Source organism: Ammospiza caudacuta, chromosome 3 (genome assembly GCF_027887145.1).
Source record: "Ammospiza caudacuta isolate bAmmCau1 chromosome 3, bAmmCau1.pri, whole genome shotgun sequence".
NCBI classification, from domain to species: Eukaryota; Metazoa; Chordata; class Aves; order Passeriformes; family Passerellidae; genus Ammospiza; species Ammospiza caudacuta.
In genome coordinates, this window is record NC_080595.1 from 39,450,579 (window position 1) to 39,681,396 (window position 230,818).

Here is a 230,818-nt window from a genome sequence, read left to right on the forward strand (position 1 = left end):
CTTGCTGATTCAACAATATTCCCCACAGACCTTTTCAAAACAGGGAGCACTTCAATATAATTCTGAAACAGCTTGGTGCAAACCAACATAATCTGAGAACCTCTGCATGCATGCTCTTGGTGGTGATCTTAGCACTAAGGACTGCAGCATTAAAGTCATAATATCTGTCTGGTACCATAATTCAAAATGGTTACACAAAAAAAAAGAAAAAGCATTACTTTATGAAATAAAGGATCTGGAGGTAAATCAATGCATATGGTCTGTGTCACATGGTAAAGAGTTGCAGTGGTGGGATAGAAGAGAAACACAGCTGACAAAAGCATCTGTAATGTGGCAAACCAAATAAGACCTCAGAGGTAAACGCGCACAATTGAATTCTAAATATTTCAAGAGAGAAGCTTCTGCTGAAGATCCCTCTTAGCTCTGTTGCAAGTGTCTCTAACTACGGGGTATTTGAGCATATGTCAGGTTAATCACAGCATGTGAGTTAAATGTCAGCAAATTCCCATTAGGTCTGTCATTTCCTACCTTACAGCCCCTATTTGCCTTCAACCAAGAGATATGCATCCACAGAAGTTGCTTGTATATTTGCAGAATGGAGGAAGGCAGTGTGTAAACAATTTCTTATTGTTTGGCTTAAAGTAGTCACTTTAACCATCCTTTCCAAAAATGTCATCAACACTTGGAGTTGTTTGCATTTGAATGGATGATCTCATTACAAGCATATGCCTTTGGTGTTCCTCTTTCTCAGCATCCTGTGATTTTCCCTTCAAGAAAAGGAAATTTTAAATGCAAACTGCACTTTAAAGAAGTGGTGAGACCCTTCATAAAGTAGAACCTCACAGCTGGAGAAAGGAACTTCGACAAAACCAGGGTTTCTGTCCAGCATGACTGGATGATGATCTCATTGCTGTCAATGAACCAGAACAAAGACCTGACTGGAGCTGTTCAGGAATTTGAGAAGAAAATGTAATGACAGTGGAAAATCCTGACCTGTCAAAACCAACATGTTCTTTGGAAATAGTTTGGTTTCAAAAAACTCCTTCCAAATCACTGTTGTATTTCTTTTCATAACTTGCCTAGTTTTCTGAAAATTCATGGAGACAGGGCGGTTTAGGAGTTTGTATTTCAAAGGTCTAGAACTCTTGCCAGCTTTAGCAAAGCTTAAAATAAGTTCAGTTGGAAGGAGTTGAAGACACAAAGTTTACAGTTTGTGAACAGAAGGGTGGTTTGCAGGAGAGAGCACTTGACAATATTCTGAAGAAATGCTTCTAATCGATGGCTGTCTTCAGAGCCCTGCATCTGGGCTACAGCAGCTGATGGCAGCTTCTGCAGAGAGCAGGGTCCATTGCTCAGCCCTCCTGACAGAAGATGACCAGGCAGACATGGTCCAGTGTCACAGGCTCCATCCTGGTAGCGAAAGGACTGCTCCTATCATTTTCACTTCTGCAAAACCCATATGGGAAAAGGGAAAGACCAAACAGCACCTGGCTCTGCCTGGTGTCAGGAAAGAAGATACCATTGCCATTACAAACTTGGGCGGGACTGCCTCAGAGAGCGGTTCTTCATAAGTCTTGATCCACAGTTACAACCTGATTTGGGATTTGAGAGATCAAATTAAATTTTTGACAGGACTTGGGCTAATCTCAGGCTGGTGGTGCCCCCCACATAGATTTACTCTGTGCTTATAGAACATGCAAGGCACAGGTGTGTCTGCTTTTCAGCCTAGCTGATGGTTAGATGTCCCCAAATTTCAAGTTCCCTGCCCATAGAGCTGGCAGATTCCCTTCTTGCTGACCTCCCAGGCTGTAACACAGAGCCCAGGAGCTCTGGGAGCCTCAACCCCCATGAGGTGTCACAACTCCCACTGGGTGTCGCAAGACCTCTCCCCTCCTCAGCAGAGGACTGGGTGCTACACTGGACACTGGAGTTTTTTGGCTCCCTGAGCTGGGTCTGGGAGCTGGGAAGCCTGGATACAGAGGGGGCTCTTGAGTGTCCTGGGATCTCTGGCACACAGTAGAGAGCTGTGCCAGGCTGCAGGGCAACAGCAGCAAACCTGCTGGAGAGCTCCTAGGAGATAAGTCAGCTCTGTTGCTTTTTAAAAGCAAAAGACAAAAACAAAAGCAAAACAAGAAAACAGAAAAGATCTGGTGATGGAGTGACAGTGCCTGTAGTTTCCATTCCAGATCTGAGGGGAAATAGTCCACATTCAGGAGTACAAAAGCCTAAGTTTTAGACAATTCTAGCTGCAACCACAAGGCCCCAGTCCTTGCAACTGCTTAGGCATCAGCAGACTCACAGAGGCAGAGGTAACTACATAGCTGCTTCAGCTCCTCACCAGAGAATGTTTCGAATGCATGTTCAGAATTTAGAAGATAATACACGTATGACTTACTCTAAGTCAGAAATTCTCTCTCCTATTTTCATCAGAACACTGACCTTTCTGCCTCTTTTGCTGAGACTGATCAATCAGAATAGTGTCATTGATACCTACAGCTGCCTGTCTATTGCATGAATACTTCAGATAGCTAAATATATATCACATGAATGCTTCTTATAGCTAAATATATACCACATTAATTTTACCCTAAAGAAAAAAAGAAAACATTTCACCAGCACTTTCTGCCCTTGCTCTGTGATAACCATAGCTGCAAGACCAAAGAAATGTTGAATCTTAGATGCATTTATCTGCCAATCTCAATACTTTCTACTTATACTGGTATTAAGTCCAGAGATGCCAAGAGAGTATCACCATGTATTTCTTCTGAGCTTTGCATATGTGCCAGTCATGACAATTACTTGTGGCAGAATCTTATGGAAAAAGACTTTGAGAGGCCACTTATATACCTGGACTTGAAAGTGAGGGCTTTAAAATATCCTGACGAGTTGGATCCAGGTTCCTTCCTTTGACAGCAGCACCTCTTTCTGCCTCTGCTCTTCCCACTGGAAGTCCTGCAATGACCTGCCAGGCCTTGCTGGCAGGAGCTCAGCACAGCTCAGCTCCAGGCTGGGATGCTGCTGCAGGTGAGGTTCTCTTTGCTGTCCCTGCGAGCAGTGCATGGTAACCCTCACTGACAATGACACTCTCTCTGGGGAAACATAAATAGCTGGAGAAGCATTCAGGGGAGTAATGTGTACAATGAACTGTCCAAAGCCTGGAAGTCATCCTGGGCTTTGCTTTTTCTGTCAGACTGAAAGCTGTTGGTGAAACAGAGGGCTGGAAAACCAGAGTTTTGAGCTGTTGTGTGCCATAATCAATCTTTTTTAGAAAAATATTCACTGAAGAAAGAACTTCCTTCTGGAGAACAAGTTGTTTACAGGATGAATTCCATGCTGAGGTTAATATTTATAGCCACTATGAATCTTTTAAAGGAGAACAGCTTCTAAATGCAGTAAGGTATGAGGCTTTAATAACACAATAGATGCAGAGCTTAGTTAAAAGATATGGTAGCCTTTTTTGTAGCCAATATGTTGCAGAGAATGAAATATAAAATGAGCTCTGCCCATGCTGATGCCAGTAGTCACAGCTGCAGATTGTAAAAAGAGCAGAAAAAGCAGAAAGCGAGTATCTTTTTCCTACAGCAGTCTCCTAGCTGATTTCTAGTTTTCTTATCACTACCTGTTCATTACTTTGGGGTAAAGAGTTTCATGTATTCAGGAGAATAAGCAATTTGACATAAAAAGCCACAATAATGGTAGGCATTATATGCAACTGATCTATTGTCTTAATATAGTATCAGCCCATTTTAGCTGTATTTGTAGAGACACAGCGACACCCAGTGGTTGCTAATAAATATAATGGACTGATCTATAATTTATTTGGGGCACTGGATCTGATCATTATCTAAACTAGCTCAAATACATTCAGAAAAGTTCCAGTGTATGCTGTTATTGAAAAAAAAAAAAGGTGATTCATTACCTGGTTTTGTTTTGTGTATTATATTGAATCTCCAAAAAGAAAACAGAAGAGATACATACAAGTAGTGTTTTCTGATAAATACAAGTAGTGTTTCTGATCATACAAGTAGTGTTTTCTGATAAAATGTAATTGTGTTGGCTCAAGCACAGTTCAAAGAATTAGATATTTTCATTTGTCACAAAACTTTTGCTAATCAAGTCTGTAGAGGAAATACTGTGTTGTCTTTAAGGCAGGAGACAGGATGGTTTACATTCAATTTATCCTTCCATCTTTATTTTAGCATTTTGGGTAGCAAATGCGCTCTTACCATGGACAATATGTGAAGACCACTTTATATTTTAAAGAAAAAAATTTGGTTTTCCTCTGTGTCCAAAATGCAGATTACAATTTTATTGTGATTTTCTTTTTTTTTTTTTTTTTTTTTTTTTTTTCAGGAGCCAAAGGAGACTTAAAAATGGAAACAGTACAAGGTTTAATGAAAAAACAAATTGCTCTTGCATTGACTTGACATAAAGAAGAAGCTTCCTGCTTGAAATTAAGCTAATAGTGAGGAGTGATTGCTGATTTCTAATCTAGCAGCAATAGTCATTTATTTTTCACATTATGTAGAGCAGATGCTCAGTAATATAATTCCCTTCACTTGAAATATTTATTGAATCTTTGCTGACCATTCACAGAGGTTATTCTGATGTTCTTGTGGTCAGCAGAAGGAGTTTAACAGTTTAAGGGTGGTTCTGTGCCAGGCACAGATGAGCATTAGTACACTGTGAAAGATGAGGCTGTGCATGTTTGAGGGGCAGGGGAGGCAAAGGAGCAGCAAAGCCCAGGCTCCACAGAGGATCCCAGAGAAACTCCCACTGACATCAGTGGAGCAGAACTGGCCATGAGTGCTGGCCCAGGGGATTCCTGCTGTTGACAATGTGCCTCAGGTCTGGGGCAGATATCTACTCCTGAATTGGCTATTGCCACTCTGACTGTTGGGAGATATTGCTATACTCACTCCTCTTCCAGGCTGTGGCTTTCATGAAATACTGGTTTTGTCCTACAGCCTGAGGAAGAAATCTCCTAGTCACTCTTACTTCTTTTCATGTTGTACTGGAAAAGTTTTGCTTCCACCAGGCACCTGATCTCACTCTCATCTTACAATATATAATTCAGAATAGGAGTTGTTTAGGCCTTTTTTAGGATTAAGTGTGAGCTGACATACCCTCTTACCTTCAGTGCATGAGCTTCTAGAATTTCCCAGCTAGGCAGTATTGCTACTGGCTGCAGGGAGCCAGGTGTGCTCCCATTCCTACCTTCAAACTGTCAGCTGGGAGTGGTCTGGGGCAATTTTGAATAGAGAACCTAAGGGAATGTGAGTAAAGCTCCTGAGACCTCTGTGTGACAGGAGTAGCTATGTAGCTAAGTTTCTGTGTCTCCAGATCACTGCAATTTCTCTCTGGATACTGGGATCTTCACAGGTTTGAAGAGGAGCAACACTTTGCTGTTTTTCCTATTATATTCTTATAATTTGGAGGAAAAAAAAGAGGTTTAATACTAACAAACCTATTACTGCTATTATGTTTTTGCATTGAGGCAGGTGGTACCAGTTGACACAGATCTCAAGCTAATTTTTGAGGTCCCAGTCTTGAAAGAATTTGAGGGTTGCAACTCCCACAAAAGTAATCTGACCATTCCAATATCACCATAAAAATCTAGTTAAATACATTTTGTTAAAAATCTCTTTGTTTCAAAGAGAAGGATGTCAGGGAAGATTCACAGGAAAAAAGGAGAGGGAGAAGAAAGGAGTAAAGTCAAAGAAGAAAAGAAAAACAAGTGCAGAGGAATAAATTTCAATGCCAAATGTGAAGGTTAGAAATAGCCCCCACCTTATTTCCTTCTTATTGAATCCCAACATGTTTTCACACAGGAGAACTAACACAGTAAGGACTCTAATACACTTCTTGCGTGCTAGCTGGTTATTAGAGCCTCACAACAAGGAAGGTGATCAGAGAATACTTGTCACATGCCCAAACTACCCTAATTCAAGGAACCTGCCACCTCAGTGCATCATATGAGGCAGGTCAAGCCTAGGGTGAAGCAAGCTTTCCGTGTAAGAATTTTAATTAGCAATGAGCACAATAAAATACATAAGCTGCTGAAAGTTAACAAGTGCTACTGTTTGAGATTTTTGTTCAAATCCATGCTGTGCACTTCCCTTTCCTCACTGCTAATGGATTAGCAGTATACTGGATAGTAATCAACAAATATTACAGTCATCCTTCTAATCTCATTAACAAACTTGTAAGAAGCATTAAGGACACATTTATACCACTTGTGGGAAACAGTCCAAATACAACGAACCAAAAGCTGCTTACCTACAAGCAAAACCAGCATTATATGACTGAAGGGGCCAAGTTAATCAGAGCTATCAAGAGGCTAATTCAGGTCCAGAGGGCTGAGAAGGCAAGTGAAATGCTCGTTCATAAATCATTGAAAGCACACTCTATTGTACCACACTATATTGCATTGTAGCAACAAACTACGTTCTTCTGTAGGGTGCAGTCTCCTGCTTTCTATATGTCTGTGTTTTGACATTTTAAGTATCTCATCAGCATCTTTTTATCTTTAAGTTGTGAATATGTTATAACTCAGCTTGTTAATCATCAGACCTTTAGGAAGGAAGGGGATAGGCTGTAAAAACAAACCTAAAATTGTTCGTGTTTGCAGGGAGCATTACTCTGCTCACTACAAGCATATACAAAATAGAAAAGAATGTAGTTCTAAGATACTGTGGAATAAAACTGGGGAAAGCAACTGAGAAAATCTGAAAAATCAGCTGTATATGTTCCCAGCTCCTCTGCTTTATAGGATGGAGGAGGGAACACTGATGGTTAATTTTTCACTTCAAAATACTTTAGAAAAGTATTGAAATGTGCTGGTTTATATAATATAAGCTTATTCACTGATTCCACCATGGAAAAACTGGGATCTGGTCTTATTATGCCTTTCCTCTGATGGAATTGAGACTATCCACAGGCTACCATTCACTACCCTTTAGAACTGTCTTCCAAAGGCTCACCAATTTTTTAAAATGTTTAAAACACTGTTCCTCAGCTTGCATTTCCCCCCTCCCCCATGCCCCCCAGCAGTCCTAAGGAAGACTTTCCTACTACTTACTGTAAGTAAAGGATTCCCTCCAAAGACTAGAGTTAATGGCACTCACTTCTGATCTCACATGACATGGAACATACTCCAGTTCTCCACACAGCACAATATTCCACATTTCCAGTGCCTGATATTCTACTGCTATGCACTATAGTATTTGTGTGCATCAGCACAAAGCAAGGGCAAAAGGCTCCATTCCAATGTGATCCCTCTAGAAAAATTACACTCTGGGATAAAAGACAACAAAACATGTCAGGAAGAAGAGAATAGTCCTTTAATTACAATCATTAAGTCATGCGTGTCAATTTTTCCATAGAACACAGAAAGTCTTCAGACTGGGACAATATGGCTGAATAGCACAAGAAGCTAAAAACAAGCGAAGCCAACAGTTCTATTTGATAACACTGCCAAATCAAAATTGTATAAATTTGTCTTCAGCTACCTGAACAGCATAATTTGTTCAGTTTTGCAACCTCATGGGCATGTTTTTCACTTCTCTTCTTTCCTTTTCTCTACCAAAAAACTTTACATACCCATTTTTAGCTCTAGGAAGGAGATTGCCTCAGGGCTTGCACAGTCCTTTCACTTTCGGCATAGCATGAAACATAAGCCCTCATCTGGCTCTTATTTTCTTTCTCAGCCTCACCAAAATTGGACTGCTCCATAGCTCACATTTCCAGCTTGGTCCTATTATCTCTGAAATGCCAACTGGCAGCAAAACTGCACAGGCACCTGGAGCAAAAAGTAAATATTTCTTGCTCATTCTAATTTCTCATCATCATGTCAGAGCTCCTGGTTTGCTCCCTAAGATTCTCCCTAGGGTCTCAGAAAAAAAAAAAAAAAAGGATCATCCATCTCCCTTCAAGCTCCAGGACTGAATTTTCACCATCTGTTCAGGATTTTGCTCTTACAAGGCTCCCTGCCTGGATTGCACACTTTCTTCTTCTGGTTCACCAACAGCCATTAACACTATTCTGTCAGCAGCTTTCTAGAGATGAGTTTTTGCAACTGCCTTTAAGTGGAAAATGAAGCCCTCTCATTTGATTGATTCAAACATCTGTCCACATCCTTGTACATTAATTATGAGGCCTAATAGAGCTTTTTGGGTTTGTATCACTTGTCCTAGCTGTCATACATCTCAAGACTAAAACACTCAGTATGCTGCAACTCAATATCCACCAGAAAACAGAGTGTGGGCTTTTCTACTTGTATTTTCTTACAGAATAAAGCTGTGGAGCACAAGGGATTTGACTCAACCTGCAGTTATAAAGAGTAAACAAAAGAAGACACATAATAAAAGTAATCTTTCTAACTTTTGGTTGCTTCTGCTGTAAACAACATTAACTGCAGTCTTTGATGAGAAGTACACTCTCCTGGGGAAGTAGGAGGGAATGAAACTAAATTTAGCTGTGAGAAGAGAGATGAAGGGGCAACCAAGAGCTTGGTTACTCTTCATATTTTGACCAATCTGAAAGAGAGCTTTGAAGCACAAAGTTGCTCTGCTAAGTAACTAAGAATTTGAAAAGATTGGAATTTTTAAATGTTGATGAGAATATCTTCTTTATCATACTATGCTGAGATCTCTGTTCTATGTCAAAATTAAAAAAACGTATTTACTTCAAAAATCCATGTGTCTGTTTTCACAGATGTACCCTAGCAATTTTAAATCAATTTTTCTACTTTATTCAGCTTTATTCCATTTTTGGTCATGTATCTGATACAGGATTTTTCTGCTTGGGGAAAAAAAAATATACTATGTCAGATTTCCTCAATACAGATAACTTACACATTCTTACTGAATTCAGCTCTTTGCTGAATTGGAATTGTGCCTTTGAAGGAACTGAACTACAGGAAAGTTGCTCCATTTCTTTTCATTGGCAGGGCAAAAGTAGCTGAATGAAACAGCTCTGAAGCACTGCCCAGCACAAAACAGAGCCCACAGGCACAAGTGCATATAAAGAGATAACAGAGAGTTAATGGGTTCATGATGTAGCAGCACCCATGGTTCAACAGTGCCTGGGGAAGTGAAACAGCAGCTCTCACAGGGGCTCCTGCCCCTTCATTCCTGCCACACTGGAAGCAAAGACCGCTGTCCTTGGTCGGCCACCACTTTTTACAGAGGTGGCCAAGTGACTCATCTGTTTTCTTCCTCTGTGTTTGGAGCTGCCTTGCATGCATGGCGCTCTCCTGGGACATTTGTGGGCTCTGGGGGCCTGGAGACTTCATTCTGACTTGTCTACACCAGGACCTAAAATGTTTGCAGTCTCCCTGTAAAGTCAAAGTGCAACGTGAACTTGAGAGCACACCTGCAACTTTGTTATTATATCCAGATGTCAACTCTTATCACATGTTAAATGTGATATGGCTTACTGTGAAAGAAAGCAATGCATGGTGACTTCTTTCTGCAAACCCAAATGGTGGTATATTAAAGATGATAAAGTCACTTAAAATCTGCTATCTGCTGGTTTGCTGTAGAGTAAGAATTCATTTGTGGCAAAAAACTACAGAATAGCTTCTGTTTATGTCTACTCTACTACTTCTTTTGTAGAACTAATGTCCTCTAATCACTCTGTTGTTATTTTGGAGGTCTAAGTTTTTGCAACAAATTTTCACGTAGTGAATTACAGAGATGTAACTATACTAGAATTGTCCTGCTGGTAGAAAAAATTTCCTTTTTCTAGGTTAGGCAACTATACTGTCCCACTGGAAAAAATCCACTAGTAAAGCACCTACCTATTATCCAGCAGGTAGAAGATTTCATTATCTTTTTCTTAAGAGCTTTCCCTAATCTGGATAGTTAATGTCAGAGCTAACAAAAATGAGCTCATAAAAAACCACACAGATAAAGTGAACACTCCTTGAAATCAATTAAAGACTGAGGGGTGTTACAGGCTGCTGGATCTGAGGGTAATGCAAGGTCAGCTCTCCCTTAATTTCTTTTGACTTGTTTCTTCCAGAAGAGGATATGATACTATTCTCACTCCAGTCTCACTTGCCAACAAGGAGATCCAGATAATCCTCAAGCTGCTGAGTCAATATGTGGTTATAGAGAAAAGTATTTCTCAAATATGAGAGATTGTATGTCCACTGGGAAAGCTCTTTTTCAGGTTTCTCTCTCAAGCAAAACAAAACTAAACTATTTCTCATAAGTCACATTTTATTAACCTCTAACTGTTCTTGGTGCTCTCTCTCAACTTCTCTGTACCTTTCTTAATAATCCTACTGAGGCTGAATACAGACTTGTTTTTCAGAACTCACCAGCACATGTTTTCTGCAGTAGCGCAGTTTTTCTAGTGTTTCACAGAATAGCCTCAATTTTTATCTGTTACACAGGTAAACCTCCATTTATATTAATGAAAATGATGACTCATTCCCAGCTACAGCTTTTTATATCTGTCTGTAATGAATTCCCTATTGCTGTTTTTGAATCACTTCTTGAGTGTACTTCTTAAGTACATCCAATTTGATTTGTGGTTTTGTATTCTAACAGGGTTTGTAAGCCTTTGAAACTCAGTATAATCAGAAATTTTCTAAGTGTATTCTCCATTCTGTTGTTTAAGCCATCTGTTAACATATTGGTTAGAACAACAAAGGACTTAGAACCACAGAATTATGTTTTTTCCTTCTGTTACAAAATTATGTATTGATTGTCAAAACACACATATTCCATTTGTAAACTTACTATTATTATTTTTACCTAGAATTTCCACAGCATCTCTGGAGTTACAGCAGTTGCCTAGTGGGATTTCTTCAAGGTTCATCAGGGATTTATCTCACAATGTAGGTAATGGTACCCTCAGTAGCTACAATAAGCACAGCCTTCTCTTATTTCTGATGCCTTCAACCATTAAGGAGATGGGGAAAAAAGAACAGGTCTTGTTATTAGCTGAAGTGTTTTGTATGTTTGTAATGTCTTGGTCACAGCAAACTGCTAGACAGAATTAGCTGTTTACTCTCTTAGACACTACAGCTGTCTGTATTTTGATGCCATCAATTACATGGCAAGTTTTGTTTTGCATAAAAAGAAAAACACAGCCTACTGATCAGGTACTTTATCATGTAATCAATATAAAAGTAACTCATAGAAGATCAAATGGGATCTTCCTGTGGAACAAATCCAGGAGAAGCATTTTTTTACCAAGTCATCAAAGGCAGACATATGAATTACCATATCCATTTCAGTTACTAGATTGTGTGGCCCTAGCAAACACTCAAACTTTTCAACCTTGGTATCCAGTGACTGACCTCACAGAGAGGCAGCAGGAGGTCAGAGAGGAGAACTGTGTCACATTTACAACCTGAATGGCACTTCATGCAGATTAGGCAGGTCTGGGGTCAGTCTGTCAGATCAGCTTGACTGTGGTATGCATCGCTAACTTGAAAGGAGCTCCCTGATACTTTGTGGCATTTACGATACAGAACATATCACAACTTCAGTGCAAATGTAAAAGAAATCACTTTTCCAAATAAGTTGTAGGATTTTCAAGTTGTATTAGCATACAAACTTCAGAGGTTATTAAAACATTCACATTCGCAGCACAATATACTTTATTGTGGTGTAAAATAAGAGTAAGCAGCAAAGTGTTGTAGTGCTTGTCAAAAACTGTCTCCACATTATCTGAGTGCACTTTCTCTGCAAATTTCCTCCTTGTACAATTACTTAATATCTTGTTTGCTTACAGAGTAAGTTGTGCAATGCCATTCTGCTGTCAGAAAAACTAGAGAATGGTTACTTGATGTAAAGCAAATTTCAGTTCATAAGTACTTGAAATTTTATGATGCAGCTATCAAAAACTTGTTTTTCTGTCCAGAATTAACGGTCCAGTTAACAAATATTTCTGCTACCAGCAGAAATTAGTGTATCTATGATGCATTTAATTAATTCATTTTTAATGGTTTCATCAAAAGATGGTAACTTTAATTCATAAATGAGATGGGTTTTTTTGGGGACTTTGATATCAAGACTAAACCCAACAGTCATATTGTTCCAAGATGCCAGGCCTCACTAATTTGAGCAGCCCTGACTCAAACAACTGGATACAGTGAGGCAGGTCCAAAGAGAAGCTCTAACAACCCTAGACGCAAATTCAAAAGCCATTTCAAAGTGGATGATTTATATTATAACAATTAACCTAATCTGATATTACTCCGAGACATCAGGAATAAAACTCCACAGTAGTCTGCCTACTTGCCCCATCATGGCAGTTGGCTCCAAATTTCCCCAAGAAATCAGAAGATGACTCTTAACATCAGTGGTTCTGACTTCCTTTTCACACAGTAATTATTACAATATGTTTTGGAATTCACATAATGCATGATTCTTGAATGTCGAAAATTTAAATCAAACAGGAGCCTTTCCTAATGGCAGACGGGTTGTATTTGTGATGATGCAAAAAGGCATTTTTATGCAGCACAGCTTATTACAATCTGTTGAAATGCTTCCTTTCCCTTTCCCCTTTCCCTTTCTACCATACAGTAAGCCAGAGGGAAAGCAAAGCCCCACTGGTGGTAGGAACGAAGCCAGGATTTGGCAATAGTTAAAATACATGGAAGGATGGCTGTTTGCAGAGAGCTGTAAGACGCCCTGAACTTCAACAGACCCAACAGAACACTTTATGATTGCTCACATATTTATATGTGGTGTGAGCTTTAATAACTAAAGGCAGTTTATTCAGCTGGTTTCAAGCACTTCTCTCTCTCACACACACCCCCAGGAAAAAATCCCAGAATGGAACTCCGGACAAGGGCTGATCTGGAAAAAGCGATGCTGGAGTGCCCTCCGCTGGCACAGCTCAGGCTGGGGATAGAGGGTTACTCCTCTGTAGTCTGAAGGGAGGGAGGCTTAAAGGAGGAGAGCAAAAGCTGAATATTTGAGCAAACGCTGAGAAAAATCCAGAGGGTTTGGATCAGGTCGATTTCTTGATCCTCCACTACTCATGTATGACAGAGCATCTGGAAGAGCAACTCTTAAAAACCTACTCACTTTATTTTACATAGGCATAGGCAGAACATCTATCCTTTGTGTCCTTCAGTCTCTTTGATGTGAAATTCCATCTGGATCTCAGCTGGTCAGAAGATCCCTAGAAAAGGAAATAATTAAAGCAAGTTTTCTTGTCCTATCAAAATTATTTTTAAAAGTAGATAATGAATGATAATTAATGTCTTTATACATAGTCTATTGAAAGCAGAGAAATCAAATTACTTAAGTGCTTGCGCTCATACAAAGATCACAGTCAGAATCAGAGAATGAGAAAACACAGAAAATATTTCCAAATAGTGAACAATATCTTGTCTTTTCTAGGTACCAGCAGTGTCACAAAATTGTCTCCTGCTTCACATCAACCTACGTGTATTTCACTTATACTTAGAAAATGATACAGCACCTGCATAGCACAGGGTCCAGTGCATGAAACCATGAAACAAAGAGAGACAGAACTAGTCACCCAGCCTGTCATGCAGCCTCATTTGTCACTGCTCCTTTTCAGCACACTAATAAAACATGCATTTGTGACTCATCTTATTGCATAATATTCTGTCATTAACTACCATTGTCCAAGTTTCCTCCTCAAAGCTGATTCACAGTGATATTTCATCTCTTTCTCTTTTGTGTCCTCCGACCCTCTTACAGTGCCCTGAGGAATACTCCTTTTGTTTATCAAGAGGTACACTACTTTTGAGTCCCTAATCACTAAGTTTTGTTCTAGCTTTGTATACTGTTGGTCTTGTTAGGAGGCAAGTACTAAACAGCTTAAAATTCTATTTCAATAAATAAGAATTGCAATGAGCCAAGTGAAAGGTTTGCTTTAAGTGCAAGCAATTCCTTGACATGGTATTCTTTGTTGCCATCCCTATATGTAGTTGAATAAAAAGAAAAAATAAAACCCATCAAACAAAAAATAAAAACCACAAACTAAGAAAGGAGTTTAAGCTCCAGAGAGGGATCTGGACAGGCTGGATCAGTGGGCCAAGGCCAATGGGTTCTGCACTTGGGTCCCAACAATTCCTTGCAGTATTGTATGCTTGGGGAAGAATGTTTGGAAAGATACCTGGGGGAAAAGGACCTGGGGGTGCAGCTTGACAGTGATGTGCCTAGAGAGGCAAGAAGGCCAAGGGCATGCTGGCCTGTGTCAGTGTGGCCAGCAGGAGTGGGGATTGTTCCACTCTGCTGGGCACTGGTGAGGGCACACCTCAAGTGCTGTGTCCAGCTCTGTGTCCCTCACTACAAGAAGGACATTGAGGTGCTGGAGCGTGTCCAGAGAAGGGCAACAGAGCAGGTGAAGGGTTTGGAGCACAAGTCCTGTGAGGAGAGGCTGAGGGAGCTGGGGGTGTTTAGCCTGGATTAGAGCAGGCTCAGGAGTGACCTTATCACTCCTACAGCTCCTGAAAGGAGGGTGCAGCCAGGTGGGGCAGCCTCTTCTACCAGGCTACCAGGGACAGGATGAGAGCAAATGGCCTCAAGCACCAGAGAAGGTTTAGATTGGCTAAAGGAAGAATTTCCTCCCTGAAAGAGTGGTCAGGCATTGGGACAGACTGTCCAGGGAAGCAGTGGAGTCACCATTCCTGGAAGCATTCAAAAAAGAGTAGTTGTGGCACGTGGGGACATGGTTGAGTGGTGGACTTAGTGGTGTTAAGGTAATGGTTAGACTTGATCTGATGTGTCTTTTCCAGCTTAAATGGTTCCATAATTCTATGATTTCATTATTTGAAATTTGTCCAATAATAAACCTGTCTGGCATCCTCTGGAGGGCAGATTCCAGAAGCATCCAAGACATCCCAACAACAACAGAAAACAGCACACTCATAGCACTTTAGTTAAATACAATAATAGACTCATGGAATGTCTCAAATTGAAGGGATCCATAAGGATGAACAGGTCCAATTCCACCTCCTTGCAGAAAACTATATGACTAAAAGTATTATCCAAAAGCTCCTTGAATTCTGACAGGCTGGCTGTAACTGAAAAAAGAGAAAGAAGCCTATTGCAAAAATCTTGTACCACATAAGAAAAAGCTAAGAAAATGAGGTGTTCTTAACAGATGTGTTGACTGCTCACCTTTTAAAAGGGAAAATCTGACAATACAAGTATCTGTAGGGGCATTTTGTACTCTTAAGACAATTTTTGATTTAAAAATAGGTTATGTGCAAATATAGGTGATTTTTCCTCTGCTGCAAGGAAACTGATAATTGTTGTAAAATGTCTACAGAGAACCTGAACCCAAATTGTATTTGATATACATACAAATTTGAGTGATCCTTGGATATGGCAAAGTAGGAACTTCGAGTCATGATCTTTCTGTAAAAAAGAAAAGATTGGGTTTTACTTGTTAAAAATTTTTTGAGATAGACCTTGCAGATATCCTTTAATGGGGTATATATGAAAAAGAAAGTTCCTTCTACAAATCAAACTACTGTTCTAATGCTATTTCTGGACCTGCAACTTTTCAAATTGATAATACATTTATATTTATATCTCATAGCACTTAATGAGATCTATGTATGAAATGAAATCAAATGTATGTAGCACGAATGCCACATTTAAGCCTGTTTCCTCAAGATGTCAGGCAAAAAGTGTGTCCACTCAGAATAAATGTTGGTATTTAGTAGGGAACAAAGGGATGGATTTACCCTGTCTGGGAGCTTTTCTGCTAAGTCATTGAACACAGGAAAAGTGAGATCCCACTTTCTGATTCTTCGAAGCAGAGACCACAAACAGAGCCAGTGTTTGTCTTTTTATTATAACAGGGATTTGGAACAGGAAGGAAGTGTCAGAAGGAAGGAAATGTCGGAAGGAAGGAAGGAAGTGTCGGAAGGAAGGAAATGTCGGAAGGAAGGAAGGAAGTGTCGGAAGGAAGTGTCAGAAGGAAGTGTTGGAAGGAATGAAGGAAGTGGCGGAAGGAAGGAAGTGTTGGAAGGAAGGAAGGAAGTGGCGGAAGGAAGTGGCGGAAGGAAGTGGCGGAAGGAAGGAAGTGGCGGAAGTGGCGGAAGTGGCAGAAGTGGCGGAAGTGGCGGAAGGAAGGAAGGAAGGAAGGAAGGAAGGAAGGAAGGAAGGAAGGAAGGAAGTGGCGGAAGGAAGTGTCGGAAGGAAGGAAGTGTCGGAAGGAAGGAAGGAAGTGTCGGAAGGAAGTGTCGGAAGGAAGGAAGGAAGTGTCGGAAGGAAGTGTCGGAAGGAAGTGTCGGAAGGAAGGAAGGAAGGAAGGAAGTGTCGGAAGGAAGGAAGGAAGTGTCGGAAGGAAGGAAGGAAGGAAGTGTCGGAAGGAAGGAAGGAAGTGTCGGAAGGAAGTGTCGGAAGGAAGTGTCGGAAGGAAGTAAGGAAGTGTCGGAAGGAAGGAAGTGTCGGAAGGAAGGAAGTGTCGGAAGGAAGGAAGGAAGGAAGGAAGGAAGGAAGGAAGGAAGGAAGGAAGGAAGGAAGGAAGGAAGGAAGGAAGGAAGGAAGGAAGGAAGGAAGGAAGGAAGGAAGGAAGGAAGGAAGGAAGGAAGGAAGTGTCGGAAGGAAGGAAGTGTCGGAAGGAAGGAAGGAAGTGTCGGAAGGAAGGAAGGAAGGAAGGAAGTGTCGGAAGGAAGGAAGGAAGTGTCGGAAGGAAGTGTCGGAAGGAAGTGTCGGAAGGAAGGAAGTGTCGGAAGGAAGGGAGGGAGGGAGGTTGGTTCAGCCCCCGGGAGGAGCTTGGCGGCGGAGTGGAAGTGACCTCACTCCCGGGAAGCGCCGGGATCCACTCAGCGCTGGGGCACCGGCGGCCAGTGCGGCCACGCCTTGCGAGCAGCCAATGGCAGCGGCGGCGCCGTTTGTTGTCGCCCCGTGAGGCGGCTGCGCTCTGGGCTCGGTGCCGCCGCCGCCGCCGCAGGAGGGACGCGGGAGGCCCCAGGCCCCGGTAGCCGCTCGCCTCTCGCCGGCCCCGCAGCCCCCGCGGAGGGCGGGGAGATGCAGCCCCCGGGCGCTCAGCAGCCGCCGCTGTACGCGCCCAGCAGCGGGGACTTTACCTTCGTCTCCTCGGCGGACGCCGAAGGTGAGCGCGGGGCCGCGGGCAGGGCCGCGCTCGCTGTCCCGAGGCAGGGGCTGGGCTGGGCCGGGCCCCAGGGGAACGGGCCGTTCCGGGGCCGCGGAGACAGCAGGGCCCTTCGCTGCCCTCCGTGCCGCCGGCCCCGCGGTTGGTGTCGTGGCTGGGGGCGGAGCGGGGTGGCCGAGCTGGCCGCTGCCCTGGGGCCGCTGCCGCCCGCGTCACGGGAGCAGCAGCAGCAGCAGCAGCGTGGCAAATGCGGCCGTGCCCTCCGCTTGCAGCTGCTCTGGGAGCCGGGGCCGAGAGTGTCCCGGCTGGGTGACATAGCCGTGAGCACTGTCACTGCCCACTCCTCTGGCTCCCGAGCCGCTGGAGGCCCGCTCTGTTGTCCTACCGAAGCTTGTGTCGTATGCTCACGTTGCTGTAATGTGCCAAAGTGTCTGCGCCGTGTCTCGCTGCGGCACAGCCATGGAGCAGAAAAGGAGGCCGTGTGTGTCATTTAGGGAGTGAAGCATGGCCTGTGCCAGACTGCTGCACAAACAGCAGTGCTGTGCCAGCGTGCCGTGAGGATGTGCCGTCAGACTTCAAAACGGAACATACAGGAGTCAACATTGTGCAAACTTACTTTGTTGGAGAATTGTTTTTTTGGTCTCTACCCATTTAAATAACAAGGATTCTATTTCCATGTGTGTATTTAGTTACTCTTAAAAGTGTGGCTAAGGAATCATATAAATCCTCACTCATGTGTCCCACCCTGGAAAGGAATTGCTGAAATGGAGAAATTACTGTAGAATACCTGTTCTTTAGTGAACTTCACAGTCCTTCTGAAAAGAAACACAAGCCAACAGTACTGTTGTAGCTGTGGGTTTTTTTGTTGCTGAGGTTGTTTTTTTTTTGCTGGTTAGTTTTCCTTTGTTTTGGTTTTTTCTTCTTCACCTTGGCCTGAAAAGGAATCCATGTACCTCTGAGCAGAAGCTCTCTGCTTCTTCTCTGGGGGTATTTGTTGGGCAATGCTGAACCCAATCCAGTAAAACCACCTTTCTGGTAGGTTGTGTTGAATCACACTTGGCTCTGTGTTTTTTATGAACACAAGCAAGATGTGATCTCCTGTGTGTTCAAGTGTGGTTGTGTCCTCAAAGTGCTGGATAGGCCTACCCTAGCAAAGAAAAAATAAGCAAAATTCAGCATCTAGATATTTTAAAATTAAAATACTACGCATTTTTACATGTTTCCCGAATCTCAGTCTATATAAAAAAAAAAAATTAGCTGTTTCCTCTTCTTATTTCTGTGGGAACTGTATGGAAGAAAGCTGGGGAGATGTTCACAATTAGGTCACCAGACAGAGTAGAAAGAGCCCTCTTGTTTTGGGTTTTGCCTCTTGTACTGCTTTTTCAAAATTAAGTGTCAAGACTGTTTTGAAAGCTGGTTTTCTACAATGCTTTGTTGAAATGAGGCATCTGAGAGACTTTGGGTTTGCTTCTGTTGTGTTCAGCCTGAGACAATAGCAATGAAGACACCCAGACTGTCACTAGGAATCATCAGTGTCATCAGTTCTTGGCGGATTTTCCAATTGCCCCGCAATTAAACATCTCACTCAAAGCAGCCTGCAGAAGAGGAGGTGACCAATCCCTTTTCCCCTAGGTTTCTGCAGCTTTTGTCTTGCAAAACAGACTTAAGGTCATGTTATTAGATTTTATAATTCAAAAATGTGGTTGCAGGTATCCATGGACTGCTTAAAGAAGTCTTGGTAAATACAACTTGTGTAGAAGTTTCCATGCCTCAGGATGGATTGTCAGTGGTCCCTGAGAAAGGAGAAATACATGGCTGGTGGGACTGCTGTGTTTGCTTCTTTTGACTCCTGCATTTATGCACAGAGTAGCACTCCTTGCAAAAAAGTGTTATCTTGTAGCAGAAAGAAATAATAACATCTATATATATATAATGTTATTAAGACAATATATATTATATATTGTCTTAATAACATTAGGGTTCCCCAATCAAGAGAAAACTTCTGAGGCTTCAGCTTGATTAAGGCATTAAGATTTTTCTTTTTTTCCCCCCTCTGTAAACAGCAGAGGAAGGCTTTGCTTGAGTCTGGTGAGAATGGTGTGTGCGAGGTGGGACTGGGAAGAGCAAAGAGAAATTCCTGCTTTAAGTTACAGGGATCTTTACCAGGGTTCTGTGCAGATGGTGTTCCAAGAATCAAAGGAGTGGATCAGTAACTCTCATGGTTATGAAATAGTTGAAAAGCCTTTGTGGAGAAGCTGGAATCTGAGTGGCCCAGCAGGCTGGTCTGGGAAGGAAAATTCTGTTGAGTTAACTGCGATACTGAATGATCAATGTTGGCTGAAGACATTGAGATTCTGTTGCTGTACAAGTTGTTTCTATGACACTGTAATATTTCCAAAGTGGATGTTGCAAATGTAATCTACAAACGTGGCCAGACGTGCCTCTGTGAGTGTTTCAGAAGTACTTGCTGTAGTTAGGTGTTCTGGGAAATTTGTGCTGAGGACCTTTAATGTGTGAAAAGCACACAATGATGATAAGACAAAAGGTATTTTCTTTACCTCTCAATATATTTATAGTAAGCTTGTGCAAAATATTTACACATTTCTGTTTGGATTTTTCTTTCTTAGCAGATAATGGAAATCCATTATTTCCTAAAGAAATAATTACTCCCTTCTTGTGTATCTTTTTCTTTCATCAAGTTGCTTAATTTATTTTCCTATACTATTTTTTATTTTCTGTCCATATATAACTGAATGAAATGAGCAAAAAAATTAATATTTATTGGCAATTTTGCCAAAACCAACCAGAACATAGATAAATTGCTCTTTGTTTTGCTTAGTATTGTGGTAGAGAAAGATCATAGTATATCAAAGAGAAGTTGTATAACTGTTTAACTTCTAATTGTCTAGAGCCTAAGGATCCATGATAGCATTCCTTCTCTAACATTTTCAGCTGCCTTGAAGGCAGATTACAAATTAAAACATTTTCAAATGTTTTCCTTTTATGAAAAATTTAACATAAAAGCAGAGAGTGGTTTTGGCTGAAACAATGCCACTATTAAAAAATGGGTGCCAAAAGAGGTAGAGTATGATCAGAAAAAAATTATAAATAATCCACAATTTATAGCATGGTGAGACTCTCATTAGTGTCCTCCTTTTGTGCATTTAAACACTTAATGATGTTTAAGTGTTTAAATGCACAAAATGGAAGCCTTTTTGTTGTACCACAACACTGTGTCATGAAACAAGAGTCCCATCTAAAAGCTAAAACCTGGTATTTGAGGCCTAACCCAACATTGTTACTATTGCAATAAAACCATCAATACACTTTCAAATTATGTATCTGTGAAAGTATAACTTTATTTTGTAACTTTGACTGTTTTATGGTCATGACCAACACAAGTAGCTTCCTATGTTTGTTGTGTATCTTCCAGTACTTTTAAAATCAAATGGCTTTTGGCAAGACATAAAAAGGTCTATGTTTTTCTCCCTTTTTCTTTAGATCTTAGTGGTTCCATAACAACTCCAGATGTTAAGCTGAATCTTGGAGGAGAATTCATCAAAGAATCTACTGCAACTACATTCCTAAGACAGAGAGGATATGGCTGGCTTCTGGAAGTGGAAGATGATGACCCAGAAGATAACAAGCCACTCTTGTATGTTGTAATTATTTCTGGCTATCTATCTTTATTAGCAGCCTTGTCACAGCCTTGTGCTGTGACTAGAATTCTGTTTGACAAATTACTTGACCAATGAGTGTTTTCTGGTGCAAGAATGAAAACATTGTTTCTGTTATTCATTTTAATCTCCATAAGTATATGGCTTTTCTGCTTTTAACTGTTGATCTTGTAATGATTTTTAAAAAGAGACTGTATTCTTTGTATCTTTTGCATTCATGTTTCTGGATATTGTGAAAGAATCAAAGACTAAGAGAACCCCGTGGGAAGACTCCTGCTAAGTAGATCTCAGTGCTGTCAGTTATTCTGAAGCAAAAGCATCGTGCATCATGGTTGTTACAGTAGGGGTGTTAGAAGCAAGGTAGCACAAACTTTATAATCTTTATGCTGCCTTTTACTATAAAGCTAGATTAAAAGGGTGCTAGTGCTGAAGGACAATAATGTCCTTAGAACTGGAAGTCTCTCATCCATTGTTCTGTTCCTAGAAACCTGGCTGGCTGAAGAAAGTTTGTATCTTAAGGTTATTGCATTGAGAGTCAGGCAGCCTGGTCCTTTTTCTGCACCCAAGCAACTTCATTCTCATTGTCTCAGTGTTTTCCTGTGAATTAAACATAATTATGCTTTAAAAAATTGGAGTGAGACAGAGAGTACTCTGTAGAGCTCAAATGAGAGTGTTGGGAGACAACAGATATCTGGAGAGCTTAATAATGACAGTGCTACTTGAGAACTGGCTTAAATTAAAGTGTGCAGAAGTAGGTCCTTGTGTGAATGTCTGTTTTGTGAACCTCTAACTTTTCATTAAGAAGCAAACTTGTGTAGTGAGGTTACAACATAGGAATTCTGACTTTAGTGTAATTTTTTTGTTTTGATTATTCCCAGAAATGTGTCATAATGAATTCTTACAATCTGAATCCTGTTAAAGATTGAAACAACAGCAGGCTGCTAAGGGAAGTTCACCAACACAGGGCTACACTGCAAATGTTTTGTTAAATAAAGTGAAATTATTTTTTTCTACTTTCTCATTGGGCAGCCTTACTCCAGACACTTATTTCCTGATACAGTTACCATCACTTTCTGGTGAGGTAGCTGTCAGCTTCATGCAAAAGACAATTTATTCACATGAGAAGCTGTCAGAAGACGCAGACAATGAGAAATAATTATTTCCATGTAGCAAATATTTGTATTACAGTCTACAGAGTAAAGTATAAGTCTGCTACATCCTTTTTAGATAAATGGTAGCAAATAGATGCTTCTAGTCTGTTCTTTAATTCAGGGATGGTTAAAGAGCAATTTTTGTTACTTAGTCACCAGTTAGTAATACCACTTATAAAGTAGCTTTAGTAATAATAATCCAAAAATTGCCTTGAGGGATTGAATTAGCACTATTTATTTTTTTTAAACAGAATTTGTGATGAATCACATCTTTGCATTTTTTTCTCACATCAGCTTTTCTGAAGAAAAAGCCAAAAAAAACAAAGCCTTGGACAAAACCTTCATAAATGGACTTAGGATATAATTCTGCCTTTTTCTTCACTATGTTCTTAAATGTAGAGCAGTTTATCTGTTGGAAGTGTCCTGCAACTCTTCAGAGTTCCTCAGTCATGATGAGGTTCTGCACCTAAAGAAGTGGAATTGCCCATTACGTGGGAAGTGTGATTCCTTCCCCGTGAGGCTAGAACAGTCAGGGCAGCATGTCCCAGCTGAGAGTCCTGGGCCGAGGAGTCTTCTGGCCAATTTGTATCTACTTGCAGAGAGTTTGTAACAGGAAGCACAGAAGGCAATGAGAGAAGGGCAAGATCTGTTGATACATGTTGCAGCTAGTTCAAGTGACTTTATTTTACCCATAGTGGGCCCGAGCCAGAAATTGAACAATAGGCATAAACTGGTCTGTTCAAAACTACTGTTCCTGAAGGAAGCTAGTTTTACATGATGTATTTGGAATGATTTAAGATTAGTGAATCTAATGGTGTTCTTTCTTGCAGAATTTGAAATAAAATATTTTCATAGTAAGTGTGCTCATGGCAAACTGCTTGGCATAGGAACACACAGACATTCTCTATGTGTGCATGTCTTTGACTTGTAGTTCCAATGACACAAATGTGTCACATGTCCTAGTGTGTCCAAAAAACCCCTCCTATCTTAATGCAGACTCTCAGGGTATCACAGAATCAGAATGGTTTGGGTTGGAAGCGACCTTAAAGATCATCCAGTTCCACCCCCCTGTCTTGGGCAGGGACACCTTTCACCAGTTCCAGTAACTCAGAGCCCCATCCAGCCTGGTTGGGGTATGCTATGTATGTTTGCTGTTGTTAGTCATGTAATTTGTTTTTGAGTAATTAAATAAATCTTTGTCCCACCAGTTACTGAATGCAGCATGATGTTATGGTGTTGCTTGACTGTGGATAAACTGTTCCTTTGCTAGTCGTGGCTTCAGAAAGCCTTGTGGCTGACAGGAGACTTGCTCTATGAATCTACTGTTTGCCCCTGTACTTATTTTTTTAGTTTTATTTCATTACTGTGCTGTAATGAATAGTAATGCTCACTTGCTTTACAATTTCAGGGAAGAACTTGACATTGATCTGAAGGATATTTACTACAAAATTCGATGTGTGTTGATGCCTATGCCATCTCTTGGGTTCAATAGGCAGGTAGTGAGAGACAATCCAGACTTTTGGGGTCCTCTGGCAGTTGTCCTCTTCTTCTCAATGATTTCATTATATGGACAATTTAAGGTAGGTATAAATCTTCTGCCTAAAAAAAATCTGAACTAAATTTGGGGATTGCTAAGCAATTTGCATTCTTACGTAGGTAGAAAGTCTTTTTTTCACGTACTAATGTGGGGCATTTCAAGTGCTGTTTCTCAAGTTAATGTGTAGAAAGACAGCAGTTAGGAATGTATTAAATAGCCCACGGGTAAGTTAATCATGATGAAATGTCAGGTTTGTTTTTATACAGTAAAACAAAGGAACAATGTGGTTTCTAGAGGAACCAGATTGATACTAATGGGTTTATAGTCATATTAGTGAATCTTTCCATTTTAATTGTGACCTTCTGTTAACTTGCATTTTATTACTAAAAAATGTTAGCAAAAAGCACTTCTTTGGATGGCATGAATTCTAATTTCCTGACAAATAAAGCTGCTTATTTAATTGATGCTATATGGCTGCTGTTATCTGGTGTATTTAATCTTCATTAGTGATGTTTGCTATTTTGCCCTCCCTGCTCAGTTACAATCAAATAACTTTCCTCTGGTCAATAGACTTTTCCATAATTCCTTTTGAACTCCAGCGTGATAGCTACTCAGAGGCATTGTGCCTATGTAATTGTCATAAACACTGTTAGCTTTTTTATTTATGTTCTGGTTAAAATAAAGAAGTGTTATCATTTATAGTAACAATTTGTATATAAGCCTAGGTGCTCCTGCATTGGAAATCTTTATGACTAAATGTGTGGTTACAGTTGTTATAAATGTGACCAAGTATGGCAATAAGCTGTATGTAAACCAGCAGGATGTGCTTATGCAAGGATTCTTGTGAATGGTGGGGTAAAATCATTCCCTATGGGACCTCTGGCTTCCATATGGCATACCAAATGCTGACTAAGAATTCACTCTCAGTATCTTGTCTCTATGAGGCTTGAAGTGAGTAGACTGAACCACTTTATCGTTCATGACTTCTGAGTGGACCACTCACCTGTCTCCTTGGCAAAGCAAGGACCATTCCTTGACCCTGGGACAGATGAACCACCTCCTGTACAGGAGCACTGGGTCTCATGTTTCTTAGGAGCAGAGGGTGTACCATATGGATGCAGGAGTGCTGAATATGTAAAAGGAGGGCAAGCTAGCAGCCAGCAACAGGATGACTGACAGCAGCTGGACCAGATGAACCCAAAGGTGGGCTCCACACTGGAGAGAGATGAGCACTTCTGCTCTAAGACTTTAAACTGGTCCTCTTCTTAGTCAGTGGAGGAAAATAGGAAGTAAAAAAAGGCTATGTGCTATTTTCACAAATAGAATAAAGCCACTTATATTGTTTTTAGTGCTGCTGTGATTTTTATCTGGTTTTTCCTATTTCATTCTTCTGGAAATATGGAACTTCCAATTAAGCAAAGTATTGAACTGAGTACTGACTTAATTCTTTAAGTTCAGTCATTGTATGTTTGGAAATACATAGACTGGATTTAGACGGTTGTTTCCTTCTAAAAAGTTGTTTCAGAAAGGAGAGCTTTCCTTCTGGTCCTCCCAGTGGCTCAACACCAAAACCAGCTAAGTTAATTTGAAGGATTTTTTTTAAGCCAGAGAATGATTCTAGGATTTCTTCTGTAGTTTAAGAGCAGTACTATGAAAGAAGCAAGAAAAAATAATGACAGACTTGGTCTCGGGAATCTGAGGCTCTTTATTAAGTTCTCATCATCATCAAGTTCCACTGAGAAGTAAAGTCCTATGTCTTCTGAGCATTCTCAGTTTGAGTAAAGGATAAAGTGGCATCTTTATAAGAGAAGGGAGAATTCCAACTGCTTGTATTGGTTGGGCTGACTTTCAAAAACTGTCTGAGCCCATATTTTGTAATAGGTGGGTTATGAAGACATTTAGGGTACTTTAAACTCAACTTCCTACTCCTGTTACAATACTTACAGACCACATTGCACATGCATTCTGTATACCAAATTTACCATTAATGTGATTCTATAAATGTAACTTCTGAACTTCATTTGTTAATTACACTGTGATACTAAACACTGTTCTTGCCACAATTCAGAATTCAGTTTTGCATAATAAAATCCTTGATTGCAGTGAAAGCAATTATGGAAATGCATTTTCCTTTTTCACAATGACAATTACTCATATAAATGAATTGTTCTTTATCTCTCAAGGTTGTTTCTTGGATCATAACTATTTGGATATTTGGATCCTTGACAATTTTTTTACTGGCCAGAGTTCTTGGAGGAGAAGTAAGTACCTGTATGTGAAAAGGATGTAGAGGGAGGTAATGTAAAGTCTCTTGACAGTGTTTTTCAGCAGTAGATGGCTTTTCATAGTGCTTGGGTTTGGATCTTGTAGCCAGCTAAGAATGGATGCAGTTGTTAAGTGTAAATTCAACATTTCAGGTTTTCAGTCTTCAAAATGAAGTCTAAAATACAGACATCACCAACTCATCTCTTGGTGCAATGGATGGTGTGCTTGCTTCCAGATTAACAGTCTAGAAATTTGTGCTGTGAACCCAGGAATTCTAGCAGCTTCCTGTGATCCAGAACTGAAGTCCATTCTTGAGGGAGAAATGCTTTCAAGTTTTTGGTCACTGGACTAAATGGAAACTTTTTTTTTAATGGGGTGCTAGCAGCAGTCAGATGTCATTGTGTGTAAAGCACCTGCCAGTGTTTGTTTTCATCCCTGGCCTGATGCAGTTCAAAGCCATCAAAGTGTGAAAGCCAGGGCATGTTTCTCAACTGCAAAGCCAACTGGAGTTGTGGCCTACATCCCTTCCTCCAGCTGCTTGCACCAGCAGGGTTGGAATAGCTGCTTGAACTGTTTACAGATTGACTTATTAAGCAATTCAGGTGTAAACAACAAAAAATGACTTAGAGCAAGGTCCACAGACAGCTGCAGTGGAACGAACAGTCAGGAGACCAAAACTTCTTAAAATGGATCTGCAGCATAAAATGCATTGAACTGTGTAGTTGGGAAGAACTAAATATTCAGTGATGCTTTATTTTTATACTTTTATTATGGATATTGCATTAATGATGCACCAGTATTGCAGAGGTCCTATGTTGTTTACTTTAATTTTTTAAAATTTTTCTTTAAATCGTAATTGTTAGAGTCTTCTTCTGTGAATGCTGTTGTGAAGTAAAAAGTTTTTTATAAATGTGATTGCATGGTATTTTTCTGCATTTTAAAACAATCCAGAGGCCCTTAAATCAATCTGGTTTGTGGCTCAAAATGGGAAATTATCAGATGTATAAACTGGAGAAAACATACAGGTTTGCAGATCTTATCATAAAGGATCATCATCCACAAGAAAATGCTTGCAAGATGCCACCACTTTTCCTGTTAAATCCAAGGAGCCTAGCTGGGCAGGATCATTTCAGACCATAGTAGGGGAAAATCAGACATTTCCTTCTGAAGCTAAAAGTAGTTATGGAAGTACTTGGAACAACTCTGTTCTAGATAGTCACAGTAAATTGAAGCTGGAAATCAGAATTCTGTGCCTTACAGGGATCAAGTTTTAACTCTTCCGCTGACACTAAAAACATTCATGTACTTTATGTATTTATTTATGTATAATGGATATGAGTATGTTAATGCAGAAAATTATGTATTTGCTGCTTTTGACAACCAGGAGTACAGCTGGTCCTTGAGAGATCTGTTGCAGTTCTATGCTCCTGGGTATCATATGTAAATGCTTCCTTTGAAAGTGATAGTTTAAAGGTTTTTGGGGAAAAAAAAAGATAACATATTTCTAATTTTAGAGTTTAGCATACAAAACCAATTTTTATACTAGCAAGCCTCCTTTAGCTGAAATTTCATGAGTATAACACATTATAATCATTATTCATAGTGTTATAACAAGAACAAATTTTATTTGGTGACAGAGATTGAGTACTGCAAAGCTTATTTTTATGTGCTTGAAAATTTCAGGTTGCTTATGGCCAAGTGTTGGGTGTAATAGGATATTCCCTGCTTCCCCTCATTGTCATAGCACCTGTACTTTTGGTGGTTGGATCATTTGAAGTTGTTTCTACGCTAATAAAAGTAAGTTCTTATAATCTATTGAGAATTTAGTTATTTTTAAGTCACTTTCTTAACACTTCAAGTACTCTACTCAGGAAAGCATAATGATGTGTCAAAATTTTCAGAACTACAAAGTGAGCTCTGTGATCCTTTTGGTTAGCATGGTGGAAAGTGAATGGGGTTTTAAATGTTCCATTTGAGTGCTTGGGAATATACAGTGCTGTTGCTATAACAACACCTGTTGTTACTAGAGTAGCTTGTATTTAAGTATTTTGCTGTGCTCTAATAGTTGCATTACAAAAAAGATGGGATTCTCATGTTGACAAGAGAATGCATAATTAAACCTCAGAATGAAGAATGTGAAAATAAGCTCTCCCTTCCCCCATGATCCAGATTATTTTTAGTCACTGCAGCATGAATATGATGTTAGTCATTGTTCTGAGACCTCCCCATAGTGGTAGCAGTACAAAGCTCTCCATACCCTTTGCAGAAAAGGTAAGGATTGTTCTGATTTGGAGAGGGGGAATGTAAGGCACAAAGAGTAGCCTGCCTGATACCACCTGCTGCTGCACACCTTTTATGGAACCAGAAACATTCCCTAAAAGATCCCAGAACAACATAACACTCTTGAACACTTTCAGTACCTCTTGAAACCCTTTAAGGTAGCCTGTGATGTTACTGCTGAGCCTGGGAAGGTTAACTGATAAAATTCTGTTAGGAGCTAAGCTCTACACTTTCTGGAGGTTTGTTTTGTTGATTTCATTGTTTCTGTCCCTATAGCTTGCTGGCAGACAGTATAATTGAAGCGCAACTAGAGTTATGATAAGTAACAAAATTGCTGTATTTGAGATTTGATAATCTGAGATAATTGATAAGTGATAGAATATAAATCATTAACTTGCCAGTTAACTAATAAATAACTTCAAAATAAATATACCTTCATGAAACTTCTGTTACTTGATTACTACTAACAGCCTCATGTTAGCTTCAGGGTGAATCTCTGCAAGGTTCTTATCTTTGCACCACTAGTATGAAAATGCATTACAAGCCCCATGGCCAAAATTTCTTGGCTGTGACAAGCACTACTTCTATAGTTGGCTCTTTGCTGTACTGAGGGAAGTGATTTTTACTGTGGTATTTGGAGAGACTTTCTTGTGGTGTCAGCTAAGACTGTTCATCTTCTTTTTCAGTTGTTTGGAGTCTTCTGGGCTGCCTACAGTGCTGCATCATTACTAGTTGGAGAAGAATTCAAGACTAAGAAACCCCTTCTAATTTATCCAATTTTTTTATTATACATTTATTTTCTGTCCTTGTATACTGGGGTGTGATCTAGTGTAAGATGTGGCCAGAAACCATATTTCAGTCACTTGCAGACTGATAACGTGTGGGATTAAGAAGGCTGGAGATAATACAAGTGACTGTTTTGTATGCAGTTGTCGAGATGTTTTAAGATGGAAGAGCATATTTGTGTATATTATTTAATGAAGCAATTGTAGCTATATAGATTTGTATCAAAGTTCTAGGTTTGTTTAAGACTCTTCAGATTTTAATGAACAAAATAAAAGAACCTTGTGTTTTATAACAAAGCGTAGCAAAACTGCAACTCAATACCTGTGCCAAAAGCACTGGGACCAGATTACTATATTCAAGAATTAAAAATGAGAAGTTAACTGTTAACAATCTCAAAGTGCAATTTTTCCTTTAAGCTTAAACACAGCTGGCTTTTTTTGGCACAGCAAATTCTGTAGATAATATATATTTATGAAACAGTCCTGATTGTTCACAGAATAGTCTGTATAATCAAGACAAAAAGATACTACTTTTAATTTAGTGCCTCAATTACTGTGATTTGGCTGTTGAGTTTTTATAAATTCCAATTTGTTTTCAAAACGTGTATATACTGTGTATTTTGTATCTATGGCTTGTGTGTACCGTAAATACTCCTTGGTTAAGGATGTATATTGGGTTTTTAAAAATTGAAGATACAAGTATTTGAAGTTTTCATTTACTATCTCTGACCAAAGGAGCAAGATACTTACCGTGTGACATAATTAATTAAAGTGCATATTTAGAGAATCAAATTATTTTACTTAAAAGTATAAATTTACAGAGAAATGGGTGACCACCTTTCTCAACTCTAGTGCTGGCCTAATGTTGGAGAGAAAAAAGATGATCTATCAAATTTGTGTGATCTTTAAACAATGTTATTTTATGATGACAAAATAAAAATATTGCTTCCCTAACTATGTTTTACAACATCTTGCTCTGTTTTGCTTTTAATAGCATGGTATTTAACATGCATCTTTTTTTTTTTTTTGCCAATACTGTTAATCCCCTGTAAGGAGAAATAAGAAAGATTTGTAAGGCCAGATTCTCCCTCCACTAAACAAGGCAGAGTTACAGCCTTAGTAACAGTTAGAGTCTTGCTAATTTTGACTCTCCAAGGATTATGTAATAATGTGATGACATGTTAAATATTTCCTGTGTACTGTGTTGATTGCTTATGTAATGGTCCTTATGGTAATATTTCTTCACAAGGGAAATCCACTGAAGTTCACTTTGTATGGTACTAACATAGGCATTTGCAATCTTCAGGATTTAGAATCAACAAATAGCTCTGAAGGTTTGGGGTTTTTTTCTGGCAACAGAAAAAAAGCATTTCCCATTTTCCCCCCTCCATCCTTTTTTTTAATGCTGCAAATAAAAATCAGCCATGACAAGGTCATAGCAAGGGCTGTCTTGGATCCCTGATGGACATATTTCCATATCAGAACTGTAATATTTAAGCTTTTTAGACTGTGTAACTAGCCAGGTTGGTAATTTATTTTTACCAGTCATTACTGATGCAAAATACGTAATTAAATTCCAGCTCTCCCACAAACCTTTAGCTTACTCAGTCTGCTTTCCTGGCTGATTCTTGTGTTGGTTTCAAACAAAACCACTTGAAGTTACTGCTGGACATAAATTGTATGTGTAATACTTGGGCTTGTAATATATAAAAAGAGAAAAATTGGTAGAGTGATGGACTTTTCACCTGATTTTTTATTTCTAAATAAGTTGTGGTTGAATTAATGCAACCTTGTACTAAATCAATTTATACCAGCAGCAGCTAAATTCTTACCTACAAGTGTTTTGAGACATTCTTAAAGAGACATACCACAATCTTAAAAAAAAAAAAAGGAAGTTCCAGTGTATTTTAAAAAAAAGCTTTGGAATCTTGCATGATAATCTGGTTTTACCTCCTTTTTCATGACTTACATTTCTTTTTTTAACAGGAATATCCAACTGTTATTGTAAGAGTGCACCCAGCCCCTGTGAATGCATTTATCTTCTGTCCCCACAAAGGTGAAGGGCAAGAACACATTTAGGTTTCTAGGCTGTCAGACAGCTTTAAGCTTAGTTCCTCTTTGCATAGTGGTTCATGAGGTGTGCTGTGCAGCTGAACTGACTATGAATATTGAAAGGATGCAAGAATGTTCTATTGAATCTCCAAATATCTCCCTTTCCAGTAATGCTCTGTGAAATTTATGGTTGGAATTTTAACTGTTCCCTTCCACAGACTTGGCACATGTGTAATATGCAATGTAGATAATGCACTTAAACATAGTACATAGTTTGTACCCAATTGCAGATTTGCACCTTTTAACTTAGTATTTTTAGGGTCACTTTTTGCATATATTGTGCAAGAAACATACAAACAGCTCTCAAATTATTCTGATAGTTTGTAATAACTTTGCATTCAACAAACTCATATTTTTAGATGAGGTATGTGTGTAAATACAAGATGTATTTTATAAAAATTTTGAATTAAACTTGTTTACAGAATCTATGAAGCTCATTTATATTTACTGACTTAGTACTGAATAATTCATATTGATGAATTAGGACACATTCATGTTCCTGTGCATGCCACCAATATATTGATGCTATATACCAATAGCTTTGAGACTATAAATAAGTTTTTGTGATAATCAACATACTACTTTGATCTGTCAAAACTGGAAATTTAGAGTACATCCATCTAGCAAAAAATTGCCTTTCTAAGATGCAGCACTTCATTTTGTGGTGGTGGCATGGATATCACACCTTGGTGAGACACGCATTTTGAATGATCTCTGGAGAGCAGCTAGACATGTACATCTTGTTTCCTCTTCTACCCATCAGACATACTCTGCTGTTTATCAGAAAAATTATACTTACTTTGAAACGTTGATGGAATCAACGTTTTCGAGACAACATACAGATTGAGATCAGCTGTAATTTTATCATTACCCTTATTGGTGTTTAATGTTTTGCTCTCATACAGCTGCTCATTTTGTTCTCAGGACAATTTTGATTAGCCTCGATGGCACACATACCCATGTGCGATTGGTTTGGTTTCCTTTTTTTTTCTTCACACTGTATTTCTTTAAAAAAATCCCTGCTAGAGCAGCCTGTGCTAATGGGTGTGCTTTTAATAAAAATATTCTGTAGAAAACTTTGTATTTGAAAATTAGCTTTAAGACCATCAGTAGCTTAAAAGCTTTGTGTAACATGTCACTTAGATCAGATAAAGCCTGTGGCAGATAAAGTAACGTTGTACAGGTAGGCTGAGCTCTACAAACGGAATTGGTGTTTAGTGGGTGAAAAGGGAAAACCACCACAAAATACAAAATACTTTATTAAATTCAAGTCATTTTTGAAGAACTGCTCCAGAGCAGAATGCTCTCGTGGGTGCAATGGCTCCTGCTCCGGGCCCGGGGCCAGGGCCAGCCTTTCCAAGGGCAGCGTGCCTTCCGGCGGGCAGGGGTATTGAGGCATTGTGCCTTTGTCCCTCCGTACCGGCGCTGAGGGCACTGACACCGGGGCTCTCTGGCACGCTCGGGATCAAGAACACAACCGGTGTGGGAGCCGGGCTATGAAACACAAACCCCGCTCCGCTTTCCCTGAGGCGGGGGCGGCGAACGCGCTCGCCCATATACAACCCAAGTTTTGTCCGAAGTAGTAATGACACGGCAGCGGCGAGGGCGGGGATGGCCGCCTCGGGGCGGAATGGCCGCCGCGGGCCGGAATCACCGCCCCGGGTCGAGATGGCCGGCGAGGGCCGGGACGGCCAGCGAGGGTGGGGATGGCCGGCGAGAGCCGGGATGGCCGGCGAGGGTGGGGATGGCCGGCGAGGGTGGGGACGGCCGCCTCAGGCCGGGATCGCCCCGGGCCGGGATTGCCTCGGGGCGGGAGCACCGCTGGAGCGGAGCCAGCGCGGGGTGGGCGGAGGTGACGCGCATGCGCAGCCCCGCCCCTGCCCCGCCCCTCGCGGAGCGGCCCCTCGCCCCCGCCCCCCGGCGGGCCGCGGCCGCTCGGTTCCGCATCCGGCGCGGCTGTGTCACTTCCCGCTCACGCGGGCGCTCTCCCTTTCCCCCTCTCCCCGGACCCGGATGGTGACTGGCGGCGGCGGCTCCAGGGACTGTCAGTGAGCGGCTCTCCGCGGGCCTCTTGTCCTGAGGGCGGCGGCGGCGGCGGCCGCGAAGATGGCTGCGGCGGCCTCCTGCTCCTCGGCGGCGGCGGCGGCGGGGCCCGGTCCCGGTCCGGGCTCCTGCGAGTGGCTGCTGCTGCGGGACGGCTGCCTGCGCTGCGACGCCGACGGGCTCTGCAGCCTGTGCTACCACCCGGCGCTCAACGCCATCCTGGCCGTGACCGCGCGCGGCGCCATCAAAGTCATCGACGGCACCTCGGGGGCCACGCTGCAGGCGTCGGCGCTCGGCGGTGAGCGGGGAGCGGGAGCGGGGCCGCACGGCCGCCGAACAGGTGTCGGGGCAGCCTCGGGAGCGAGCGGCGGGGCTCGGCTCGGGCCCTGCTTGCCGGAGGATCCCCCCGGCCTATTGTCACCCCTTCTTTTTTTTGTGGCCTCAAGGGCCTCCGTGCCCAGGGAGGTGGTGGAGCCGCCGTCCCTGGAGATGTTTAAGGAGAGCCTGGACGCGGCACTCAGTGCCTTGGGCTCGTTGATGTGATGGTGTCAGCTCACAGGCTGGACCCGGTGAATCTCAGATGTCTTTTCCAACCAGAGCCTTTGGTTCTGTGTTCCTGCTCTTTGGGGCAGAGATCTCATGTAAACAGTGCCGAGGCCTTTTATTTCTGTAAGACATATTGGCATGGTTACTGAAAGATTAAGTAGGGATGGAAGGCTGCGATGTATAGGGTTGTATTTTTTAATTTTGCTTTTGCAGGTGTTGTTGTGGATCATTGTAACTTTGAACCTTCCAAAGATTAGAAGCAGCATGTTAGGCAGGACAGGCATAGTTCTAATTCTTATTGATACGTGGTACTGAAATAATTTATTTATTGAACCTTATTCTGCTTTTTAAAGAAGGCTTACTGCTTAAAAGTGCCATTTGTCCTATTTAAGCTCAGAATCCTTCTTGAAGTTGTTTGGTGATACGTTTTTGTATGTGTTTGAATAGTTCTTCAGGCTGTTGACTCTCTTGACTGTCTCTGGTGGTAGTAACCATATCCCTGCTATTATGTTCCGGAGGCATGACTGTGTACTGGCTTTGTAGAGGCTTAGCATCTCCATAACTATGAAGCAACTTTATTTGTTGACCATTAGTGTTTCTGCACTGTTAATAAACTAGCTCTGTAGAAAAAGAGCTTAAATGCCATTACCAGCTTTTGTTCCTTGTTCATTAATGGCTTTTAAACTGTGGCACTTGTCAGAATATTGGCGTTGGGTGGTGGGTAGGGCTGTTTGTCTCCTTGTGAGTGCAGCCCTTGGAATAGAAAGATAGGCTTCTTACCAGTTGTGTGCCTCCATGTTCAGGGTGCTGGATTGTAAGGTGCCTCCTTACAGCTGTGTGCTGCTAATAAGATGTTGCTTTGCTGCGTGGTGGTGGTGAAGGGTTGTTTGCTGCCAGAACGTGGTACAGTAATGCCAAGAACCGCATGGGAATGCCATAGCCTAGGCAATATGTATACTTTTACCTTGAAAACCAGTAACTGTATTGCAAATGTCAAACTGAAGAGAACAGGACAAAAATTGCTGATTTCCTTTTGTAGCTCAAAGTTGGTACATTGTATGTAAAGGTTAAGCATTTGGGGCACTTGAAAAAAAAAAGTTTTGTGGAATTATTAAGAAGGTGCCAGCTGCTTTTGTTGTCAGTTGCTTGCATGGAGAATGAGGCTCTTGTGTGGTGTTTCCTGCATTGTTCAGATTCAGATCACTCTGCTTCTATAATTCCCTTCTACCATGCTGTCTCCTAAACTGCTTTTTTTATTAATAACTTTGCTTCTTTTCTTCAAGCTATTGCAGGAATTTTAAAGTTGCTTTTAAGTTGTGGATGAAGAGGGCATAAATAGAGGACTTAATTTGTAATTGGCTGTCTGTGTAGGAGATGTTTAATTCTCAGATACAGAAAAGGAAGTGATCTGTAAATCAAAGTGATTCTACAATTTGCTATGATAGAATCCTTGCAAAGGATTTGACTCAGTATTCAAAATGCTAATGGAAATTCTCCCCAAAATAGTAACTATTTGAAAATAACATATTGCTTTGCTTCTGTTACGTACGTTCAATCATGTATACTTCCTTTAGTGTCAGTCTTCTCTGTGACAGCATGGCTGTAAAAGATGGGTTCTACTCCTCCTCACATCAAACAACAGAATTGCTTGCAATCTACCCAAATTTTATCTATGCAGTAGAGCTGATGATTTTATTACTGGGAAAAAAAATGATAACCTTTAGTTTGAAGAACTTTTAGATGAATTTTCTTATGGATTCAGACCGGCATGCTGGTCAGAAATCTGGTGCATCTCAGCAGTTGGTGTCTGTGGCGGCTATTAGCAATCCTGTTCACTCTTTTTCTCTCTCTCCTGCATCTTTGAGAAGAGGAGGAGAAGAGAATTTAGCTGCTCTCTGATGTCTGCCTGCACTGTACAGTGTGAGCTCTTTTAATGTAGGATAGTAGTAGCCGGGCACTCAGACCTGTAGACCAACTCTGTCCATGCTCCCTCCCCTGCCATAAATGACCGGTCAGAGGATATTGTTGCTTCAGGGACTTCTGGTACTATAACTAAAAATAGAGTCTCTAGGAATTAAAACTGCTTCTCCTGGGAGACTGCTTGTCCTCCTTGGTAATTGAGGCTGCAGGTCTTCTGCCTTGCCAAAAGATTTATGTTGGACAGAAATGCTGTTGCTTGTTACTCAAAGAAGAACAAAATGTAGCAGGCCTCTTTCTAGAAAGCAGAGCAAGGAAAAGATTCTCCTGTCAAGGCAGGATAGGGGAGGAAAGGAAACACCACCAAGCCTCAGTGTGTTTTGTATTTGCAGTCACAGTTCACTGCGGAAATATATATTAAGCTTTGAGCTCATTCTCTGTGAAAATATTGAACCTGTGGAATGCTGAATGTGGTAGAGCAGTGGAAGCTGCCTTGGAACAGAAATGCAGATTGCTCTTTGGTGTGGAAAAGAGCAAGGCAAAAGATTCACAGCCAGAAAACAGTCCAGTTCTAGATGGAGTCCAGACATTAGGATGTGGTCTGTGTGCTTTGGTTGCTCATGTGAACTTCATTGATCTAATGTATGTGGTGATCCAGGGACTGTTCTTCTGAGCCCAGTCTGTAGGAATTCAGTTTGGATTGTTAGACCATGCTGAATCTTCAGCAGCTCTGTCTCTTGAAAGTGAGTTATCATCTTTAATCTGTTTCCAGCATGAGCCCTGTAGGCCTGTTCAAAGGACCAGGTGATCATTTGCAACAGCCCAGAGCGTGGCAGTGCATAAAAGTAGGGGGAAAATCAGGCACCACTAACGTTAAGCTCTGTCTTACCTGGTCATAAGGTTGTCTTTTTTTTTCTGTCAAGAGTGTTGCATGCACACTGCATTTCAGAGAACCAGACTGGAAGTGCAAGGACAATTCTTGTGATTTTTGATGTTCTGCGTTTCTGTTTATTTGCTTGTAGTGGTTAGTCAGGACTGGTTTTGAATTTGTCACGCAGGTCTATCAAGTGCTTTATTTTCCCTCTTAGACATTTAAATATTTCTGTGGTTTCAGTTTCAAGTTGAACACTGGTAGCCAAAAAAGCATAAATGAAGAAACTTCAAATACAGCGCTAGAGATGAGCTTTTTCCTTGGCCTCAGAAGAAGCAAACCAAAACAGCGAGACAAAAACCCCTGAAGAATCTAAACAAACTTCCAGATTAGTCTTGAGTGACTCTCTTAGTGTTCATAGAGGTGTTCAATTTATCAGTCCCTTCTATTTACAAATAAACAAAGAAAACTGCCTGAACTGGAAGAGTGCTATAACTCCCAGAGAAGCTTTAGTTTCTTATTCTTTAAAATAAGAAACTAAAAGTACCATCAGATGGACAGTGACCATCTTGAATGTTCCAGTAGGTATTTCTAGATTAATTTGATGTAGCAGTACCTTGTTTGCTAAAATGCACAGTGTTTTGTAGCTAAGGCCTTCTAAGTTACTCTAGAGACCCTAACAGGAATCAAAACGTAAACGTAGACTTCTGAACCTGTACAGGAAAGGATCTGTTCATGGTACACATACACCAGGTTCTGTAGGGGAAACAGAACTTCTGCCTTATTATCAGAGGCCCTCAAGGGCTGTTCCTCCATCAGAATTTAGAAGTAAATAGATCTCAGCCCAGGAGGCTTACCTGTGCCAGCAAGTTCAACTCCATTGCCTGTCAGCGTTCCCTTTTGGGAAGTCTTGTTTTCTTCAGCTGTCTAAATTGTGGTGCCTTGGAAATCTCTTAAGGGGTATCCAGATCTGTTTCTTTCTTTTCCATGTGATGCAGAAGGCAAAACAATTGGAAAATATTCTCTTTTGCTACTTGGAAGTCATAGAGGGAATTTACACTTAAAATAATATTAAGGGAGAAACTACTGGGATACTCTGTCATCCGATTCTACACTTGATCTATTTGAAGACACCATCAACAGTTTCAGCTGTTTGAAGCTCACTGGTAGTACTGCTCAAGTTCTCCTTCATTCCTCAAAATTTGGGCTAGTTTCTTTCATCTTTTTGTTTCTTGTATTCTTTTGTTCCATTATGAAACAAAGGTAATGATAATAATAATAATGAAGCCCCTTGGTCTTAACAGAGAATTTCTCATCATGTAGGGAATGTTGTCAAATCTAGTGATGTGCTACAGCCCACCTTGCATTTGAACATACTTGAGTGACTGCTAATCTGGGTGAAATGCTTTTTAAAGAGGTAATTTCATTTATGTATGTGATCTTAAGATCATTCATGAGGTGCCTTAAGCATTTGAGAAAACAGGATAGGAGAACTGTTAGATTTGAGTTCAGTGTTTTATACTGACAGAGGCTCTAGACTACTGTGAGTTTCATTTGTCTGCAAGCTTAATCAGTGTGTCAGATATCCCTTACCTAGATATTCTTACTTACCTAGCATCTTGCCAAATTGTCAAAATGCTGTTAACTGGTATTTCCAGGCTCTGTTGAAACACATCTGGATTATCTTTTGCAGAAGCCAGAAGAGAGTAAGATTAGAGATCTTTTCTTTTCACATAGCTTTAAAGGGATGCTTGCATGTCCATGTTTCATGCAGGGATTCAGAAGTTCTAAGAGGCAGCAATGCAGGCATATGTTATGTTGCCAGGCATGATCACACAACATTTTTTCATTTTATTGACAGATCATTCATATCTGGACTGATGGATTCATGGCTGTCACTGCAACAGCAATGCAGTATTATTAAAGGTTGCAAAATGCTTTCATGTCAGATAATCAGAAAATTCCTAAATCTCTGCATATGGACTCTGAAAAAGGTTTTCTGCAGGAAGACAAATCCTGAAATGCTTCTTAGTGACTTGAGGAGGAAACACTGTGCTGAGATTTGTGTCAGGGATTTGAACTTTGACTGCCTGCCCTAATTGTCACACAGGTAGTTAAGGCATTTCTTGTTGATATGAAGGTTTCTCAGGGAAAAAACTGACTTTCACTTCAGTGCTGATTATTGTCCAACTTTGGTCAAGACAGCTTTTAATACGCCCATATGATATGCTTCAGGTCAGCTCCCAGTGATGTTGTGTACTGTGTTGTGTAAGATGTAGAAGAAACTTGGCAAAAATATATCCTGACAGATAACTGATAGTTCAAATCCAGAGCATTATGGAAAAAAGCAGGTGTATCTCTGTTGGACTTTAGTAATGAAAACATGGGGAAGGCTTTTACTCATTGCCCAGCCTAGTCATCTTTCAAGGCCTGATCTTTCACTATTCTGAACATGCTGCTGATCAGTGGTTTGGATCTAACACACTCTCTTGTCCTGTAGTTGGTCCTTCCTGGCAGCCCACCACAGTGTTAGCTGGCCCAGTAGAATCACTTTCTGAGGCTTTAGTTACATTGTTTATAACTATGTTTTTATGGTTGCTGTTGCACTGATATCTATAACTTAAGTGAAATAGAACATCTTAAATTTTATAAGATAGAGTGTAAGAAAAATCTGTCCTAGATGAAGATTCACCTTAATTATTTTTTAATAATGATTAGGTCTGATTCTTTGGTTTCAGGTTTTCTTTCCCAGTTACTTTCAAATCCCAAAACAAAGTTGTCCATCCTTGCTTTTACAAGCATTCTTTAATTTTCCCTGAACACTATGATGTATTTCAGAAATGCTTCTTGGGCTGCCTTGAAGATGGAGATGGGGCTTGCAATCATGTGGAGTCATGAGCAAATTTGAGTGTATCAGACTGTCCCAGGTCATGTTGTGAGATAGCTGTTTGCATGTTGTCTGTTCCAGTGGGATCGGTAGCTTTTCACAATTTTTAAAAAATTTGTAAATGAAAGATTTACACATGGGTTAGTTCATTTTCCTGATGGTTCTTAATTGATGCCACAGTATTGCTTTCTGCTGTTAGAAAGCTGTCCTTTAAATAGTTAATGCTTTCTTAATTACACTGACTGCTTGCAGTCACCAGATGAGTGCCTCTCACTGAGTAGAAGTTTCAAGAAAGAACAGCTATTGGCCTGAGTTTTTTACTTGTGAAATACAGATGAATACTAACACTTGCAAGTGCTTTGCTGCCTTGTCTTTGGGACGAGCATCAGGATTTGTTAAGGACCCAGTGTACGCTGCTAGTGAAAAGATAGACAGGAGCACTGCAGAACATTTATTTTGTAGCTTCCTGTGCCTGTTGGGGAAAGAGCACTCCACAGATAAGGATGATAGTCAATAAACATTGTGCATAACAACAGTTTAGAAGTGTTAAGTTATGAAAATAATCTTGTCATAGCAGTATAAACACTATTATGTTTAAAATTTTCTTGAGCTATTTGCTAGGGCCATTCAGGGAGTATTGATAACTTTTTAATATGTAGCTTAAGAGGGAATTTGCTTAAGTTGTCTTGAAAATTGGTAGTGTTAATGAAAACATATCCAATGACAAGTGCTGGTTAATGAAGGCTCGCATAGCACACAGTCTGTCAGCAGTTCTTCAGTCCCCTGTACAGTCTGGGAAGGCAAAGCTGTTTGATCCACTGCACTTCCCTTCATTTGGCTGAGCATGAAGCACTCAGGATCTCATTGTTGCATTTGACAACTGTAGGAGAACAGTTTGGCAAACTTGTTTGCTGGGCAGTGGGATACAAAGATTCATGAATAACTCCGTCTTGAAAGGAAGAGCTGGGAGGGTGAAAGGTGGCACTGAGAACTATGATGGAGTGCCTGAATGACAGTGAGGAAAGGGTTAGGGAAGTAGGAAGCTGTGAAGCTGGCACTGAAGACTGGAAATAGTGTTTAATTGGAGGATAAGTAGGCAGTGTGGTTAATGTGGAGAAGTAGTGGGGTAGATTTAGCTGACCTGTCTTCTGCAGGATCCTAGATTTAAGTTGTCATGTAAATGATGATGTGTAACACTGCTTGTTAAACTTTTTTTGGTAGTGGATTTTTCCTGATCAGTTTTCTATAGCTTTTGTGAGTCAGAAGTCACAAGACCAGCATTTTTCAACAAATAATCTCAGGTTCACTCCCCATAATGGGAAAGGAAAAGTCCTTATTCTGAACCTGTGGAGGACCTGGCTTGCCAATGCCTACAGAAGGCACCTGGCAAGGCCAGACTCAGGGACTTTCCTGAATGTCCCTCTTCAGTGACAGAACTCAGGTTTAATTTATGTGATCACCATGTTCAAATATTATGTTGCAAATAAGTGTTTTAAATGTACAAGGCCTTTTAATTTTGCAGACTTCTCTGAAGAGCTTGAAAAAGCATCGTAAGGGATAGTTTCACTTTTAAATATGAATTATATGTGTATGAATCTAGTCTGTTCTACTTCAGCTTCCCTGTGTAGAAGTAGTTACTAGGAGAATATGAGAATGCATTTAATAAACTTGAAATACTCATAAGAATTTAGTGGCATTGTAGCCTGGTGTACTGGGGTCTGAACTAATTCATAATGCCAGAAGGAGATCTTGTGCTAGGAGTATGAAATGCCAGCTAAATGCTCAGTTGTTACTGTATAAGCAAATGCTAGAGAAGTTGTCAAGAACTCTTCTGACTGTATATACATATACAGCCTTTATCAATGGCTGTATGTGTGCTGTATTTCCATCTCAAAAAGAGTGTGACAGAACTAGAAAATTAAGGTGTGGAATGGTTTATATATGTGAAACAAATGGTTTATGTATGTGAAACAGTATTCAGTCTGAAAAAGATGATGGGGATGATTTGGAATGGGGAGTTGAGAGAGTGAAAGCATGAAAAATGAAAATTGGGAGTTGATTATTCAAGTACAGGAGATGAGGGCATCAAAAGAAATAACTATGAGAAATAGTAAAATATGGAGCTCCTGGCTACAGGGCATTGTGGATGCTGATTGTTTGTGGAATTACAACAGTGTTGGACAAAGTGGTAGAGGAAAAGCCTGTGTAAGGTCATTGTAATAATCAAAATCCCTTTTGGGTCAGAAGGTCCCTAAGCACAAGCAGGCTCAGGCTGAGAGTGTTGCAGGAAAGAACCATTGTGTAGATTACCTTCTTAAATTTGTCACTAACCGCTTGGTTTAGACTGCTGTCTTGGGCAAAATATGGGGTTATGAGCATTTCCTCTGATCCACTATGCCTGCTTCTCTGGTCAGTACAGTTTTTTGAAAGTAATGTCCAAACGAGAAAGGTAGTAACTCAGCAGTCTTAAATAGCTTTTGAGCTACTGCTTCAGTAATGGAAGACTGCTGTTAAATTTTCTGCTAAACCTCTTTTTCTGCAGATTAAAAAAGCCCAGTTATCTTAGTCTTTCCCCACATGTTGTATTCTCCAGCCCTCTAACTTCTTAGTACCCCCTGCATGGGACTGTCACATGTGTGCTGATACCTCAGATGGAGGAGCAAAGATGGAACTGATATTCTGGATGTGGGCTTATTGCTGCTTAGAGGAGAGTGATCTTTTCCTGTGCTTCTCTCTATGGTAACAGTTTGTTGCTGAGAGGATGCACTGCTGCCTCTTATTCAGCCTGTCCATCAGGATCCCCAAGTTCTTTCTGTTGGGTTGCCATTCAGACAATTAGTCCCCAGCTTCTCTTGATGTATGGGGTTATATCCCATTCTGGGTGTAAGACCTTGCATTTGTCTTCACTCAACATCAGGAGATGTGTGTCAAACTTTTCCTCTGTCTGGCATCCTCATAAAAGGCAGCCCTGCCATTTAATGCATCAGTTGCCCTCAGTCATCTCCCACTGGTGTCATCCCCAGTCTAAATAAAGGTGCAGCATGTCCCACCATCCAAGCCATTGGTGAAGGCAGTGAACCATATATCAGGCTTTGTTGAGTGCCACTCATAACTGGGTAGGTGTTGTATCCTTAACTACTGACTTTGCACATGACAGTGTAGCCAGGTTTTCACTTGCCTTATAACCCACCCATCTGCTTTTGAGAACTTGCTGCTTCTCCCAGCGTGATGTCTTGGAATCTTCTTACAGTATTGGAGCTTGGAAGGGTGAGAAGCTAAATCATTTCCTGCCAAACAATCTTGGGAGTTCAAAAAGTGCCGTATGTGGAGATGTTTTCTCCTGTCACAGAGGCTGCAGGATACATAATGGGTGAACTCAGATGCCACTTTAGGGACCAAAAGAGGAATTGGTAGTAAAATTTCATCTGGCAAAGTTTCTTTGTTGTGAAATGCTGCGATGGGCCTAGCGCTTGAAGAACGGGAACTTCCTGTTACTGAGCTGTGAAGTGTTCCTTGCCCATGTCTGGTTGTGGGTGGAAGCTGTGTAATCTGTCTGCACCCTTTGAAAGAAAACTTGCCGGAAATTTTTTCATCGTTTTTGACTTCAAGAAAAATTTTGAAGAAGAATGTGCCCTCAGTGAGGTGCTTGCAGAAGAACTGCAGAGGATTACTTTCTTACAGTTTACTGGGGCTTACAGGAAGGATTCTAGAATACCTTGTGAAATCATTCCTCATTTTTTCTTGGGATAATGGTGTAAGGCTGTGAGAGTAGTTTTGTTCTGTACCTGCAAGTGATGCCAGTGGTATCAGATACATGGAGATGTGAAACCACACGAAGAGCATGGGCACAAGGAGCTCAGGAACATCCTCCTGCTGATTCACTCTCATTTTGAGTCTGTACAGTGGGAGAGGACTCTATGCCTGCAAAGCGAGTGAGATATGAGCTGTCTTGATCTCAGTGGGGTTTTGTTTATGTTCTGAAACCTTTTAAGTGTTAGTGTTAGCTTCTCTTAGTAATTGCTTGAGCAGACACATCTAGTTAATATTCATGTGGCAGTCTCCAGTGCTTTGGCCCAGATAACACATCTTCCTGTTAATAAGGATTATTAAAACCAGCTATCATATAATGAAACTGAGACTGAAGCAACTCTGTTGTGCTTGTTGCTGAAGGAAAAGATAAACTTTAGATCACGTCTTGTTTTTTATTAATTAAATCCAGTTTTGCAAATAAGTGAGTTTGAAGGCACTTTGTGATGTGAATCTGGGTATTCATCTCCTTCAGCATTCTTGCTGTTTAGAGAACATTTTAAATTTTCTTTCCTGCTTCAGCTCTAGTGTGTTTTTTCTTTATTAAATAATTTTGGACAGCTCTTCCAGCTGATGTGGCAGATGAAGGTATGTGCATATAGTGAAATCTAAAAGAAAATGTTGTTTGTATATACCTAGAACCTGAACTTGTGTTCCTCTAATAGCTTCCTTTCTGTCCTTTCCTAAAGTTTGAGAATGTTTCTGTTTTGGGGAAAGGAGAGGTTCATGGAGTGCCTTTGTGATGACAGCAGACTGCTTTGCTGAGGTGATGTTCAGTGCAAACAAGGGGTTGGGCCTGGACCTGGCAGAGAAAACTACAGTGCCAAATATCCACAGGGGATGTACATGAGGAAGAGAAGAGGAGGAATGAGGGAGGATCTATAACTGATAAATTCAGTAATTATGAGCAGTCATGGCCTGATTTGGCCAGCCATTAGACATCTTCTCATTATGGTGTTCCCAGCTGTTCATAACCACCATGTCTTTGTTTCATTTGGGAGCCACTGATGTGAAATAATTTGGAGGCAACTTTTATTTTTAGACGCGACTTAGAGGTTTGCTCTTTATGCTCTTTTGTTTGAACCCTTTGCAGCTCATCCAAAGTTGTGATTTTCTGTAGTATTAGTTCCAAATAGATTCCTGCAAATATGGCAAGTTAAGACAGCAAGTTGAACTTTAGGACAGGATTTTCCTTTTTTTTAAATTTTATTTCTATTGTCCTCAAATTGCAAATGTTCTGGTATGCTTGCCTTGGCAGATGTGTTGCTTAGCTAGTATGTAATTGGGTGTTATACTTGCTGACTTTTGTCGATTTTATGATTACATGAAGTGGTAGCAGTAAGAAAGGCACTTGCTTTGTAACAAATGAGGGCAAGTGATACTTAAGGTTTTCTTAATCCCAGGTACATGAAAAATGTGTGAGAAGTAGCTGAGTGAGGTTCTAGCAGGAAGTGTTTTTGTCTCAGATGGAAAGAATAGTTTTGCTGTTCGCTAACCTGGCCTTTTCTTGAGTTTTGGATTCATTTTAAGTAGCTTGATGCTTGAATCTTATGGTACAAGATCAATGGAATAGGTAGGGCTTTTGATCTCCTGAAACTTCATTTATTATTTTTTCCATGCTTGCAAGTATTTTGAAATGGGTACTGAGATATTGTTTGGATATTTTAACTTAAATGGCAGATGCCATTAGTGACCAGATTGGCAATTATTAATGGCAGATGCAATTAAATGCCAGAAACTGGTATTGCTGCACATAATGTATCTCTTCTACTGGGCTGATGGGATTTCTGTTTCTCCAAAAATGTTACTTCTTTATTTAAAGACCTGATGACATTCATAGATCAAAGCTATGAACTCTGAACATTTAGATACTTGATTGGATACTTGATTCCATAAGGGTCTTAGCCTTATGGAATCAGTGCTATGATGCATGTGTTTACCACTCTCACTTTATAGCTGCAGGTAAGTGTTAGTTTCCTTCAATTTAGAAATTATTTTTAAGCTTTTTTTGCTCTGTATTGGGATCTTCTTGTCAAGAGAATTACTCACTTTGATATGTTTTAATACTATTCCTGGCTAGCAGTTTTCTAGGTGAATTAACTTTTTCCAATATCACAGAAGATAAAGGTGTTACTGCCAGCATTAATCTCTATCTCTTCATGATGGTGGCCAAGCATATGCGTGTGACAGCCACTTCTCTTAAGCTCTGTAGCTTTGAGGCTGAATCTGTCTTTAGCAGAGAGATGGAGACAAACTTTTTCATTGTTCTATTTCTTGAAAGGCAAGGCTAATTCTCTAATTGGTTTGGTTCATCTTAATGCCCCTAGGCAAGGGGGCATGCCAGATGCTGCTTAGACTGTTATGAGTTCTCCAGACCAGTTTGTTTTCTGTAATACTCCCATGGGTCAGATTGCGATCACAGGAAATTGCTGGTCTCTGTTCTCTGTTGTTTGAAACAAAGAGGGTGAAGGTGAAATGTTCCTGTTCTCAGGTTCTTAATTTCTGCAATCTGATGTTTGTTTGGTTTTATTTTAAGTTTTTAGGTTGCTAGTTCTAATGTTGTGATAGATGTCATATCACAGTAATATGCTATTGGATTTGCACTTCTGGCATGCTAGCAGCCTGCCAGGTTTCCTTGTAGGAACTGACAAAAGGTTTAATGACTTTGTGAGTTGTTTTGTTTTTAATCTTAGGCAGATAGGCTGGAGATATTGGGAGAAGCTATGATTCACTTGTGCCAAGACTGAAAAGCAAAATCATTAGAAACTTAGAATGACTGCTTTTCTCCTACCACACAAAATAAATTACAGCTAAAGCAATGGGGGCTAAAATGAGAGTAACAGTTGGGTTTTGATGATCTAGCTTAAATAATCTAGTGATTTTACATGAAACTTTTTAGCTGTGGTTTGTGAAGGTGCAGATCACTATTGCCAGTAAACTGAGACTGGACAGGCTGGACATAATGTTAGAGGGGCACCAGTATGTTTTTCAATGGGTATCGGCAGAGTCCTTTAGCACATTGTAAAATATTGATCCTGAGTTAAAAAGAACACTTCTGACAACGCTTTAGGATGATTTAACTTTTCTAGGCATAACTTGTAGGTTACTACTTCTGTAGCAGTGACTTCTACATTTGTTGGTTTCCTGGTTCTTAATCTGTTATTACAATAGTATGGTCAGCCATATGTGGACTATGTTACACTATGTGACTAGTTTTAGAATTATCTGGAAATGTGTTTTGTGAACTTTTAAATTTAAGCTCCTATTTGCAAAAAAGCTTCTCAGCAACTCAGAGGCTATTTAGTGTAAGTTACAGAATGTGTTTCTCTGAGTTTTGGAAAAATATTAAATATTGATTGAACAATTTCCTTGAAGTTCCATCGACTTAGGCTAAGGGAGCCTGTTTTGGTTTATGTACTTCAATAAAATAAATACAATAAAATAAATAAAATAAAAACAGCAACTGTAAATAACTTTCTAGAGATAATTTGGCCAATCTTTCTGTCAATACAACAAACCAGAATATTAGCCAGCACACAACAAAAAATCACAGCTGGAAGACAATATATTTTTTTGTTCTGTAGTTATAACTTATTTTGTTTTGCAGTGGAGCAGAAATACTATGTTATCTGCCTCATTAGTTATCTTCATTGGCTTCTAAAGATTTGGACCATTTACTCAGAGGGTATTAGCTGTTTGCTGCTTTCGACATGAGATTTCATTAACACTACAGAATTGATAAAGTAAGAATGGTCTAGCCTGGAAAGCCTCAATGTCTGGGGCTCCTACAGACTGCAGAACTGCTAGGCACAGGGCATGAGCACACTCCTGTGCTTGACAGGAAATAAGGAAAGTGCAAAAGAAAGTGTTCATGGTGTTGGCATGGCTCATCCAGAAAGGATGAGCTGCTTTTCCCATTTTCTCTGGGAGGGGGAAGGAGGAGAGAAGTGATGTGTTAAAGAAAGTGTCCTGTAGTGATCCATCCCTTGGATCACTCTGGATAGTCTGCAAACATCATCAGAATCCACTGAGGTTTCTAGTTTAGTGCATCAGATACTGTTCAGTTTATTTGCATAATGGTTTCCAGTACATTGTTGAAACTTTTAAAAATATTAAAACTTGTATTTGAATTTTTGACAAAGCTTATTTTCCTGTAGAACGTTTTACTTCCTTGCCTGCAGCTGTGTTGGTTGTAGAAAGTTTTGTGTGAGGAACTCCAGTGTATTGGCAAAAACACAGTGTGAAATTAGTTGATTTACCATTCAGAGAACTCTGTTTTGCTGAGCAAGGACCAAAGACTTCACAGCTATCAAGTGATTCCGAACTCTTCAGGTGTTTCTGACTGCTGTATCAATGATTACAATTGCAGTATACTTACTGCAGGCAAAGGCCTATCTCCTTTGTTTTGTGAGTGTGAGTCATTGTTTCCGAAATCTTGGTGAGAAGGGCAGCTGACAACTGTTCTTTACCTGCATTTTCAAAGAGAGGATACCACAAATGTCATGTGGTCAGATTCATGTGCCCTGGATTTCCAGAAGTTTTAATTTCCATTTAACTCTTATCAAAGTGTGAAGATGACAGAGTCATGTAGCTGTCCTTATCTGGATGTTTTACTGTATGCTAGTAACCAAAATGGTGATTTTTTAATTATTTATAATAAAAACAGTATCCAGCGTCTGAGGAAAGAGGAGAACATGGACAGGACTTGATTAATGCAAAATTTGATGAAACTCCTATTTCTGTGTGACAGGAAGACATCTCTGTTGACGATGCAGCATTTTCAGCTGCCATTGGAGCATGTGTCCATGTATTTATAACGTACACACAATCTGCTTCTGGAGTGGCAGCTTACTCTGTCTGTGATAGAAAGCAGTTTGCCTTCTATGCAGGTAGCATTTCACATGGATTGCATTCAGTTCTGCAGTCTATCCAGCTTTAGGCACGTAATAGTGTGAGTAACATTAAACATTTTAGGGGTTAATATCCATTGCCACAGCCTTTCCTTATTTATCTGGTGGCAGTCTTCCTCTGCCTTCACCAAACTTCTCAGACCTGTTACTAACATCACGTGTGCAGCACTGAGCACAAATGAGCTGTTGTAGTGTTTCAAGGAACACACACCACGTTGGTACGTGTTACATGCTGTACTTAGTTTTGAGAAGTGTTGTTTTGCTTGATGAAGTGTTGTTAGTAAGCCTTAATGGTAATTTAACAATTTTGTCTCAGTGTTCATTCTGGTTTGTGCATTTTTGTTCTTATTATTGATTGTCAGCTAGTATCAAGTTTAAACACTAGGCATTAAGATTGAAAACTCTAGCTGAGGCCTCCTGGTAGGAGGAGGATTTAAATTAATTGCTTCCACTGTAGGAATAAAATGGTTATTGATGGGATGTATAGATTTTGGTAGTTTGTTTTTTAATGTAGGAAATATAAAAGCTTGGTGAAAATTGTGGTTGCTAAAATGTTTTGATCATCTCAAGAAGTAAAGATTTTGCCAAAGTTTTACATTTCTTTCCTAAACAGAAATTAGAGGTCTTTTCTATCAAAGCATTTTTCTAATTAGATCTTGCATTTTATCTTTCCTTTCTAGCTAAACCAGGTGGACGGGTGAAATGTCAGTATATTTCTGCTGTGGATAAAGTGATCTTTGTGGACGATTATGCAGTAGGATGTAGGAAAGATCTCAATGGCATCTTGCTGTTAGACACAGCTCTGCAAACGCCTGTTTCAAAACAAGATGACGTGGTTCAGCTTGAATTGCCGGTTACAGAGGTAAGATGGGGGGGGGGAATGAAAAGAGGTATGTAAATAACTCTGTCAGAAATACTGAAACCAGACATTTGACTCTGAGTTTCTCGGGTGATATTTACACCATGTAATGGAAAAGTTTCTTAGTTATTAGCTGTCATAGGGCCACAGCCTTTCACAGTTTCCTGTATCTCAAACAAATAAGAGCATGCCCCAAGACCACATTATTTCAGAAGAAAGAACTTTTTAGTGACCAGAGATAAGGACTCATTTCCCCACCTTTGTTGTTGCTTGTGTATGGAGTCTATCTGCACTTCTGGGAGTCATTCTGGCCTGTTAGGTATCCCTGATTGGTTATAGTCTTTCAGAAAAAGAAAGATGAAATCAGGTAACACAGTGTTCTGTCATGTGAAGAATTAGAGCTGGAATCTTAAGTTTTCTAGCAAGGTCAGCTGGCCTAACAAAAGATTTTTTCTGTGCAAACCTGGCTTCCCTTTTATGTTTGGATCAGGTGTAGCACAGTACTTTGTGGTTTGGGCATTTAGTGAAACTAATGTAGACATTTCTGCTTAGAGTATAGTACTTAGGATTTTGTTGCATTTGTTTATCCTCAGCATTGATGTACATTATTTGTGTTATGAATCAAGAATGTATGTTATATCTGAGGTTTTTAACTATGTGACTTGAGTAGGAGTACAGCAATAAAATGTTTCATAGAGGTCTCTGCAGAGAGCTTTCCAGGTTCCTGATGCCTGCTGCCCACTGGCATCGCTTTTGTACCCTTTGTGGGTTACTAAAGAATCTTGGTATGTGTGGCTGAGTGTGAAGAAAGTGTCAGAGGTCAGGATTTCCTTTCATAAGATCTGCTGTGACAGTTTTGCAGTCTCACATGGTTCAATACAATCTATAAGTTTGTGTTAGTTTTTGGCACAGAGATTCTTTGGTTCTAAAGAGTTTATAGACCCTTTTTTACAGCACTTCTCTGTTAAGATCCTTCCTGTAGAAAAAGAAATGTGGAGTTCAGTAGGAGGAGTAGCTTTGGGAGTTTGATCACTAGATCAGTGAGGAAGGAGGCAAAACAGTATCAGTCTCAAGTTCTTTCAATTTTAAAGAGGTGGTAACCCAGACCTTGGAAAAACTTAGTAAATACTAAGCAAATATCATACAAACACATCTGTCCACCTCTTTCATCATAGAAAGGTCAAGAACTTTCATCCAAGGAGGGGTATTTAGTGGGGTTTTTTTTTGTCTCTAGAACTTTTCTGCAAATTTTTGCACTTAAGTAGTTTGATCTGCTGGTAGTGCAGTGCACCTTTATGCATTTCTAATTGTCAGCATTAACAAGTTATGAAGCCATCTCTGTGCTGTTTTGAATTGGCCGTAGAACACTGAAATTGAGGAACTTCCACAGTCTATCTGTTATTCTTCTGATACAACCTTGGCTCAGGGGCTGGTTTGCCTTATTTCAGTCTTTCTTCCCCTGAACTTCCCAAGGACATAACTAAGGGCCTTTTGGTTCGTGCTGTTTCAAGCAGTTCGTGGTTGTTTAAAGGACTGGCTGACCATTGTCCTTGGGAAATATTTCCCTGTATTTTTAACTTGAAAGAATTCCTGTAATGTTTTTCAGATGTTAACTCACCTAACAGCAGATTTAGAATACTCTGTGCCTTGCACAACAAGCATTCCTTTAAACCTTACCTGTCAACATGAAGTTAGCAGACAGAGGGATAAGCTGGAAACAGATGAGACTTGGAAGAAAATGTCTGTAAATGGACGATTATAGCATTCTTTTCTAGCTGCATTATTTCTGAGTTTCAAGAACTAACTTCTAAACTGGCCTGGGTTTTTCTTTGCTTCATTTTTCAGCTTTGCTGTATTAGCATTGTAAGTAACTTAGCTCCAATTGTATTGCAGTGTGGTTGTTCTCATTATTATCTACCTTTTTGAAGGTACAAAGCTACTCAGAAAATGGCAAGACTTTTGTTCTTGCTGTCACTATTTGTCATTAAAGCTAAATGAATCCTTTTGAAGAGAAAGCATTGGGCAATAGATGTTTCTTTAATAGATCTTGTTTTAACTTTTATGACTGACTTTTTTTAACATTTGGTAATATTGCCCTTGAGAGAATTTGTAGTAATTACTGTTACCATTGCTGAAGTTTATCTGTGGGTTGGCCTGTGATGTAAAATTTGGAACATCATACTCAGGTCTGGAATGGCAATTATGCTGATATAATATATGATAAAGTAGGATCTGGCAAAAGACATTTCCGAGAGCAATGAAACAGGCATAATTCCTGTTGTAGTTACTCAGTGTGGATGCTAACTTTGCTTGCACATCTGCATTTTAGGCTCAGCAGCTGTTATCTGCTTGCATAGAAAAAGTAGATGTTTCTAGCACAGAGGGATATGATTTGTTCATCACACAACTGAAGGATGGCTTAAAAAATACCTCACATGAAACAGCAGCAAATCATAAAGTTGCAAAGGTAAGAATTTGTACTGTCTAACATGGATTCCCAAGTCTAGTTTGTGTGTCTACCATTGAAACATGCAAAATCCGTGACTCAGTGTGGTGGATTTTGTTTGAAGACAATGGAATATATTATCTGTTCCTTAGTTTTATGTGTGAAGCTTCACTTGGTAAGAGAAGAAACAAGATTAGTTTCTTGCTGATAAACTCAAGTAATAAACCCAACTGAGCTTAAAATTTGAGGTTACTTTCCTTGTGTTATGTTCGTGTTGCTTTTGTGTGTCTGTTGTTGTATTTCTTGATACCACATGTGTTGGGTTTTGGTTTTGACACTCTTCTGATCTGTTTGTTGTTAAGATTTTCAAATTCTAAAACATAGACACTTTTTTCCTTATTTAGTGGGCAACGGTTACGTTCCACCTTCCTCATCATGTTTTGAAGTCTGTCGCCAGTGCCATTGTAAATGAACTCAAGAAGATAAATCAAAATATTGCTGCCTTACCTGTAGCATCCTCTGTGATGGATAGGTTATCTTACCTCTTACCCAGCGCACGACCAGAGCTCGGTGTGGGACCTGGCCGATCTGTGGACAGGTATATTAATGCAAAATAAGTGATGAATTTGACCCCTTAGTTGTATCAGGATAAGCTCCTAGATGACTTTAACTTAGTTAAAGAGTTAGTCCTATGCTGTACTTCGTTGCTCTTACACATACAGCTAATAAACTGTTTAATGTGTGCTGTGCCATACATATTACTGAATTTAGGAAAGCCTTAATGGACACCACAAGACTGTCTGGGTTTCAGCTTTAATGCAAATCAAATTTACTTTGCTCTTAATCCCAACATACACTTTTAGAAAGGTAAGAATTGAAGCCTTAAATACATACTTCATTGTATCCTGAAGTCAACTGCTTTTCCTTCATACAAGAAAGAGTCATTATTATGTTTTATGGTTTAGAAGTTTAGGAAGTTACCTTTGCAGACCATATATATGCTACTTCTGAACTCTCTAGTCAACTGCAACATGTGTAGGATAAGAGAACATTTTATCTCAGATTGCTGCTTCATCTATTTCTATCAAATTGGTAATGTATACACGAGCATTATTTTAACCTTCATAAGCTGAGACTAGTTAGAATAGTGGTAAATCTTCTAAGTTTATAAATTTTTCTTTCTTGAAAGTGTCTGTACAAATACTCTTTTGCATTTGTATTATCATTTCTTACATCTCAAATAATTTAATGGATTTGATTTCATCTCTTAGCTTTCCTTTCCCAAGCCTTCAGGTCTACCTATACCTCACCACATTGTATTTTGATTAGAGCTGTCCCAAGATCTGTCTCTTGAGCTGGTAAAATGTCAAGTTAAGATAGCTCTTATGTGAGTGTTGCTAGAATAGATTACTTCCTTGGCAGGAAATGTTTAATATTTCCATTCTCTTACAAGACAGCAAAAATCTCCTGAAACTGAGAAGCAGAAACAGAAATAAGGCACATTTCCCTCTAACAGCCCTAGTTCTTGGGAGAACAAAACTCTGTAAAGGGAAAAGGAAAACTGATACTCATTTCTCATGTGCTGTTGCAAATGGGAGACATGCATTGAGTGAAGGTGGAAAAGAGAGGAACTTCTTCGCTGTCTTACCTAAGTTGCAGAGGGGTTCATATTTTGGGACTTAGTAGTTTAAAATTTGTGAGTATTACAGTATGTAGTGAGTGGTGACTGGGAAGGAGGGTTGTGTCATCTATTTAGTTAAGCCTAAAATATCACTTTAGAGAATTTTTAAATATGTAAATTTATAAGTGTTTAACTAAGAACCCCAAATTTTTACAGTAGTTGTCATGTTTAAGAAAATCCAGCTCTCTTGCACTCTGTTGGGCTAGCTTCTCCACCTGCCTTCGATGCAGAATAGCTTTGGGTATCTGATGCTTTTCTCTGCAGGTAGATCAAATGGGCTACCTGGAAGCTTATTTTCTTAATCCTGCTCCTAAGGTCCAGAGGTTGTTGTGTGGCTTTTAGTTTTTTGCTGGGGTTGTACTTTAAGCACCCAGGTGAGGGAGGTTTGTAATTTTCCTGTAATAGTTAATTATAATTTTATGTGTAAGTTATAGGTAACTATTTATGCTATTTTTAATGGTTACTAAAGGACTGAAAGTCTTATAAATACTTTGGGTTTTTAATTTTAAGTGGCAATTTTGGGTCATGTAGGGTTTTTCACCTTTCTAGGTCTTTGATGTATAGTGAAGCTAACAGACGGGAGACATTCACTTCATGGCCTCATGTGGGTTATCGGTGGGCACAGCCAGATCCTATGGCTCAAGCTGGGTTCTATCACCAGGTAAGAGATTTAGTTGTTCTTAGTATTTTTTCCCCAGGTGGGAGGTCAGGGGAAAAAAAGTGGTGATGTTTTCTAGTAGGGCTTTTTTTCTTATTTTATATAACAAGTAAAGCAAAAAAGCAATAAGCTTGGCACTGGAGTTCTCTAAACATACTTTCCTGGTAGGACTTTGTTGTATCAAACAGAGGTCCTAGATCACATTAAATTGTTAGGCTCAGTGAATAAATACAACCTCAATGTTTTATTCCACTACTTTTGCTTATTTCCATTTTTCATTCCTTGAAATTATTCCTGATTTTAAAAAATATTTATAATATGGATTTAGGTAATGATTGCTGGGCAGTGCCTAGCCTTTGACAGCAATATTGTCTGTTTCATTCTGTCAGCTGTAAAGGGTGATAGGTGGATGAAGTTTTTGGATGATTTCTTAAACTTGCACAGAAGGAAAAATGCAGGGAATTCATATGTTGGAATTGCATCTGCATATTCCCAAGCATATCTTGAAATGAGATCATGAAAATGCTAAATTTTAAGAGAATGGAAATTTTGATTGCTTTTCCTCAGTTACTTCAGCTAGTAACAACTGTTCTTTGCAGAGGAGTGGTAGAGAATACTTTATGTCCTAAGAGATTGGTAGGAATATCTTTTAACCCATGTTTATCCAAGCATGTTTTCTGCTGCAGTTCTAAATTTTTTGAACCTTGTGAACTTTTGCCAAAGAAAAAAATGTAATTTCTGTTCTTTGTCTGTGGTTTGCATCCAATTACTTGCATGAATGTTAGTTCTTGATCTCTTCTACAGTAATGTGTATTCTTTTTTTAATGTGAAATGCTGCCACTTTGTAGTATATAATTTGTGGCCTTTTATATGTTCGGTGTGATGCTTTAGTATGTCACTAGAGGGAAAGAAGTTGATCACCTAGTTAAAAGTGTTTTGTAGTACATAGCTATATAAATTTCAAGTGCTTCTTCCTATTTTCATAGCCTGCTTCATCAGGAGATGACAGAGCCATGTGCTTTACCTGTAGTGTGTGCTTGGTGTGCTGGGAGCCTACAGATGAACCTTGGTAAGGTTAATGATGTGTGAAGTACACCTAATTTTGTGCTGAAGAGGTTAGAAATCTTCAAAGGACAAAAATCAGCATTTCTCAAAATGATTCCATGGAACAAGTCACAAAAAGATTTGATGTACAATGTCAAATTTCTGTGTAATACTAAAAGAAAAAAATATAGTTGGTTTTATATCTTAATTCTGATTTGCTGTTTCATTTCAAATTGCTCCTGGAGAGTTGTCAGCCAGTACTTGTTTCTGGGGATCTAGACTGAGTCTTCTATTTGATTGAGACTAGAATACATCTCTTTTCAGGTTCAAAAACTGCTCTGACTGTTTAGTGCATATTTGCCTTTTATGTGAAATAGCAGTATCCATTACTAGTTTCCTGAATCATCTGAAATTGTGGATGGTGACTGAAAGGGGGGGGACCTTACACTAATTAAAGAGTTGTTAATGTAATTTTATTCTTGATTAGTTGGTAGTTTGTAATCTTTCCTTGAACACATCATATTCGTGCCTTGGTGGAAACTTTTCCTTGTAATATTATCTTCATCATTTTTGTCTACTCCTTTCACTTACAATTTTCAAGACATTTTGTAGCCGTGTAATTGCTCTTGTCATGTCTCTGCCTTAGTTGTATATCAAGATTCATTTTTTTCCATGCTTCTTGGTTAATGTGACATTCAGGACTGTTTCCAGTTTTGATTTTTTTAATTGTGGATATAGAACTAAAAACAGGACATTGCTTCTAAAGTTACTCATAACATTAGAGTTTTAATGTACGGTAATTTAATCTGGGTTTTTCTTTGTGGGGACATGATTGGCCACTGCCTATAGAACAATTTTTTTTAATGGACTAATTATATTAAGAGCATTGTGTAGATTGATCCATTTGACTATGAATGCATATTGAGTGATCAAAGTCTTTAATACAGTCTGCTATTGAGAATCAGCAGGGAAAGCTGTGTTAGTAACTTCAGAACTCTCTTGTATGGTTGACTGCAGAGTTCAAACAGTTCAGTTTCAGCTTCACTTCTAGGGCTTAACTTGCGTATACTGTGTGTAGTTTTCACAGTAAAAACTGGTTGTTTTCTGTGTTTGTTTTTAATTTGGAAAGGTCTGAACATGAGAGACATTCCCCAAACTGCCCATTTGTCAAGGGTGAGCACACTCAGAATGTACCTCTTTCAGTCACACTGGCAACAAGTCCAGCGCAATTTCCCTGCACAGATGGCACTGACAGAATAACCTGCTTTGGATCTGGAAGTTGCCCTCATTTTCTAGCTGCTGCAACAAAACGAGGAAAGATCTGCATATGGGATGTTTCCAAACTTATGAAGGTATGCAATATAAATAATTATTTTTTATCAGCTATTTACTGATCAGGCATATCCTGATTCAAAATCAAATACCTCTTCTGTTTTTTCTTGTTATTTCTCAGGTCCACTTAAAATTTGAAATCAATGCATATGATCCCGCTATTGTGCAGCAACTTATGTTATCAGGAGAACAGAGCTCAGGGGTTGACTCAAGGAGACCAACACTAGCATGGTTAGAAGATTCCTCTAGCTGCTCAGACATACCAAAATTAGAAGGAGACAGGTATGCCAATCTACCAAATGAGAAATATTAAATGCTTCTGTGTGAGTGGTAAATGTCATTTAGCAAAGTCATGCTTTGTGAAACATAAGATTGGTAATTTTGTTTTCATGGAAATAATATTTTTAGTCACTCTGTATTTTTGTACATAATTCAACACTTGAAACAGACTAATCTAAATTTCTATTTTCTAAGCCAGTTTCCTGCTGTTCCAGTTTTATACTCCACTAGCAAAGAGATTTCAGATCTCATTGCTGCTCTATGCTCATGTTTCAGAGGCAGTGTAAAAAGAGAAAGGAATATAAGATTTGCATCAGCCTTTCATTTTAGTTATGGATTATACATTTCAGATCTTGAAAGTAAAGGCTCCTCTTGGACTTCTGGAACATGCTTTTTTTCTGATTGCTTCTCCACAATTTGTGGTTATGTCATTCTGAAAATAAACTGTTTAGCTGTGCTAGGAATTTGTGCTTCCTTGCATCGCTTTAGTACACATATACAGACTCTAAAGAATTAGATAGTCCTGTTGTGAAGGTTTGGATAAGCTACAGGGTATGTCACTGCTTAGAAAGTGTGATGTGAGAAAAAAGTAGTATTTCACTTGTGCTTCATGCAGCCTAATCCAGTTACTGGGTACTCTTGTCTGGTGTTGCCAAAGCTCAATAGAGTGAATAACTGTTGGAAAATGTAGAACAAAAGTTGACTGGGAAGTGTTGCTAGTTTTCTGAAGGTTGCTTCTTAAACTTCAGCATTAAGAAGAAGGTAACAATACTGTTATATGCGCAGGGATGTAAATCTTGGTTTTAAGCTTAGTGTGATGTCTACAGTAGTGCAGAGCAAATAGAAAGGTTGCTCTTCTGCTGACATGAGCAGCATCAGCAGCTGCCTGGACTCTTACTGTAGCTTTAGGGCTGGGAACTCCTTAATAGTTACAGAATTAAACCAATTTTAAGAGCTGGATAAAGGACAGTGCAATTATATGGCCTAGAACTAAGCATCTTCCATTTCATTTAACCTACGTGGAATTTATTCTCACTTCTCTGCTTAAGGGGAAGCTGGATCAGAATTAAAGTATTGAATTGTGTCTGCCATGTTGTGAAGTGAATGTTGATCAGGTTTGACCCCACAAAGATGTATTTCTTTGATATGAGGAATAAGCATCTGGTTTGCTGAAGTTTGAGGATTTGACTTGGTACTGTGAGTAGTTTTACCTGAAGCTGCAAAGGGATTACTGTCCTTCCTGTGTGTAATGAGCCTGTAATAGGAAATAATTTCTTTTATTGGAAAAGTCAGGTGCGTTAATTATTTATGTATTCTTAGAACTACTCAGGGTCCTATTTCTCTTGAAAAGGTGTCTTGAACAGAGTCTGGTTTTATGACAAAAAGATTTCTCTGGCAGTATTTATAAAACCAACAACACTGTTCATCCCTTGTTTCAGTACTAGCTACAAAATCGCTTGTAGAACTGAAGACCAATCTGTCAGCTCTACTTTCCAGAGATGATTTTGAGGAATTTGAAGATGTTGATATTCATTTTCAGATGTCCTGATTGTATGGTTTTATTTTTCTTGGAAAGATTCCTGAGAACTGGTTTTCATTTTAATTCAATTTAGACCTGAATTGTAGGAAATACAATAGTAGAATCAGGCAAAAAGAAATCTGGTCTACTGATTCAGTAATGGAGGATAAAGTCTTTGTTGTTGGTGTCTGTGATGAACTCATCAATGGATGAACAATGCTGGCTGAAAAGAATGGCCAGCTATAGTACACATTGTGGTTTTTATGAATTTTTACTAATTTAATTAAAAATAAGCCTGCAGTTAGCATGTACATGGTGTCATTAGTGCATTATTTTTTTTCCAGTGATGATCTACTGGAGGATTCAGACAGTGAAGAGCATTCCAGATCAGAATCTGTTACAGGTAGGTTATATCTGACCTGTTATATATGTAATAGTTTAGAGGTGAAAGGGGAAATTCTTCTTCCAGACTTTAAAAAAACCCTGTCAAAACTGATATCATATTCACTGGATTAGAAAAAAGGAAAAGAATTTACCTTGGAAAAGAATTTTTCAATGGATTTACCATTGAAAGGAATGCCAGTATTTAAGTTTGTGTGATGGAGAGATGGCATGCAGGAGAAAAAAAACCCTGCACTTTGTTAGTTAATAAATGTCTTACTTGACAACAAGCATTGCTTGTCTTGCTGTCAATAAAGCACACAAACCAAGATAAAAGAACTTTCTTAGAACAGGAACAAATTACAGCTGTATGACACGCTTTAAATTCAGGGGATTGCCAAAAGAGTTCCTGTGTCTTGATTATTTCCCTAAGGGTTTGCACTTTGATAAGTATTTCTTCCTGAGTAAAGATTTTTTATGGAAGCAGAACAGTGCTATGCATGGTATTCTTGTGTTGTTTTCTTAGAGGTTCAGTCAGAAATTTTGAGGGAGGGAGGACTACATGTTTATTTTCTATAATGTGGTTTACATCTTTGAGTAAGGATCACCAAGTGGGGAAAAAAAGAGCATGAAATGTAGAAAAAGATGCTTTTTTTCCAACAAACTGTAATATATGCAGTATGATTCCTGTTGTGTTTTTTGAGCATGTGTATTATGTTAAACGTTTTTGTTTTAAAGGGCATACATCACAAAAAGAAACGATGGAAGTCAGCCTTGATATAACAGCTCTCAGTGTTCTTCAACAACCTGAAAAACTTCAGTGGGAAATTGTTGCAAATGTTCTGGAGGACACAGTTAAAGATCTGGAAGAACTTGGGGCAAATCCCTGTTTGGCCAACTGTAAGAGTGAAAAGATGAAGGAAAAACATCTAGAACAACACAACATTCCTTTTCCTTGTTTATTAGCTGGAGGTCTATTAACATACAAATCACCTGCTACCTCTCCCGTTAGCAGTAACTCTCAGAGATCACTGGATGGCTTAAGCAGGACTCGAGGTGAGAGTGTCTCTGAACAGGGATCAACTGACAATGAATCCTGCACTAATTCAGAACTGAATTCCCCTCTGGTAAGGAGGACTTTGCCTGTGTTGCTGCTGTACAGCATCAAGGAGTCTGATGAAAAAGCAGGAAAACTCTTTTCCCAGATGAACAATATTATGAGTAAAAGTATCCACGATGATGGTTTCACAGTTCCACAGATCATTGAAATGGAGCTGGACAGTCAGGAACAGTTGCTGTTACAGGACCCCCCTGTGACTTACATTCAGCAGTTTGCAGATGCTGCAGCCAACCTGACATCTCCGGACTCGGACAAGTGGAGCTCTATGGTTCCCAAGCCTGGGACTTTGGTTCAGTGCCTGCGTCTGCCCAAGTTTGCAGAGGAGGAGAACCTGTGTGTGGATTCAATCACACCTTGTGCAGATGGAGTTCATCTGTTAGTAGGACTGCGGACTTGTCCCGTTGAGTCTCTGAGTGCAATAAATCAAGTAGAGGCCTTGAATAATTTAAATAAATTAAACTCGGCACTATGTAATAGAAGGAAGGGGGAACTAGAATCAAGTCTTGCCGTAGTGAATGGCACGAGTATTGATGTAATCCAGCAGGAGACACCAGCAGATGTACCAACTCCTTTAATAATTCAGCCTGAACAGAGAAGTGTTAGTGGTGGATACCTAGTGCTTTATAAAATGAATTATGCCACTAGAATAGTTACTCTAGAGGAGGAACCAGTAAAAATCCAGCATATCAAAGACCCCCAAGACACAATTACCTCAATGATTTTACTCCCACCAGATATATTGGATAATCGAGAAGACGACTGTGAGGAGCCTGTAGAGGAAATACAATTATCTTCTAAAAATGGCAGTGGGAGAGAGAGAAGATCTGAGATCTCTACTCTTGGGCACCTGGTAATAACTACTCAGGGAGGATATGTAAAAATACTAGATCTTTCAAACTTTGAAATTCTGGCCAAAGTGGAGCCACCTAAAAAAGAGGGCACCGAAGAACCAGATATGTTTGTCTCTGTGATATACTGTTCGGGCACAGACAGATTATGTGCATGCACCAAAGGTAAAATTTTTCTTCAAATTTAAAAAAAAATGTTTATTTTACTGTATTTGGATTATGTTATATGAAATGTAAATTTCAAATTTCACTGAATGTACATAGTTTAATGGTCTAGGAAGCATGGACTCTAGTTAATTCCTCACCTTAAATGTCAGTTTTAATCTCTAGAATGGCAGTAGTTCTTGCATGTGTCTTAATTCTTGAAGATGCACAGGTTTTCTTAAGTCCAAAACAAATAAAAGTCATTCTTGTATGTACTTACTTCTATGATAGAGAAATCCTACTTTGGAAAATTTTTTTTGCCTGTAATTGATGATATTCAAGAGAGCAGAGAAGATAATGCTTTTATACCTTATCCCAGTGTATTTTCATTCAGGTACTTTGGTTCTCCTTCAGCTTTTTGCAGTTTGGATTGTACTTTCTTGAGTGTTAGAGCCAGACTATCCATGCAGGATTCTTTTTTTCCAAATGAACACAAGGCATTTTGGGGAAGTGGGCAGGTAGGAGGGGAGTGTAACTCAAGTCCAGGTAACGGCTATTTTGTAAAAGTCCCTAAGCCACCACACAGCTCCCTGTTTCTGTGTGCCACATTGGAGCACTGGAAACAGCTCTGGGTGTTATCCAGCTGAGTTCCTCCATGTCCCAGTGTTCTGGTTAGTTCATCCCCAGTTGATTGCAGCTGTGGAGGAAATGCTTAGGCTCTCAGAGGGGTTAAGCTGATAGGATGGTTCATAGATTTCAAATAAATTCCCACCAATATCACGTTGAGCTTCCTCTTTACTAGAAGAATTGAAATTGATACCTTTTTTCCTTTCATGACAGTGTTACACTAATTATAGAGTCCTCCTATGAGCAGTTGTTAATTCAGATTTACTTGTTATTTCCAACAGATAAAGTCAAGTGTATTGTAAACATCTCAGTTTTCTTAAAGGCTCCTTCAGTCACCTACAAAGATTTCTAGAAGTGGGCATTTCAGATTTGCTTTTTAAATACCAATGAAAAAACGTTGCAAGTTAGTAACTAGTATTTATGTTTGCAGATTCCCAAGGGTAACATACATATTTACTAAATTGTGTCTGCTTTTGAAGAAATAGCTATTAAACTGGTTCAGCTGTATTTAATAATGCACGCTTTTTCCTAATTAAAATGGAGCTCTAAATGAAAGGTTAATTGCCTTTGAAAACTGTTCTGTCATATCCATGTGTCCTGGTTTAAGGCAAATTTGGGAGAAAACCTCCAAAGGGGTTCTTCTAGAAAGCAAATTCAAGTGGTCCCTCCCCCAACTGGCTTGGGAAAATATTTCCTTGGAGAAAAGGGGAAAAAACTGTTTGTTTAACAGGTAAAGCATTCACCAGCACAAAAAATGAACAATATTAAACAAGAAAACTTCTTGCCAGTCTGAAGAGATGACCAACTCAGAAAATCCCCTTGGTGGGCTGTAGCTCAGCTCACTCAGTCTCTGATCAGTCCCTCCAGTGCTGGAAATGCTGTGGCCCAGGCTCAGGCTGGTGGGCCACAAGTGTGAGTTCCAGGTGCTCTCCTGGGTTTTCAGTCCAGAGCAGGTTTGAACAGTTCTAAGAAAAAGAAAAATCACAGTCCAGGGAACTTCTCTGGCCTCAGCTGGCTAAAAACTAACTAAAGACAAAGGAGAGCTCTCTCTTGCTGTCCATGCTGCAGACCACACAGCCAGGAGCAGGAATGTGGAGGAGAAAGTGCAGTTTCTGATAACAAACTCTGTGCTTCTTCTCTCCCCCCGTGTGCTCTCAGAACCAGTCTTAAAGGAGCAGAACTTATTTTTGGGCTAAACAGACAGAGATACAAGTATCATAAAGTCATTCCAGGACACCATGTCATAATGTTTTCACTTTATACTTAGCTGATCAAACTGCAATCTCATTGAAAAGACCTCCAAGCAGAATATTTTTTTCTACAGAATTTTATTACTATCATTTTCTTTCCTTTCATCAAAGGTATTTAGCCTTTCTTGTGTTTTAAGAGTCATGATAAAAGTTAAAGAGCTTATTGTGCGTGGTACTTTTCCATCCAATTCTTGTGTGTATGGAAATCATACTCTAGTAGCTTTTGCTATTACCTAAACCTCTTTGGGGCATGGAGTATTAAGATATACAGGTCTCTTGAGCTGGAACTCCTACTGCGATAGGAGTATTTTGTCTCTGTCTAGACAACTACCGTCTCTGTTACTGACTGGAGAATACTTCCACCTTCCTTGTAATGGACAAGCACATCATTCTGCTTTTGCAGTAAATCCCTCTCAGTATTATAATACCCATCTAGTAATTCAACAATAGCTTTTTTGGATTTCTTCTGTTTGTGCTGCCCTTAAGACGACTGAGATTTTGGGGTACTTTGTCTTATGTAGCCCAGTATGCTATAGGCATCAAGTCAGCCTGCAAGGGTCCTCTTTTTGAATATAGTACTTTGTTTACTTTAAAAAAAAATCCACTGATTATTCTTATCTTTCATTTACATCCACTGTATCTTGTAGAGGGATAGAATATAAGAAAATAAAGATAGTGTAGAGAGTAATCTTACCCCTCAGGAGTTACAAGTGGGCCAGTTAGCAAAGATTAGGAACAAGCCTTACTTTAACAGGCCACAACTGTAACCAATGAGAAGAAGAGTGCTCTTCTTCTCTTATGAAAGAGTGGGTTGGCTATAGAGCAGGGAATTGGAGTCAGTTGGCTCCTTTGTGAAGGAGAAAGAGTCAGTGCTCTGAGAGCTGCCCACAAGAAACACCAAGAAGGTATGGAACCCCTGTGATAAGATGACAACAATACCTCTATTTGGAACTTCCATTTTCTGCTCAACCATGGACTTCAGCGTTCATTATTTTCATGGCTTAAAGGTCTTAAGAGGCTTTCAATTTCTGTTCCTTTTTTAGCGAATCAGTCATTGTTATGTTTTTCTCACTTTGGAGAAATTAAGTCCAGAGCCATCATAAATACTTAGGGGTCAATGTCCTTAAGAGGTCTAAATTTCAGGATATGATGCTAGGTATGTCTGAAGCCTCAGAGTCAAAGCATTTATGCCAAAATACGTTGCTTAATAAAGAATGACTGAACTGAAAGGTTTAAATATAAGGCATAAAAGGTATAAAATTCAGGAGCACTAGAAGAAAAAGCAAATCAAAAACCTAAACTATTAATCTAACTTTTTAAATCCTCTATCTTACTGTATGTTTGAATAGCTTAGTATATAAAATAAGCTTTGCATAATTTTCCTTGTCTTGAATAATAATTGTCCTTTAAACTTTTGCTTTAAATGGGTGGAATTTCCTGCTTAGCTAGGTGGCTGAAGATGGAGGATTTTGCTGTTAGTTTTTTTTTTTCTTGAGTGCTCTTTTCTTAGGCTTCTTTGCAAACCACTTAGAGGTGTTTGCTCCTCTAGGTTTACTGCCACAAGTGGGATGATGCCTGCAGTCTGATGGCATTAGAGAGATACCCTGAAAGTAGAATAACTGTATTCACTGATGTGTGCAACATTATTCTACAGAGGAGCTTGTAGTGCAAAGACATAAATGAAAATTTTAAGTGAAAGTTTTGGAGCATACATGCATTGGAAGTGCTTGGATGATGTTGCAAAATACTCAGGCATGAGCAGTGTGTTCTTTCCTGTTTACTTGTTTGGGACGTCAGAGTAGGCAAAGAGGTACTTTAATGTCAGAAAGTTCTGAGTGCAGAATAGCATTTTCTTCTGTTTCTCCTGCTTGTGGATGTATTATTTTCATTAGTAGATTATAAAAATTTTTTTCATAGCTGCCTCTAAGATATGACTGACAAAGGACCCACTGTGTGAATGGGTGCTTCAGATCTGGAGTGGTTTTATGGAAAGACGTTTTAGACCTGCATTTGACGTCATCCATCTTTGTGAGTCACACTTGAGGATGTTACCTCTTGGTCTCAGCTTCAGGTACTTACCTGTCTCTGCAAGGATTACCTGAGCTTGACCTCTGGGGGAAAGTGTGCAAGTATACTCTTGGTTCCAGTTCCATTAAGCAAACATAGTGAACTTTAATCTCTTTGAATTTTGCTTTCTTCTCTTCCCCTTGGCCAAGGTAGACTATATTTAATATCAGACTGTATTTAATATCCCTCTTAACAGTGTTTTGTCTGCTCTCATATGAGGATTCAGATGTTTTCGCTTGTGTCATTAATAAGAGGCTAAACTCTGCTTTTATGACGTTCAAAATACTAAGTAAGAAAATAAGTAATTTCTTTATTCTAAAACAAGGCAGCAGGTACTGGTTTTAAATAGAGATACTGCTGTAGGGTAGTATTTTGATATTCAAAGTTTATTATCTAATGTTTAAGAGGTCTAGATATAGTTTCTTACTGCTGGATGGTGCTCAGGTGAAATTTTGCATCTGTTACATTATAACATTTTAAAGGTGCTACAATATAACAAGAGTTTTTAGTCCCTCCCTTTCATTGGAAAAAGTATTTTTGGGGCTGGATTTTGGTATGTCCAGAGTTGCCGATGCTGATATTTCTTACCAGCAGAAAGAGATAAGCCTGGCAGAACTGGATGGCACATTTGGATACATTTGAGAATTGATTCCCCCAAGTCTCATGCCTTTCATTTATAGCGGCTTTCTTGCTCTTGAGTTGTAAATATGTAGTAATTGCACTTTGTAGTTTTTTCTAATTTAGTTTGGATATCTTGTGTCTCCCTTTGCCTGCCCTGTGTACTGTGTATTTGAAGTTCAGGGATCAATTCAGTATTTTCAGTTTTTTACCTTTCTTGGTAATGGAGTCTAATAAGATTTGAGAGAGGCCAAGTTTTTTCCACTTCAGAGTTAGTATTGGAAGTGATGCTGAGAGCTCATCTTCAAGTCAAGGTCAATTATACTTACCCATTCAGAAAGACAGTATTGATCACAATTCTCAAACATCTTCAAGACAGAGGTTTAACAGTCTGCTCATGAAATTTCTCCTGCTCATGCTGTCCTTGATGATGATTTTTTTCACTAGTATTTAGCCTCTATCATCTTTGTCACTGGAGTCGTATCTGTTGTACCATTCATTATGAATATGGCAGAGAGATTTCTTAAAAAAAGGAGGGAAAGACAGAGTTTATTTAGGTGCCGTCCTTCTCCAACCATTTTTTTCTCAAGCTGGCTATCTCCAATCCTTTCAAACTTACAGAAGAAGAAAAAAACAAAGCAGCCTTTACTTTCACCTCTCTAAAGATCTGATCAAGTCAGTCCACAAGTTTCTTGATGAGATATGCAAAAAAAACCAGACCAGTAATCCTACAGGTGAATTCCTCAAGCAGCTCTGGAGTTTGTACGCACCATATGTATGTATACATAGTGGAATGTTTGCACTTTTGAGCAGGAAATTGAATGAGGATTATTATCTGATTCACAAGAACCTCTCTTACAGAACTCTTTTTCATCCTGTAAGAGGGCTTTTAATTATTTCTTTCTAGGCATGGTGACTTTTGCTTATCCCTATTCAAATGCATTTTATCTTTTCAAAGTCAAGGCAGAATTTTATAGCTAAGCTCTCCTAGACTAGTTTAAAATGAAGTGTCTCCAAGTGAGGTTTTGGCATAGCTTTCTTGATGATATTTTTCAGGTGTTCTGAACTTGCACATTTAAAGCTAACCAATGACAGGAGAAGAGGTGGAGTATAAATTGATTAGTGCATAGTTGCCTGTGCTATGGCTTTGTTTTCTAATTCCTTTTAATCAATTGTATATTGTTCAGCTCTGTCATCGTGTTGTGATTTGCTGATAACAATGGTGTCACTCTTCCCAAACTGCTTCTAGAGTGCAGGAACATCTCACCAAATTGGCTTTGACTGCAGTGGCCTTAGTCTCTGACATGCTCTCTAGCTTGTTCCAGTGCTGCTTTCCTGGAGCCAGGAACTGTTTTGCCTGAAGGAAGCCTGTGATTTATTTGAATAAATCCATGATTTTTGTGTTCTGTTTGTATTGCTACCAGGTTCTTGAATCCATGCAAATTGCAGGTTTTAAATACAGTTCAGAATTAAATTAGCAATGTTTTGATTGTGTTACCTAGATTTTGAAGGAAGTATAATGATGCTAGTTTCCAGTTTGTCTCTTTTGTGATAACTGAGTAAGTCAGTGTCAGCTTTCATTTCTTCTTGGTAGTACAACAGAAATATTTATTGCTTCTGTCAAAGTGATGCAAGCAGGGGAACCTTCAGATAAACTGCTACTTAAGATGTTTGCTCCCTGGCTAGAATTAGAAAGCACTGGACAAGTCACTCTTTGAGCCTAGTGCTGCAAGCAATAGTAGTAACACAAAAAAAAAAAAAGGAAAAAAAGAAAAAGGCATTGACTTCTGTGCAGATTTTTTCACTGGCACTTGACTATTGGAACTACAGTATCATTGAAACAAATAATGAAGCATGCATCATCAGAAAGTCATTTTTGGATGTTCTGTGAGAGGAAATGCCTCCTTTGTGATACAGAGGCACAGCCAGCTACAGCATTTTGGAAGAGTGTGCATAAGCAGAGGCTAATACTGTACAGCTTAAGTTCATGGTAGACTTCTTTACAGAAGCTTTTAAAAATGAATAAGAGGAAGTGAGGTATCTCAAGTTTAGCACAGACTTTTTCTTGGAAAAGTGTTGGAATCTTTCAGGAATGCAGGGATTATGACTATTTTCTTGTATGGAAAAAATGATAAGGACTTTTTGCTGCTGAGCAGTAAACAGTGATATACAAACTAAGGTTTGACCTACTACCAAATGAAGCTGTCAATGTCTGTGTTTTCTAATGTGTCTCAAATTCTCTTTGAAGTTTGAGGAAAATTGCTTATTTATGATCTGTTTAATTTCAAGGAAACTCACAAGTGTTACTTGCTAGAACTATTTTTCCCCCCTCCACTCCCGAGGTCTGCTTGGGATGTACTTACTGTTCTGCACCAAGGATCTGTGGTTTGAGACTGAGAGAGGAGAGGTACAGGCTTCTTAGTGGATTTCAGTTAGAAAAGACCCACCAAGAAATGGCTTAATGGATAGCTGTTTTGAGAAAATAGAATGAAAAGATAAATAAATATAATGAGAAAATCTCCCATCTCTTCAGATCCCAGAAATACTACTTTTGTACATTAACTAGACCTGGGGTATGTTTTCCCACAGCACAATGCGCTGATCCTGTCCATAGAGTTGTTCTGACCATTTTGGTCATTTGAGCGATTTGTTTTTCTATCTTCATAAAAGACTGAGTTATAAAGCTATTTTTTGTCAGGTCTCTCTTAGTGAGATCTCAAAAATCCCCAAAACTGTGTGAGTTCCCTCTGTGCCTCACACTCTCCCTGTGCCTCTCTATCACTCTGTTTCACTCCCCTCACGGTACAGGACCTATACCTGCTTTTATCTTAGGGTTTTATTACATTTTTATTCTCAGGTGTTTTTGTTTCAGATTACCTGGATATTTTGTATAACAGGGTTTGTCATAATGTTAGATGCTGAAAGTCAGATAATTTTTCAGAAAAAATCACATTAAGGCCTGTGCTTGGATTTGCCTCTTGATTTGAATCCTACTAATTTGACTCCTTGTAACTTCTGTAACTGCTAACAGCTCTTCTCACCCTCCCTCCCCCAGCATTATGTAAAGTTAAACATTCTTTCTCAGTGACTTAGAGCACAAATTGAAGGAGGAGCGCGGAGCAGCTGAGGGAGCTGGGGTTGATTAGTCTGGAAAAAAGGAGGCTCAGGGATGACCTTGTGGTTCTGGACAAATACTCAAGAGAACATTGTAGTGAGGTGTGGGTTGGCCTCTTCTCCAAAATAACAAGTGACAGGATGAGAGGAAATGGCCTCAAGCTGCTCAAGGGGAGATTTGATATTAGGAAGAGTGTTTACATAGAAAGGGTTGCCAAATATTGGAACAGATTGCTCAGGGCAGTGGTGGAGTCTCTCTCCCTGGAGGTATTTAAAAGATGTGCAGATGGGGCTTTTAGAGACATGGTTTAGTGGTGGACTTGCAGTTAATGGTTGGACCTGAGGATCTTAGCACTCTTTGGTTCTATGACTTCTCTGTAAATGACAGAATTGATCTATGTCTATCTCTAGTGGTGAATAATGGGCTACCTCCTTGAATGATTTAAAACTTCTATCAATACATGGTGTCCAGTGAAAATTTTGGACTTTGCTCTTTTGTCTGTTGACTTGATCAGTGTTTTAATTCTAGGTTTGATGAAATAATGTGGAGAGCTCCTTAGTTAGGAGAATTCAGAGAAATTAGTTTAATTTTTAGATGTTGAATTTTAAAAGGAAGTTTGGGCACTCTGTACAGATGAGATAGTGTAGGCCTTCACTTGACATGGTAGAATATTTTCTGTTATAAGCATAATTTGGATTGTGGAAAGTGTCATAATGTTAGGATTTTTGGTTTCTATTGAGGTATCCTTTGTTAATTGCCTTTTAAAACCCATCCTCCCATGCTGTTTTTACCTTTGATGCCATTTGCAACTGCAGTATTTCTGTAGTTCTGTTTTGTATTTGCCCTGAAAAAAAATTAGTAATACTAAAGCAAAATAAGTATTCCTCTACAGTTTCACTGTTTTTAGGTCCTGCATAAATACTGTCATAATTACGTAGCAGTTTTAAGTGCAAACCTGTCTTGTGAGTTGAATTTAGCTGTATGCCTGTCCAAACTTTCTTCTTTTGTTGTCTGTGACGATTTTAGGTGGAGAACTTCATTTCCTTCAGATTGGAGGGACCTGTGATGACATCGATGAAGCTGATATACTTGTAGATGGATCCCTCACCAAAAGTGTAGACCAGTCATCAGAAGGCACCAAGCCCTTATCCAACCCTTCTAGTCCAGGCATTACAGGTAAATTGCACGTGTGCATATGGATCAAATTACTTTTGTCGTTTTTGAAAGCTGCATCTGAACATGACTTGCAATTATTTAATAGCATACTGCTTGATAATTATTTTGCTCACCAAATTTAGAGTTCTGTAGTTGCTGTATGTCTGTCACTACAGCAGTTCCTGATTTTTAAAAAAAACAAAACACTGACTTTTTCCAGTCTCTTAAGTGTGATTCTGAGTGTGGCAGACTGTATTTGTGTGACCCTGATTTTATTCCTCAAGAGTCAGCTGAAAGAAGGAAGAGATGCTTTTTGTTTTAAGTTTATTTGTAAGCAGCATTACAACATTTGCTTTGGGGTCTGAATTTCACCTGTTCCTCCTCTTTTTCACCAAAGAGGCCATTCCTAAAGTTTGAAGATCACTAGAAAATAGAATGTTGTACATATGTGAGGGGGTAAAGTCTATGGCTTTCTTCTGCACCCTTCTTTTGCTAATGGCAAATAAAGCAAAAAAGAATACAGATGTCAAAGATGTTCTTCAATGGATGCATTCCCTATATAGTAGCTATAGTAGCTTATCAGCAGAGATAAGTGAATTCCAAGCAAATGGTAACTCACTATCCTGATGAGTCAAATAGATGATTATTACTGTTTAAATTCTACCAGTACTATAAAAGGATTTTTTTTCCTTTTTTGTTATCTTGTTCCCATCCAGCCTTCAGAATAGCCTTGATTATGACTTATTGGAATAAGAAATTGATTTATATATGTATAGACTTCAAAGTAGCTGTATCTTTAGGTTGTCCACAAGCTGCAGGTCCTCCTTTAAGTAGTCATATAATTTAGACATTGTAGTATTGCTTGATTTTGTTCTGTAATGGTTTCCAAAGAGTTATTAGGTACACAGGAATGATCAGATGAACTGAGAACTGTTTTGCTGTGGCGTCAAACGGCGTCACTAAAAGCTCTGAGAAGCTTAATAGTCATAAGAAGCCAGTGCTGAAATGAGGGCTCTGGGTGGGAGTTGTTGAAACCAAACGGCTGCAGAACTCTTGAGGATACTGAAGTCAATAATACAGGACTCTTAGCATATATGAGAATGATTGATTGTTAGGGCTGTGTAAACCTCTTCAGTACTCAGGTTGTCAGTACTTGTATGGATCATGATCAGCATTTGATTTATCATATCAGTGTTGCTTCTCTTTTGGTGTTACGTACTAAAAAATAGAAAAAGTGTTTTCTTCCACTTCTGTCTTAGCATGTTTTTCAGACAGAGACACAGCTCAAGAGAAAGGCTTCTGTTTGGGGAAATGAAGTCCTGCAACAAGCAGAAGCTTCTACTCATACATTGTTCCTTTATTTTGTGGTCTTTGTGCATTTATTTTTCTCCATTGTTTATATTCTAGAATGTGTTTCTTGCATTTTATTTTCTAGCCTGAATTTGCAACTTAGATGCATATTAAATGTTACTGTTTTAAGAGAAAATAAGTTAATCTTATAGGAATCTTAGATTAGTGTTTCCTTTAAAGGAATAGAGGATTTTTTTGAGGTGAAGTAATCTAAAGTAATGCCTTTTTTCAAAGTGAGTTAAAAAAGAATATTCATCTTTTTGACCAGTTTAAAGCCTGTTTTCAAGTTTAGTGTTAGAACTTTGTCTTGTTATAACACTTGGTTAGAATATAATAAAAGTCTTGTAATTTTTAAAAGAAGCCAAGTATACTTGACCAAAGTGGAAAGTTAAGTCCTTAATTTTTCAGTTTTGGACATTGATGTACGTGTATGTGCTTGCTGTGAATACTCTGAGTTTGGATTTGTTTCTGTTGGAGGAGAAAGGAGAATGAAGCAGAACAATCCAGTCTGCTCAAAGATAGGCTTGTTGTACAGTTTGAGCAATGATCTCACTTCTCATTGCAGTGTCATCCAGCTAATGAGGTTCACATTTGGCAGTTAAGAAAGTGAAGGTCTTTGCTGTATTACTGAAATTCAATTTCTAAAGCATTTCTAATTTTTTTGGCATTTTCCTGCCCCTGAAATTGAAAAGTAGAAATTATTATAGTTGCAATGAGAGTGAATTTATTATCTGTCCAAGTGTCTCACCTCCAAGTCAACCTGGATTGAATTTCAAGATGCTCTCTAGATTCAGGCTTTGCAGCGAGGATGGTGTTTGTGTATTATTATCTCCTCACCCTGAGTGGTGACAGCTGTAGTCAGGTGGCAAACTTTGTCCTTTTGAAAACCATGATTTCTTTACAAGTAAAAGATTTTCCTTCAAAATCCTTTTTTTAGGAGAAAATGCTCAAAATACTAGAAAATATACATTGTGCATGTCTTTCCCCCAAGTTTGGTTGGTGGGAGTTTGTTGGTTGGTTGGGTTTTGTTTGGGGTTTTCTTGTTTTGGTTTTGGATTTTTTTTTGGTCTGTTTTTGGTTTGGTTTGGGGTTTTTGTGTTGGTTGGGAGTTTTGTATGCTGAGGAAATCAGATTATCTGATTATCAATTTTTGGTTTCTGTTGTAGTTCCTTTAGGTGTTTGACTTCCTGGGATATTTTTGTTTTCAATACTTCAATTTATACCCTTGTTTTCTTGGTATAAGGGCCTAAATGTAAAGACAAGATGACAAAATAATTATCAAGGCCCAGTGTCTTTTAAGTGCTTAACATAAATCATGTTTGTTTTTCACTTACCCCTCTTTTAAGGTGAATTGAGAGTACCTATTAAAACTACAATGTTCTAGGAGTCCACCATAAAACAAGTCAATATTGATAATCAGAGGACAAAGTAATGTTTTAAACAGTGATAAAAATGCACAGTAATTCTTTATATCTGTTTTAGTGAAATAATTTGGTTTTTTATCTGAGTCAGTAGGGATATTTAAAAAATGTTTAATCAGCTTTGCATCTTCAAAGTATAGCTGCTAATTACTTATTCCTGATGCCTCTGGCTGAATTCCAGTGGGCATGCCCAGAGTTCTCAGTATTTAGAAAATTTATTCTTAGTGAACTGCCTTCAAAGGATACAAGCTTCAAGGCTGGGATGTTTGGTTGCTTGTGTTGGGATTTTTTGTAGTTGTTTTTTGTTGTTGTTTGTTTAGGATGGTACTTTGGGCGGGGGGGTGGGGAGTTTATTATTATTCTTTTTTAACTGAAAAGCCTTCATATGACTTGTAGTTCATTTTGCCTGTAGTAGTTCTGATGTATTTCAAACTATTTTTAATAGGATGTTCTGAAAAAATATCTTTGTAGTAATGAATGTATGTGCTGTAATTATTCAGGAGTTGATCTTTTGGTGGACCAGCCATTCTCCCTTGAGACACTGACGTCCCTGGTGGAACTGACCCGTTTTGAGACCTTGACCCCACGGTTTTCAGCCACTGTCCCTCCCTGTTGGGTGGAAGTCCAGCAGGAGCAGCAGCAAAGGCGGCACCCTCAGCATCTGCACCAGCAGCACCACGGGGATGCAGCTCAGCACACTCGCACTTGGAAGCTGCAGACAGACAGGTACAGAGGGGAGCAGTGCGTGAGGAGTTGTGTGCATTGCTTAACCAGCTTGTGTAGCTGTACCTGCATTTGTAACCACAAATTCCATGCAATTTAATGGCTTTTAACTAGTGGGCAAGTTTAAGAACGTGTTTTTGCAAAGATAATCCCCATTTGACAGTTTGCATTATAGGTATTGGTGAGATTGCCAGAGGCATTTTAGTGGACCTTGAAACAAATTGAAAAGTCAGGTTTTGAATTGGTAGAGTTTTATTTGCCAAATGTGGTCATTACATTACATAAGTAGACAAGCACATTTGCCAGAATTAGAGATATTCTTGACAATTTCTGTAAAAGTCTGATTCACCCTTCTTATGTGTACACACATTTTTAGTACATTATTTAATCAGAAAATGCAAAGTGTGGATGCCAATGTGACTAATTAGTTGTCCTAAATTGCATTGTAATTTACTTTAAAATATGAAGGTAGAATCTGTTTTTATGTCTATTCAAGTTAAATCTTTATATATGAAACATTTAAGCCACTCCAGAGCCCTAGTAGTGCTAAAGTTTAGGCATTACTTTAATTGAAATCAACTGCACCAACATGGTATGTGTAGCAGGACTTAGTTTTTCACACGTGTCATGAGAACTTTTTTCTCTGGGCTCTCTAAATGACTAGAGCAGTGTTGCAGTCTCCTTGAAGGATTGCTTAAAACCTACCTGAAGTAGCTTTGCATAGTTTTTTTGTGAAAAATGCTTGGAGAAACACAATATATATAGAAATTGTTTTATTAAAGGCAAGCATAAGATACTACAGGATTTTTAGGTCAGACTGTTACACATCTGTTCCACTTATGTGTAACATTTGCATTGTCATGGAGACTTGAAATAGCCATAAAGTGAAAATAATGAACTGGCCAAAGGGTGCTAGGGAAGCTAGAGGTCATGTGTGAGGCAAAAAAGCATGTCATATAAACAGCTGAAAGGTAGCATGTGATCATGAAGCATTCCAGGTGGGAAAACATGTAATAGATGGAGGCGTTGCCAGGGCTGACACAGAACAGGAGTTGGACTTGCTTTAAATAAATACTCCTAAGCTACAGTTGAAAACTTGCAATGCATTATAGGCTTTAAAGCCTTTATTTATCTTGTGGTTTTGCATTGTGTAAGTCAAATATTCTGTATGTAGCAAGTGGAAGGGAGATTGTTCCTTCCAAAATAACTTCCAGTTAAAACTATTGATTATCCAAATGTGTTCAGCAACACTTGAAAAGTAAAAAGTTATCCATATGAAGTTACAAGGAAGCAAGCAGTGAAGGTAATAGCTGTTAATTGGAAAGGGATAAGTGGAAGATTAGCTTATGAATATTGTTTCATTAGAGGAAAAGAATTATGCTTGCTGCTAAATAAAACAGGGCTGTAAAGAGGAAAAGTTAGAAGTTTTGGTTTAGTACTCGAAATCTTTGACAGTTACTATATGACTCATGATGAAAATGATTAAATTACAGTCCCTTTGTTCTTTGGGTAGAGTCTTAAGATTGAAAGCCATGTTAACTCTTAAGTAAAAGTTACCTGGGAAGAGTAACTGATGGATTTCTGGATTATTTTTTTGGTCTTTAATATAAGGTTCCTTTTATCTCCTTTTTGAGTGCCTCGTACTGATACCCATCACAATGTGGGGTTACAGTGTTAGATGGATGAGTAATGCAATTTGATATGGTAATTCTTTTGTTTCTCAAATAGATAGAAAGAGATAATCCTATAACTGTATTTTAGAAAATGGCATTATATTACAATCCTAATTTATTATTTCAAAAAGACTGTGCACAAAGAAAAAAGACAAGCAGAGTCTGATTTACCTTGCGAATTATCTGAATATCAGTGTTGTCCCCTCATGTGTAATGTAACTGAAATATTAAATGTGGTTAAATTTTTTAAAATAGATGTACATGAATTCCTAATATGAATGGATAAAACAGCGACATCTGAGTTGCCTGGCTTTATCTCAAATTTATGTAGGATGTATTCATCTTACAGAGACTTATTTAAAAATATGTGAAAGAAGGAAGAGCTAGATAGTGATGTGCAGTTGTGGTGGAAGATCAGTGAGATATTCTAGAAAAGGAATGAAAAATCTGTTGGAAAATATCTTGTAGTTGAGAATGATGTATATTGGTGCTTAGAACACAGTATGGATTGTATGTTTTTCTTTAGAAAGATGCTATAGATTTAGAAGGATTTCAAAGGTAGAAGAGTTCCTAAAAGACTTTGCATTGGGTTATCTATTTAGGATAGATATGCTAATATATGAGAAAATAACAAGGAAGTAAATTAATTTGTTTGCTACTTTGAAACTTTGCACATCAATAAAGGATATGCTTAAAGCAAACTATGAGATATTAAAAGAAAACTTTAAAGGGGAGTTTTTTAACTAATGACAGAATTAGATTGTGACATTTATTGTCAGAGGTATAAGATGATCTCTTAACTGCTGGATTAATGTGAGACCTTCAGGGGGATTATTTATTCCATATGTGCCTATTGAGCATCTGCTGCTCAATTCTGTCAAAAATATATTTCTGGGGTAGACAAATAACAGTTGTAATTCACTATGGCTGTGTGCATTGTACGCTACACATAGACTACAAAAGACTGCTGCTGACAAAGTGGTTTATTATTAATTTCTGGGCTTGTACCAGATCCTTAACTCAAACTGGATGAGCAGAATATTACTTTGTGTTTCAGAAGTCTGGCTCCTTTGAATGTCTTATGTAGTCCACGCTTTGCATTACATGAAAAACCACCCCCAAATCTCTCTCTGTTTGGCAAAATTGGATTATGTGTTCTCCAAGCTAGAGGAAAGGCATGAGTGATTCTAAATATTTAGTGTTACAGTTGCTAACTGAGGTTTTAGGGTTTTTTCCCCCCAGAGCAGTGGGATAAATTTTCATTATATTTTATTTACCTGTGTTCTTTGTTCAGTTAGCTGAAAATTCTTCACTGTTCCTTCTTGAATTATAACCACAAATTCTCTTGCCTCTGTCCAACTTTCCTCCCAAAATGTCTGCTTTTCTATGCTGTTAGCTCTGGAAAGCTGCCATGCCATTTCATTACTCATACCTGAAATCTCTTTTAAGTTGTCTAACACGTGCCTGAAGGAGATCTGGCCATCAGGGATATTACCATAAAGAAATAAATACATTTGCACCATTCCTTAATCTATTTTAAATGGTTTTATGCACAATACTTTATGTGTAGCATGCTACTGAAGTTAAGATACCTATTGGGAATTAGATGTTAGAAAGATGTCTCAAAAATATTTCTAGCAGCGTACTCAGTTTCTTAGTGTACTCAGTTATACAGCCAAATAAGTATATTAAAGTTAGATTAAAAAAAATTATTTAGTGTTAAATTAAGGAGATTGAGAAGTTCAGTTAGTTTTTAAAATTTACACAAACAGGACAATTGACTCATAATTAGTTTTATTTTCTTTGCTCTTCAGTTTGAACTATTTTTTGCAAACCCTAAAAGTGTATCAAACTATGGAATGGATCATCAAGGGGTACTTGGCTCAAGTTTACACTTTCAGTGTAAACCAAACTTGTCTTCAAAACAAAAATGTGACTTTATAAAAGAAAGTTGCACCCTTTTGCACAGCACAGGCTTCTAAGTGTGCACCTGGTAAGAAGCACTTTTCATCCTGTATGAATTATCAAATGTGCTTTAAAAATACTTGGAAAATAGTGTTTTGAGTCTCCTGTATGTTGATTTTTTTTACCACTGGAAAGTGGCATTAAGCAATAAGCAATGGATAAGGGCAACTTGAAAGAGATTACAGGGTAGTCACCTCTGATTATGCTTTCATACACTTCACTAATTGATACATCTTATTTTAGTGCTTTTTTTGGTTTTTTATTCTTGTACTTTTTTTTCATGGAAGCAAATAACTGTTATTTACAACAATATGGAAACTGTACTGAGATAAAGGTAATGGGAAATCTTTCCACTTCTGCTTTCATGTGAACATTGCTTCTCCCTGTCATATCAATTGTCATTTTAACATCATCTTCACAAAATTAATCTGATTATCTTGAAAGCTTTAAAGTTTGAAAGCCTTCCTCAGAAACTCATATGGATGTTAACTAACGCAAAATAAGTTTTTCTTCTTGTTAAAGAGAGTGTGCATAGATGCAGAATGGACTCTGGGATGGGAATTTTCTCTGTACACTGAATCATTGTCTTCTTTTTTCCTGACAGCAACAGCTGGGATGAGCATGTCTTTGAACTAGTTCTGCCAAAAGCCTGTATGGTTGGACATGTGGACTTCAAATTTGTTTTGAATTCAAACATCACAAACATTCCCCAGATTCAAGTGACTTTACTGAAAAATAAAGCTCCAGGCTTAGGGAAAGTCAATGGTAAGAAAAGAACTAGGATATCTTTCAGAACATTATTTTTTTTCTCAAACTCAGTATTCTCTGTGATATATATCAGAAAAATTCCTTGTAATTGTCTAAGTATTTCACTTTTACTGATTTATTCTATTTCCTGGTATCATGGGCTCTTTTCAGTTATCATGCTTAAATGTAAATTGGAGTGACAAACTCGGTAAACAGGTTCAAAATCTTGGCATTTATGCAAATAAAAGTTACACAGCTCAAAAAGACTGAACTCAATTATAATTCTGTACTGCATAAATCCTACAATCATTAAAAATAAGTTGTCAATTGTAAATCATCCTAGAGACTGACTGATTAAGCAAATGGTGCTCTTTTAAGGTGTCGATGTAGTAAAAAAAAATAGTGAATTATTCCAAGTCACAGAAGGAGATTATTTGCCAGTGAGAAAATAGCAAGGCTTTTCTTGATGGAAGTAAAAAATCCCATGGCTTCCTTGGGAATTCTCTCATCATTTGGCTCATTGACTAAGCTGTGTGAAAGCTGCAGTAGGATTTCATTATTTCACCTTTTATTCTTGCAGCTTTGACAGAGTAGACCAAAGTTAGGAACGCTCTTGCCTTGGGAAGACTCGTAACTGGACTGTGCATCTTACTAGCTCTTAGGGAACCTGTGAGGGGGCAGCATAAATTGAAAAGTCAATTCTTTGATGTGGAAGTGCCTCCACTGGGATTTCCCTGTGGTGAGAACATTTGTTTCATGTCCTGCTGCCTTGTCTGCTGGGCGTGGAAGGTATTACATGCTACACCTCCTTTTATGGAGACATTAATTGCGTATCTTTTTCTGGCCCCCTCTTTTTCAAAAGCTTTAGGAACTGGCTATTTCAGAGAAATCTTGCTGTCAGATATTATTAAATTGCTTGCTGGATATAAATTGTGTTGAGAAGAACAGCAAGCATGATCATAAAAGCCCTTTTTCCCTCCTTTTCCTATTTTTTTCAATTGCTAAGATCATCCCACTTGAACACAAGAGTAACAGTAAATTTCAAAAAGGAGTATAGGCATTTTAAAGATCATTAACAGGCTTTCATAAAACCTCACTGTGTAGCATCCTCCAGTGTTTAATAATAAAAAATGTGTGCTGGAGATGCTCTCTTAAATACTGTAAACTGCTTGTAACCCAAGAACAAAATATTCTAGCTTAGTAATATTGTTTGAGAAACTCCTTTTCTTTTAGGGTTCGAGGTGCTTTAGATTTAACAGAAGTGCTAGCTGTGACTGCCGGATGGCAGTCAACAGGTGGTCTTTCAGTTTCTTCATTTTTGTTAATCCTTGCTGTAAAACCTGAATTTTAGCATGGAGTAAAAATTTGTTCTGTCAAAGAAAAAACTAGAACAGATGTCCCCGTTTCTCTCCTGAGTGGAACCTTTGTTTTCAGCATGATTTCAGGCCATTTGTAGATCTGGATGTCAGAATTAATCTGAAAATCTTCACCTATGGAACAAAACAATAGAAGAAAAGCTAAACTCTTTTCCTTAATGCTTCAATTTTAAACACTTCTGAACAAACAGTTCCATGAGTTAGGAATTCCTTGGAGACATTTGATTTAGCTGTGAAATAAATTGCCAGAGCTCTCTGTGAATGCTTTTCAGCAGAGCATACTGATCAGAAGACATGACAGAGCTCTTCCAGAAAATGACATTTCACTTCCTTGCATGTAATATACTGGAATTTGCCTATTCTTCCTTGTAACATAAAAAAGCATCAAATAGGGGGTCAGGAAGTCTGGAAATGTCTGGGGAGTGTGGGAGCACCTGCAAAGCAGCCTTGGCAAAGTCTTTTTTGTTTTTAATTCACAGGATTGGATATCCACAGCTAACCAACATCTTCTCCAAGTGTAACTGCAATGCAGTTGTTTCCTTCCCTTTTTCAATTTCTTGAGTTTTGGAAAAGAACTTTAGTGACATTTGCCTTTTTTCTTTGCACTATTGAATAAAATAATAGAGCACTAATGATTTCATTATAAGGGAAGACAAAGTTAGGTAATTTATATCTGTGATAGATCTTAACCAAGGGAGAAGTAATATTCAACATTGTTTGGCTCTTACAAATGTATAAAAACCTCAGACTGAAATTCAATTAACTCCCCCTCCAACTTCTGCCCTTCCAGATGGGGAGAGAAAGGAACTAAAATTTTAAGGTAACGAAACATAGGGAAGATGTGCATGGCAGAATTTATTCAGTCTTTTTTTTTGTACGACAGGAGCCCTGGAAATAGTTAAAAATGTAGTGTGCAGTAATGGGAAGGCCAGAGGCATAATTCTTCTGGTTGGGAATTAATGGTTTTGGTCTGGCAGTTAATTCACTGTATATGCTTTTTGTTAATTTGTTTGCATGTCCTCTTCATTTATAATTCATGTGATCCATTTAATTGGAAAAAGGGCTGTGTTTAAGTATTACCAAAATAATGTTTGATGTTCAGCAGGAGCAATCCAGTTATTTTATGTTTAAGTTATCAGACCTTCAGTACTGGAATGTTATTGCTTAGGAGTAATCTGCAGTTGATTATTAGGGAAAAGAATTTGGGCAGTGTTGAAACAAAACAGGTTCTTTACAGGTCATTCAGAAATACTATTTTTTAACTATTTGCTGCAACTTCAATCCATATGAGAAACGTGTGTTTGTGTACTTGTGGATTTGTATTAAAAATATTGCTGTGGGCAGAAAGTTGATAATTCTGCTATGAAAACTACCACTTCATTTTTCCTGAGCCTTGAGCAGTGTTTGTAATCATGCTAATATTTTTATTTCCAGAAGCAGCAGTAGATAGACAGATCGCATTTCCTTTATCTCCAGCTCATAATATAGAAGTGGAGAGAAATGGAAAACCAGGACTGGCAGAATTCAGTGAAGAAATGCAGTATATGGATGTAGAGGAACCACAATGTAAGTTTTATTGATCTTGTTGCACTTCACTTAAAATAGGACCTTGCTTTTTTCTTGTTTAAATGATACATTTGAATTCCTCTGCAAAAATTTCTCAAACATGAAGATAGACTAATTTCTCAGCTGTCATCAAAAGTTATTTTTCTCTCTCATCTGTTTGCTGTATTGGTTGAAAGTTTAACACAAATGCACCAGAAATGTCCTAAACTACTGGAGAGGTTTGGTGCTTATAAGCAGATTAATGTTTGAGTTTAGAAATCTAGTAGATTGATATGGCACCTTTCTAATTTAAATTGCTAGCCTGTTTCACCAGTATTTTACTTTGTTTCTTTGGCTAGTTTCAGTATAATTTTTCTTTGCATACCTGGCTTTTGTAGACATTGCTGCGGTAAACCAATAAGGAACAGAACATAAAGAATTCATAACTAGGCCACATCACACTGTGCCTGTTTCTATAACTTTGTTGTTAACTAGCACTCTTCCACAAAATATCTTAGGCTGTGAAAGCATTGAGTGGGTCTGGGTGAGGAGAGCTGCAGACTAAAATTTATCAGTTAGAGTGACTCAGGTCTAGAGCGATGGTTCTTTTTCTTGGTCCTTTCAACAGTCTTACTTTACACCTGCTTTTCTCTTGTGGAATCAGCCTTGTCTAGAACATGGCTGTCAAGGTCCTTTCCAACCCAAACCATTCTGTGATCCTATGACTCCAAGGAAGGATCAAGAGGTGATAAAAGTGCTGAAAGGATGTGTTTGATGGTGAGAAAGGAGCAGCAGATGAGTGAAGATGATTTCAGTAATTTGTATATCCTATAGAAAAAACAAAGCCATTCTTGTTTTAAATTTATTATTTGTTTTGTTTTTAAACAGTGTTGTCTTGCTTCAGTAATGACCCAGTAAGGATTGTGGCTCTGTAGATATTGGTTCTTTATTTCATCAGTTGTATATTTTTGTGGCTTTTATAAGCCAGTCAAGATAGGTATTAATCCATATAATGCAACTGAAAATGGTTTTAAAACTGTCATTTACCTTAACTGATTTCACTGGAAAATGTCTAAAAGTGAACTTCAAGTCTTTTTTTTTGTGTAAAGTTATATATATTTAGTGATCAGAGTTTGACATGGTGCATTTTTAATCCATGCAAATGATCAGATTTTATGACTTAATTATGGCTAATTCAGATCCACATTACTTATGTTTTCTAAGGTCTTAGATTGTGTCCATTTCTGGAGGAACATAAGGAAGATATACTTTGTGGTCCAGTATGGCTGGCTACTGGACTTGATCTATCAGGACATGCTGGAATGTTGACACTAACAAGTCCAAAGCTTGTTAAAGGTAAAGCAGTTTATTATGTTATTTGCATGAAGCCTGTGTGGCTGAAGTGCATCTCGTACTTCTGTAGTCAGACATAGGTTTGTTATCTGTTTTTACATTGACAAATTCTGCTCTGTAACACCATAGTGAGTTGCTGTTTCAAATGGATGGTAAACTACTGTAATTAATCTGGTTTATCTGTTCTGTTTACAACTTGCAATCTGTTAAAACTGTGCAAATTCTCCCTCCTCCTTTTTTTTTCTCTACTTCTAGGCATGGCTGGTGGCAAGTACCGTTCATTTTTAATTCACGTCAAAGCAGTGAATGACAGAGGAACAGAAGAAATCTGCAATGGTGGCATTAGACCAGTGGTTAGAATACCTCCTCTAAAACCTCAAACAAACAAGGGCCATTCACTTGCTTCATTGTTGGCAAAAGTTGCAGCAGGCAAGGTAATGAATATCCAAGGAAGATACGTTTGGTAGTTGTAGACTTGGTATGATTTATGTCATCTGAAAATGAAGCAGCTGTTAGCAGAATTAAGATCCATTAAAATCTACTTTCTAAAGAGGTGACACTGTGTTGACACCTTCTAGAACTAGAGTTCAACATTTCTAAGTTGTTTCTTTGGGCAGATTGAATTGCAAAGGTCTGTTCTGCTACTTTCACATTCTGAACACTTGTTTTTGAAACTTCTGTTCCCTTGAGTATTTTCAGTCATTGATAGGTCTTATCCTTCTGTGAAGATGTGTGTGTGCATGTGTATTGTTCTATACTAAAACAGTTAGTGAATAAAAACAGTTTATTTTGGTATAATGCTCAAACTGAGAGATTTTAGCAAACTACTTGCATTTCACTGAACAAGGTATAAAAATGGATCAGAACCAATGTGATTTATGAGTGTTATTTTTCCCAAAAATATTAGGAAAAGCCATCTAGCAAAATTGAAGCCACTACTTCAAGAAAATCAGATAATCTGCGAGGCTGTGACTTACTTCAAGAAGTCTCTGTGACAATTCGAAGATTTAAAAAAACTTCAATTTCAAAGGAAAGGTTAGTAGGTGTTTTTTAATTCTGAAAAAAATATTAGCTTTAGTAATGCTTCTCATCAAAAGCTTAGTTCTTGAATTAGCTCAGGTCAAGATGCTGTTTAAAGTTGTTATTTCATAAGCTTATTTTGTATGGAAAATGCTGTAAATTGCAAGTAAGAGGGCACTATGCTGTGAAATTTGTGGTAGAATAACACCATGCATGAAATTTTATGTTGAGTGAGGTTTTTTGCCTGACTGTAAAAGGCAAATGTAAGTAAGTTTACTTGGTAAAATGAATTTTTTTTAAAGGAAGCATCTTCCCTTTCTATTTCAACGTTGCCTTGTTTTGTACAGCAGAATTTATATTAATCATCAAAAAGTTTAGAATCAAATTTAGCTAACAAAGAAGTGGTTGAAGTCTTTGGTTTGAAGTCTTTGGTACTGCAGACCTAGGTACAGGTAATACAGTATTTAAAGTGTATTGCCAGCTGCCACCCTGCAGTGGTGGCATTCATTGTAATGGGCTTAAAGAGGTTGATGAGGCTGCAAAGGGGTGTGAGCGAACAGTTGATAAGAGTTTTGTAGATGGTGAAAGTTTGTTTAGGTTTAGAAATTGCTAGGCAAGTTACTGGGGGGAAAAACTTCAGAGAGGTTTGGATCTGTTGTAATGTAGCAGAAAGTAGGATGATTGGGAATGTGTGCACAGAAAGTATTGCATATGCTTGTGTACTGCTTTTACTTTCATGGAGGATTCTCTTTTTTTGCTACTCCTAAGACAGGATACAAAGCTGGAGAGTGGCCATATTGGTTAATTGTGGTTTTCTTTCCTTCTCCTCCTCCCCAGAGTTCAGCGGTGTGCCATGTTACAGTTTTCAGAGTTCCATGAGAAGCTGCTCACCACTCTTTGCAAGAAGACAGAGGATGGTCTGACCACAGAACATGCTCAGAGTCTTGTACTCGACACACTTTGTTGGTTGGCCGGAGTGTATTCAAATGGCCCTGGCAGGTAAGGGAGGAATTCTGTTCAAATTATCATGGCTGTTTCTCAGTATCAGTTTGGTTTAAAAAAAATAGGTTTATGTTATTTTCTAAAGTATGAAACTTGTTTTCACAGCTCAAAGGAAGGAAATGACAGTTTGCTTTCTAAAACACGTAAATGTGTCTCTGATATTATACGCGTTTGCTTCTTTGAAGCTGGGCGGAGCATAGCTCACAAATGTGCACGATTTCTTGCACTATGCATCAGGTCAGTGCTAATTATTTGCATCTATTTGTTTTTGTTTTTCTGTTTTACATGTATTTTGGGGATTTGCATGCATTCTGAACTGAACATTTTGGTTTTTTGATGTTGAATTCATAAGGCAGCAAGACCTGGTAGATGTTCTTTTCAGGAAATATGTGTTTAGGGTGTGAGTGCAAAGAACACCAGTCTTTCAGCTGCATCTCCTGGAGGAGATTTCATCCCTCATTCTTACTTCCTTAAATGTTAAAGTGTTGTGGTTTTTTTGTAGCAATGGCAGGTGTGACCCAAGTCAGCAAGGGTTTGGATCAGTTCTTCTGAAAGCTTTACTCGACAATATGCCTCTTCTGCCTGCTGCTGCCACAGGGGGTATGTATGCAGCGTTCTTGTCGTAAACATACACCGTGCATTTGTTGTTTGTTGAGTTGTCTTGGGCTCTCTTGTGAAATTAGAATGAGGTAATTGTTCAGTTAGTACTAAATGCTCCTTGGAGTGGTCTGGTCATGAAGTAGACATTTCAGGTGGTGGAATTTTAAGCAAGTAAGCTTGTTTAAACCAGAGTGTGAAGGCTGACATTTTGGAAGAACTTAGGTAAGTTTTCTAAAAATTCTGAAAGGTGTTTAGCAACAACAGATTCTGTTGACATAAGTGACAGTCAGGGTGGTTTGTTATTTGTTAAAATTAGGAGATAACCAGGAAACTTGGCTGTCCAAATGAAGTCCTAATAGCAATCCATTTTTCATTCTTCTGCACTACAGGGAAATTTTAACTAAATTAAATTTCTTTCTTGCCTATACTGCAGTGTAAAGGTCTCTTAACACCTTGTTGAAGTATCTGGAGTGCCAGATGGACTGGGAAGGTGACTTCACCCTTGTATTTTGGGTGGCAAGGCCTGCCTTTTCACAATATGATATTGTTGAATTGTTTCTAGCTTGGCATCACCAATGAGTCTTAAAGAAAAATGAGTTTGTATTCCAAAAAGCTTGTTGTACTACCACCCAGGTCAAAACACAACACAGTGCTGCAGAGGGTGTGGAATGCACAGGGAGGGAAGGAGAAGGAGGAAACTGAGATTTGTGTTTCTGTATAGAACCTCAGTGCTATGCTCCCAGAAATAATTTCTGTGGAAGCAGTGCCTCTAGCAAAACTGATTAAGGAGACGGCAACCAGAACCAGAGGATGAAAGGAGGAAAAGAGTTGGCTCTGGAGTATGGCTTGGCTCTGATGAGATTGGAACCCCTAGCCAAGCACCTTAATATATCAAGAGTATTTTGATTGTTGTCAGCAGGAGGAGTGAGGGAAGTGTGCAGAGCTGTCTCTTGGGAACCATTTTTTCCTTCAATTATGTGTTAGTTGATAAGAGAACTGGAAGTACTTGTAGAAACTTATGATTGCAGAATGATTCTTAATTGAAGCCTCTCAAGAAAGGGGAAGGGGTAGAATATGTCCTAGTCTGTATTCAGACCATTAGATCATTATCACTTCTGTTAATTATCCTTCAAAGTATGCTTTCTCAGTGAAAAATTTATATCATCTTTCACGTGAAATGATTTTATTTTAATGCAGGATCTGTGTACTGGTATTTTGTGTTGCTGAACTATGTAAAAGATGAAGATTTGGCAGGATGCAGCACAGCTTGTGCATCATTGCTGACTGCGGTGTCCCGGCAGCTGCAGGATCGCCTAACACCAATGGAGGCGTTACTTCAAACAAGGTACTAACAAGTGTGGTTGTTGTAAACTTTATCAAAACAATGCTAAGAACCATCCAACGCTATCCTTTGGTGTTGTGGAAAAGGTTGTGTGTTATCCTTTGCTGTATTTGAGCAAGAATTAATTTGCTAAGGTTCAGGAAAACAGTTTTAACTTGTGCAAAATTAAAGTTGAATTCAATTGCTGTGTCACATTTTAAATTAGCAAATATGTATGTGGTGTTTGAAGTCTGTGCAATCCTTAAGTTAGTATTTATGACTTTTATTGTAAGGACTAATACAGCATGTCAAATTTTGACTCTTGGAAGGAATTAAGTATACTGAATAGTTTCAGTTTGGCACAGTGCTTCACAAAGCTATAGTCTTTCAGTAGGTTGACAGTACATTTAACATATTTCTTCCAAAGGCCACATTCTAGGTGTAGAGACCTGGAGTAATTTACTGTGAATGCGGGTGGTTCTTTTAAATTACATATCAGTGTAATTTAGGACTGTGATGTTGTTTCCATACTGAACTGATTGGCCATTTAACTTTGGATTTACATGATACGAAAAGGAAATTTCTGGTGGTTCAGTTGTGTAGCAGTTTCCAAAGCTGCATTTTGGTGAAGGTAAAATGCTGCTGTTTGACATCTCTTTTAATTGTGGTTTAGGTGTAAGTGTTTTCTTCCATGTCAAACAAGATCAAGGTAGAAAAAGTTGGGTGGAGGTTAGTTCAGAATTTTCAGGTAAAATGGAAAATGTATTAGAAAATGTAGTAAGGGAAGGTGTAGAGGAGGAAGAATATCTTTTAATTTTTGCCTTTGCTTTTAAAGAACTATAATTCCAAAATACTTCATAAAAACTTAGTCTCGGGTGTTACACTTGGATCCTTATCCTGCTGTCTACTCCATTCCCCTACTTAGTTGTTAATTTATTTCACCATCTGTAGTCCTTACAGTTGATTAGACTTATCCCAGCAATATAAATGGTATCTAGGAAAATTTAGAATTTTGGAAAAATAAGTGAGTTGAACCAAATGAAGGAGAAAAAAGTGAAAATTACATTTGACATGAGAATGGCACCTTTCTGTAAGAATCAAGTTATTCCTTCGTATAAATTGCTTCCAAGTACTTTCTTTAAACAGTGTATCTTAAATAGAAGGCTTTCCTCCTTTCCAGTTGCCCACTTTTGGATTTGGTACATGACATTTCAGATCACCTTCTGGTGAGCACATGCTGTCTGCATGGCAAGGGAAGATTTCTGAAGTGAGCCTGGTCTTGGTGTCCTTCAAGCTTAGATTTTCTGGATGTTTCTAGATGATGTTTTACTGAGTTTCTTCTTGAAACTTAATTTGCTTTCTCTTATAACTCTATAACCCCATAGGTACTTTTAAGAGTAGCAGCAAATCCCTTATTTGGTTACAACAGCTCTCTAGCAAGGACTGACTCTTTCTTGATTTAGTTTATTAATTCAGGCAAAATTTGTGGGTCTTTCTTTCACATGTCCATGGATCGAGACAATACTGTCAATTTTGGGTTTCTGTGGTTTTTTTTTAAAGAGAAATTAGGAGGCAGCCATAGCTTTCCCCTTTTTCCCTTTCCTCAAATTGTATTGTGTCTTTTTTGTGTACTTTTGTGTTGCAGAATTTATTGTATTGTGTTTTTTTCCTTGGTCCCAGGTGCAATAGGTTAATATCTGGTAATCAGCTAAAAGCAGATGTCTAATTAACGGATCTACACATTCATGGAAGAATAATACTCATTTTACTATCATGTGCTGCAATAAATAAAGTAAAACTTGAAAGGATAAGGCCAGTAGGGTGTGTTACATGATTTGCAGTTCATAAAACAAAAAAGGGATTTTAGATAGGATTTTTGACTTTCTTACAAAAAACCAGGTTGGTTTTGTCTCTAGCAAATCTAAAACAATTTCTCCAGCCTATTCTTGAAAGTATGAGATTCATGTAGTCACGGAATTTAATTATTCTAAATATTGTAAGGTGTTACATGGTTTAATTATTGTTACCATTCGCACTTAGAACTGTCTCTGGCTCTTGTCTAATCTGAAAACTCTCCTGCTGCTCCATTTAGTGCTTGTAGGGGGATAGAATGTAGGAAAATAAAGACAGTGTAGAAAGTAGTCTTACCCCTAAGGAGTTGCATTTGGGCCAATTATCAAAGATTAGGAGCAGGCCTGACTTTAACAGGCCACAATTTTAATTTCTCCAATGAGAAGAAGAGTGCTATAAAAGAGTGGGTTGGCTGGTTGAGACAGGAACTTGGCTCCTTTGTGAAGAAGAAAGAGTCAGTGCTCTGAGGAGCTCCCCATGAGAAACACCAAGGAAGGTATGGAACTTTTGTGATAAGGAGACAACAGTATGGAACCCCTGCAATAAGATGACAACGAGTGCTTGTGTCCTCCCCACACTGGCACTGGAGAGCAGATTCTTTCATTCTAAACAAATTTGGGATGTCTGGAGTGTATTTGTATCTTCACTGTATTCTCCAGATCTTAAAGAATTTCCTTTGGCTTCTTTGGTCCTTGTCTTCCTTGTATTGCGATACACAAAATTTTACACATTATTCTAGTTGAGGGCTCTGATGAATGAAATAGAAGAGGTATGTCACAGAGTTCATGTTCATTACTGCATGGATGAATAAGGTGATTGAGTTTTTACATTACGTTCTTTGTTTAGTCTTAGTTTTTTTGTTGGTGTACCTTCTATATTCTTTTTTTGTAAAAGATTGCTAATGAAGCTCAAAACAGTGAACCTGATCATTCCTGCTGAAGAACAGGTAAAAGGCACTGTGCTTGTTGAAATAAATCTGGGCTGGACAGCATAAATTAAACCCTTTGCAGTATGTTCGAATTCTGATTCTACTCTACAATACTCTTGCAGAATTTTGACATTTTATCACCTGCTTATTTAATAAATCAAACAATTTAAAATATGTAAGTAATCAGCGCTAGTGTTGAGCTCACCTGATTTATTTGTTTAAATGTTTAAATCAGAATGTTTAAATTCTGATATCTAAAGCAGGATGTGAAGGTACCACACTGAATTTTGTCTGAGCATTTTTGTGTGTGTTTTAGCAGCCACTTTACAGGAGCATGTTGTCTTGGCTGGTGTGCAAAAAAAGGTCAGGCAGCAAACACATCAGTCTTGTGAGATGTGTAGGATGCACTGGTCCTGTCTAATGCATGCTGGTAAAGAGCAACCAAGTCTATCCTGTGTTGTTCTGAGTATAAAGTTATTTTAAATTTGCTACCTTCTAAGTAATTTGTTTGGGAAATGTAATGTTAAATGGGCTTGATCTGTAATTTTCAGATGATCTGCCCTTTTGTAAGATCATTCATCATTTTCTGATAATTGCAGTCATAGCATTGTGTGGCCAAAAGCACTGACCCCAGCTAATGGGGAAACATTTTGACAACCACATAAGTCTTACCTGTTTTTACCTTGTTGCCGGTGTTGTATTCATGTAGACATTTACACTTCTATGATTACTTGATCAAAAAAGACATTTAAACATTCCAGCCTTGTCAGCATGTTGGGGGCTTTTCCTTCAGCTGGTAAAGAAAAGAGGAACTGCTTGGAGGTAGAGGGAAAAGGGGGTGGAACAACTTACTGCCTTTGCCAGTGTGTTTGTGGAAATATTTCAGATTTCCTCTGTCCCTTGCCAAAGTGCAGAGTGTTATGTTTCTCACTTTTGTATCTACACAGATGCATTTCTTTCTACTCTGGCTTAGTAATTTGGCCTGATTTCCATTTTTTTCCTCTTTTCATTTGCTGGTAATAGGTATTTGCAAAGACTGAAAAAAAAGCCAAAACAAAAAAACCCACTTTTAAACAAAAACAAAACCACAAACAAACAACCCCATTGATTTTCATACTACTTTGGATTTTCCTTTTTCTTGGCTTATAAAACCATAATTGATTTGGGACCACTTCGAGTGATGGTGCTATTTTTTGCCCTCCAATACTGCCAGAGTAAATGCTATGAGTTTTCTTCTGTTGAGGTATTTATCACAACTGTTGATTGGTATGCCTAGCAGCATTTCCTTTTTTAATTCTTACTTCAGCTGGAAGAACAAGCTGAGGTGGAATTTCTTCTCCTGTTTTGGAACAATACTGTTTTTCAGACTAATGTCTCATTTACTATGTGCAGGTGTGTGTCTTGCTCATTGTCTAAGGCTTGTAGTTCTATTTCCATGTCTAGTGTGATTGTGTGTCATGTTTTCAGGATAATATTACATCTTCAGAACTCTTTCATAATGAAGAGTTTCTTACTTAACATTATAAGCTGTTTGAAAATGCCATCAAATAAATAATTTTAATAAACTATAAGCAAGTGATAATTTCTAAGATGTGTCAAATGAATGAACAGGATAGTTTGGAGTATAATGAATCTGGATGGTAAAATACTTGATCTTTTACTGTAAATAATTTTATATGAGTTCTTATTGTGTCAATGGTGCTGTTTGTCTTATTTGCAGATATGGATTATACAGTTCACCTTTTGATCCAGTTCTGTTTGATTTGGAAATATGTGGCTCTTCTTGTAAAAATGTATACAACAGCAGTATTGGAGTGCAGTCAGATGAAATTGATTTGTCTGATGTTCTATCAGGTATGTATGTTTAGCAGTGATTGATTGTGGTAGAATTAGTAAATCTCTATTACAGTGATTTCTTTTCCTGAAGATGTGATTTTATATTTTCCAACCAAGCTGAAGTGCAAGGTATTCTCTAGCTCATGGTATCTTTTACATTTCCTGTGGCCTTAGGACAAGAAGAAAAAGACTTTCTGGAATCTGTTATTTTCCTATCCTGTGGAATATCTCAGGGTAGAGATTAGACAGAAAGGCTGCTCTCATTCCCTGGGTCAGTCATCTAGGAATCACCTGTCACCTCTTTCAAGTAACTTCCTTGAGCTGTGTTATTATTCATTTAGGCTAGCAACACTCACATGAGCAGAGAAACTTAAATGGATTTTTCTGAAGTTGGAAAGCTGCCATATGTAATTTTTCTTCTTAAATATAAAGGTTTACTGAGGTATTTTTTTCTGTTTTAGAGGAGTTAAAATACCTGTAAAGCATATTTGTGTCTATTCTCTCAGGTTAATTCATAAGTGAACCTTTAGACCCTGCAATGTCCTAAAGAACTAGATAATTTTTACCTGTCAGGAAATTCTTTTCATAGCAAGTGTGTTCATCAGTCTTAGTGACTCCTTTCCTTCTCTTGTATGCTATTGTCTTTCTCCTTCCTGTCCCTTCCTCCATACAACTTTGTGAATTTATTTGGGTATTGATAGTTATTATTAATAGTCTGGGTTTTACACTAAATTTGTCTATGATCTTAGTTGGTCTGACAGTTTCTTCTTCTTCCTTTATTGAAATATTGATGTTTTAGGTAACATCAGTATTTTTTGCAAGCTAATTTGCTTTCAGTGTAGAAAGAATAGAGCATCCGTATATGATTTTTTTCTGGAATTTAGAAGGTTATGCTACTCTTCTCTCACAGTTGACAATTTGACTTATTAATATGTTCTCTTCAGATTTGACAGCAAATCCCCATTTATATTGAGGATATGATAATGTTAGGATGTGTCTTCTACAACATGAACTAATAAAATATGTGCATTATATTTAGTTGTCCCTTTTGACGCTTCATGAATTGAAGTGTCACTATGAAGAAAACATTGGCTGACTGTGCAGATAAATGTTTCTTTTTCAGGAAATGGGAAAATAAGTAGCTGTGCAGCTGCTGAAGGTAGTTTTACTTCTCTTACTGGACTTCTGGAAGTTGAACCTCTGCACTTTACCTGTGTTTCAACAAGTGATGGAACTAGAATAGAAAGGGACGATGCAAGTACGTTTACTGGTATATACAATTTTTCATTTTTTCTACTTAGCATAGTTTGTTCCATAGTACATTTTTAATTTAACATAATGGCACTGTTTGACCAACTGACTGCTTGTAGTTTTCAAATATTGAAATGTTTTGTCTGTGATTGTTTTTTTCTTAAATAATTTCTGTGTGTGAAGAAAGCCATATGTTGGGTCTCTGAACAGATATGTGGAGTTAAACTTCTTGGATCTTAGCAAACAAAGTGGATTTTAACAATAATAACTTGAATCCATTTGTTTCTATTGGACAGTATAATGTACAAGCTTGCATCTTTACCTTACAAGCTTTTGTGGTGGAAGAATTCCAGAGCAATAGGTGGCTTTTCTGTAATCCAAGTGTTACATGTATGACCAAATGCATAGTCTATAAACCATATACTTTGTAACTCAAGATGATGTTACCTTGTAGCAAGAACTGGATTAAATAGATGCTGGTTTTGCATCACTCTGAACAATTTATAAGGAATTAAAGTTGTGTTTTATAATTTCTACATAGGTGTTTTATTTTGTTTGTTTGTTTCATGCCAGTGAGTACCTTTGGGGTTACCCCAGCAGTTGGTGGCCTCTCTTCTGGAACAGTTGGGGAAGCCTCGACCGCACTGAGTTCAGCAGCCCAGGTAGCTTTGCAGTCTCTCTCTCATGCAATGGCCTCAGCCGAGCAACAGCTCCAGGTGCTGCAAGAGAAACAGCAGCAGCTTTTGAAGCTTCAGCAACAGGTTGGAGGCCATTTGGCTCTTTTTAGTGCTGTATCTAAACTTCAGAAGCTGAGAAGGTAGTTGCAGAACTAGATGGTTTGGTTTTCCTCCATAGCATATTTGAGGAAGGAACTGCTCAGCACTCTGGTTTGCTCTTCTTTGGCAAAGTTCTGGTGGTGTCTCCCATGCTGCTTTGGTCTTTCAGACTTAGTTTTTGTGTATTTTAAGGGTGGGTTGGGAGTTTGTAATAAAATCTAAGTCTTCATAAGTAGGTATATCAGTTCTAAATTGAAAAAGCATACGGAAATGAAAAGCATGGTTGCTGACACAGGGAAGTGCCAGTCATAAAGCCATTGTTAGCTGGCCAGTGCTTGGCTGTGTTGGTGGATCTACTTTGATGTTCAGTGGAGGGTTTTTGCTTTTTTTTTATTATTCCATATAATTACTCATGTTCCTCAGCTTGTGAGTCAGATTAAATAGTTTAATAGTTTAATTTTTCAGCTTATAGGTAAGCTTTTTTCAGCTTACCTGTATTGAAGGTAGCTTAGGTTTATTAAATCCAGTTGTATAATCAAAGTTGAACTTGTGGCTCAATACTACTCCCATGTTCACAAGTAGTATTATCTTCTACACACATTGCTTTCATCTTCTCCACAGAAAGCTAAGCTGGAAGCAAAACTGCATCAGACAACGGCAGCAGCGGCAGCAGCAGCATCAGCAGTTGGTCCTGTTCACAACTCTGTGCCTTCCAATACAGTAGCAGCTCCAGGGTTCTTCATTCATCCTTCTGATGTCATTCCACCCACACCAAAAACAACTCCTCTCTTCATGACTCCACCTTTGACTCCACCTAATGAAGCAGTTTCTGCTGTTATTAATGCAGAGCTTGCTCAGCTTTTTCCTGGTTCAGTCATTGACCCCCCAACAGTTAACCTTGCAGCACATAACAAAAATACCAGCAAGTCTAGAACGGTAATTATTTTCTTTTTCTTAGAGAAACAAGATGTTGTAAGCATTACCAGGGTCTTAATTTGTAATTGAGTGCTAGTAAATATATATATATTTTTGAGTGAGATGTGAAACTATATTGCTAAATTTATACCATGAGAAAAGAACTTATGAAAGCAAGATAGTATTGTTACAGTACCTCGTCTGGTTTCTCTTTATTGGAGCTAGCTTAAGGAGTTAATAATCCTTTGAACTTAGTAGTTCATATATTTTGATGGTTCATGCTTAAATCTAAGTGTAGTGAAGTGTTGTCAAAATTATGCGTTTTTAACAGCTCACGATAAATGCACAGAACTTAATCACTCAATTTTACTGATGTTTTTCCATTCCTCAGAATCCACTTGGATCTGGCCTTGCTCTTGCAATATCTCATGCTTCACATTTTCTTCAACCTCCACCTCATCAGTCAATTATCATAGAGCGAATGCACTCAGGTAAAACCACAATTCCTAGTAGTACTTTTGACACATGTTCTAGTAAGAAGTGGAATATTTTCTGGGGCTTTAAATAAGTTGCTTAGCTACAGTCTCTCTTAGCTTTCCAGAGTAAAGATATTTCATGGTTTGTATTCTGTGATACCTGTGGGTTTAAGACCTAGCACTTGATGATAGTTGAAAAATGCTGGAGTCTTAGGGAATATGTTGGGTCTCAACAGCGAACTTGTTCAAAAATAATGCATAAAAAGCAAAACAGCTTCATTTAAGTTTATGCCAAAATTTTCTTCTCCAAGTGTTCAAGCTGTAGTGGGAGTTTCTGGGATTGTGCAGGTATTTGTAGCCTCAAATATGCAAATGTAGCTTTTAAGCAATGCATAAACCTTTATATACCTTTTAAACAATACATAAACATGGCTTTATTGTTTGAGAAGTAACATGTCTCGCTGGTTAGCACACACTGGTCTTTCAGGCAATCCTGTGTTTTTCTTACCTAGGAGCAAGAAGATTTGTGACCCTGGATTTTGGAAGACCTATATTACTGACAGATGTATTGATTCCCACTTGTGGAGATTTGGCTTCTTTGTCCATTGACATCTGGACTTTAGGAGAAGAAGTGGATGGAAGACGACTGGTAGTGGCTACTGACATTAGCACACACTCACTTATTTTACATGACTTGTTGCCACCCCCAGTTTGCAGGTTTATGAAGGTAAAAGGATCTTTTTTTAAGTTCCTGATGTTTGTTAGTACATGAACTTCCACTTAAGGTGTCTTCAGACCAAACTCTTTTGCGCTATACATTTTTAATGTATTTTTGACTTGGTGTTTATCTTTCCTGTTTTGATACAATTGTATTACAATATAGTTGCGTTTTCTTTCAGATCACTGTTATTGGTCGATATGGTAGCACAAATGCCAGAGCAAAAATCCCATTAGGATTTTATTATGGCCATACCTATATCCTACCCTATGAAAATGAGCTGAAACTAATGCATGATCCCCTCAGAGGAGAAGGCGAATCAGCAAATCAGCCAGAAATTGATCAACATTTGGCAATGATGGTTGCATTGCAAGAAGACATACAGTGCAGGTTAGAAAAAAAAAAGTGTATTTCCTAATTATTTTAATGTAAACCACTGGGATATCATAATGTAGATTTTTTTTTTTCTTCCCATTATTTTCTTCAGACCAAAAAATACTCACAACTCTACAACAGCAGAGTATTTTTATAGGAAGAATAAAAACTGCGCTGTATTTTTTTTTTTCTGTATCTGTTTTAACAGTGCGTTCACAATGGACCAGAAGTTGGCTTCTGGCAGGGTGGTTGTCAAATGTATTGCTGTTTGCTAATGCATATTGAATTGTGTTTTTTGAATATTTCCCTTTAGGTACAATTTGGCCTGTCATCGGTTAGAAATCCTTCTGCAGAGTATTGACCTGCCACCACTCAACAGTGCTAACAATGCCCAGTACTTTTTGAGAAAGCCAGACAAGGCAGTAGAAGAAGACAGCAGAGTATTTTCTGCTTACCAGGACTGCATTCAACTGCAGCTTCAGCTCAACTTGGCTCACCATGCTGTTCAGAGACTCAAAGTAGCTCTAGGTGCAAGCAGGAAAACGCTGAAGGAACAATCTGATCCAAAAGAGTTGATTCAGATGTCATCCACAGAGCAGCTACGCACCATCATTAGATACTTACTGGATACTTTGCTCAGTTTGCTACATTCATCCAATGGTCAGTATTTTTTGAGGTTTTGATTGTTTTGTCATGTTTGTAGAAACAATTTCCAAATATTTTTATTTCTTGACCTGAACTTTTCTACTATAAGGCCTTTATACTAGGTTTAGATGTAGAATCATAGAAATGTAGAATGGTGTTGGAATTTGAAGGAATCTTAAAGATCATCCAGTTCCAGCACCCTACCATGGAGAGTGACACCTTTCACTAGAGCAGGCTGCTCCAAGCCACATCTACTGTGATTTTAGTAGCTGATAGCATACTTTGTAAAGTTTTACCATTGGCACCAAGCTGGCTTAACCACTTCCTGAAAAGGACAGGAGAAGGTGTCAAGGTCCTTCTCGCTTTTGTGTAGTCCCAGCTGCATATTCCCTTTTCAGATAGTCTTTCTTGGGATGATCCAGTTTGCTGAAGTAACAAAACACTGCCCAGGCAGAATACTCAGGTGGTTCAGGTGGTTTTCACAGGCAGAATCACCTTGTGAAAGGATCTGTGAGCAATTGAGGCCAGTGCAATGCTGGAGATGGATTGGGCAGTTAGAAGCGGGCCGAGGAAGCAGAAGTTGCCTCAAGAGTAGTGGTGGCAGTGGACTCATAAAACCAATATTTGTAGTTAGTTCATGATTTTTTGCTTGCCATTGAATGAAGTCTTGGCAAATTGAAATTGAAAAATTTGAGTAGGAGTTGGTGGTGTTAAAAAAAAAAAAAAAAAAAAAACAACAAAAAAGGAAACGTTAAGTTTCCTTTTCCGTTGACAAGTTGTTGTGTGATTTTCTGTGCCAGTTTGTTCTAAAACATGATGGAGATTTGGTTTTTGCTTCATGTAGGTTCTGTGGAGTATTTGCACTGACATAGTATTGGTTTGGTTTTGACCAAATGGCCTGGTCTTTGAGTTACCTACAAATCCCATCTCCCCTTGTGTTCCCACCTCCTTTACTCCTGTGCCAGTTAGTCTAATTGTAGTAGTTTAAAAAACTTACTGCAAACTTCTTCCTATGTTTTCAAGTCATTGTCTCTTTAAACAAAGGTGTTCTCTTTTCTTAAAAGGGCACTCAGTTCCTGTGGTTCTGCAGAGTACTTTTCATGCTCAAGCTTGTGAGGAGTTATTTAAACACCTGTGCATCAGTGGAACCCCCAAGATCCGATTGCACACCGGCCTTCTGCTGGTTCAGCTCTGCGGAGGGGAAAGGTGGTGGGGTCAGTTTCTCTCAAATGTACTGCAGGAATTGTACAATTCAGAGCAACTTCTCATATTTCCACAAGACAGGTGAGGTATAAATCTATATTGATACATTACGTGTGGATCAGTGAAGTAATTTCATTGTTCATAATTTAGCATTGGGTTGACAAAATGAGACTGAAGGGTACTTATCTGTGGTTTTCACTGACTTAAGAAATAGACCCAAAAAAGTACTGCAGATGATAAATGTCCAATTGCAGTTATTTATTGCACCTATTTGGTTCTTACACCACAAAAAAATTGCTGTTTTTTCTTACTTGGAGATCTTTGCATCCCTAGCAGGATTGCTGTCCAGTGTCAAAAATGACCTTCTCTTTTATCAGGCTTGAATGTACCCTCATCATAGAGCTGGTTTCTCCAGTATTTGAAAGTGGGATTGAGACTGGAAGGTACACTGTTAGCAAAAAACTGCACTGAGATAAGAGTAAGAATGTGTAGAGTTGAGCACTGAATGTTAGATATATTGATAAGTTCAGATTATTAATTGAGGTCTTTAATATTCTAAATGTTAGCATTTTATTTAAATCAAACGTAGTTGCTGCTTAGAGGCTTTCTGCCTTCTTTGAGTAGCAACATCTATATTCATACCTTTTTAAAAGAATAATAATTAATTTTTAAAATTAATTAATTCAAGAATATAAGAATTCATAGATTTTATTCTCTTTCCCTGCTATCAGTAGTATGTAATAGGAAATAAAATGGATGAGATCTTGTTTCAGATGTGGAAGACTCTGCTGACCTCTTGAGGGTGAAAGAGAAGATGTTCACCCTAAAATGCTGCACTAACCTTAATGATAAGAATGTGAAATCCAGTCTGCTAGCTGGGCCACAGTACTGCTTTCTGTAGCAACCTGTCTGTGTCTCAGATGAAAGCCTAGGACAATAATGTTATATAAGGGGTGTTGCAGGATATTATGGATTCTGAAAAAGTAAAAATATGTAAATTTTATTTTTAGGGTCTTCATGTTGCTTTCTTGCATTGGCCAAAGATCGCTTAGCAACAGCGGTGTTTTAGAAAGTCTACTTAATCTCCTGGATAACCTGCTGTCACCACTGCAACCACATTTACCTGTGCACAGAAGAACTGAAGGTAGCCTTCTAATTTGGGAGATTATTTTCATATTCATTATAAACTGGAAAATTCAGACTAACTCACAATTTTTGGTGTATTAAGAGAAGAAATTGCTTGTTTACTATATTTCTAAAATACGGTTGTCTTAAAATGTGATTAATCTTCTTGTTCTTTAGGTGCTAAAAGAGATTCCTTCCCCCACCCCATTAAAACTGAGCAAAATCTGTTTGATTATTTGTATTTCAGCTAGGAAGCTTGGGCAGAGTGGGGGGAACATTCAAAGTATAGGCAGATCTAGTGAATGAGTTTGGAATTTAATGGCTTGGAGAGAAATGCACCTTTTTGCTCATGAGATCCTTTCTAACTTTCAAGTTTTTGAGGTGAAACAAATACGAAAACAAGTTTAAGTGTATCTGTGTGATTTCTGCAGACTACACAGTTTGTTTTTGTGGGACTTTTTGTAATTACAAGGAATTTATATTTTTTTTTGATCCTAAAAATTTACTGAAATTATATCCTGCAAACTTGATTTTCTTTGAGTGTTCTCTTAACTACCCCGACGTTGACGCAAATTCTTATTTTTGAAAACATCACACCCTAGGCTACTTCATTTGTTATGTACAGGTAGCAAAGCATTATAGAAGATCAGTTGTTTAAAATTCTTGGCCTTGTGAGGTCTGTAAAGTGCCAGCTGAGACTCTGTCCTTACAGACCTACAGCTGGTGTCAGAAGCTGTCCTATTGCTTCCCACTGATCTGCCGTGTGCTTTCTCTATTGGGGCCATATCCTGCTATAGTCTCTAACTAGTTTGAGGCAAACCCAAGCTTACATCTCCTCTACCTCTGTTTGCACTCTCCCCACAGCTTCCAATTCCTTTCATAGCTCTTGCCTTACTAGTTGTCCTCATGGAGGACTTTAGGAAGCAGAAGTAACTGATACTTCAGAGCTTTATTTGCTGGTCTTCCAGCTTCCTTCCTCCTGGACAGTACAGGTGAGTACTAGGGCAATATTATGTGTGGTGGAAGCATCAGGTATGGCAGAAGAAATTCCTATTTGAGAACTGTCACACATAAATCAGGGTCAAAGGGGTGAATACTTACTGGGGAAAAAGTGAAAAAGCAAAGGAAAATCAGAGCAAGAGGTGAGTGTTAGGAGTGGAGAGAAGTTGTAAACTTTGAGGCTGGAAGAGGAAAAAAGGAATAAGCAAAAGACATTTGGAGGGAGGGAGGGAGACAAGCTGAGAATTTATTTTTTTTTTTTTGTGAGATAAATGAAAAATAAATGGTCTTGTTCTAACAGAAGTATGAAAAGGTATGTACTTCACTCTGCAGCAGGATCCTTTCTTTTTATTCTGCCAATGAAAAAGGTAGCAGTCACCAATGCACCTCATTTCTGTTCTTGCAGTTTAGTCTGTGGTTCCAGTCCAGGTCCTGTTATGGACCTGTTGGGGTCTTTCCTCTGCCTCCATGGGATGGGGATGGGCTGCTTTCTGTCAGCGTGTGCTCAGGAAACTGCAGTTAACATGTCAGGCTGCATCCTAATGCTTGGATGCCAGCAGCTACATGTGATTGTGGATGGATCATTTCTGTGCCTTAGTTTTCTTGTTTGATCTGCGTTTAATAATAGTTGGAATTAATTGCAGCTTTTTTGAGGTCAGTGCATGAAAAGCACAGTGTAGTTACATGTGGCTCAGCACAGTGCACTGATGTGAAAATGTGGGTGTAACCTCTTGTGCTGATGTCTTTGCTATATTGACATGGTAGAATTATGCTATTTGCATAATTAGTGTAATTGAGTGGTCATTATTTGCATATTATTACATATTTTTTTCTGGTTTTGCTGAGCAGTCATGAGTTCACTTTGGAACTGTTTGTTAGGATTTCCACATGCACAAAGATTTTTCTTGCATGATATGCAAGATAGGTTTTTTTCTTTTCTGCCTGTACAAAAACACAGCATTTAAAGTGTGAGACTGAACTAGGCATTAGCCAGTCTTTAGTGCCACCAGTATCATTCATCTAGTCCGAAGTCATTCTTGGCTTTCCTGCAGCTTATTCAGATAGCTACATGAAATGCACTCATGGAGAAGTCAAGATGGAGGTATCAGTATGCATGGTTATAACTATCTTATTGGAGCCCTGCTTGATGGAGGAGTTACCTACTGTAGAATTTGAGATATCTACTTCATGTACTTTAATGCAAGCAGCTGTCATTATGCGTTTGGTATTGAGGAAATTTAGACATTAAATTTTTGACTCTTTTTATTAAAAAATGCTGCTTAATTTTTAGCTTGAACAGTTGAGGTGAATCTTTTGACGTCCGACTTAACCAGACTAAGGGAACTGTGACATTTTGGTTTGCCCCTAAATTTTATACTGATTTCTTTCCTCATTTATGAGTGCTCAAGCTCTAACTCTCCTTTTAAAAAACAAGAGGGGAGTGGAGTCTTTGTGGCCTAGTGATGTGAAATATGTGATGTTTATGTCTTCAGAAATTTATTAAAGCACTGAAATTTGTTTATTTTGAAGGAGTTTTAGATATTCCCATGATCAGTTGGGTTGTAATGCTGGTGTCCAGACTACTGGATTATGTAGCTACTGTTGAAGATGAAGCAGCCACAGCCAAGAAACCTCTGAATGGAAAAGAGAGGGAACGCTTTTTGACAGGTACATCATCGTTATTATCAAAAGTTCATTCTAGTAGTATTGTTCTGGGAGGTGTTCAAATAACTGAAATTCATTTTCTATTCACTTGAAAAAAGAGATTTCAAGAATGCATGTTGTGAGTTTTTTTCATTCTTGTCTACTTATTTACATCTACATCTCCTTCTAAATGTAATCTCTTTTATTTTTTCAAGTGAAAAATGCAGGATTGATTTTAATTTGTGAAATGTCTGTATATTACCCTATGACTGTGACTTCACAATTGAACATGCACCATGTTGAGACACTTGGTATAAATGTTTTGGTATTTATATCCACTGTATTTAAATTGGCTTTTGTCTGGGTTTCATTTATTTCATAATAATAGTAGTAGGAATAATAATATGTACTATATATTGTTGTTGTCATCATAGTTATCATCATTGTTATTATTATTACTTTGATTAGCTATGGTTTTCTTCTAATATCTTTTCTAAAATTTAAAATAAAGCTTTTAAGTTATGAAGATGTTTTACTATACTTACTTAGGACGAGTTGCTTGCCTGCTTATATGTTCTAAGAATAATGAAAAAAAGAGGGTACCACTGCATTTTAATATCACACAGAAATTACTACTATGAGTGAGGACAGTTGAATAATGCCAGGAGTTCAGTTTAGCTTGTTTCTTTAGTACTTAATATATGGAGATGCTAACCATTGAAACATAAAGGCTTTTCTCTAAAGTTAAATGAGGTTTAATAAGATGGATTAATTTTTAAAATTTTATTTCCATTAGGAAACCAGTGGAGTTTTATAAACAATAGCCTTCACACTCAGAGTCTGAGCAGATCTACTAAAGGCAGCAGTAGCCTCGACAGACTGTATTCCCGAAAGATCAGGAAGCAGCTCGTGCATCATAAACAGGTGACTTCCTGCGTGGTAGTGGCCATTTTCACAGAAGTGTCTCATTTATAGGGTATCTCATTTCTTGAAACAGCAGCTTTGGCATTGGGACTCATTCAGCCTTGCTTTGGCATAGGTCTGATTCTGTAGCTAAAGGCTGCCTAACTTCTTTGACATTCATCTAAAACCATGGGGCAAGGGATCTGCTAGAAAAACACATGTTGGGCTGTACTGTTGTACTCTGTTGGACAATAAATACAATGTACTTTCTACATAAATCTGAGTACAAGCACCTAAGCTGTGATTTAAAAGTATTTTAAAAGCTCAAGTTACAGTTTGAACTGAAGATTGCTATCATGTGAACATACTGATCCTTTTAACATCTTATTGCTTAAATTTTCATTTATTCCTATTAACATTTTCTTTTAGCAACTTAACTTATTAAAAGCAAAACAGAAGGCTTTGGTGGAACAGATGGAAAAAGAGAAAATACAAAGCAACAAAGGATCATCATACAAACTTTTAGTAGAACAGGCAAAACTAAAGCAGGCTACTTCAAAGGTATGATGCTCTGAAACTGTAACTGACTTCTTGTCCTTTATGTGAAAAGACCTGTTCCTGCAAAGTCATTTTTGTCTTACTTTGACCTTATTCCAAAAGTTGTTTCATCATGGCTGCTATCAAGTATATTCTAATACTGAAAAAAAGCAGCCATCCGGAAATTTATTGCTCTGTGAAAAATAGTTTATTGTTCTACAGGATTCTTTTAGGTAGTCATGGCCAAAAATACTAATAAATTTGTAGCTTCAGGGATGTCAGTCATGTCATTAAACTTTGGATAACATACAGCAATAGAGAGATAAAGTAGGACTTTTTATGGGTAGCTTTTGTGCATGATGCTCTTCTAGATGCTTTCCTGGTTGGGTAATTGAAAATAATCATGTCAATGTCTGTCTTCCCGAACTAATAAATATGACTTTTGAGAATTATTTTTGAAGTTTGTCATAAGCTCTTTAGCTTCCTGAAGGTACCCACCACTTCAGTTGTGGCATCTTGCAATAGGCCCCAGATTTTGAGAGTTGATGATGTAGTTAAAGAATTGTTTTGGCTATGAGACGAGATGCTGAAATTTAGGGATTTCAGACAATGACAATGTGGACTTTGCAGGGAACACAAAAAATGTGTTAATCTTACTAGCTATCAAACTTAGGTGATATTTCTCTTGAAATATCAATATTTTGAGAGAAATATTTCTCTTGAAATATTTACTCCCTAGTTCAAGAAGTATTCATGTCTGTTAGGATGCCTGAAAATAGGTCTGTGGAAGGAGATTATATGATGTTGGACCTTACAGGCAATCTAAAACGAATCTTAAAATTTGTAGCAATTATGGAAAAAAAAATCACTAGCATAAAGCCCTAAGTTTTCACTAACTGTGCTTGTCATGAGCTGTTCTTTCCTGCACTATCTTCTGCTTTATTCCAGCAGATTATACCGAGGGTGCTACTCCACTGGTGGCCCCTTGAGACACCTTTAAATGAGTTACTGGCTGAACTGTGCTGTCCAGCTGTTTTAAGTCTCACTTGATATTACCCATGTTGCGTTAAAAAAAGTGTTGAACAAAAGATAATTCTTCTTGTAGTTAAGGTGTTACTGGACCCTTGAAAAGTTGCATTTTATGTGTTTTGCCATTTTGCCTACTAATCACTTTTAGTTATGACAAGCTGTGAGTGACATGAGACATATATGGCCTTTAGGAGAAAGTGAAACCTTTGTCTTACTAAATAGCTCTTTCTGTGGTCTACTTCAGTAACTACTGCATAAGTGAGATTATAAGAGGCAATTGTGTTATCTAATGTACACTGCTAGTGTAGCTGATACAATGAGCTGAGCTGCTAAATGAATGTCCTTAGTGGATGAGAGGATTAATAAAAGCACCTTCTTGTCTCCATTGCATATAGGCCTTCTGTCAGAAAGGTTTTAGTTCAGAGCCATGATCAAAAATCAAACTAGTTCAATTTATGGTATGAATGATACATACTTTGAATCATGGCAGTATTAAGGAATTTAGAAATTCCTGATGATTTATCAAATGTGAAGAACTGAAAAGTCAGTGTTCTTGTAGAAGTAAATTTCCATGCTATTTTTGTATGCAGTTTGCTTTATGGTAACTGTAGCTTTATGTACATGTGTGGAAATACAAAAGAAACTTTGAAAATATGTATTTTCAGTATGTGCTATAGTATACATAAGGCTTAATTGGCACTTTTGCAGAACTGAATTTGATTATGCATTTGTCATCTGAGATAACATGCTGCCAAAACAAATTTCTGCCAATAAACCCTTCATTCCATTCCAGATTCTCATATATTTTTAGACTTCCTTCTATTTTTTTAAGGAGTTCCACAGTCTCTGTTATTGCTGCCACACTGCTTGATTGGGAAAGGATTTAGAGGTCAGCTTTAAACTGTAACTGTTGTTTCAAATTTAATTTCTGCAGCACTTCAAGGACTTAATACGCCTGCGTCGAACTGCAGAATGGCCTCGTTCTTCCTTAGATACAGAAGTATCAACAGCAAAGGAAACTCCAGAAATTGAACCACTTCCCTTTACACTGGCACATGAACGCTGCATTTCTGTAGTGCAAAAGCTGGCACTCTTTCTCTTGTCCATGGACTTTACTTGTCATGCAGATTTACTTCTTTTTGTTTGTAAGGTAAACATAATATGGAGCATCACTGTGTAGCTGCAGTAGCAATCACATTACATTAATTTTCTATTGCTGCATTTTTGCTTGTTTGATGGTAAGAATTAACTGCAGCACTAAAATGACTGCTCATTTCTGGTGAAGTAGTTTTTCTGATCTGTCACATTTTGTGTGACTTACAATATTGTGGCTTCAAAATTGCATGGAAAAACTAACTTTAAAAAAAATATATCCATGTAATTACACTTGTAAAATTCTCAAGTGTGAGCTCGTAAAAATACTTGATTTATTTATAAGCAAAATCTAATAATCATAGAAAATAAAGTTATTGTATACTTTCATAGGGTTAACTATGAATAGGCATATATTTATCTTTCTTATTTTAATAGGTTCTTGCTAGAATTGCAAATGCTACAAGACCAACAATTCATTTATGTGAGATTGTAAATGAGACTCAATTAGAAAGATTATTGCTACTTCTTGTTGGAACTGACTTTAACAGAGGAGACATCTCCTGGGGAGGAGCATGGGCTCAGTATTCTCTGACTTGTATGCTGCAGGACATTCTAGCAGGTTTGTTTTAAAATCATTCTTTAGAAGGTATCTTGCACTTGAATCTTTCTTCCTTTAGTATTTTGGGGAGGAGTTTATCACTATGTTAATCTGCTGACACAGACTAAATTATTAAAAAACCCCAAAAAATCATAACATTTAGGTTAGTGTGTAAAAATGTGATTTAAAATTGCAATTAGAGTGACTTGTACATTGAAAAATTAATTTTATTTGACCTGATTATTTGAAAATTATTCAGAACATTTCTCCTTGAAGAAATAAGCCCCCAGAGGATTTAGAGTTACATGAAAAAAATGACATTGGTGTAGACACTGGGATGTTAATTTGTAATGGGAATAAAGTTTAAAATGAAGTTGTCTGCTAATTTAATACCTAGGAGAGTTGTTGGCACCTATAGCAGCTGAAGCTATGGAAGAAAGTGCTTTGGGAGAAGATGCTGGAGCTTCAGCTGGAGATTCTGATGACTCTCTCCAGCAGGCCACAGTTCAGTTAGTGGAAACCATAGATGAGCCTTTGACACATGACATCACAGGTAAATTATTCCATAATTCTCTATATGCGTATTTATTGAAAAGAGTAAAAAACCATTTTACTCATCTATCAAGGTATCAGTAAAAGACTTTTTGGTGATAGTATAAATAATTTTGGATAATATAGGCAGATTGAGTAATTAATTAAGTTAGCTTTACATCTGGCAAGTAAAAAATGGTTATTTTTCATATTCTTTTTAAAAAGGCAACTTGATTGCATATTTTATCTTTTTCCACAAAGTTTTAATAGTAAAAAGGTTAAAATTATCTGTTTAGTGTATTATGCATCCTCGTTGTATAATTTTAACTTGCTAATGTTAACATTCCTTTAATGATTCAAGGTGCTCCACCCTTGTCATCATTGGAAAAAGATAAGGACATTGATCTTGAATTACTGCAAGACCTGATGGAAGTTGATATTGATCCTTTGGATATTGATTTGGAAAAAGATCCCCTTGCAGCCAAAGTCTTCAAGGTATGTCACACCTAAATTTTCAAGATAACCTTTACATGTGAGATAGAAAAATCCTTACTCTCTCACACTTCTTCAGTAGTGGTATTTGTTATCTTAAACCTGCTACTAGTTTTTTGTGATGTTTAATGTGGAATGACAGGAAAGAAAGCAAATATTCGCTTCTCAGTTGACCACAAAATATTTTACCTTTGCATGAAGATACTTGTGTAAACAAGAGGTTCTGAGTTTACGCACATATTACCACATGTTGAAGACAACAAATGCATAATAAAAAAACAAGATCCAGTCTGGTTCTTTTTATTAAGAACAGAGCACCATTTCTGTGACTGATCTTAAGATGAGTTTATGTTGTTAGTATTGTATTTAAAAAAGGAGGCCACCAGTAGCTTGTGCTCAGATTGGCTTCAGACTATGAAGAGAAGCAACTCACTTCAAAATTTACTTCACTGGGGAACAAGAAAATTACTAAGTACATTTATACTTAAAATTAAGGCTAAATATACGCATGTTGTACAATTACAATGTTCTCAATGTCTATGAAAAACCAAAAATATTTAGACTTTAAAGAAACACACTGTTCATAATGAAATATTGAGTGTCTTTTCTGTGTTAAGAAGCATAACGTTTGGAGTTTTTCCATGCCTCTCACTCGTGACTTAAACCTCTCATTTGAATTAACCTGAATTATCTGTCTCACCACTTGCTCAGAAAACACTGAATTTTTTTTTTCTGTGTTCCCTCATATGTCCTTCCACCCATTACCTATCATGTAAACATTTTTTTCTTTAAATCTCAGTCTACCACCAAAAATTACACTTACTGATGAATTTCTGTGTTACTGATGTTTCCTGCCTTCTTTATTCTCCTATCATGTCATGTGGTAGTACTCTTTAGTCAGCTTCATCCAAGATATCTTTATTGTCTTATTACCTGCTTTGATGTCTACCAAAAAAATCCCCATAGAACTTCTTGATTCTTCATCCTTCTTAATATTTGCTTCCTTATCTCAAAAATAACAGTTGCCCTTGGATCTCACCATTAAAAAGACCAGCATATGCAAATTGCCTTTATACAGTGTTATATTACTTTGTTCCTTGTGTCCATATGCTTTGTTAGTGTCTTAAATTATGACACAAGTAGAGATTACTCAACTGTTTCTTTTTCAGAGCCCAGTACAAATAGTCCCTGAGCCTCACTGAGGCTTCAAGGTACTTAATTAGTACAGTTAATAGTATAGTATAGTAGTCTGTCATGATAAATACCTCCTCAAAATATCTGTGTAATGCTCTACTTCCAAATTTACAATATGGTACAAATATGAGAAGAAAAACTGATGTTGACATTTTCAAATTGGCTTCTTGAATCTTTGAGGCAGGTAACTACACTGCTGGATTTTGATAATCACTAAAGATTCACTAGCTTATACCACAGTAAGGACTGAAACAATTTTCTAAAGCTATCAGAACCAATCTTCTGGTTTTAATTTTTTTTAACTTCCACGTTTGTTGTCAGTTGTGAAAAGCTTTGGCAATCTAAAGACTTGCCATTTATTGTTTTTCCTTTGTTTTTTGTTTATTTTTTAAGCCTATAAGCAGCACCTGGTACGATTACTGGGGTGCTGAATATGGCACCTACAATTACAATCCTTACATTGGTGGTGTTGGAATTCCAGTTGCAAAACCACCTGTAACTACAGAGAAAAATGGATCACAAACTGTCAGCATATCAGTCTCTCAAGGTAAGCAATGAATTGAAGTTCTGGTCATGGTCTCTTTTCTGTAATACTGTATTTGACACCTTGGGATAAGAAATTATTTTAGCAATATCTATGTATTTTGAGATGAAATAATTACATTTTATATATGCCTTTTTTTTTCCTGTAGTAACTGAGAGAATATAATGTAAAACGTACATTTAAAAAAGCCCAACATAGCAGAAAATCTTATTTTCTAGCATTTTGGCATGTACTTATAGGCAGTTTTAAATCATTTCTATTTTCTCAGGAAATTTTGGAAGCTCTTTTGTAGTTGGCTTTACCCCAAAGGAGTGAAGTGGCACACTTGTTTCATTTGTAGGAGTACTACTAAAATGGGTGATAAATTTTTCTTTTGCCACATTGGGAAAAAACAGCTTTTTGGTTCTTTTTTGAGAGCTGTTGCCTTAGGAAGAAATTACTTGAACATACGCAGATTGTCATGTGTGATAGTAAAGTAAGTGTGGAAAGCAATTTGGATCTGTTTCACAGAAATACAGTATTTTAATAATTACATATTTCAGGTTTGTAAGAATGTAATCGAAAATTAGAGGAACAAAGGTGAGATGAGCTCAGTTGTTCAGAGCATGTTGCTGATAACACCAAGATTGTGGGTCCAATGCCCATATGGGCCATTCTCTTAGGAGTTGGATCCTTGTGGGTCCCTTCCAATTTACTATATTCTATGATTCTGTAATTATGTATGTCCTTGATATACTCAGTTTTACATTTTTTGTTGCCTTCTGTAGCTTTAGATGCACGTCTGGAAGTTGGACTTGAGCAGCAGGCTGAGCTGATGCTGAAAATGATGTCCACACTGGAGGCTGATTCCATTCTACAAGCATTAACAAACACATCTCCTACATGTAACTACATGTTGTCAAATCATTCTCTTCACATAATGATCATGATGCTTTGAAGTTTGTAGTAATGTTTTCTGTAGTCACTTAGTAGTTGGGAAAAAGTTACATTTTGCTTGCATTTTCTTACTAGGCTGAACTTAAGAGATTGCTCTTTATTCAGATTTTTGGTTAACTTAAATGCCTGTATTTAAGACATTTTGTGAAACAGTCAATTATGCATGTGGATTATGCTACAAAGAAGGGAAAATTTTCAGTTTTAGGTCTAAGTGCAAGCAAACATTAACCTCCTGTGTGAAGCTTCATTCTTGGTATTTGAAAGCTCTTTGCATTTACACCTACTAAGTGATGAAAGTGAAAATACTTCAATACAGTTTTGAACTCAGCTGTTCAGTGAACTTTATGTTACAAAAACACTCAGAGTGTTTTACTTTTGAACTTTTTTTCAGTGAGTTGTGCTGCCCATCTTGTTAAAATGTGTTTCTTTGTAGCCCTCTGGGTACTTCAATATACATGCAGTCATAGGCTGAGTATGTAGTGATGGAGTAGGTTTAGTGATATCTTGAGAGTTTATTCTCTGGAAGTTCATTATTGTCTGCAACAGTTGCACTGTAATGGATAAAAGAGATGTTCCAATTGTTTGTCTTACCAGGGCACTGCTGCAATAGCTGTGAAAATGTATTTGTGTGGACTCGGTTCCAAAAAGTTTTTGTGAAGATGGAAATGTTTGATATTCAAATATGCCACTACTATGGCAGTCAGTAGTCCAACTGAACACTATGTTGAAGATGTTCTTCCAAATTATAAAAAAGTGTCTTTCACTTAAGTACAAAATGCAGGAGATAGTTATGAAATGACTTCTAGCAACTTTTCAGAGTAATTCATGGGGGGATGGTGCCCTGTTTTGTTTTCCAGTGACGCAGTCTCCCAGTGGCACAGATGATTCCTTGCTGAGGGGATTACATGTTGCTAACCAAAATGCCCAACTGATTGTGCAGTTGTCATCTATACCTATGCTGAGTGCATGCTTCAACAAACTCTTTTCCATGCTGCAAGTCCACCATGTTCAGGTAGAGAATTTTGAATTTTAAATGTTCTGATAGTATTTTTCTCTAAATTTGAGAGTTGTTTTCCACTACTTCTTGCTACTTAGGATTCAAGTAATCTGTTAGGTTATGTGCTTCATTGCTTATGAATATGTCATGGACAACAGTACTGTAATAGACAAATTACAACAATGTAATAAACAAAGCTCTGAAAGCCTTTGCAAAAGCAGGCATTGCTTGTTACAGTGGAAAACTGGTATACATTTGCATATTTAAAAACAAGTTTGTATGTCCACTGAATGATAATTGTTTGCTTATTAATGAAAAATGTCACTAAGTGACACTTAATGACAAATGGAGATTTGTGGAGGTTTTCAAAACCCAGTTGAATAAACCACCAAGTGACAAAGTCTGATATCTTCTTTGGCATTTCTTTGAGCAGATGAGATTGGATAACTTGCGAAGGTTCCTTCCTATCTGAATTATCCAATGATCCTGTATGGTAACAGCAAATGTAAAAGTTTGCTTTTTGAGAAGTCACTGGTTTAGCAATGCTTTTCTTGATTCATACAAAGGAATGCCATGCATGCTATGTATATAATGATTAGATGCCTACCTCCCTCTTGATATTTTGATAGAGTGGCTGACTCCATCCCTCAATTGTTCTTTACACGAGAAACTGTTTTGGATGAGATGTTTAAACATCCTTGATGCTTCCTCAGAATATCTAAAGTTATGTTCCTCAGGGGAATTATTCAGAGTAAGCATCAGCATCTCTGAGGTTTCTCATTAGATAAATGGGCCTTTTGAATAATTTTGGTTGACTGGGAAACTATCATTTTAATAACTTTGCAAAAGCTTCCCTGCAAACCTGTAAGCCTACCTGTACATGTTGCAGGTTTAGGGTTATGATAAAGATATTTCCAAACAGTGTGTAAAGCTGCATTTTCTTAACACAAGTTTGAATAAACTTCTTCAGAGAAATTATTTGGAAGAAATCAGTTACAAAAACAATAGCAGAAGCATTTGTTAGTCAGGCTGAATTTGCCTTGAATACAATGTTTAGCAGAATTTTCAAATTCAGTGAAAGAGAGAGTGAGTGTGTGTGTGCAGTGAAATAGTAGCAGCTGAGAATATAGATCAGGCTTTTAAAATTAAGATTTTGATGCTCTGGAGTTCTGAGTTTGTTCTTATAGTGGGTTTTTTCCCTTTCTTTCAGCTTGAATCCCTATTGCAGCTATGGCTCACGTTAAGCCTGAATTCCAGCTCCTCTGGAAGTAAAGATAGTGGTGCTGATATTTTCCTTTATAATGCTAACCGAATACCTGTTGTTTCCCTAAACCAAGGTAAAATATATTAAATGTGGGAAATAAGTTTATGTTTGTTTTTTTTTTAATACTCAATTTTTGATAATAAGCAAATTTTTAATACTCAATTTTTGATAATAAGCAAAAAGTATTGCAGTAAGCATTTTTGATAAGATCAGTGTTGAGATAATTTCTATGTTCCTATTAAAGAACTCTTGGTCTCGTTTTCTTCTTAAAGTGGGAAACACATTGCTGGAGTGTAACAGAGAGTTGATTAATTCAATTTTTATAAAATGGTAAAATATGTCGTTCTTAACTCAGAATTATTCCCAAGAGGACTCATTAAAATATGCTTCTTAGTCTGAGATGAACTCTGCAACTGTATGCATTTTTCTGACAAATTTAATCTCCTTTATACCATCCTATGATCCCTCCCTTAACAAAGAGGTCAGCAGAGTGGGAAAGCTCCATTACTGTTGAGCATCAGACTACTAATCTAGTATGAAGGCATGCTGAATTTTATTTTTTTTTGCAATATGTTATACTATTTAATTAACAAAGTCTATTATATCTTGTGATAATTAAAAATGTTAATGCCTGATATAATGAACCTGTTACACTGACTTCCATGAGTACATTTGAAACGAATTTCTTTGTATCATTTTCTTTGAGATATCAGGGTCTGTACACTGTAAAAAGTTCTGTGGGCCAGTTCCTGTGAAGTGTTGGTGAGGCCTCTTTTCCTAATTCCAACAACGCAACAGTGGTTGCAGGAACAGTGGCAACAATGGTCAAAACAAAATGGATGCAAGGAACAATAATATTAATAACAATAATCAGCATAGCACCTTGCAGTAAAAATTAGAAATTTATAGTGATACCTTGAAGATTAAAACTTGGAAAAAACTGTTTTTCTTGACAGCTTCAGTAACTAGCTTCCTGTCAGTTCTGGCATGGTATCCTAATACTTTACTCCGGACGTGGTGCCTTGTGCTTCACAGCCTAACACTCATGACAAATATGCAGCTTAATGGTAAGTTTGTTTGGTTGGTTTTCTTATGTTGACAGTTTTAGAGATGTACAAATGAATGTTGCTTCCATCAGAAGACTTCCAGAATATTCCTTCTGTCATATGCATGCTGTTGTTCTCCATTAACTTTGGGCTTTCCAAGAGTGAGCTCCTTGAATTGCTTATACCATGGGAAACAGAAACTCTTATGGTAAAAGAAAATGTCATTATAAGTAAGTCATCAGTGTCTTCCAAAAAACATTTTAGGACTAGCTGATGATCTCTGGGAATTAGTTGTGTAGTATGAGAAGAAGTAGCAGAAAGGAGTGATTAAGTTGCTGTGAATGAGATTGAAGTTTTTATGACAGAGTAGGAATATTTTTGTAAATATGCAGGCACCAGTCACTGCTTATATTAAGCTCTCTGAAAATAAGCCCCCAGCAGCTGAATCTATTAAAATAGAAATCCAGCCATTTCATTTCCCTATGCATACCAGAAATATCTCATATTCTCTATATTGCTCTATAACACACTAGAAATAATCTCACTTTGTGAATGAGATTTTGCCACAACGCTGATAGAAATTAAAGGAAGTAGTTTTTAAATATTGCCTATGAATCTTTTTTTCATATTTGCCATTTCAAGTCATTGACTTTAAGATGCACTTTGTTTGCAAAATTTTTACTTTCTGTGATGTTATTTAGAATTCAGTCTCACAGAAATCTGCTGAAATTTTTGCCATTAGATGAAGAAGTAGAGCAAAAAACTAATGAAAGAGACTTACGCACAAACTGAGACTTCACTCTTATTCGTAGTATTTGAGAATAGATCATGGCCTGATTTCTGGAATAACTGCCTTTAGTTAACAAGCATATGTACTGTCAGCTCTTGAGTCAGTCACACCTTATCAGAAGGGATGAGCACATTCAGACCTATGTGTGAATGTCCCTGCAACCTCCCCCAGGGTGCAGTTGTACACCTGAGCCAGTAGTGAAAGGGAGAACAATGGCATTTATCAGAAAGCATTGTCCGTCTTCCACAGGATCTGTTTCTTATTGTGCTTTTTTCAGGGCTTTGAACTGATTCAGTATACTACTATTGCAAGAGTAAGGCTTCACATTTAGTAAAGCTGATTTGTTTGATCACTGAAGGGTGTATTTTGATTCAAATTCCAGTCTTCAGAGTTCTTATCTGTTAAGCTCCCTACAGTTTTATTCTGAGAAGTCTTTACATGTGCCAAGAACAAAAATACTATGATTGTTTACAGGATAACAGAACACTTGGTCTCTGTCTGACAAACTAAAAAATGCACTAGAGCCTTTTTGAAGTGTTGGACTAACAAAAAAAGACAAATCAAAATGTCTGTATCTATTGCACCTGCAAAATTAGTCTTGATTTTCAGGAATACTGTCTTAGCAAGCTTGGAACACTGATTAGATGGTTTTGGGACTTTGTATCTGTACTTACTGGAAAACTCGAAATTGTGGTCCTGAGTAAGCAGTTTTTGGTTTAGCTGACAATATTTCCATGTCATGAAATAAATATAAGGGTTTTGCACTAAAACCTTATATTAAAACCTTATATTTGATTTACATTTAATGTTTAAGATTACACACATAATTTTTATGTCTTTATTTTTAAGCTGGTCCAAGCAGTGCCATTGGAGCTCAGGAAAGTACTGCCCAATTGTTGGTGTCAGATCCCAACCTTATTCATGTGTTAGTGAAATTTCTTTCTGGCACTAACCCTCATGGAACCAATCAACACAGTCCACAGGTAATGAGCAATTAAAATAAGAGAAACTTGTTGCAATAGGATTTCAAGACACTTGATAGAAATGTTTTCATTCACAATGTAATATATCCTTGTCTTGTTTCTTCTTCTAGTTATAGACTTAGTTGGTTCTGATGAGCAGCCATAGGGAAGTTCATGTTGTTGATACACTCTCAGTAGTGCTGGTATGTTTTCCCAGCCTTCTGGAGACTTGCCACAGGGAGAGGATGCCATATGTGAATGAAGTGTTCCATTCAGTTACTTTCCCAAAGTCTTGTTGGGTTGGGATAGAAATGCCAATGAAGATTAAGTTTTAATAGCTAAGAATTCCTAAACTTAAAATTATACTTAATTTTCTTCCTGTTTCTGAATTCATGTGCTGCCTCTCCTAATTTCAATTAATGTTTTCTTGTTTTTTACATCTTTGAAATATCTATGAATAGTATTTTAACAAAAGCCCAAGTGAACTTAACTGTAGCTAGTATTTGCCAGGAGTCTCAGTTTGAGAGATAGAAAACACCTGGTAGTTCCACGGGGGTTTTTTCCAGCAAATTTTCAAGAAAATACGTAGTCATTTTGAGAACTTGAACACTGCACAGTGCCATTAAAGTACTCACTTAAGTATGTAGTTTGTAAAAAAACATTCAGATTAGCACAGAAGTGGATTCTGTATGGAGTACAGTTTGCATTACTGAAAAGAGAGTCTCAAGCTGAAAAAAAAGTCTTAGACAAAGAACTGGATTTCTTACTTTTCACTCGTGATTGCTAATAGAAAAACACAATATAAATGGATACAGATTAGTTCTGTAAAGATGCTGTAAAAATTTTCAAAAAGCAAGTTTAGCTATGCAATACTTTCCTGTTCTTAGAAGAAATTAATGTTCTTGAAGACATTTTAGTTGTATATAATTCTTCCTAAAATGTCTTTTTTTCTAGGTTGGGCCAACAGCAACACAAGCTATGCAAGAATTTCTTACTCGATTACAGGTGCACCTCTCTTCAACTTGTCCTCAGATGTTCAGTGAATTTTTATTGAAATTAATACATATACTTTCAACAGAAAGGTAAATCTTACATGTTTGTTTTTCTTTCATACCCTTCTTTTCTTTAAAATCTGTGTGATTGTGAATCACAACTCAAATGTGTATGTACCATGTCAATGGAAATCATCATTGTTGCTGCAGCAGGACCTGGGCTGCTCCTGGCACATGGAAAAGTGCATCTGGAATTCACACACATCTGTGTAAGGCAGTGTCAATAGAGGCGCTAAAATGTTGGACTGGTTCTATTTAAAGCTTGGTGAAGTAATTTCCTGAAGTAAGGACACTGTTGATGAGCTTACCTATTAAAAAAACTATTCTGAGAGGTCTGAATTAATGGAAGATTCCAGAAATTCATAGGTTGTGAAAATAGTACAGATGTCTTTTCTCACATGGCAGGATGAGCTGTGAGATTGCATAATTCTATTTATGCAATATGCATTTTCATTGCTTTATCTTTGGTGGGTTCTTTTTCTCTCCACATGACAGTGGAAAACACCCTCTGTCCCACTCTCCTGGGGCCTGTTGATGCTCACTGGTATAGAGAAGTGCCTCTGGCCACGGGAGAGAGAAGAGTTTTGGCTCATCTTTCACAGTTCTGCTTCCTCAAGGCAAAGCCGATGGCCACGAGAGTCTGTCTCAGTGGTACACTGGAAATAAGGCAGTTGCTTCGTCTGAAGTACACTAGATAGCATTTCTTTCTGGTATTAATGTTCTGCTCATCTCCAGACAAAGGCTTCCCATAATTAGGGATGAGCTTCCTCAGTTCTGCATTCCCAGTAGGTGGCACTGGTGTTATCTGTTCTCTAATCTTAGAGAAAATGGTTTCTGCCTTCTCTGAGAGATTTTACCTTTGTAACTTAAATTATAGGAGTGGTATTTACCAAGTTATATAGATGATCAGTGATTTCTATGAGACATGTCATAAAACAATAAAATCATTAATTCACAGCGAATCTTGGAGTGTGTGTCTGCATGCCAGCATTTGTTTAAAATAAGCTAATGAGACTACTGAGAGGGTAGTATTTGAAATGTGTTAGGATTTTTTTGTGAAATGCCATGAAATGGAAGCAAAGCACCAGAAGGGGATTTACATGGTTATTTCTAAGAACACATATAATTATGGAACTGTACTGTGTCAGTAGTATCAGATCATAAGATTAATTGTAAAGAAAAGCAGTATTTTACTGTTAAAATTACTTAAATTCCAAATATTATTTTCAAGGCTGTTTCTAGAAAAGGTTTTGTTCTGCATTTAATTTTAAAAGTTCGAGTAAGATTAATCAATGGGAAGAAAAAAAAATCCATCATGGTTTCCTGTTAGCAACTAAGTAATCCTCATGATATTAAAGTATTATGTGACTGCTTTCCATGAGTTTTTCTTGCAAATATAGAAAACTTTTCACCAAGAACTGAACAGAACTGTTCAGCCTGTATATAGACTGTTCCAAGTGTTTACCTACAAAATTACAAAACAAAAGATGAATCCTAGCCTTTTTTACAGCTAACCTCTTAATCCTTAGTGGTATCAGGAAGGTGGTGGCATGAGTAGGTTCTGCAGGCTGTTTAATGACTAGTATATTAAAAAATTACAGAAACTTGATGCAGGTGGAAGATTAGATTTTGCTTCAACATACATTTCTGGAAATAGCTGGATTTTTTATTTATTGGAAGTCTGGTGTGCTTTTGAATCCTTAAAAATTCAAGGAAAAAGACCACACTCAAACAGCCAAACCTGTATAACTTGTAATATCGCTCTTTCTTTCTTCCTTTTTTTTTTTTCTTCTATTTCTTTCAGGGGTGCTTTCCAGACAGGCCAGGGACCATTGGATGCTCAAGTGAAACTCTTGGAATTCACCCTGGAACAGAATTTTGAAGTTGTGTCAGTCAGCACTATTTCTGCAGTGATTGAGTCCATAACCTTTCTTGTGCATCATTACATTACGTGTTCGGACAAAGTGATGTCTCGCAGTGGCTCAGACAGCTCTGTGGGTGCTCGAGCCTGTTTTGGAGGCCTTTTTGCCAACATTATCCGTCCAGGGGATGCCAAAGCAGTTTGTGGAGAAATGACAAGGGATCAGCTCATGTTTGATTTATTAAAGCTGATAAACATTTTAGTTCAACTGCCACTTTCCAGTAACCGAGAATACAGCGCCCGTGTTCCAGTAGCAAGCAGCACTACAGACAGTGTGTCTGATGAGGAGAAGGTTTCAGGAGGCAAAGATGGCAATGGAAGCAACCCTAATACTCAAGGATCAACTGCATACGTGGCAGACTTGGTGTTGGCCAACCAGCAAATTATGAGCCAGATTTTGTCTGCTCTTGGCCAGTGTAACAGCAGTGCTATGGCCATGATTATTGGTAGGTATTTTCTGAGTAACATGGAAGGTCTCTTGGGTGGTGAAATGTTTAAAACTTCTGCAATCTCATAAGCTGGGTGTAGATGTGAAAGAATGTGTTACAGAAATGACAGGAAAAAAGAGAGAAGAAGCTAAAGGGGAACAGATGCATGAACAAAGCCCCTAATAGGAGGTGGGATACAGTAATTGAAACCAAACAGAAATGTGTTTGACATTTGAATTTGCTGACTCTCAGAATGCTTAATGTTAAAGGACCTCTGGAGATTGTCTAGTCCAGCCTTCCTGCACAAACTCAGAGCCACTTCAACTGAGAGCAGGTTGCTCAGTACCTTGGTTCAGTTGGATTTTTAATTCCTCAGGGCTGAAAACTCCACGGCTGCTATGGGCACCCTGTTATAATGTTCAATCATTCTTAAAGTAGAAAAGCCTTTTTCTTATGTTTAAGTGGAATTTCCTGTATTTCAGTGTGTGGCCATCAAATGCCTCTATGCGTGAATTAGGATGAGTCTTCTTTGTACAAGACACCTTACCTCAGTTATTTTATTTGCTATGTATTGGATGATTTTCCTTTTTTAAATCACTTTTGTAAAATAGAGATTACAATCATGTCCCTTTCATAGAGAACCTAAATTTTTCCTCTGTTTTATCAGAAATTGCATTGACATAATGTTCTAGAAGTTGCAGTCATATATTTTTGGGTGGGATCTTCCTGCTATGAACTAGTGAGGGACATGATGATACTTAGAAATCAAAGGTGCTGTTTGTCACACATTTATCTGAGGTGCATTTTCTCAGAGAGACTGCCTATCTTTGTGACTTACTTGTGATGGTAGCATAGGATTTATTTGCACAAGGTAAACCACTGGCTGAAATACCATGGATTTCTGCATGTGCAAAGCATTTTGCAGGAGGTTAGACCAAGACCTGCACTCCATTTCAGGTGTAATAGTTGTAAGATTTTGTTTTCTTTATACTCATTTTCTTACTTTGAAGCAAGTTGCTCTGGCCTTTTCTGTGCTGCCTCTTTTAAGCAGATAGAAAACTTAACCAGTGCTACTATCAGGAAACAGTTACTTGTTCAGTGAGCCCTCATGATTAGACCAGTGGTTTATTATGAAAGCATGAAAGCAATTGAGGAGGAGATAGTTATCTCTAGTAGTCAAATTAAACAGGAGGCAGGGTTTGACAAGCCTGCATTGTGCTGTTGGAACTGTCCTGAAATTAATTCTAGAGCATCTCCTCCATCACTTTGGTTAGTTGGTGTCATATTGCAAATACACTATGAACACTGGAAGTAGTTTGTTCTGGGAATAGTGGTTTGTTCTGAGTGTGTGTTTTTGGAGTGAAATTCAGATATTCTTCTCAACTTTGTCTTTCTAAATCACTGACTTTTGTCTGGCAGTTGTTCTGCATTTTTTAAGGACAGTTCGGAAAGATAGTTTTTTCAAAATGTGTTTCATTGAAACTAGTGTTCTGGGCCAGCTGATCCCTTTAATGGATTGTTTTTCCAAAGGATTTTTAAATCAGGTTATTGAAAATAATCTGTCCATTTATTTTGGGAAGATGTAACACGGCTATTTGTGGGTTTAGTTCCTTCAAGAAAAACTATATTAAGCTCTCTCTGGACAATTTCTGTGAAAAAAACATTTTGCGGGACTGCAGCCAGGGTTACACAGGATCCAAAAATCAATTATCAGCATATAGTAATAAATACGTAATAACTAATGCAGTATGGAAAGGTACTACTAGGATAGGTAAACAAGATGTCTGCAAATGTTACTGATAGGTAGTGGCTCTGATGTCAACATTTATGCAAATAGTGTTAATTTACTGCATCTGGCAAGCCAGCTTGTCAGGATCCAGGATGGCCCTGAGTAATTCACTTGTCACATGAATTTAAACATTTTCCATTCTTGTTTTCCTCTTATGACCGTTGTGTCTGTTTCATTAGGGTTTTATGTTTTGTAAATGACAAACTGTGAAAATCATACCAGTAACAGTATTCACCTCCTGTCCTATCTCGTCCTTAGCTGAAGGTCCTCCCTCACAGCAAATCCAGCTCACTTGACTTCAGCTCTATCATTCATTCCATTTAATTTTTCTTGGCTGGACAGAGGCTGGGTCTTAGGACTGCTTTATTTGTTGCTCTGCATGCATTGCTTATCAGTATTTGCTTTCTTGGCAGTTTAAAAATGACCAAACACCTGGCAGTTCTCTTGCCAAAAGGTTTAAGACATGCTCCAAAGATCACTTGAGCACCTTGATTTTTATTATTATTTGTTCATACAGCTTCAGTTTCTCTGAATGGGACAGAATTATTCTGTGGTTGTCTTACATTTAAATCTAAAACCACTTTTTACAGCTCTTCCAGATCACAGTCATATGATTGTAAGACAGTTGTATTTATGGAAGTAGTCTCTTCCATGGGAAGATCAGTGTTTTGCTTTCTGTCTGTAATCTCAGCAATGTGTAGTCAATATTGCTGATAATTGATATTCAGAAAATTGTCCTGAATAAATCCTGAGCTTTAATAGTGAGAAACAGAATGCCAGGAGAGGTATTTCTGATAGAAATATATGAGTTAAATATTTGTGGAGGTTTTGGGCAGCACAAGGGCACTTTATTATCAGAAAAAGATCTTAAATGTGAGTTGCTTCTTGCTAGGAGTGATTCCAATCCTTGTAGTTACCCTGTTTCCTTCACCAATTACACTCGTTTTATGGTCTGATTTGATTTAAATTTCCTGACTTCCTGGGTCAAGTCTTCCTATCTGGGAGCACTAATTGTAAGTCATGTGATCCTGAAAGCTGGTCCATTTTTACTTGGTAAAATCCATGTGAACATTTGAATATTCTTGAGTTCTCTTAATGTACTATTAGTGGTTTGTTAGATCTCAGTTTGTGACCTTTGAACTGTCTGCTTTTGTTTAGGTGCAAGTGGCTTACATCTGACTAAACATGAGAACTTTCATGGTGGCTTAGATGCAATATCAGTTGGAGATGGGTTATTCACAATCCTGACAACACTTAGTAAGAAAGCAACAACAGTTCAAGTGATGCTTCAGCCTATTCTTACCTACATGGCCTGTGGATACATGGGAAGGCAGGTAAGTTCCCTGAGGCTTGCTGTGCTTCAAGGTAGTTGATTCTGTAATCAGTAGTAAGGTCAGAAAACTAAAGTATTGCTATGTAAAAGAAATGTTAACATTTTTACAGCCTCACTTCATTTGGGTGCTGAAGTTTGGAAGCCTTTCTCTGTTGCCTGTGGTAGAGAGAAAGAATTTTCTCTAAGAACATTTTGACATTCCTGTAAATGTTTCTGGCTAAAGGCTTGAAGATGGAACAGATATTTTATTATGTGCAAGTGAGAAGCACATTTATTGTGGCTATTTTAATGCTCATTACTCATATTTCTGTGAAGATGCTCACCCCCTGAGTTTGAGCTTTTCCATACCCCAAAGACTTTTCCTGTGTGAGGAATGGAACCATGTGGAACATGGCATTGTATATGGTGGCAGAGAGATTAGCTGTGGTGGCATTTCTTCCCTGGTAGTTTTGCCTACTAAAAGGGGAGGCTGAGAGCTGTTACTTGAATTTCTACTGTACTAATTTTGTATGAAATCATGTAATTCTTAATTTATTTTCTTCTAGGGTTCTCTTGCCACATGTCAGTTATCTGAGCCACTGCTCTGGTTCATTTTACGAGTGTTGGATACAAGTGAGGCCCTGAAGGCTTTCCATGATATGGGTAAGAATGTCTTCTCTTTAGCCACATCAGATGAAGAGTTTGATTTAGATTTTTTTGGCACTTAGAGTACATATATGTGTTGACATGTATTATTAAACAGGCCTTTGCTTGTGTGGAATCTGTTGTGTGCTCCTGAGCAGTATTTTTTTCTCTGTGCCCACATTATACACAGGTGGTGTTCAACTTATCTGTAACAACATGGTAACAAGCACAAGAGCTATTGTTAACACAGCAAGAAGCATGGTTTCAACTATAATGAAATTCCTGGATTCTGGTCCCACCAAAGCAACAGACAGCAGTTTGAAAGCCAGAGTGCTTGCTTCTGAGCCTGATAATGCAGAAGGAATTCATAATTTTGCACCATTGGGTGAGTAGTGCTGCTTTGTCTTAGATTAATACCTACTAGTAATTTCAATGTGTATCAAGTTCTTAACAAAAAGTAATACAATAGTGTCAAATGTTCCAATACTACTAAATCATCTCTTGAGAGGTGTTGCTGATGTTTCAGGGTAATGTTGAGGCATGAGGTTAGTCCCCTCCACCACAGGTAGTAAGACTTCATGTGGACAGGGGAGAGAAGGAGAGGGAGTGAACTGTGTCTAATTAATACATCAAGGTGAGGCCCCTTTCTCCTCCCCTGGGTCAGGAGATGCCTGGTTCCAGCCCACCATCTGCCTTAGACATAATGAGACTCAGTAACTTCTCTCAAGGCACATCAATTTTGGTGGAGTTTGTACAGAATCATGGCATGGTGGGATAATAGTGAATGAGCCTGAGCTCTGTGAAGCTGGAGCTGATATTGCTGATGATGCTCTCATATCTACTTCTGACTGCTCTCATGTGACCTGCACAAGCATTTGTTAGAATTTCAGGGCTGTTTTGATAGCAATACAATGGCTGCCAGTTAACTAAAATGTGTGTGTTTTAAGAGGTAGTGGTACTGCAATATCTTACCAAGGCTTTCCTTTTCAGTACTAGTGTCTTTGTTTTCTGTTGCTGCCCACTAGCCTGGTGCAGCTCTTGAATGCATTCATGCAGTTTGTCTCACTGACCAAAGGGGATTAATCTTAAAATTTCTGGAGACATTGTTCAATGAGAAAGCAGTCCATTCAGTCCTGTGATTCAGATTTAAGAGTGTCAAAAAGAATAGCATTGTGAAAGACAATAAAAATGGTTTATTTGGTAGAATAAGGACCACTGGAAATCTACTTTGCTCTTCATAAATTTCTGAATGGTAAATTTAGGAATCCTGCACATGTTCATTCTTTTTTACTTTAAACAATAAAAATCCTAAGCATGCATGGTGGTAGGTTCTTGCCTACCTTATCTTCCAGCTTATAAAGTGCTGCAGTTCTTGATATTCTGCCATGAGGGCATCTCTCTTAATATTTAACTTTCAGTCAGGAGTGTGCTTTTAAAATTAACCTTCTGGTTACCCTCACTTAGTACATTCTAATTCCCATCATTTGGTAGTCTATGTAGCACATTCTGATTCTCATCATGTGGTTATTCTCTGAGATGGGCTCAATTCATTTTGGGATGAAAGTTTATCAATGTCCAGCTGCTGCTAGACATTTAGTTGTGGGATCAGGCTGTAGCTACTTTACAGTAAAACACCACAAGTACCTGGAGTTTGGAACAGCTCAAATCTGGTCTTGTATGCCGTATAACCTGCTAAGGAAGACAGCCTACATCTTCCTTCATCATTCTTAACTTGTGCTAGGAGTAGAAAAAGAAGCAGCAACTGTGTTCAGGTTTTTTTTTTTATTCTGACAATTTTTTTTTAGGAAAGGGTTTTCATGTGAAACCTTTTAAAAGAAAAAGGGTTGCAGAAGTTGGTTTTAAATTAATTTGTTATTTTAGTATTTAAAATGTGTTATCTGTGATTTAACTGAGTTCAAGTTCTAAGCATGCTGTTTAACCTGCGCCTTTCTATTTGGTTTGATTTTTGTCATGTACTCTTGAGAGTAAGTTTAGAATTTTGGCAGCAGTTTTCCCCTAGCAAATCTCAAGGACATACATATGCATGTGGTATGTAAGCTGCCTATTTAAAACAGCTCAGAGTAAAAGAAGAGTAACTGGGCAGTGGGCATTAAATATGGGATATTACTGATAAAGCAGAAGAGATTAAACAGGAAAAATAAGATATTTTCCACAGTTCAGGTTGTAAATTAATCTGAGTTTTATTAATAAACATTAATAATCAATGTTAATGGTGCTGTTTTGAAGGTTCAATCACCTCAAGCAGCCCCACTGCCCAGCCTGCTGAAGTGCTGCTGCAGGCTACTCCTCCCCACAGACGGGCTCGCTCTGCTGCATGGTCATACATATTTTTACCTGAGGAAGCTTGGTGTGACCTCACAATTCACCTTCCTGCAGCTGTGCTGCTCAAGGAGATCCACATCCAGCCTCACCTGGCCTCTCTGGCAAGTAAGTAGATTCACTGATGTTGATGCCAGTTGAAAAATTTGAAGGTTGGGATACAATACAAAGAGTGTAATCAGAGGAACTGAAGCTGTGAAGTTGTTTGAGAGTAATGCCTGTAAAATAAGTTTGAAAAGCTGGCAAATTCTGCTTTCCTTGAGAACAGAAGTCCTTCCCTCTGCTTGTTTTCTGGTGTAGTAGATGTCATGTGCCATTCATGTTAAATATGTCAAAAAACTTTGTCATGCTCACCAAAACCCAGTGAGAAAGTGATATTGGTCGAGGCTCTTCAGGCATAATGCTTGTGTATGGTAGTTGGGAAAAAGCATGAGATTTTCAGCTCTTGCTGTTGTAACCCTGATAGGGATACAGTGTTTTCAGTGACAGGACTACTCTTCCTCTGAAGTCTTTGAAATAAACTGTATATACCATGTATCAAAATGCTTGTGCTTTTTGACATGTACCGTCTCCCAGGTGAAGTTCTCCAGCTGCAGTTCTGTAGTAGTGTCTGCCCGAGACCATTTCAGTCATTCTGTTCTCTGAATTTTAAGTGTTGACTATGTAGCCATGATGAAGACAAACTGGTACAGATTTTAAAATAGTGTCAAACCTTCTTATCTTACTCTGTAGCTTGCCCTTCATCAGTGTCTGTTGAAATAAGTGCGGATGGTGTCAATATGTTACCTTTGTCTACTCCTGTTATCACGAGTGGTCTCACCTATATAAAAATCCAGCTGGTAAGAGCTGAAGTTGCTTCAGCTGTCTGCCTCCGTCTCCATCGTCCTCGGGATGCCAGCACCCTGGGGCTCTCTCAGATCAAACTGCTGGGCCTCACTGCCTTTGGAAACACCTCCTCTGCCACTGTCAACAACCCCTTCCTTCCCTCCGAGGACCAGGTCTCCAAAACGAGGTAAGGCTCCAGTGTCAGGGGACAGTTTGTGCCCATTCATGGTTTAGTGTTCGGCTTTTTTATGGTGTTCGCTTCTCTGAGTCAGATCTTTCAGTAGCAAATTCTTCCTCCTTTCTTTTCCAGTATGAAGGGATGTTGATGCAGGGCAACCCCAGCGTAGGGAATAATGTGCTCTAACTCTGATTTCAATAGGCTGAACAACTGCTTTATTAAGCGGTGTTATATTACTCTAATACTATACTGAAGAAATACTATATTACAATGGTACTTAAGAAAAACCTGACCATGTCTGAGACAGTCAGGACACAGCTGTGACCCAATTGGCCTGTCAGTCCAAACAACCATCACCAGAATCCAACTAACAAATCACCTTTGGTAAACAATCTCCATAACACATTCCCCATGTGCCAAACAACAGGAGCAGCAAGTAGAGATAAGAGTTGTTTTCTCTTCTTCTCTGAGCTCCTCACTGCCTTCCCTAGGAAAAATCTTGGGAGAGAGAACTATGTCTCTCTCTGTTCAGAGAATGTGAATAACACATCAGAAAAAATAAGCAGTGCTTCTGCCTTCTTTAGTAGCATGCTTAGTCTGCAAATGTAAAAGGGAATGTTTTGTCCCTGCAATGGCGAGAGAATATAAAGCACAGGAGAGCATTTTGAGTTGCATTTTTTGTTTTTAATGAGTAGGCAGTTGTCAAAAAAAATGGAGTTCCAAAATACTTCATATCCTTACAGAAGTCATCAGAGTTACATAAGTATTGGAGCAGGAGTAGAAGTAGAAGAATGCAATGTTTTGTGGAAGTCATATCTAATATTGCTGTTTGCAGACATTTCAGAAATAGGAGCTGAAGGTTCTTACAATTCTGGCATATCAGCAAGATTTCTTTTCAAAAGTGTTTATTTGGTTAGGTGGCATTTTGAGTTTCTTACTCATTTTAAAAATAAAAATAAGTGAATACTTTAAGAATTTTTTTAAAGTGTCAGCATTTTCCAACTTTGAATTTCATTTACAGGAAGGATTTCTGACATTTCCTGGCTTTTAAATTTAGCTTACTAAGTTGTAAAAAACTCATTAATTTTAAATATTTAATCTTTAAATCTTAAAGGTTATATATTTGAAGAGAACGTGGGAAAGTTTTGAAAACCTTTCTTTTGCAGGGGAAAATTTTGAGAGCATAAGTAAATTTAGAGAACATGAATACTTTAGCTGTGTATTTATAAAAGCTGTATAACTGAAATTGGTCTTTGCTCTTAAATAGAAGAAAATTACTATAGCCAAATTATACTGTGTTTTTATTTAAGAAAAGCTTGTTATAAAGTCACACAAGAATAACCAGTATCTAAAGAAAGGTCAATGTGTGTTCTTCATTTCTTGAAATATTTTATTGTGGCTTTCAACTTAATGTTGTAAGTATCTCAGTAAAACAGTGATAGTAATGTGAAACATATATTCAATAAAATTGGCATAAATTTTATTTTAGACATAGCAGAGAACTTGCTCTTTTTTTATTAATGAAACTAATTGATTTAGGAGTAAGTGATTTCTGAAATTAAATTGTAAGCCTAATTTAGGATCTGTAATTAAGTTGACATTTTTTAAAACTGTGGTAAAGGTTAGTTGTCAAAACAACTTGCTAGTTGAGAACTTGTCAGTGAAAGATGGCATTTATTTCACATACAGCTTAGATTGCCATCTTGTTCGCGATTCTAGTTTAAATAGTATTGTGGTGTAAAGTCTAATAGATGTGTTGCCAAATTGATTTGATTACAATAGGTTTATTTCTCAGGATTTATTATTAAAAGAACTTCTCAACAATTTTGTCAAAGAATGAGAGACATGAGGGAAATGCAGTAGCTAACACATTTTTAATTCCTGTGCTTTTTCTAGATGTATTTTAAATCAGGTTCCCTAGGGTTCATGTAGTTTATTGTAAATATGTATGATCTAAAAGTTTGTAATGTCAGGGAAGTTGTGCAGGTGTATAATTTTAATGCCAACTACTGTTGCACTTTCACTCATTTGATGTAAATAAAAACAATACACAAGCAAACAAAACCCAACAAAGAAGAAAAAAACAAACAACAATCCATAAAACCAAACCTTCCCCACACCCATCCCCATATATAAACACCTTCTCTTTCATCCTTCCCTCAACAGGAAGGATTTCTTCCTATTGGAAGAAATATGTATGTGAATTGAGAAATCTTGAAAAACCTTGTAATAAAACTAAGGCAGGCTCTTAACTCATTCTGTCCACAGACCCTGCCTTTCTTATATTCTTAATCCAATGATTGCAACAGCATTACTAATGTGTATTTCATTGTGGTCTTGAATTCAGTCATTTGCTTTGCTCAGATGATGTTTGATCATGTCACAGAAGTTTTCTGCACTACTTGTCCTGTAATCTAATACAGGTAAGTAATGCAATGAAATAATACGTTAGCTCATTTTTCTGTTTTCCTTTTCAGTATTGGATGGTTAAGATTATTACACCACTGCCTCACTCACATAAGTGATTTGGAAGGAATGATGGCCAGTGCTGCAGCACCCACTGCTAATCTGTTGCAGACATGTGCTGCTTTACTAATGTCCCCTTACTGTGGGATGCATTCTCCCAACATTGAGGCTGTGCTTGTGAAAATTGGGCTTCAGTCCACCAGAATTGGCCTAAAATTGATTGACATTCTTCTAAGAAACTGCTCAGCATCAGGGAGTGATCCTGCAGGTGAGTGCAGTGTATTTCTTTTCAGTTGCTGCTTAAAAGCACTGCTTGTATAAAAGTACAAATTCAGTGTATTTACATGATGCTTTCTGATTCTGAGTCTGGGTTGCTCATTGTGCTTTGTTGGGCTTCCAAGTATCACAGTCTTTGTATGTGGGTAGTCCTGCCAGGATAAAGCAGTGCTCCCAGAGTTGTTTGGTTTTTCATAATTAGATGGGTGTTTTGAAGACAGTGTAAGATGCACAGTGTATCCTAAATGCCTCTTACTTTAGACACTGCGTGCAGATGTTTTAAAATAAAGACTACTGCCACAAATGCTGCTAAGGAGAACGCAGCAGAATTTGGGCAGCAGTAGTCTGTAAAACAGTATGAATTTTGAACACCTGAATATTCTGAGTATTTTCAACATTGAAAATATTTATGTGTAGAGGTACATAATGAAGATATAATTACGTTCTATGTCCCACAGTAAAGTATTGCAGAAGCTGTTCTGTTAGTGAACTGGGGGCTTTATAATTATGGTTTCATACCACTTTGCTGTTTTGTAGTTCCTAAATGAAAGAAATTCAATTTTTCCTGTTTTGAGGTTGCTACCAGAAAACACTATTTGTAAAATAGCTTCCATTACTTCTTTTGCTATGAGTTAGTGCTTCAGCATAGACTTCTCTCTTTTGCTGCAATGTTGTTAGATAGGAAAGTACTTAGTGGCAGAGCAGAGGATAAACACAGTGAGGAGAAGCTGAATAGGAAATAATCTGTGGAAATCTTCAACTGTAATCGCATTGATGGAAATTTGAGTTAAATAAGCTTTCATTTTGAAAAAAAGTGTTTGCTTCTGTAAAGCAAGAGGTTTGACAGCTCTATTGGAATTAGTCATGTCTTTTTGGAATATGTTGAAGAATACCCTGCTATAAGTTGTGTATCTGATAGATGTTGTAATGGCTTTTCATTTCATAGTAAAGATGAACATTGGACATACAAAATGTGCAGTTTTGAAACAGTGATGTGTATAGGAATTTCATCCTTATGTTAATGGGGAAACTTAATTCAATGTTACTATTGCAATTCTGTAATAATGTCATTAGTACACTTAAAAAATATGTATGTAAGTACTTCTGTTATTTCCCCTCCCCTTTTTTTTTTGAATGCGGCAAGATCTGAATAGCCCTTTACTGTTTGGAAGATTAAATGGTCTCTCTTCTGACTCCACAATAGACATTCTTTATCAGCTTGGAACAACTCAAGACCCTGGAACAAAAGATAGGTAATGCTATTTGGGTTGTCATATGGAAGCATATTCAAAAAATAACCTGCTAAACAGTGGCTTGATATTAGTTCACAAAACCAAACATTTTTGGAATCTCATTGTTAGGAGGTAGCATGGAAGTGCAGAAATCTGAATAAGCTCTCCCAGTTTTCTGTTCTAGCTCTTTTCATCCTTTTCAGGGAATGCTCTCTTTGTCCCTCTATTTCTGCTCTTATAAATGTGATAAAACTTTGAGAGAAAAGTCAGTTGAAAAACAAATAGTCAGAACTTAAATACCTGCTCTATTTTCTTTTTCTGTCAAAGGTTCACATTTGGCTGTCCAAGATAAGTTTTTTTTTTATTAAATTTTGCCCTGATCTGAGTCTTGAGAAAAAAGAGCTTGAGCTCACTCTCAAGCTTTACATCAAAGAAAAATATAAACATGTAAATTGGATTACAAAAAGCCCAGCAAGCTGATTTGACTCTGTTTCTTTTCTCGTTTATAATATGCAGCATCATCTTGTCTTCCAGAATTCAAGCATTGCTGAAATGGGTCAGTGATTCTGCAAGAGTTGCAGCTATGAAAAAAAGTGGCCGGGTCAGCTACATCTGTCCCAATAGCTCAACCAGAGAGTATGGGCTGCTGATGCCATCCCCTTCCCACCTGCATTGTGTGGCAGCAATTCTGTGGCATAGTTACGAATTGCTTGTTGAATACGATTTGCCAGCGTTGTTGGACAGGGAGCTCTTTGAGTAAGTAAAGCAAAGTTTAGCACCACGTTATTTTTGTAATTAAATTGTTTTGTTCATGGATGTAATACAACTTGAAGGGCACTTATTGTGAAATAGTAGTGGAAAGTGAAGCTAATTGATAGAATGGATAGCTAAACAAACAAATGGATACCTATCCAAACAGATCCTTTTGTAGTTCTAAACTCAAAGCTGCACTTGACATATTCCAGGTATAATTGTGTTTAAAGACCCAAAAATCTGAAATGAGACAGGAAATCCATGTGTATTTTTGCATGTATGTGAAAGGTAAGCTGGTTCATGCTTTCATTCATGAGGTTTTTTAATGGACTGTTCTTGCTGAAATTGTTTGCAGTAATTTTCACAGTAGATGTAAGTGATCTTCATTAGGATGCTGTTACCAAAGCATTATTTTATTTGTCTCAGTATCCAGTATCTATAACTGAGAGGTGGGAAGGTGGTAGTGTTTTCTTGGAGTTGTCACTTCTGGTTAGCTGGACTTGAAAGAAATGAATGCACAAAATCTGGAGTGAATCTTAAACTATGAACTTGCTTCATTTTGATGCATTCTAAAGAGAAGTTCACCCTAAACACCAAATGTATACTTTTAGCGACTCCCAAAATGAAAATATAGAATATAGTATTTGCAATTTATGTTGTTTAAATGGAAGAGATAGTTAAACAAAACAGAAAAGTCTCATAACACTTTTTTCACATTTTATAGGAAAATGGCTTTTAGTCAGGCATCTTTGATTTGTACTGTTGAATGCAGCTGCAGTTAATAAAGGGATCTTTGCTCATGGTTTTGTTGGTGGTTTTAGGAAACCTTCATATTTTTTCACAAGCAGTCTCATTTAAGCATAGTCAAACATTAAAGCACTGTCAAATGTGTAAGTTATGTTTACAGGTACAAGCATGTGGAACTCTTACATTACTTGGAAACAAGACAATTTCCAAAGACTCTTCAGTGATACAGTGATGTAGATAAATTTTAATTCAAAATGAGCTTGTTCATCATGGGAATCTGTTTAAGGATTTTAAATTGCAGGTCAATTAGTCCTTTTAGCAATACACTTTAACAGAAACACATTTTAACATTTGAAAAGGAAAAGCTCTAATAAAAATGGACTTTCCAAAATGGACAGCCCGATTAGATTTATATAAAATCTATATATAAAAGTTGGTTTCACAGCTGAGTTCCTGTCTTTTGGAGGAAAGTGTCTTGTTTTCATTACAGGGAGAAATGATAGTTTATACCTAATTTGAGTATGCAAGTTTTAATATGACCCTGTTCCCCTACCTCCTGCCAGATATAAAACTATCACTCATGTAGGCCACCATCTGGAGCAAATTATAAAATATATTCTTTAATAAATATAAGAGCTTTTTTGTCAGAGTTATATGGGCAAATATTTTTTCTGATAAAAGTAACTTTTCTTGTGTATTAATTTTCTTTGGTATTGTAACTTTTGAAATATTGTAATGGATTCTAGCTATAGCTCCAAGTTTCTCCTTTATGTGATAAATCACTTTGTTCTTGGAAATATTTTCCCATCATCCCCTTTTTCCATTTCAGTATTTTTGCTTTGGCCAATGGATGCTAATCCCATAGTTATTTTTAAATATGTATTTAGAAAAAAAACTTATTTTTCATAGAGCATGAACTCATGCTGAAGATTTTAGCATTTGGATTGTGTTAATATGTATTTGGAGAAGAGTTAAGTGTAGCTTTACTACATGTGGACTTTTGGAAATTGTAGCTGTCTTCCCAGAGTTATAGATCATTTAGCCACTGAGATGAGTTTTCTGTTGGGGAGGGGTTTTATCAATCTTTGACTGTGATAAATCCAACTTTGGGTTAGACCCAGAGAGTTCCTTGAGTTCCTAGAATGCCCTTAGACTAAACACAGAATAACATTTCCATCCAGAAGTAGGGAAAACAATCCTTGCCTTCAAATGGGGAATGCAAGATACAATAATACATCCAAATTTAATTTAAAAACCTAGCATTGAATGGCATGAAGTGCATGTTCACTTCTGTGTGTAAATGTTAAGATAATGTAACATCTGTGGTGTCAAGGTACTGTGAATGCAGTTTGGAAAAGTGGTTTTGTTTTAAAGTACTTCACATACTCTGGACAAGTCTGTGTGAAGAAATTAGCATTTTACTTTACAATTCCCCTTTCTGAAATTTAGGCTGGATAACAGGAGCTAAATTAGCTTCTGCACTCAAATGGCTTGGATTAGCAGTCAGGCAGATAGTAGTACTTGGATGTGATGCCAAAGGTAGGTAGGACTTTAGAATAGCTGAGGAATAATTCTGTTGTTAATTTGTGTCCTAAATTTAGGTCAAGTAAGGATAACAAGGGTGTGTTGTCCAACCAACAAGGTTGTTGCTGCTTTCATGTCTTTTGCAGCGTCTTTAAGAAAATCCCTAATAAGGGAAATTTTCAAAAATTTTGGAACATGTTAAACTACTTTCAGTTCTTACAAGGAATTGAGACCTTCATGTAAATGACCTTTGTACACACGCATAGGATCATGTGTGTGACCCTAACAGCTGCAGCTTGGAGAATTGACAGCACAAAGAGGTTGCAGTTGGTTAAAAGTGGATGAGATGTATGACAATTGTTGAAAGACTGAAATCCGGTTTGTGTGTACAGCTGGATTGTATCTATTTAAAATACAGTATGGTGAAAAAAATTTAAGCATGCAGTTGAGAAATGCTTTTTGTGGGTAATCAGCATCCTGCTGATATTGTGATCTAAAAGAAGCTTCCAAGTTCAGCATGGAGTGTTTCACATTAGCTTCTGTAATAGTAAATCATAAAAGTGCAAAAATGGTGTATGAACTAATGATAGAAAAGGAAAAATAACTGGCAGACTATGTATTGATACAATTTTCTGTCTTCTCCAGGTCACTGTTTAACTGGTCCATGTCTCTTCCTTGCAACATGGTTTTGAAGAAAGCTGTTGATAGCTTGCTTTGTTCCATGTGCCACATCCACCCAAATTATTTTTCCTTACTGATGGGATGGATGGGTATCACTCCTCCTCCAATGCAGTGTCAGCACAGACTGTCTATGACTGATGACAGCAAAAAGCAGGACCTTAGCTCATCTTTGACAGATGACTCTAAAAATGCACAAGCCCCTCTTGCACTAACAGAGTCTCACCTGGCTACTCTTGCTGCCTCATCTCAGTCTCCTGAAGCTATCAAGCAGTTACTGGACTCAGGTTTGCCTTCACTGCTTGTAAGAAGTCTTGCTAGTTTTTGCTTTAACCATACTTCCAGCTCTGACTGCACTGCACAATCAATGGATATCAGCCAGGACAGGCTCAGGAGGCACCATGTTCCGCAGCACTTTAATAAAATGCCCATCACGGCAGACCTGGTTGCTCCTGTTCTCAGGTTTCTGACAGAAGTTGGCAACAGCCACATGATGAAGGATTGGTTGGGTGGCTCTGAAGTCAATCCATTGTGGACAGCACTTTTATTCCTGTTGTGCCATTCTGGTGCTACCTCTGGAGGACACAATATGACGGCACAGCAGAGCAGTGCAAGGTCCAGCTCTCTTTCTTCAACTGTGACCACAGGATTGACGACTCAGCAGCGGACAGCAATTGAAAATGCAACAGTTGCTTTCTTCCTCCAGTGCATCTCTTGCCATCCTAATAACCAGAGACTTATGGCACAGGTGAGAGAGAAAAATAATGTTTTAATTCTTTGAAAACTTTCTGTGTTTTTACCTTTCTTTATAATAACTTGGGGTTTTGTAAACTGTCATTGACTGGCAAAATTTATATTAAAATTGTTAGCTTGTTGATTTGAGTCTGAAACATATAAAAATGTTTTGGCATGGTTGTGCAGTCCTTTGTATAGATTTCTCTTCCTCTTGGTTTAGAGAAATAAACTTTTGACTGAACTCCAAAAGACTGTTTAAGTGGATAGGGCTAAACTTTTGTGAAATGGAATTTGAACAGCAAGCTTCACACATATTTTATATTAGTAACCTGAGGAGATTTCCTGGGAAGTTTGCTTGTGCAACTTGTGTCCAAGGAAATACAGGATATTGCAGAATATGGCTTTGCATTTGGTGTTCTAGAGCAGATTCAGCAATCTTTGTCACATTCATTAACCTTGCAGACCTAGCTGAATGCAAGTATAATGAAAAAATGCTTTTTCAGCATTAAAAATAATGATACTCTAGGAAGAAGTAGACTTCAGTAAAAAATTGAGTCAGTTCTTTGTTAATGGCTGGAAGTAATAATGCATTATGCCATGGGAAATGTTCACTTTAGGGATTCAAAAGCTGGTTTTATGACTACTTTATTTTCATTTCTTTTATCTTTTTGAGAAATCTATATGTTTACAATTACTTTGCTTGAGTCAGCATTTTAAACTTTTATATTAAGGGCCTTATTTGCTGCTGGTGTTTTCTTCAGTGGTGCACATTTCTGAGCTTGTGTGGTAACTGGAAGTGGATCTCAGGCACTGCCTACTTTGGCTGTGTAGAGCTTTATTTTAAAGACCTAAATGTAGAAATATTTTAAACCTAATATCATTTTGCCTTCTCAGGTTCTCTGTGAATTGTTCCAGTCCTCTCCTCAGCGTGGGAACCTCCCAACCTCTGGAAATATTTCAGGATTTATTAGGAGGCTTTTTTTGCAGCTGATGCTAGAGGATGAGAAAGTGACTTTGTTTCTTCAGTCCCCTTGTCCAGTAAGAATTTTTGATACCATATGGTAAACGTGGGATAAATTTAGCCTGTGAATCTTAAGTCTGAGTATATTCAACTTTGTTTGACATGTTAGCAGCTTTTTTCTGCTGTACACATGATGGATTTTTGAAAAGGAAAGTACTGTTGAATTTTAACTCATCATTTTAGAAGGAAATTCAAGGCACTGTGCTACAATAACACAAAATATTTGTTGGAAATGTACTTCTTCTGAAGGATCTGACAACTGAAATTGATCTTACAGAAGGCTTTTTAATAGTACCCTTACACACTAGAAATAAATGTAGATACAATATCTGTTCAGTAGTCCTTAGCAGTATCATTAAGGATCAGTCATAGTCAAAATTGGCAGACATGCTTCAGCAGTTAGCCAAAATGCCATGAATAGAGTGACAAATATGTGAATTAATTTATAAAGCAGATGTATGCTTTATGGTTCCACGTGCTTCACTGGAACAGAATAACAATTGATGTCTGAAGTGCTCTCCATTGAAGGCTGTGACTAAAATAATAGGGCAAAACCAGAAGTTTCTTTAAAAGATCTGATACTCCCAGATAAAGATACTCCAGAAAAAAGTATTTGCTGCTTTGGTTTTTGCATCTCAGAAGTAAAGCACTGCAGGAGATAACATGAGAGGGAAACTGGATCAGATAGTATAAAATGGAAAAGGAGGCACAAATACAGTTTTAGCACAAACATTTAAATGTTTTAAATTGGCTGACTAATTGTTAACAAGTTGATTGATAATGTCAAGGCAACATCAGTTACCAGATTTCTGTTATTTTACATACAACAGATTTTTACAGAAGCTATTATTAGATATGTAAGAGCAGAAAACATGTCATGAAATTGTCATAGTTCAGTTTCTTTTATTAAAAACATTGGGAAATTGTGTTCTTAGTGAGATGATTCTTCCTATAAGATGCAAAGAGAAACCTTAAAAATAAAGTGGATGTACAGGATATACTTCTAGAATATCCAGCAACATAACCTTTCAAAGATTGATTCCTTATTTTTATCTTGAAAGTTCTTACCAAAACTGTTTTTCAGAAGCTCAGTTCTGGTTGTCAGGAAATAAATTTTTTACAATTGCATTGCACAACAATTAATTGGTCCTGTAAGTTCATATGCATAAACAGGTCATCAGGGCTGTCTAAAATACATTATGGTAAAATATGTGCAATGTTTTGACTAGTAGTAACTTAGTTACCTGTCATAATAACAAAAAGTAGATATTAAGTCTTGAATAAACTTGCTCCTCAAGTGAGAGCAACAGAAAAACATCATCTTTCTCTACTCTAAGTATGTTGTTATTTTTTAATATTTAGTTTCAAAGTTAAGATTTTGTTTCCTAAATAATGGCAAATCTTTGGCATGTGGTTTTTCTCTCATATTACAACTATGTAAAATGATTGGGTTTTTTAAAGCAAAGATGATATCATACTGTTTCTGGTCCTAAAAATATTGTAGGCTTTCAAAACAAATTATTTGGAGTTAAAAAGCTAAACGTGTCCTAATTTGATGTATTTTTACTGTTTACCTCTGAAGTTGAAGGATATATTCGTCTTCTTTTTTAGCATACTAAGGATTTAGCTTTATCTAGCTGATGTGGCTTTATAAGAACATAGTGATTTAACTTATTTCTCAGTCTTAATGTCATAATTAATGTTGACTGTTTTTTCCTTTCAGCTGTACAAAGGTAGAATTAATGCTACTAGTCATGTAATTCAACATCCAATGTATGGAGCTGGACACAAATTTCGTACTCTTCACTTGCCTGTCTCAACAACTCTAGCAGAGGTTCTTGATCGTGTGTCAGGCAAGTTTGCAATAGTTCATGGTTTTGTTTTGCTTCTTTTTTAAATGCAGTTTAAAAAAACTTACACTGTTTGACCATACAAATTATACTGCAAATATCAGTATTTAAAACACACTGTCTTTTATCCTTTCATTAAATTTCCCCAGATTTTGTCAGTTAATAGCCTGGAACTTAGTGGTACATCTCAAGGTGGAGATGTATGTCCTGTGAAAAGGACCTTGATAAGGGCTCCATCTAATTTCTGTGGTTATACATTTGTCTGCTTTATAAATATTTGCATTTGCTTACTAAATGAAAAATGAAAAGTATCATTTACTTTTAGATATTAATTTTAAAATTATGCTCAGTGAGAGGGTAATGTTATGGCATTAATTAATTTACTTGTTTTTTAAATTTCAGTACTTTCAGTTATACTATTTGAATATACACTGAGAGATGAATCTCTCACAGACCATAATACGGATTTTGACACCTAAATGGTAGACATCTTAATCTTAAAATGAATCCCACCTTTAATTTTAGTGGTTATTTAATACTTCAGGAAACAGAACTATATGTTAAAGATTATGGGGAATAATTTTTTAAAATTTAGTTAACAAGTAGAATTCATACTGAAGATGTCATCTCCATGCCAGAGCTCTCTAGGTAAAACCAGGCAAAATGCAAGTTGATTCTCCTCTAGTAATAAATAGAATAAAAGTTGTTTGGACATGTTAAATGAAAAATCAGTTTTATACATGTCTAGTTTTAAAAAAAATAAATCCAGGACTTCCATTTTTACTCTTAAAATGTGGTTCTCAATAATACCAAAGAAAAGTCAAAGATTGTTAGAGCAATTATGTTTTTGTCAAATAGGAGATGATGTGCACTGAAGGGTGTGCTCTTAGTTGCCTGTTCATGTGACTAGATATGTATGCTCCTAGATGTAGGTTTACTTGATTGTGTACTTTGGAACTCAGGGTAGATCAACTTTTTATTTATGAGACAGGTTTTCATGGAGTTAAAAGCAACTATTTTTTTTATATTTATGGAAAACTTTTACACTTACAAATTTGTTGGGGCAATTAACGTTACCTAACAAGCTGATAGGAGTACTAAAATATTATTTGGCAGAATACGAGAAAGGACAAGATGTGTTTTAGGATTTTAATAGAAAAATATCCATTCCTAGCTAAATGCTTGAATCTTATTTATCAAGGAATAGTTCACTATTTCTGATAGAATTCTGTATTTATTTACTGTCCAGAGAGTCATGTGTGAAATGTGACTCAGGTTTTTCTGACCACAAACTGCACAAGGATCTCATTACTGTAGTGGGTGGGATGGTCACTTCGTACGAGGTAGGGATCAGTTGCTGAGCAGCGACATAAACTGTCCTGAGTAGCTGCCTTAGTGGTGCCTTGTTGTCAGCTTGGTAGCCAGTGCTAATAAGGTCTGGAGAGGAGAATGTGATGATGTGGTAGACTGTCATGTCTGAAATTGAAAATGGTGCTGACTTTGTAGGGCACCATAATTTAGGGTTTGCTGCTGCATTGTTGTGCCTTGGCTTTGTGGTTCTTGTATGGCATTCTAGGAGGTCCATGGTCAGGACAGAGTAAAGAAGGCTTGACTATAAGAGGAGCAAGCTGTGTGTTTAGGGTGAGAGAGAGAGAGAAGGGGTGGACTGGGGTAGAAAATAAAGAAAAGGCTGTCACCACTATAGCAAATAGAAGTCATGAAGATCCTGTTCAGGATCTGTCCGTTGGGTTAACTTCTTTTTTCTTAAATATATTAATTTTCTCAAATTAACCATTTCATACTTTCTGCATGAATAAGTCACAAGACCCATATTCATTTTGTACTTTTTTTCCCAGCTTAAAAAAAAAAGACAGGGGGAGAAAGGGGTCATGAAATCATTGATAGATCTGCTGCTTGCATCCCTTCACCATAGGAAGAAAATGTGCAGTACACAGTAGATAGGATTGCCTGGATGAGTACCAGTTGTTTTGTAGTTCATGCACCTTAGACTTGAGTTACTGCTGGAGTCAGAAAAACGGAACAACAAATCTGGATTTCACCTGAGTAGTTAAAATACCCTTGCTTAACCTTCTTTAATATTTTTATTAATGACCTTTAAATTCCTCAGCAGTAAGTGGACATTGAGTCCATGGGACAAAACTAGAGCAACTCAGAAATTCAATAATAATAACAATACTAGTAGTAATAATAATGAAAGTTTTTTAAAAGCCAAAACTCTATACAGTCTCAAAGATACTTTTGTATGTGTGTATATATGTATACACACACGTTTTTATGTATACACACAGATCTATGCATAGAGAGAGTGTATGTGTGTGAATGTTGAGTCCTAAGTGGCAGTAGTTTCACACTCTGTATCTCTTTTTAGTCTCCAGTGTTGTCTAACACAGACATAACTAATGTTTTCAAGCACAAATCATAATATATTTCCAGGCAGCCAAATCACATCCCTTTCAGCACCTCACCCACTGGTGACACACAGTTAGTTAAAGGTAGCTGCATGTTACTTCTAGGTCTTGAGTCTGGTTGTACCTTAAAGCTGCTGTGGCTATGTGGAAACAACTCAGAAACAATTAGAGAATTACTTAGCCATTTTGGTGCCAGTGTTGTACTACACAGGGTATGAAATTGTCCATTGTCACCAATCATCAGTGATTTAATAAGTTAGATTAGATTTAATAATGTACTGATAGTTGTGATCTGTGCTAGTGATTGAACCAAAATGGTTGAACTGTAGCAATCCAATATTCTCTTAAACAGCTCAAGATTTGGTTGTGTGATGTACTTCAGGCATCTTCCAGTTTTCTCTTCCAAAGGAAGAGAATTTGCCAGTTCTGAAATTGGATCAGTATGTAACAAGAAATATCCAGACCCAAATACAAGATCATGTTTAAATAAGTCTGCAGCCATCCTTGAAAAAAAAAAGTTTTGATATTTCTTTTTTTGTTGGATTTTTTTTCCTTTTTTTTGTTGTCAAGATTTTTTGTGGGTTTTTTGGTTCGTTGGGTTTGGGTTTGGCTAGAGATTTTTTTGCTTAATCTCATTTTTGGTTGATTGCAGTGGTTTAGTGTTTTTTAATGTGAAAACACTTGACTCATCAAGTAATGACTTTAAACTTACACATTTAAATTGTCAGAGAACAGAGTTTTTGGGGAAGAAGGGGACAGAATTGCTATAATACCTTAATAGGTAAAAACGTATTATTGCTGCCTGTGTTGCAGCTCTGAAATGCTACAGTAGTTGAGAATAGCCTTGTTAACAGCTTAGAAACTAATAAAATCAACTTAGTATCTTGAAATGCTTTTCTTTCCTCTCTTTTTGTCCTTATCCCCTCCATTCCCATACAGATACGCCTAGTATTACAGCTAAGCTAATTAATGAACAGAAGGAAGATAAAGAAAAGAAGAATTATGAGGAGAAAGAAAAAGTTAAAGCAGAAAATGGATTTCAGGACAATTACAGCGTTGTTGTTGCTTCTGGTATGTCTTTTTCTTCTATCTTTTATAAAATGGATCTTTCTGGTGTTCAAAGTGTGTTGGGGGAAGAAAATATCTACCAATAATTAACTTTATATCTAGTGATGGTTAGAAATATCATAGCAGCTGGTACTACAGTTGTAATGTAACTGACTGTTAGGCAAGAAATATTGGTTCCTGGTGAAACAGCTGCCTCTAGTAGATTATATTGTGACAAATTTTTCAATTCTATGTACACCCAAATATATGAGTCAGTGATATCTTCGTGGATGCTGTTGCTAGGGTATTTTGCAGCATTTTTTAAAGACACCCCTGGAGCTTGGAGGGTATTATTGCTTCTGCTTTTTGCAGTAGCTGGTACAACAGGGTTTAGTCACCTCTCTTCTGAAAATATGCTTTGGAAATAAAAGGTATCCACATATTTTGCAGAACAGCTAATGGTACTCTACTAAAAACTGTCAAATGGAGATTTTGGCATAAACCCACGTTATTCACTTGGAAACAACTAATACTGGAGTTTGTTTCAAAGCATTCAGTTTATAAAAACTATTGAGTCAAACCTTCAGAAGCCTCTCATGTAAGCCCTTTTTCTTACAAAAATGCAAAACTTTTGTTGGAGCATATAGGTTGAACATAGTAATTTTGCAGTGGTACACAAATGTTCCAATTCAGATAATGGCTGTAGAAGTCATTAGTCTTTCAGTTTGAAGTTGATTAATGAACTTCAAACTACTCCTTTCCTATCTAGCTTTCTGCCAGTATTGAGGTACCTCGAGTTCATTCACACTTCATGAAGCATAAAGCAGAGATGCTGATTTCCTCTGACTTTTGGCACCAATATTTCTTAAGCTTTTTATTTCAGGTTTTTAGATGTACATATAACTTAACACAAAGGCTGAACAGGGCAGCGGTTTCACTGAACTTGGTGTGCATTTAAAACAACATAGCTATGTTAATTACAGCATCTTTATCTGATAAAATAGTTACAGTAGATGCCATTTAAGTTAAACATGTTTTAGTAGTATCAAAAATATTAATAGGTCCAAGGAAAGGGTTAAAACACAAAAAATCTAGAAAGAAACAAAAATACTAAGCCAAGTTGAAGATAGGGCATAGCACAGTCAGCCATGTTATTCCAGTTACATCGCTCATCCTACTGCATGATATAGCTCATTCTCTATTAAAAAGAAGCAGATTTCAGGTTTTTTTCTGATATTTCCAATTTTCTCCAATTTAGTAAGAGTTTAAATGTAAACTTATTTTATTTGGATTTGTTTTACTGCCTGTTTGTCAAATATTTTCTTCTTTTGTAATAATTTTTCATATATTCTGAGGGTTTTGTAGTGTCCTCAGAATCTCAAGAAATATAAAGTATTTATGTTTTTACCTATGGGTAAAATTAATAGAGGGAGAAGATGGTATTTGCAGCCTGATCTTCCTGAAGCAAGCTAGTGTAGTGTACCGAGATTATTGGACAATGTGTTGTACATTAGAGCTGCTTCTAATGATCAGCTGAAATCAGAGTGTATTACAGCATTTGAAGTGTAGATCTTGTTAGTTTTGTGGCAGCTCTTGGTCAATGATGAGTTAGTAACTGTCTGTCTTTGTCTGTTGACCTGATGGCTTTTTACCTCTGTCACCTGAACAGAAGGATACATGATTGCAGTATAATTTTGCTGTACCTTAAGTCACCTTAAGCTGTCCTAAGATAAGGCAGTCTTGCTGTGTAGTAACAGTAAGCTCTTCTGTAGCTAGTCTACCTCCTGATTTTCATGCAGTGCTTACTTCAAATATTTTGGGGTCAGGGAACTTGGAAAGCGCATATAAAGACACCTTTCATCACATGTGGTACTGTCAGTACAGCAGCTAAAGTCACCTTTGTAGGGCAGACAAGGGGTTATTAGCTATAATCTGTGCTGAAATGTCTGTCAGTTTGGAAAAATTTGCCTTTCTTGCCTTCAGGTGAAAAGACAGCCTAAAAACATTTTGCTCTAGGGCCTATTGTGAGACACTCTTCAATGACAGCAGAATCAGAATACCTTTTGCTTTTTTTTTGCATGACATCATCTAGTTATGGTTTGGTTTATGTTTGGGGCTTAAGAGAATGCACAGTCTTTTCACTAAAAATACTGGGATTATATCTAAATATGTTTTATACAAAAATGTTTTTCTGGTATTTTATTAGCCAGTGAGGTAAAATTTGTATATTTTTCTATCATTGAAGGTTTTGAGTATGTTGTATCTTGGCAAACTGAAGGTATGAAATAATAGAACAACTTGAAATTTTTTACTTCTGTACCAGGTTTGAAATCTCAGTCAAAAAGAGCTGTTTCGTCCACCCCTCCACGCCCACCATCGAGACGAGGAAGAGTGATGGCAGATAAAGTTGGTACTTCTTCCTCAGGAGGAGAATCTTCCAGCAAGACCATTAGTGTTCCAGTCTTTCATCTGTACCATAAACTACTACCAGGTAACTTTAATAATACATTTTACATATCAAAATTATGGTCTTTTCAGTGGCTGATACATCATCAGGAAGTTTTTACAATGGTAATGGGCATTAGCATCTTGGAAGTGTGGAGCTGGTAAACAGCTTTCAACTGGAAATCATTGCAACATCAGCAACTGCAGCATTGTAGCATCATAGCAGCTCAAAAAAAAGTGGCAATTATATTGATCTCCCTTGAAGTTTAGTATCTTGTTCCTAAGAAAACTCTCAAAACACTTTCACTCACAAATGAAAGCAGGGTGGGTTTGAAAGTTGATATCATAGGTTTTCTTCCACATACAAGGCAGAACTGAACTGGTACCAATGCCCTATTACTCCAGGTTCTAAGTGGGCAACCATCTCGCATTGCTCTCTGAAGGGTTGATTTGCCAGTTCAGGAATATTCTTGAATTCCATAACATTTGTGTTTTAAAAACACAGCATATCCTGAGCAGTTGGTCATGTTCCATGTATATCAGATGTGGTATAGCAAGATTGGCAATCTCTCTTTTTCAAGAAGAAATTGTAGTGACTTAGATCAGGAATAAAAGACAGAACCATGAGTGAAACGCTTCATTATTATGCAGAACAGCTTCTTGTCCGGATCCAGCTAATGGAATTAAGGGGTTAACTTCTGATCAAAGTCATTTTCACTCAAAAATCCCTAAATTTGAGACTTACTATCCAATTACCAGCTTTGAGGCTATCCTCTGGCAATTATTAGCAGGATAGTATACTTGGATTAAAATATCTAAAATTGATGAGTGTCCTGGTTCAGGGCAAATTTGGGAGAGAACCCCCAAAGGGGCTCCTCTAGAAAAGCAGATTCAATTGGCCCCTCCCCCAGCTGGTTCTGAAAGAAATACCTCCTTGGAGAAAAGTGGAAAAAAACTGTTTATTAAACAATAAAACCTAAACAATATTAAACAATAAAAACCCTTGCTGCTCCAAAAGAGATGACAAACTGAGAAGTCCCCTCCCTGGGTTGCAGTTCCTCTCACTCAGTCTCTGATCAGTCCCTCCAGCACTGGAAATGCCGTGGCCCAGGCCCGGCCTGGTGGGCCACAGGTGTGGGCTGCTGGTGCTCTTCTGGTGTTCAGGCCAGAGCAGCTTTAAACAGATCCAAAGAAAAGGAAAAAAAAACCACAGTCCAGGGAACTTCTTGCCTCAGCTAGCTAAAACTAACTTAAACAAAGGAGAGCTCTGTCCTGCTGTCTGTCCATCTGCAGACAACACAGCCAGGAGCAGGAATGTGGAGGAGTGAGTGCAGTGTCTGAAAACAAACTATGCACTTCTTCTCTCCCCCCTTCACTCTTAGAACAAGTCTTAAAGGTGCAGAACTATTCTCCAGCATAAACAGAACAGACAATTGGGGATAAAAGCATCAGGGATAAAAGCATCATATAGTCAAGCGAGGACAATGAGCAGAACCTGGTGGGATGAGTCCAGTGATTGGTGTGCCATGATGGATGGTTACAGGCTCTTCTGGAGAGGGGGCAGATCAGGCACAGCATTGCCAGGCAAGGGAGGGGGTTGTCCCACTCTGCTCAGGGCCAGCCTCACCTTAGGTACTGGGGGCAGTTTAGGGTGACACAATATAAGAAGGACTTAAAGCTATTAACAATAGTTCAGAAGAGGGCAATGAAGAGAGTGAAAGGCCTTGAGGGGAAGCTGAATGAGGGATGCCTGAGGTCACTTGTTCAGCCTGGAGAAGAGGAGACTGAGGGGAGACCTCGTTGCAGTCAACTTTCTCATGAGGGAAGGAGGGGAGAGGCAGGCACAGATCTCTTTTCTAGTGACTGGTAACCAGTGACAGGACCCAAGAGAATGGCCTGAAGTTGTGTCAGGGGAGGTTTAGGTTGGATATTAGGAAAAGGATCTTCCCTCAGAGGGTGGTTGGGCACTGGATCAGCTCCCCAGGGAAGTGGTCACAGCCCCAATGGTGACCATCATCTTCTTGATGGTTCAAGAAGCACCTGGAAAGTGCTCTCAGGCACATGTTGTAACTCTTGGGGCTGTCCTGTGCAGGGCCAAGAGTTGGGCTTTGATCCTTGTGAGTCTCTTCCAACTCAAGATAATCTGTGATACTGCTGTTTTGGAGATGAGATCAAAACCCAGTGCCTATTTTCAGTATGTAGCTGGTAAATGTTGACTGTCTTGCAATGGTCATGTAAACCTTTCTTTATTTGTGATCTGGTCGTGTCTTGCAAGGCATTTTGAGTTTTTGCTTTTCTTAAAACGTAATCCTCAATTGAAGAAACAGATTGTTACTAAGGAACTTTTAGATGTTGTTTTACGTGATTAAGTGCAATCACGATGAAATGGACATGCTATTATATGATCCAACTCTAAAATACTTAATGTGTAAATCTACTTGTTTTCAGAAAAAATTTTTCAGCCTTCAGATTAGCTTGTAATTTCAGGCAAGAACATATTTGCAATCAACAAAGTGGCCAAAACTTGAATTAGAGTAATCAGTTTGGACTGTATTGCATGTGTATTTCAAGTCTACATTACTGTGGAGAAAAGTGATCCTGGCAGTGCCCTTCTTTTTTTTTTTTTCCTGTCTTGACACAGGAGTAGTGAGCTAGGCTTGGGATTAGTACGCCTGATAAAGAATTGCCAGTTTCTTTGTTTTCCACTTTTTTCAATACCACCTGTTTTACCTTCTGGTCGCAGACACCTCTCTGCTCCCACAGTTCAGTGGTGCTGCATAGGTGGTGTTTAATAGTGGGGGGCAGCCAGTACCCACTTAAAATGCACATCAAATTACAGCCTTAGCCATTTGTTAAATGTGCCAAGTGCTTGTGCTCTCAGCACGGGGCTGTCTTAGGGAATGCTGGCATAGGTCTATTTGATGATGGGCTCCAAACTGATGGGGCCCCTTTTCCCAAGAGAACAAATGGTAAAATTTAGGCCTTAGTTTGGAGCCAGATTATATTTAGTCTACTTGGCTTTTGTGGTGCAAGTAATGAACAGCACCTGGATATGTATGTAAAAGTAACCCAGTCAGAATTTTCCTCTCTGACTTGATGCCTTTGTTGTCTAGGTCAGCCATTACCAGCTGAAATGACACTTGCCCAGCTTCTGACTCTGCTGTATGACCGCAAACTCCCTCAAGGATACCGATCCATAGACTTGACAGTTAAACTTGGTTCCAAAGTAATCTCAGATCCAAGCTTATCAAAAACAGACTCATTTAAACGTCTTCACACAGAAAAAGGTGAGTGTTCTTACTTTTTTGATAAAAATGTTTTATCAAAAAATGTTTTTATTTTGGACAAAAACTATTTTGATTTTCTTGATAAGAAACAGCAGTTTTTTGTATTTTCCTGAGCTATTCTTTTCCAGATAAGAGCTAAACTTTGTGATAAAGTACTAATTCATTCCCTGCCTAAATTGTATCTATGAAATGCTCCAATATGGTTGCACTGGTTTCACTTTTCTTTTTTCATTGTAATATTGTATGTGATACAATTGTGATTGTATAGATACAATATATTTTATTTCTTGACATTTATATCAGTTCTCTCTAGTAATTAAGTCTAAGTGTTTGTGCTGGTAACCAGGGCAGCTGGAGGATTGTCCTGGGTCCCGACAGTACCTTAAAAAAGGTGTCATAACTCCAGTAATACAGGAGCTGTTTGAAACTATATGAGTTAGAGAAGCCTGTGAATTTTTTTTTATTGAGCTATCTTATGTACCAAATGCTGCTTTGAAGAAGGAGGTTTCTCTCAAGCCATCTAAGCAGATCTTATAACTCCAAATTTTAAAAGCATTTAACATTTTCTAATATGATGTATTTATTGATAATACTTCTGCCAATTGTTTGCTATCTGCTTGCTGGGGAAGGGGAAAGGAGAAGATCTATCTCAGGAGTCTGTTCTGAAATATTTTTATATCATTCCTTTAGGCAAGACTTAGAGAAATGGGACTTTGAAATTAAGCTAATTGTAATCTGCTGATTATCAGCCTGCTGACACTCATGGAATTCCAAAATTAATCATTCAGTTCTTTTCAGACAGAGGCTTGTTTTAAAACTTGTTCACTTGATAGTCTGTTTCTAGAAGAGATAAGAAACAGAAGAGTTGAAAAACAATTATCATTTTCTTGATATCTGGTCTGAAATAAGCACTTCGTGACTCTATGCAGTGCTTGGCTATACATATCTCTCACACTATTAAGAGATAGATGTTTTTTAAATAATACTTTGGTTTACTTATGCTCTTTATTTAAATTCTAAACATACAGTAAATATTTTACTATTTGAATAAAACTCAAATCATTAGAGAAGGTTCAGTTTATTAGTAAACTTATGTGAAGACATAAAGGTCCTCTGAACTTAACTTATTAAGTTATTGGGTACTTTTTTGTTTAAATTTGAGCTTGTCATTACAAATCCATTGATCTGCGGTGATATACAGCAAAATGTTAGTTATATTCACAATCACCACTCAGCAATAATGAAGGCCAGAGCTACTGCTTTTTCTTGCCTAGTGTGTAATATCTAGAGAAATCATTCTTACATTTCAGTGCTCCTTTACTTGCTACTTAAAGCAGACCGCAGGTTTTTTGACCCCTGGATAGATTTTTGACCTACTGGATAGATTTTATAGGTTCACATGGTGTCTCTAGTCCTACATTTCCTATTACTTGAGGAAGAGTGTCATTTATTAACATTTTTTTCTGCCTGCTTCAATGCTTTTTTTGAGATCAGCAGTTTTCCGCAGTGAAGTGCATGACTTCACTGAAAACTTGGAAAATGCTCCTGGAGGTGAAATGGTTTCAGTTGGATTATAAGAAAATTAACTAAAGCAAGGACTTGAAAAGCATACTTAAGTGTAACTCCTTGAGTGAATATTGAAGATGTTACTGTGTTTGCACTCACAATGAAAGGATCTTCCTGTAGCTTTACTCACTGAGAACTTACTTTTCAAGTGTCTTTTGCAGAGAAGCAGTTTTCCATGCTTTATCAATATCTCTGTGTTTGTATTTTCTTGTTGTCTTCCTTTGGGAAGGCTTACAGCTTTTTACACTGCAAAACAGAGGGGTGAGGTTTTTGGTCAAAATATTTGTTTTAAAACCATCATTATGAAGGATATCTAGCATTTCCTGCACTCTGATCAATTCATGCCACTGCAAGCAATTCAATTGCAAATCCTGTTCAGCCTAGTGAGGTGGAATCCTCCACATGTCTGGTGGAAGGCGGTTCCTTGCTGATACCAGCAAGTTTGTGACACCCTCACCCACTGTCTGGGGAGAAAAGGAGCATTTCCAAAGAGGTGTCAGCCTGTGTCCTTTAGAAGAGTGGACATCAAAGCTGTATGTACTGAAAGTGTTATGATTGGACATTTTCTTACAGGGATTATCCTGCTTTGAAAGTATCTGTGACCTTTTCTTAGTCTGTCTATGAAAGACTTCTTCAGACAGACAGACTTTTCATAGTCTTTGTTTTTGAAGTAGAATGAATTGATGTACATATTCCTACATGTCCTTGATTTAAGCTTATTAAATCTTACACTTTGATCATATTATTCCAAAGCAGAGTGATCCTCCCACAGTATATCAGTGATGTCCTTGTAACACGGTGCTTCTTGCATGTTTTAAAGTTGAGAATTAGGATGGGGAAAGACCTGCTGTTTCTTATTCCCTTTCAAATTAGAAAGAAACAGTTTTAAAAGGTGAAGTATCTGTTAAAAGATACAGTGTCTTCTGTTTAAATGTTTTTTCACAAGAATTTTGTTTTGGTAACTGCACAAGTTATTCATTAATGTGCTTCTGTGTTTTTACAAGTATATAGTAAATAATAGCATGTGTGCTATATATTTGGAGTATAACTGAGGATTATGATGAGTGTCAGAATGTTCACAGTGAAGAGATACTGAGACCACTTGCTCTCTCCTGCCTTTTCATGTGGCTGTATTGTAAAGACGTGGAGGACCCCTGCATTACATTGCTTAAAAATATAATCTGCAAAACAGATTTTTGGATTAAATATACAGAATATTCACTGAAATTGGCCTGTGGCAATTAGGAAAGAGGGCTGATGTTTAGCAATAAGGAATTGTGGTAGGGTTTTGTATATTCTGTATATACTTGTGTGTGTTAGTGCATAGAATGTTAATTTTTTGTCTATTGTACAAGATATTAGGGTGCTTAGTCATAAACTGGGAGGATGGAGGTTAGTAGAAAGTCAGAAATCCAGATCATGATCTTTTTTCATGAGGAAGAGTAGAATTAAATCTCATGGCTTTTGCAGAGGGTCTTTTTGACACCTCACAGAGAGGACATGTGAAAAGCAAAACAGGTTAAGATTCAAGGTTATCTTTCCTTTCTTCAGCTATAAACTCTTTATTGGAGAATAACAACCCTACATGTCTAGATGAAAGAGTGTTAAAAAATGTCATAACTCCAAAATTAGCAAAGTCTTGAAGGCATAGATCAAATTCTAATAAAATATGAAATTCTAATGTTAGCCATGTGTAAATAATGCTGAGTTTGACATGTATCTGCTGTCATTGGCAAAAGGCACTGTCAGGACCCAGGAAATTCCTCTGGCTGCCCTGGGTGATTCGAGACCCTGGCAAGGCTCAGAGACCTTGGCACGGAGTCAAAAACACCTGTGCCTTTGATTTTAGCCCATGAAAAAATTACCAACTTTGTGTGAAGTTTAAAAGCCACAAGAGTTTGAGTAGAATGATAGTTAATTTGTCACAGGGTGAAAAAGCAGAATTTTGGGGTTTTAGAATCGGGGTTCAAAAAGCAAAATGGAGGAATCTGGGTGTGTCCTGTCCTCCTTCTCCTTCTTCTTGTCTTCCATCTTCTGCTGTGATGGTGACACTTCTGGATTGGTTTAGAGTAGAGACAGACTGTCTAACATAGGTGATAGGTATTGGAAAATTATTGTAAATAAAGTACACGTAGTTCTTAGTATAAAAAGATAACACCGCCCTGAGGGCGGTCAGTGTGCCACAAACCGAGCTGCCAGGCAGATCTCAGCAGGTCAGAGAAAGAATGTAATAGATAAGGAAAAATAAACAACCTTGAAAAGCAGAACTGATGAATCTCAACGAATTCTTCAGTCGCGGGGCTGGGAAAAAAGACTTGTGATACCTCGGGTGTCATCTCAACCATAGAAACCTGAGAAGGTACCACTAACACATTTATTTTCTTTTGTTATTCTTGTATTCATTTCAGGTTCTTGGCTCAGTCTTTGCTTGAGAAGGAATCAGTACTTTTGAAAACCACTTTTAAATGAGGACAAAGAAATACAGACAGTGTTGATGATATATATTAATTTCTTTTATGTTTGTTTTTGTAGAGCATGCAGATTTACTGGGACCTTGCCCTGAAGATGAAGCCATCAGTCCTGGGGATGAGTGTATGGATGCAGTTCTAGATGAATCACTTCTTGAAACCTGTCCCATTCAGTCTCCACTGCAAGTTTTTGCTGGCATGGGTGGATTGGCTCTTATTGCAGAGAGACTCCCTATGCTTTATCCTGACGTAATTCAGCAAGTGAGTAGAAAAAAATAAGTGTCTGAAAACATGCTGAGAGTATTTTGTTTGTTTGTCTGAGGACCGTATTTTCCTTGTGTTTCCCTATAGTTCAGTTTAACTTCTCAGTTATTTGGGGAAGATACTTTAAAAGAGGCAAGTGGATAACTCCACAGCCCTGTCCAGCTGTACATGTGCTTCTCTGTCCATATCACAGACTGCCTGAGTAGCTGTGGCCTTGCTGGGACCAAGGCAAGCTGCTTCTGTTAGTTTAGTTACTGATGTACTGTGAAGGCATACTTGCTTATCACTTAGTTGTTCCTGCAAGTGTACCCTCATAGATGTTTTTATGGTTAAGTGAAATTCAGTTCTCAAAGATGATATAATTTTATTATTATAAATAACAGTATTATCTTAATTATATTAATATTAAGAAATAATAGATATTATTTGTATGCTTATATATATAATTCCTCTGGATGCACATTTTGAAAGTGTCAGTAGTGGCATTAGTGTGGAATTACTCCTTTGGCTGCTGTTTTAAGTACACACTGCTAAAAAGGGAAGAAATAACCTGTGAGTTATTCAGATTCTATTTGACAATATTTTTGAAACTTTTGGCTGATACTCCTAACAGGAAATAGTATTTATTCCCTTTGAAACTGAATTAATCATGAATTAAGGGTATCATACTAAGGATATGAATTAAGAATACATTATTCAGTATCTTGACTGTAAGATTATGGCAACCATAGGAACCCTGTAGTGAGACTGGATAATTAATATGCATCCTTTGTAAATAGTTCTACAAAGGCCTTAGAGGTCTAGTACCAATGCATTTCAAAAATTACAAGTTGAAGAAGTATTTACATACACAGTTACTGTTTTATGAATTCCAAGAGGGATAATGTGTACTCTGTATTGAAGAAAACTGATATGTGGAATTCTGCAAGACATGAAAAGTAAGTTATGACCATGAGAAACTTCATTCCTTTTTTCCTTTTTTTTCTATAGTCCTAGGAACTTACTGTCTTTTCACAATATCTTAGCTTGAGATATATGTTTAGATTCAAATACTGAATAAGAATTCTGCAAACCATAAAAAAAAATTAAATACAGTAATACCAAACAGACTGTTCAGCGTGAAAACTGATGATTTCTCCAGACCCTTAATTCTTTAATTTTATTTTAATATTTCTCCAAGTCACTGGAGAAATGTGAACATAATTGGAATAAATGCAGTAAAACATGACTCTGACTTTAAATTAGGAATTTGGTATTCTGGATAATTTCTGTAAAAGCTTTTCATATTCATCTATTCCAGTTTATATCAGTCTGGTAATAAAATTCTAAATAAGTATTAAAATTCTAAATATGATCAAATCAGTTTATCTGAATAGCATGAAAGCTTGACACTTCTGTGGTGTTTAATTATGAGAGGGACCTCAGTGTCATAATTTCATTTGAATTGTTTGATTGTGTCTTGGGGCACTGTACAGCTACTACCCCCTTAAACTGTGACTTTATAATGCTTGACTGCACTGTCCTCTGGTCATAGAACAGACTGTTCTGTTAGAGTAGAATAGTAATAAAGCCTTCCAAATCAATCAGAAGTTCAAAAGGTTCATTGCTACGAAAGGCTCATTGCTACAAGTTGCTACAAAACTGCTAAGATACCTGAAGTTATTCTTTGCTTTTAAAGGCAATGAAAATTATTAGTTTTTCTTCTTTTTGCAATTGTAACTAAAAACTAAATACTTGTGGTCACAGTGTTTAATGTTAAAAATAAAGGGCCATTTCTTATTTAACAGTATAGTACATAAATGAATATTTACCTCAGAGTAATTTGTGTGTCTTACACCTCTGTGTAAGCAGCACACTTTAACTGAGGATTTTAGGTTGCCAAAATACGTTTGCTTGCTTGTGTAGGCACAACTTTGTAGCACTGTATTGAAAATGCAACAAGTATGCCCTTTTAAGCCATTTGGCATGGTCCCTGTATCTGCAAATGGTGGAGTAATTCACATTACTTCTTTTTTGAGTCCTACATTAAGATTGCATGTCTTTTACATCCTTTGTAAAATAGAATTTTTGTTCAGGGCGTTTAACTGAATGACTGCTAAATTTTTGTTGTTTCTGTTGGTTAAGGTGAGCACTCCAGTGGTTACGTCAGCCACACAAGAAAAACAGAAGGACAGTGATCAGTTTGAATGGGTTACCATTGAACAATCAGGGGAATTGGTGTATGAAGCACCAGAAACAATTGCTGCAGAGCCTCCACCGATCAAGTCCACAGTCCAGACAATGTCTCCCATACCTGCACATTCTCTGGCTGCCTTTGGTTTATTTCTCCGTCTCCCAGGCTATGCTGAGGTGCTGCTAAAAGAACGGAAACATGCTCAGTGTCTGTTGAGATTGGTGTTGGGAGTTACAGATGATGGTGAAGGAAGTATGTGCTGTAATTATTACCTTTCTTTGTAGACCACAGATAGATCATTTTACTTTAATTTAATTGCACTGTATTTCTTTTATCAGGAAGTTAGCATTGGTTTGTGAAGCAGCATGTTGCAGGCATCTTTGATTAACTGTTGCCTCTAATAAATTCTCTCTGGCAAAATTTTATCACAATCATCAGTATTCAAAAGTTCTCATCTCATGTCAGAGTAATTGTAAAATAAGCACTGATAAAACCTACAATGACATTGTCAAGATAACTGCATTCAGACAGAATGTTCTAAGTAGCTGGAAATGCTCAACTAATTGTGCAAACATCCTATAATTCTGCAACCAAATGTAGAATAATGTGGATAAGAGCAAAGCTACAACAAATGTAGAGTAAACCATTGAATAATGTTTTAGAAAAGGAGAGTAAGATCTAAAGATTTTGGTGATTAAACTGCCTAAACAGAAGCTCTGCCTTGATGGTGTGAGTTCACAGGGAGAAATGGGATGTTCTTCAAAGAATAAACAGACAAGCCAGGAGAAAAATTTCTTATCAGTGTCTTTGCAAATGAGCCTGGAATTCTGCATGCAGTTAAAATATTTCTGTTTCTTACTGTTTTGAAAAACTGGAAGTGTGTCTGAAATGTGTTTTCATAGATTGAAGGCATTTGCTTTCACTGGGTGTTGTGTAGTGGTGCACTTGAGCAGTGTCAGGTTTACAGCTGCACTTGATGATCTCAGGGGTCTTTTTCAACCTGCAAAATTCTGTGATTATGACTTTGAAGAGTGCTGGTTTTTCTAGGCTGCAATCATCAGAAGTAAGTCTCTATTTAGCACTCTAAATAGGGTGGTAGAGTGGTGCAACATGGACCTTGTAAGACCAGCTGGAAAACCAAGCATCTCATGTGCTCTCCCTTCTGCTTGTCTTTTTATTTCACTGGTATTTAGGTGCAGGACAGTAGACGAGAATAAACTGGGCAATAAAAATTCAATCTAGCTGTTTACACTCACCTAATCTGAGTGGTAAATAACTGAAGAACTGTATGCAGTTTCTAGAGCAGTCTCAGTGCCTTGCTACTGCAGGCAATTTTGCTATCTTTTCTTTTTTTTTTAATAAAGAGACATTTAGAATTTGGGTTGCTTTCTTTTTTTGTAGTAGTGTAGGTGTGTGTGCAGCCACTGCTGCTATTGGAATACCATTCCAGAACATAATTTTCTTCATGGATGGGGTTGCTTTAATTTTCTGCCTACGTTTATTCGTATGCAGTTTGTGGCCAGCAGCTCTTATTTCTCCAGTGCATTTGTTGACAGGAATTACATTCCCTTGTAGCCTTAGTTTTAGCTGGAATAAACAGCCAATTTCTCTTTTCCCTTAGCCAAACATCTGAATTCAACTCTACAAAGTGTGGATTCAGTTGTACACAGTAATCCACATTAGTTTTCTGTATCAACTAGTAATAAACTTCCTTTTTTGTTAGAAATGCAGCTTTTCACACATGTAGAATCTCATTACTTTCTTGCATAATATGAAGAGCTGCAATTATAAATCTGTGGCTTATAGATTGCAGTTGTCTGCAAAGATAAGCTGTGCAAATGTTTTGATTTTCTCTTTTTTCATTTGGCTGTGCCTGCAGTTATGAAATTCTATCAGATAGGCTTATTTTCCAGAAGTTTTTGATTTTATTTATGAAGATCCCGGTCAGATGACTTTTGATTCCTTCTTGTTACTGTCTTTGCAAAGAGTACCAGACAGATGTGAATTTACACATGTGTATGTGTGTAGATACATGTACACACAAATATGGACATTTGTTTAAATCTCTTGATGATGATACAGCTGATAAACTCTTAAGAGGGAGAAAATAAAATATTTAAAATAGGAAGCAAACTTCTGGACAGAGTTGGCTATTTTAAAGTATTTTCACTGTTCAAAGCATCTCCAGTTGTCAGTTGTCTCTATATAAGCACTGGGGAAGGAATGTGAAATGTATTGTTAAATACAAGAAAAAAATTGAGACAGTTTCCCGTATCTCAGTGTGTTGCATTAATAGGTCGCTCCGTTATTTGAAATGTGGCTTTTAAAAGAAAACTTTTGCTCATAATGCAAAGGGGTTAAAAATTTTAAGGAATTGTAGTACAAAAATTCATACATGCAACTCATCTAATTAGAATTATGTTAGTATTTCACCATGGGTTCAACTTCAGTAGCAACTTGGTTTGTGTCAGTGCATTAATTCATAGTTTGGACACATGAATACAGAAGAGAATCCAACATATTATAAACTACTGCTGCTTGTCAGCTGAGCTGCTCTTAGCTGATCACATGCATTCTTTATCTTGCTGCATTTGCTAGGATTAAAAATATATATGTATTTTTAAAAATTAGTCCAAACCAGTTTTCTCCCTGGAAATGGCAAATCAAATTTTTAAAATTTGATGCTTTTCCAAATCTATGAGTAAAATAAAGAAACATTCTTTCCTCTACACTCTCCTCATAATGAATTTTTTCTTGGAAGAGGAACATAGTAATGGATAGCTTTACTGTATGTGAATGCTCGAGTCCTTAGTAGATTTCTGTATGTTCATAAAGTATTGCAGAGATTAATAGGCTTTATTGAACTATTGAAAGAAAACATGGGTTTGATGTTTTCCTTCTCCAACCTAGGTCATATCCTGCAGTCTCCTTCAGCGAACGTGCTCCCGACGCTGCCGTTCCACGTGTTGCGCAGTCTGTTCAGCAGCACCCCGCTGACCACCGATGACGGAGTGCTGCTCCGGAGGATGGCGCTGGAGATCGGCGCCATCCATCTCATCCTGGCTTGTCTCTCTGCCCTGAGCCACCACGCACCTCGAGTGCCCAACTCCAGTCCCAACCAGGCAGAGGTAAGCTTACCAGCACAGCAGGTACCAGCCACAAGTACTAAGAGTCTTAATTAAAAAAAGAAAATCATCTCATCGCTTTCATTGTAGCCTCATTTTTGCAGACTTTAAAAATAATTGTGAAGTACTTGATTAGGTAATTGTCCCTGCGTGTTGCAAACAAACATAGTAATCATAAAAGTAGAGAATGAAGGCTTGTCTTGAGGCATTAAGGTGTAATCAGTTTCTTTCACAAGACCTTATTTTTCAGGGCAGGAAAGGCATAATGGTCAATGGTTGGTGGTTCCTTAATACCCATTAGATAGCATGACCTCATTACCTTGTTTAGCATTCATCATCTTGTCACAGACACATTTTATGAAAAATCCTTTTGCTAGATGTTCTTTTCCTGAGAAAAAAAAAGCTGAGAGGCCTCAGGAACAAAATGTAAGCAATAATTGTCTGCTGCTGTGGAATGCAACAGGTGCATCTTTGATTGGTCTCATGTGGTTGTTTTTAATTAATGGCCAGTCACATTCCAGCTGTCTCAGACTGTCTGGTCAGTCACAAGATTTTATTTCCATTCCTTTCCTTTCAAGCCTTCTGATGAAATCTTTTCTTCTACTCTTCTAGTATAGTTTTAATATAATATATACTTCATAAAATAATAAATGAGCCTTCTGAAACATGGAGTCAAGATTCTTGTCTCTTCCCTCATCCTGGGACCCCTGTGAACACCACCACAATCATCTAAACTCCTGGTTACAAATTATTACCTTTCAAATGCTTCACAAATATAAATGAGTTGTGAAAATTAATGAAATAATGCAGTGATTTTTGTTACAATCTTCGTACTAACATTTAAATGAGATCTAAAGACAAAAATTTTCCATCATATTCAAGATCACAAATTAATCTCGAAAATTTGACTTTTTTCAAGGCATTTCCCATGTTATACCACCCTCTATTCAGAATATGTATATTCTGATTTTAGGACTGTAAGTTACTATTTCTGCATAATGTACCAATTATCTGTAAAAGTATTAAAAAAACCCACATTAATGACTTCCCCTCTTTAGCATTGTTTTGGTAGAGGCTTGCATGAAACAGTGGTGGCTTAATATGGATTAGTACTTGCAAAATATAGGGCTGTCCATATTTTAGCAGCTCTGATACTGATGAAGGGTTGAGCAAGCAAGAGATGAAGCTGTGCCTGAGAATAATTCACCTTAATGGCTAATCAAATTCAAGGGGAAGCTGAGAGATTCTACTTCTAATGGAGTATCAGGCTGCTGACACATTAACACCTTAGCATTTTTGCATGTTTGGAGGGAAAGGGCAACCATTAATTCTTATTTCTGCTTCAGTACTACCATGACCCTTTCAATAGCTTGCTTTCTCATAATTCATATCTATCAAGTGATAGATGGTAACTTGAATCTAGGGATCCATCAGGCCTGCACTGAGACTTGTATTTCTGGGGCCAGGCTCTCCCTTAAGTGCTTTAATTCAGTGCTCATGACAGTCCTCTTGAGTGTTAAAGGCACCACGTGTTCATGAGTAATGTCTATGTGAAAATAACCACACAGCTCTTTCATCACCAAGACACATTGCATTCCCAGTGTAAAAGATTATCCAAGACTGCCAGTATGATACTTCACAGGTGATAATTTCTTTTACTATTGCAGTCTGTTGATATATAATTTCTTTTCTTTCATACACAATCTTTAATAAAGTCACTGAAGAAGAAGTGAACAGAAAATGAAACTTTTTGGAGCCATAAAACAAATGCTGCATGGTGTGGTTTCCAGCTAATTGTGACCAAGTAATGAAAGCAGCAAGTTACTTGTTTAGGATGCTAAATATGCAAATAGGAAAACATCAGTTAAAAATTGCTGATCAGAGTTTTTTCTGCATCCTTTTCACCAATGACCTGCTAAAATTAAAAAATTATTGTAAATACTTCCACGCTACTTCATGAGGGTAAGCATTGTAATATTGGAGTTATGTTACTAAAATCACTGAGGCAGACCATTGGTCAAAACTGTTTTAGCTGTTACCAAGCACTGTTGGAAAAATGTGCTCTTAGAAAATTTTAAGGAAGACTGACTTCCTTGCTCTTAGGGAGGAGGTAATTTGTATTTTAGTGACACGGAGATCATGTGTCAGAGCTATATGTGTAACTTACTCCTCTTGTTTTGGAGCATTTATTCAAAATCAGTAAATACTTGAGCATCTTAACATTTCAGTTCTGGTCTCTTGATAACATTTCCACTCCCATCCCCTTCATCTCATTGTGTTATTAGGCTTGATTAAGTTCTAAACAGCAATAATTACAGAGCTGTGATGTTTAGAATGATATTGATTAAGTAGCATTCTAATACTTCTCATCATTTAAGTAGTGCTAGTATCTTAAAAGAGAATAATAAAGGGCTTACAGTACTGGTCAAATGGAAGAACTACTTTCAACAGTCTACTGCTGACCTTTACCAGAGCTCCATATGTGTGGCAGTCTTTCCTATGGAAAGCTTTGATTTTTACTGGATCCTGATGATATCTTTAGAAAGTTAATAAACTAGGATTACATTCTTTTGCATAGCAAAAGCTTTTTAAAGATAGCGTGACTAAGATTAAATCATTAAATAATTGTGATTTTTTTTTTTTTTTTTTTTACTTTAGCCACAGGTGTCAAGTACACACAATACTGCATCAACAGAAGAGCAGCAGTTGTACTGGGCTAAGGGTACAGGATTTGGAACAGGCTCTACAGCTTCAGGATGGGATGTTGAACAAGCCTTGACTAAGCAAAGACTAGAAGAAGAGCATGTGACCTGCCTTCTACAGGTGTGTCATTATAAATTATAATTAATGAGAGGCACTTAAAGCATGGATAATAAAACTGGAGTTTTTTCAGTCACAGATTAGAGTAATTACAATATTTTGGGCAAAAATTATTTGCAAACAACTGTCTTATTGGAAAATTATATAGATCATATTTTGAGCAAGGCTATTTTCAGATGTCACCAGGCTGCTGCATAGAAGACCTGGGTATGAGTTCTGAAGAGAAAGTGGATGAGGAGGTGTTCCAGTGCTTTCATCTTGAGCTGTCACACACCTCTGTCAAGAGCACTGCACACAGTCAAAACTAAAGACTGTCCATTGAAGGAGAAGGATATGGCAGTAGGCATTTTGTTTTGTGTGCCAGACAGTGTTACCTATATAATTACTTGCATACTTTTCACTCTGCTTTAAGGAAGTGCTCATAGTTGATATTGGTGTCCATGAATGTGTTATGCCAATATAACAAAATCTCACTCGTACATATTAGGAAATCTTGAGTATGTCAATTACATGACAAAAGTAGTTCTTCAATAAACATCTAGATCTTAGTAAAATTTTGATGTCTTCTAATACCTAAGGAGAAGAAGATCGTGCATAATCAGGCTTTTCAGTCCATTATGAAATCCAGCCAGTTCCTGTTATCTTGGATGTGTAGGGAGTATGAGATTGTATCTAGTCATCAGAAGTTTAATTCAGTTGAAAAGCATTAGCTAACCTGCTGGGCTTAGAGTAAGAAGGAGTTGAAACTTTGAAAATGCCCACACCCCGATGAAGATACCATTTTGATGATCAGTTGTTTTAGACACTATAGATTACATGGCACAATCATCATATCCCTTGTAAAAGTACAAGTAAAATCTGAAAATATTTTTCTATGCAAGAAAGAGGAAAATTGCCTAAATTGCTGTCAGCAAAGCTTCCACGCAGTACTCTGTATTCTGCCAGGGAGAGGTTTCACTATCAATGTGATAAGTCATGAAGTAAGGAGGCATTTGCTGAGGGCACCCAGCAGGTGAAGGAAGTAGCATTTTTGCTGAAAATGTCAGTCAGTTGTACAGCAGACTTTCCTTAGTCCCTACTCTAGAAAGGTTTAGAGAAATTCTGTTGTACAGAGTGATAATGAGATGCTGCAGCAAAATGCCATGGGTAAGGGGGTTAAAACAAACCCCCAGGGTGAATGAAAGAAAAGAGGCTGAAAAGGTGAATAGAGTCCCTGGGAATTCAAGCTATACAGCCTGTTAGCCTCATAGTTACTTAGTTTGAGAGTACAGCTGCACAAATCAGAGCTATGGAAACACTTAAATCTACAACATCCAGTAAGGGCCTGTGAACTCAGCCACAGCTACCCTTGGGGCAGGCAGGTGTGCAGTCAAGAGGTGCCTTCCCACCATTGCCAAGGGGAAGGCTGCTCTTTGTTTACTCAGGTAAGAGCTGTGCTCATGAGTAGTTGTTCCTCCAGGTAACTGTTGTGCTCACCATAACTTATTGTTCCATCTGTAAACCCTGAAGTCCCATCCCAAAGGAAGTTACAAAAATACCTGAAGCATTTGCAGTTGAAAAAAAGAAAAGTCCTACTGCTAGTTGGTGTACTTGGTGTTCTAAAGTGAAAGGGACTGGTCAGCTGCAGGTCTCAGTGGTCTGAGCTGGCAAACTCTTGCTTTGAGGAACTTCAGCAGGTTTGTCAAAATTCATATTAGTTGATCTCCTAAAATAATTCTGAATTATAGCAGTTACTTAATTTTATCATTAGCCAAAGTTTGAATAATCTAATAACTGTATAGAAATTCTTCTAAAACCTCTTTGGGCCTGCTGAAATAAATACCAGAACTGAATTTGCAAAGCAGTTAATGAAGTGTTAGGGCATGTATCTTAAGGAAATTCAAAGTTCTTTTGATTGAAATAAACCAGTTTTGCATAAATACTTTGGTGTATTTCAGGTTCTTGCCAGTTACATAAATCCTGCAGGGAGTACATCAAATGAAGAGACACAAACGAGCCATGAGGGGAGAGGCCAAAACAGCAGCGCTCTTCCCTCCATCCTCCTGGAGCTGCTCAGTCAGTCCTGCCTCATCCCAGCCATGTCCTCGTACCTCCGCAACGACTCAGGTAACCTGTCCCTGCCTCCTTCCAAACCAAAGCTGCCTTACTTCTGCCTGATCAGCTTTTGCAGAAACAACAGATGGTTCTTGTTTCAGTACGCTTGTCAGTTCAGAGTTTTACTAATGGAGCGTTCACTTGAGCCTTAGAAAACAAAATAAAACAGAATCATCAGACAGAATCTTGTTGAAATGCTCACATTTGTTGCCATATCCCTTTAAATTTGAAGTTCAGTTCTTCAGCTGTTAAAACTATCAGGAAAATTGTGTTTTCTTCTGAAAAGTTTGCATGTTAGTTCTTCTACAAAAGATACACAGTGGAAAGGAGTACTTCATACAACACCACGAAACGTAGTGTGGAGAAAAATGTCAATTTTAAAGAAAATTGAGGAAATGCATACCTAAATTTGGTCAATGTTGCACACAGGGCAATTCTACTTCAATCAAAGCTTTTTTCCTTTATTTAGGAAGTACAAAAATAAGCCCTCTTATCAGAACTGTAGAATATTTCAAATATATGAGAACAATTAAATTGTTGAGCTTTTTAAAGCAAAAGCAAATGAGTTCTATGAGTTCATCAAATTTCAGCTTATAATTTTAAAACCAAGATGCTCTGAGAGTTTTCATCTGGTAAGTTGTACCTGGCTGGGGAAACCATTTCAGTTTTACAAGGTAGTGTGAAGCAGTATGAATTAAGCAAGTGCCTGTGCGGAACTAAGGACAAAATCAGCAGACTGGGTTTGTGATTTATGTTTAGTCTCACTAGATGACAGGCTTTAGTATGGAGATGAGCCTTAGGTTGGATTTTTATTAAGTTACTTTTTTTATAAAGATGGATTTAATCCTTAAGTATCTGGAGGAGTTGTTGCAAATGTGAGTAATTTGATTTTGGAGCTTATTTTGCCTGCCCTATTTTTGGAGCAACTGATTAATGTCTTTGTCACATTACTGCAGTTCTTTGGGATGCCAGTTGGAGGGTGTGGTGATGTTAATTCATGGAACAATGTTATAGCTCCTTGAATTACAGCATACATTTTATGTTAGAAGTTAAAGGCATCTTAATCCCTATCTTAAGTATTTGCAAAGCTACACTTAGAACTAAAACAAGAATGTGACTCTTTAAATTTGTACTAACTAGGGCATTGCATAATCTTGTGTGATGGAATGGAACTAGTTCAAAAAGTCTGCTGGGGTCTTACAGTGACAATGAAAATATGAAGATCTTTCACTTGCTAGTCTGCAGATGGACACCTCACCCTAATTTTGCAATGAATTTGTTGGTTCTGTTTGGCACATACTGCAATGAGGAAAATGAGCTAATGATAGACCAAGCTTGTTATTGCAGTTGAAAATACAATGTAAAACGATCAAGGAAATGATAAAGTAAAAGAATAAAGTATTCTTTCTAACAGATACTCATCAATTCTTCTTTGTTGAGGAAAATGAAGAGTCATTGAAAGGCCTGGCAAAAATGCCATGTTATCTAAAGGATGAAGCAGCTGATCCTGAGTTACAGATGAATCACAGCTGCTGAAATTGCTATTTCCTGTTTTCAATAGAAGAATGTATCTGTCTGTGTAAGTCACCTTTAACTGGGAGAGAACAGTCAGATACTGATAGAATAGATGAGATATGTGGCTGGTGGCGAGAAGATCAGACTAGTTTGGCTTTCGTGAACCATTTGTTTTCTCATCCTACAGAGAAGAGGCAAAGTTTTGGTGAAACACTTATTTTAGGTATGTCTTCCATTGCTGAGCTACTGTTGTTTGTGGTTGGCAGGTGGTGTTGAAATGCCTGTGCATTAACAATTGGGAAAGAGTGAGCAATATAGCAATTAAACTGTATTAAAGCAAAGCAAAACTTTGCTTTTCAGAGAAAAAAATGAAAGCTACTCTTCCGTTTACAAGTTACGAAGAATGGGGTTCTTTCTGTTGAAGTTTAGAATGGTGAAATCTAAAGGGTTGTTATCCTTTGATTGATCAAAGTAATATGAATGTTTCCTGCTGTATTTGTTCAAAAGTCTATAAAACACTATAATTAACAATGCTCTCCTGGATTTAAAAGTAATAACTTTGCAGGCTTGCAACAGTCAGGCTCGTCTTTGGAAGCACAGTAGGGTAGCAGTATGAAAGGGAAATGTGCAAAAAGGATGACTTCTGGAAAGAATGTCTTCTTTTTGTCAATTTGTGAGCCAGATGCATTTAGTTGGGAAGGAACCCCTGAAAACAGTTTGTCTTAGTGATAACAAGGCATAATTCCAGTGCAGTAATTACTGTTGAGTTGAAAGGAAGGCAGATAATTTTCACATTAATGAGTGCAAGTTGCACGTGATGCTGGGGCTTTCAGTGTCACTGACACTGAGTGTCAGCAGACATAGCTAACACAAGAGATGCAGGTTGAGAAGCTCTGAAGCTGTGACAGGTTCTGGTACAATGCTTGTGGGACTGAAAAATTCCCTTAATGCATTGATGATTCAAACATTTCAAATAAGGAGATGACTTTTTTATTATTACTACTATTTTTATTTTCTTTTTTAGAATCTTGAAGACCAGTGCAATTTAGTAGAACAGATTTGAGTTTTTCCTGATAGAGCTTTATCTAATTTCAAACTTATCTTGAATACATGTGTCTTCTCTAGCAAGGCTGAACAGGAGTCTAGAGAGAATAGGAAAGAGAACAGCATTGGTAGTAATGTGCATGTATATGGCATTCTAATTTTCAGACTGGTGCAACTTCTGTTGTCAAAATATACTTCTGTATGGAATAAGCAGGTAACTGCATTCTTCCTGTAACATGCTGGTCTGAGGAATTAGGGTATTGCATATAGAATGCTAACAGAATGTTCCAGGCTTCTGGCACCTGAGCAGGAACAACCTGTGCCCAGCACAGTGGTGACAGAAATTAGTGATTTTCAGCAACCTTGTAACTTTCTCAGATTTGATGGATACTGGTGGGACCAGATGAAGGTATGCTGAAGGTATTCTGCCAGATTTTAGGTTTTGTTGTAATTATTGGAATAACAGTGATCTTCACATATCTATATGTATCTACCATACAAATAAAAATAAGGGGGGGGGGGGAATTTTTTATATGAAAATATGTTCAATGAAGCTGCAGGCATTCTTTTTTCTTTCATTGCACAGTAGGCTGGTAACTCTGTGGTATTATAAGACAATAAGTATTTTGGTATTGATGTGAATTTTGTATTTTTTTACACATGTTCAGTTAGCTACAGGTCTGGCACATCCATCTTGCAAAGCTCTTTTGGCAGATTGGCCTGTGTCACAGTTGTAAATCTATCTAGGATTTTTGTTGCTAAGTTTATTTTGGCATCCTGCTTAATTTGCCCAAGACATACTTGGACTAGATTGTTATCTAGATAGTTCTTGATAAAAGGAATATTGATCAGGCAAGTGGTGCTCACATAACATTTAATCTTTTAGAAACCTCACCTTGAACCAGATTAGTGCAAACCAGATTGCTCAGATATGTTCTGCAGCTTCATCTGCATCACAGTGAGGTGATTGTGAAGTCCTTGTAAATTATGACCATTTTAATTGATTTCTATAATTGCTTGTTTCTTGTAGAGAAGGAAGGTTTTTATCTGTCCTTGAAGAACTTGCCTTAGCATGCAAGATAGCTCTCATCACAAGGGGCAATAGCTGCTGTAATCCTCACCATTTCTTGATAATTTTTTGGTGTTTGTTTTGTGTCTTGTTATGGCATTACTGTGGTTTTTATTATCTTTCATTCCATGAATGAGGTTTACTTCTGCAACATGTGAGATTTTTTTATTATACCTATGTTAATTCCTAAGACTTAACTCATATTTATATTTGTGAAATTGATGTAGTTTTTAACTAATGTATCATGAAACGTCCAGCATGTATTCATTACCATGCATATTTCACACTAAAAACTATATTGTAAAACTTTTTCACTATTGTCTTGTATACAGCATGTTTCATTTGAAAGATTTTAGGGACTCTTTCAAATATGCGAGCACTTCTCTTCTTGAACAAAATGCACAGCAATAAAATTTGCACTGTACAACAAGAGGTTCCCAGAAAACGTGTGACCATACGTGACTGTCTTGGAGGTCTAGATTTTGCTAATATAAGTAAGAGTTATTTGACTGATAGGTTTATGGAAACTAATACAAGATAGTATTTGCAAGTGGGAGAGAAGAAAGCAGTATTTACAACAGTCTTTGTAGCTAACAAGATTTATAGAGACAAGACAGTGCAAAGGAATTATGAAACAGAAGGAAAATCAAGTGACTTTTAGAACAGGGCAAGGACTGTCTATTTTTTAATAGGCTTGAACAGTAAGAAGGCGAGTGAAGTTGGGATTTGTCTATACCGCAGTATTAGGTAGTCTCTTAATGGTAATGTCCTTAGACTAGCAAAGCCTGAGATGACTTAGACTTGTTTAAAGCAAAATATCAGGAGAGGTTTGTTATCACCTTTGCCTTGGAAAACAGACCTCATAGCGAGTTGCAGAATTCTGCATGAACTCTCCTTGTTTGAATTTCCAGGCTTACAGGAAACAGATAATACTGTAGTTATAGCTGGGGTTTGCTTACATGCTCCTTTCTTAGGCACCTTTCCTTCTTTGGTGGACAAATGCTGTGTGATGTGGTCAGCATAGCTTGTAGTGTTATATGAGTTTATTCTTCCCTGGGTTTGACTGCTGAGAAGAGATGATGCATTTCTGTTAGAGGGCTTTGCTAAAATGATTGTCTTTACTGACCAAAGTGTTCCACTTGATGAGAGTCCAGTATTTGCTTTTTATGCACTTTTCATAGTTTACCAAATACTACCACATCATGGACTTGTGGATTCATTAATGTTGTGCTGCTTTATCCTGCTGCCAAACACCTCAATGTGAACTTTGTCTAATCAGTACTGTGGACAAATCTGTTGAATGTGAATGTGCTGCATTCTTTTTTCTGCCTCTTTTGATGTACTTTTCTTAGTTGAATCATTGAAGTCATACTGTTCAGGCCTCAGACGATGAACAATGCTAATTGGTCTGCTGAAGATAGAGTATTTCTTTTCTAGCAATCACACTTATTCTCAAGGCATTGCATGGTGCTATTTTACTTTCTGTCAAGTTATCCAGTCCCACTGAACTGAGTATGTTGGGTACTCTGAGGCAGGTACACTGAGCTCTGTATTCATCCATCACTGAAGGTGTGATGGTACTGCTGCAGTGCAAATGTTGAATCATCGTGCAACTCTGCTTTTCCCTAGACTGTTGTTATTATTTTTTTGTTGGTGAAATTCTTAAGCATATATTGGATTAAATGTATAAGTACCGAAGCTGTTTATTAGAGCTCATTTAACTAAAGTTGGACTTAGGTCCACATGAGTATAGCCTGCAGGTATTGGCTGTTGAGAAAGGACATCAGATTGCTGTTTTAAAACAAAATGTAACTTGTATGCTGAGACAATCTAATGATAATGTTACCCTGTGACTTCCCTCTAAGGACCAAAGCCTTTGCTATAAATGAAATCAGAAGTACAGTGGCAGTTTAGATAGACAGCATGTAATTACTGAAATTAAAAATTCTCCTAGCCTTCATTAATGTTAATGAGCTCATTCACTGGTAAAAGAAATCATACGGACCCTTTGCCACATTTGGTTATAATTTTGGATTGGTTTTTGTCTGTTTTGCTGTTGAAGAGCTTACAAAAAAAAAGGTGCAGTATTTCACTGTAATGCTGTTGTACTAGTTGAATCACGATTTCGAGAAGAGAGCTAAGCACTGAGATGATACGAAATAAAACTGTTTATTTATTTCACAGAATTGACAAGTTTTAAATAACTTCAGGATCAAAATAAACAGCAGTAATTTCTACCTGAATTTCACTGTTCAGGTTCTTGTAATATTTCATTTCAGAGATCCATCTCAAATATCCTGGTATTATGAGATTAAATGCAATAATATCCTTAAGTATGTAGATATAAGAAGTACATTGAAAAAATAATAATGGTAATATCTGTTCTGTAGTCTTAAATAAACATTAGTAACCTGCATAATTCCTCTAGAATGTAGCTTAGTTTTACAGAATGCTTTGGTGTTTCATATACTGAAAATAAGTATACATTTAATAGAGACTTGCTGAAGACTGTGGCTGGTGAATAAATTTTCTTGTCTGCATGTGCTTCCTTCCAGTGCAGCCTCAGCCCTGTTTGTCATTTCTTCTAGCTGAGCAAGTATTGACTCAGAGTTGCAAAACCAGAATATACCATCTTCCACCTCATTTGGCCATAAGTCAGTGTTACAGTGTGCAACTGACTGAAATATTGTTGCCAAATTCATTCTCTTTTAGGTCCCTGACCTTATTCTGTGCATGTACTGGTTTCAAAGTTCCTTCCAAAGGCTCACTTAGTTTAGCAGTTACCAAATTCTATACACTAACAAGCTATCACCTATATAAGGGATGTATTTCTTCACATGTCATTTTATGGAGGGACTGGATGTAGTTTTGTAGCCTAGAAAAAATTGAGCTGATATTCAGAAATGCAGCTGCTCTGTTGTTCCTCTGTGGCACAGGTAAGAGTAAGAAAAGTGTTTATTAAAATCAGTTTCTTTTTACTTTTTTCATATTATTCGTTTAATGAATTTTTAATCCTAAGCTCTCAAAAGTAATTTTCATTATAAGGTACATGTGAGATACATTCATGTATACAAAAACTTCTATGGTCTGAGACTATCTGCAGCTCTGGATCTAGTTTAAAGGCATATGTAGCTTTAACTGAATATGTGGAATTAGTTTCTAATTCCACATTCTACTAATTTCAGTAGCCAGATGGTATGTTCTGTGAAGTATGCTTAAGAGTTGTAATTCTGGGCCTCAATCATAGACAATGCAAAAAGGGAAAATTTCTTCAGAACTTGGTCCAGAAAGAGAGAGTAGTCCTCTGGACAGAGGTTAATTAAACCTGTTTTCCATGCCACACTGTGAATCCTTGCATGATATGTTTTACTTGAAAATAAGCATCAGGGTGAAAACATGAGAATTGTATTTGACTTCTTTTAAACACCTTCTGAAAATGATGCTATAGAAAATGTAATTTAAGATTTTTTTCATTTGGAGAATATGTATGAGTGTGTCATTGGAATTATTAATATGTCTTAAAAGAAGTACTAAAATTATTATTTTTTTCACACCACTTTAAAGTATTTTTAATTAGAAAAGCACATTATCAGTATAGCATGATGATTTCAAATACAGATTTAGTAAAGGCAAGAAAAATCTAACCTTTTTCAGCTTTCCACAAGACTGACAAAAATGCTGCAGAATATAGTCAATAGTTAAAATTTTATTTATAATATTACAACTTCTAGTATAACAGCGTTCCTGTTTCCACACTTACTATACATTAGTGTGAGTTATAAGACTAAATTATGGTGGCCTAAAAATAAAAAACCCTTTTGCCTGCTTTCTGGTCTCAGCTATGAAGAGACATACTGCACAAAACCATAGAAAGCATGGGACTTGCTTATAGTTGCTCATAGACTTAGTTTATCTCTTTCTATGTTCTGGTTATTTTCAGTGTTTGGCTACATTTCTGTCTTGCATGTTTGCTGGCAATAAAACAGTGCCATCTCTGATCCTGCTGTTCAGATTTCATCTGTTACCAACGAAGTGTTGTATTTGGTCTGCCTCCATTTACGTAATTTAGCACCCTAGCTGGGCTCATAGGTACACTTTGCAGTCATTGATGCAGCACCCTTAGCCAGACACTTCACTCTGGAATGTTTTTGATGCTCTTTTCAGAGAGTGGTGGGGTTTTTTTGCTTTAAATTTAGAAATCATCCTTACCATTGCAGGTCTTTGCACTTTGTGCTGTGCAATTGATTTTCAAAAATGTCATCAAAGTGTAGTGTAGATGTACACAAAAACAATAACAAATAAATTGAGCACAGTTCCAATAATCCCAAGCAGTGCTAAAATAGATTCTTCTTTTTCCTCTTTCTCCTCTTGCCTTTTTACATCTTCTAGTGTTGTGATGGCAGAGGTCCCCATTTTTCCTGCAAATACCTTCACCAGTATTCTGGCAGCTAGCTAGAAAAAAGAAAGCAAATGGTAAATCTGGTCTGACAAACATGCAAGATTTGGTCTTTTTAAAAACAATTCTATAGTTGTTCACACAGCATTTCTTAATGCTGTGGTTGAGTTGTATTTGTCTTTTGTTTTCTTTCTGTATGAACATGCCTGTGTTAAAAATAAATGTTCTGTAGGTATAGATTTGATAGGAATGAAAAATAGCTTGGTGCTTCAAGCCAGTTAGTATGCCTTAATATAAAAGACATTTGAAATTTAATCTTAAGCCAGTTTATTTGTTTATAAAAGATGGTATTGGTGAAAGCAGGTATGTGAGCATCGTCAAATACTCTGAAATGCCTGGGGAGAATTTATGCAATTTTAGCTTATCTTAAATATTTAACTGCCATGTAAAAAAACCAGTTGAAAATATTCATGCCTGCTATTTTCAAACATGGAAAATATGCCTCCTTAATACAGTATCACAGTTGTTTTTCACCAGGGAGCCCCAAGCACGCAATTGCAAGTGAGATCTTATCCATTTTCATGTTTAACAGATCAGCTTTTGGACATCCATGCAACAGTAAACATTTATTAGAAAATGTCTGTCTCTTCAAATATAAAGGTGGTTGTTATGTATGCTGATCATTGCAGTATGCCACAGCATGGTAGGACTTTTATAGTAGCAACATTCTGTGCAGTATAAGAATTTGAGTAGACATTTACAGATGCATGTATGATTCATTATATTTTTTGGTTGCAGAAATGAAGTTGACAAGTCATTTCTATTACTTAGCTGCTCTTGTACTCTTAATTTGCAGTCAAATATCTTCTAGAAACGTATTCCCTGTAAAATTATGTTCATTGGTGGCTAGGATGTTCATCTTGTATGTAATATGCTATGCTGTTTAGCTTTATTGATCAGAAATTTGATGGGGATTTCTACTAGTTCAGATCACTTCAATTTACTGAAGATACACAATCATTTTATAGTGCAATAGCATCTTTCTCTCCTGGCAAACGTCTTTAATCATTGGAGATTAACGTATTTCTGCTGTGAGTCTAATTAATGTCATCAGCTCGGAACATATCTTACAGAAAGGTTAAAAAAAAAGGTATTTCTTACCCTACATTGCATCAGGAATAAAATGTCATCAGACATGCTTCTTACTTGTCGATTCAGTGGCAAGCCAGGCTTTTATCTTCATGAAGGGGCTGCTCTCCTCTCTCAGACAGACCAGATAGGAGCACGTACAGTTTCTTGATGAAGAAGTTTATCGGTGAAGATAATAATGTTGCAGAATCTTCCAAATGACTGGTGTTTTTTCTCAGTAATCCACTAAAGCAAGTGTAGTCGAAAAAACGGTAAAGCTCTTTCTCATAGTGATCCTCACTGTTGACTAATTCTCATTAAAATTGAGGCTTTTTTTTCCTCAGCTGATGCAGAGCAACAAAATGCATGCTGTTCTGTTCTGTCTTAAAAAAAATACAAACAGCTCCTGGTTTTATTCAGTTATACTTAGTTATTTATTAAGACTTCAGAAACACCCAGCCTTTGATTTACTCTTTGTGGCAGCCGTCTGAAGAGGCTTTCTCACGTTGACATGCTGTAATTCCAAATGCAGCAGACTACGTGCAGTCACACTATGTGATTTTAGTCCAGCCTGAAAAAGGATGAAAAGAGGTCTGCTTTGCTGGCAGGAGTTGGAACGCTGTCACCCACCTGCATTCAGAGCCTCTGGAAAGAATTCCAAGGTATTCTTCGGAGCATTGCATAACTCAGCCAGGCAAATCTGAAGAGAGGAATGACAGTGGCTTTAGTTGCACACTGTGGTGAGCTGTGACATTGATTAAACATGCACTTGGCACTTGCTGAATAAAGAAGGAGCTACGAGGCACCCTTGCAGACAGTGAGTTGCATAACAATGTGCGCTGGCTCTGCTGTTTCATCGGCAGGCCAGGCACATTTTAATCCTGTAGCCACGGAGAAAGTGCAAGTGCACGGTGTAAAGAGGAGCAGAGTTAACTGCTTGGGGTTTTCTGAGCAAGTGCTGCATGACAAATGGTGACATTAAGGCATTCAAGCTGAAACAGTGTTTCTGCCTTTTGTCTTTTTATGCTTTGTTTGATAGGCAATTGTTTCTATGGGAAATAAATGCCTTTCCTCTTTTATTCACCACCCAAAGAATGCAGGTTACCATGTAATTAATGAAAACACTTTAAAATAATCCTGCTCCTATTTCTTAGGAAGCATCAACATAATTTTTTTCCTGCTTCAATCAGAGAGGCAATTTTTTCCTGCCCAATTGGAAAGGGGGGAGAACTCTGTAAAGTCTTCTCCTCCCAGTCTCTCCAGACAAAAAAAAAAAAAAAAAAAAAGAAAAAACAACCCATGCAATTTTAATAGCCTCTGGAAGGAGCTGTATTTCAAATAATTTTGTTCAGTCACTTTGATCTATGAAGGCTACCAATGCAATGTGCTTTCATTGGTGTAGCATAGATTCTTGCTGTGAATGAAGCTGTATTTTAAATATATCAGAAAACTTGTTTTGTAAAAAATACTTGCAATGCCAAGTAAATCAGAATTCAAATGCACAAAAATGTACTTTTGTGTATGTTTTTGAAAAATCAAAATGCAATTAATTAGATTGAGTTTGAACAATAGGAGTGTAACTGGAAAACCTTAATCATTTTCCAGAACAGCATATTTTAGGAGTTACAAGGCATTGTTTGAAATTCACTGTTGAAAAATCTTCTGTAGAGAAAGCAGAAGACAATAAAAGCATTGTTTTGAACTCTTCCATTTTCAACTTAATTTACATTACATTTTTTCTCATTATTTTTCCAAAATGTCTAAGTACATTTGTTAGTTTCTTAGTAACAAACAAAACTGCATATTTTGCATGTGCATTATTTTAATGCACATTTGAAGAAGTACTGTGAATTGTATGGTACTTCTATGTGGTTTGTCCCAAAAGTTATGTTGCCTCAGTAAAATTGTTTGATTCTAGAAGAATTAACTAAGTAGGTTAAATCTCTCCACTATAGGTTCCTTAAATATATATTTTCTATTATTTATATATTGTCCTTCCTTTCAAGCTCTTCCCTTTGTCTGAAAATGCTGCTTCATCTTCAGTTGTTCTTGAAATAGTTTTGTCTCTGTATCTTGAATGTATTTCTGTATTCGTTTGGATCCATGGAGAGATACAAAGCTGGGGAATTTTCAGGCCGCTGTACTGTATTAACGCTCATATGCTCAAAATCAAACCCTCTCCCTCGTGAAAGAGAGAAATTGTGCAATGTGGATATTTTATTTAAAGATTAATGATACATTTGCAACTCCACTGCAGATAACCAGCTAATAACAATGTACCTACAGAGAGCAGCAAAAAAATCCTGCAGCATTTCTTGGCCTGGTTATTACCATGGTTGAGATCTCATCGTGGTCTGCTGTTTTTATATTTGTGCTGCAACTGGCACTTCAGTGTCTGCAGTGAAGCCTGGAAACAAACCTGTCTGGGCTGCCTTTGCACACAGGTGAGGGGCAGAGCTTCCTCCTGCACAGGGTGATCCAGACAGAGCGTTTGCCATGCTCTGACAGTGCTTCTCCCTCCCATCCTGCCGTTGCATTGGGATGCAGTGTCTGTGTGGGCATGACGTGAATGGGCTTGGGAAACAGAAATAAATCTCCAGCACAACACAGTAGGGATGGGGAAGGAGCTGCTTAAGCTGTCAGTGGTGGCAAAAGTTGCTGTTTGAGAAGAAGCAAATAAAGGTTGTCAGACTTAACATTTGTCAGTTATAGGAAATTCAAGGAATTCATCCATGCTGGGTGGAAGCTGGCATTTACAAATAAATTCCTTTTAGCATCTCCAGTGTGGAGAGAAAATTTCATGCAAGATTTCTCACATGAGTGGAGTAATGTAGGTTGATTAGAATAGACCTTGATCTATCCATTATACTCAATATTTAGAAAGATTTTACATTTTGTGTAGAATAACATTAGGTTGTCGTTTTATAGACATCAGTAATAAACCCACCTTTGGTTTGATGTTTTGGGGTGAACATTACATGGTTATGCAGTATGCGGAGTTTGGACACTGGTATCCAAAAACATCCTAAATTTAATTCTGTTACTTCCATCTAGGAAGAGCTTTCAAGCACTTAGTAAGACTTTGGCAACTCCTCAGGAACTGATTTATGTGGTATTCTGAGAGCAGGGCAAATTTGGTTGATTAGAGGTCACTCTGTTCATTACCGCTGAAGTCACTTCTATTGCATGGGAATAGACCTTAGGCAGTACAAATGTATGTCGTATTTTAAAGATATTCATACTTCAGGGGAAGTTGCCAAGCTATCTTGTAAAAACCTCGTGGTATAAATTCAACAATTTACAGTCCCAATCCTTCAGTGATCATTATCCTGCTATATGCTACAGCTACCAGTAATGTGGTATGCTCAGAGCATCACAATTGCAAAAGAAGCAAGCTCTCTTAAGTGTTTGTTGTGTTTTTCCTCATGCATTTTTATGTATTTGAAGAATTTGGATTTTTGTGTATGCTCAAATCATTCTATGGGCTGCATTTTTTCATTAAAATAGTGTGTTTTTACTTAGATCATGTCTAGACTTTAAAATCTATTTAGCTTAAAGTGCTCTAATGAAATCCAAAAGATCAGTTGTCCATGAAGACTTTTTTTTCCCTTGTAGTTGTTCTGAATTTTCCCTAAGATGCAGGAAAGTATTTGAAATTAGGTAGTATTTGAAATGAGGTATTATGTAGGGTGATGTATTCTAGTTTTCTCCTCCAACAACCTCCACGAACTTCCCTTTATGAGGTCTGGTGGCTTTTCAGTTAAACTGTAGAACAATAGAGCAAAGCTGTGTCTCTTGGGAGATGCAATAGTATGCATAAATTAAGATGAACTGGTTGGCTTAGCGTAAAAAAGAAGTGGATAGCCACATTCCTTTTTTCTTCTTTAGTTGTTTTTTTTTCCTCTCTCCTGATAACACAGATACTGTTTTTGTTTTTTTTTTTTTTTGTGGGAGCTGTTAGCCTATTTTTTATGATGCAGATTGATGTGTGATGCCCTTGAGTCAGCAGTGATAAGCATGGCAAGGTTTCAAAGTATTTTTTTACTCTTCTGCTGAAAAAAAGAGGAAGAACTCAGGTCCTCCATGTGAAGCAGCAGAAGTTATTTTTATTTAGCTTTCTTACTATTCTCTTTCATGGCTCTTTCATGTATTTCAGCTCAGCATTGACTTGATGATTTTGGCACTTCAGCCATACACTTCATCTTGTTTTCCTTCTGAGTGAGGAACTTCATTGTCCTTTTAGCTGTTGTCTGGGGGTTTTCCTGATTTTGTAACTTAGATGCCGACCCAAAATACCCTTGGAAAAGATCAGAATTCTCTCATAACTAACTACAGAAGTTTCTCCAGTCAGTTCCCACCTGTCAGTTTTCACTTAGCAAAAATGTTCTTGTTCCAGTTTCTCCCCCTTGCTCTGAAAATAGTTCTGCATTAAGAAGTCAGTTAAATGAACGTGAAGTAGTACCACTTCTTCTGCCACAACTCTTGCAACACCAGCTTCTCTTGGTACTGGTCAAGCTCAATTCCTGTGACCATGGGCAGAATGGACACTGCTGTTTTGTCAAGAAAAGTACTGAGTTTGACAATTGAACAAAAGTTTAGAAAAAACAGCCTTTGGAAGGTGTCACATGACATGTCATGTATTTGTTAGGAGAGAAGTATTTAAATCACTGTCTTCAAGTGCTGAAGCAATTCAGAAGTTGGTGACTGATGATTAATGTTCCTGTGATAAAGGTGAGGATTTCAGCCCCAGCTGAGTGTGGTGACCTTCTGACACTGGGCAGTCTTCATTTTTCTCTTCTTTACTTATATCAAAGAGAATCTCTTGTATGGGTATTGTACCTTTCCAAAGTGGTTAGTAACTTCTGGAGTGCTTCAGTTCTGATTCAGTGCTGTTCTCTGCAGTTCAAGAGAGGTTTTTTAATCAAGGACAGCAGATTTTTGAGACTATTCCTTCACAATGTTTGACTGTGGGCTTTATGCTTCTGTGGGAATATTTCAAATATCAGGTTTTTGAGTTCTAATCTTCATAAATTTTGGTGTGTTAGAGGAGTCCAGTAAGTGAATATTGAGACCTGACAGGACAAGCAGAGTAATGAGAACTGATTGTAGTCCAGGAGGGTGGCTCTCACGGAACTGCAGTACCACAGCAACTTCTTCTTTCTCCTAAGTCCTTAAAGCATCTTAACCATCTGAGAAAGAACACATCTTGTCTGATTTTTCAGATGACTGATCTTGAAAAACAAAACAAAGCTAGAGATTACTGCACTCCCAGCATCTTTTGTTTCTTACTTCTGTTTTGTTATCTTTACTTGGAAATAGTTTTGAAATAAGAGGATGAAAATATTAGCCCACAAAACCTCTTATTTGCTATTGCAAAAGAATATGAATATATGCTTGTATTTTCAAAGCACTTAAGTAGCAGACTGTTTTCTATAGATACTGCTTTTGTATTAGAACTATAACAGAATTTTTTTCAATGTCAAAACTGATTATCCATTTGACTGGTTGATAATATAAAAGATTTATGAAAGAACAAATAATAAATTTGTAGTTTCAACTCTACTGAAACAGAAATTGCAGAAATTTGTTTTAATTTTTAAGGAGTAATTATGTATTGAAACATCATGGCAATGGAATCTTTGAAAATTAGAAACCTAGTTGTAGGAATGAAGTAGCTTAAATTTGATTTGTAATTGGGTACTGGATTGCATGACAGATAAAGCACTTGCTCTTTTCAAGACTGAGGCTTGCTACAAAGAGCTAATTGGAGGTGTTTCTTTTCAGCAAATTGGTATTTAGCAAAGTTCACTGAGACACTGGAACTTTGCTTCAATCTTTATCTGTTCCTGTACTGCACATTGTTTTATACGGCTAATAAACATAAATTCATGAACTGGCAGATCTTCATTGATTTTTTTCAGCTGGTGGTGTATTTTGCAGCTGCAAGTACAGAGAGAGCATTCCTCAGACTAGCTTGTGACCTCTGGCCCCCCTCACTTGATCATAGTGAATTAAAGTGACCATTAAATTTTCAAGAAGGAAAGGATTTTCATGGTTAAGATACTCAAGAAATATCAGGTGAGAAATAGGAGGGGTAAAGATGAGATTTCGGTGGGGCTTCTCACATCCCACATTGTTCTTCCTTCTGCTTCTCATCCATGTATTTTTTGTCCTGCTGCCTGAATGCTAGAGTATTTTGCTGTGGAAGCAAGAGTGGGGTGGGGTTTTTGTCTGTCACTTTTTTTTTTTTTTGTGAGCCTTAAGTAACAGAAGTTTTTCCAATTGATGGCTGAGCTTCTGAAGGTACTGTACAGGACAGTCCTGAAAAGCAAAGTAAACAAGATTTGTTCCTCATCTGAGACCACTATGGATTTGTGGACCTTTGTGGTTGTTGCATAATATCACTGTCTTGAAAGCAACAGACTGCTGTATTTATATCTGCCTGTCAAGGACCTGTAATTTTTTACTATTCCCCTTTGGATCCATATAGACATAACTTCTGGTACTAAGAAATACAGATTTTTTCACAAACCTTTATACCTTGCACTCCAGTGTATAATATGTCTTATGTAAAAGGAAACTAAACTATGGTGTTTGCCTTCCTGCCTCCTGCAGATGAGTTTTCTTTCAGGAAATACTGTTAGATGCTGATCCTTGATACAAGGATGTATAGAAGCTAACAAATCATACATGAGATGCAGCTGGTGTATGTTTCATTCCTAAGATTGGTTTTAATTGCTCTCTTGAGAAATAAAAGGCCTGGGTCGTAGCCTTCAAAAGTGTCTGGGTTTGGCCGTGAGGGTTGAGTAAAATTCCTTCTGCCAATAGACTGTCACCATCTTGTTGTGATGGCTCTTTACTTTTGGGAGAACAGTGCAGGCCATTGCCCTGCCTGTTTGAAGGCACAAGGCAGTGAAGTTTAGTCTGGAGGGAGCCTATCCTTAGGTTTTCTTGGGCCATTCATCTCATTGCTAAGGCTCGGGAGTGCTTCACCCAGGAGTTTGTTTTTTCCCTTCATCAATTGGAAGCCAACACTGATAACTGTATTCCTGCTCATATGGGAAGCCTGGGAGTCTATAAGTAATGGATTGGTTTCCCCTCTGAGGGTAACTGGTGAAGGTGTCCAGCCAGCCCTTTAAAATTTGAGATACTGCATCTTTCAAAATTTCCGGAAGAAATATTCCCAGTCCTACCATTTTTTTCTTATTTTACTTTAGTTATACAGTGCATCTCAAGTGGTTTCATATGGACTTGGTAATTATGGTTGGGAATATGAGTGGATGTGTGAAACAGATTGCTCTGTAGTGCCACATGCAACAAACATTCACAGATTTTGCTAGAGGCATTAAGAATTAATTGTAAAAATTATGCCTCATTACTAAAAGGCTCAGTCTTTTTTGAAAAGAAAATATGACTTCAAAGAAGAGTGTGACACCACACTACATGTCCTACAGTCACTGTATAGCAGAAATGTCCACTGTGCGTTCTTCCTTTTTGTAACTCTTGTGCCTTCCTGGTGAGATACAGTAAACAGTGACAGGACGCGAATGTTTTAAGGTACGCAAGAGACCTCTGAAAGAACTGTAAGTAACACATTTTCAGTTTTTTGTGTTTCTCCATAGTTGTGATTTTCCCAAGTAGTGGCGGCACAGTTAGATAAGCTGCAAAAAATTTCCTGGCTACAGAAATCCCTTTCTGACTAAAGAAATGCCTAACAATCCCTTTCTGTTCATGTGCAGAGCAGATTGCCAGGGGTTGTCCTAGACATCTTTGCTTTGCTTTTCCTAAGAGCAAGCTCACTGTACTTTCAGGGAACAGTTTCGTCATCTGGGATGTGTGGCTTGATGTGCATTTGAAGAACTTACTGAAGTGAGGGCTGACTTTCATTTTCAGCAGTTGAAAGTCTTATTTATTTAGTCAAGTGATAGGTTTCATTTTCTGGACAGTAACAACCTTATTTGTCATTTATTTCTTTTGTGTTCTTTTTTCCTCTCACGTTGTTGAAGATAAAACATTGTAAATGTATCTGGTACTTCCCATATTGTTATGCAGACACTTCCCACTCAGAGTATTTCCTTTCTTACTATCCTCTGAGGATATTCTTAGTCCTGAGTACAAATCCAAGAAAATGGATCCCTGTGGTTGAAGGAAGTAATCTATGGCAAATTATTCCAACACATTTTTTATTATGGGATTTGTATCCTCTTGTCCTCTCTAAAGGACATCAAGATAACGCAGCTTATTAACAAAAGAATGTTGTATTTCATTTTGACTTATTTTTTGTTGCTCTATTTTTCTATTCCAGAAGTCTTCAAGATGTTTCTTCCTACCATATATTAAATTGTTTTATCTATTTACCACATAAGACCTATCTAAGGCACTTTGAATATGCAGTAAATACAAAGGGTTACCTCTCATTTAACTTGCACTCAAGGAAGGTGTAACTTTTAGTAAACACACAAAGAGCATGCTGAAAAGCCTGTCTTGGTATTTAAAGAACCGACTATTCTCTGAAAAATACACAGGAGTGATAAAAGTTCTGTTTTGCATATGCACAGTGGCTCTGCTATCTTGGCCAAGCAAAATAGTTAAAATTAATTAAATATTGAATGCAGAATGAGATGCTTAAATAGTCTTCTTTCTGTCCCCTGAGGACATGATCTTGTAGGTGTGCTCACACATACGGGAAAAATAAAGCACAGCAATCACACATCCTTTCATTCCAGTAACAGTCTTGGTATCCTCTGCTGACAGAGCAGAAGACCCAAATTTTGGCCTTTTTCCATCTACTGAAGTAATAGTTTAAAAACACTCTACAACTCCATTATCTAATTTTGAATTTCTGCATCTATTTCTGCAGCATGTGCAGTGAAGTGGCAGGTTTCCATCTTATTTCCGATTCCTATCTTATTCTAAAATACTAGTGACTGTTTTATGGCCTGGAAGAGGTAATGCTCACACTGAGGACCATTTCAAGGTGGCTGCTTGCCTACTCCTTTGCCAAAAATAGTGCAATCACTATTCCCTTCTCCATTGCAGGGATGATGAAAGCCAGTGTAACTTTTATTAAAAAATCCTGATCCACATTCTAAGGGTAGTGATACCTTTCCTTTCATCTCTGTATAGTGCTGCACACTTAAAACACTTAAGATGACGTGATAAGCAAGCCTCCGCCTCCTTACTTATTTTGAACTTATTTTTACTTTTTTTTGAGAAAGGGTTTGTCTGCAGAATATTTAAATCTTGTATTTTTCTTTGCAGAAAATATTTCTCCTCTTTTTCTAAGTAGAAGATGAATTTGACACTTGTAGCTTACCTTTATTATTAGATTTATTTTAGTACATTGACCTCAAATAGAAATCATTGCTCCTCTCTATCTTACTAAATGCCATAGTGGGTTGTATTAGCAATAAGTTTTTTGTCATCCCTTAACCAGACAAACAACTTATTCTCATGCAGTCTGAAAGCCTGTCTTTGTGTATTTCTTCACATTTTTCTTATATTTTTTAAAATATTTTTTCTTTTATTTATGCCCTTCTCCATATTGTTCTTTATTTGTTTGTTAATATAGAACGTTCCTGGAGCTTTGATGCTTCCAACAACACCAATTGTTTTCTAGATTTCAGTGCAAACTTGATTTGGTTAGAGCTTTATGCTTTACTGGAGTTCCTCCATATTTTGTTGTTTTTAAGAACTGGTAATGGGTAAATCCAGCTTTCTTTCAGAGGAAAGGTTATTAAAAGTTGTGATGGGGTTGGATCCCATGGCAGTTTGTGCTTACACTTCAGTACTTTGCTCACAGCCTTTCTACACTGATTTCTGCTGGGCCATTCTTAAAATCAACCAACCAATGAATACACAATTTTGCATTTTTAGATTTCATTAATTAATTTTGCTTGATTATGTATTCCCAATCATATAAGATTCCTCTGTAGACTGCAAGAAGAATCTCTCCATTACCTGACCACCCTTTCAGGTTTGTTTGGCGTTCTGTTTAATGGCACAAAGTGATTCCTAGTGGATTCTATTATGAGGGACTAGAGTGCAGCATTAAATGGTAATATCTCCAAAACTGGGGATCATGCATGGCTTTAGCAGACACTTATGCTTTAAAACCTCACTTTGGTTTTCATGACTTTTGTACTGTTTCAGTTTCTTTTTCCCATCCTTTCACATGCAGGAAATTGCGTCTTGTTTATTGAACTGTACATACTTGGCCTGATGAAATAATGCCTCGCACTTCTTCTGGCGAAGGGTTGTTTTTGGATTCATGGATACATGTGTTAAAAGTGTTGTTTGACTTGACTTTTAAACAGAACTTTCCTCAAAATACTCAGTTCCACCAAAATCAGATGTTCTTTAAAAAATAAGCCAGCCAGTAATGGCTAAGTGCTCTAGTTTTGAGTGCTCATTACTACACTACGGATTACTGACCTGAGCAGTGCCTTTTGCCTGTCTAATTGAGCACATTTCCTTTCCTCTTGCAGTTACTCTTTTTTTCCCCAAGTTTCCTAGAACGCACAGTAATAGCAATGCCAAGACTGACCAATGTTGTTAGGCTGCCACTTTATCACCAATAGTGGACAGTAAGAGGGAGAATATAGAGATGGGGCTGCCATGCAGATGCTGCTTTGGTATTGCTAGTATGTTGCCAGGGGTGGTGTCCCCTCATTTATTAGCCCTTGATGGCCTGTTCTTACATCAATTTACCCAATTACTTTTGAACTTGTGACAATATTTACTACCCTGACATTTAGTGCTAAGCTTTTCCAGACCTTAAAAGTGATGTATTGTGTAGTGTATGTTGTGATACAAATGGCATTATTTCTTCTAATGGTGTGCCCATTCCTTTGAACGTATTGATCAGTCCAATTCTATGCACTTTTTTTAGCACTCATAATTTAAAAGCAATGTCTTTATGATACCCTTCATTAGTCACTGAGGCTGCAATTTCTTTATTTCATTTTAGATAGTGCAGCAGCTCATTCTGTACCTTGTGCTGTTTAGTCACCCTTCTCTCTCTTTTCCAGGTCTGTCCCATCTCTTTGATAAAAGGGGCAAATGCACATGGTGTTGAAGTGATACTAATGATTGAATGCAGCCTCAGTAATTAATTTATAATTTATTATCAGCTTTTTTAACATTTGACCTGATTTTTTTGACTGCTAATGGGCTCAGTGCTGACAACAGAAGGACAAAATTTTCAAGTTGTGTCTGAACAATAATAGTAATAATTTGGAGCATGACACTGTACCCATCTTAAATTCAGAGGCCCACCCTTCTTGTATTGTTTTTCTGCTCTGACGTTGGCTTTGTGACTCATGGCCTATAAGCTGCTTAACACCTTTCTCCTGCCTCATCATTCAAGGGATAAATCTCTCCTGATGTCATCTTTCTTAGTACTGAAAACAGTACTGTGAAAATTCTGATGTTATTACTATTTTAAAATAAGTGAAGAAGAAGTCAAGTTAATTAAATTACTACAAGATGACAATATTTGGAAAGCTTTTGTTTTATTTTTACTCAAAGGCTAATGTTTTCTTAGAGATCTGATTTTGAGCTGCTCTATGGGCAATCTCTTTCTCTATCAAAGCAGAGCAGAGCACAGCGTGTTAATTAGGCCTATTATAAAAGAGGCTTGCCCTGGGTTGATTGTGAAACAGAAAAATCAAGAGGCAGCAGAGCATGACGTATTTGGAACTGACACTATTGCCTGCAGCAGGGACTGCATTCATACATCATATGTTTGCAAAGATGCAGCAAATGGGGGCTGAAGAATGGCTCCAGTTTTAAAACATTTAGCAAAAGGGTATGTGGCCCTGTTGCAAAAACAGAGTGCCTCACTTGTGCTTGGCAGTATATGTGGCCACAAGACTCTGTCTTCTGAAGGTTTTAATTAAAAATACAAAATTAGTGCTTCCTTTTTTTGGGTTTTTTTTTGAACAGTGGTGTTCATAGCAGCTGAGAGGCTTTAATATGATAATGAGATCCTGAAGTCTTTAATGTGATCATGGCTATGGGTGAATAACATACTGAGGCATCAAAAAAAAAGTCCTCACTGATCACTAAGCATGTTTTAGAAATTGTGTAAAATTGACAACTTTTGGATCTTATTTTTAATTTATTTGGCGGTTTAAAACCTTGAAATAAAAAAGAAAAATGTAGTGCCAGGTGAATGTGGTACTGTAGTCGTGGTCTTAACATTAGTCTTAAACTTTAGTAAGTAGCAGGGTAATAAAAATGTCTCATTTTACTTTGAGCTTCTTAAGCTGATGATCCCATGTCTTTTAAACTTTATTACTATGAAAGAAAAAATAGGTTACTCAGAATACATAGGTATTTTCTTGGGGTTTTTGCAGGGGAGACTTGGATACACTGTAGTAAATTTTGAGCATTTGTGCATTATATGAATAGAACAGTTTTATAATATAGTTACTCCACATAACTGGTATTTATCTTTCACATTGCTTAAAACTGAGGCAGGGTTAGATGGCTACTTCAGGATGAGTATTTAACAAAACACATTCATCTTCTCAGGAAGATGAAACATCTTACTGAAACAGATCCAAAACAAAATAAGAAATGAGATTTGGAGGCATCTCTTGGGTCACTGGAAACTTTATCCCATGCAAGAAGGAGGCCATCCTTATATTTCTGGGGTTTCCGTATGGCTTCTCTCCTGAACACATTTTTCTTTTCAGCTACTTCCTTTTAATTGATCATTCATTATCATCTGTCTCATATTTGCAGTGGTAGATCTCTTTGACAAAAGAAACAAAAGGACTGTAGTTTTGGAAGAGTTTCCAGTTGCTGCTGTGGCTGCCAGCAGAACCTTCTTTCCGTCAACAAAGGCAGAGCATCGGTCATGTGTCTTGGTCCAAAGTAAAACAAGATTGTACAGAAGAAAAATACTTCTGTGGGCCTCTAAAATGACTGAAATTCAACAAGTCCTTAAATAATAAGTGCAGAAAATGAGAAGTTACATACAGGAGAGTATAAATTGAGAGTATATATAGACAGCTTTTGTCAGAGCCCAGAAGGAAGGAGGTCTGCAACTGGCACAGTCATAGCTGTAAAACTGGTAAAGGTGTTGATTTTTTATTTTTCCTCAAGGGGCTGTTTGGGGGGTTTTTTACACCAAGTTTATAGGCTCCTTTGGGGTAGGAATTACTAATACAGTGACAGTGAGAATTACAGTGGGGAAGACCTTGACACTAGATGCAAGTAAATAAGAACTTTTCATCATTTTCTTACAAATTATTCTTCTGTATGAGTCTCTTTAATTTGCTGTAAAGTGTGAAGATTTTTTTTTATATAATGGATACACTATATTAATAGTTTGCCTCATTTTAGAATAAATGTGCATGTTCTTTGTGATGTTTTAAATATACTTTGCAATGGAAATAATCTTTTTCATAGCCAGTTAAGTTGAACTGAGGATGTTAAATCAATTGCAAAAAAATTTATTGCTGTTCAGTACTGCCTATTTAATGGGCCATTAGGCCTGGCTATTCTTTGTTTGAATATTGTATAATATTAAAAGAAAGGAAAGGAGTATTAGACTCAGTTGGGTCATTATCTTGCTACAGATATATATGAAGTTTAAGGTGATACCTTGATCCTGTGGAACTACCTGCCCATATCCTTTTATTTCATTATATTAAGGTTGTAACTGGATATGGCTAGTCTTAGATAGTGGTAAGAAATAGATCTGTATTAGTGATGAACAAATATATCTGTGGAAAGCAATTTAAATGTTCTGAAATCATACATGATCATTAAATGTTAATCAGTTGCTTCCCAGGAATAAGCTGGCTTAGGTTAAAAATTCTCAAAATGCCTTAACATCCCATGATATTTAGGCATGTGAAAGACTGCAGTTTTCAAAAGACAGGATGCTCAGCAGTTTGTGGAACTCAAAAACTCCTAACAAAACTTCAGTCATATTCCTTTTCCTTCCACCCAAATCAGACTTATTGTTACTAGCATAGAAGGGAGCTTTAGTTTAATGAAATCTCTGTTTTTTTACCTATTTAGCCTTCATTCAGCATCTTTCTAAGTTGCAAATATTGTGACAAGAGACTGGCTGAATTCCTCTAAACCATGAAATTTTTTCCAGATGTTTGTCATCCCTACCTATCTTAGCAAGTGGCAGTGACCTTACTGAGGTTTCTGCTTTTCAAAGTACACAGAATAAATTTAGACCTGTGGTACTTTTTTAATGTGAATTGTGAGTAAATATGGATGCTGCCTGTTGCCCCTGAACTTCCTTGCTAATTATCAGGGACAGTAAGAACACTGATCAATTTTTTGATATGGATATCAAGCATATCAAGCATTGATATGGATATCAAGCAATTAAGCATTCATAATTGCTTAATTAATAAAACAAGGTTAATAGAATAAAAATGCTGCTGTTAACAGTTATGTGTGGTACCACTGGTATTCCAGCCTTTAAGGGCACTGCTGTCATCATCTGGCCACCGGCCCATGGTGCTGTTGCCTGCTGTTCTGTGTCACCTTCTGCCCTGCTCTGTCACCCTGGGCTGTCACAGCTGCCTCCAGGCCCCAGCAAGGGGCTGTGATGGTGTCCTGCAGCCGCCTGCTCCTGCTCCAGGTTCAACTGCAGGTTTTAGCTCTGCTTCATGCTCTGCTGGCTGAGCTGCTTAACTGCTGGTGTAGCCAGCAGGTGAGACCTTGATGTGTATTCACTCAGTGCAGTTTGAGTATCCCATGGCATGTGGGGAAGCAGCTTGGGCCAGGTGGTGCAGAAGCCAGTTCCCAGTTCCCAGCTCTGGTGTTGGAGCCTTCTCTGGAACACCACCTTGTCACCAGGCAGACCTATCCTGACAGCCCTGGTGACAAGGTGGACAAGGAAGCAGGATAAAACCTGAGTGCAAATCCCTGCCTTGAGTATAGAAATTAAATAATGTAATCTTTTCTTTTGGTGTAAGTATGTGTCACAGAGTAATCATTTGAAGAAGTGCTCAGGAAACGCAGCAGAAGTTCAGGGGGGCTCTCTGGGGCAGCAGTTCTGTTTGAGAGTCAGCAAGGGGGAGCTCCTGTGGTGCTGGGAGCTGAATATTCCTCAGCACTTCACTTACCCACAGAATCAGGGAGCTCCAACAGCACAAAAATGGACAGATGTGACAGCACAGCTGATGGGAGCCTGACAGCCAGGACACTCTGAGTGTACTCAGTGTAGGAGACTGAGAGCCCCAAATGGAGCTCTGGGTAAAAGGTATCTGTCATTATCTAGTAACTGTTTTGTCCTTGGGATAACAGACACTCATGGATAAATATCCATCTGTCATTTTTACAAAGCCAAGAATGTTAATCTTCCATTTTCGTTCTTAGGAATGCTGTGTATGTGCAGTTTAGTATGCTTACATGCATGCCCATATAAATCAAACACTGTTAGAGCCTTCTTACACAACTGAAGTACCCATATAAAAAGATTCTGACCTATTAAATATGTCCTAATAGTGTTCAAATTATAGGTCTGCTGTAAGCAGAAGTATTTGTTTTTATTTCATGATGTGTTGGATTTTTTTTCCTATAAGAGAAGCTATCATATTTAATTCAGGTAAAGTGTTATGATACACCTTCATTGCTCAATTGAGTCAGACAAAAAAAGCTGGATATGTTCCCAAGGGAGTACATACTTTGAAGAATACAGTGGTTTACTTTTAATACATGTTCTTCACTGAAGTATGTATTTGCTTGAAATCCAGATTGTTGGCATCTTAATTGGCCAGATACCTGTATGTGAGGACAGTAGTCCAAAAGTTCCATTGCTTTTATTTGATGGAGATAGACATTTTAATTTGCAGGTTTGTATTTTATGTTTTAATTCATGTTTGTATATTTCAATTCAGTTTCCTTAAAGGACCTTGTTACAGGATCAAAACTTTTTTTTTTAATTTAAAACTGTAATTTATATTTCTGAAATACATAATGATATCTGAAGGAAAAATCTTAATTCAGAAATCCTGACTAAATGTGCTGCAAACACTAAAAGCAGCAAGGACAGTGATGGAGTTTAAGTGGCACAGCCTGAACTGAAGTTCTACTTGGATGTGTTAAACCTCTCTCAGTCCAGAAAATTGCTGTTGGGACATCTGTAGCTGCAGCTGTCACACCAGAAAGAGGTGGACAGGTTAGCTAAGAGTAGATCTGGGCCAGGGGTGTAATTTACAAAAGAGTATCCTGTTGTCCTAGTGGCTTAAATATAGTGTCTTAAAAATTACCTAGAGCTCAACAAACTGCTCAAGTCTTCTTCACCTCTTTCAGAAAGCAGAGCTCTATCTGCTCTGAGCATACACTGTAATCAGTTTGGCATTCTTTCAACTGAAAGCAGGCACAAGGAGTAGGTGAACTGCCAGATAAAGATAACAAACAGTAATTTGACTATTCTGGGTTCTTTCCAGCAAGTTTTTCTGATACTTATCTAGGTATCCAGTCTTGATGAACATTTTGGGGCTTTAGATTGGGGATGGAAGGTAGTTGAGGCATTTTGGGCAGAAAAATACACTTGCATGAGTCACAATTCTTAGTAAATATAATAAAGGAGAAAAATAGGATAAAACACATAATGGTACCAAAAATTGAGTTTCACAGAGTCTGGCATTAAGGTAAAAGAAATTAGTAGTTGTTCCCTAAAAGGTTGTTTAAATTGAAGCCAAGCAAATGCATTTCATTTGTTTCACATGGGAATTATAGCAAAGCAGTGCAAGTGAGTTGGATCTGCTAAAACCAGGAATCTCTCCCATCTCTCTGGAAAACATTCCCACTTGAAAGTTATGTCAGTTCAGTTCCCTTCATGATGGTAATTTTGAACTTAACTATCCATTTAGCAAAGGAAAGGGCAAGCCAGCATTGAAGGATTTGGAATTATGTATTCTGGTCTCATGAAAATTTCATGGTTAAGATAAATAAATAAAAGGTTTCCAGAGTGAAATGCTGTGGTTATCTAAGAGGTCACATCTCTCCCTCACTCACCATCCTCATAATAAACAGCTATTGATTAAATTGAGGAGCCACTTGGTCTTTAGCACTACAGGTGGGAGGTGGTTTCTGGCCAGGGCTATGGTAGGATGTATTTTATGCTTGCCCTTTTTTCACCACCCTCCTTTTCTTTTTTTTTTTTTTTTTTATGTGTGTGTGTGTTTTGGGTTGTTTTTTTTTTTTTAAATCCACACATCATCAGATCCATATGTGTTTATTTTTACATATTGTGGGGTTTTTTTTGTGGGCAATAATTCTTCACTAGTAACTGAGCATAAAAAATGGAGGCATATATATATATATAAATATATATGTAAAGGTAAGAATTAGCAGGTAATTAAAACTGGTTTTCTTAACGTCAGTGTTTAAATTCAGTTTGCTTTAGATATATGGATTATTTTGACATGGGTTATCTTTAGAGCCATGACACCAGGCCTGGCAGATTAATATTTTGTTTTGGTAAATTTTCTTTCTATTCAATAGCACTTCACCCAGTTAAGAGTTTGTACCATTGTAATAGATTCAAAAAACAAATAGCAAGCTATTGATCAAAGAAGTCCTGGCAGAGATAAATCCAGCCTTAAACCTGCATAAACTGGCTTGTTGAATTTAGCTTGGCTATTTATACGGTCCCATCCTGCTGTATTTAGAGCTAAGGGTTTGGTGACAGGAGTTGAAAGTCTGTGATCTGCTTTAGCTTGGAGGATGAGATGTGCTAAATGAAACATTAAAGAGTTCTTCTGTGCTTTGTTCTGTTCTAATGCAAATTGTCAGCGGCTTTTTGTTGTCTGGCGTTTTTTGCTGGAAAAAGAATAAATTTATTTTATCATAAACTCAGTCATTTGTGAATACTTTAAACTGGAGCAAATATTTTCTGCAGTTAGGTTAAAAATAGCATGTCCTAGGGGCAGAGGAAGCAGCTGTGTTAAAGTATCTGCCTATTGCTACATTTTCAGGATTTCTATTAATGATACAAAGTCAGTTGAAATGACATCCATTGCGTATTTGTGCAAACAAGTGGAGAAGAAAAATAAACAATGTGGTGCTAGGGAATCTATTAGAATTGTGTATCTCTGCCTGTCTTCCCTAATCAGAGGAGCTGATGTCTATATTCTACTCACAGTTTCTTCTGTAACACTTATATATCACACTGAAAAGCACTAAGAGAGTGAGGTTTGCCTGCCTAATATAAATTCTTACTCATCTTTGCTGTTTTGTGGTTTATATATATGCAGATAAAATTTGCATTCTCTGCAAGATACATAATGGTTTCTAAAACAATCCTTTCTTCATGAAAAGAAGCAAAACTGGACTTCAACTTAGTAGATAACTTCATTCATTTAAGAACCATAAATATTTTTGCAATAATGCGGAGAAATTTTCCCAAAGGAGAAGATGACTGTAAATAAAGTGATGTGAAAGTCTTTATACATGCCTATGCTATTAGATTCAGCAGATGTTATTCTGCTATGCCATAGGTTGCAATTTTTCCTCCAGAGATTTTTGTTTACTGTTAGCATACAATTTGAGCCAGGACTGTATGCTAAGGTACTAGAAATTAATATAGCATGTGGTAATCCTGTTCCTTACCTTGTTAGCACTTTTGTCCTCTTGTGTCTTTTGTTAACCTTTGTTTTCCAGGTATCTTGTAATTTTCTTTCAGGTCCATTACAACACAAAAATGACAATTACAAAATACTGGATTTTATCATTACATTTCATTAATATTTTAATAATTACTAAAATGTAGCTTTTCTGTTTGAAACCTCCACACTAGGAGTGAGAGGGTCTGCAGTGTTAGTAATTTTGGTAAACTGCTTGTCTCTTGCAGTTTTGGATATGGCTCGCCACGTTCCCCTGTACCGAGCTCTGCTGGAGCTGCTCCGTGCGATTGCCTCTTGCACATCTATGGTGCCATTGCTGCTTCCTCTGTCAGGAGAAAGCAGCGAAGAGGAGGAGGAGCAGCTGGAGTCCCAGGCTTCTGTTGGGACCTTGTTGGCTAAAATGAAGACCTGTGTGGATACCTACACCAACAGACTGAGGTAAGCACTTGTATCAGCCCTGCCCTTCATTTAAACTGTACTGTGTGATTGTGCTTTAGGAGTGATACTCCCCAGTTTAGTGCCCCCACTGAGACACTCCAAACCGTGCTGCCCCTTGCTGGCTCCTGCCTTCCCCTCCCCCTGTGGTGGGCTGGAGGGACAATTGGAGGCATAAAAGCTAAAAAATCACAGGTTGAGATAAGAACAATTTGCTGGAAGCAGCAATGAGGTAAGAAAACAACAGCAGCAATATTATTAACAAAAGTGTACAAAAGAGAGAGTGATTCACATGCAGAAATGCTCATCATGGAGCTCAACCCAACCGCAGCTATACCACCCTGACCTCTCCCTCCAGCTGGGAGCAGGCATTATCCAGCTGCTCCCTCCAGTGTGGCACTGGCACCACCCAACTGCTCCCTCCACCATTCTTACTTGACCAGAAGGAAACCCTTCTTCCAGAGGAGAGTCCCTTTGCCCCGCCCCAGCAATGGTCTGAGGTGGGGTACATTAACCTCTGGGTCCTGGCTGTGCCCTCTCCTGCATACTGCAAAAATTAACCCTATTCTGGCTGGAACAGGATAAGCTTTTGCTTATTATTGATATAGAAGCAAAAGGAGATTAAATTCTGTATATTTCTCTGAATGGATGTTGCCATCCAGAGTGAGAATATACCATCTGTTTGATCTAGATTTGTATTTGTATGCATCTGTGTTGTTTACTGTACTATTTACAGGGAATGGTTTTGGTATGACAGACATAACCTGGTAGATTTGCATACTCTTGTATTTCATTAGTAATTATCAATGTTGCAATATAAATTTTCATTTATTTATTTTAATAATTTTCTGTTTCCAGTTGGTTTCTTGATTCTGTTTACTTGCTTCCAATTTAAAAACAGCTTCTTAAGAAATAATAACCTGTATTTCTCTGCAAAATTTAGTGCTGCCCCTTAGCATATGCTGAAACTTCATAGGAAGAAGGTAAATAAAATGGAGGAAAGGTAAATAAAAGAAGGTAAATAAAATGTCAGGACAAGGTGTGTGGAGAATGTTCTTTCTCCCACTATTAACTCAGAATATTTACCAACCATTACCCAAGAGACTTTTCAAGAAGGAATCTCATTATTGGGAACTCTTTCTAGTAGCTCCTGATGAACTGGACTTCACCCATCAATTTCTCCAATCCCTCTTGACTGATACTGCAAGTCTTGCTTATCAAGCATGTAAGGTACCTGTAGTGGCATATTTTTTTTTGCTAGTGTAATGCAAAAGAAGCAGAACTGGGAAGGACAAAAGCCAGTTCTTTATGTTGGATACCCACCTAAAAAAGTCAGCTTGTGCGGGCTGGCAATATTATCTATATATCTCATAGTGTATGTAATCTTCTTAAAATAGGAAAGAAACTTGGCTTTTGTGTAATCCATTTCCGATACCTGTGTATGTGATTCTCCACCAGAATTGCTGACTGTTTTTTCTTTGTTCATCTGGTCATCCATTAGCCTGGGATATAATGGCCATGGAAACCTCTATCTTCTCATGGGATTTAATGGCCATGGAAACCTGTTTCTTCTCATCTCACTTCCCCAGGGTGAAGCCTAAGAAGTCTCTCTGTGAGAGTGGTGTGCACCTACTGTTCATAGGCTCTTTTCTGTCTCCTAAAGTAAATGCAGTAGGAGTAGTTCTTCAGTGCCAGCGTAGGATCTGGAAGCAAAGAAGCGTTCTAGAGTCACAATTATTTTAATATTAGATGGATTTGATAGGAGTTCTGTGGTTCATTCTTTGTGGGTTATCTGTACAATTTTCTTGCATTACTTTGTTATCCCAGCACAAAAGGAAAACCTGTATTTTACTGGGTGGTTTAAGCATAGTGCAGTTTGTGTTTGAAGCAGGGCATAGACAAGAATGAAAACATCAACAGCCTGAACAGCCTGGAGCCACTGGGGTGGAAGGCTTGAATTCTCAGCATTTTAGTTGAAGGTGTGCCAGAAATATAAGCAAGTATTGGCATGAATTTCTTAAATAGGACAATCTGCTGTTCCTTTCAGATCAAATTGGCAGAACAACAACCCAAAATCATGAGTTCTAGTTTCAAAGGCAAAACATCACATCCTCTGAGCAGCAGACCTGCATGTCTGCCAAATGTCATCTCTATGTTGGGCTGGGAGCATCCACTTTGTTCCAGAATTGAAGGGGACTTGGTTTTGGACTTCAGTTAGCATTGAATTTCCTTTACTTTCAAAGGCCACAGTATTCTGTTAGAAAACTGGGAAATTTCTGGATAATGGAGAAGACATTTAGGCATGAGATGATTTCTCATGGCTGTTTGGGTGCTAGGAAGTCAAAGCCATCAGTGATTGGAGAGCAGTCAGGCTGGTGTAATGAGTTACCATGAGAGATGGGTTTGAGACAAGAGCTTGCTGTGCTGGCTGAGCCCTTTGCTGCAGGGAGCTGCTGATGTGTGGCAAAGCAGGCTCATTGGAGCCAACATCTGCTGGGCGAGCTTCGTGGCAAATGGTTGTTCTGGCAAAATGAGATGGTGGCTCATTTGTGTGATGTGCTGTCTAGCAAGCTTATCCCTAAAATTCCTAACTATGCTTCATGGGGATGCTGGAATACAACCAGGTGGGCTTGAGGTATTATCTCTGCTATGGCTTTTCATTGTCTTCACTGCTATTTTGAAGAACTTTTATGTGAAAGAGTGCATTTTTCAAATTAAAAAAAATGTCTTTAGAACTGGGCCCCAAGAATCAAGGCCTAATTTGTTTTAATTTATTTTTCTTTAAAAAACAATTATCACTTCCTTCTGCTGCATGTTGAAACTCACATTTTGAGTTGATGGTTGTCTGCAGGGAGCAGTCCTGCAGCCTCTGGTTTGGAATGCTTCCACTGAAAGTCTGTAAATAGTGCTTCAAGCCCCAAGGTGGGGTAGGTGGAGCCATCTGGGAGGAGGTTACCAGCTTTCACCAGTGGTCATTTGCAAAATCACAGCCCCTTGCCTGTTTTGCCTGATTTCAGGAGATTTGTTTGAGCAAGTGTGAATTACTGGAAGGAGTAAATGTGCAGTCCATGAGGGCTGTGATTGCAAACCCAGGGTGGTTTTATCCCAAGACAGTGAGTCCCAGCCTAAAACTAAGCAGCCCTGTGCTGTAAGCACTGTCCCTGTGGGGCACAGGGGCTGAGTGCTTCATTGGCTGCACTCTGGGAATGCTTTGATAAGGGTATCATTCTGTATCACCACATTCACCTGCAAGTACCAGGCACGGGTGAGTAAGTATTAGTATTGACTTTGAAAATTAAAGTTGCCTTGGGAGTGTATAATTCATTTTACATTTAGCACAGCATAAAGAGAAGGCTGTCATCTCTAGCACAAGCTAAATTAATGGCTTAAATTATTAGCATGTACACTGCTGTCTTTTCTAGCAAATATATTAGTGACTGTCATCCCTTTAAATGTGGGTTGACATTTTCTCTGCTTCTCCTTCAGTGGCTGAAAAACAGTATGGGAAAGTTTCCGTGTCTGAATTTTATATTTGGCTCCTCCTCCACTCTGGAACATTTAGATAAAAGTTTTTCCTGCATTAAAGCTCAGGAGTTTGTTAAACTGCTAGTTATCTGCATACAGAAATCTCTATGCAGGCTGATAGAATACAAGGAAAGAGCTGAAGCATCTTACTGGCTTTATGATTTCACTTTTGTTATTTTGTCTCCTCTTCACAGAGTGTTGAGAGAGCTGTAAAGTTCCCACCAACTGCTTCTCTCAAGCTGGGGCCCTACTGGTGCCTCTGGATCACTCATGTATCACCCAGCTTGGAGAGAGAAGGAATCCAGGCAGGACTGCAGCACTGGAGATGGCAGCAAGAAGGGGGATTGGAATTTTCTCAGCTAATAGTGGGCTTTGCCCACATTATACCTGCTCACAAATGACAGAGTAGTCATCAGGTTGCTTTTCTCATGTGTGCACAAAGCAATACCGTGTGTTTCAGGTCACAGTGAGATATAGTTTATGGATTATCATCTTCAGTAGAACTGTAATTCTGGCACTGGAGGACTCAAAAATTGAATCTGACCAAGGAGTTATTTTGTGGGGTCTGTAGAGCAGCCACAAGGCTGCAGCAGGCTCATGGAGGCTTCTGACCTTCCTGAGGGACTGGGACCCTCACAGTGACTCTGACAGTGACCCTCACTGTGTGTGCTCTAAGATTGCCCAGTGCATTGGTGATATGCGAAACCCTTTGAACTTTTTCCTGGGCTTTGAATAACATTTTTGTCTCAGCCCTTTTATAAGAATACAGTTTAGGGAACAAAATAGGCTTTTAGATTTTTTAGACCAGGATGTTTTGTTATATGAGGGAGATGGGTACAGAGACCATATTCACACCTCCATCTGCTCCAGAGCAAAATAGGCTTTTAGATTTTTTAGACCAGGATGTTTTGTTATATGAGGGAGATGGGTACAGAGACCATATTCACACCTCCATCTGCTCCAGAGCTGTTTTGTGCAAGATTTTTGTCTTATAGTGCTCTTGTTCTTTTTAAATTGCATGATTTAATAGCCATTTAATAGCCAAATGCATAAACGTGTTTTAAGGATATGTTTTCAGAAAGGGCTGCTGTGGTCTTCTAATGTCAAAGAAATAGAAAATTAAGTATAATAGTTCATGTCTGCAGGGATGTTCATTTCTATGTCAGATCACAAAACTCTGTGAGCTTTAAAAATTATCATCAGTGTGAGAGTACATATGGCTGGGGAACCATGGACAGATTTTCCCATCTAGAGTCTAGGGAATTACTTGATTTTCCATATGCTGATTGTAAATAAACTGAGAAACTGTAAAATGCTGTTAAATTTCTCTAACATTTGTGAATAATTCTAAAGTAGACAATAAAATAATGAAGCAGATGCTTACAGGAGAGCTGGAGAAGGACTTTTTGCAAAGACATGTGGAATGGCTTCAAATGAAAGAGTAGGTTTAGATTAGATATTAGGAAAAAATTCTTTGCTCTCAGGGTGGTGTGGCACTGGAACAGGTTGCCCAGAGAAGCTGTGGATTCCCCATCCCTGGAGCTGTTCAAGGCCAGGCTGGATGGGGCTCTGAGCAATGTGGTCCAGTTTAAGGTATCACTCCTGTGGCCGGGGGTTGGAATGAGATGATATTTAAGGTCCCTTCCTTCCCAAACCATTGTGTGATTCTGTGATCTCACAAACTGTACAGGATGGATCATACTAAGTTGGTGTTCTTTTGAATCAAATAAAGGTAGGAAGACAAAATGGGGGAAGAAAAAACTGGATGTCATCATTGATAGGAGTCTTGCATGCTATGGCAATATCAGTTGGTTTGTTCCCCAAAAGTGGGGAAAAAGCCTTACTTTTATCCTAACTAATGATTAGAATATACAAGGAACACTTGTATGAGGAAGCTAGATGTTGTTAAGGCAGTATGTCTAATTTTGGAAATTTGTGTACCAGCTATCTTACCCTCCCTAGGAAACTGGCTGAAATCCATGATTAGGCAGAGTCAAGGTCAAAAAATGAGACTTGGATGGGGCAGAGGTATAGCTGAGTCAGATTTATTCCTGCATTTTGCTTGCTAAACTGCTTTTCCACAGGTGTGGCCTGACTGAGAAGTTAGGCAGCTGGATAATGTAGCTGTCAGAGTAGAATTGTTCTGCAAACATAGGATTTTAAAAGTCTCTTGTGAGGAGAGGCAGGGCAGGGGTTTTCTGTTGTGCTCATGATTGCAGTGGACAGAATCTCCTTTCCCTTTCTTGGTGGTGGCACACGAGATGTTGGGAGAATACAGTTCAAAAGGGCTGAAGTGTAACTGTTGTGCACAGCAGGGAGAACAAGAGGAAATAATGTAATTGGTACTTTGCATTTGAGTAAATGTCTCCTTTCCCTGCTGCTTCAACTAATATATATTCCTTGTCTGCTGAGGTAGTTGCTGTCAGTAACTCACTATGTCTGTAGGAGTTTTTAAGCATGTGGTGAAGCATTTTGCTTAATGAGGCCAACACCTTGATTTTTTTGATTCTAAGACCAAATAGAAGGAGGAAAACCAAACAAGTGTTCCAAATTGTAAAAGCAAGTGGACAACAGAAGAGCCACAAGAGCACTATTTTGAAAATGGATTTATAAGAATTAATTATACTTTTAGTACCTTCACTAAGCACATGTTTATTGCTTTTCACACACCTTTCTCTTGCATAATGCCCACTGACATTTTACTTCAGCCAGAATTTCTCCAAGGGTTTTGTAGCAAATAGCTTAAGGCTTCTGCATCAATACCAGGCAGATCTAAATCTGTATACCTTTCTAGGGACTGGTAGCTGCTAGCATGTGCATGATGTTAAAACAGGTTATCACTGAGGTTTAGTAGGTTTGAATATGTATTGCTGAAGGTGCTTAGTATGTTATTTTAAAAATATTGGCCTAGCTTTCTACAAGGAAAAATGCAACACTAAGGATTGGAAAGTATGAATGAGAGATGCAGCTGCTGCTTTTTTGTCATACAATGTTCTTCAAATGCAACCTGGGGCTGGCTGTGATGCCTCCGATTCCTTCTAACTTTGAGTATCTGAAAGCTCAGAATAGCTTGAAGTCTGCCATGGGCTAATATCCTTTTGGATTAAATCTGGAACAGGGAAAATGGACCGTGCTACAGTAATGTATTTTGTTATTAATGCTCTCTAGGGATATTCTCATTTGATTAGGTACAGTTCAGAGACCATATTCACTACTACTGTAATCACCTCTGCTGAATAGTTGAGAGAGTCATTCATTATGCACAATTTCAGTCTAGATTAAAACACAGAAAGGTTTTAGTTGGTAAAATATGTTTGCTATATCAAAACATTGAATTGCTGGTTTTACTCATGTGAATAGTTTCTTGGTTTGCTAGTGAGAAAGAGCAAACCACTTCATCTTGGCTGTTGAACTTGTTTGGGTATCAAAACGAACAAGTGCTGTTGAAACAAAAATGAGTAGAAATTGTTGTAAAATAATTTGGGAGCTGTTAGCATTGAAATCTTCCAAGTTTTGCAGGATGACAGTTTAAATTTATGTTAGCTCTCAAAACACAGAAGCTTTTAAATACTCACATTTATGTTACATTAGTATCAAATACCCTTGTCCTCATTTCAGCAGTTGACTATCTGTGCTGGTAAGGACTGCATTGTCACAATCTAAAGATTTAAATGTATGATTACTGTGCAGCTAGCTTCTATCAAACAACAGTGTTGTGCACATTTATTTGAAAATGCGGTGCATGTTAAAATGGACGTTTTGATTTGCGGGTCATAAACATCCAATGTAACCTAGATGCTTTTTATATTTTAAGGCTCTTAAAATTATGTTACATTAAACTCCTTACTGAAATAAAAGCTCTACATTTCTGTAGCCCAGAAGAGAACTGCAGAGACAAAATTTGTATTTGACCCACAGTCCTGTGGTGCCTGGGTTGATGTTCATCTACATGCTGTGAATTTTTACTGGAGGTTTCCTAGAGTTTCATCATTAGTGTATTTTCAGTAATTGCTAGTGTATTGTGTAGGAAGGAGCATTTTGTCACCTATTTAGGACTTAGTTTTGCACAAGGATCTGCAAGGATGAAATGCATATTCATGACATGATCTTTGTTAGATTGATTTTGTAAGGTTTTCTAATCCTGCATGAAGGTGTGCAGACATCAGGTCAGCCTGAAGGGTAGGCCTGAAATGTTGAAGCAGAAACTGCTGTACTGCAATTGCTGGCTTTGTGTTCCTATTTTCACTGCTCATACCAGCTGTACCTCTGTTTGTCAAATCAAGGCAGCATGTTCAGTGTTGGAACTGCTGGTTGCTTCATTCAGTGACAAACCTGAAGGTACAGAGACATATTCCATTTCAGAAGGCTTGGTTTAGTCTCAATCCATTACCTTTGGTATTTTTCCCTGTTGACAGATGCACTGGATACTGTATGTCTGGTTGAAAGATACTCTCTCATGTTATATCCTATTTCTTTGCCCCATGCAGGTCTAAAAAAGACAAGGCTAAAGCAGGAGTAAAACCAGACAGCTCTGATCAGGAGCCAGAGGGACTGACCCTGCTGGTGCCAGACATCCAAAAGACCGCAGAGATCGTTTATGCTGCCACCACCAGCCTGCGCCAAGCAAACCAAGGTGGACACACACACTCCTATAAGTGCTGCTGCTGTTTGTCTGTTGTGCAGCCATTTACTTATATGGCTTTACTTATACTTGCATAACTTATAACTCAGCTTAAAGGCAAGGCAAAACACTTCCTCCTGTCCCCAACTGCTGACTGCATTTTCAAAAGTGGTTGGAACCTTGTTGAAGTTTTAAGTGTTTTGATGAAGGAAACAGAATAATTCAAGTAAGTTAGAGGACACCTAACAGCTTTCAGCACAATTATGTAGCACCTTTTTTTATTATTATTTTTCTTGGAAGAAAACAACATACAGGACCTTTAGTAATAAAACTTTTCTGTTGAAACTAAATCTTCTTAATTGGATTAACTATGAAGTAGATGAATGCAGAACTAAAATCTGAAACATGGGTTGAACCTCAAAAGACCATCTGGTTGTCTAGTAATATAAACTAAAGATTAAGTAGCGAATCAGGGGAGTGCATTTTATAAAGGTCTGTATAATCAGCTCCTGATTTTGGAGAGTCCATTAATGCATGTGGCAATAGCCATCCACACAAGCATATGTCATACTTCCTATTTGAAATTAAAAAAAAATAAATTAAAAGAAACAACAAAAGAATATTCAAAGAAGCAGCAGCAGTCATGACTTATTTCTAAGCTGAGATTATGATCTTTATTTACTCCAAGCTGCTCAGATAATGGTATACAGTAGTGAGAAAGAGATTTGTATACCCTAAGTGATGCCCAATTTTGAGATGTCTCTATGAAAGAGTGTAACCATAAAATGGCAACACTTGCTGTGCTTTTCTTGGAATTACATAGCTAATTACAAATAATCACATTTTATTTTACACAACAGAAAAGAAGATGGCTGAATACTCCAAAAAGGCTGCTGTGAAGCCCAAGCCTTTGTCTGTTTTACGATCCCTTGAAGAGAAGTATGTGGCTGTCATGAAGAAACTCCAGTTTGGTAGGTTGAGAAGTGTGAACGTGTGTGTTTTAGAAAGCAGACACTGAAGAACTGTGTGTTCTGTTGAACAGAATCCATTTTAAAAATTAACAACTGTCTTGCATATGTGACCACTGATAATTTTCACATGAGGAAAATTGTAGATCTGTGTTTCCAGCTTACCAACTCATGCAGTCTTTGAACTAATAAGAAATGTTTTAAGCATGTATTAAGGTAATTCAAGGGACCAGATGAATTCAGTGATGTGATGGTGTTCATATTTTCATTACAGTAATGATCTCAAATTAGATTGAAATGCTTGATTTTTTTAAAGCTCATCTATGAGCTTTATATATTTATTTATATATCTATATAGTGCAATGTATTGCATTTGGAAAATGTGATGGGAATTGGTCCTTACTTTAGTCATAAAAGGAATGTGTTACCAAAAAAATTCATAAAGAACTAATAGTATCTTATCCAAAAAGGAGCTATAAAACTATTGCAAAAACATTCTCACTGAGTATTTTTTGCGTTGCAGTGACAGCATTTGCAGTCACATTTCTTTGCTGTTGTATTTGCAAGAGGTTTTCCTCACAAATGCTTGTGGAGCGTATGCCAAGAATAGGAGCTATGAAGGTTTGTAGGAAGTGCGAGCTTTTCCCTCTGGCAGCTGTGCTGCAGATTTTGTGTAGCAAGTGATTAAAGAAAACCAGCTCTAGTGTAGTTTTTCATGGTTCCTCAATAACATTGCCACGAGCACACAAGTAAATACCACTGGCACTTGGCTTCACAAGGGTTCCATTATTAGCATTGTTATGTATTTGTCAGTATCATCATGTTCCTGGTTGGGAATAGCTGGTAGCTTTCCAGATTGGGAGTGGTGTATATTTGACAAGTTGCATATGGGAGTTTGTAAATTAGCTGCAGATATTGTTTCAGCCCAGCACTGTTAATGCTTTGGTTTCTGTGATCACTGTTAATGGGAAAAAAAAAAAAAAGTGTTTTCTGAGTTACTGTGATGCAAATTAAATTTTCCTTTGTTTAATTTTAATGCTCATAATCTTTATCCAAGACTAATCCCCTACAAACTTCCCTCCTTTCCTGACACATTAAAATTCTCTTCTCTTCCAGATACATTTGAAATGGTTTCCGAAGATGACGATGGCAAACTGGTATTTAAAGTAAACTACCACTACATGTCTCAGGTGAAGAACGCGAGCGACGCCAACAGCGCTGCCAGGGCCCGGCGTCTGGCGCAGGAGGCCGTGACTCTGTCGACCTCCCTGCCGCTCTCCTCCTCGTCCAGCGTCTTCGTGCGCTGTGACGAGGAGAGGCTCGACATAATGAAGGTAAGGAAGCAAAGCTGGGTTTAGTTCTCTCTTCAGCTTGGCAGAGAAGTGTTCAGGAAGGTGCCTGAAATCTTAGGGAAAACCAGAAATATTTCACATCCACTTTAATTGCTGTCCAGGCATTAATGTAAGTGATAACATTTGAGTCTGAGTCTGATTTCTCAGCAGCTTGGCAGGGACAGGGAGAGCCCATCTGCCCCAGGAGTGCTCTGTTGGCCAAGGAGCCTTCACAGAACAGGATTCATTCTTTTTCAGCTATTCAAAAGGGAAAAGTTTAGTGCTGTTGCTCCATTATGGTCCAAACATATCTTCGCATGTGACCATTGAAGTTGCAGGCAGTAGGTATGGAGAAGAACACTGAGTGCCTCTGGACCTGTATTTTGGAAAAAACATTCTGTTAATAGCATCCAATAGGAAAGAGTTTTCAGCTCCTTCTGTCTTGCTTTCCATTTGGAATCTGGAGAAATGAGTGTTCACAGAGGGCTTTGCTTACTCACAGTATCAGAATGAACAGACCAACAGCCTGTGTGTGATTATGAGATCTAATAATAATTCCTGCTACACAGCAGGTGGAAATAAAATGCTTCATATAACTTAAAAAATCTCAACTGTGTGATAAATACAAGGGTGGGGATTTTAAATTCTGGTTTTTTTCTTTCTCTCTTTTTAACGCTGGTAGGTTCTCATTACTGGTCCTGCAGACACCCCGTATGCAAATGGTTGCTTTGAATTTGATGTGTATTTCCCACAAGACTATCCAAATTCCCCTCCACTTGTCAATCTGGAAACAACTGGAGGCCACAGCGTGAGATTTAATCCAAACCTCTACAATGATGGCAAGGTAAGTCAGCTGGGATCCTGTGTTAGATGTAAAACGGAAATGAAACTGATGAAAGTTATTTCCTTTTGTGATTGAATTATGGATCAGCCACTCCCAATGTACAGGAGGAAGCTCTGTGGTTAATACCAGTCTTCAGAATGATATGAAGAGGGATTTGCCAGTTCCAAGTGGGAATTACCTCCTTTCTAAATAGTCTTGCGGATTTTTGGAGATCCAGCCTTTATGAGTTGGATTGGATCAAAAAAGCAAGTACTTTTGACTGAGAAAAATGTTCTTTTCCAACATTTTCTGCTAAATGAATCAGTCAGAAATCTGTTTTGGCTAGCTGAAATACCCTTTCCATGGGTATGGAGTATGCTTCATATCAGCTGCAGCTGAAGGTTTGCTGAGTGCCTTGTCTCTTCTTCTCCATTTGTTTTCTATTAATGTGGACACTGAATATAATTCCTAGTGGAGACTTGATCTCCGTTTTTCTTTGTCTAGTTTTAAGTCTTGGAAAATACTTGCCTCTAAGTTTCTTCTGGTCATTTTGTCTCTTTGTTTTACCTGTCCTGGATTTTTCCATTTCACAATAAGATTCAAGAACACCATAAACTTCCCTGACATTCAGATCAGTCACAAAAGTTAAGGAATAATTCAAATTTCTTGATAGAATGTGAGACAGAAACTACCTTTTACATGCTTAAGCAGAATAATTGTCTTCAAAACACACAATTACAGGTTTTATAACAGTATTTAAAGCAGAAGGTAGAGAATTGGATAATATTCATAATTCTATTTTTTTTTGGAGCCACTAGAATCCATAGGTTTCCTGTGAGGAAAAGCAATCTGCCTTGTCTTGTTTATTTATTAGCATGCCGTTCTTGTTATCCGCATTATTTTTATGTTTTCCATTCAAAATAGTCTCATGGTCTTAAGCTGTACTAGGAGAGTCTTCGGTTGGACATTAGGAGGAATTTGCCCACAGAAAGGATGTTTAGACATGGGATTGGGCTGCCCAGGAAAGGTGGTGGAGTCACTGACCACCCCTGGAGGTGTTTAAAGCAAAGACTGGACCTGGCATTCAGTGCCCTGGTCTGGTTGACATGGTCTTGTTCCATCACAGATTGGACTCAATGATCCCTGAGGTCTTTTCCAACCTCATTGATTCTGTGATTGTTTAAAAAACAAATTTGTTTTTTAAAATGCTGTTGTAAAAAAGTTTGTAAAAAAATTAATGTAATGCCAACATTCTGTCCATGCAGAACAATTTCGTCGTCATATTTGTCTGTGGTATTAATAATGTCACTTTTTCAGGTGTGCTTAAGCATACTTAACACATGGCATGGGAGACCAGAAGAGAAATGGAATCCCCAAACATCAAGTTTTTTGCAGGTGAGCAATTTCTTCTTTCTCTTCTAAATGTCATTTAGGAGTAGTAAGTTGTCTCTTAGTCCTAAAGATTCCTTTTCTAGACCATTTAAACCAGATTAATCTTCAAATAAGCATAAATAAGACAAAAGTCCAGAAAATGTACTTGGAACTCTTGGAAAGGAACACTGCTGAGGAGACAGGTTCTTCAGAATGCTCTTTCTAATGAGTATTTCTGTTGGTCTGATCTTGAAGAGCAGCTGTTCATGTGTGCAGTTTATTCCTGCACCAGCTCTGCCCAGATGATTCCAAATAGTTTATTTTATTTTCAAAAATTAAAAAAAAATTACTAGGAAATGACAATCTCATGGATTTATCACAAACTTTTTATGGTGAAGACAAAAGAGGCTCCACACTGAGAGATGAGAAAGTGAAGTACACAGTGCAGACTGTAGTCTTCCTCCTCCTAAGTGTGCAGGTGAGCTGAGTAGAGAAAAACGATGAAGGGAATGCAAGTGCAGCTGTGCTGTGTTCAATAACAATTAGTGTTACATTAGAGCAGAATTTATTAGGGCATGCAGTCCTTATAATTTTCAGCTTTATTTCCCAGACATGCACTGAGTCACAAGCAAAGACATTAAGTAAAAGTAAAGCTTGCAATGGCTTCTTTCCTATGGCAGTTACTGAATTTATTCCGAGTTTGGAGTAATTATTATGTAGCACAAGGTACAATTTCTGTTCCAAATCCTAGAAGACTGCACAGCTTCAGCATAATAGAATTCCTGCCTTCAGCAGAACAGATTTCAGCTTGTTCAGGATTTGGCCTTGGAGAGCAGATTTATCAGTCTCCTGCTTTATCAGTTCAAGAAGGTCTGTTCCAGTGTGTGGAAGTCAGGCGAGCGAGGCAGAGGGCCAGCATGGGTAAACAAGAGCTCTTGCCTAAGCTCAGCTGCAAAGAAAAGCAAGCAAAGGTGGAAGGAGGGGGTGGCTACTTGTGCAAAATAAAAAGATATTGACCAAACATTCAGGAGAGAAATTAGGGAAACTAAAGCTCAGATGGCACTGAAAATGTTGAGGGTTAAGAAGACAAACATGAAGAGCTTTTCATAAGTATGGTAGCAGTAAAAGAACACATTTTCCTTAGGCTCTCCAGCTCAGAGGGGAAGGAAACCTATTGGCAAGGGCATGGAAAAGGCAGAGGTCACCTCTGCCTCACTCTTAGGGGTAAGACTTGCTTTGCCTTGTCCCTGAGCCCTCACTAGGGAGGTTGGTGAGAATGAGGAATTACCCACAGTAGAGGAACAGTATTGAAGCTGCTTGGACACACATGTCCATGGAACCAATCCCCATGAGTCCAGGGGAGCTGAGGGAGCCAGCTGGTACCACTGCAAAGCCATTAGCTCCCATCTTTGACAGGCAGGACAATCAAGGGAATTTCCAGGCAAATCTCCCACTCAGCTTCAAGATCAGCTAGAGAGAGGATCATGTTGGGATAGGTATCCTTAATGAGTGCAAGTCTCCCAAGATCCAAATTCTTAATCAAGAGATGAACTGCAATTTCAGACTTGAAGTGTAAAATCAGTGTAGAAAGGTACAAGTATTTAGGAAGTCTTATTTTCACCAAAGTCCTTTTTCTTACATTAAAATGTTAGATTTGATAGTTAGAAATCACATACAGCATAGAAGTTTATAATTTAAAACTTTCTTTCAGTGTTTCATTTTGAGAATAGTAAGAAAACTGTTGGAAAAAGTCCCATCCCTACCATATTGGGAGAAAAACACTTTACAACTATTAAATAGAAAACAGCTGTAGGACTAAATGAATTGCTTGGAAAGAATTAAGCACTACATGTTTTTTCTGGCTCAGAGATTGAACTATCGTCAGACCACCCAAAATACTTCAGAAATTAATTTTTATTATCCAGCAAAACTGGAAGATTGGTGTATAGTTTCTCATTCATTACAGTTATAATTGAAAGTATTGACTGCTTATTCAGGCCCAGGAAGTAAAATGCTGCCGTGTGACATTTCTCTACCATAGCTACTTTAAAAAGATATAAATATCCAAAATAGAACATTTTTGAAAAGCAAAAACCTGTTCTTCCAGAGACATGTAAAGGCCACAGAGATCCCCTTTCATACCCAAAGCCTTGGCCCTGAAGTCACTTTGCCATGACTTAGCACATGCACATTAATATTCTGCCTTTTTGGTAGCTATGTGGCCATTTGCTTGATGTGTGAGATGCATTCTGTACATTTTAATACATTTACCTATGTCTTAAGGTTTAACACTAAATAACTGTAGCTGCTTCTAGTTGAGTGCAGGGCAGGGTACAGGAGACTGTGATGATGGTGCATATGGTACCAGCAGCTACCTGGAGCACCTGCCTGAGAAACAGAAAAACCTGGTTTATTTTCCCTCTCAGCCCAACAAGGGAGGCTGGTTCATATCTCCCGCTGCACAGCTGCCTGTCCAGTCCAGGATAAAGACTTGGCTGCCCTAGACTGCCAGTCTGTGCTGTAATGAAAGCACAGCCACCACACAAGGGCAAAGTGTGATGGCATCTAAAGGAGTGAGGCTGTGTTCCTGTGAGGTGCTGGTGGGAGTGAGGGTAGCCTGTGTCATTCAGCTGGCTCTTGGACTGCTGCTTTGATAGGAGTTACTGATCTGGCATTGTGTCTGTGGAGTGAGGAACCATCACAGAGAAGATGGGAAGCTGGGACACTCCTGTGCCCCCTTTGCTACAGGAGAAACTCCAGAAAAATGCCACACCTGAGCACAGAGCGCAGCTGTGGATGTCAGGGCACTGCCTGCAAAAGAGTCAGAGTTTGGATTGCTACTGACATGGCATCTGTCTGATGTGAGCTGTACGTTCTGCATCCACCAAGAAAAAGGAGAGCTCTTGTCTTCCACATCCAAATTCACAAATTAGGGGATGTTTTAAAGCTCTAAGTTGTACCTAGACTGGGAGGAGAGTCACTTCCAGAAACAGCTGCCCTGACATCTGGGTATCTGCACCTAAGTATGCCCAGTGCTGGAAATGCCATTCCTAGGTCTGAAACATATCATCAGCTTTTCACTAAATGAGGAAATATAAGTGTTTCAATCATCTTGGTTGAATTCTTCACAGTTCTGGAAGTTTGTGTCACAGAACTGAAATCCCTAAAATTGTTGCTGGTGGACTTGGTCCTAAGTACATAAGAAAACCTTGCCCTTCATTTAGTAAAAAAAGCAAATTGACAGGGATAAACTTTAATACTGGAAAAACTAGCAAGCCTTCAAATCATGAATATGCAGTACATCTACATTTGGATACCTAAGAGCCTTATGTATCTGTTTAATTCTTTGGGGTTTATTAGGAATGGCTGAGTAAATAGTTAATTGCCTTGAATATACATAAACATCTATTCACACATGTGCTGGATAGTAAAATAGAAAGCAGAGAAGTTGTTATTTCTGAATTACTGAATAGTTGGTGCTTTGTTCATATAGTATTGAAAACATTTTTTTTCCCTTATCTTAAAAATATACTGAGGTTTTGTTTTATTGATATATGACACAGTATTGTTTGTAAAATCAGAAACTAAACAGCTACGAACATTCATTTAAAAGAAAAAATGGGAGATGATGTAGATGAGGATTTCAGTGGTTCATGTGGCATTTTACCTCCTTTGGTTTTTTCCCATCTACTTCAGAATTACAGGAATTAGCAAGCTCAGCCATAGGGGAAAAAATCAAAATTGTTGATTGAGAAGCTGACAAATACACTTTCTTTTGCAAAGGGGCACAATCAGACATCTCTTCCTTTAAATACTTTCTTTTATTTATATCTGTATGTTTGCTTTGTAGGGTTTTAAGTTACATTTGTCATTTTCTCAGTGTTTGAGCTAAATACACAGCCACAGGACTCGGTGGTTTTTGTGTGTAGTGACAGTTTAGGTTTGAAAGCGTGGATGTTCCTGCTTGCACCTAGCCTGTATCACAAATGGTAGTACTTTGCCATAGAAATGGTTTTGCTTGTAAAGTGAGAGGAGCTTTGTATATTTGTAAGAATACTTTGGCAGCACAATTTGAATATTTGGTTTCTTCTCTTACCAGGTGTTGGTGTCTGTGCAGTCCCTAATACTGGTGGCAGAACCATACTTCAACGAACCAGGTTACGAGCGATCGCGAGGCACTCCCAGTGGTACCCAGAGCTCCAGGGAATACGATGGAAATATCCGACAGGCCACAGTCAAGTGGGCAATGCTTGAACAAATGAGAAATCCATCACCGTGTTTTAAGGAGGTAGGTTTTGTGAAAAGCAGTATTTCTCTTTTTTGAGCATTAAGAATAATGCAAATATTTGGTAAGATAATGCATGAGATGTCTGTTTTAACCTTCAGTGGGACTGACCTGAACAGGATGTTGGTGCACAGTTGGATAAAACATGTTTCAATCAGCTCACTCTTACTACTGAGCAGGACCTCTTACATGGCCTGTAACACATTTTGGTCAGCCCTACAAAGGGCACTCCATGCTCCACACTTTGCATAAACAGCAGGCAGTATTTTCCCAAGGATCATAAATTTCAAGCAAATACAAAGAAACACTTCATATAAACCAAGATAATGCAAATTGGAAAAATACCTTGAAAGAAACGCCACAAAGCATCTGCACTAGAAACCTGTGCCTTTGAAAACAACTGTCTCCATGCTGCTAAAAGCAGTGCTAACCTTCATGCATTCAGGCTGTCTTTAAAAAAAATTATTGTAATCAATCAAATTGCCTAATTTGCTTACATTCCTGAAGATAGACTAAAACTCACCTGTAGCATCCTAGAAGAATTTCATTATTAGGGACTTCTCAGTGTCTGTAGTCCAACTCCTTTCCCAAAAGCAGATGAGTTAGATATCAGGGGTTGAACATATACAACAAGAGTTCAAAGGAAAAGGAGCTGAAGAAGCACTAAGAGAATCTGCATGAATATTAATACAAAATGTTTGGTCAAACATGAGTCATCTCACAGTATTACCAGCGAATATTTCCAGAAAAACTCATTTTGCTCTGAACTACTACAGCTGTTGCCAGTGTTGAAGCGTGGAACCACCTGGCAGTATCTCCTATGCCTTCAATTGTCTGCATAATAAAATGTTGAAAAAGCCTAAACGTTTTAGGATTATGCACATTGCTGGGTGTGGCATCTGAGATGCTGATCTCCCATCCCTTCCTTGATATTGTAAAAAACATCCTTTGGAATGCAAAACCTTTTTTCATTAAAATTACTGTGTCTTGTGGAATAAGAAACTATATTTTTATCCACATGCAGGTAAAAAAGGATGTGCAGTGTATGTAGGGATGTTGAATTAATGAAATAAAACCTGGTGGTGGTTCGGAATTACCTTTTAAATGTTCTACTCAATAAGTAGAAGACCATGCATGATAAAGATATCTGGATACATAATCCAATAACTTCTGCCAATAGTTCTTTTTCTTCTAGCTAATGTAAAAGTTTCACTTTGGCAAAAGGCATTCTCAAATCACAGTAAGATTAAATTAATTGAATATATAAGAATATATAAGAAAGCAGTGGACAATAATGCTCCACATTCCTTCTCACATGTACAGAAGTGAAGGATATGCAGTCTTACACCATTTGGTATCTGAATCCCAGCTATTATTGCTGCACTTTTCTTTAAGAGTCTCAGTAATTGTGTGCTTATTCTGCAGTGCAGCTGTCACACTGCTGGTATGAAAAAGGCAGCTTTGGAACAGTGCTAGAGTCCATCCTCAGCCCCATCCAAATGTAAATGCATCTCTCAGATTATCTGAGCACTTCTTTGGGACATTCCCTTTTTGTTCAGACCTCTGGGATTTTTGTACAGTTATCTTAGAAACCTTAACAGTGATTTTCAACTCAGTAACACAAATGCAAACTCATGATGAAGACTGAAGTCTAAGAACATACATCCTGAAATCTGTTGTCTTCAAAAATCTGAGTCTTGTCTTCAGTATCTTAAATGATGGGTAGGCTCAGGAGATCTAAACTGCCAGTCTTTGGGAGTTTTTCCAAGCTCCATTATGGATTTAAGGAATGTATCCAGAATTGAAGTCAATTACGCTTTCAATATGCAATTTCTATTTAGACAGATAGCTATTTTCTTTAACCTCCAGAGGGAAAAATTATTTTTCCTGTTATGTTGCAATATGGCCAAGAACTCTCAGTTCTCAATAAAATTTCTTTGGTTTTATTGTTGCCTTCAGTGTTCAGAGTTTCAGAAAACTGTTTAAGACAAAGCCAACACCAAGTAGAGTTTCACAACTTTGTATGAGTGTTGATTGGTTGGATTTTTTAAACTCAAATACGTACTTCAATACCAAAATTACTCTTCAGTGAAATACTGGCTCCCATCCAAACTGGGCAGCTCAATTGCCATGGCCTGAGAATTCCAGTGTCCCCAAATGTGCTGCCTCTGCCTAGAGCCAAGTGGCTGCATCCCCTCGGAAGCAGCTGCTGTGATCCTGCTCTCGGCAGAAGCGTGCGATGTTCCTGTGCTCGTAGCCCAGCAGTGCTTCTGCTCTGTGGTGGTGTTCACAGGGCAAGGGAAGAGACCAGAATCTTGACGCCATGTTTCAGAAGGCTGATTTATTATTTTATTAAATATATTGTATTATATAAAACTATACTAAAAAAGTAGAAGAAAGGATTTAATCAGAAGGCTTGAAAGGAAAGGAAGAGAATTGAATGATAACAAAAGCTCATGACTCTCAGAGAATCCTAGCCAGCTGACTGTGATTGGCCATTAATTAGAAACAACCAACATGGACCAATCAAAGATGCACCTGTTGCATTCCACAGCAGCAGATAGTTACTGTTTTTCTTTTCATCTGAGGCTTCTCAGTTTCTCTGGAAAAAAAATCCTAACAAAGGATTCTTCATAAAATGTGTCTGTGACACTGCTCGTCTGTTTTCTCTTTAGGCAGCCCGTGGTCAGTGAGGGGAGGACGTGGTGCTCCTGCTTGCTCTGTGCTTCTCTAGCAGAACAGGGCAGGGAAGGAAACAGTGAAAGCCTCAGCACTGTGTCTGTAGCTCTGCTCCTGTGCGAACTTCGTGCCTGCGTAGTATGTCCAGCTTTGAACTGCAGAACGTGAGCAGCACTCTGCTCTGCCTTTTGCTTCGGCTGGTGTATTTCTGGCACTGGTTTACCCTGCACCCAGCTAACACAAGAGACTGCCAAAATGGCAGGCTGCACACAAACAGTGGATTCCTACAGACTGAAAGAGATATCCAGACCAACAGACTCCCCAAAACAGCATCAGCTGAATTCAGAACAGGTTCCTCTGGTCTTTTTCCAGTTGGATTTTGGAAATCTCTGAGACAGAAATTCCAGTTTTATCTCCAGTCTGGTTCAATTCTGAATTACATTCATAATGATTTTTTTTCCCTTATATTCAATTAGACCCACAGAGGTCTTGCAAATTTGGTATTGTTAAAATATATGGTTCTTCCATCCATGTTACATTGGGAATGTTTTCTTGCAGGTCATCCACAAACACTTCTACTTGAAAAGAGTGGAGATCATGGCTCAGTGTGAGGAGTGGATAGCAGACATACAGCAGTACAGCAGTGACAAACGGGTAGGCAGGACTATGTCCCATCATGCAGCAGCTCTCAAGGTGAGATGTTTGTAACAAATTCGAGTTTCCCAGTTGTCAAGAGAGGCAATGTGTGTGCATTCCATTTCCTCAGTATTTTTACTACAAGTTGGATTTTCCTCTAGCACCTGTCCTGCCTATTTTTTCTATGACTCTTTGTATAGGATGCAGTGACCCCGAGATGGTTGGAGCATGGTGCTGGTGTAACATCAAAGTTGTAGGTTTGGTCCCCTATGGGCCATTCACTTCAGAGTTGGACTGGATCCTTGTGGGTCCCTTACAGCTCAGAATATTCTGTGATAAGTGTTTTTTCTGTTCACTCTGAGGGTGGGTGGAGGTTAATGATAAAGTTGTGTTACAACCAATTCCTTGCCAGAAAACAAGCTTGTAGAGTAGACAAGCAGTTAATAAACTGTGGTCAGCTACAATCAGTTTTATCCTGTGTTAACTTGAATCATTCTAACCATTATAACTATTTTCTGCCTTCCTAGCCAAGTATTACCATTTGTGTATTTTGTGACCACATAAATAACAGGGCTATATTGTTTTTAATATTTGAGGTTTTATTTCCCCTGAAGTGTGACCCCCAGATTTAGAAACGCTTCTTTTTTCTGTTGCCAGACTTCCATTCTTTCAATGTCATCAGTCTTCAAAATGAAGTTACTGTGATCAGTATACAAATCTCTGCATATCTGTCTCTGTGACAGATCTCATCATGAATTCTTTATAAATTTGGTTTGACTGTATGACCTACCAAGTCCAAGCCAGTTTCTGCTGTTACCCCTGAACACAGATATGACTCAGCTGCTGGACCAATAGTGTAGCATTTATAGTGAGACACTTGTTGGCTGCAGTTCTGTTGACCGCCTTTAATTTGTCCCCAGCAGCTCTTGATAATTCTTCTGTCACTAAAATGAAAATACCAGTCCTTAAATATAGGGGAGAAGCTGATCCAGACATTGAAATAGTACATTTAAGCCTTTTCTACCTACTCCTCTTTTTGCCTTAGAGTGTCTAACCTTGTGAAAAGTTTTGTTTTAACTGTGGCCTTCCACACTGACTTGTTCTTGTGTATCCAGCGTCACACAGCCCAGCTGCGGGAAGAACTTCTAAAACTTCCCTGTCCTGAAGGATTGGATCCAGACACTGATGACTCCCCAGAAAAATGCAGTGCCACAACAAGCTCAGAAGAGACCATGTTGCACGACCAGGTTAAACCCAGCAGCAGTAAAGATGTCCCCACTGATTTCAAGTCATGAGTTGCATTGACATGGACTTTGTAGACACAACGGCTTTGAAGCACAAGCCAAATATGTCAATATTTGTATGTAAGAAGTTAATTATGTAATAGGTAATGAAATTGAAACTATACTATGCCCTTAAGGATATACAGTTTAATTAAAAATGATCTTTTATTTACCTGTACAAGAGTGTAAACTTTTTTGTGCTTTTATTTTTCAATTGTGAGAACCACTGATTGGTATGTTTAAAAAGTTATGTATACAAAAAATGGATAAATCACTGATATATAAGGGAAACTACCTTAGGAAAGAATGTTTACTGAATGTTTATTATTTTTTTTTTACTTGTAGAGTGAGGGCGGTTGTAACAAAGAATATATATTGGTCATTCTTACAACTACTATTTAAAGTCAGAAAATTTTCACTGAATTTGATAGATTTTACGTTTGGCCATATATTCATGCTCATATTTGATTCTAAAGAAAACCTCCTGTATACTTCAATAAACGTTAAATGGACATGATCCCTCTTTTATGATTTACTGGTACATTTTTTAAATAAACTGCCATAAAACACATTCTAGCTGAAGACTTGCACTTGTATGACTGAATTCATTACAGTCAACATACTTAATTTTATGCTTACTAAATCTAAAATGCAGGTGAAATAAATGCACATGGTTTTACCTCATGCCAAATTTGGACTTCTGAATTAGTTGGGGTTTTTTGGCTATTTTATGCAAACCAACAGTATTCTAAATTTCTAAAGGGCTATTCTGGAACAAAGTCTTTACTGTATTGAAATGTCTGATTTTTACATACGCAGCTTACTCTTACTGACACGCCACACAGGACTCTGATGTTCTGTAGTTCCTACTGTGTAGAATTATTTCCAGTTTTATACTTGCAACCACAGATCCTGACTAAAAGGGTGAGGAGTTTGCTTGATTTAATAATCAAGTCTCACTTTTAACATAACATGCATTGCTATCATTGTTATTAATTTTTGAGCAGTCCTTGAAGGACTAAAAAGTTAATACTGGTATTACCTCAGACTAATGATCTGTTGTATGATACATACTATAAATCAGGCAAAACCGAAAGTTTTTTGTTTTCTATTTGTTCTTTGTTTATAAGTATCACGCTGGAATTTTTTCACTTTTTGTTTTACAATGTATTATTTCTAATCATTAAAAATGGCACCAGCTGAGGTTGTGTTCTTATGCTGATGGTTAACAGTTAGTTCTGATAGTCCTTTTGGCAGTTTTTGTGTTCTGCTGATGTGTTGTGTTAATCCAAGGCCTGTTCTGATTGTACATACCTCTCATAATACCAGCTTGGCCACATCTGTGGAACTTCAGGGGTCCTTAGTCACAGAGCAGAACAAGTAGCCCTGTGCCAGAACTGCTGGTAAATACATGAAACAAAGAGCTTATGCCACACAGTCCAAGTGTTAGAACTTCAGTGTTAAAACAGCCTGCATTTTTCCAGATGGCTATTTACTTACATTCTATTACTGTTCAAAAGGACTGTGATACTCCTGTAAAGGCTCCAAAAGCAAAATAACCCACTGACTTCCAATTATATTTGTTAGGAGTTTCCATTAGAGCTCTTCATTTACTGCTTAAGCTGCCTGTCTACAGGAGCACGGTCTTTTTATAAAATCCTGGTACTTGTACCAAAACCAAATGTATTGAACCCGAAGATCCTCTTTAAAAGAGAAGACTTTTTCTTTACCATTAAAACACAAGACTGAAGCAAGAAGTACCCATCTTGCATTGATTTGACGTGAGGAAGGTGGTTAACATGATTGTACCTTTATCTCTGGTGTGTATTCACGGTTTCATAGCAATGCTAATGTGAAGTCACTGCTGCTTAATTAAGCAGACGTAAACAGCTGCATGGGATATTAAACTCTAATTTGCATCTACATACCAATTATCCTTTTTTTGCTCTAACATGAGCTAGAATGGTATTGTACCAAATTAATGCAGAGATTCAATCCTTAATAAATTGCAACTGTGTTACAGCCTGTGAACTTGGCAACAAATACAAAATACCCATTTTTAGGTTTTTAAATACACAAGGTAGCTATGCTACATGGCAGTAACATCACGGTAAAGCCTATGAGGTGAGAGATTCATCTCTTACCATTTCATCAAAGTGAATAGAAACCTGTACAAATATAGATCACAGTTTCTAACCATCCATTCAGGTCCTGTGTTTTTAACTGTTAAGCTGATTTTGTAGAAAATGTTTTAAAATTCAACAGAAATTATTTTCAAAAGTGCAAAAGTCAGCAAGCTGCTAGTTAGAGCATTATGGGATTTTACTCCATGTTTTTTGGTGCTGCCTTTGGCCCAGGATTGATTGTTGGCACTACAGTTCTGTAGTGTAGCGTGGGACGTTACCAGCCTTTGGAATTGCTGTGGTCACTCTGCCAGAGGAAGAGTAAGGCACCACAGAGTGAGGCAGGAGTGTTTCATGGTGCTTCACAGCCAAATGCCAAGCTTTTCTGCCTGGTGCAAGCACAGTGTCTGTGGAAGAGGAGACAGCTGGGCAGTCCCTGAGCCCTTGTGCTCCATGAGAGCAAAGCCCTCGTTGCGCTGGCTGCTGCACACTGTTCTGTTCTGCAGCTGCAGCCACAGCACTCTCCATGTACAGGCAGTAATGATGGTGCCTCCTCAGGATTTGATGGTTTCCTCTGGGTAAAAGATGTGCATAAATGTATGGATTAATGCTCCTCTGTAATTCTGCCACTCCTAGGCAGGAAGAAACAAATATGACCATCTAGAAAAAAAGATAAAAAAACAAAATTTGAAACATAAAAGCTGTAAACAACTTCCAAGTTTCACTCCAGTAATTACATGTTAAATGTTTAGGTAAAAGCAGAATAAAATATGTGTGACTATAGATAGACTGGATCTGCAGTGACCTGTGTGGCATTGTTGATTGGGCTTTGTAAATGTTTTTCTTGTGTAAATCCTTTCCATAAGCTCAAGGTAGATACTGTGCACCTCTGCCAGCCAGGTGAGAAGACTCTTCTGCAGCCACAGGTGAAATCCTGCTGCCACAGGTAAGGCACTGGGCTGCTGATCACTTCCATAGAGCTTCAGTGTGCGTGTGCCAGTGCTGTGCTTGGATGCTCTGTTTAGCAGCAGTGGAGCTTCTATTCTTTGCTTTAAAAACAAATTTTAAAAAGAGAAAGTTCCCATACAGTACAGCTAATGTATTGTACTACTTTTGATGGCTCTATCAAATAGAGCATTCAGTTTCTGGCAGGATCACAATGTTAAGAAAACATTACTTCAAAATAATGTTTTTTCCCAGCTATGTCATCTATTGCTTTTATTCCCCAAAATGTTTCTGGTGGCACTTTAGGAAATGTTCTGTTTTATGTCCTGAGGAAAACAATTTGATAAGTAAACAGCCATATTAATAATTTATCTTGTAAAGCCCATAAATACCTGAACACAAACCCAGCTGACCTACATTTAAGCCAGGACTATACTATGTTGTTCTGATCCCTGTGAAGGAGAATTATTTAGGCTTGGATTTTTAGTTGGAGTTTCTCAGGCAGGCCTTCTTCATTTTATAACTCCATGCTGCCTTTGTACTAGTGTGATTTATAGGTGTTTCCTTTTTTGTTCCTTCAGAAGCCAGTCACCACCAAGTAGACTCACCTTCTTAGCCTGTCGGCTATCTCTATAGAAAACAGAAATTAAAAGCATTTTGCAAAAGAAAGGAGACAGATTTTCATTTCTTCATGTCATAAGGAACAAGTGCAAGGTGCAGAAGGTATTTCAGATCTATTTCTCAATATTTTTTACCAACACACACACATATCTATCCAAATATAAATGCATCTGGTCTGGCAGTCCTGAAAATGTTTCCTGAGCTGTATTTTTTTTTCTCCTTCTACATAGACAGTGACAGCTTTAGTAGGAGCAATAGGGCATTTATATCACAACAATGAGCATTCTGAAATGCACTGAGCTGACAGGGTAAAAGTAAGCTCCACAATTACTGAAATGAATCACAGGTAAAAACATTTTGATTCTCCAGAGATTTGGGTGTTGCCGTTGTTTTATTCTCCTAAACCATGAATGCAGAAAATACATTATCCACCCATTGAATTACTATATCAGAGCTCCCAAATAATCTCACCACTGCCTCTGTTTTATAAAGGCTCGGAAAGCAAATCCCAAACCATAATTCTCTGTCTTGATTGAGAGAGTTCTGCATATTGGGACCTGTCATCTCTGTAGGCTGCAGTCTCCTTTGGTCTTGCCTCAGAGCCCAAGTTTTGGCTCTCAAAAGATAACCTGGTCCACTTAGTTCTCCAGGTGTATTAATTCTACTTACCCTTTGCATTAAGAGTGCAGATGTGGAAAATGAAAGCAAACTGAAAATCTCATGATAAAAAAATTCAGTTTGCCAACTGTAAAGATTCTGTGTTGCTTCATTAAGGATTTTCTTACCTACCGGGAGAGCAATGGGAACAGCAAAACTCGGAGGGTGGGGGGCAGGTTCCATCTTCTCTGTTTTCATTAAAATATTTCAACAAGTATGTGATGCAGAAACAGAATACCAACAGAAAATGTCTTATAGTCTGCTCCTTAGCAGTGCCTTGGATGTTTCCAGAAGTCTGGTTCTTTCACCTTGAAATTCTAAGTTTTCAGCCACAGAAAACTTCACCCATACCTAAATTAGGAACAAGCTTATTAATGCAAACTTCCAGAACTTTTTCAATCAAAATTTCTCCAATCATTGCAGAGTTTTCAGTATAAACTTATTTCTGCAAGTATTTTAAGCAGCGTGTGGGAAGGTGGCCTTAGCTGGATTCTGGTGCAGCACATTTCTAAGCCTGGACTATGACAGCAGCTCTTTAACACTGCAGGAGGGGCACCAGTGTGGTTCATTCAGGCTGGGACAAGGCCACCATCATCACATATGTACAACCAGCCAGCCAAGCACCAGCATTCCTGCATTAGGGAATCCAGGGTGCCAGATCCCTGTGCACAGGGGCTGGGAATGGTCTGCAGGATGGGTCCCTGCCTTCATCCTGGCTGTAGCTACAGTTCAGGCTGCCCTGGAAACCTTGCAGCTGCTTGCTGGCAACACAGTGGGGCAGTGATTCAACAGGGAATGGAGGTGATGTGGCACATCAAAACCTAGCAGCCAGCAGCAGGATTGCTGGAAAGCAAATGCCGTGCTTGCCCACAGGACCCATCTTCTCAGCTACCAAATAGTCACACTGCACATCTCAGCTGTATTTTGAGACAGTTTCAAGCAGAGAAATTTGATGTGATAGATAAAATTCACAGGGGCTGGCCTCCAGCAAAGCAGCAGTCACAAGAGAAATCATGCAACCATCTGCCTGGCTGAATTTTGACATAGCATGTGGGATTCTGGAAGAGTCCCAGAGCATTAGAGGAACTTCAGACTAGTGGAAAAAAATCATTCAACTCTACACATCTCCAGTTGCCTCATGGTCACTAAGGAAGGCAAGAGTGTGCAGGCTTGTCACACAGACACTGAAACACTGCTCCAGTACAGGTCCCTGGGAGACTTCAGGGTCAGCAACATGAAGAATCTAACAGACACCACCTGATCCATCTGACAGAACAGGGAAAACAAGGTGTAAATTACATCCAACTATTGATTTAGCTCCATACAAATTTCACTCTACTTAAAGAAACCAAAACAGACAACACTACAAATGTACACTATGTACACTCAGACTCAATTGCTGTTGATGAGAGCAGATGATAACTGAAGCAATGGTAAGGAAAGAACAAAATATTCTTTTGTATCTGCACTGCCTACTAATGTGTTAAACCTTCTTTCACTTGTTTCTAGCTCTCCCTCCAAGGAAATTCATGTTAGAAAACAAATAACCAGATGAACAATAAGTTGTATCAGAGGAAAAGCCAAGCCATTTGAACAAAGAATGGGAGAACAGCAGTACATGGCTCCTGATAAACAACTGTGTAAGTCAGGAAAGACAGGTCAGTCTTGAAGAGCTCTCAAGAGCCTGTACTGGTAGCAGAAGTCAATAAAGGACAGTGCTGAAATTTCTAGATTGCATATAGAGAACTGCAGTAGAATGCTAAATTCAATGCATGCCTAATGGAAGACTTGGATTAATCATCTGAACAAAAATAACATAGTTAAAATGCTTGTTGTGATACTGCTGTCTTCCTGAAAATGTTAGTATGACTTGTGTATTTTAATCAGTACCTTAAATACATTTTTGCTTTACTTGCAAATGCCTTTTCATGCACAGAATCCAACAGCAAGTTATTTTCCATTGCCAAGGGTGCCCTCAAAGACAGTTGTCCAATCGATGTCACTAAGGACAAGCCATGACAGTAAATTCATCCACTTTTCATTTTTCCCCAATACTTCATTTTACACTTTTCCACACACTGAAAGGCACCAAGGCTCCAGTGAGGCAGCAGAGCAGTGCTCAGTGCCCAGCATCCATCACAGCCTGGGATTAAATGTCCAGAAGCAATATGTAGTTGATCTGTCATACAAAAATTATTCATTCTCAAATATTACATCTTGTGAACGATACAAAGTCTCCATGCAGATTAAATTGCCAACCTTTGCCTTCTTTTTAGAAGAGTGATTCTGTTCCATAAGGCCCCTGGGAAAAAAATGCCACTGTTTACATTTTTCCTGAATTTAAGTTTTTGCATAGTTGAATAGCTTTTGCCTTAATGGCCTTTGGGGTTTAGTTCAGTTAACATATGTAAAGAAAATATTTCAGAGTTCTTAATCAGCATCTTCTTCTCATCTTAGTTTAGGCCTTGGTGTATCACTTGTTATTTGTATGATATCTAAGGAAAAATATAGCTCTGTATGAAGCTAAAGGAAATGTTCCAAATGTCATTTTAAGGCATGGATCAGAAAATATTATTTGCTCCATGCTTTCCTGTTAAAATACTATTTCTCCATTCATATGAGCATTCTGTATTCTAAGTTCTCTGCCCAAAGTCAACTGTTACAGAATCATAGGAATGGTGAGCAGGAGGGACAGCTGGAGACAATCAGCCTTCAGCCCACTCTTCCCCAAATGAAACATGTGCCTTCCTTGAGGACTTGGACTCCTCATGGAATATTTGATCCAAGTCCCCTGCCATCACAATAGTTTAGACTCTGTGCTTCAACTTGATTTCTCTCTCCCTTTTGTCTCCATTTCTGCAATGATGTTACCATGGCACCCCAGCCTTTATAGCTTACTTCAGTTACAAGACATAATTTTTATATTTTAATTTACTCACAACCAAGACCATTTTACAATAACTGAAGAAAATAAAAAGGAGGAAAATTTGAGCATAGGTCATGTTTCATTTTAGAAAGGCTGGCCATTTCCAGGTTCTGTCATACTTGCAGTAAAACCATTAATCATCATAAACTCATTTTGTCTAAAAGCAGAGGTAATACATTTTTCCATGTAAATCACTTCATTGCCATGACAGAATGATGTCAGAGAATTGAAATAGGCGATTTAATAAATTTTCCTTTTGGAACATTGTTTAGCACTAAAGGTTGTGGGGGGCAGGGGGAGGGGAGAGAGGGGACAAGATTGATGTCAGCTGCTAAAGAGTAAAATTTTACTTTAATCTTCATTAAATAGACATAAATACTGTGTGGACACAGACTCACTTTTACAGACTAAAAAAAATAGAGCTTAAAAATGTAAGAACCCAAAACCTTTCTAGAATAAAAATCAAGCTCCAGCCAATAGTTTGTAAAAGATGATTAAAATAATAATTAATAATAAAATAATGATTAATATTGCAGGTTTTAATTTCTTCCCTTTTTTTAGCACGGTTCTTGAAATTCAGGGCTTCATGTTCACCATTTGTACAGGCACATATAGTTGAATACATATAAACTGGAATTAGCTTAGCATCTAATTTGGCTGTGTGCATAAGAATCCTCAAACAAGGAAGCAGTAGAACAGGAGAGAAACAGAATTTTATTTCTCCCCCACCAAAAGCAAGCAACTTTGTCTGAATTACAGCCTATACCTTAACTAAAATGCAACTATTTTCTGAAAAGCTGCAGCACCCTGGTACAACAAATATATATCTATATATGGCATCATGGAAAAGGGAAGGGCTGGGACCAAACCTATAAGTCAAAGCTATTACTCCCTATTTCTCTCTGCAAGATTTCAAGTCAAGATTTGGAAGAAATAACTGATTTTGGTTTGATTCAAAATGGTTTTGTTTTTCTATTCGCTCCTTTTTATTCCTTTGGAGAAAACATGAAAACAAACTGGGGAAAGAGCTGAAAATCTGTTTCCCACAGCTTTAATCCCTACCCCTTGCTGTAGCCATGGTATGTACAACCACAGCCCTGCTGGGTGAGGCAGAGCAGTTCTCTTTTCACGCAGCTGATCTAATCCGAGGTGAGCAACAGCCCACGCACAACAGCTGCAATGAAAAAGCAAGTCCCTTTTAAAAACATCCATTTCCCACACAGATAAAATGGAAGGCTGGATAGCCCCTCAGCATTTATCCAGCTCTTAAAATGGGTCCCACAGGGCTGAGGCTCTTTCAGCTTCACAGTCAACTTCAAAGCCAGTTTTTTGTACATGAGACTTTTATATTTTAACTTAGAAATCAGACACCCTGAAGAAACAAATGCCATCATGCTGAATATCTACTGTGGGCAAAAGAGAATTAATACTCAAAAGTGTGCATTTGTTCATTATTTGTTCCTATTGATGTTCAAATTACAACACCTGACTCCAAAGGAGAAGCAATTTTGTTGGGGCAGTTTATTTCTGTAAAATGTAAAATTTCAGTACAATGTTATGCACAATGGTTAACACAAATGTTTTAATTATCCATTGCATCCTGAAGCACAACACACAGTCCTGTGACATGGCCTGGCTTGGCCTAGGAGGTCACTGCTGCATGAATTGGGGTGGCTGCAGCACTCCAGAGCTGAGCTGCTCATCCAACACTGCCATCCCTGTGACAGTGTCATCCTCAACATGACAAGAAGCTGCCCGAACACAGAGACACCTGCCAGGAGCTGCAGCCTCCAGGGAATGCACAGGGCAGCGTGGATGGAAGCAAGGCAGGAGGACAGGGTGTTGAGACCTCTCATTTTCAGAGGCAGTGACCTGTTTGGCCAGCTCAGCTGCTCATGGAAGCAAAGCCTCATCTCAGCCTTACCTCATAACTTTCAGTTTCCTTCTCTGCTGTAAAAGAAAAAAAAAAGAATTAAAAATGTATGTATATATTTTAATAGCTCCTTTAACTAATCTGATTTATTACAAAAAGGACGGTTTCTTGGCGAATTCAACCCACTTATTTTATCAGTCATGTTTATTAATTTTTATTCAGCTTGATTAGCTCCCCAATTTAAATTTCTCTAGATGGGCTCTGAAATACATTTTTGGGGTGGGGCATATAACTAGCATGGCCTTGCACCAGGAAAATCTTAGTACACAGTATAGGGGAAAAAAACCAAAACCAAAGAAACAAAACAAAGCAAAAACCAAAACAAAATCAAAACAGCACCAAACCAAACAAATATCACCACTAAAGCCTCCTGAATACACAAAGAAAATTTTTAAAATATTTCTTTTTCCATACTTCTGCATGCTGTCCAGGAATCCTACTGCCTCCCACATCACACATCACAACTAAAACCAACCACCTCGGGGACAAAAAAATCTTATTTTTCCCTCTGTTCTTACCCTCATAAAGGGAGACTGTATTTCCATCATTGTACTTGCATACCAGCCCACTGATCACGACAGGAAAGCAAAATCAAATGAAATAACCCTGCCCTGTTCTGGCAGGTATGACACAGCCTCTGTCCTTCTGAGGAGCTTCATTCATTTCTCAATACTGACACAGGGGAAAGGAAATAGATTACAGTGCAGTATCAAGGGGTTAATCTAGAGCTGCATGTTGGTTTCCTGGCATCTTGGAGGACGCCACTTTAAATGAGACCAAACTTTGGCAGCAATCAGTCAGGATCTGGGTGGTATAATCTATACTGCTGACTCAAGAAACTCAAAATAGAATCAGAGCCAAAAAAATTGACTCAATTATGAATTCCTCTCACTAAAACATTTAAACTCAAGCACTGTATTCTCAAGTGCTGTTTCCCTGCATGACTACCTTTATCAGCTCATAGATTTTTCCTCTTCATTTATCTTTCTCTCACTGCAAAAACTGCTATTAACTTTTCCAAAGTTTGCATTGTTCTTTCCCTTGTATATTCTCCCTGCTCATGCAATGCTTGACTTCTGTCTTTCAAAAAGTGTTTTCTTCTTGTACTTGGAGGCCCATCATTCCAGGCTATTTAATTTGTGTTTAGGACTTATATTAGGATTCCCAATTCTCTTAATGCATACAGTATTTTCTAGATTAACAGTAAAATCTTCATAGTTTTTTTTTCCTAAAATGGCACCCTAAATGTGTTCTATTTTATTATTTTTTCAGGCTCTTCACCCTTCTGCCCCTTTTAAGAAGAAAATATAAAATGCCATTCAGTAATTGAAACAATGATTCATTTCAGTGATATGTTAATGACACATTTAAAAGGTAATGACAGTGGTAACATAAAAGAAGAGAATTTCATGCAGACATTCTCCATGTTGTATTCAGTGCAGGAACAAGACTGTAGCTGTCAACTTTGTGTTTACTTCAAAAAACTGAGTAGTCAAACTTCTGTTCTCATTGATGTTGATAAAGATAGCACAGGCTTTAAAGTAATACTGAGGCCTCTTATCCTCTAAAGCTGTGTTAAAAGCTGACAAATCAAACCTGCCAGCTATGGATATATTAAATTCCCTCTAATTCGTTCCACCTACTACATGCAGAAATCAATTACTTTTTTTTCTTTAAATCCTTGTACATGTGTAATTACTCTAATAATTTCTGCCCATTGCACTGTGGTAAGCCAAAGAATAATGTTAAGCAATTTGCAAAACTGTTCTATGCAGCATTTGCTGAAGTAAAATTTCTTTTTTCTCTGTTTTTGACATCCCAGTGACTGCACTGCATAATTGCTCTAACCACTTCCCTTACAGGTGTCAACATGCTGATATCTTATTTAAATTCTGCAAGGGCACCACCTGCCCTATTTTTGAGCTATGAGGCTGAAATGCTCTTTATTCCAAGACAAACAGGAGGTGTTTTAGAGAAAAGAATGTAAATTTTGTGGGGGTGGAAGGAACATGGACTAGCTTTCATTTGCTTGAAAAATTCTCTTGCACTCCAAAGAAATAAAGCAGACTTCAAAGGAGCTTGGTCAAGGACTGAACCTCTTGTCCAGATGCTTAACCTCTACCAGCAGAGCTACCACAATTTACATGGAGATTCTTCCCAAATGTGACTCTTGGCACAAGATGCTACCTTTAATAACTATTTTCCTTGTCAGTAACAGTAATGTATCAGACCTTTTATATGTCCACTCTGTCACCTTATTCATCACCTCCTGAACAAGGCACTAGAGTTTTTAATACACATGTATGGAAACTGGTACAGCAACGTTCATTTCCATTGCCTGTTTACCCTTTCCTCCACAAACACATTCATCCATCTTTCACACTGCATTATGGACAAACTAAAACAAAACCCTTCCAGGCCTGTCAGCAATGCCACTTCTCAGCATTCCTCTTTTCATCCTTTTCCAGGATCTACCATGACAGCTCCTGCAACGTCCTGATTGTAAATACATGGAGGGTTTGCAGCAATTTCCATTATTTGTGTAGCACTCAGATCTTTTCATTAAAAAGATAAAATCCGACAAGATGCAGCTGTTTACACAGCTGACTTATAAAAATGTTGTTTTCTCTGCCTTTTACTACATTAGCACTCCACAGCATCTCCAAGTGTATCTTGCATGAAAAATGCGTATTTTATGATTGGCTTTTCGCAAATATTAAAATTAATATTATATGTGTTGTGTTAGAAAGTTATGCTGTATTAATTCTCTTAAACAGTATGTTAAATATAGTTTTAGGTTATAACAAAATGTTAAAATAGAAACTATGCTATGTAAGATACTTTTTTAAAGAAAGGACTCGCAGTGAGACAGCAGCCATAGGACACCTAAATCTTTCAGAGAAAGAGAATTTATTGCTCCATTATCAGAAGAAATGAACTTCTTCCTGCCTCGCTCATCTCTGAAGATAACGTCAGGATTAAGAGGAAGAAGTTGATGCTGACCAAACAGAATCCTGTGTTTGAATGGAATTTATGCATCATGTATGAGGTGTATGAATATGCAACAGGCTATTGCTTTAAAGGGTTAATCCTCTGTTAACGTGTGTCCTTTTTGGGCTTATGCTGTCCAGTAAAAGGTACCCAGATGTCCATAACTCTTTGTCTCTATTGTCTCGTATTGTCCTAATCCAAATTGTCCAAATTATTATTACTCTAATTGTATTACTATTTTTATAACCATTTTATTACAATTAAACTTTTACAATTTTAAAAACAACTGATTGGCATTTTTCACATCTTCTAACAACTCTTCCCATCTTAAACACTGGAAGGGTTCTTGTCAGAGCCGCCAGTGACAGGCCTTGGTCTTAACAAGCCTGACCAGCCCCACCTGCAGCTTCCACACACAGCTGTTCCTGTGGGCTCAGCCGAGTTATTTAAACCCAGCCCAGGGCTCATGCCCTTTGCCTGGGCTGAGCTGCTGTTGGTTTCTGCCTCTGCCATAGCCATGGATTCTCTTGAACTGGAGCCCTGGGCTGGCTTGACCCTGGACCTGGTGAGTTTTGTAATGATCTTGACTGGGTTTTGTGGCTTGTGGGGCTGCCTTGCCCAGGTGCTGTGGGCAGTGGGGGGGCCCTGCCCTGCCCTCCCAGCTCAGTCCTCACCAGCCCCGAGGAGCAGCCAGAGCTTGCTGCTGCCTGCTAGCCCTGTAGCAAGGACTGCCACCCAAATCTTCAGTTGTGATGAAGAATTCTAGTCCCTGTTTTAATATGGGCCATTAAAAATTACTTCCCAGGCAATGAGTTAGCAAAGCAGTTTGATTGCAGGGCTGAAATCAGACTTTCCCTGGAACTGTCAAGCTTCTTATGGTGTGTTTGTGCACTGAGTGGAACAGCAGGATCTAGCAGAGGCACAACTCTAGTATGAACAGCAACACAGCTTTGGAAATGCAAAAAGAAAGGACCTCATTCAAGTGAGCTTAAAAACTGCTATTGAAATGTTTTCTATTAAAAAATAAATCTACAAACAGGAGAAACTGCAAGTGCTCTGTTATGTGAGCACTATGTTTGTAAGCAAAGCTCAAGCTGAACTGCACTGTCACCATGAGAGAAAAACTGTCACTATCTTCTTACATGGACTGAATGCAGATGAATCACATTTAAGATAAGTCATATTTGGTTTTATTTTGTCCTGTGGCTTCATCCAAGACATTCATAGATTGAAGATTATCCTGTGCTGAACTTGCCTCATTTCTCACATTTGACTCTACTGGCTGCCAGAGTTATATGTAAAACCAGTGTCCTGCACCACAAGGCAACATTTCACAGAGACATGTCTTTTCCCTCTAACTAGTAATTTCAATAATAAGGATGAGGATCATTTGCAAAAACCGTAAGAGAATTCAAAGGCAGATATTCTGCCTGAGAAAGCTGTAAAATTTTCTAAGAGCAGATATCAGACTACAATAGTGCTGGAGCATGTGCTGAAAAAAACCCTGCAGACTGCTGCTGCATTGGCTTTGTTCAAATTTCAATTTTATTTAATCAGTGTTTGTGAAAAAGTCACAAATCACAGAAGATGTGAGTTGACTCATGTCTAGGGAAACTATGAAGACTGTGGAAGTACTGGGAAGTCATTATTTCCAAGAGCTGATCCTTTCTCTATGTCTCAAGCTATCCTTCTATCTTGAATTTGATTCCTTGCTCACACAAGTATTTGAATGTCTTGCTTTTACTTCTGGTGTATAGGTAAACACATTAGGATGACAAAATGATCAAAAGAGGGATATTTGGGTTTGGGGTTTTTTTAGAAAAGGAAAACCAAGTCACCTAACTCACATTTTAGTCATACTCTGCAAACAATTTTTCTGAGTCCTCAAGAGACTAGAGTTTTCCACAGTCAGTCTTTTTCCATGGTTATTTTTGACCATGGTTGCTGGGGTTTTTTTTCTATAGAGAGGACAAGGAGGAGAAAAGCCTGGCTGGCCCCAAGTTCTTGGTGGGCTCTTTCAGAAGTTCTCAGTGTCACCTAGAATCATTCTTACCATGAATTCTCCTGGGCTAAAATGTGAAGCCAGCTACAAACTGACTTAGGAGTTATGCAAGTTTTGCAGTTGAAGAATGGTAACATCTTATGCTTTCTAATTTGCTTTAGGGGTTTTCTTACAGAAAAGGAACAACACAAAGTATTTTATACTTGACTTACACTATCACTATAGCTCTGATGTCGGAAAGAAAGTGATGTAAATAAATGTTCAAAGGAAAATCCTTTAAACGTGGTTATTTCTGATTGGCTTTAATCTGCTACAATTGCTCCAAAAAATAAAATTCTAACTTCAGTCATCCAACCACTGAAGCTTTACTCTCTCCATTAGCATTTTAAAAATTGCAACTTGTTATGTAGTGAGGAACAGGAATGCCTTTTTTAAAGAAGCTCTGTTCCAGGATTTCACAGCTGTGTCTGGGTCCAAAGGAAGCATTACATATGAGAGGGAAGCAGCCAGTGCTGCTGCAGCTGAGAACTGCCATGAAGGTAGCACTAAATTTTGATTTCATTGAAATACACAGAATTTAATGTGAACATCCAGCTGTCTTTTGCAAAGGCAGGTGTGGTGAGGGTGTTTTATGGGACTATTTCATATTTTCCCCTTTTTTTCATGATGCTATATACCTTACTCATACACCCCTATTAAGTCCTGTTGTTAATCAATGATATTTCAGTAAGAATATATATTCCATCCCAAGTGAAATTAAAAAGATGCCAAAAGAAAATCATTGTCAACTTTGTCAAGGATTTTGGCAAATGTGACTCAACAGAGAAAATGTCAAGTCTTTCTCTTTCATCTCCCCCTCTCACATCTTCACTTTAGCTAGTATTCTTTTAGATTTTCTTTTTCTTTCAGAACTGTCCTAGTAACCTGTAGCAGAGCATTCCTCATGTTAGAAAGTTTGGGGCATATTGACAGTGATTAAAACCACAATCACTAAGACAGAAGAAATTTACAAGGAAAATCTCTGTATACCAGAACCATCTTCCTCTTCTTCCCTAGAAAACACCAGCATGCGTTATAGACACAAATCCTGATTTAGAACTGGAATTTTGGAGATTTTAAGCTGCACACTTTTATTGAAATGTAAGCTGGTTGTAAAATGAAGTCATACCACTAACTGGAATACAGGACAAAAGTTAATTATGACAGCAGCTTGCATTGCCACAGGCAGCAGAGTTTTGCAGAGAATGGAACATGGGTGCTATGGCACAGGAAAAAAGTGATAGGTCTGAGGAAAAAATCCTTGTGTTATGCAAAGAGAATTTAAGAGACAGAAAAATTTACTGGGAGAGGTAAACAAGCTTAAAAGCATCTGAAGTAGGTACTCTATTGTCTGATAGCTTTCCAAATGTGTGCTGCTGCAAGCAGTAATGTTAAGGATCATGGTGCCATAACTAAATCTGGAGTTTTGTGTCCAGAAGGGTTCATGAGTGTGGCCTCCAACTGATTTGTGCCTCAGCTGACTGCAGGCACAGCTGAAGCTTTTTCTGCTCTCAGGGCCTTTAATATTCCGCTCTCCCACACCCCTTGCCCTCCTAAGGTTGAGTTCTCTTTTACATAATAATACAAAAGTTTTCACCCAGGATCCAAACTGTGACTGCTATCTTTCTCTTATCTGTCCAGCTTTTTCACAAATATAGAAAACTTAATAATCTTAGAGGCAAGTTTTGTCTCTGTTAAGTTCAGCGGAATGATGCCAGTGCCTCCTGAGTGTCTTAACTGAGGGCAGTCACAGATCAGACTGCATAGACTGGTTTTCCCTAGGAAATCAGGTAATAAGGACAATACTAAAGGGGCTGGAGAACTTCTTTTTGCCCCCTTATGTGAAGTGTTATCTTTATTTTCTGTCACATGGAGGACTGAGATGTTGGCATTATCTCATTATTAGGGTTGGTTAATATGTTTTTATATGTCACCATTATCCAATAGAGTCTGAAGTCTAGTGCCTATTTATTTAGGCAGTGAGTGTGAACATTCTTAGTCCAAGCTGCTGGCAGGCCTTTTTCCTGGAGGCTAAATGGCATCTTTCCAAATTGGATGCTGGCAGAGATTTTGGCTGTGCTTAGACCCATGGGATTTACTTCTTTTTCTAGTTCTAAGTCATTAAGCAACAATAAAATCTTTATCTAGGTATTGGATTTTATAACCACTGATCTAGTAGTATGATGATAAGATTAGTTTATAATGTCTTTTAAAGTTTGCTATCACACGCTGTAATTTATTCCAACTTGGGTGTTGACAAACAGTAGGCTTGACAGAGTGACAACAGGTACTCTGTACATTCCAGGTGTGGGACCTTCCTACAGCAGGACAGGGTGTGTAGTTTGAGTTCAGTCACTACATAAATGCTATGAGACAATAGAGTACCTACTAGAGATGTTTTTCAGCTCCTTTTAGAACAGCTGGAATAATGCAATAATATCTAAGACCAACTGAAATATCTCTGTACATGCCAAGGTAAACAAAGTTTTGATTTATAGCAACTGCATATCAAATTCAAGAAATAAAGCTAGGGAACACAGGTGACAAAGGATTACACTGTCAATTCCAGAGTTCAAAAGTCAGCTACTGAAATAAGCTTCTCTGCTTCTCCCTAGGGCCACTTGTGCAATTCTGAAGCATTTAAAAGATTCTGCATTTGGAATGTGTCTGAAGCTACTTAAAAACATCCTAAAAATAACTATTTTACCTATCTAAATCAGATATGTACTGCATAATAAACATGAAGCTTTCCTGTACTTAGGCCTATGCACTTCACTGCAGAGACAGAAGACAGAATTTGGCATCTCTGAATGCTCAGCCATTAAAGTAAACAGGGGACACATTCAAACTTGGTTCATTTGTCAACCTGACAGCAGATGGAAGATTTCTGCATGCAAAATATAGGAGCAGCTGGCTATCAAGGATATTTAAGGCCTTACCTATTGATCTCTTTCATCTGCCTAAATTAATTCAAGATGTTAAGATGCCAAAAAATGGTGATTGAAGATCTCGTGTATAAAGCTCAAATCCCATAAGCAGTAAGAAGATAATACAAATACTACAAAACAAAATTAGCAGCAAATCTCCCAAATAAGTGATTATAAACAGCAGAAACCTGACTACCGGAAATGGAGGACAGTATGGCTTATTAACTGAGAGAGACACACATGCACACAGAAAATGCATTTTGTTATTTTGTCAAGAAGGACTTTAGGGGAAAAAAGTCATTGCAAGGAAAGGTAAGGAACTTGAAGAAGGGGAAAAACACAAGTAAAACCAAAGGAGAGGAAATATTGCTTACAAATATATGCTGGTGTAACCTCTCTAACAAGGACCAATAGGCTCTGCAAAACTCAGGTTTCACATACTAAATACCTGAAGCACATTCCTTTAAGTTCAGAAGTTTAGCAAGTAATTCATTTAAATAAGAAATGTTCAAGACCAGATTGGATGGGGCCCTGAGCAACCTGGTCTAGTGGAAGGTGACCCAGCCTGTGGTCATGGTGTTGCAACTGAATGATCTTCCAACCCAGAGCATGCTTAGTTAGAAACTGGAGGGCTGCACAATGTTACAAACATGTACTGCTATGCTAATTAGGTGACTTAGGGATAAAAGCTGTATCTTAGCTTTATTTATTTTTAAGAGAGTGGGACTAAAGTCCACAACATCACTTCCATTCTTCCAGAAACAAATGAACTATAGCAAGGGCTTTTATCATGTCTTTTTATCCTGTGCCTTTTTTGTCTTTTTGGCACTGGCAGGAATTTTGTGACTTGAAAATGAGATGTAAATAGAACTAGCTATTATTCTATGTCAGGAGCAGAAAGATGACATTACAGGAGAATCCGTCCACACCAGAAGCCAGACTAAATTAAGTCCTGACCTGTAGCATGCTGTGATGCTATCAGAATCTGTCTCCATGCCAGCCAGTCTCAATGTCAGCTCTGCAAATTAAATTCAACTATTAAAAAGTATGTTTAGTTACAGAAAAGAAGGAAAGCAACACACAGTGGTTGCTTACATTGCTAAATTTTTAGAAAAGCAATAAAGCATTATTTCAGTAGATGGAACACCATTACGACTGAATATAGATAACTGTAAAAAAAAACACCAAGAAAGAGCTGCAGCCATTTCCAATCAAAGCTGTAATTCTGCCTCCTCTTTTTAAGGTCATTCAGGTGTCATTCCCACAATGAGACTTATTACTCATTTTAGGGCTCTGCCTGGGTGCAGAGTGGGGACTGAGGTAAAAAGCCAAAACAGCAGAGGAAGAAGAGGAGGAAAGATTTGCTTTAGTTGGGGTTTTTTGAGAGGCCTTGACTAAATGTTTTGAATCATTTTTCTAAAATCATTAAAAACTCTTACAGTATGGTTGAGCAGCACTGTAAATGGGACACATCATTTTAAATCTATTAATCAGGTCACAACCATCCATGAAAGATCTTGTCCCCCTTTTCCTGACTGTAACTTGAATGGAGCAGATCAGGAAAGGTCTGTACTGATGAAAGTTAAGCCAGAATATTCTGTGCAATGTCTCATCAAATGTGAATGCAGCCATCTCATATCGTGGGGATTCATGGCTCAGAGAAAAACTTGAGAGAAGACAAAATCACAAGGAAAAACCTTCATCCAGAGATCATTTAGACAAAGCTTGCAGCATCAGAAAACCACAAAAGTCCAAGTGTGTGCTGAACACTGTGTGTCTTTTTTTACAGCAACTTTTTACAAATGGGAAGACTATCATAAACTCCCCTAAAACTTCCCCCTTTTCTGGCTCTTTTTACAGACTAGTTCATAAAGAAAGTATCAAAATTTGACAAGGAAATCAGAGAGAAACTGAGAATTACCGATTAACAGGAAAAAAATAAGGAATTTAAAAGAACCATCTGGTTCTCTGATGCTTTAGTGATTGTCAGAAAAACACCAGAAGAAATAGACATGCCCCTAAGGGTCAAGAAATCCAAATTTATTTGGTTCTGAGCACAGATCCTCTGATGACACATTAGCTTAAAATTTCCTAAATGAATTTATCATTGATTTCAGCAGGTAAAAAAAATCATTAAAATGTAATGCATAAGTGAAAAATACATTTCATCATTGCAACAAATCCCTTGGTGGAAGAAAGAATATATAAATAGGTTCTAAAAAGAACCTACTTTGTGACAATATAGGAAAAGTTAAACAGTTTTACAAAGTTTATCTGCATTGAAGGTTAAAATGGCATGTGAGCATCCAGCATAGGAATGATGAATGTGTAGCTCAGAATTACTGCCAACTCCAAAGGAAAATTTGAATAAAAAAACTAAGCTTCCATTTCCTGGGCAAGAAAAGCCAAAACATGGCTTCACATAGTTAAAAAAGAAAAATAGGTCTGGACAAGAAGTTCTAAGAGCACTATCAAGACACAGGTAGCAGCAGAGACCCAAATTATATTCCTTGGAAGTTCAAAGAAAGGATGTTTTTATTCAGGAGGGCACTTGATTGTGCCTCTTAGGCCTGATCTCTCCTCAGCTTGTGAGGGCTTATCAATTTTCAGAAGCAAATCCTGTAGGACTTTTGCCAGACATTAAGTCATATGCTCTTAGCCCAAGTGTGCTGACAAGAATTTGGCAGTAATATTAACGTTCACCTGAAAAGTCCTTGCGAAAAATGCAGTGAGCAACAAAATTCTAGTGACTTTGTGCAAGGACAGATTACCTGCTATGTCACTGAGGTTACAGAGGATGGTAAGTGGGCGGCGGCGGAATGATCACAATTTCTGGAAGAAGGATGTATTGAGTTCCCTTCTCCCTGCCCTCAGCATAAATTTGGAGATCTGCCCTGAAAACACAATGCCTCATCTACATCCAGAGAGATTAGAAGAACATAGAGTCAGGGAAGGATCTCCTCTATGTGTGCCTCTCCTGGTTCATTTCATCTAGGACTGAGGTATGGTGGCAAAGCCCATGGAATAAGTACCATTTCTGGTATGGCAAAGCCCATTTCATAAGTACCAGAACTATCCCAGGCTGGATAGTTCTGAGCGAGTGGAACTGAATACAAAGAATTTGTAGCACTGGCTGATCATCTTATTTTAGAAAGGCTTTTCTTTTGGTGGCTGCACACAAGATTGTTTTAAAAGCATTAGCATCTTCATTCTAAAGGGTTTAGATGTTACATCTATAAAGGAAAGGCACTTAAAAACAGCACAAATCAGCATTATGCTTGTGTTATCCTCTTATGTGTTGGCATTGGAAGGAATTCAGTTATAGCAAAATCCCTAGAAACTGGAGGTAGGATTTTATATTGCTTTTCCATTTGGAGAAGTGAATACCTGCTTCTAATAGAGCCATAAACAACTTACTGCACCTGCAAAAGTGCCTTTCTTCTTCTCCACTGTGGATGTCTGTTAGGACAGAAACTTCATTGGGAGGAGAAAACAAAAATGTGCCAACTGCAATTGCTACAAGGGAGAGACAGCAGCTCTTCCCCAGCAGGGATGTCAGTACGCAACGAGAATGAGTCATTGTGATGCAGTTCTGTGATTCAGACAATGCAAAGCCACTCTGGGACGTCAGACCACCAACATATTTTTGCTGTGTGTGAATCCATAGAAAGATAAAAAGTATTCTCTGGCTCTTGATAGACTCCTATGTCTCTAACAACTTTCTTGTAAGATTTTTTAATTTTCTTTGCTAAATTTGTTACTGCAAATCTGGATTTAGATTACTTTTGCTCCTTCGTAAAATATCAGTATTTGTTGACATCATTCTTTATCAGGAAACCTAAAGGTAGTATATACTGAAAAAGAGCCTTAGGCAATTCAGACAAATATCCTAAAGTTAGGAGTAGATAAGGACCAAAACCCAGAACTGTTCTGTTGTTAAGAATTTTTTTTTCTCATAAAGCCAAACAAGAAGAGCTCTTCCTCTGAGACACAGTGTAAGTCCAAAGCAACTGCTTTTCTTTCAGGTGAGCAGGTTGAGAATTAATGAACAGTGTGAATGTTTCTCTTACCCTCCTGTTCAAAGTATGATCACAATGCCCCACAGCTGATTTCATGGCAGAACAAAAGTAGCATGTAGACATGGGCTAATCCCTTACTATTTCCTCATCTATTTTCACTAATAATCGCTCTAGTCAGTCTTTGAACAGAACGGATGTATAAATAGATCAGCAGAGCTCAGGCAAACAGTAGCTATAAAAAGTGCTTTCTCATCATAAGCAGTTCTAGTCATAACCCTACCAGAAAGTTCCTAAACCTACAACATCAGAAAGAGGAAAGAATTTCCCACAGCCATAAAAGTAAGGCAGAATTTTGCTGCTGAGAACAGCTGGAAAACCTATAGGAAGTTATTTTCATCCTACTAGCCACAGGAAACCTGGAAGAGGACTGGAATATGATACCACTCACTGTACCATAGGATCTAAAAGATTATACAGAAGTGAAAGTCAAAGCCTGATTTTATTTGTACTAAGAAATTTGCTTGTGGAAAGTAAGAGATTGTGAATGACACAGATTTCCTGATGTTTGTGGAGTCTAATGATTAACAACTGCAAAATGAATTAAAAATCACTTGAGTGCTGGTTTTACACAGAAAATTTGTTGGAAGAATCTTTTGGACATCTTCAAGGACTGTAAAAGAATGGATTTCTTCCAACTCTCTGGAAGCCTGCTCAGAACACGTCAGAGTTTCTCCTTTGGGCAGTCAGGAGAAGTAAAGAGCTAAGCAGAAGCAGTCATGGAGGACAGGGAAATGAGTCATCCTAATCCACTGTAATGATCTCATCAATCCTTCACTGTGTCAAGTTATAAATATATAGTAAATATTGACAAGTGTGTTGGGGCAGGTTTTGAAAGAGAACATTTATCTTGTTGTTGTTCTTGCCAGGACAGATAATCCTCAAAGAAGCTAGAAGTTTCAAAGGTTTAGGGAGAAATTCATTATAGAGAATATGAGAAATCATTTCAGTGCAGATTTTTGGTTGCTGAAGGACATTGAGGTCTACTGGTGTTTTAAGTGCGAATAGTCTCTCTCCATCTACTTCCCTCCACTATAATCTAGTTATTTGTTTTACTAGAACCTTTTTCTTTGCAACTTCTAACATTTGCAGTCAGTTTTGCCTGCACCAAACTTTGGAGAACCAAGAGAATCCACAGTGATGTCCCATATTGTCCAAAATAACATTTGAAATTACCATAAAACATCAACTTCTCATAAATATTGCACAAGTGATTATCCAAATTAAATTCACTAGAACAATTGGATTTCTGTCTTTTCCAGACACTTCCAGAATTTGAGGCCTCCTGCCTTAACATTTGGTTCTCATAGGTTCTATTCCTCTATGGTTATAATTCTATCCAACTGCAAAGGTATGCTGAATTTTTACTTACACAAATTCAAACTGAGAGGGCAAAAAGTACTTCTCTGACATACAGGGCACCATACTCCAATCACTACATACCTCCTCATCCAAAATACACATTTCAAAGAGTAGAAAATACAAGAACAAACATTTTTGTACCTGTGTTTAAAAATAGAGAGAAGTTGCACCTAGTTTGCTTAGAAGTCCTAGCTAAGAGACATTTTCCAAATAGAAAACATCAAACTTGGTATTTGTGCTGTTTGGCAA

General features: G+C 38.0%; 2 protein-coding genes across 2 annotated transcripts; both read left to right on the forward strand.

Moving 5' to 3' along the window:
• Positions 1–16,822: 16,822 nt before the first annotated feature.
• YIPF4 (Yip1 domain family member 4) lies at positions 16,823–31,228 on the forward strand. Its single transcript, XM_058801607.1, has 6 exons — positions 16,823–17,070; positions 20,572–20,725; positions 23,307–23,478; positions 25,619–25,696; positions 27,384–27,497; positions 28,667–31,228. The coding sequence occupies exons 1-6, from the start codon at positions 16,986–16,988 to the stop codon at positions 28,802–28,804; spliced, it is 741 nt and encodes a 246-aa protein (XP_058657590.1). The 5' UTR covers positions 16,823–16,985; the 3' UTR covers positions 28,805–31,228.
• Positions 31,229–32,968: 1,740 nt separating this feature from the next.
• BIRC6 (baculoviral IAP repeat containing 6) lies at positions 32,969–210,736 on the forward strand. The gene is made up of 74 exons (XM_058802446.1): positions 32,969–33,218; positions 48,539–48,720; positions 51,047–51,184; positions 51,568–51,761; positions 53,394–53,505; positions 54,489–54,571; positions 55,676–55,898; positions 56,000–56,160; positions 58,021–58,079; positions 58,796–60,190; positions 68,873–69,022; positions 72,273–72,498; positions 76,738–76,898; positions 79,691–79,822; positions 81,026–81,157; positions 81,410–81,588; positions 82,062–82,189; positions 83,012–83,173; positions 83,282–83,413; positions 83,679–83,776; positions 84,974–85,121; positions 89,597–89,730; positions 90,836–90,982; positions 91,537–91,724; positions 92,361–92,675; positions 93,046–93,145; positions 93,643–93,857; positions 94,030–94,238; positions 94,537–94,883; positions 95,933–96,152; positions 97,082–97,215; positions 99,726–99,863; positions 100,636–100,763; positions 101,172–101,303; positions 103,243–103,458; positions 103,839–104,022; positions 104,399–104,554; positions 104,894–105,027; positions 106,612–106,765; positions 107,530–107,646; positions 108,556–108,710; positions 109,906–110,032; positions 110,916–111,026; positions 112,645–112,778; positions 113,712–113,839; positions 115,614–116,176; positions 119,106–119,281; positions 119,826–119,922; positions 120,095–120,289; positions 122,152–122,352; positions 122,977–123,256; positions 125,725–125,981; positions 127,134–127,242; positions 127,756–127,977; positions 130,891–131,671; positions 132,553–132,696; positions 134,403–134,532; positions 137,898–138,029; positions 140,329–140,496; positions 143,564–143,737; positions 147,836–148,032; positions 150,160–150,460; positions 153,119–153,336; positions 155,992–156,156; positions 158,091–158,259; positions 186,238–186,448; positions 194,458–194,603; positions 195,452–195,562; positions 196,676–196,893; positions 197,573–197,734; positions 199,031–199,108; positions 203,184–203,372; positions 206,607–206,741; positions 207,800–210,736. Exons 1-74 carry the CDS (start codon positions 32,984–32,986, stop codon positions 207,977–207,979), a joined length of 14,562 nt encoding a protein of 4,853 aa, XP_058658429.1. The 5' UTR covers positions 32,969–32,983; the 3' UTR covers positions 207,980–210,736.
• The last annotated feature ends 20,082 nt before the right edge of the window (positions 210,737–230,818 follow it).

What these genes read in the sequence shown, in the direction of transcription:
- BIRC6 (XM_058802446.1), top strand. Translation starts at nt 32,984, where the DNA reads ATGGCTGCGGCGGCCTCCTGCTCCTCGGCGGCGGCGGCGGCGGGGCCC. An exon ending in CAGATCAGAATCTGTTACAG is followed by an intron (nt 58,080 to 58,795) that starts GTAGGTTATATC and finishes TTTGTTTTAAAG; the next exon opens with GGCATACATCACAAAAAGAA. An exon ending in CAGCGTTGTTGTTGCTTCTG is followed by an intron (nt 138,030 to 140,328) that starts GTATGTCTTTTT and finishes CTTCTGTACCAG; the next exon opens with GTTTGAAATCTCAGTCAAAA.
- YIPF4 (XM_058801607.1), top strand. Translation starts at nt 16,986, where the DNA reads ATGCAGCCCCCGGGCGCTCAGCAGCCGCCGCTGTACGCGCCCAGCAGC. An exon ending in CATTATATGGACAATTTAAG is followed by an intron (nt 23,479 to 25,618) that starts GTAGGTATAAAT and finishes TTATCTCTCAAG; the next exon opens with GTTGTTTCTTGGATCATAAC. An exon ending in CCAGAGTTCTTGGAGGAGAA is followed by an intron (nt 25,697 to 27,383) that starts GTAAGTACCTGT and finishes TGAAAATTTCAG; the next exon opens with GTTGCTTATGGCCAAGTGTT.